Here is a 257,500-nt window from a genome sequence, read left to right on the forward strand (position 1 = left end):
GTAACATATGCGGGACACGTACGGAACACATGCGGAACATATATGGAACACATACGACAAACATGGAACACATACAGAACGCATGCGGAATACATATACGGAACACATACAGAACACATGCGGAACACACACGGAACACATGCGGAACACACACGGAACGCATACGAAACACATATGGAACACATACATATGGAACACACACGGGACACATACGGAACACACGCGGAAAACATATGGAACACATTCGGAATACACACAGAACACATGCTGAACACACGCAGAACACATACGGAACACATACGGAACACATATGGAACACACACGGAACACATGCGTAACACATATGGAACATATACGGAACACGTGCGGAACACATACTGAACACACACGGCACACATGCGTAATACATATGGAACACATATGGAACATATACGGAACACGTGCGGAACACATACTGAACACACACGGAACACATGCGTAACACATATGGAACACATATGGAACACATACGGAACACGTGCAGAATACATACGGAACACATACGGAACACATGCGTAACACATATGGAACACATATGGAACACATACGGAACACGTGCAGAATACATACGGAACACATACGGAACACATGCGGAACACATGTGGAACACATATGGAACATATACAGAACACATGCAGGAACACAAACGGAACACATACAGAACACATGCGGAACACATATGGAACATATACAGAACACATGCAGGAACACAAACGGAACACATACAGAACACACACGGAACGCATATGGAACACATACGGAACACATGCGGAACACAAACGGAACACATACAGAACACATGCGGAACACAAACGGAACACGTACAGAACACATGCGGAACACATATGGAACATATACAGAACACATGCGGAACACATATGGAACATATACAGAACACGTGCAGGAACACAAACGGAACATATACAGAACACGTGCGGAACACATGTGGAACACATACGGAACACATGCGGGACACACCGGACTCACCCTGTGCGCCAGCATGACGTAACAAGGCATGATCAATGTCCTACTTTGAATTGTGAAAAAATGGAATGACAAATGTTTTAATGTAAGTCATTCTTTATTATTTTGCAGCAAAAGAGAATTAATTCAAACTGCAATTGCTATTAAAGTCAATTTTACAAATTTACATTCCAAATAAGACTTGGCATAAATCACTGAATTGAAATGGTTTCTGAATTATAAAACCTATTTCATAATACGACTAGAAAAATTCATTCCAGAATTCTAGTCATTTGATTTGAAGCACAACTAAATAAATTCAGTTTTATTGTAAAATGATTTTGTCAGCAGGGGAGCATGAGTATTAAAATACATTATGTTAAAAAATGTCGTCCATAGGGTTAGTGGTTGTGTCAGGAAGGGCATCCGACGTAAAATTTTGCCAGATCATTATGCGGATTGACAAGTCCGCCATCGGTGTTGTGCCCTCACAGGGTATCGATGGAAACTGTCGATTCCGCTGTGGCGACCACTGGGAAACAGGGAACAAGCCGAAAGGAGGAGAAGAAGAAGAAGAATTATGTTAAAAAAATTGTGCTGCGGAAAATATCGTCTATGCTCCATGTGTGTCTCCAAACTCATCTGAAACCGCAAAGAAATAACTGGTTGACTGCATCAACCACTGCTGACGCGCTGTTCTTTCTTCGTCTGTGGGTTTAATACTAAAGCGAACACGTTGCACACTGTTATAGGTTGTTTTTGGGGGGGGGGTTTAAATTTTATTTCCAGAAAAATCGAAATGAACGCGTTAAGTTGGACCAGGGGAGATGTCTGCAGGGTGGTTGATCATGTCTGTAGGGTGGGGTGGTTGATCATGTCTGCAGGGTGGTTGATCATGTCTGCAGGGTGGTTTATCATGTCTGCAGGGTGGTTGATCATGTCTGCAGGGTGGTTGATCATGTCTGCAGGGTGGTTTATCATGTCTGCAGGGTGGTTGATCATGTCTGCAGAGTGGTTGATCATGTCTGTAGGGTGGGGTGGTTGATCATGTCTGCAGGGTGGTTGATCATGTCTGCAGGGTGGTTGATCATGTCTGCTTGGGTGGTTGATCATGTCTGCTGGGTGGTTGATCATGTCTGCTGGGTGGTGGATCATGTCTGCTTGGGTGGTTGATCATGTCTGCTGGGTGGTTGATCATGTCTGCTTGGGTGGTTGATCATATCTGTACGGTGGTTGATCATGTCTGCAGGGTGGTTGATCATGTCTGCAGGGTGGTTGATCATGTCTGCAGGGTGGTTGATCATGTCTGCAGGGTGGTTGATCATGTCTGCAGGGTGGTTGGTCATGTCTGCAGGGTGGTTGAACATGTCTGCATGGTGGTTGATCAGGTCTGCAGAGTCGTTGATGATGTCTGTGGGGTGGTTGATCATGTCTGCAGGGTGGTTGATCATGTCTGCAGGGTGGTTTATCATGTCTGCAGGGTGCTTGATCATGTCTGTAGGGTGGTTGGTCATGTCTGTGTAACCTGCACGACAGGGGAATGGGCCTATGCTTGCGCAGGGACAGTTTACAGTCTAATGTCTAAGTTCAGTGGAGATTGGTGTAGGTTTTTTTCTAGACCAGATTCTAGTACTCACCCCAAAGACAACACACACACTCGTGGGTATAGTTTACAATAAAAAAAACCAATTTATTTCAACAGTTCAAAGTAAAGTTATTTCAATATCAATACTAAATTAGATGTGTTATATATATATATATATATATTTTTTACTCTATTATACTTTTTAAAAGTTCTTCCTAATATTCTATTTATTGTCTATATCTATCTATATTCTATTTTATACCCTTCTAATGTATTACTTATGCAGCCATATTCTACACTAACAAATTAAAGAAAATAATCCAAAATAAAGTATGAGTGCACTCAAAGAAAATAATAAAGAAAAGAAAAGGGGGAATGATTCAGTCTTCCAATCTGTGCAAGGTGCAATGTCCAGATCCTACCACAATCACAGGGGCAAGTTAATGTAGAGGCGATGATGATGAATCCAAATCCAGGGCGATGATGGGGGCAATCCAAAGGGGGTATCCAAGGGTTCCAAACGGTGTAGCAAGGGGGGTTGTTCGGGGTACAAAAAAAAACAGTCTGCACAAAATTGTACAGATTCCTTATTAATTGCATCTCTATCAAACAATTACAAACAAAATTAAAATACCCAAATCTAGAGTCAATTCTCAGAATCAAATAATTTCCTACATATAACTAATATGCGGCTGAATGACAACTGCCTATTGCTGTAAGAACAGTTAAAAACAATGTCATCGCAGCCAGGCTGCGGCACTATCAACGTGAATTCACGTCTAGCTGGCTGCTATGGGTTCCATGGATGCCATGTAGCCCGAGTTGGCTCGGTGGCTAGTGGCGACTGGAGCTTACAGTTTTTTTAACAACAAGCATATTATTCTATTAAAATGTCAAACATTCCTACATCAAATAAACCCTATGGACCGGGTGTCCTGACTGGTTTTAAAGCTCTGAATCATATGGGAACTGCTAAGGATCATAGATATACGTTTTAGCTGGGTTAGCTTAGCTTAGCAACCAATGGAAAATTGTCAGTCTTTAGATTTCAAGATTTTAAACTCTTATCTCACCAGGATTCCAGCAGCGTACAAAACACAAGAGAAAAGAGTCTTCCTTCTTCCTTCAACGGGAGATCATCTGTCTTTGGATAAAATCAAGATATCCTACGTAAATGGCTATGATTACATGGAACACAGAACGCTGTTTACTTTTTAGCTTTGGCTAGCGGCTCACCAAGGAAGCTTCGTGGGAGGGATCTTTTTTGTTGTAGTTCAAATGTCCTGTAGCTCAAATATCCGTAGTTCAAATATCAATAATTCAAGTATCCATAGTCAAAGTTGTCCGTATTTCTAAATATCCGTATTTCTCTTCTCTATTGTCGACGGTTGTTGGTATGGTTTAAACTCTGTAGCTAGTGTGCCTCCTAGAGGCTACTCGTGGAACTTACATACGTCACAGGGTACATGTAATCATGTGGGTTACATTTGCAGGGTGGTTTATCATGTCTGCAGGGTGGTTTATCATGTCTGCAGGGTGGTTTATCATGTCTGCAGGGTGGTTGATCATGTCTGCGGGGTGGTTGATCATGTCTGCAGGGTGGTTTATCATGTCTGTAGGGTGGTTGATCATGTCTGCGGGGTGGTTGATCATGTCTGCGGGGTGGTTGATCATGTCTGCAGGGTGGTTGGTCATGTCTCTAGGGTGGTTGATTATGTCTGTAGGGTGGTTGATCATGTCTGCTGGGTGGTTGATCATGTCTGCAGGGTCGTTGATCATATCTGCAGGGTGGTTGATCATGTCTGCAGGGTGGTTGATCATATCTGTAGGGTGGTTGATCATATCTGTAGGGTGGTTGATCATGTCTGCAGGGTTGTTGATCATATCTGTAGGGTGGTTGCTCATGTTTATAGGGTGGTTGATCATGTCTGCAGGGTGGTTGATCATGTCTGAAGGGTGGTTGGTCATGTCTGCAGGGTGGTTGATCATGTCTCCATGGTGGTTGATCAGGTCTGCAGAGTCGTTGATGATGTCTGTGGGGTGGTTGATTATGTCTGTAGGGTGGTCGGTCATCTGTGGGGTGGTTGATCATGTCTGTTGAGTGTTTGGTCATCTGTGGGGTGGTTGATCATGTCTGCAGGGTGGTTGGTCATGTCTGCAGGGTGGTTGGTCATGTCTGTAGGGTGGTAGATTATGACGGCATAGTGGTTGATCATGTCGGCAGAGTCGTTGACTATGTCTGTTGGGTGGCTGATTGTGTCTGCTGGGTGGTTGGTCATGTCTGCAGGGGTGGTTGATCATGTCTGCAGGGTGGTTGATCATGTCTGCAGGGTGGTTGATCAGGTCTGCAGGGTGGTTGATCATGTCTGCAGGGTTGTTGATCATATCTGTAGGGTGCTTGATCATGTTTATAGGGTGGTTGATCATGTGTGCAGGGTGGTTGATCATGTTTATAGGGTGGTTGATCATATGTGCAGGGTGGTTGATCATGTCTGCAGGGTGGTTGGTCATGTCTGCAGGGTGGTTGATCATGTCTGCATGGTGGTTGATCAGGTCTGCAGAGTCGTTGATGATGTCTGTGGGGTGGTTGATCATGTCTGCAGGGTGGTTGATCATGTCTGCAGGGTGGTTTATCATGTCTGCAGGGTGGTCATGTCTGTAGGGTGCTTGATCATGTCTGTAGGGTGGTTGGTCATGTCTGTAAGGGTGGTTGGTCATGTTTGCAGGGTGGTTGGTCATGTCTGCAGGGTGGTTTATCAAGTCTGCAGGGTGGTCATGTCTGTAGGGCTGTTGATCATGTCTGCAGGGTGGTTTATCATGTCTGCGGGGTGGTTGATCATGTCTGCGGGGTGGCTGATCATGTCTGCGGGGTGGTTGATCATGTCTGTAGGCTGGTTGATCATGTCTGCAGGGTTGTTGATCATATCTGTAGGGTGGTTGATCATGTCTGCAGGGTGGTTGATCATGTCTCCATGGTGGTTGATCAGGTCTGCAGAGTCGTTGATGATGTCTGTGGGGTGGTTGATTATGTCTGTAGGGTGGTTGGTCATCTGTGGGGTGGTTGATCATGTCTGTAGAGTGTTTGATCATGTCTGTAGGGTGGTTGATCATGTCTGTAGAGTGGTTGATCATGTCTGTAGGGTGGTTGATCATATCTGCAGGGTTGTTGATCATATCTGTAGGGTGGTTGCTCATGTTTATACGGTGGTTGATCATGTGTGCAGGGTGGTTGATCATGTCTGCAGAGTCGTTGATGATGTCTGTGGGGTGGTTGATTATGTCTGTAGGGTGGTTGGTCATCTGTGGGGTGGTTGATCATGTCTGTAGGGTGGTTGATCATGTCTGCAGGGTTGCTGATCATATCTGTAGGGTGGTTGCTCATGTTTATAGGGTGGTTGATCATGTGTGCAGGGTGGTTGATCATGTCTGAAGGGTGGTTGGTCATGTCTGCAGGGTGGTTGATCATGTCTCCATGGTGGTTGATCAGGTCTGCAGAGTCGTTGATGATGTCTGTGGGGTGGTTGATTATGGCTGTAGGGTGGTTGGTCATCTGTGGGGTGGTTGGTCATGTCTGGAGGGTGGTTGATCATGTCTCCATGGTGGTTGATCAGGTCTGCAGAGTCGTTGATGATGTCTGTGGGGTGGTTGATTATGTCTGTAGGGTGGTTGGTCATCTGTGGGGTGGTTGATCATGTCTGTAGGGTGGTTGATCATGTCTGCAGGGTTGCTGATCATATCTGTAGGGTGGTTGCTCATGTTTATAGGGTGGTTGATCATGTGTGCAGGGTGGTTGATCATGTCTGAAGGGTGGTTGGTCATGTCTGCAGGGTGGTTGATCATGTCTCCATGGTGGTTGATCAGGTCTGCAGAGTCGTTGATGATGTCTGTGGGGTGGTTGATTATGGCTGTAGGGTGGTTGGTCATCTGTGGGGTGGTTGATCATGTCTGCAGGGTGGTTGGTCATCTGTGGGGTGGTTGATCATGTCTGCAGGGTGGTTGGTGATGTCTGCAGGGTGGTTGGTCATGTCTGTAGGGTGGTTGATTATGACGGCATGGTGGTTGATCATGTCGGCAGAGTCGTTGATCATGTCTGTTGGGTGGCTGATTGTGTCTGCTGGGTGGTTGGTCATGTCTACAGGGTGGTTGGTCATGTCTGTAGGGTGGTTGATCATGTCTGCAGGGGTGGTTGATCATGTCTGCAGGGTGGTTGATCATGTCTGCAGGGGTGGTTGATCATGTCTGCAGGGGTGGTTGATCATGTCTGCAGGGTGGTTGATCATGTCTGCAGGGTGGTTGATCATGTCTGCAGGGTGGTTGATCATGTCTGAAGGGTGGTTGATCATGTCCGCAGGGTGGTTGATCATGTCCGCAGGGTGGTTGATCCTGTCCGCAGGGTGGTTTATCATGTCTGCAGGGTGGTTGATCATGTCTGTAGGGTGGTTGCTCATGTTTATAGGGTGGTTGATCATGTGTGCAGGGTGGTTGATCATGTCTGAAGGGTGGTTGGTCATGTCTTGAGGGTGGTTGATCATGTCTCCATGGTGGTTGATCAGGTCTGCAGAGTCGTTGATGATGTCTGTGGGGTGGTTGATTATGTCTGTAGGGTGGTTGGTCATCTGTGGGGTGGTTGATCATGTCTGTAGGGTGGTTGATCATGTCTGCAGGGTTGCTGATCATATCTGTAGGGTGGTTGCTCATGTTTATAGGGTGGTTGATCATGTGTGCAGGGTGGTTGATCATGTCTGAAGGGTGGTTGGTCATGTCTGCAGGGTGGTTGATCATGTCTCCATGGTGGTTGATCAGGTCTGCAGAGTCGTTGATGATGTCTGTGGGGTGGTTGATTATGGCTGTAGGGTGGTTGGTCATCTGTGGGGTGGTTGGTCATGTCTGGAGGGTGGTTGATCATGTCTCCATGGTGGTTGATCAGGTCTGCAGAGTCGTTGATGATGTCTGTGGGGTGGTTGATTATGTCTGTAGGGTGGTTGGTCATCTGTGGGGTGGTTGATCATGTCTGTAGGGTGGTTGATCATGTCTGCAGGGTTGCTGATCATATCTGTAGGGTGGTTGCTCATGTTTATAGGGTGGTTGATCATGTGTGCAGGGTGGTTGATCATGTCTGAAGGGTGGTTGGTCATGTCTGCAGGGTGGTTGATCATGTCTCCATGGTGGTTGATCAGGTCTGCAGAGTCGTTGATGATGTCTGTGGGGTGGTTGATTATGGCTGTAGGGTGGTTGGTCATCTGTGGGGTGGTTGATCATGTCTGCAGGGTGGTTGGTCATCTGTGGGGTGGTTGATCATGTCTGCAGGGTGGTTGGTGATGTCTGCAGGGTGGTTGGTCATGTCTGTAGGGTGGTTGATTATGACGGCATGGTGGTTGATCATGTCGGCAGAGTCGTTGATCATGTCTGTTGGGTGGCTGATTGTGTCTGCTGGGTGGTTGGTCATGTCTACAGGGTGGTTGGTCATGTCTGTAGGGTGGTTGATCATGTCTGCAGGGGTGGTTGATCATGTCTGCAGGGTGGTTGATCATGTCTGCAGGGGTGGTTGATCATGTCTGCAGGGGTGGTTGATCATGTCTGCAGGGTGGTTGATCATGTCTGCAGGGTGGTTGATCATGTCTGCAGGGTGGTTGATCATGTCTGAAGGGTGGTTGATCATGTCCGCAGGGTGGTTGATCATGTCCGCAGGGTGGTTGATCCTGTCCGCAGGGTGGTTTATCATGTCTGCAGGGTGGTTGATCATGTCTGTAGGGTGGTTGATCATATCTGCGGGGTTGTTGATCATGTCTACGGGATGGTTGATCATGTCTGCAGGGTGGTTGATCATGTCTGCAGGGGTGGTTGATCATGTCTGCAGGGTGGTTGATCATGTCTGCAGGGTGGTTGAGCATGTCTGCAGGGGTGGTTGATCATGTCTGCAGGGTGGTTGAGCATGTCTGCAGGGGTGGTTGATCATGTCTGTAGGGAGGTTGATCATATCTGTAGAGTGGTTGATCATGTCTGTAGGGTGGTTGATCATGTCTGCAGGGTTGTTGATCATATCTGTAGGGTGGTTGCTCATGTTTATAGGGTGGTTGATCATGTGTGCAAGGTGGTTGATCATGTCTGCGGGGTGGTTGATCATGTCTGCGGGGTGGTTGATCATGTCTGTAGGGTGGTTGATCATATCTGTAGGTTGGTTGATCATGTCTGTAGGGTGGTTGATCATATCTGCAGGGTGGTTGATCATGTCTGCGGGGTGGTTGATCGTGTCTGCAGGGTGGTTTATCATGTCTGCAGGGTGGTTGATCATATCTGTAGGGTGGTTGCTCATGTTTATAGGGTGGTTGATCATGTGTGCAGGGTGGTTGATCATGTCTGCGGGGTGGTTGATCATGTCTGCGGGGTGGTTGATCATGTCTGTAGGGTGGTTGATCATATCTGTAGGTTGGTTGATCATGTCTGTAGGGTGGTTGATCATATCTGCAGGGTGGTTGATCATGTCTGCGGGGTGGTTGATCGTGTCTGCAGGGTGGTTTATCATGTCTGCAGGGTGGTTGATCATATTTGTAGGGTGGTTGATCATGTCTGCAGGGTTCTTGAGCTCATGGCTCCTCTTTGCGTTGCAGGAGGCAGACTGCGGAGGAACGTGAGGCGGAGCGGCAGCAGGCCAACCGCATCCTGATGCAGTTGCAGCAAGAGGCCTTCCAGAAGACCATCAACCAGCCGCTGAGCCCGGACCCGCTCTGCCTGCACAACAGTTCCCTTTTCGCGCTGCAGAACCTGCAGCCTTGGACGGAAAATACGGCGAAAATGAGCAGCGTGTCCGCCTGCGAATAAGACGGTTACCCCGACGTGTTTTCATCTCTTCTCCCTCTGTCAGAGAGAGAGGGGGGCGAAGAAAGATGGGAAGAGAAAAGGATCACATCCAGAGTCGCACACAAACTCTAGTCGAATGCAGAATACTGTATGTGATGCAGTCCACAAAGCTGCGAGCTTTCCATGTGGGATTTCCATTTGAGACACGTGCGTGATTCAGTCCGCTGTTCATAACACACCACCCTACTTATCTTCTTCTAGATGACTGGAGAAAATCAGCTTTGAACATGCGACGTACAGCTCTGTAAACAGGAAGAGTCGGTGTACTTTATGATGATGATGATGATGACTCCGTGTTTCATACATCAACGTATTTTCATATTCTATGTATTCTGCTCATCATGTCATCACACAGCTTGAGATATTAACGGACTTTTTACTCAAGTCAGAAATAACAGAGCACTTCTTCAGCGTCTTGTTATTATACATACAGTCCTCGTTATCACTAAGCCCCTCTGCATTCTATGAGGCTTCACGCGCACTGAGTTTTTCACTGCCGCTTTACAGCCCAGACGCAGTAGAGCACTATTCAGACTACAGACACTACATGACGTTATTACACGTGTACACAGCAGGAAGTAAAGCCACTTCTACTGTTCTGCAGGGCCTCAACGAGAGAAGACATGGAGCGAAAGATGTCAAAAATATGATGACGTTAAATGAAAAAGTAAACCAGGAAAACCTACGCCCTGCACTACACCCTGCACTACACCCTGCACTTGTTTTGTACAGCCTATATACCGCAGATTCCTTCCTCAAAAGAACACATTTCACTCCTCACAGTTTTAAGCATTTATTAATCTCTGAAAACAACGTGCTGCAAAATACTAACTGAACATGTAATAACAGTTAATCATAAGGCTGCAAAAAAAAGAAAAACCAAAAACCAAACAACTGATTAAACAGTCCCAATAACATGTCATTTTACCAAGACTTGGGCCTGTATTGACTTAGTGATTTAATCCCTTGTTTGCACATCCTTTCAGTAAGGCCAGAAACACTTTGCATTGGACTGCGTAAAATACATTTCAATCAGAAAACTGACTTTTGATATGATATGATATGATATGATATGATATATGATATCATATCATATCATATATGACATGATATATGACATGATATGATATGATATGATACGATCTGATATGATATGATATATGATATGATATGATATATGATATAATACGATATGATATGATATGACATATGATATGACATGATATGATATTATATGATACGATCTGATATGATATGATACATGATATGATATGATATGATATATGATATAATACGATATGATATGATATGACATATGATATGATATGATATGATATGATATGATATGATATGATCTGATATGATGATATTGTATGATATGATATGATATATGATATGATACGATCTGATACATGATATGATATATGATATGATATGATATGATATAATACGATATGATATGATATGATATGATATAGGGCTTGTAAAAGAAATCGTGTACATTTTGAAATTTAGATGAAGGCCTGACTGAAATATAAATATAAAGGCCTACTGATGAGGGGAAGGCACCAGTTATTAGAAGGCTGCACTCCATATGCTGCATGTCAAACACAACGCTGCTGATACATATGATAAATATGACATGATAAATATGATCAATATGATACATATGATACATGTATTATAAATATGATCAATGTGATAAGTATGATACATGTATGATAAATATCACAATGTGATAAATATGATACATGTATGATAAATATCATATGATCAATATGATCAATATCATAAATATGAAATGATACATGTATGATAAATATCAAAATATGATCAATATGATCAATATGATACATGTATAATAAATATCATACATGTGATAAATATGATACAGGTAAATGTGAGCACGTGACAAACGCAGCTGTAGCCCTCCGCAGTGGGAGTGTTGTTGCAAACGCATTTCCATGTTTGTGTGTGTTGATGAGGATATACGCGTGTAAATTGCGCGTGCGCATGCTGTGGGACGGTGTGTCTAGTACGAGCCCGTCCAGGACTGGTATGTGCATGGCTGGAAGGGACCGCAGCGAGACCAGTCTGGAAAACTCCTGGAATTCTTTTTGTGTTGCAAGTGGCCGAGCACACACACACACACACACACACACACACACACACACACACACACACACACACACATACACACACACACGCGGCTGGCAGCCGCGTGTGTGTTACATCCAGCAGGTAAGACGTGATGAAGAGTGATGAAGAGCCGCCTGGTAAGAAACAATATTCCATGTGTTCATACACCGCCCCGTCTCTCAGCTGGATGAGACGGATGAGGATATAATAATAATAATAATAATAATAATAATAATAATAATAATAATAATAATAATAATGATAGTGATAATAATAATGATAATAATGATAATGATAATAATAATGATAATAATAATGATAATAGTAATAAGGTTGTTTGGTGTGTATATTGATACTACTATACTAAAAGTGGTATATCATGAGTCATGACTAATGATCAACACCATTAGTAATGAGGGCATCATGATCCATGTTGGGACCTCTCCAGTGAAGAAGCCAGACCAAAGGGTCAAAACAGCACTGACAACCTTCTCGTGTCTCCTGAGTTTTGGGGTTTTTTCCTTCTCCATGTTGCTTATGAGAAATAACCAGGCTCTGTATTTCCATTCTGCACATTACCATTCATACTGTCTGTCCACCTACAGACAGGACACCTCATACTGTCTGTCCACCTACAGACAGGACACCTCATACTGTCTGTCCACCTACAGACAGGACACCTCATACTGTCTGTCCACCCACAGCCAGCACACCTCATACTGTCTGTCCACCTACAGACAGGACACCTCATACTGTCTGTCCACTCACAGCCAGGACACCTCATACTGTCTGTCCACCTACAGACAGGACACCTCATACTGTCTGTCCACTCACAGCCAGGACACCTCATACTGTCTGTCCACCCACAGCCAGCACACCTCATACTGTCTGTCCACCCACAGCCAGGACACCTCATACTGTCTGTCCACCTACAGACAGGACACCTCACTGTCTGTCCACCCACAGCCAGGACACATCATACTGTCTGTCCACCCACAGCCAGGACACCTCGTACTGCCTGTCCACCTACAGACAGGACACCTCACTGTCTGTCCACCCACAGCCAGGACACATCATACTGTCTGTCCACCTACAGACAGGACACCTCATACTGTCTGTCCACTCACAGCCAGGACACCTCATACTGTCTGTCCACCTACAGACAGGACACCTCATACTGTCTGCCCACCCACAGCCAGGACACCTCATACTGTCTGTCCACCTACAGACAGGACACCTCATGCTGTCTGTCCACTCGCAGCCAGGACACCTCATACTGTCTGTCCACCCACAGACAGGACACCTCATACTGTCTGTCCCCCCACAGCCAGGACACATCATATCGTCTGCCCACCCACAGACCGGGCACCTCATTCTATCCGTCTACAGCCAGGACACCGACCTTCACACTGAATTTATGTCACAGTTGTTTACATAGTCTTTAATCACATTTCCCCACATGATGCTGCTTCCTTACTGTCATGTATTGTCGTGTATTGCCATGTGTTGTCGTGTATTGTCCTGTATTGTCCTGTATTGGTACTGTGGGTTAGCGTGACGGAAGTGCTTCTTCAGCTATGCATCCACGGCTGGTGCTAAAAAAAATTAGGAGACGCAATTTAGCTTGGCGCAGCACACCTGACAGCTGCTTTAATGTCCACACAGTCATAGAGTTATTAAGAAGGACAATAGATTTTATCAGGGCTCGTAGACGGTGGATGATTGACAGTCGAGACGAGGCGTCGTGGTGGGTGTGAACATGATTGACAGCCATGAGAATTGTCCAATCACATTAGATCAAAAAATATTAAAACAATACCAATAAAAGTGGGAGTGTCTGGGGTGCACAGAACTGCGCCCCCTGGAAAATCTGAAGAAAGCAATCAGACAGCAGCCTCGGGTCACCTGCTCGCCACAAGTTTGAGGGCTTACATAAGGTATGGCTTGGCCGGCGCCCCTCACCCAGGAAGTATATGTATTCAGACAGAAGTATATGTATTCAGACAGGAAGTATATGTATTCAGGCAGGAAGTATATGTATTCAGACAGGAAGTATATGTATTCAGGCAGGAAGTATATGTATTCAGACAGAAATCAACCAAACACCATTTGAACCAATATTTAATGCTGCTGAAACGCGCTCACAAACTGACAACACTTTTATTTCATCATTATTTGCATTATACAACTACATTATATTTTTAAAAAATTTAAATATGTTTATTGGCATTATTAGTATATTAAACAAGTCACATATTGGGTAATTTTAACACAATAAACCCCTCACCTCGCCCCACCCGACATTCCCAGATTCTCAAGAAGAAATACAAATTAAAGAACTAATGAAATTACATATAACTAAATCGAAGACCAAAAAAAATCAAGAAAAATAAATAATCAGCATGGTTCACCGATACACAAAAAAATCTCTGGGTTTACGGTCTATGTGGGCTGTTCCTGATTTGAGTCAAGAGGCCTCCCAGTCTGGTATACTGGTTCAAGTGTCAAAGTGAGTCAGAAAAGGCATCCAGACTTTCATGAACTCGTCCCTGTTACCCCTTAAGGTAAATTTGATGTTTTCCACTTGAGATAATTCATAATAACCCTGATCCATCTGACATGGGATCTTGAGCTCTTCCAATTTAAGAGTATTAGGCGCCGAGCTAGTAATGTAGTAAAGGCCACTAATTTATACATGTTTGGATGGCCAGTCACAGTCTTCCGGTCTCACACCAAGTATGGCAATTAAAGGATGCGGATCAATAGCTGTATTGAAAATTTCGCTTAAGGATTTAAATATTGCTGACCAAAATGGATGTAGCTCAGGGCATGTCCAGAACATATGCAACAAGGTAGCATGGTGCATGTTTACATTTGTCACAAGCGGGGTGGATGTTGGGGTACATTTTCTAATTTAGCTTCTGTAAGGTGGACAATCTTAAACTGGAGGAGTCCAAATCTCCTGCATGAAGAGGAAGAGTGTACCTGATCCAAAACTGCATCTCACAGATATCAGGGAGAGGAGTACCAAGATCCTGCTCCCAGAAATGTCTAAGGCTAGCCATTAGCTGAGGATGTATAGTGGCTAGTTATTACAGATCCTTGTGATGGCGCCCTTAAGACTAGCCTCTGTGGCTAAAAGTGTATCGATGTTACGTACCACGAATGAAGACCAGAGACCAGTGTAGTGAAACCCAAAGAACTGACGGACACAGCACTAAAAAAAAAACCCGAAGGCAATTTTAATGCGGGTAAATAAACAACACTGCCACAGGGATAATAACAGGGGAATCTCAGGCGGGGGTTGTTGTGACGATGTGCGTGCGCCTGGCTACCAAAGTCCGCATCCGTAGAGCGAGGGGTTGTCCGAGGAAGTCCGGGTCCGAAATCCAGGAAATCAAGTCCGACGGGAGGGGTGCAGGGAGAGAGACGCGGAGGGAGATCGCTGGAGGGGTCCGGGGACGAGGAGCGGGGGAGACGGGGGCAGCCGTGGAAGTCGCGGAGGGAGGGTCTTGAGGGAAACAAAAACAGCTAGAAGAAACACCAAAAAAAAACAGAACACAGGAGGTTAGATGCTGAGGAAAAAACAACAGCGTGGGAATAGACTCGAGAAAAGGGTAAGCAGGTAATCACTGGAACAGACTTGTCAGAGCTTTACCGCAGGGTTCAGTGCGTCGAAGCACGGAGAGACGTTCTGGGAGGCTTCTTGTAGAGGGCTGCCTGGTTGCCGCAGGTGTGCCTGATAGATGATGGCAAACACCTGGTGCAGCGCATCGCTCGTCTCCTCAGAGCGCAGAGATGCTTCCGGTACGTCAAAGCTGGGGGAGTGGCTTGAACGTGCCGGGGAGGCAGCTCGGGGCTGGGTAGCCACAACAGGACACCCCCTCCTACGGGAGACACTGGGCGACCGTCCGATGGCGTTGGGGTGGGCCGGACAGAATTCCTTCAGAAGTGCGGGGTCGGCCAGATAGGACCGGGGCACCCAGCTGCGAGATCCTCGGGCCCGTAACCAATCTAGTCCACCAGGTATTGGTAACCCCGGCCCTGGCGGCGAACGGCGAGCAGTCGGTTGACGTCCCAGAACAAATTGCCACCGTGAAGGACCCTGGTAGGTGGAGGAGCTTGGACAGGGGAGACAGGGGGCTGGAGACTACCAGTTTGAGGTGAGAGACATGGAACACAGGATGGATCTCAAGTGAGGCAGGGAGGAGGAGAGTACCGCGGAGGGGTTGATGATACGGTCAATGTAGTAGGGATCGACGTAGCGGGGGGGGGCGAGCTTCCGCGAGAGTGTCGGGAGGGGGAGGTCCCGGTCCAGTAGCCACACCCTCTGGCCAGGACGATAGGCCGGGGCTGGCACTCTCTGCCGGTTGGCACCGCGCCAAGACCGCTCTGTGGCCCTCAACATAGCGGCCCGGGCAGTCTTCCAGATGTGACGGCACCGGCAGAGATGGGCCCTGGTGGACGGGACTGCCACCTCCAACTCCTGACAGGGAAACAGAGGGGGTTGGTAACCGAGGGAGCACTCAAACGGGGACAAACTGGTAGCAGAACTCTCCATTGTGTTCAGGGAATACTCCACCCAGGGCAGGTGCTTGCTCCAGGAGGCGGGGTTGCTGGTGGTGACGCAATGCAAGACCGCCTCCAGGCCTTGGTTGGCCTGCTCCGCCTGCCCATTGGTCTGGGGGTGATATTCGGGGGAGAGACTGACCATGGCCCCAATGCCCTTACAGAAGGCGTGCCACATCTTAGAAGTGAACTGGGAGTCCGCGGTGGCGTAGCGGTCTAAGCATCGGCTTGGTGTCGATGCAGTTGCCCACTGGGGACTGGGGTTCGCGCCCCGGTCTCGTCAGATCCGACTATGGCCGGACTCGGTGAAGCAGCAATCATTGGCAACGCTGTCTTCGGGAGGGGGGCGGAGTCGGCTTGTGTTCGTCATGTGAATGCGTCTCTGTGTGTGTCGGAAAAACAGTGGTTCGGCTTGGATTCGCCTTGTCACGAAAGTGGGGAGGCGCTTTCCTTCGAGACTGCCGGCCGGAGAGATGCAGTTGGCGAACGCATGCAATACGAGGGTGGGTGTTTGAATTAAAATAGGGATCAATTGGCCACTAAATTGGGAGAAAAATCAGAAATAATTTTTTTTTAAAAATAAAAAAAAAAAGAAGTGAACTGGGGACCACGGTCGGAGACAATGTCCTGAGAGATCCCATGGAGACGGATAACATGAGAGACGAGGAAATCCGCCATCTCAGCCGCAGAGGGGAGCTTGGGAAGGGCGACAAAATGGATAGCCTTAGAGAACTGGTCTAACCGGTCAACAATGGCAGGCGGCCACGAACTCTTTTGTGTCCGCCTCCATAGTGAGCCACCAGAAACATCTGCAGATGAGGGCCAGCGTCCGGTGGATGCCGAGATGACAGGCGAACCGGCTGGAGTTCTCCCACTTCAGCACCTGGGACTGGACAGGGGATGGCACAAATAGGCGATTCCGGGGTCCGTTGCCAGGGTTGGGCTGGGCGCGCTGAGCTCTTCTCATCACCGATTCGATAGCCCAGGTGATGGTACCCACCACCCGGGCTGGGGGAAGGATGGTGTCAGGGGACCTCTCTGCATCAGGGGACCCCTCTGGAAACAAGCGGGAGAGGTCATCTGCCCTGACGTTCTTGGAACCCGAGCGGTAGGTGAGGGTGAAGTCGAATGGGCTGAAAAGAGAGTCCAGCGCACCTGCCGGGGGTTAAGCCTCTTCCCCGTTCACATGTATGTCAGATTCTAGTGGTAAGACCACACAATGAACGGCTGCTTTGCTCCTTCCAACCAGTGTCTCCACTCCTCCAGGGTGGCATGGACCGCCAGCAACTCCCTGTTGCCGATGTCATAATTCCTCTCTGCTGAGCTGACACACCAGGAGAGGAACGCACACGGGTGGACTCTCTGGTCCTCCTCCGACCGCTGGGAGAAGACAGCTCCGATGCCCGTGTCCGACGCGTCCACCTCCACAATGAATTGCTTGGACATGTCAGGGTGAGTGAGCACTGGAGCTGTCGTAAACAGTCCCTTCAAGGCCGAGAAAGCGGCCTACGCCTCCGGGGTCCAAGAGAACGGGCGGAGGGTGGAGGTTAGTGCAGTGAGGGGGGCGGCCACTCGGCTGAACCCCCTGATGAAGCGCCGATAAAAGTTGGCGAACCCAAGGAAGAACAGGAGTTGCATCCTGTCTGTAACAGGGGCAGTCCTATGCTGTTCTATGCTGGTCAGCCTGCTGCACGCCCGTCACTCTCATCATTAGCTCTGCGTTGTGTTCTAGTTGGGTGGGGCCCCAGGTGTTGTGGGGGGCCCTCAGTCTCTCATCATCATCATCATCATCATGATCAAAGAAGGAGGGGGGACACACAGGACTCTATTTGGCCCACCTTGCCATTTATTTTGGTTTCAAACCCTTCGACAAACGTCCAGTCCTCCAGCTGGAGCGGTGTTTCTTACGGACGTGGGGGTCGAAGCTCAACCACTGCCCGGACTTCACTCGTGTGCGTTAGAAGGAGAAACCGTCCACGGGACTCCGATGTAAGAAAGGATAAACAAGTATTTTATCCCACAGCTTGCAGTATCTTCTTACAGGGATACTCAAGGTTACGTTCTCCTCAACCAGCAAAACTGTGCTACGGTAAGAAACACGCGTGGCTCGGCTCGATCGCTGCTTGAGACTCCCCCCACAAAACAAAAATGGCCTCTCCCGCGTTCCCTCTTCCGTGTACCCACAAGACCTCTCTCTTAAAGCGACAGTACATGTATATGACGGTCGTTATAAAACATATATAAAAGTAAATAATGACATAAAATAAAATGTAGTAAACACAAATACAGCACACAGACAGGATTTGGTGATATTTCATACTCAAACAAAATAAAATAAAAACATTAATTTTAACCTGGTTACATTCACCCCACCTGAAATTCACCAACATCCTGACAGCAGGATAAAAAGAGAAAGAGGAAAGGAAAAGCCCGTCACTGACTACTGGCACAAGTGAAAAGAAGGACCTAGTCCTCCAGTCAACTTAGGAGCTACCTCGGTTACGAGGTCCAGAAAATAATGAGGTTGATCAAGTCTCAGAATTCCCTTAGATCAATGTGACGCCTGATACGCCACACCATGCACTTGGCCCAAAACAACCCTGTCCGATAGACACCTAATAACTCACATTAAACTAGTTTGAATGACTCCAACCTCCATCAAAGTTCAAACCCTCACACTCCGTAGAAATGGCATCTGAGCCATAGATTCTATTAACCTGTTCACTGACCTCACCACCCTCCCTGTGCGTGTCCTAACCCGACCATCGCTCTCTACTTGCGTGAGACAGTGCGAGCTGCAACATCTGTATCGAGTGAGGGTGGTGCCCCTGTGTGCAAATCAGTGTGAGATATAACACCTACATCGAGTGAGTGTGATGCCTCTATGTGTGGTGCATGTGTGTTGTGTGGTGCGTGTATGTTGGGTGGAGACTGAGCAGAGGCCCCCACAGGACTGACTACCAGACTAGACGGAATGAACTCTTCCGCTTCTGCCCACTCAGATCTAGGCGAGTCTCCAAGTGATGAGACTGCTAGCCCCACTGCATCCCCTGAGACCGTCAGGCCATCTGCACTGTCCTCCTCATCGGACTCTGCGCAGTCAAGCAACTGACTGGTTGTACTGGACTCCTCACCCTGATCTAACTCAGGAAGGGGCAAGAACTTGACCTCCAACAAACGGTTCCTGTGCACCACCCTGGTGTGCCCCTCTGCATCCTGAATCTTGTAGACGTGGATATTGGGGTTGACACCGACAACCGTGTACACTCCGTTCTCCCATTTGTCAGCCAACTTTCTCTTCCCTCGCTCACTCTGGCTCGCAACCAAAACGCAATCCCCGACAGACAGGACAGTGCCCTTGGCGTGTCTGTTGTACTGTCGCGCCTGATGCTGCTGCTCAGCCGTGGAGTGCTTCTGAGCGATCTCCATTGCACTCCTTAGACAGGAAAGCAGAGACTGAGCATAAGAGTTATAGTCAACAACGTGAGGGTCATGCAAAACCTGCCTGAACATAACATCCACCGGCAGTCTTGGGACACGCCCATACATCAGGAAGAAAGGCGCGTAACCCGTGGTCTCGTGAACAGTGGCATTGTACGCGAGCGTGAGAGAATGGATCTGCTGAGGCCACTGTTGCTTCTGCTGAAGCGGAAGGGAACGGAGCATATTCCCCATCGTGCGATTAAACCGCTCTGTCCCGCCATTACCCATAGGATGGTAGGCCGTCGTGTGGGACTTCGCTACACCCGCCAACCTGAGAAGCTCTGCAATCAGGTTGCTCTCAAAGTTTGTGCCCTGGTCAGAATGTATTCTCCCCGGAAACCCGGAAACACAGAATACATGATCCCAGAGTTTCTTGGCGACCTGCTTCGCTGTCTGATTGGCGCAGGGGAACGCGTGAGCAAGCTTAGTGAAGTGGTCAGTAACCACTAGGACATCGACCGACCGCTGCTTACTGTCCTCAGCGGACCAGAAATCCATACACACAAGCTGCATCGGTGCGGAGGTTTTAATGCTCTCCAGGGGCGCGCAAGCAGCTGGCTCTGGGGTCTTCCCAAACACACATCTCCGACAGCATCTGACATATGCTCTGATATCCCTCTCCATGTCAGGCCAATAAAAACGCTGCCTTGCAAGAGAGGGAGTACGGTCCTGGCCCTGATGACCAGCGTGATCGTGGATGCCAGACAGTGCCTTGTCTTTCAGACTCAGAGGTAAAACATACTGAGATCTCCTCTGCTTGGACACTGGGTCCTTTGTCACCCTGTACAAGACACCATCATTGACTTCCAACTTCTCCCGCTGTTTCAACAGCCTGAGGACCTTCTGGTCAGCACCATGCCTCTCACGTCTCGATGGCCGCTTCCGAACAGCGACAAAGGGCAACACCTTGGAGATGCAGGGGTCCTGCTCCTGACTCAACCTGAGCTCCTCGGTGGATAACATTGGCAGTGTATCCTGACCACCCGACAGATGCTGAACGTGCTGGACCAAACTGAGTGCTGTGAATACTGATGCATCAGGCCAGTCACATTTGGCTTGACAAAAAGCCCTGACCTCAGCTGCATCACAAGCAAACCCAGATCGCGCACTGCTCACTGTTTGGGACTGGCAACTGAGTCTGAAAACATCCTGCAAAGAGTCCCCCTCAACCCCGTCGGCTTCCTGAACAAGGGCCGGGTAGGGCTCCCTAAGTAGCCTCTGACTGACTGGCTTGGAAAAAGGGTCGCGACTCAACGCATCCGCCACCACGTTTTTCTTCCCTGGCAGGTGTTTGAGATCGAAGGTGTAAGACGCCAACTTAGACACCCAGCGGATCTCAAACGCGTCAAGCTTCGGCTTCGTTAGGAGATAAGTCAGCGGATTATTATCTGTCCAAACGGTGAAGCTTTGACCCTTCAGCCAGTGGCTTAACTTTTCACAAACACTCCACTTCAGCGCCATGAACTCCAGTCTATGAGCTGGATACTTCCGCTGTGAGGCACTGAGGGACTTGCTTGAAAAACCAACAGGTCTGGCCTTGAACTCTCCTCGGGGAACTTGAGACAGCACCGCGCCGAGTCCGTCCAAAGACGCATCGACCGACAAAATGAAAGGCACCTCAAAGTCTGGATGGGCAAGCACCACACACTCCAGTAACATCGTCTTCAACAGATCAAATGCTTCCCCACATTCCACCGTCCAGTCTGCGGAGGTAAGCTTACGGAAGCTGCCATGGGGCTTCTTATCCTTAGCTGACCTCCCCCTCCTCTTTTGTTCAGCTGTAAGGGCGAACAGGGGCTTAGCCACGGAGGAGCAGTTCGGGAGGAAATGCTGGTAGTAAAATACCATACCAAGGAAAGATTTGATCCTACGAACAGAAGGCGTGCACCCATCACCTTCCATGAGATCCTGCACTGTCATGTTGGAGTTTACCTCTACTTTGGGGGGATCGACAGACACACCTCCGCCATCAACCACGTGGCCCAAAAAACCGCACCTGCTTCTGCAGCAGATGACACTTCTTCGGAGCCAGTTTCAAGTTGTTCTCCCTCAACCTCTGAAACACAGTGCGGAGCCTCGACAGAGCCTCAACCTCTGACGGCGCAAAGACAAGAAGATCATCAAGATAGCACAAAAGCTTCGTGAAGTTCAGATCCCCAAAGATCCCAATCATCATTCTCATGAAGGCTGCAGGGCTATTACAAAGGCCCTGTGGCATGCGATTGTATTCATGCAACCCAAGGGGAGTCGTGAAAGCAGTGTACTTCTTGTCATCTTCATGCATTTGGGATGTTGAGGAAGCCAGAGGTGAGGTCCATCGTACTAAAGAGGCAGTTACCACCCAGCGCGACAAGACAGTCCGACTGGTGTGGCAAGAGATGAGCGTCTTTCAAGGTCCGAGCATTCAGCCATCTGAAATCAGTGCAGATCCGAAGCCCGCCATCCTTCTTCCACACCATAACCAGCGGTGAAGCGTATGCGCTCGAGGACGTCCGGATAATCCCTTTCTCCTCCATATCAGTGAGAACCTGTCTCAACTTCTGATAGTGGGCTGGGGGAACCCTCCTGTAGGGCAAGCGAAAGGGGCGCTCATCCACCAGATGGATGCGATGTGTGTATCCTGTGACCTCGCCACAGTCCAGAGAGTCCCTGGAGAAGATGTCATGGTACTCGGTGAGCAGCTGAGTGAGCTGGGACTTGCATGCCTCACTAACCTGACAGGAGCTGAGGTCAATGTCACTGAGTCCGAGCTCTGACAAACTCCTAGCCGGCTGGACAGGGGGACAGGCACTATCTGTGGCGTTGGACTCATGCCTCCACGCAACTGATTGCAGTCCCTGGAAAACATTAAAGTCCTCAATCGCCAAGCATGGAAACACATCAGCCAACTTGCAGTTCCTTTTCAGCATGATGGCTTTGTCAGATGGATTGACAACAGTCATGGGTACCCACCTATCACCCCAGAGCGGTGTGACAAGTCGACCTACGAGGACACCGCGTGGCATGGCCTTGGAGTCTGTCGGCTCCACAACAACAGTGCTTCCAGCTGACATAGGCACCTTAGCAGGAAGTCTGCCCTAGACTAAGTGCTCGTGCCTCGGTAAGAGTGTCACGGCCTGGGTGAGCTTAACAGTACCTATCTTCTCAGGAACTGCACCACCCCTCCAGCGCTCTACATTCGTGAACATGGACAGGAACTGTTCAACGTCAGGACTAGACGGATGTTCCTGTCTGGACGCGATGTCCCAGTACTCAGTACCACTCTTGAGTACATGGGCCACATGTTTAATGACGTTTGTGCCGACTATCAGATCATCATGCTGACCGGGCACGACCAGAGTGGGTATGACAAAGGAAACACCATAAAGCTGCATGTTGAGGTCATAAAAACCATCAGGCCTAGTCTCCAGACCACCGCAGCCAATCAAGACAATGTTCTCTTCAGGCTGCTGCTTCTCTGGTAAAACACCCCCAGAGCGGAGCTTCTCTACTGCATTTTCACTGATACTGCATGACATAGAGCCAGTATCCAACATACCATTAAGCTGCACACTCTGGTTGACAAGAACAGGAGCATAGAACAAGTCACTGAAAGCCTGAATCCTCTGTGTCGCCTGAATGACCATACGCGAACCCTGAGGTGCTTTGGCACACTTGTCATCATACCATTTAGCCAAGTCGGAGACATCAGTGAGGGATACATCTACATTACCCACACCATCCCTCTCTAGGTGTGGGTTTAGTAGTTTAACGGACGAGACTGACAACCAGCTCTTCCACCAGGCTGAGAACGGAGCTGGTTGGGCGGCTGAGGGTGAGGACAGTCCCTCTTCCAATGACCAGGAGACAAACAGTTTATACATCGGTTCTCCCGGCTGCAGTGGGAAAATGTGGAGTGATCCGGAGACTTACAAACCCTGCACAACCGCTGCGGTGCGTCTGGCACCCGCCCTGCGGCGCTAGCTGGCGGTTGAGTCCGCGTCGGTGTCCGGACTGCAGCGCTAACTGGAACCTGAGTCTGCATTGTGACCAAACGGTCTAGCAAGCTCACCAAACTCCTCATATAGTCATCACCGCCAAAGACAGGTGCGGGAGACGGTGTAGGAGACCTTGCACAAAATGGTGTAGATGACGCATGAGCCGGGACGGGAGATGGCACCACCGGCACGGTCGTGTTCAAGTCGGGAGCCACGTCGACTACAGGGACATGAACCTGTGAATGGAACCTACGCTCTACCGCGCCTGCTTCACGTTGTCCACCTGCAGCAACACGGGACTTCCTCTCCAGCATGTGCTCATCAAGTCTCTCTTGGATCTCGCTAGCAGACCATTTCCCTGCGGACTTGAACTTAAAAACACTGGCAAGAGACTGATCTGGACAGTGTTTGATAAACATCATGCTTACCTCGTGGCTTGGCTCTTCAATACTACGGCCCTGCCACTTCAAGCATTCGTCAGCCACCTCCACTGTCTTATTAAGCCTAATCCAATACTCCATAGCGTCCTCACCTGGCTTGGGCAGCATACTGTAAAAGTCCGCCAGGGGCATGCTCGAGTATGTGAAGTCACTAAAGTGTTGCTTCAGTACATCAAAAATAATGTGGGGGTTCGCTATGTGGTCGACAGATGTGTTGCGCAGCTTTATCCTCACCACGTCCCCTGCTTTCCCCATAAGCTTAGCTAGAATCTCATGTGACTGCTCACTAACTGGAATGGCTCGCTTCCTCAAATACAAAGTCATAAGGCTCTCCCACTCATGAACTGTAAACTTATCAGAGCTATCGCCCCTGAAAATAGGAGGCTCCCTAGCGTCTGTCTGCATTACTACTCTAACACTAGGCACTGTCTCCGAACACTGTTCAGCAGACCTAGCACTGTCTGTGTGTGTGTTTCTAAGCATTTGTGTTTCCTGCAGCTTAGCAGTGATTGACTCTCCTATCTTCTCTGCTAACTGAGTAATGAGCACGGCTAACTCACCCACTGGCTGCTCGCTGTTACCTAGCACAGCCCCTTCGCTGATACCTGGCCTGGCACGTTCTAAGTAGCGTGTGGAGGTGAACTGAGGAGTGCCAAATGTGGTCGGGTCTCTAGGTCCTGGTGCTCTGGTGTCTGGTTCCCCGCCCTCTAAGAGCTGCCCGAAACTCCTACCTACACCTAGCCGTAAACCCCCACCCACATCTAACTGGTACCCCCTCTCCATAGCACACTGGCGATCCAAAAGATCTTGATCAGCAATGTTACCCCCACCTACGTACGAACCACCCTCTGCCATGTTCCTACCTCTAACACTCAGATAAAATAAAAAATAAAATAAAAAAGTGAAAAGCTCAATTCATTTAAATAATTGAATCTAGAAATCACTAAGAGATTGAAACAATCACATACAATCAACAAATTCACCAATAGATTAATCACATATGCACATATCTAGTAGTTTACATCAATAGATTATTCACATGAGTCCTTCAATCACATCAACATTAACCTTTTTTCCTTTTTTTTCGTGTGTTTTTCTTCCTTCAGTATATACAAATGTCCTGTTCACAAGCCCAGTCCATGGTAACCACAGCTATGACTGTCCAGTGTCCACACAGCTCAACTCCAGTCCACTGTAACATGAGCGTACAGTCTATAGAAATACCTGAGGACGTCTGGGGCTTGATGACGACAGCAGCCTCCCGCGGCGAGCAACTGATGTCGCTCTCAGGATCCAGGAGGGTCACGGCACCAATGTAACGGGGGCAGTCCTATGCTGTTCTATGCTGGTCAGCCTGCTGCACGCCCGTCACTCTCATCATTAGCTCTGCGTTGTGTTCTAGTTGGGTGGGGCCCCAGGTGTTGTGGGGGGCCCTCAGTCTCTCATCATCATCATCATCATCATGATCAAAGAAGGAGGGGGGACACACAGGACTCTATTTGGCTCACCTTGCCATTTATTTTGGTTTCAAACCCTTCGACAAACGTCCAGTCCTCCAGCGGGAGCGGTGTTTCTTACGGACGTGGGGGTCGAAGCTCAACCACTGCCCGGACTTCACTCGTGTGCGTTAGAAGGAGAAACCGTCCACGGGACTCCGATGTAAGAAAGGATAAACAAGTATTTTATCCCACAGCTTGCAGTATCTTCTTACAGGGATACTCAAGGTTACGTTCTCCTCAACCAGCAAAACTGTCCCACGGTAAGAAACACGCGTGGCTCGGCTCGATCGCTGCTTGAGACTCCCCCCACAAAACAAAAATGGCCTCTCCTGCGTTCCCTCTTCCGTGTACCCACAAGACCTCTCTCTTAAAGCGACAGTACATGTACATGACGGTCGTTATAAACATACATAAAAGTAAATAATGACATAAAATAAAATGTAGTAAACACAAATAACAGCACACAGACAGGATTTGGTGATATTTCATACTCAAACAAAATAAAATAAAAACATTAATTTTAACCTGGTTACATGTCGGTAGGCCGCGCCCACTCCTCCACCGCTTGGATCTTCCTGGGGTCGGTGGGGGTGTGCTCCTTCTCCACAATGTGGCCAAGAAATTCCGCGGAGGCGGAGTGGAACACGCATTTCTCGGCCTTCATGAACAGCCTGTTCTCCAGCAGCCGTTGGAGGACCAGGCGGACATGCAGGTGGTGTTCCTCTTCTGTCCTGGTGAACACAAGGATGTCGTCCAGGTATACCACCACAAACGTGTTAAGCATGTCCCGCAACACGTCGTTGACCAGTGCTTGGAAGACAGCCAGGGCATTGGCGAGGCCAAAGGGCATGACAAGGTACTCGAAATGCCCTAGGTGCATGTTGAAGGCCGTCTTCCATTCGTCACCCTCCCGAATACGCACCAAATGGTATGCACTGCGAAGGTCTAATTTAGTGAACACCGTGGCGTGAGTGAGTGCCTCGAAAGTGGAACTCATAAAGGGAAGTGGGTACTTATTTTTAACAGTGATGTCATTTAACTGACGATAATCTATGCAAGGCCTCAGGCTGCCATCCTTCTTCGCCACAAAAAATAAGCCCGCTGCAACCAGGGACGACGAGAGTCTTATGATTCCTGAGGCCAGGGACTCTCTGATATAATCGCGCATAGACTCCTTCTCTGGGATCGAGGGGTTATACAACCAACTGGTGGGAAGGGCGGCCCGGGAAGGAGGTCTATGAAGCAATCATAGGGACGGTGAGTGGGAAGTGAAAGTGCACTGTCTTTGCTAAACACGGGAGCTAAATCGCGATAGACAGAGGATACACCAGTGACATCCGGGGGAGAGACCACGGGGCTGGGGCGACTGGAGGAGAGAGAGCGGAGCAAAGGCAGTTGGCATGACACGCAACGCTCCAACCGAATATTCGCCCAATGGACCATGAGATGTGGGGATCGTGTCTCTCCAACCACGGTCTACCTAACACTAGGGGCGCTGCAGGGGCATGCAAAACCAAAAAACGCACAGTCTCTACGTGATTACTCGAAAGAGTGAGCATGAGAGAAGCTGTGCTGTGCGTAATCCTACCGAGTGAACGACCGTCTAAGGGTTGGGCTGTGAGGGGAGTGTCAAGGGGGACGAGTGGAATGCCAGCTTGCTGGGCCAGCGAGATGTCAATCAAACTCTCGTCCGCCCCCGAATCTAACAGTGCGTTGATAGAAAGTGATTCCTTATCCCAGGTGAGTGTGACAGGAAACAACCGATTGTGCTCTTTTTTGGAATGAGGCAGGGTGGTGAAGCTCACTAGGACACCTCCCGCTAGTGAGCCTGGTCTTTTGGACGAATCAGGCAGGCTCGGATGTAATGGCCCAACTTCTGACAGCAGAGGCCGAGTTGGTCACGCATCCTCTGCCCCCCTCCTCCAGTGGAAGCCGTGACCGACCCAACTGCATAGGCTCCTCTTCCGATCTGGGTGCAGATGATGCTGGGGGTAGCATGGGGTACTGAGAGGGTGGAGAGTGGCTGCGGAATGCTGGAACAGGGGACCCGCTGGTAGTTCAGGCTGGGGTAGGCCTACGGGAGACTCTGGCACGTTGAGCGCGCCCCAAACGCTGCTCCCGCAACCGTTCGTCCATCCGGAGGGCAAGATTGACGAGCTCGTTGAAGGAAGAGGGCCGGTCTCCAATAATGAGATCCTTGATGGAATCGCTGAGCCCCCTCCTGTACGCGCTCTTAAGCGCTGTGTCGTCCTACCCACTGTTAGCCACCAATAGCCTAACCTCCAGGGTGTAGTCTGTCACTGACCTAGCTACGTGCTGGATTGAATGGAGGCGGCCAGCTGCGTCTTCCCCGTCCGTTGGGTGATCGAACACTAAACGAAATTCGCGGCAGAGGCGTCATAGCTGGTGGAAAATGGGTCATGATGGCCAAGTGCTGCCAATGCCGAACTGAGGGCTCTGCCAGTCAACAGGGATATTACCAGGGCTCCCTTAGCCTCCCCCGTCCTATACCTGGCTGGCTGGTGTTTGACCAGGAGTTCACACTGACCGAATTCCCCACCAAAGGCTTTAGGACAGGGGAGGTTAGGCTCAACACGGGGACGTTATACGGTTGACCGGAGGGAGGCTCGGAGGGACTGGGACCTGGAGCTGGGCTGGGGCCAGAGACTGGGGTCAGAGCAGGATGATCGCTGATTTTGGATACTGCCACTGTCAGAGCAGCGATCTGCGCGGAGAGTGAAGCAAGGGTGCTCGCCGAGGTACGCGAGTTAGCCGGAGCCCGCCGATTTCTCCAGTGATCTGGGCGAAGGCAGTGCTAAGCTCAGAATGGAGTTGGGTAAATTGAGTGCTGTGGTGCTTTACCACTACCTCGAGAGTATAGGGTTCTGGGGTTTAGAGGCTAAAGCTGCCTGAGCAACCACCTGCCCCTCGGGTTCGCTTTGGCTCATTCTGGCTTCAACGTTCTGTTACGTATCACGAATGAAGACCAGAGACCAGTGTAGCGAAACCCAAAAGACTGACGGACACAGAGCACTGAAAAAACCCGAAGGCAATTTTAATGCAGATAAATAAACAACACTGCCACAGGGATGATAACAGGGGAATCTCAGGTGGGGGTTGTTGTGACGATGTGCGTGCGCCTGGCTACCAAAGTCCGAATCCGTAGAGCGACGGGTTTTCCGAGGAAGTGCGGGTCCGAAATCCAGGAAATCAAGTCCGACGGGAGGGGTGCAGGGAGAGAGACGCGGAGGGAGATCGCTGGAGGGGTCCGGGGAAAACATGATGGTCACTGGGGACGAGGAGCAAGGGAGACGGGGGGGGGGCATGGAAGTCGCGGAGGGAGGGTCTTGAGGGAAAATAAAACAGCGAGATAAAACACACAAAAAACAGGAACACAGGAGTTAGATACTGAGGAACAAAAAAACCAGTGTGGGAATAGGCATGAGAAAAGGGTAAGCAGGCAATCACTGAAATAGGCTTATCAGAGCTTTTACCGCAGGGTTCAGTACATCGAAGCACAGAGAGGCGTTCTGGGAGGTTTCTTGTAGAGGGCTGCCTGATAGCCGCAGGTGTGCCTGATAGATGATGGCAAACACCTGGTGCAGCGCAGCGCTTGTCTCCTCAGAGCACGAACCGAGGGCTCGCATGTTTCCGGCACGTGCGAGCTGGGGGAATTGCTTGAACGCGCCGGGGAGGCAGCTGGGGGGGGGGGTGTAGCCCCAACAATCAATTGCTGCTGTCAGAGGTATCTCGGAGAAAGAATGGAAACCCTTCTGAACAAAATGCTTAATCTGTAAATAGCGGTAGAAGTGTGTCTGTGTGTGTGTGTGTGGGGGGGGGTAGGTTAAATTTTTCTACCAATTGATTGAATGAAGCAAATATCCCATGAAAATATAAATCCTTTATATATCGAATTCCATTCCCATGCCATGCTCGAAAAGCCATATCTAACTTGGCAGGGGTAAAGAGGTAGTTTGACATAATGTGTGCCATTAAGGAGGCTCTTTGCAGACCAAATGTTTTCCTAACTTGAGTCCATATTCTCATTGTGTCACGCCCCGTCTGGATAGGTAAGTTATCTTTTTGTTTCTCCAAGTGTTCTCTGTCTTGTACTTCCTGTTTTATTTTGATACTCACCTCTTGTCTCGTTTCAGGTCCTTTACTTCCTGCCCTCATGTGTCTCTCTCCTGTGTGATTGCCTGCCCTGCCCTAATGTGTTGCACCTGTGTCTCATTGTCTCCCCTCCTCCAGAGTATATAGTCTTAGTGTTCCCTTCCTTCTGTGCCAGTCATCTTGTTCCTTGTGACAGCATTCCAGCATTTTTCCCTTGTGTGAGTTTCTTTAGCACTATTGTTTCCTGACCTGTTTTTTGCCTTTTCGACCCTGCCTTTCGTCTGCTGATTTGGACACTGTTGCCTTGTTATCTGATAACCTGTACCGACCTCTTTCTGATTAAAAGGACTGATTTTTGTGACCTGAGACTGAGCCTGTATTTTGAGTCCAAGCCTGTGGTTCAGCTTTGACAGTACGAACTGGCCATAACATGGACTCAGCGGACTCAGATACAGTACGCTCTGTGCTCCGGGCACAGGTTCACAAGATCCAGAGTCAAGATGAACAGATCAGTCTTCTTCGCCATGAAGTGAAGGAGCTGACACACCGTCAGCAGTCCCTCTTGGCAGCTTTCGGAACCCAGCTCAACCATCTCTTTCACCAAATGCGGAAGATGCAGAACAGGCCGGGCTCTGGCGAATCGACACCGGCGGCACCTCCGGGTTCTGGGTCCGATGCTGCTTCTCCTGCGCCCGCCACTCCGTCCCTGCCTCTCCACCTTTCCAGGCCAGAGCGTTTCTCCGGAGACACAGGTGACTGCAGAGCTTTTCTAACCCAGTGTGATTTGCATTTTGAGCTTCAGGCCGCTGCCTTCCCCTCTAAGATTGCATACATTATTTCTCACCTAAATGGGAGAGCAGAAGCCTGGGCGACGGCAGAATGGAGTCAGAAATCACCTGTCTGCAATTCACTGTCGCTGTTCTCCAAGACCTTCACCCAGATCTTCCAGCAGACAGCCCCTGGACGGGAGGCAGCCCGAGCCCTGGTGAGACTGCGACAGGGTAAGAGGAGGGCCTCTGATTATGCCATAGAGTTCCGCATTCTAGCAGCAGAGAGTGATTGGAACCAGCCAGCCTTGTTTGATGCATCTGTTGACGGACTTTCTGACACTCTCAAAGACCAATTAGCCCCCCCTGGACCTACCTGCAGAGCTGGATTCCCTTATAGCCCTGGCTATAAAGATTGACAAGTGTCTATATGAGAGAGAGAGGCAGAACCAGACCCTACAGTTCCCCGCCGCTCCAGCGGAGGCAACAGGTCAGCAGCTCTTCTTCTTCTTCTTCTTCCTGGTGACACACTCCTCCTGCTGACTCTATCACAGCGCCTCCCCCAGGCACGGAGGAACCTATGCAGTTTGACCGAACCCACCTGACTCCAAAGGAACGCCAGCGACGAGTTTCAGAGGGTCGCTGCATCTACTGTGGCCAACTGGGCCACTTCACCGCCTTCTGCCCGTTAAAAGACCGGGCTCGCCAGTGAACGTGAGGGCACTCGTGAACTGTACTTTGACTGTTTCCGATCCCTCTCGTTTGCAACCTCTAATGTCTCTCATCTCCCCTGTGTTTTCTCTTAAGCATCCAGTCCTTGATTCCGGCTCAGATGCTAACCTAATGTACTTTGATCTAGCCAGGAAGCTGGGCCTCAAAACCTTCCGCCTCAACCAGCCCCTGGATGCCAGTGCCCTGGACGGCGGGCTATTATGTAAGGTCACCCATCACACTCAGTCACTGCACCTGTCTTTTCCCGACTCTCACACCGAAAGAATCCGCTTTCATGTCTTTCGAGCTCCTCAGCACCCACTTATCCTGGGATACCCCTGGCTCACACTCCACAGCCCCCATATAGACTGGAAAACAGGGCAGGTAATTTCATGGGGAAAGACTTGTTGCAAAGAACTGCTTCTCACCCTCTCAATCTTTCCTGTCAGAACTTCAACCTCCTAACACCTCCCAGAACTCCCCCAGCCTGGATCCAGAGTTTCCCGACCTTTACCGGGTTCCCGTCTGCTACAACGACCTTGAGAAGGCTTTTGGCAAGGCCCGTGCCATGTCCTTTCCTCCGCATCGGGCCTATAACTGCGCTATTGACCTACTCCCCGGAACTTAACCACCCAAGGGTCGCCTGTATTCCCTGTCTGCTCCTGAAACCCAGGCCATGAGAAAGTATGTTGAGGAATCCCTGGCTGCAAGGATTACTCAGCCTTCCTCCTCTCCCGCTGGCGCTGGATTCTTCTTTGTTGACAAGAAGGATAAAACCCTGCGGCCTTGCATTGACTACAGAGGACTCAACGAGATCACTGTACCCCTCCCTTTAATTTCCACTGGTTTGAACTACTCAATGGTGCTAAGGTTTTCACTAAACTGGACTTAAGGAATGCTTATCACCTAGTTAGAATAAGTGAGGGGGATGAATGGAAGACAGCATTTAACACTCCCAGTGGTCATTACGAGTACCTGGTCATGCCGTTTAGATTTACCAATGCCCCAGCTGTCTTTCAGGCCCTGGTGAATGACAATCTCTGGGATATGCTCAATGAGTTTGTTTTTGTTTACCTGGACGACATCTTAATCTTCTCCCCTGATGAGCAAACTCATATTCAGCATGTCTGGCGGGTCCTCCAGCGCCTCCTCCACCACCAACTCTTTGTCAAAGCTGAGAAGTGTGAGTTTCACGTGCCCTCTGTGTCCTTCCTGGGGTTCATCATGTCTGAGGGGGAGGTCAGGATGGACCAAGAAAAAGGTTAGCACTGTTGTTGATTGGCCCACTCCCACTAGCCGTAAGGAGGTTCAACGATTCCTGGGGTTTGCTAACTTTTACAGAAAGTTCATCAGAAATTTTAGTTCTGTTGCTGCCCCCCTTCATGCACTGACCTCTGCTAAACCTAGCTTCCAGTGGAACCCCTGGGTTGCGCTCACCTTCCAGAGACTGAAGACCAGCTTCACTTCAGCTCCTGTCCTCACGTTGCCTGACCCCAACCTGCAGTTCGTGGTGGAGGTGGATGCCTCCGATGTGGGGGTGGGAGCTGTTCTCTCTCAGAGGTGGGCTAAGGACAATAAGCTACACCCTTGTGCCTTTCTTTCCCGCAAGCTGTCGGCCTCTGAGAGAAACTATGATGTTGGCAACTGTGAGCTGCTTGCCATCAAGGTGGCATTGGAGGAGTGGAGGCACTGGTTGGAGGGGGCGAACAGCCTTTTCTTATCTGGACAGATCATAAAAACCTTGTGTATTTGAGGATGGCAAAGAGACTGAACTCTCGGCAGGCAAGGTGGGCTCTCTTTTTCAACCGGTTCCATTTCACCCTGTCCTATCGCCCTGGCTCCAACAATTTAAAGCCTGATTCTCTCTCCCGTTTGTTTCCCTCTGAAAACTCTTGTAAGGATCCTACTCCCATTCTTCCTCCCTCGTGTGCTGTGGGTTCGGTCACTTTGGACATTGAGAGAAGGGTCAACAAGGCGAGTGTGAACTGTCAACCTCCAGCCGGCTGCCCGCCAAACCGGCTGTTTGTGCCTCCTGTCTTGCATTCACAGGTCATCCTCTGAGCCCACTCTTCCCGGTTATCCTGTCACCCTGGAGTACGCAGGACCTTGTTCATCACACGACAGTGGTTCTGGTGGCCGGTCATGGAGAAGGAGGTGACAGAGTACGTGGCCGCCTGTCCTGTGTGTGCTCACAGTAAGGTCTCCTGACGCCCAGCTTCTGGTCAGCTCTGCCAGCTCCCTGTGCCACATCGACCCTTTTCAGACATCTCCGTGGACTTTGTGACTGGTCTCCCCCCATCCGAAGGTAACACCACCATCCTCACTGTGGTAGATAGATTTTCGAAGATGGTCCATTTTGTTCCCTTGCCCAAGTTGCCCTCAGCCAAGGAGACAGCCGAGGTGATGTTGCATTATGTTTTTCATCTCCATGGCTTCCTCAGGGACATTGTGTCTGACTGAGGCCAGCAGTTTATGGCACAGTTCTGGCGGGCTTTCTATTCACTCCTGGGAGCATCCGTCAGCCTCTCATCTGGCCACCATCCCCAAACCAACGGTCAGACGAAGCAGCTGAACAAGGAGCTGGAGACCAGCCTGCGTTGCCTCGCCTCCCAGAGCCCCAACACATGGAGCAGTCAACTCACCTGGGTTGAGTATGCACACAATTCCCTCCCATGTTCCTCATCTGGTCTCTCCCCCTTTTAGTGTAACTATGGATATCAACCTCCTCTCTTCCCTGCCCTGGAGAAAGAGGTCAGTGTGCCCTCTGCGCTGGCTCTGGTTTGCCGCTGTCACCACACCTGGGCCCGGGCCCGACGCACCCTGCTCCGCAATTCCGAGCGTTACAAGAAGGCGACTGACCAACAGCGGATCCCTGCCCCCACTTACAGGAGCGGCCAGATGGTATGGCTATCCACTAAAGACATGCCTCTCAGAGTGGAGTCCCGGAAACTCACACCCAGGTTTGTGGAGCCATTCCCTATTTCCAAAGTCATTAACCCAGTTGCAGTCAAGCTCAAACTCCCCAGAACCATGAGAGTCCACCCATCCTTCCACGTGAGTCAGATCAAACCAGCCATAGAGAGCCCTCTGGTCCGTGCCTCCAGGACCCCTCCTCCCCCTCGATTCGTCGATGGTGGCCCGGTATACACTGTTCGCAAGCTCCTGGCGGTCCGGCGTTGGGGCTGGGGCTTCCAATACCTGGTCGACTGGGAGGGATACGACCCGGAGGAACGTTCCTGGGTCTCGGCCATCAACATCCTGGACCCCTCCCTCATCCGCGACTTCCATTGGGCCCACTCTGGCGACCCTGGGCAGTCTGGGGCCGGCCGTAGAACGGGGGGTACTGTCACGCCCCGTCTGGATAGTTATCTTTTTGTTTCTCCAAGTGTTCTTTGTCTTGTACTTCCTGTTTTATTTTGATACTCACCTCTTGTCTCGTTTCAGGTCCTTTACTTCCTGCCCTCATGTGTCTCCCTCCTGTGTGATTACCTGCCCTGCCCTAATGTGTTGCACCTGTGTCTCATTGTCTCCCCTCCTCCAGAGTATATAGTCTTAGTGTTCCCTTCCTTCTGTGCCAGTTCATCTTGTTCCTTGTGACAGCGTTCCAGCATTTTTTCCCTTGTGTGAGTTTCTTTAGCACTATAATTTCCTGACCTGTTTTTTGCCTTTTCGACCCTGCCTTTTGTCTGCTGATTTGGACACTGTTGCCTTGTTATCTGATAACCTGTGCCGACCTCTTTCTGATTAAAAGGACTGATTTTTGTGAACTGAGACTGAGTCTGCGTTTTGAGTCCCAGCCTGTGGTTCAGCTCTGACAGATTGTATGAGCTGTAACCGGATTTTTGTGTGGTGTGCCAGATACCATTTGTAGTGGGGAAGTAACTAAGGAATGACCTTACCAATCTCATATATCCCACTCTCTCCACTCACGTTGAGCAATTGGTGACAGGAGGGCTCTGGAATTGCCAGTCTGCGGTGCCGAAAGCTGAGTTTATCTCAGGCTACACATCCTTGCTCTCCCTCAACTTTCTTGCTCTAACTGAGACCTGGATCATGCCAGAAAACACTACCACACCCGCAGCTCTGTCTGATGTGTACTCTTTTTCTCACATTCCCAGAGCTGAGAGGCAGGGTGGTGGTACTGGCCTGCTGATCTCTCTGAAATGGAAATACTCTCGTGTCCATTTCACAATTTTCTCCGCCCTGTTTGAATTTCACGCTGTTACTGTCTCTTATGAAGTCAAACTCACCATCGTGGTTGTGTATCGCCCACCAGGCCCCCTTGGTGAGTTTCTGGAGGAGCTTGACACATTTGTCTCGCACTTCCCTGTTGATGACTCTGCACTTATCCTTCTCGGTGACTTCAACATCCACACTAACAAGCTAGATCCTCTTCTCTCTTTCCTCTCCTCCTTTGATCTTCACCTCTCAACCTCTCCTCCTACCCACAAGGCCGGCAACCAGCCGGACCTTATCTTTACTAGACTGTCAGCACTTACTTTACTGTCCTATTTCCAATCTCTCTGTTACTTACCTCCAGCTCTCTGACCACTATTTCATGTCCTACTCTCTCTCCCTCTCTTCACCCCCCTCAGTCCCTTCCCCTACCCACATGGTTTCCACCCGTAGACACCTCCGCTCTCTCTCCACCACTAATCTTTCTTCCTCTGTTACCTCTATCCTCCCTATACCTGAATCTTTCTCTCTCCTACCCCCTGACACTGCTACTGATCTTCTTCTCTCTACCCTCTCCTCTTCTCTGGACAATCTCTGTCCCCTCACCTCCAGGCCTGCACGCCCAACTCCACCTGCCCCTTGGCTGACCGACTCAGTACGTACTGACAGATGGAGCCTGAGAGTGGCAGAGCGCAAATGGAGAAAAGGCAAAATCCCAGAGGACCTTCTCAACTTCCAGTCTCTTCTTTCCACTTTCTTCTCCTCCCTTTCTGCTGCTAAGGCTGCCATCTATCGGTCTAAAATCCAATCCTCTGCCTTAATCCTAAGAAACTATTTGAAACTTTCTCTAGACTTCTTCAACCCCCACCTCCTCCTCCTACTTCCTCCCTTCTCCCTGATGATTCGCTAACTTCTTTGACAAGAAGGTAAATGACATCAGATCCTCCTTTTCTCACCCCCGGTTAGTGCTGCTTGCACTATCCCACCCTCTGCACCCTCCCTCACCTCTCCACGTCCCACCCTATCCCACCTCACTCCCCTCTCCCCCAACGAGGTTCTAAACCTCATCTAAACCTCCCCTCTTCTTCAGTCTATAGCACCTGAACTCCTTCCCTATGTAACCCACCTCACCAACACCTCCCTCCAGGCAGGATGCTTTCCATCTGCCTTCAAGACTGCTAGAGTCACCCCCCTTCTCAAGAAACCATCACTTAACCCCTCTGATGTCACAAACTACATACCAGATTCCCTTCTACCTTTTCTATCCAAAACTTTCGAACGTGCTGTCTTTAACCAACTTTCTTTGTACCTCCACCAGAACAACCTCCTGGACCCCAACCAGTCTGGGTGGGTCACTCGACAGAGAAGGCCCTTCTTGCAGTGACAGAATCACTGCACTCTACGAGAGCAAACTTGCTCTCCTGGACCTGTCAGCTGTGTTCGACACAGTGAACCACCAGTTCCCCCTCTCTACCCTCGAGGGGCTGGATGTCACAGGCTCTGCACTCTCAATGTTTGCAACCTACCTGACGGGTCGCTCCTACCAGGTAACATGGAGGGGATCTGAGTCGGAGCCTCACAGACTGACTACAGTTGTTCCACAGGGTTCGGTTCTGGGTCCTCTCCTTTTCTCCCTGTACACAACTTCCCTGGGTTCTGTTATTCGCTCGCATGACTTCTCTTATCATTGTTATACCAATGACACCCAGCTGATCTTGTCCTTCCCTCCCTCTGACACACAAGTAGAGACACGCATAGCTGCGTGCTTGACTGACATCTCGGAGTGGATGGCGACACACCACCTGAAGCTCAATCTGGACAAGACAGAGCTGATGTTCCTCCCGGGGAAAGGTTGCCCGCACCGAGACCTGGCCATCACCATTGACAACACCGTGGTGACGCCAAATAGGACTGTGAGGCATCTGGGTGTGATCCTGGACGACCAACTGTCGTTTGCTGAAAACGTTGCATCGGTTGCTCACTCCTGCAGATTTCTGGAGGATTCGCCCATTCCTCACCGACGAGATGGCACGGGTGCTCATCCAGGCTCTGTTCATCTCCTGGGTGGACTACGGCAACTTCCTCCTTGCTGGCGCCCCGGCGTCTGCCATCAGACCTCTGGAGCTTGTTCAGAAAGCTGCAGCTCGTCTGGTGTTCAACCGCCCTAAGTTCTCCCACACAACTCCCCTACTCATGTCCCTACACTGGCTCCCAGTAGCTGCTCGCATCCAGTTTAAGACTCTGGTGCTAGCCTACAGGGCAGTGAAAGGAACAGCGCCTTCCTATCTCCAGGCCATGGTCAAGCCCTACACCCCCGCCCGACCACTTCGCTCTGCTGCCTCGGGACGCCTGGTTACCCCGTCGCTCAGAGGCCCTTGCTGCCGATCGACCCGGTCACGGCTCTTTTCTGTCCTGGCCCCACAGTGGTGGAATGAACTCCCCACTAATGTCATGACAGCGGAGTCGCTGCCCATCTTTCGGCGCAGGTTCAAAACTCACCTCTTTAAGAACTACTACCCTATTACTTGTTCTTAGCACTTATTGTATTCGCTCATTAAAAAAAAATCTCTTTCTTGCACTTTTACTTTAGCACTGGTTTTGCTCTTAGATGCTTGTTTAGATGCACCTATGACCTCTGATGACTAGTAGTTCTCCTGATTTCCTACGTTAAATGCACTTATTGTAAATCACTTTGGATAAAAGCGTCAGCTAAGTGACTGTAATGTAATGTAATGTAATGAATAGGAAGATCATGGGATTCTATCTTTGCCCACTCAAGTGTGTGCTCAAGCGAGCTGCTTTGAACATACGTGACAACCTTCTTGATATTACCAGCCCAATAGTAGTAAAGAAGATTGGGTATAGCCATCCCTCCCAGTGCTTTGAGACGTTGTAGGAAGTCCTTACGTATCCGGAGCTATCTGCCATCCCAGATAAAGTTAGAGAACATCCTGTCAAGAAAGCTAAACTGTTTTTTCGGAATGAATGTAGGAATGTTCTGAAAAAGATACAGGAACTTGTGGTCAATATTCATTTTAAGCAAGCTAATGTGCCCAGCCATTTATAATGGTAATGTGCGCCATGCAGTGCTCCATATCTTGTTTGCATTTGTCAATTAAAGGGGAGAAGTTTAGTTTGTGTAAAAGCTGAAAGGAGCAAGGAACCGTAATCCCTAAATATTTGAAATTTGAGGTCACTCTCCTGAAGGGAAACATAGACGCAGGGATACCAAGGGCCGTAGGGTTCAGAGGGAAAACTTCGCTTTTTCAGGTTAAACTTGTATCCGGAGAGATTCCCAAATTGTTCCAGCTGAGATAGGATATAGGGAAGAGACAGTGCAGGGTTGGTGATATATTAGAGAAGGTCATCAGCGTACAATGACACCTTGTGTACCCTACTGCCACGGATTATCCCTTCAAAGGTGCCATAATGTTGTAAGGAAGTCGCAAGTGGCTCGATCACTAAAGCAAAAAGCAATGGGGAGAGTGGACAACCCTGTCTTGTTCCCCTATACAGAGGGAAATCTCTTGATTGTACCTCGTTAGTTCAAACCGATGCTAAGGGGTCGTTATATAATAATTTAACCCAAGAAATATGGTTGGGTCCAAAAAAAAAGGAAAAGGAAACTCCATTCCACTCGATCAAAAGCCTTCTCCATGTCTAAGGCAATTGCAACTTCAGGTGAAAGAGATTTCGATTGGGTGTATATTATATCAGAAAGCCTATGAGTATTATCCAAGGCGAACCTACCCTGAATAAATCCTGATTAATTTGGTGAAATAAGGGCTGGGAGAACCCCTTCAAGGCGCTTGGCCAAACATTTCGTAAGAATTTTAAAAATCTGCATTAAGGAGACTGATTGGACGATAGGATTCACAGAGCACAGAATCTTTATCTTTTTTGGGGATGAGAGATGTTAAGGCATGCCTCAGTGTTTGTGGTAGCTGACCATCTGAGAGGGATTGATTATAATAATAATAATAATAATAATAATAAAAAACTTTATTTGTATAGCACCTTTCATACATAAAATGCAGCTCAAAGCGCTAAAACATTTTCAGGAGTAATGGGGAGATTTCATTTGAGAACTTCTGAAAAAAAATCAACTGGGAACACGTATGGCCCAGGTGTTTTCCCCAACTGCATACACATGATGGCTTCCCGAACCTCTTCCACCGTCAAACTGCTATCAAGGTCGGACTTCTCTGCATCTCTAAGTGAAGGTAAATTCAAACCTTGAAAAAAGGATTCTGACTCATCAGGACCGTTATTATACTCGGATGGAAATAGTTTACCATAATACTCAGCAAATGTATCATTAATTTGTTTATGGTCTGTAACCGTGGAACATGAAGTGGTCTGTATTTGTGTAATTTAACGCAACACGTATGCCTGGCATGTCTGGTGAGCCAAGGGTCTGCCTGCTTTATCCCCAAATTCATAGGTAGTGTATTTAGCCTTTGAAAGAAGATGTTCAGCCTTAGCTGTTAAGCTAAGTCAAATTCTGTCTGAAGACGGATTCTCTTTTGATATAAAGTTCTGGGGTAGGTGAAGTGGCATATTGTGCATCCATTTGGGCTTTGTCATCACTGAGCTCCTTTAAAAGTCAGTGTGGCGAGGGGGGCGGATCTCTCTGCCCCAACGGCTCCGCTGAACAGGAGCTGGGGGTTGGTTAACCGCAAGCAAAGCAGCAGAGTCCTCACAGCTGGACCGGGGAAAGGGAGGGGCTGGGGAAGCATGGGGAGGCTCGCCGGGGGAGGGGGGCAGGGCCGGGGGGCGCCCCCGCCGTGGGGGCAGGGCAAGACCAACAGGGCGGTCTAAGTCCAGGTGAGCAGGCTTGAGGCGGTCCACAGAAACACGCTCCAGCCTGCTGCCAACCTCCACCACAAAGTGCTTATCTCCAGTGTCCCGTACCCGAAATGGACCGTCGTAGGGTGGCTGCAGGGGACCGCGGTGCGCGTTGTGACGGATGAAAACATATTCCGCCGACCGCAGCTCCGTGGGGACATAGGACTGAGAGCCGCCATGCTGAGAAGTGGGGACCGGTGCAAAAGCCCTGGCTTCCTCCTGCAACGCAATCCGTTGGCAGCTGGCGGACCAGGGAGCTGTGGCAGTGGGAAGAAAATCCCCCGGGACCCGAAGTGGCTGTCCGTAGACCAGTTCGGCGAATGAGGACTGGCGGTCCTCCTTGGGGGGGCCGTCCTGAGCCCAAGCATGACCCAAGGCAGTTTGTCGACCCAGCGGTCGTCCTTGAGGGTAGCCCGCAATGCGGCCTTCATCGAGCGATGGAACCTCTCGACCAATCCATTCGCTTGAGGGTGATACGCTGTGGTGCGATGGAACCTCACCCCTAAACCAGCGGCGATCTCCTCCCAGAGCGCTGACGTGAATTGCGGCGCTCTGTCCGAGGAGAGGTCAGATGGGGTGCGACCCAGGTTCCGATGAACGCTCGGGCTGTTGTGGTTACACCGCCCCGAGCTGCCTCCCCGGCACGTTCAAGCCACTCCCCCAGCTCGGACGTGCTGGAAACATCCGAGCGCTCGGCTCGCGCTCTGAGGAGACGAGAGCTGCACTGCACCAGGTGTTTGCCATCATCCATCAGGCACACCTGTGGCAATCAGGCAGCCCTCTACAAGAAGTCTCCCAGAACACCACTCCGTTCTTCGACGTACTGAAACCTGCGGTAAAGCTCTGACAAGCCCTCCAGCGTTCCTTGTCTCTGTTTCCTCCCAAGACTCTCCCTCCGCGACTTCTACGGCTCCCCGCGTCTCCCTCGTCCCCGGCGACCTTCACGTTTTTCCCCGGACCTCTCCTGCGATCTCCCCCCTTGTCCCTTGGACTTCCTCGGACAACACCTCTTGGATCACGGACTGGACTTTCTTGCCAGGTGCACGCACATTATTTCAACACCTCCTGGTCATTTACATACCGCACCACACATAGGCTAAAAACACTCACACATATAGTCCATGGGCCAGACGATATTTCGGTACACTCAAGGTGGCAAAACTTACTTATAATTTTTGAAAGGATCCATGTCTGTAGATGATATTTTGGTATGATAACCATTCCTGAGTGGCAGCTGTATCACAGTTATCAGCTCATGAAGTTAACCACCCGCTAAACTAAATTGCATTTTAGACGCTGGTGCATATCCTGGTTTAGCCTCATGGTCAGGACATTTTTCAATGTTCTATAATATTGTCTTTGGTATCATTTTAAAGGGGACCTTCTTAGCTTTCATTCAAGCCCTGTTGTGGATATTTCTCACAAATATAGAGGTCACTTGAGCTCTTCAACCCGTCAATAACACACATCTTTCTGCAATTTTCGCCTAAACTATATACTTTCTTTTAGCCCTGTGGCATCTAGGAATATCAGGGACACAAAACACAAAAACTGGAATACTCACAGGACTGTAAAGATTCAGGAAATGTATAATATACCCATACTATTTCATTGTGTGAGGTGATTGTGAGCCTTAAATGAGAACTAGACCAAAGCCAGTTAGGTCACAAACTGGTCTCTATACATTTGTTTAAATACACAATCAAAATACATGATAAAAAGGAATACCATAGTGAGGTAATGAACTATTTTAATATTTTAAACAACATTGACATTTACATACGTATACTTAGTCAATGATACATGTAATCCCATATCATTGGTGGGTATATGTAATGGTAATGGGTAGGGTAATGGGTATATGTGAATATGGTTACATTATTGTTATCAAGCTCTGGGTAACCAAGTCCAGAATCAACATCCTGTGCATCAATAGACTACTACCACAGTAATACCATCAGAATCATCACACTGTCATTCATCAAACTGCTCGTTTCTCTCATCATCTGACTCCCCAAGTTCAAAGTCCAGTTCTGGACCATCCTGCTGTTTTTGGTTACTGCAGGTCTGTAACCTGCACATGTCTGTGCATGGAAGTCCATTTGACAGGCACATGCAGCTTGGCATTTTGCATGAATGCACACACTTGCATGTTAGCATTTCCAAGACCACATCTGGTGCAGGTGGGGAGCGCATCCAGTAAATGGCCAGCTTGCCTTCATCGTCTGTCCATCCATACTCGGTAGGGCTTGGCACCACAGGGTTAGCCTGCAGACAGCACTTCCATATTGCTGCCTGATAGTTGGCTCGTTGAACATGCATAAAGAGACAGTCTCTACATGGTGGCAGCTGGCTGGACTCAACCTCTCCCCTTTTGGTGCAGAAGAGCTGGTAACGCAGTTTGTTCACCTCAGCAGTGCTGCTATTAGCAACATACATCCGACAGGTGAACTGCTCAATTTTCTGGAACAGCTCATCACTCACATTCCATGTCTGTCCCAGTTGACTAAAAGTCTCTTGGCAGGAAGTGTGCTTTCTCACTATCTTCAGGGCATTCAGCTTCCCTCGACCAGCGAATGCACTGACAGTGTCGCAGCCTGTGAAGGCATGTAAGCCAATTAGGCTGTCACAGATGCTGTCGCCAAGTGAACTTGCCAGTTTGGTGATGTCGACAAACCGTGTGCGGTTCTGAGTCCCACACTTCTGGTAGATGGGACAGGTGATGTCCTTCTGGAAGCCAAGACAAAGCACCATGACATCAGTGTCCTCAGCTGTGATGATAACTGACTTTGAGCCCGCATTTGCTGCATGCAATGCATGCAGGAGCAGACGGGTGTCAGCTTCTTCATGTGTGGAGTGCAGTTCTGCTGCTTCCTCACACCCATCTTCTGTCAACTTGTAGCAGGTTTACTCACAGGTCACGTACAACACCTTGCCATGCAGCATAGCTCTGTATCGTGGGAGTTTCCACTCTTCCACCAGAAACTTGATGAGACTGGTCTTGTTGGAGGAACTGCACAGAAATTTTCTCCACTGCTGGACGTGGTGTCCCCCTGCAAGATTCTTGTACTGGAGAGTGATGTCTCCACCCCGGTTCAGTCGTTCAGCATCTTTGATCGAAGTCTGGTGATAGACATCAAAAACAACATCAATCCTCCCACTCTGTGCTCCCTCATGGAGGACCTGGGTCAAGGCTGACTCTGCCACCTGTGCAAAGGTTTTGTTGTTGCCATTCATTTTTTGGACCAGGCTCATCCCATCAATGATGGAAGTAGATGGGATTGGGATGTCTTCTGCAGGAGATACATTCTTTTCAAGCTCTCTGGCAAGTGTAGCCTTGTTTGTTTTTCGTAAGGACCCATCAGCATTTGCCAGTGTCCATGGTAGTGGGCCCAATGGGTAGGCAAGGACATCCTTCAGATTCACCTTCCTGCTTTCAGCCACCAGGATCATGTGACTGAAAAGGTTTCTATCTGCCTTCAGAACCACATCCTGTGCTTTCTTTCCATGAGCTTGTTTTGTGCTGACATTGGAGAATGTTTTCAGACTTTGCTTGGTCATCTTGTCGTGGAATTTCACAGGTGGTGGGTCTGCATCTAACCTTGTTTGCTGGAATGCTTGGTAGGCCTCTTCTCCTTTCTCAAGAGCTCTCAAGAGATCTATGGTCACATCAGGTGGAGCCATGTTGCCAGTGGAGAGGCTAACCAAATCAATCTCATCAGGGGACATAGGATTGAGCCAGTTATTCTCCATAAGGTCCATGAGAGACTGGACATCTGCTTCATCTCTCTTGATCCTTGGACTCTGTAGATCTGGATGAGACCATTTGCACCTGCCTTGACCTGTCAGGTCTCTCAGCTGTCTGAGGTACATGCTTCTATACTCAGCTGTGAGATAATATTTGGTCACAGCTCCTGGCTTCAAGCTGAATCCCTTTGTCCCTCCAGCTGTTTGGGTGTCTTTGTTCACCGTTTCTTCTATAGCTTGGTCAACAGGGATTCGGCCAAAGGGATTGGTGGAGCCCAGTTGGACTGAGAAGCCTCCTTCCATGAATTCTGTGTACACATCTGGGTGTGTGATGGGCAGCTCAGACATCTGGGCGTAGTAGTAGGGGAGGTAGCGTGCATAATTCATCCTGTCATAAGCAAAGCACCATGGGATCATTGCTCGAATGCCAGCCAAGTGTAGCATCCAGTCTCCCTCTCTGGATGCTCGGATGAGCCCCAACAAGATTTCAACCATGTCCAAATAGGACATCCAGAAGTTCAAGAGGCTGCCGTTTCCACCTCTGAGGAACTCACGGTAGACTTCAAATAGATCCATGATGCGTGTACAAGAGCTGTTCTCGAGGACCTCCTTCAAAGCATGTTGTGAGACTTCTTTCCCAAGGCTGTCAATGGTCTTCAGTGTCTCATTAAGGTGAACCATGTCATTCCTGTGAGTTTCTTCCAACCAGGACAGGAAACCATTCAAGGTCAGTCGCATGAGAGCCTCATACAGGAGCTTGTGTAGTCACACTGCCCTGTTGTACTTGCGGCCATCCATAACACCAGCAATTGAGCCTTCTGCAAACATGCCAGACTCAATGCAGAGGTTTTTGAGTCCAGCATCTTGGAAACGCTTTCCTATTATTGCCAGCAGTGTGCAGATGGTGTGGAATACCCCAAGCCTAACGATGATATCATGGAACTTGTCATGGTGTTTCCATGTGATCTCGACAGCCTTCGCATACAGGGCTTGGTCAAAGACACAGACAATCTTCCTCAGGCCTAAGCACTGCATGATGCTCAGTGACTGGTTAAGCACCTCGTTGACAGTAGACATTTGTGTCGCTGCAGTATCGGCATCTGACTTTTTGCTTTGTGGTGGCCCTACCCGTTGTCCAGCATTGTAAGTTGGTAACATTGGTGGGGGTCCATCAATGCTTCTCTTCTTTGTTTTGGGAACAGTGGGCATGGGTTGGACAGGAAGTGGGTTGACTGGCTTTGCTTGCACAGCAATCCCATTGACTCTGTGAGATGTTCCCTCACCACTGACAGTTTCTTCAAGACGGTCGATATTGTCCCAGGCTAAAGTTGTGAATATGCCAGGATGGATGTTAGCTGGAAGGGCAATGCCACTCCCTGATGATGAGAGTTTCTGGAGACACTGGGCAGTGTTGATCTCTTCCATCTGTGAATAGGACACACTGTGACCAAGTCGGTTGAGGATGTTTATCAACTCTACATTTCCTGTCAACGATTTGACACTGAATGGCAGAACAATGTGCTTGGAAGGCTTGGTATTTCCACATGTCACTGCATATACTATGTCATGGCCAAATGACTGCAGAAGGCACTGCACTCTCTGGGATGCATGATCAGGATCATTTGAGCCTGTGAGTAGAGAGTACAGGAAGATAATGAGCGACTCTGGAATGGTAGGACATTCTGCTTCTGGTTTGACTTCAGGCGGCCAGGTTTGAGGAACATCTTGACTTTTAATGTCTGCTCTCAATTTGATGGCTGCTTTGGCTATAACATCTTGTGCACTGACACTTTTCAGGGTCTGCAGCTCCCTTTTGAGAGACTGATTTTCTTTGGCAAGTTCCCTCATGGACAAGTTATCGGGATAGAGGAGGAATTTTCCTTTCTCATCAGGGAATATCTGCAAGGCTCCAGCAAACTCACTCTCCAGGTTTCGCCTTATGTGCTTCTTGGTTGATTCCTTGACTTGGGCAATGCCTTGGGAGTTCATTGAAGCTACCAGTCTAGAAGAGAGATCAGTCATTGTCATCACTTGAGGATTGCCAAAAAGCTCCATCCTGATGAAGAGGAACAGCTCATTGTATGCCTTATTCACAGCAGCTTCATACTGGGCTGCAGCATCATCATCTTCATTGCTGGCAACCTCTCCTTTGGAAACCTCTTCTTTGGTGTAAAGTCTATAGCATGACCTGTGGTAGTGCCCTTCAGCTGCTACAAGGTCTCTACTCACAATGGTAAGGATTCTGCTGTCCCTTTTCTTTGTGGCTGCACTCCTGATCTTTGCATCAGCTCGCAGTTCTCGACACTGCACCAGTACTTCTCTCGTATTCTGTCTCTTGGAATATTTGCTGTTTTTCTGACAAAATATGCACTCTGCATCATAAGTCCTCGATGTACTTGGAACATGTCGAGCTACTCTCTTAGATTGTTTCTCTTCAGCAGAGACACAACTTTTCTTTTCTTTTGCAAGGAGGCCATCAAGAATTTGCTTCATAGTGAAGATACTGCGACACTTTCTGTGGTAGTAGATTGCTGGAATCTGTCCCTCAGGAATGTCTTTTGCCAGTTTCAAAACTGGTGCATGATTTCGTATCTGAGCTGCCCTGAGCAGAGTTCTCCATGAGTCGACACTTTGTAGTGAAACCAGCTTATCTGTATCATCAGAACAGTGGATAATGCACTCCACCCGTGGGCGCTTTGGTATTGGGTAAAAACTTGCTTGTTCACCAGTGGCCATATTCAGTCAGTTTTCACCTGCCACATACAAACAAATACATGTAACTTAGGTGTATGAACACTACTAAAACAAAGTTTACTTTGCTTCACCAGCGTCATATTACCATTATTTATCTTACATAGCCACAAATAGATACATTACCTAGGTGCTATGCAACAGCTGTATTTTGTCCACATGAGGCCGCTAAAATCAACACAAGATGAAAGTTCCTCGTAGCCACTTAAACTAATCATATTAACATATACATTAAAAGAACATGCTAACATTATGGGAAATTAGCTTACAATCTTCTCCAGAGTGAGACAAGAAGATAGATACCAGTTTCCTCTATATGTGTTTAGTAGAAAGCTATCTGGCTGCACGTTAGCCTAGCTTAGCACAATGAATGGAAGTACACAGTACTGGTTATCCTTGGTTGTTGGCCAACTAAGAACTGTCCCAGAGTTTAAGCTAGGCTAATCAGTACCAGGGGTGTTGAAATGCTATATTTGTAAAAATCTGGGCAAATACAAAATCGTGAGAGGGCCAGAAACAGGTTTCCTGAAAGAAAAATGAAATAGCTGTTCATTTGGAAAGGTTATCATGTATTATTTTACTTCTGTTAGTGTACCAAATAAAATGGCACCAGTGAAGTTGTGTCACCTTGGGTGATATCGATATCTGGTCTGACCCATGGACTAACTGGCTTTGGTCTAGTTAGTTTCTTAGTAATAATGCCCTTCTAATTTAAGGTTCACAATCACCTCACACAATGAAATAGTATGGGTATATTATACATTTCCTGAATCTTTACAGTCCTGTGAGTATTCCAGTTTTCGTGTTTTGTGTCCCTGATATTCCTAGATGCCACAGGGCTAAAAGAAAATATATAGTTTAGGCGAACATTGCAGAAAGATGTGTGTTATTGACGGGTTGAAGAGCTCAAGTGACCTCTATATTTGTGAGAAATATCCACAACAGGGCTTGAATGAAAGCTAAGAAGGTCCCCTTTAAAATGATACCAAAGACAATATTATAGAACATTGAAAAATGTCCTGACCATGAGGCTAAACCAGGATATGCACCAGCGTCTAAAATGCAATTTAGTTTAGCGGGTGGTTAACTTCATGAGCTGATAACTGTGATACAGCTGCCACTCAGGAATGGTTATCATACCAAAATATCATCTACAGACATGGATCCTTTCAAAAATTATAAGTAAGTTTTGCCACCTTGAGTGTACCGAAATAGGAAATTTTGGGCTCTGGCCCATGGACTAATACTACTACTGCTACTTTCGGCTGCTCCCGTTAGGAGTCGCCACAGTGGATCATCCGTTTCCATTCCTTCCTGTCTTCTGCATCTTCCTGTCACACCAGCCACCTGCATGTCCTCCCTCACCACATCCATAAACCTTCTCTTTGGCCTTCTTCTTTTCCTCTTCCCTGGCAGCTCCATATTCAGCATCCTTCTCCTAATATACCCAGCATCTCTCCTCCACATGTGTCAAAACCCATCTCAATCTTGTCTCTCTTGCTTTCTCTCCAAACCAGACATAGACAATAGAAAATAAAAAGGAGACAAAACAACAAAATATTACTTTTTACAATGCCAGAGTTCGCCCGTATATATATATTGTAGCGAAGTCGGGGGACAACGCAACCACAGGAACTGGCGCGGCCAGGAAGCGAACCCTATCGCCCGCACCGCAGGAGACATCGCTAACCGCTCGACTAAAAGGTTAGATTCGCTAGCCAGCGTGTCTACTAATCCATGCACGTTACAATATATATCAACATTGACGGTTTCGGAAAAAACGCCAGAGAGAGAGAGAGAGAGAGAGAGAGAGAGAGAGAGAGAGAGAGAGAGAGAGAGAGAGAGAGAGAGAGAGAGAGAGAGAGAGAGAGAGAGAGAGAGAGAGAGAGAGAGAGAGAGAGAGAGAGAGAGAGAGAGAGAGAGAGAGAGAGAGAGAGAGAGAGAGAGAGAGAGAGAGAGAGAGAGAGAGAGAGAGAGTGTATAACATGCATGGATAAGTAGACACGTTGGTCGTTGCGTAACGGGTCGGACCCTTTAGTCGACTGGTCAACGTGGTCGCTTGCGGAGTGGGAGACACGTGTTCGCGTCCCGGCTGTGGCGACGGTTCCCGGGCTGCTCCCCGAATTCACTACAATATACATATGTACACACGGTTTCGGAAAAAAAACCGCTATATATATTTCAGCCAACTCGGGGAGCAGTCCGAGATTGCCACAGCCGGAGCGCGAACCCGTGGCTCGCACACCGCAAGCGAACACGTTAACCGGTCGACTAAAGATTCAAACTCTTTAGTCAAGGAGCAACGTGTCTACTTATCCATGCACGTTACACTACCCCCCTCCTTCGGGAAACCGTCCCCGCGCTTAGGCTCGGTTCCTTCACGCCTCTGGGCGCATACGCTTCCGATGGTCTTACCGTCCCACCTCTGACACCAATGCAGCGAATTCAGGAAACAGTCTGGGAGGCCGTCGCCACGGCCGGGGCCGGGGCGCGAACCCGTGGCTCTCATACCGCAAGCGACAACGGTAACCAGTCGACTTAAGGGTCAGACCCGTTAGTAAAGGACCAACGTGTTGACTTATCCATTCACGTTACAATATATACAACTTTATTAAAAGAAACACTAACTCAACGGTAGGGAAAGTGCTCAGCAAATAAGGAACAAAATAATTCAGTGAGTCAAGTAAACTCTTTATGCCTGTTTCATGCCATAAGCAACCGTCAGCTGTCAATAAAGCTACTCGGTGTGGAGATATGACACCAGTGTATGTGTATGACTATGTGTTACTGTGTACTATTATTTTGTTTACGACTTTGTCCACAAGTGGGCGGTGTTGCACTTGCATGCGCGGATTGATTGCGTCACTGAGACGCCGTTCATTTTTCTTCTTCTCCCCAAACTACCGAATAAACGGAGGCTGCATTTTTCCCTCCAGTAGAAGTTCGGTAGTCAGTACGATTCTTTATAACGGTTTAATAATCTACTTCATCTGCGCAGAGATAGACATAAAGTATTAGTCTAGTCTTCTAACAGGTTATGGGCCCAGATAACGTTGGATTATTTAGTAGTTTGATAAAAGAAGTACACGAAGTGTGATAACCTCGGATGGCGGGATGCGCGCAGGTTAGCACGGAGTAGCAAGTTAGCAAGTGTGAAGCTAGTTAGCATCGAGAGAGGCTATCGGGAAGCTAACGGAACGCTAAGCTAACCCTACCTAGGGAGATGGAGTGGAAGAAGAGCAGGTGGCCCACATTCAACGGACAGGCCGATGAGTATGAACTGTGGGAAGAGCGAATGCTCTGTTGCATGCATGGTGTGGGGCTGAAAACCACCATCCTTACCGAGCCCGCGGGACCTTTGACAGCGGAAGAGCAGGCCCTAGACGAGGAGCGGAACGCGGACGCCTACTGCGCATTGGCGCCTTTATTGGACAACACAAGCTTGGGACTGATCTTCAGAGAAACGAAGAACAAAGGTAGAGAGAGTCTACGGGTGTTGCGGGAACATTACATTGGTAAGGGCAGACCCCGGATTGTCACTCTGTATGTAACATTGACTGGTCTAAAGAAAGCTGATAATGAGACGATAACCGAATACATTATCCGAGCTGAACAAATCATTACGGCTCTCAAAGGGGCGGGAGAAGCACCGAGTGAGGGGCTAATGATGGCCATGGTGATGAGGGGGTTACCTGAGAGATATAAGCCATTCACTCTAATGGTGACACATGGCGACAGTGAGTTGACATTGGGACAATTTAAGGCCAAATTGAGAAACTTTGAGGCGGCAGAAGATGTAGCTAATGCTACAGCATCGGACGAGACGTCCGAGAGGGTGATGAAGGCCCACGCAGCGCCTAAGAAAAAGCCAGTGAAACGCTGTGAGGGAGAAGATGATCAAACGGTGTGCTGGCGATGCGGTGACAAAGGCCATCGGAAAACGGACTGTTCACGCAGCGTGTGGTGCAGCTTCTGCCGGGTCAAGGGTCACACGGACAAAGTGTGCAAGAAGAAGGACCGCGCTGATGGAGCCAGATGTGCACGCGAGCAAGGTGGCGGCGGCGGCGGTGGTCACGGAGCAGGTCGAGGTCAGGGACCGGGGAATACTGCGGAAGAAGAGAACTACATCTTCAGAGTGCAGGCTGGAGAGACCAGCTCAGCAGGACCAGGACGACGGCAACAGTTCAAACCAGGATTGATTGTGGACTGTGGGGCTTCTTCCCACATAGTCAATGATAAGAAGAAGTTCAAGAGCTTTGACAGCTCGTTCGAGCCAGAGAAACACTGCATGGAGCTGGCGGACGGTAGGCGCACCTTTGGTGTGGTGCAGGGCAGGGGAGATGCTACGGTATGTCTGCTCGACAATGAGGGGCGACGGTGTAGAGTGACACTGCGGAACGCACTATATATTCCATCGTACCCCCAAGAGCTCTTCTCTGTGAAGTCTGCGACAGCACACGGAGCCAGTGTGTTCTTCGAAGAGGGCAGAGATGCCCTGATGTCACCGGATGGTACCAGGTTTGACATTTTTGTACAGGGGAAAATGTACTATTTGCAAACTGAATGTGTTGTTGAAAAGTGCCATGTGAGCCATGATATGGAAACTTGGCATGAGATAATGGGCCACTGCAACTATGACGATATCATAAAGCTACAGGATATCACTGATGGTATGCTTATAAAGGGTAAAGTGTGTAAACCTGACAAAGATTGTGCAGTATGCATAGAAAGGAAGTTTACCCAAAACAGGAACAGGAAATCTACAGACAAAGCCAAGACACCACTGGAGTTGGTAAACACTGATTTAGCCGGTCCTGTGGCAAACGAGTCCATTAATGGTTTCAGGTACATGCAATCATTTACAGATGTGTGCACAGGGGCAGTGTGTGTTTATTTCTTAAAAACAAAGAGTGACACAGTGCAAGCGACCGAGAAATTTCTGGCAGATGTAGCTCCCTATGGGACAGTGAAATGCATAAGGTCGGATAATGGAACTGAGTTTACAGGCAAGGAGTTTCAAACCCTGCTGAGACGGAACAAAATAAGACATGAGACGTCCTGCCCATACTCTCCCCATCAAAATGGCGTTGCAGAGAGAGAAGGACGCACACTATTCGAGATGGCAAGGTGTATGCTAATAGATAGTGGTCTACCAAAGAGCCTCTGGCATTATGCTGTACAGGAGGCAGCCCACACCAGAAACAGATGCTTCAACAAGCACACAGGCACTACGCCATACACGGCAATGACAGGAAAAAAGTGCAACATGGCTAGAATGCAAAAGTTCGGGACAGAATGCTATGCTTACCAGCAGGACAAGGGAAAGTTAGATTCTAGATGTGAGAGGGGGCGTTTTGTAGGACACGACAAGAACAGCCCGGCCTACCTAGTCTACTACCCTGACCAAGAGAAAGTACAGAAACACAGACTAGTTAAGTTTGTACACAAGGCAACTAGTGAAAATGAGACTCAGACACCAGGTCTACACCCAGAAGACTGGGTAAGAGAGAGAAAGTCTGTTGAGACAGCTGCAACTCAGCCTAGAGTACAGAAAAATGTACAGACTGACGGTACACAGTCAGCACCCGAGGATGATGACGAGGAGTACCCAAGGGTGACGTCACAAGCCTCAGCCAGTGGGAGGTACCCCGAAAGGGAACGCAACCCTCCGGGATACCTGATTGACTATAGTCAGGGCGACAGTGATGACAGCTCACTCACTACTATAGATTATGCATACAGGGCAGTGTGCGGTGTCCCTCTGACCTTTAAAGAGGCCATGGAATCGCCAGAATCAGAAAAGTGGTCCAGGGCAATGGACGAGGAAATGGAGTCTCTAAGAGACAACAAAACATTCACCCTTACGAAATTGCCAGAGGGCAAGAAAACAGTGGGAGGAAGGTGGGTGTATTCGATAAAGACAGATATAGACGGACACGACAAGTACAAGGCTAGATTTGTAGAAAAGGGATATAGCCAGAGAGCTGGGGTGGATTATGGGGAGACATTTTCGCCAACAGCCAACCTAACAAGTGTTCGAGTGCTTCTACAGAAGGCGGCTCAGTATGACTTGATTTTACACCAGATGGATGTAAAGACGGCCTATCTTCATGCCCCCATAGACTATGACATATACATAGAACAACCTGAGGGTTATATTGAGAAGGGAGAAAAACTAGTGTGTAAACTAGAGAAGTCAATCTACAGCCTCAAGCAGTCTGGCCGCAATTGGAACTTACTGTTACACGAGTGTTTGACAGGTGATGGTTTTACACAAAACCAATCAGACCATTGTGTGTACTCCAAGGAGTCAAAGGAAAGGATTTCATTGGTGTATTGCCCTACAGACGAAATGGTTGCGGATGTAATGACGAAGCCCGCATCCAAGGTAAAACTGAAGACATTTGCTAAGGCAATGTTTGGTGTGTGAAATGTGAGTGGTATGGGTTATACCAAGTTTTTTTTTTTGTTTTTTTTTTGTTCCATGAATATGAAAAGGTATACAGTAAGCTCATGATTCATAAGTGGGAGTGTTGAGATATGACACCAGTGTATGTGTATGACTGTGTTACTGTGTACTATTATTTTGTTTACGACTTTGTCCACAAGTGGGCAGTGTTGCGCTTGCATGCGCGGATTGATTACGTCACTGAGACGCCGTTCATTTTTCTTCTTCTCCCCAAACTACCGAATAAACGGAGGCTGCATTTTTCCCTCCAGCAGAAGTTCGGTAGTCAGTACGATTCTTTATAACGGTTTAATAATCTACTTCATCTGCGCAGAGATAGACATAAAGTATTAGTCTAGTCTTCTAACACTCGGAAAAGGCCATATACTGCCTCGTCATGCACATCACGTGCACAACGTCCAATGGGGAAGGGAGAGGCGCAACATTCAAAAATTCAAAAACACGTGACCGCTAAAGGTCGGGGGGCGGGGTATTTGTCTATTGGCATGATTTATTTATAATTACAAAATAGGTGCCTATATCCATGTCTGCAACTGCTGGCCAATTCATTGCTGTTATTCAATGTGGACTTTTCTGGTTTGCAGATGATGAAATATTTTTCAGTTAGACATAGATTGCACATTTTACTACTGGCTGAATATGCTTTGTTTTTTAAGAGTATTTTCCAGGTAGTTGAATAATTAATGTTTCTGTCCGCCAATGACCAAATATAAGGGCTTAAAAATGTTACATTCTTTACGGTTGTTTCTAAAGCTACACGTGTGCATTAAACCTCTTTTTGAATGTTGTGTACGCAATGTGCATGACGAGGCTGTAAATGGCCGAGTAGCTTTATTGACAGCTGATGATTGTTTATGGCATGAAATAGGCTTGTACTGTCTCATAAAGAATTTACTTGACTCAACGTGTAGACACGTTGGTCCTTGACTAACGAGACGGACTCTTTAGTCGACTGGTTAACGTTGTCGCTTGTAGAATGAGAGACACGGGTTCGCGTCCCGGCTGTGGCGGTTCCCAGACTGCCCCCCGAATTCGCTACAATATATAGCGTTTTTTTCCGAAACCGTCAATTGTGTTGTGATTGCTCGACAAACGAGGAGCGGAATATCAACACGGATACAGGAAAAAAGATGTTAATGCATAGCAATACAGGCCTGTTTCGTGCGTCTTGCACTCACCAGCTGCTAATGTTTTATTCACAAAGAATCATACAGTTTAAGTTGCCCAGCGTTATGCCCCTAATTTCGGTTAGACAGCGACCAATCAGATGGGGAAACATTCAAATTATAACAACCAATGGGGTAGGTACTTATGATGCGCACACACACACACACACACACACACACACACACACACACACACACACACACACACACACACATATACTTTTGGGGTTCTTTGTTTTTTGTGTTATCACTCTAAATTGGACTGAGTAATTAAGTTCCACCTCTATTCAGGCAGAAAGAGTTAATGAAAAACAAATACAAAAAAAGCAACTCAAAAACAAATCAAAATACGGCAGTGGGCTTACCAATTCAATTTTCCTTCACAAGGACCTCCAAGTTGAAGCTCAACTCTGGCTTTGTACAAAAATCATAATATCTTGCTAATCACGTTTGGACTTCCTCAAACAGTCTGTACATCCCACGACATTCATCGCGCTATTTGCACCTTAAAACGAAACATCAGTCAAACTACTATATAGGGTACAACTATTAACCGTCCTCCACACTATAATATTAGATTGGGAGATGGCATCATTAAGGCATATTTACCTATGGCTTTCATTAGATGGACTCTTTTTTATACTGAATATATTTACACAGGGTACATGGAATTTACCACCTGGCTACATTCTCCCCTGCAATAAGTCAACATCCTCGATGACTGACTAACCCACCTGAGCGGACCCCATTGCCCCTTGCAATGCTTTTTCAAACAGAGCTGTACCCAGACTGGTCGATACTTGTGCAACCATATCTGTGCTGACTGTAACAGCATTACAAGTTGACTTTGGTAAATGGAAAGGGTTAGCATGGGTCCCTGCAGTATCTCGCTTGCTCCTTCTAACAGCAGGAACAGGAGCATTACTTGTCTCTTTATGAGCATGGCTTGCATCTGATGTATGAACATCACTGACTGCAGTATGCAAGTCCCTATCTGCTGACTCCTCTGTTTGAGAACTATCACTATCCAAATCTGGGCCATCAACATTAGTACACTCTGTCTCTGACACCTGACAGTCACTTAACCCTGTCTCGGCTACCACTGGTGTATCAGGCACTTCACTTTCAACAGGTGCACTAAGTACTTCCTCTACCACCACAAAATCAGGTTCAAAAGACTCAGGTGTCTCCTTCGCTCTAGGCTGACTGTCAGGGTGTAACCTTGTTCTTGTCCTCGGTTTGGGAACAGGGGGAGGACAGGAACGCAACTCTGACCTGTGGACTCTATTGATCGGACCCCCTTCAAGAGGCTCGAGTGTGTGTGGTACCCTGGATGTGAACTACTCTGTAAACTGTAGGACTCCATGTATCCTGACTCTTGTTCCTTCCTAGGGGCCTATGACGTAGATAAACAAGTTGGCCAATGTCTACAGGAGGACAAAACACCTTCTCATTCTGCATTGAGATCCTCTCAGCTGCCTTTTGGTCAGAGTACTCCCTGGCTCGCCTGTGTGCCTGTTTGAGCCTCTCCTGGTGCACAGACAACCAGTCATGTTTATTGTCCGACCCATTCTCATGCCTTAGTAGTGCATCTACCGGCAAATGTGGCGGTACTCCAAAGAGTAGGTAATAGGGTGAATACCCCGTGGTGGAATGTGGAGTCACATTATAGGCATGAACTAACTCGGGCAGGTATTCTGGCCACCGTCTTTTCTTTTCCTGCGGGAGAGTGCGTAGTAGGTCATGAAGCGTCCTACTATATCTCTCACACTGTGCATTTCCTTGAGGCCTATAGGGCGTTGTGCATATTTTTCTTACACCATAGATCTTGCACAGTTCAGCAGTAACGTCACTCTGAACGTTTCTACCTTGGTCTGAGTGCAAGCTTTCTGGCACACCAAACTTCATAAACCATTCCCTGAGCAGGACTTTAGCTGTTGTGTCAGTTTTCTGATCTTTGGGTAAGCTTGTGTCAATTTAGCGAACACATCGGGGACCACTAGGACATTTTCACGGCCATCTGAAGCCAGCTGCAATACAGTAAAATCCACCTCTACCTCCTCAAGTGGTCAAGATGCTAGAAATGCTTCCACAGGAGCATGGATTTTTGGCTGAGGCATCTTTGTAAGTGTGCACCGCTGACACTTCTTGACCCAGTTTTCCACATCTTCGTACATCCCTACCCAAAAACACCTCTGCCTTAGTAGGTTTACTGTACGTTGGATTCCTTGGTGCCCCATACTGTTATGGACACTTTCCAGGACCTGGTCTCTCAAGCAAACAGGTAAGAGTAACTGCCAACACTGGCCATGACGTGGGTCGTCTATGACACAATACAGCAGCTCTTCTCGCTGCTTTATGTAACCCCACTATTTCAGAAGGCATTTGACAGAACTAGACAGCCCTACTCTCTCTGTGTGATTTGGTTTCTTATCCCTGTCCGAAAACCTCCTAAACTCTCTAAGAGTAGGGTAATTTTTCTGGAATTCTGACAACTGCTCTTGGGTATACCCTGGAAGAGTATGTGTGTTCCCCTGTGTCTCATTAACTTCAGCGGAGCCTGACTCTAAAGCACGGATTTGCCGCAACTTAACACACTCCACACTGGCAGAGACAAGTTCAGGCTCTAAGACTGTTCCTCTTCTCATTAGGTTGCACGTTGCCACACAGTCATCATATTCTGAGTCAGAGTTTGGTTCAGGCTCCCCTGCAAACTCTGCCGAGAAAGGGCATCTGCAGCAGCATTACTATGTCCAGGATGATACTTGACCTCAAAATCGAACACTGACAGTTGCGCAACCCACCTCTGCTCTATGGCACCAAGTTTAGCGGTCTTATGGTGACATAGGGGGTTGTTGTCGGTAAATACGACAAACTTCGATCCAAGTAAGTATCCCCTGAACTTTTCAGATATCGTCCATTTTAACGCAAGTAGCTCCAGCTTCATGCTACTGTAGTTGCGGTCATTCTTCTCAGCCTTACGTAGTCTGCGGCTAGCATAGGCTATGACTCTTTTTGTGTCACCTTGCTGCTGGTACAACACAACCCCTAACCCATGCTGGCTTACATCCGTCTCGACTATGAATGGCTGTGTGAAGTCAGCAAGCCCTAAGATGGGAGCGGAGGTGAGTTTTTCTTTCAGCTGCTCAAAAGCGTTTAGACATTCAGTAGTCCACAGGGAACTAAACATTCGACTCATCTTAGCTGACTTCCCCTCACTTAGACAGTGATTTAACAAGTCATGCAGCGGTCCAGCTATCTGAGAAAAGCCCTGTATGAACTTCCTATAGCAGCTGCGAAATCCAAGAAAAGATCTAAGCTCCTTGACAGTGTTTGGGACCTCCCATTCGCTCACAGCTGAAACCTTACTAGGATCTGTACCAACACCCTCTGCAGACGCCTGATGACCTAGAAACTGTACACTCTCCTGCAGAAAGTCACACTTCTGCAACTTCACCTTAAGGCCCGTCTCAGCTAGACACCTCCCACAGTCTCCAGTCTATCTAGATCAGGGGCACCCACTACGTCGATCGCGATCGACCAGTAGATCGCGAAGGCAATGCTGATAGATCTCCATGACATTCCAAAAAAACAGTTTTTTTTCAAGACGTTAGCCTATCATCTGTCCTCCATTTGGCATTTGCTTTTTGATTGATGTAAAGGACGGCCAGTCTGCAAAGATTCTAGAGCGGAACCTAAAACTTTGTTACATTAGGTTACCATAACAACCAGAGCCCTTCTCGAACGTGCATTGAAGTTCACATGCCCACAACGTGAGCTAATGCAGAACTGCATTGAGCTAGCTAGTTCAACTCTCTAAAAAAAAACTCTACTAAAAAGTGAAACAAAACAAAAATGAGTGGGGGAGCCGGACCTAACAAGAAACAAAAAACGTACCATTTCCATGAGGAATGGGAGGAGGACTTTTTTTTCACCATGTCTTATTCCAAATGCGTTTGTCTCATCTGTCAGTCTAGCACTGCTATCCCAAAAAAAGGAAACGTGGAGAGGCACTTTCGAACTGTTCATAAAAACTATGACAATGACTTCCCTCCGAAAAGCGAGCTGAGAAAGAGAAAGGTGAGGGAACTAAAATCGCAGTTAATCGCCCAGCAGTCACTTTTCCCGCAGCTGCATTCAAAGGCAAAGGCAGCCACCGAAGCATCTTTACGGGTGAGTCACTCCATCATTAAGCATAAGAAGGCCTTCCAAGATGGAGAGATGATGAAAGAGGCCTTCCTTGAGGCAGCAGATTCATTGTTTCGGGACTTTAAAAACAAATCAGAAATAATATCTTCAATCAAAGCTCTCCAGTTATCAAGAGATTCTGTCACAAGGCGCTGTGAAGTGATGGACGATGATTTGACACAGCAGCTTTGGAGGGACATCGTGGACTGCGAGTGTTTCTCACTACAATTGGACGAGTCTACGGACATCAGTGATATGGCCCAGTTGTGCATTTTCATTCGGATGGTGTTTCAAGGTATGACCGCAAAAGAGGAGCTGTTAACAATACTAGCCATGAAGGAACACACGCGGGGAGAGGACATTTTTCAGATCTTCAAAAACTTTGTGGATAAAATCCAGCTCCCAGTGTGTAAACTGGTGTCAAACACCACGGACGGTGCGCCTGCTATGGTGGGCCGCTCCAATGGATTTATTGCCAAGTGCAGGGAGGACGATGCTTTCCCGGACTTCCTTAATTACCCTTGCATATTACATCAACAAGCATTATGCGCAAAAATACTAAACATGAAAGAGATCATGGATGTGGCAACCAAACCCGCCTGTTCTATTCGAGCGAGGTCTCTTCAAAGATGGTTGTTTGGTACACATTTGGAAGAGGCCGACTGTAACTACTCTGACCTCTCGCTACACACTGACGTGAGAAGGCTTAGTAGAGGGAGATTCTTGCAGAGATTTCGAGAGCTCTGTCCGGAGATTAAGGAGTTTCTCCTTATCACTAAACATGCGGAACACAAGCAACTTAATGACAATCAGTGGCTGCTAGACTTGGCGTTTTTAACTGATTTAACAAACATGTTGAACGAGCTTAATTTAGAGCTGCAAGGAAAAGACAAAAGCGTGGTAAACATGATCAGCTCAGTTAACGCTTTCAAACGGAAAATGCAACTTCTGTCCTCAAAGTTGCAGCGCCGTGATTTGGGAAACTCCCGAAACCTCGCAGCAGAGCTGGAGAAGCAAGGGAGGGCGTGTGCGCAACTTGACAGTGCACGCTACACAGAGCAGATTGAAAATGTCCGGTCAGACTTTGACAAACGGTTTCAAGACTTTTGCTTTGCTTGAGCCAATCGCTACATTTATGTGCTACCCATTTGGGGAAGATACAGAGGTGGATTCCCTCGCCTCAAAAATGGCAACACTGTTTCACCTGAACTCGTCTGCAGTGGAGGATGAGATGCTGACATTCAGCTTAAGTCCAGGGCGCATGGAGAGTTTTGGAACTTACTTATAGAGGACAAGTACCAAACATGAGGAAATGCGCAACCTCCTTGACGGCATTATTCGGCTCTACTTATTTGTGTGAGTCAGCCTTTTCTCACATGAAGATTATCAAGTCCAAATACCATTCCACCATGACAGATGATCATTTGGAGGCCTGCTTGAGGCTGGCTACCAGCAGCTACTGTCCAAACTATGCAACCCTATCTGACTCCCTCCAGTGCAGGTCATCATCAGAGTAGAGAGGTAGAGTTCGCAAATCTATTTAACACAGCTGTAAAGGTTCATGCAGTGATGCAATTTCAACATAGTGTAGTAGCAAATGCTTGGTATGATTATTGTCTGTGTAAGGTTCAATATAAATGCAAATCCGTTGCAATACTGTATAAGTAACACAACATGTATATAAATACACACACTGCATATAAATGTTCATATATATGTAAAACATGGATTGAGTATTTTTATTATTATTGTTATTATTTTTAATATGAGTAGATCATTTTGACCTGGTCATTTTAAAAGTAGCTCACGAGTCAAAAAATTGTGGGCACCCCTGATCTAGATGATCCTTAAATGTTTGTGAGTAGACCAAGATGTCGTCTAGATAAACTAACATAATCTGAAAGTAAGGTCACTCATCGTAGCCTGCATGAGCCTTTGAAATGTTGCAGGACCGTTGCAAACCCCAAACAGCATCCGTGAATACTCAAATAAACCAAACGGTGTGGTAAAGGCTGTCTTTGGTCTATCTCTCTCATACATGGCCACCTGGTGATAGCCACTTGCTAGATCGATTGTCGAGAAGAACTTGGCCCCCCTCAGCACATCAAAGCTCTTGTCTATTCTAGGCAAGGGAAACACATCGCGTTTTGTCTTAGAGTTTAGTCTCCTGTAATCAACACATAACCTTAGGCTACCATCGGCCTTGCGCACAAGCACCACAGGCGAGACATACGCACTTGCACTCTCTTGAATGACACCCTTTTTCAACAGCTTGGCAATGTGCTCCTTAACCTCCTTATACTGCATTGGGGGAATTCGTCTGTAAGGTTCTGTCACTGGTACATCATCAGTCAAATGTATCTCATGTTGCTCTTTGTCAGTTTGGCCCAAATCCTCATCCTCAGAGGCAAAAACAGTCCTTCTCAAACAGTGCTCTCAATCGCCTGGCCTATGTGGGTGTCAGTAGTGACCTCTTCAGTGTCTGCTGAGATTCTCTGAAACCTAACCTCACAGAGCTCATCTGTGTCCACACCTAGCCTAGCCCTAGGCTGTAACCAGACATCTTCCTGAGATAGATTCATGACTTGGACTGGGAATATATGACTGTCAGATGTCAACAAAGTAGGCACAACTACAAGACTACCTGGTAAAGGAGTGCTCACAGGCTCTAACAGCAGTAAGGGGCATGTCAGCGTTCACACTCCTAAGTCCCCTAGCCATAACTGTAGCCACAGATGAGGCTGGTACATGGACTACATCTCTCCCAGAGACTCGAGCGAAAGTAGCCTGCTCTGTCACCCTGGCTGACTGTATTTGCTGAAAAGCTTCTCTCCAACCTGAAAAAAGTTGGTCACCCAAGGTTGTGTCAAACTCTGCCTGTGCTAGCTGCCTACACCTCTTGACAATGTTCACGCCCACTAGCCAGGACCAGAGGAGGAGTTCAGTTCATCTTTGACTATCAAGAACCCGCACTCTGATATAGTCATCCCCATGGTCTCCACATTTAATTCTACATAGCCTAAGTAGGGTATATCCAACCCGTTGACTGCTGTTATCTTTAACCACTCAGATGTGGAGAGCATGTCATCATCTTCTCCAGACAGATGGTGTCTGAAGAAGCTCTCTGTGGTTGTGCTGACCTTACTACCAGTGTCTAATATATACATGATGCTGGTACATCTTTGATTTTCAGGTCTACAACTGGACATTTGCTAACTGCGTGTTCAAGTATCCTACTTCTGCTAGCGCTGTCTTTGTATGAGCCACTAATCTCCCCTCAAATTGCTTGGCTCCTAGCATCCGAGGGAGTCAGTTTTCCTGGGCAGGAGATGGCTGGATCATCACTTTGTCCTGGCCACGAATTTGAGTACACTTCCTGGCTATGTGTCCCACCCACTTGCACTTGAAACATATGGGCTACCCATCATCTGTATACTTTGGCTGTGTTCTAGTCCTATGGTCAAACTCTTGGGTTGTCTGCTGTGTCTTATGTACTGTGAGTTCCCTAATAGCTTTAGTTAGCTCTGATATTGTACTGTCTTGCTCGGCTAGCTGACTATCTTGCTGTGCTACCACCTTTAGAACATCATTTATAGTAACAGGCTGGTCATTGACAGATACAGCTGAACACTGTGGCTCACAGGTTACCTCAGACTGTACTTGTCTGCTCTTCACTACTTTTGGACTGTACGACCTTTAGTCTTCCATTGACCACAAGATTGCTTCATTTCGAGCATCAAGAAGGGTTGACTGGGCCTGTCCCTGACAAACTTGCGGAGCTCTTACTTAAGATTTGCATCCCTCAGACCTTCATTGAACCGATCTCTAAGGATTACTTTCTCATTAGGTATGACATGTCTTGACTGTTTGGTTACAGAGCCCAGTATCTGGGACAGAGCATGGGAATAATCACGGAGGTCTTCACCTTTTGTCTGTTTACACTGGTGAAAGGTCTGCAAGAGCTGAGTAGCGCTGCGCTTCTCCCCAAATGCCTCATGTAAGAAAGTGAAAAGATCACTGGGTGGACCTGACTGATCTTCCATACACAGCCGTACCTCTTCCAGAGCCTTAAGAGGAAGAGTATGAAGTCACACTGCTCTTCTCTAGACTGTTCCCTAGACCTGAGGACTCTTTCCTCTTCCTCAATGAATTCCTCCACTGACCTCTCATCCTTATTGAAATCCCCAGTAAAAGTTTGGATCTGCCTTTCTCTTGATATACAGATGTAAGAACGTGTTGAGTTATTGCTACTGTTGGCCCTACTAGCCATTGTTTCATCCCTCCATCTGTTAAGCTCCTGAATCTGGTTCAGCTGTTCCTCCATAGTGCCCTTATTTCCACTAACACCTCCCTCTGTGACCTGGTCACCCACATTAGCCCCAACCGCTCCTTCCCTTGATTCAACAGACATTATTACATGTGACTACTAATATATTATACTCTGCCCAATATGTAGCAACAGTCTCTCGACGATGCAGACTCCGCCAGAACTTGCTTGTAGATGATTGAAGACTCGCCAACAGGAACCACAACCACGGTCGGAAAGATGATCTCCCTCACAGGTAAGTTAGCAGTTGTCGTCATTGGCTCCATCTGGAACACCACCAGTCATCTCTCCCAACAATTGCTCCTTCACCAAGCTGGCCACTGGGTCATCTTTCACCGTCTGCCAGTGTAACCCAGCCAGAATAATGGGTTAAAGAAAAATAAACTTATTTAAAAACTATATAAGTTACGAACATTAATTTGTTTTAAGTTCATGTTTTATTTTATTTCATATTATAGTTATGATTTATTACTTCGTTAAAATCGGTTACCTCTATCGGCTCCATTCTTACCTGCCTCACTTGGTCGAGTCAAGGATAGAGAGAGTGTCTGTGTGAATAGAGAAGGGAGGGGCAGTGACACATGAGACGAGAGCGTGGACGCTGCGAGCAGCTCATCAAGCGATAATTGCTTCGCAGCGTGTGTGAGCTTGCACGAGCCACGGGCTGTGAAGCGTGCGTTTTGAGGTTATCGCATCCCACGTGTCTTGGTCAGGTTTTTTTGTTATGATCAGAATCCTGAGAAGTCATTTGAGAGCTGATAGATGGCGAGCCACCAGAGTAGCAGTAAGAAGCGGATCTGAACCTCTGCAGGACATCTCTACTTACCATCCAGTGTGGCAAGTTGTGCCAGTCACCCAGACTGGTATCCTTTGAACAGAACCCCAGAATGCACTCTGACAATTAACTCTGACTAGTCATTGACTCATTGAAGTGTAGAAAATCACTCTTCAGGACTATTTCTTTATTTTAAGGGCCCAGTTTATTATTTTCATTGAATTGTAAATTGTATTTGTATTTTCCAGCACACTAAAGGTGCAGTTCAGATAAATTTGTGTGTGTGTGTGGTTATTACACTCTGCCCTTAGCTCCTCCCGAACCTAACGCATTGCGCATCCCAAGAGTGGGTTACACCAGTCTTCACCACTGCCGTATTTTTATGATTTTTTTTCCCCCTAGCATCTGCCCTTGTCAATTGGTAAAATTCCAACCACAGTCCTGGTACCAAAATTGTGTAACCCGTGGAAATAGGGACCACACAGGACACAATCTCTACTTTTGGGGTTCTTTATTTTTTTTGTTATCACTCTAAATTGGATAATTAAGTTCCGCCTCTATGGTTTAGGGAGAAAGATTTAATGAAAAACAAATACAAAAAAACAACAACAAAAAAACCACAACAACTCAAAAACAAATCGAAATACGGCTGTGGGCTTATCAATTCCATTTCCCTTCACAGGGACCTCCAAGTTGAGCTTCTGGCTTTGCACAAAAATCGTAATATCTTGCTAATCACGTTTGGACTTCCTCAAACAGTCTGCACACTCCACGACAATCATCGCGCTATTTGCACCTTAAAACAAGACATCAGTCAGGATGCAACTACTAACCTCCACAGTATAATATTAGCTCGAGAGATGCGTCATTAAGGCATATTTCCCCGTGGATTTCATTAGATGGACTCGGAATGCATTTCGACTGCATCTCTCAGCCTACTCAACCGCAAAAGGACCAGAATCCCCTGAGCACAAGAAGAAATTTGCCAATCTCGCCCTCTAGTGGCACCTGATTGTAACAGCTAAGCTAAGCTAAGATAAGATAAGGGTAAGAGTTAACCCTTTTTATGATCTTTGTTGTTCCCTTAGATACAATCTTACTTTTTAAAATGGTTTGTACATATGAATTATGTTTTAACATAACTGTAAGTACCTCTTCCCTTGTACATAGTTAAAGAAAAATAAAATCTATTCTCTTTTTTATACTGAACATATTTACCCAGGGTACATGGAATTTACCACCTGGCCACACACACACACACACACACATATATAGATAGAGTTTATTTTTTCCAAAACCGTCAATGGTGTTGATAGAAGAGCTCAAATAACGAGGAGCGGAATATCAATACAGATGCAGGGAAAAAACCAAACTTTTAGCACATAGCAGTACAAGCCTGTGTCGTGCGCGACGCACGACACACACAGGCTTGTCTCCTGAACGCACATCACTTGAATTCTTCTCCTGTTCATCATGTCTGCTATTTCTCTCCCTGTGCTTGCCATTGTCCCAGCATTAAGTGGGGCCATTCTGAAGTCTTTCTTCTTTATTGATATGCAGAAAACGGATCAATTTTTAGCGTCTCTTTTTCAGAGAGCAAAGGATAAGCAACTAGGCGCTGAGCTGGGCTTCAGAAGAGAAGAGAAAAGTATATATTCTGCCAAATGCCATACTGCTGTCAACAGTGTTGCAGCTAGTGGTTCCCCAAGCAGCTAGAGACACCACACTCGCCTTGGGATACTCCCTGGGCTGGCCACCTGGGCGAGTTCAAAACTACAGCTCGCATCAGACATAAGTCCCACTGGTCTGGCCTGCACAGAGACGTCACTCAATTCTGCAGAAGTTGCCCTCAGTGCCAAATGACATCTGCCAGAATTCCACTACAACCCCTACACATAATTGGCACTCCATTGAGCACCTTGAGATGGACAGCATGAAGGCTACAAATGGAAGTAGCACCCAGTGGCAACCCTTCCACTTCACCATTCAGCACATCCCAGGCAAGGACAACCTCACAGCCGACTACCTCTCTCGCTGTTCCAGCAAGAGTCCTGAAGGGGGGAGTGTGTGATGGCCACAGCCACACATGGCAATATTATCCCAATTCGTCTTGGTGCATGCTCAATAACCCAGGTCAGAAAATCACAGAAAGTTGAATCAGTTCATCTGGACACAACGTTTATTGGGAGAAATGTTTCATCATCATCTAAGTAACCTCTTCAGTCTCACCTGACTGCAGGTACCCCCCCCCCCCAATAAACAACAGTGGCATAATGACCCAAAGCAACGATCAGTTTCATATGCAAATTGCCCTGACCATTAACTAGAGGTTTTTTTTCTTTTGCCATTTGTGCCATTTAACCCATAAAAACAAAAATAAATAAAATCTCCATCAGGATTTGTTTGTAGGCGGAAAAACGGTTTACTGTTAGATTGGGTTGTATGTATGAGGTATGTTTCATGCCTTTTTTAACATCACAATAATTGCAAAAAAAGTTACCAGACATTTTAAACTAATTTACTTTGATGAATAGTTAGTGACATGACAATGGTTCCATTGTAGTACATTCATGTCCAACTGATAAGGTTAAATGGTCCCTGCATATGTGTGTGTGTGTGTGTGTGTGTGTGTGTGTGTGTGTGTGTGTGTGTGTGTGCGTGTATACACTGATCAGCCAAAACATTAAAACCACTGACAGGTAAATGAATAACATTGATTATGTTATTACAATGGCATCTGTCAAGGGGTGGGATATATTAGGCAGCAAGTGAACAGTCAGTTCTTGAAGTTGATGTGTTGGAAGCAGGAAAAATGGTCAAGTGTAAGAATCAGAGTGAGTTTGCCAAGGGCCAAATTATGATAACTAGACAACTAGGTCAGAGCATCTCCAAAAGAGCAGGTCTTGTGGGGTGTTCTCAGTATGCAGTGGTCAGTACCTACCAAAAGAGGTCCAAGGAAGGACACTGGTGAACCAGCGAAAGGGTAATGGGCACCCAAGGCTCACTGATGTGCGTAGGGAGCTAAGGCTAGCCTATCTGGTCCGATCCCACAGGAGCGCTACTGTAGCTCAACTTGCTGAAAAAGTTAATGCTGGCTATGATAGGTGTCATAGTACATCACAGCTTGCTGCGTATAAATCCAGACCGGTCATAGGGCCCATGTTGACCACTCTCCAACATCAAAAGTGCCTACAATGGGCACGTGAGTGTCAGAACTGGACCATGGAGCAGTAGAAGAAAGTAGCCTCGTCTGATGAATCATGATTTCTTTTACATCATGTGGATGGCCAGGTGCGTACGCCTCATTTACCTAAGGAAGAGATGGCACCAGGATGCACTATGGGAATAAGGCAAGCCGGCGGAGGCATTGTGATGCTCTGTGAAATGTTCTGCTGGGATACCTTGGGTCCTGGCATTCATGTGGATATCAATTGGACATGTGCCACCTATCTAAACATTGTTGCAGACCAAATACACCCCTTCATGGCAACGATATTCCCTGATGGCAGTGGCCTCTTTCAGCAGGATAATACTCCCTGCCACACTGCACACATTGTTCAGGAATGGTTTGAGGAACATGACAAAGAGTTTAACGTGTTGCCTTGGCCTCCAAATTCCCCAGATCTCAATCCGATCGAGCATCTGTGGGATGTGATGGAAAAACAAGTCTGATCCCTGAAGGTCCCACCTCGCAACTTACAGGACTTATAGGATCTGTTGCTAACATCTTGGTGCCAGATGTCAGAGGACACCTTCAGGGGTCTTGTGGAGTTCATGCCTTGATGGGCCAGAGCTGTTTTTGCGGTATGAGGGGGACCTACTCAATATTAGGCAGGTGGTTTTAATGTTTTGGCTAATTGGGTGTATATTTCTAGAGTACACCGCAAAAGAAAAAAATAAAACAACTGTCCCAATTCTTTCACCATTAACTTATATATTGACACACACATGTAATATACCAGGAACACAGACTAGCTAGAAGTCAATGCAGCGACCTCTTCTCTCCCAGTCTCCATAGCGTGTGGGCTCAGGACCTCTGGGGCCACCTTTCTCCTTGGTCTCAGGATTCACATCATCTGGAAATTCTACAAGAATAATTATTTCATTTTTGAATGTGCAGTGATATGTGCAGCATATGTAAAATCCCTTAGTTCACTAGACTTTTTAATGTAACCCTTTTACCAACCTGTTGTTGGACAACAGAAAAGACATCCTGTACAGATATACAGATATCTGCACAGATGCTACTCATTTGCATTTTCACAGGCTAGTCAAAACATATACTAACTACAATGTAAGCAATAAAGATGTTTGTTTTTTTGCGTTTAAATGTACTAGTAAATCTTTTGCAGACTTGTAATTGTCAGTTTCCGGGCTGACATTTGGATCAATAATAGATTGCAGTTTCTGGAATGAGTGAAAGGTTAATTTCATGCAACTTTCTCACTTTCAAGAACATCCTTGCTCTTCTCCTCGCTCATGTCAAAACGGCCCTGTGGGGTTTTGGCCTTCCGCAGGGGTTCTTTGTCTTTGACTGCTCCACTGACTAAACGAGAACATCCTGTGAAAGACAGAAATCACCCCCAAGTGACAAATTATCATGTTAAACCCGCAAATGATTAAACTGAAACAAAAGGGCAGATGTCTTGGTTCACACATTGTACAAGATCCTCAGAGGACATTCAGAACTGACCCATTAACAGGGATGATGAAGTCATTTTGTCTGTCAGTGATCTGTTCATATGTTACGTAGCTGTCATCAGGTTTCTCTTCTGAACAATTGAGACAATTTTAATCAACAATCAACTCCTACTCAGAACTTGACTGTATTATAACAGACCACAACCTGTCAGGCTTCTGCAGTGAATGTTGCAAGAATTACTTACCCGGTAAAGTCGCCCCCATGGAAAAACATCAAGTTGTGTGTGAGATAAATCAAATGTCAAGTCAAGTCAATTTTATTTGTATAGCCCAATATCACAAATTACAAATGTACATTATGGGGCTTTACAGCAACACACCATCTTGTCCTTAGACCCTGGCATTGGATAACGAATAATGTCAATCGACTTAGGTGTTGAATCCCAACTCTGAGGCCAGGATACATGTAGTACGTTTAGTTATGGATCAGATCATTGGTCTCTTTACATACGTGTAGTCTGTTTAGTTATGGATCAGATCATTGGTCTCTCTAATACATGTAGTCCGTTTAGTTGTGGATGAGATCATTGGTCTCTCTAATACATGTAGTCCATTTAGTTGTGGATGAGATCATTGGTCTCTATACATACATGTAGTCCGTTTAGTTATGGATCAGATCACTGGTCTCTCGACACACATGTACCACATTCAGTTATGGATCAGATCATTGGTCTCAACATACATGTAGTATGTTTAGTTATGGATCAGATCATTGGTCTCTCTACATACATGTAGTACGTTTAGTTATGGGTGAGATCATTGGTCTCAACATACATGTAGTATGTTTAGTTATGGATCAGATCATTGGTCTCTCGACATACATGTAGTATGTTCAGTTATGGATCAGATCATTGGTCTCAACATACATGTGGTATGTTTAGTTATGGATCAGATCATTGGTCTCTCTACATACATGTAGTCTGTTCAGTTATGGATGAGATCATTGGTCTCTCTACATACATGTAGTCTGTTCAGTTATGGATCAATCATTGGTTTCTCTACATAAATGTAGTCCGTTTAGTTATGGATCAGATCATTGGTCTCTCTACATACGTGTAGTCCGTTTAGTTATGGATGAGATCATTGGTCTCTCTATATACATGTAGTCTGTTCAGTTATGGATCAATCATTGGTCTCTATACATACATGTAGTCCATTTAGTTATGGATCAGATCATTGGTCTCTATACATACATGTAGTCCGTTTAGTTGTGGATCAGATCATTGGTCTCTCTACATACATGTAGTCCGTTCAGTTATGGATCAGATCATTGGTCTCTCTACATACGTGTAGTCCATTTAGTTATGGATCAGATCATTGGTCTCTCTACATACATGTAGTCCGTTTAGTTATGGATCAGATCATTGGTCTCTATACATACATGTAGTCCGTTTAGTTATGGATCAGATCATTGGTCTCTATACATACGTGTAGTCCATTTAGTTATGGATCAGATCATTGGTCTCTCTACATACATGTAGTCCGTTCAGTTATGGATCAGATCATTGGTCTCTCTACATACGTGTAGTCCGTTTAGGTATGGATCAGATCATTGGTCTCTCTACATACGTGTAGTCTGTTTAGTTATTGATCAGATCATTGGTCTCTCGACATACATGTAGTCTGTTCAGTTATGGATCAGATCATTGGCCTCTCTACATACATGTAGTCCGTTTAGTTATGGATCAGATCATTGGTCTCTCTACATACGTGTAGTCTGTTTAGGTATGGATCAGATCATTGGTCTCTCGACATACATGTAGTCCGTTTAGTTATGGATCAGATCATTGGTCTCTCTACATACGTGTAGTCCGTTTAGTTATGGATCAGATCATTGGTCTCTCTACATACGTGTAGTCTGTTCAGTTATGGATCAGATCATTGGTCTCTCTACATACATGTAGTCCGTTCAGTTATGGATCAGATCATTGGTCTCTCTACATACATGTAGTCCGTTTAGTTGTGGATCAGATCATTGGTCTCTCTACATACATGTAGTCTGTTCAGTTATGGATCAGATCATTGGTCTCTCTACATACGTGTAGTCCGTTTAGTTATGGATCAGATCATTGGTCTCTCTACATACGTGTAGTCTGTTTAGTTATGGATCAGATCATTGGTCTCTCGACATACATGTAGTCCGTTTAGTTATGGATCAGATCATTGGTCTCTATACATACGTGTAGTCCGTTTAGTTGTGGATCAGATCATTGGTCTCTCTACATACGTGTAAAACCGGAGTCCAGCACCAGGTTCTTCGACACACAAGGCTTCGTTGTAGAAACACACAGACGTGCTAGGTACATGTTAGTTGATTATGTTTCAACGAACAAACCGAGTCAATGTTTATACTTTATGACGCGGGACAGTTTCATAATCTTGTTGTTTGGCGATTTAAAATGACGTCATCAACGGGCGCAAATAACATGACTGTCACCACTAGGAGGCAGCAAAGCGCAGATTTTAGTTAGGTAACAACAGCTCATCGTGGACCAGTGTGAGGTCAGTTGTGTTGCCACTTTTGTCCGTTCTGAAGTTGTAAAAGGCTAATAACGTGTTAATAATATCGTCTTTTCATATGTGATATTTTTACACAATGGCAATATGACAATCTGGGGGAAAACGATCAGGTTGAAAATCCTAAATGTTAATTCATGAAAGCAGTGTGGGATTATGGATCTGATAAAATCCTCCATTCACTTTCAGACCATAGTAAATTCTACACTACTGGTTATGACGTCAGAGCCTGCTGTTGTTGCAGTTCTGTTTGTCTTTAAGAAGTTGTGTAATGTAGCCAGACAGGCTAGTTGTTGCTGTTATCCAGCATATTAGCTTGACTTAACTCCACATATATCACCACATTCTGACGAAACAGTTATGAAAAAGAAAAAGTGTTTTCTGTAACATTTTCAACTCACAAACCAGCTCTTACATGCGAGGAGGGGGGAGAGAGAGAGAGTGAGAGAGAGAGGAGAGAGAGAGAGAGGGAGAGAGAGAGAGGGAAAGAGAGAGACGGACAGAGAGAGGTTTGATTTTTAAAAAGTAACTTTTATTCAAAAAAATACAATCATATTCAAAACACAAGCAAACAAATAGACATTTAAAAATAAACAAATCACATCAATTCTCCAGAAAAAAACAAAAACAACTTGGTTGTCTCTTACTGAGCACAACACCTCCCCATGAGCCCAGACAAAACCGAGCTGCTGGATATCTTTCATTTCTCTGTAATAATTGAAATCAATCATCATTCTGGCTTTCACCATCCTAGTAAACAGCAGGTTTACATCAGTGTCTCCTGAGTTGTCCATCTTCTTCTTTCTGCTTACATATATCGCCATTTCTGCTTATCCCAAGATAAAGTTCATTAGTTGACATGTTTCTTGTACAATTTGTTTATATTTAAATATTTAAACCCGAGAATGAACATGTGCTGGGAGAAAACCTCCCCTACCTTACTGAATAAAACTCTCCAACAACATGAACCGTGGTGCCATTCAGAGAGAGAGAGAGAGAGAGAGAGAGAGAGAGAGAGAGAGAGAGAGAGAGAGAGAGAGAGAGAGAGAGAGAGAGAGAGAGAGAGAGAGAGAGAGAGAGAGAGAGAGAGAGAGAGAGAGAGAGAGAGAGAGAGAGAGAGAGAGAGAGATCTGATTTTCAAAAACAAATTTATTCAGTCCAACAGCTAATATTCAAAACATTTCCATCTTATTTATTATAATCCACCTAAAAAAAACAGAAACAGTTTCAGAAAAAGTCTGACAAAAGCCTGAAGAGAGGCTGACGTGCCCTTTCTGAACACATGTTTTGACATTGGGAGGTTTGAATGGCAATCGAAAATAGGTGTGGTTTTAAGCCTTCAAAGCTATTGGCTACTGTCTTCCTGGGTGGGCGGGGCTCGGCACCGCTCGTTGCTTGTTATTTACAAAAGATGTCGGATAGCGAGAGCGAGGGGGAGATCATCCTCTGCGAGGACTAGTTTCGAGCAGGAGGATTCGGGGATACAAATAACTGTTAGATAGACAGATATTTAGATAAATAGCTAGATAGACAGATAGATAGATACATAGATAGATAGCAATACGTCGTAGCAAGATCGATAATAAAGTCTCAGCAAGATAGCATTGCCCATTCTGAATGAAAATCTGTGTGCATGTGGTTTGTCAAACTCAAACGTCGACGTCCGTTCGTGAAGCCCTGCGGAAACGCAGCATGTTGTGAATGAGAACATTCACAGACACGCATCACGTCATGCATTACCGCCACCAATTAACTTTGAAGTTTGAACTATGCGTTAACTTACGTCATGCATTACTGCCACCAATTAACTTTGAAGTTTGAACTATGCGTTAATTTACGTCATGCATTACCGCCACCAATTAACTTTGAAGTTTGAACTATGCGTTAACTTACGTCATGCATTACCGCCACCAATTAACTTTGAAGTTTGAACTATGCGTTAACTTACGTCATGCATTACCGCCACCAATTAACTTTGAAGTTTGAACTATGCGTTAACTTACGTCATGCATTACCGCTACCAATTAACTTTGAAGTTTGAACTATGCGTTAACTTACGTCATGCATTACCGCCACCAATTAACTTTGAAGTTTGAACTATGCGTTAACTTACGTCATGCATTACCGCCACCAATTAACTTTGAAGTTTGAACTATGCGTTAACTTACGTCATGCATTACCGCCACCAATTAACTTTGAAGTTTGAACTATGCGTTAACTTACGTCATGCATTACCGCCACCAATTAACTTTGAAGTTTGAACTATGCGTTAACTTACGTCATGCATTACCGCCACCAATTAACTTTGAAGTTTGAACTATGCGTTAACTTACGTCATGCATTACCGCCACCAATTAACTTTGAAGTTTGAACTATGCGTTAACTTACGTCATGCATTACCGCCACCAATTAACTTTGAAGTTTGAACTATGCGTTAACTTACGTCATGCATTACCGCCACCAATTAACTTTGAAGTTTGAACTATGCGTTAACTGTCGTTGTCGTCGAGTCTTTAGCGAATTTCAAATGGTATGAGAGAACTGATTCAGTGCAGTCGCAGTTCATTTAAAAAGATAAAATTCGATGTGTTTATCCGCAACGGTGACGTTGTGTATATGGCGTTTCAACTTGTAAATTCCGAACAGTGAGGCTGTAGAAGGTCCACTCCAGGTCTGCATCGCAATATCATAGTCATCGCCTACTGCCTAGAAGGCGTAAACCAGACGTGCCTTACATTAGACAATACCCATATCGTTGCAACAAAGTGTCAAGGCTGCAGTGATAAGGCTTGAAATTATGCAGGTGGGTAAATGGCAAATTGTAGGCCATTATAATGCCATATAAATTATAATGAGCTACTGATACACGAAGCTCCTGACGTCTGCCACGGCCAGAATTTTCTTTTAATTAAATTATTGAATAACTTCAAATGCAACTTCAAATGCATGAATAAATGTACTTATGGACTTGAATGTACTTATACTTTATAGACTTGAAGATTAATGAGAAACTGTAATTTATGATGACGTTTTTCGTGATCAGGTCAAAAGCAAGCGACTGGGGCATGCCCCAACCTTACATTTTTATATCACTCCTTTTTTTTCGTAGATGAGAGTTTTAATCATACATGAAACAAAAGAAGTAGATATAAATAGGATCGTGACTGCCCCATTCGGAGGGGTTTTGGGGTTTTTGGTAAAATATCACTCTTTTGGTAGTAGTGTGTACTGTGTTCTAGTCATTTAAAATCATATTTGTAACTTTAAGTTAGCGAGTATGAGGCTTATATAGAGCTAAATCGAGTCAAGAACGCGCAAAACTTAATTAACTGTGAAATTCTCAAAATACCTTTAGCAGTTATTCGTACAATTTATTAATCAAATATCACAATCACTAAAGCACATTGTAACATGAAACTGGCCATCAAGCTTATTCTATTATTCTAATAGGCTAAAATGGCAGGATTCAAAGTCAATATCACAAATATTACATGTAAATGTATGAATTCGTTTAAGATCATATTTAAAATCGTGTCTGCAAAACCTAATGTTTATTTTTGTTTGATTTATAATGACAGCTCAAGAGTCAGAAGGTCGTTTAGTGTTTGTAGCAGTCAAAACGTATTCTATTTTCTGTGACCGCTCCAACATTAATATACCTCTTAATGAGTGATCTCGTAGTCGTACAGATGTTTCGTCTATCTCCAACACTTGAGTCTGACTTGTAGGTCAGCTGAAATATGTTTTGGATCAATGATATACTTGAAAACCAATTATCATGGAGTAGAACAAACAATCAATATTTTTGTAATAAAATTCATTGAATAAGTATTGGTGAAATTGTTATGGCTCGTCCACCCCGCGCCGTGGCCCGCCCACCTCGCGCCGGCAGCCAATCAGCTCGTCATGGCTGGGCTTAGTCGTCAGGGCTGGGTTTAGTCGTCAGGGCTGGGCTTAAGTTTGCTGGTCTCCCAGCGCCTGTTGTCAGTTCGTGCCGTAACCTCCTCGCAGGAGCGGCTACTCTTCCCTCCCGGTGCATTTCTCTCCGAGTTTACCTCAGCCCTTGGTTTATGGTTTTCTTTGCAAAGTTTCCCTGTGGAAGTATCCTGCCGCGTTCCCAGTTTGGATTACCCGCGAGTTTTTTTCCTTGGACTTCTCGTATTCTTGTCGCTCATTGCCCTCCTGTGTTTGACCGTTGTACGAGCAAGTACGCCAGTTTCGGCTAACCCCATCTCTGTCTGGTGTCGTGCGCTTGGGGTCTTCCTCAAACCTTAACAGAAATGCAGAATCAGACACAATCTATGCAGAATTAAAACCCTAAGAAATATGTATCTTTCTATTTCTAAGTCGAAGGATGGTATTGGTAATAGAAACAGGAAAGTACAGGATTGTTCTATACTATGAAAGCAACAGGAGTCCCAATAGCAGTTAGTATAGACTCAACTGCAGGTCTACTAGTAAACAGGAAAAGGATTTCACTTCGCGAAAGGGGCAGCAGTGCGTAAGCTGCGTTAGAGTATACCAGTCTCTTCAAGTCACTGTAATATAACGCCTGAAAATACTGCACACGCCCCCGATGGGCGAGTGGAATGACGGCCTCCGCTGTCGCATCAGTCCAACAAGCGACGCCGCCAGTGGATGGACTCAGTGTGGTGCTCATCACATAAAGGGTGTTACAAACATCACGCAACACGTCTAGTGGAAAGGGAAAATTGAAAATTGAAATTGAAAAGTACTAACAGCCACTTGGACAAACTATATGAATCATTTGTTCCAAGAAGCTACCACTACTGTTTCAAAGTTCCCCCTGGAGGACAACCTCTAGCCCAAGATGAAGTGCAATTAAAATGTTTTTTAATCTGAACTAGGCACAAGCACGAAGGTGTACAATTGAGTGATTGGGCATGGGGCTAGAGACCGTTCTAAGAAAACACGGAAAGCATAGTTGTAACTTGTACGCTATGCGAATATATGTACATACCTATACCTATTGTTCATAATATATGCATCGCACTAATTAACACTTTATGTACACTTTTACATTAAAAACAACAAATCAAAATGTAGTAATGTAGTGGTTATGGGGATACATAATTCCCCTTATTGAGCTAGTAGGAACGTTTGTTTACAGCTGCTGTTTTCTCGGTTCGTGTTTACAGTGGTACACTTCCGCTGCGCGGGTTTTTGTTGTTGTTGTAATGGTGGAAGGAATAAATGGTGCACGTTGTGTAGCCGAAAGAGAAAGTTGTCACGACTCCTGATTGAGCTCCTCTACACTGGTGACCCCGACGTTTGTCTCTTGGTAGTTATCAGAGACAATCTTTCAAACGAACATGGTTGACGAAATCAACGCGGTTTCTCTCAAATTGCCGGAGTTCTGGGAGTCATCGGCAACGACATGGTTCGCCCAGGCGGAAGCGCAGTTTGCTATCCGCAAAATAACGGATGATGCTACTAAATGCTACTACGTGGTATTGGCGCTCTTGTGTTCGACTGCAACTAGAGTGGTGAGTCTCCTTACAAATCCTCCGGCGGCAGACAAATACAAGGGGCTCAAAGATCACCTCTTGAAGATTTATGAACTTTCCGACGCCGAGAGGGCCCACCGCCTCTTTTCTCTGCAAGGCTTGGGTGACAGCAGGCCATCCGAGCTCATGGACAAGATGCTGAATCTGCTGGGACCGGCGCACACTCCTGATTTCCTCTTTGTCCAACTGTTTCTGCGACAACTGCCTGCTCAGGTGCGGGCCGCTTTGGCCAACACCAGCATTACCGATTGCCGCAAGCTAGCTGAAGAAGCTGACAAGTTCTTCCTGGCCAGCCAACAGCAGCACTGCGCGTCCGCGCTCACCCCTGCCCACCCCCACACGCCACCACCTGGTGACTTAATGGTGGTCGCCGCGGCAACCCCCGGTCGGCGACAGGAGCCCGGCCTGGGCTTTTACCATGCAAAGTTCGGGGCCAAGGCGAAAAAGTGCAACTCCCCGTGCAATTCCAGCTCGTCGGGAAACGCCAAGGCCGGTGCTCACTAGTGGCCATGGGCGTCGGCGTGGAGGACAACAGGCTACTTTTCCTGCAAGACTCCATCTCGGGGCGGCGTTTCCTATGCGACACTGGGGCGCAGAGGAGTGTCGTACCTGCATCGAGTGTGGACGCCCTGTCGGGCGCTCACGGCCCTCCCATGGAAGCTGCTAACGGCAGCTCTATCCGTACGTACGGCACGAGGCACATTGACATGGGTTTTAACGGACAGCGGTTCAGCTGGGATTTTGTCACCGCCGACGTGGCATTTCCCCTCCTCGGTGCAGATTTCCTTTGTGCTCATGGGCTGCTGGTGGATGTCAGGAATCGACGCCTGATTGACGCCGTCACCTTCGCTTCACACGCGTGTGCATTCAGCGATACAGGCTCCGTCAGGCTGTCCAGCATGCTCTCCAACGAGAACGTGTTTCTCCATCTTCTCTCTGAGTTCCCTGACCTCACTCAGCCCACATTCTCGTCATCTACGACCAAACATGGAGTTGAGCACCACATCGTCACCACTGGCCCGTCGGTGCACGCCCGAGCTCGGCGCCTCGACCCGACCAAGCTCTCTGTCGCCAAGGCGGAGTTTGAGAACATGGAGCGCCTCGGCATCATCCGTCGCTCCAGCAGCCCGTGGGCTTCACCCCTCCACATAGTGCCTAAGCCTGGCGGTGGGTGGCGTCCATGTGGTGACTACCGTCGGCTCAATGACGCAACAACACCGGACCGCTACCCGGTCCCTCACATCCAAGATTTCTCCACCCACCTGGCTGGGAAAGTGATCTTTTCCAAGGTGGACCTCGTCCGGGGATACCACCAGGTGTCCGTCCATCCCGCTGATGTCCCCAAAACGGCTGTGACAACTCCGTTCGGACTGTTCGAGTTCCTGCGCATGCCGTTTGGGCTCAAGAACGCCGCGCAGTCCTTCCAACGCCTCATGGACTCAGTGTTGCGGGACCTGCCTTTCCTCTTTGTGTACCTGGATGACATCCTGGTCGCTGGCACCTCCGTGTCCGAGCACTTGTCCCACCTCAGAGCCCTTTTCGAGAGGCTCAGCCTGCACGGGTTTGCTAGTTAACCCGGCCAAATGCCAGTTTGGTCTGAGCACCATCGACTTCCTGGGCCACCGGGTCACCAAGGACGGGGCGGCCCCCTTCCATCTAAGGTGGAGGCCGTCGCAGACTTTCCACGCCCGCACACGGCCCAGTCCCTCCGGGAGTTCATTGGCACGGTGTCCTTCTACCACCGGTTCATCCCCCGGGCTGCCGATCTCCTCCGCCCCCTATATGAGGCTCTGAAGTGCACAGCCCCCAAACACGCCGTGGACTGGTGTTCAGAGAGGGACAAGGCTTTTAAGGATGTGAAGGCCGCCCTGGCTGACACGGCGATGCTGGCACACCCTGTGTCTGGAGCGCCCATCGCCATCACGACGGATGCTTCGGACTACGCTGTCGGCGCGGTTTACGAGCAGTGGGTGAGCGGCGCGTGGCAGCCGCTCGCCTTCTTCAGCCGGCAGTTGAACCTGAGAGAGCGCAAATACAGCACCTTTGATCGTGAGCTGCGTGGCCTTTTCCTCGCTGTTAGGCACTTTCGTTTCCTACTGGAGGGCCATCAGTTCACGGCTTTCGTCGATCACAAACCGCTGGTGTTCGCGATGGCCAAGGTGGCAGAGCCGTGGTCAGCCCGCCAGCAGCGACAGTTGGCCTACATCTCAGAGTTTACCACCGACGTGGGGCATGTCGCTGGGAAGTCCAACCCGGTCGCCGACTGTCTCTCCCGGGCCATCGCTGGTGCCGCCCATTTGGGACTCGACTACAGCCAGATGGCGGCTGACCAGGCCGACGACCCAGGAGTGCAGGCATGCAGGACCGCCGTCACAGGGCTGCAGTTGGAGGATGTGGCTTTCGACGATGCCGGCGCCACGCTCCTGTGCGACGTCTCTACGGGTCAGCCCCGCCCCGTCGTTCCGACTGCTTGGAGGCGGCGGGTCTTCGACGCAGTCCATGGGCTATCTCACCCTGGCAGAAAGCCTTCACAGAGGTTGGTGGCGGCAAAGTTTGTCTGGCATGGATTCAAACAGGATGTGAGGGACGGGGCTGACGCCTGTGTGGAGTGCCAACGCTCCAAAGTGCTCCGGCACGTCAAAGCGCCCCTGATACCTTTTACGGTACCTGAGAGGAGGTTCGACCACGTGAATGTGGACCTGGTAGGCCCCCCCCCCTCCCGTGGTTTCACATACCTGCTCACCATGGTCGACAGGACCACGCGATGGCCAGAGGCCGTCCCGCTTTCGTCCACGACAGCGCCTGAGGTTGCCCGAGCGTTCATCGGAACCTGGGTCGCCCGCTTTGGCACCCCATCTGACCTCTCCTCGGACACAGGGCCGCAATTGACGTCAGCGCTCTGGGAGGAGATCGCCGCGGGTTTAGGGGTGAGGCTCCATCGCACCACAGCGTATCACCCTCAAGCGAATGGATTGGCCGAGAGGTTCCATCGCTCGATGAAGGCCTCATTGCGGGCTACCCTCAAGGACGACCGCTGGGTCGACAAACTGCCTTGGGTCATGCTTGGGCTCAGGACGGCCCCCAAGGAGGACCTCCAGTCCTCATCCGCCTAACTGGTCTACGGACAGCCACTTCGGGTCCCGGGGGATTTCCTTCCCACCGCTACAGCTCCCTGGTCCGCCAGCTGCCAACGGACTGCGCTGCAGGAGGAAGCCAGGGCTTTTGCACCGGTCCCCACTTCTCAGCATGGCGGCTCTCAGTCCTATGTCCCCACGGAGCTGCGGTCGGCGGAATATGTTTTCATCCGTCACGACGCGCACCGCGGTCCCCTGCAGCCACCCTACGACGGCCCATTTCGGGTACGGGACACTGGAGATAAGCGCTTTGTGGTGGAGGTTGGCAGCAGACTGAAGCGGGTTTCTGTGGACCGCCTCAAGCCTGCTCACCTGGACTTAGACCGCCCTGTTGGTCTTGCACTGCCCCCACGGCGGGGGCGCCCCCCGGCCCTGCCCCCCTCCCCCGGCGAGCCGCCCCCTGCTTCCCCAGCCCCTCCCTTTCCCCAGTCCGGCTGTGAGGACTATGCTGCTTTGCCTGCGGTTAACCAACCCCCAGCTCCTGTTCAGCGGAGCCGTTGGGGCAGAGAGATACAACCCCTTCGCCACACTGACTTTTCGTATTAAGGCAAATTCTCGGGGGACGTGTGTAGTGGTTATGGGGATACATGCATAATTCCCCTTATTGAGCTAGTAGGAACGTTAGTTTACAGCTGCTGTTTTCTCGGTTCGTGTTTACAGTGGTACACTTCCGGTTTTTGTTGTTGTAATGGTGGAAGGAATAAATGGTGCACGTTGTGTAGCCGAAAGAGAAAGTTGTCACGACTCCTGCCTGAGCTCCTCTACAGTAAAAAGAAAACTAGCCGACTTGGCAATAATTGTGGAACAAAAACCGAGATGACCCTACAGAATTTTATCTAGATACGTGAATATCCATGTATCCTCAGCGAACTGCAGAAGATCACTAACCATCTTACATCTGTATAGTTTCATTATTGAATCGTTAAGTAATTGATATGGCCTATCACAAACGTACTCTTCAAAATTCCTAAGACAATAAACACCACAGTCAAACCTGTTATATTGTTTAGACGAATCTCCAGCCACAAACGGGTGGGTGTTCTTAGTGACAGTAACTTCCTCTAGTAGCATTTCAATTGTATCTCTTAGAGAGTTTCTGTAATCATTGATTACCCAGCATCCTAGATGTTATGTTGCAGGCTAGTGACGTGCTGAGGTCAGAGGTCGGAACGTACGAACAGGGAGTCTGGCTTGTGGGATAAATAAAAGCTTCGGCGTGAATTTGGAAAAGGTCTTGGTCCATTCATTTAAAACAACAAACAAAACATGGTGATCGCTGCAGCGTATCTCGACTTCACTCGGTGTGTAGTCATCAGAATCAAGATACAGCACCTGGAAGAAGATTACAATTTGTCGTTTGATAGTTCAAAGTCGCGTTTAATAGATTTGTTCATTAAATAGCGAATAGTTTTTATACAATATGAACATAGGTGTCTTACTGCCCCTGATCTCCTCTGTTTAATATGCAGTAAAGTGACAAGTAAACTTTTACGTTCTACCCTCGCGATTGCCCAGTATTACAGGATACCAGTGGCTCTCAGTCTCATTCCCAAACATTATACATATCATGCTGAAGGGGATCTCCTGCTTTGACAACAGCATCTGTCCAGTTGTAAGGAACAGTGTCGGTTAGGAACTCCCTACAAATATCTTTGGTAGATAATTCAATTGCATTGATTTTACATTTACCAAGTAAATTAAGTTAGAACAGATTATTTGAGATGCGAAGAATGTAGGGCAATGTACTATTGATGCTACCATCGAAAGCTTAAAATAAAGTAAACGTAACCAAACTATGAACAGAACATCTCCGTTTTACGAAAGTATCGAAGACAAACTCCGGGACGTATGAAGTATCTCGAGCAGTCCTCCCTCTTCTGTATCTTCAGTTGTGATTGCGGAACTGAAGTATTGCATATGGCCCAAGGTTGTAAGTAGTTGGATCACCAGAGCTGAAAGCAAGATCTTGAAGATACATGCAATACTTCATCAGTATGTCTCCTGACAGCCACTTAGAACGGATTGTTGCACAGTCAAAAGCATCGGGATTCAGTTCTCTTCCCAGCTTATACCGGAAATCTTGATCATCTGGATGAAAAAGAAGTTGGAACTAAAACGTTCGTAAACACTGTAGAGCTTATCGTTTCCCAGCATGTATGCAACACCAGTAGATCGATGTTCTGATCCGTTATTCCCACCTATATGCTTATTTAGGTGTCGTTGATTATAAATGATTAGGCACACCGTTATTACACAATGCCTAACGTGGCTTGCTTTATTCCACCGTATTGCAAGACTGCCCGAACAATATTCCTCGCGCTTCTCCCCACATCAACAGGTGACGTCACATACATACGGGTGCCCTTACATGCCAAACCGGTACATGACATCCCTCCTTTTCTGGAAATAAACTTCAGGTTATTTCAATTCAAAAATATGAACCCATATAATGACAGTATCAAAACTTTCCTAACCAAAACACATACCACATATTATGTATGCTTTCACCTTAATTAGAACCATGTATTAATTCTCCATTAACACATATTCACTTATGAACAGTCTGTAAACATATAAGACCTTTTAACATGTTAATTTCACATTTGCATCATCAAACAACAATCGTCACTGCACTTGACCCAACAGTTTTTTTTTTACATTTCTCCAGTCTATGTCATATCATAGTCTGCCAGCCTCGATGGCAAGCGTCTCTCTCTTGGAGGCCTGTCTGCCCCCGGCCGGGGTGTCATTGCTGGTGGTGCTCCGCTCTGCGTTTGGAGCACCCAGTGTCTCTCTGTTTGATGTGCAGTCCTCGGCATCCTGTGATGCTTCTGCTCCGGCAGGTGTCTCCTGAGTACTGGTGTATCGCTTCACGAATGTTGTGTTCCGTGTGTATCTGGCTCCGGTTGGAGATTCGACGACAACTTGGTTTCCTGATTTGCTCACCACCTTGTGTGGCGTTGTGTTGAATAGTGTTGTCAGTTTATCAGTCTTTTCTTGTCTCACCAGGACCGTGTCACCGACGTTGACATCCGGGTACCTGGCGTGACGCCGTTCGTCTGCACAGATCTTTGATTGTCCTTTCTGTTCTGCGTCTCTGTCTCTTACCTCCAGATCAGCGTGTGCTGCTGTGATGCTTGGCAGCTTCCCCCTCATCTTTCTTTTGAAGAGCAGCTCCGCGGGACTCTTCCCTGTGGTCGCGTGATCGATGCTCCGGTATACTGTCACATACTTTCTAAGTTCTCGCTTCCAATTGAGTCCATCTGAAACAGCGATGCGAATCCTCTTCATCAGCGAGGCGTCTGGACGTTCTACCTCGCCGTTCGCCTGCGCCCATCGTGGCGTTGTTTTCACATGCTTGATTCCGTTGGTGTCACGGTACTCACTGAACTCCTCTGATTTGAACTGAGGACCCTGGTCCGACCTCAGTGTGACGGGAAGTCCATGTCGACTGAAGATTGTCTCTAGACTGTCTATCACTTTTGACGTGGTTGTGGACTTTAACACGTCATACTCATAGTAGCGGCTGTAGTAGTCAACTACAACTAGAATCGAGTCACCTGTCGGCAGGGGTCCGAGTAAGTCAATGGCAATATCTTGCCAGGGCCCCTCTGGTAACTCTGTTGGTCTTAACGGTTCCGGTGCGTCTGGCCGAGCAACAACTTGGCATCCGTGGCATGACCTACAATGTCTCTCGGCTGCTCTGTCCATTGTTGGCCACCAGACTTTGCTCCTGAGGTGCTGTTTAGTTCCGACAATTCCTAAGTGTCCTTCGTGTGCTAGTGAGAGAGCGCGTGCCCGCAGTACTTGTGGCAGCACAATACGCGTTCCACGTAGAACCAACTGTCCTATTACACATAACTCACTAGCCACTGCGGCATATGCTGCGCACTTCTCAAAGTGTCCACTCTCAATAGCTTTACGCACCTCGATCAGCTCCTCGTCGTGGGCTGATGCTTCCTCCACCTCGCGGGTTGTCAATGCTCTGGGTGTGGCACTCACTGCAACGAATCTCACGTACTCGTCGGATCCGTGTGCATGTTTCTGTTTCAGTGCGCTGTTCCCCAGCAGACGTGATAGTGGGTCTGCTATGTTCTTTTTGCCCGAGATATGTACTACTTTAAAATCATAAGGCTGTAACCTTAGGACCCATTGCTCTATACGAGCGCATGGTTTCGAGCGTGAGCTGTAGATAGATTCAAGAGGTTAGTGGTCTGTAACCAAGTCAAATCGTCTACCATATAGTCCATGGGCCAGAGCCCAAAATTTCCTATTTCGGTACACTCAAGGTGGCAAAACTTACTTATAATTTTTGAAAGGATCCATATCTGTAGATGATATTTTGGTATGATAACCATTCCTGAGTGGCAGCTGTATCACAGTTATCAGCTCATGAAGTTAACCACCCCCTAAAGTAAATTGCATTTTAGACGCTGGTGCATATCCTGGTTTAGCCTCATGGTCAGGACATTTTTCAATGTTCTATAATATTGTCTTTGGTATCATTTTAAAGGGGACCTTCTTAGCTTTCATTCAAGCCCTGTTGTGGATATTTCTCACAAATATAGAGGTCACTTGAGCTCTTCAACCCGTCAATAACACACATCTTTCTGCAATTTTCGCCTAAACTATATACTTTCTTTTAGCCCAGTGGCATCTAGGAATATCAGGGACACAAAACACAAAAACTGGAATACTCACAGGACTGTAAAGATTCAGGAAATGTATAATATACCCATACTATTTCATTGTGTGAGGTGATTGTGAACCTTAAATTAGAAGGGCATTATTACTAAGAAACTAACTAGACCAAAGCCAGTTAGTCCATGGGTCAGACCAGATATCGATATCACCCAAGGTGACACAACTTCACTGGTGCCATTTTATTTGGTACACTAACAGAAGTAAAATAATACATGATAACCTTTCCAAATGAGCAGCTATTTCATTTTTCTTTCAGGAAACCTGTTTCTGTGCCTCTCACGATTGTGTATTTGCCCAGATTTTTACAAATATAGCATTTCAACACCCCTGGTACTGATTAGCCTAGCTTAAACTCTGGGACAGTTCTTAGTTGGCCAACAACCAAGGATAACCAGTACTGTGTACTTCCATTCATTGTGCTAAGCTAGGCTAACGTGCAGCCAGATAGCTTTCTACTAAACACATATAGAGGAAACTGGTATCTATCTTCTTGTCTCACTCTGGAGAAGATTGTAAGCTAATTTCCCATAATGTTAGCATGTTCTTTTAATGTATATGTTAATATGATTAGTTAAAGTGGCTACGAGGAACTTTCATCTTGTGTTGATTTTAGCGGCCTCATGTGGACAAACTACAGCTGTTGCATAGCAACTAGGTAATGTATCTATTTGTGGCTATGTAAGATAAATAATGGTAATATGACGCTGGTGAATCAAAATAAACTTTGTTTTAGTAGTGTTCATACACCTAAGTTACATGTATTTGTTTGTATGTGGCAGGTGAAAACTGACTGAATATGGCCACTGGTGAACAAGCAAGTTTTTACCCAATACCAAAGCGCCCACGGGTGGAGTGCATTATCCACTGTTCTGATGATACAGATAAGCTGGTTTCACTACAAAGTGTCGACTCATGGAGAACTCTGCTCAGGGCAGCTCAGATACGAAATCATGCACCAGTTTTGAAACTGGCAAAAGACATTCCTGAGGGACAGATTCCAGCAATCTACTACCACAGAAAGTGTCGCAGTATTTCACTATGAAGCAAATTCTTGATGGCCTCCTTGCAAAAGAAAAGAAAAGTTTTGTCTCTGCTGAAGAGAAACAATCTAAGAGAGCAGCTCGACATGCTCCAAGTACATCGAGGACTTATGATGCAGAGTGCATATTTTGTCAGAAAAACAGCAAATATTCCAAGAGACAGAATACGAGAGAAGTACTGGTGCAGTGTCGAGAACTGCGAGCTGATGCAAAGATCAGGAGTGCAGCCACAAAGAAAAGGGACAGCAGAATCCTTGCCATTGTGAGTAGAGACCTTGTAGCAGCTGAAGGGCACTACCACAGGTCATGCTATAGACTTTACACCAAAGAAGAGGTTTCCAAAGGAGAGGTTGCCAGCAATGAAGATGATGATGCTGCAGCCCAGTATGAAGCTGCTGTGAATAAGGCATACAATGAGCTGTTCCTCTTCATCAGGATGGAGCTTTTTGGCAATCCTCAAGTGATGACAATGACTGATCTCTCTTCTAGACTGGTAGCTTCAATGAACTCCCAAGGCATTGCCCAAGTCAAGGAATCAACCAAGAAGCACATAAGGCGAAACCTGGAGAGTGAGTTTGCTGGAGCCTTGCAGATATTCCCTGATGAGAAAGGAAAATTCCGCCTCTATCCCGATAACTTGTCCATGAGGGAACTTGCCAAAGAAAATCAGTCTCTCAAAAGGGAGCTGCAGACCCTGAAAAGTGTCAGTGCACAAGATGTTATAGCCAAAGCAGCCATCAAATTGAGAGCAGACATTAAAAGTCAAGATGTTCCTCAAACCTGGCCGCCTGAAGTCAAACCAGAAGCAGAATGTCCTACCATTCCAGAGTCGCTCATTATCTTCCTGTACTCTCTACTCACAGGCTCAAATGATCCTGATCATGCATCCCAGAGAGTGCAGTGCCTTCTGCAGTCATTTGGCCATGACATAGTATATGCAGTGACATGTGGAAATACCAAGCCTTCCAAGCACATTGTTCTGCCATTCAGTGTCAAATCGTTGACAGGAAATGTAGAGTTGATAAACATCCTCAACCGACTTGGTCACAGTGTGTCCTATTCACAGATGGAAGAGATCAACACTGCCCTGTGTCTCCAGAAACTCTCATCATCAGGGAGTGGCATTGCCCTTCCAGCTAACATCCATCCTGGCATATTCACAACTTTAGCCTGGGACAATATCGACCGTCTTGAAGAAACTGTCAGTGGTGAGGGAACATCTCACAGAGTCAATGGGATTGCTGTGCAAGCAAAGCCAGTCAACCCACTTCCTGTCCAACCCATGCCCACTGTTCCCAAAACAAAGAAGAGAAGCATTGATGGACCCCCACCAATGTTACCAACTTACAATGCTGGACAACGGGTAGGGCCACCACAAAGCAAAAAGTCAGATGCCGATACTGCAGCCAATACTAAGCTTGCCAGAGAGAAAAACCTTCTTTGGGTCCTAGCACGCATGTCACAACAAGAAGAACAGTCAGTCAGCAGCTGGACAGGCTTCAACATCCTGACTCGAGGAGAGATGACGGTCATCCCCGACAATATATAGGCTATCTGCCTACCATCAATGCTCCAGCGACACAAATGTCTACTGTCAACGAGGTGCTTAACCAGTCACTGAGCATCATGCAGTGCTTAGGCCTGAGGAAGATTGTCTGTGTCTTTGACCAAGCCCTGTATGCGAAGGCTGTCGAGATCACATGGAAACACCATGACAAGTTCCATGATATCATCGTTAGGCTTGGGGTATTCCACACCATCTGCACACTGCTGGCAATAATAGGAAAGCGTTTCCAAGATGCTGGACTCAAAGACCTCTGCATTGAGTTTGGCATGATTGCAGAAGGCTCAATTGCTGGTGTTATGGATGGCCGCAAGTACAACAGGGCAGTGCGACTACACAAGCTCCTGTATGAGGCTCTCATGCGACTGACCTTGAATGGTTTCCTGTCCTGGTTGGAAGAAACTCACAGGAATGACATGGTTCACCTGAATGAGACACTGAAGACCATTGACAGCCTTGGGAAAGAAGTCTCACAACATGCTTTGAAGGAGGTCCTCGAGAACAGCTCTTGTACACGCATCATGGATCTATTTGAGTCTACCATGAGTTCCTTAGAGGTGGAAACGGCAGCCTCTCGAACTTCTGGATGTCCTATTTGGACATGGTTGAAATCTTGTTGGGGCTCATCCGAGCATCCAGAGAGGGAGACTGGATGCTACACTTGGCTAGCATTCGAGCAATGATCCCATGGTGCTTTGCTTATGACAGGATGAATTATGCACGCTACCTCCCCTACTACTACGCCCAGATGTCTGAGCTGCCCATCTCACACCCAGATGTGTACACAGAATTCATGGAAGGAGGCTTCTCAGTCCAACTGGGCTCCACCAATCCCTTTGGCCGAATCCCTGTTGACCAAGCTATAGAAGAAACGGTGAACAAAGACACCCAAACAGCTGGAGGGACAAAGGGATTCAGCTTGAAGCCAGGAGCTGTGACCAAATATTATCTCACAGCTGAGTATAGAAGCATGTACCTCAGACAGCTGAGAGACCTGACAGGTCAAGGCAGGTGCAAATGGTCTCATCCAGATCTACAGAGTCCAAGGATCAAGAGAGATGAAGCAGATGTCCAGTCTCTCATGGACCTTATGGAGAATAACTGGCTCAATCCTATGTCCCCTGATGAGATTGATTTGGTTAGCCTCTCCACTGGCAACATGGCTCCACCTGATGTGACCATAGATCTCTTGAGAGCTCTTGAGAAAGGAGGAGAGGCCTACCAAGCATTCCAGCAAACAAGGTTAGATGCAGACCCACCACCTGTGAAATTCCACGACAAGATGACCAAGCAAAGTCTGAAAACATTCTCCAATGTCAGCACAAAACAAGCTCATGGAAAGAAAGCACAGGATGTGGTTCTGAAGGCAGATAGAAACCTTTTCAGTCACATGATCCTGGTGGCTGAAAGCAGGAAGGTGAATCTGAAGGATGTCCTTGCCTACCCATTGGGCCCACTACCATGGGCACTGGCAAATGCTGATGGGTCCTTACAAAAAACAAACAAGGCTGCACTTGCCAGAGAGCTTGAAAAGAATGTATCTCCTGCAGAAGACATCCCAATCCCATCTACTTCCATCATTGATGGGATGAGCCTGGTCCAAAAAATGAATGGCAACAACAAAACCTTTGCACAGGTGGCAGAGTCAGCCTTGACCCAGGTCCTCCATGAGGGAGCACAGAGTGGGAGGATTGATGTTGCTTTTGATGTCTATCACCAGACTTCGATCAAAGATGCTGAACGGCTGAACCGGGGTGGAGACATCACTCTCCAGTACAAGAATCTTGCAGGGGGACACCACGTCCAGCAGTGGAGAAAATTTCTGTGCAGTTCCTCCAACAAGACCAGTCTCATCAAGTTTCTGGTGGAAGAGTGGAAACTCCCACGATACAGAGCTATGCTGCATGGCAAGGTGTTGTACATGACCTGTGAGGAAACCTGCTACAAGTTGACAGAAGATGGGTGTGAGGAAGCAGCAGAACTGCACTCCACACATGAAGAAGTTGACACCCGTCTGCTCCTGCATGCATTGCATGCAGCAAATGCGGGCTCAAAGTCAGTTATCATCACAGCTGAGGACACTGATGTCATGGTGCTTTGTCTTGGCTTCCAGAAGGACATCACCTGTCCCATCTACCAGAAGTGTGGGACTCAGAACCGCACACGGTTTGTCGACATCACCAAACTGGCAAGTTCACTTGGAGACAGCATCTGTGACAGCCTAATTGGCTTACATGCCTTCACAGGCTGCGACACTGTCAGTGCATTCGCTGGTCGAGGGAAGCTGAATGCCCTGAAGATAGTGAGAAAGCACACTTCCTGCCAAGAGACTTTTAGTCAACTGGGACAGACATGGAATGTGAGTGATGAGCTGTTCCAGAAAATTGAGCAGTTCACCTGTCGGATGTATGTTGCTAATAGCAGCACTGCTGAGGTGAACAAACTGCGTTACCAGCTCTTCTGCACCAAAAGGGGAGAGGTTGAGTCCAGCCAGCTGCCACCATGTAGAGACTGTCTCTTTATGCATGTTCAACGAGCCAACTATCAGGCAGCAATATGGAAGTGCTGTCTGCAGGCTAACCCTGTGGTGCCAAGCCCTACTGAGTATGGATGGACAGACGATGAAGGCAAGCTGGCCATTTACTGGATGCGCTCCCCACCTGCACCAGATGTGGTCTTGGAAATGCTAACATGCAAGTGTGTGCATTCATGCAAAATGCCAAGCTGCATGTGCCTGTCAAATGGACTTCCATGCACAGACATGTGCAGGTTACAGACCTGCAGTAACCAAAAACAGCAGGATGGTCCAGAACTGGACTTTGAACTTGGGGAGTCAGATGATGAGAGAAACGAGCAGTTTGATGAATGACAGTGTGATGATTCTGATGGTATTACTGTGGTAGTAGTCTATTGATGCACAGGATGTTGATTCTGGACTTGGTTACCCAGAGCTTGATAACAATAATGTAACCATATTCACATATACCCATTACCCTACCCATTACCATTACATATACCCACCAATGATATGGGATTACATGTATCATTGACTAAGTATATGTAAATGTCAATGTTGTTTAAAATATTAAAATAGTTCATTACCTCACTATGGTATTCCTTTTTATTGTAGAGCCGAAGTAACGGAGAAGACCGTAGGTTCACACTTTAGCCGTGTAGGCAACTTTCTTTAATCCACGGTAAATCAGCGAGACAAACAAAACCCACAGCTCGACTGAGCGGAGGTGGCAAGAATAACCAGAAAACTGGCTGGACAACCATAACTTAACCCTGCGTTAACCTGCCAGGGCAACCATGACTTAAACCTTAGTTCCTGGGTTGAATTCTGTCCCCAATACGTGTCCACCACATTATCATGTATTTTGATTGTGTATTTAAACAAATGTATAGAGACCAGTTTGTGACCTAACTGGCTTTGGTCTAGTTCTCATTTAAGGCTCACAATCACCTCACACAATGAAATAGTATGGGTATATTATACATTTTCTGAATCTTTACAGTCCTGTGAGTATTCCAGTTTTTGTGTTTTGTGTCCCTGATATTCCTAGATGCCACAGGGCTAAAAGAAAGTATATAGTTTAGGCGAAAATTGCAGAAAGATGTGTGTTATTGACGGGTTGAAGAGCTCAAGTGACCTCTATATTTGTGAGAAATATCCACAACAGGGCTTGAATGAAAGCTAAGAAGGTCCCCTTTAAAATGATACCAAAGACAATATTATAGAACATTGAAAAATGTCCTGACCATGAGGCTAAACCAGGATATGCACCAGTTTAGCGGGTGGTTAACTTCATGAGCTGATAACTGTGATACAGCTGCCACTCAGGAATGGTTATCATACCAAAATATCATCTACAGACATGGATCCTTTCAAAAATTATAAGTAAGTTTTGCCACCTTGAGTGTACCGAAATATCGTCTGGCCCATGGACTATATGTCTTTGTACCGCTGCACGTGTTCAATAAAGAATGCGGGGGGGGGGGGCCTCTCATGTAGGAAGTACTGCCCGCCTTCACGGAGGGCAAAAAAGAAAAAGTCTGAAACTTTCTCGGAAATATATTCTCCCGTGGTGCCTTGCGCCACTGTCAGCCAATGGCTTCGTTGATTTAAGATTCTGGCTTCAGCCATTGGTTGAATAAATTTTAAAGTGTCAAGTTTTTACATTCAGAGACTCTGGTAGACTGAACCCGCTTTGTTGATATATCCCGTTCACAAAACTAAACTTTTTCGTAAGGAAAAAGCGGTCCGATTTCCTAAGGAAGCAAGCCAAAGGAGATTTCATAATTTGGGAAAGTCGCTGTGGAATAATTTGTTGGGATAGCTTTAGTTGTATTTGTATCTTGGTTAGCGTTAGCTGCGATTCTAGCCAGACGTTAACTTAGCGACCGTTTTCAAACGTCCCGGCGTCAGCGTGCTTCTCAGTATTCATCGGAAATCTTTTGGTAAGTTTTACTTATCCAAACGTATTAAATGAAACCCCTTCAAGTAAGTATCAACTAATTCGCTGACTTGTCAAACGAGTATGGGTGTTTTGTTTTTTCTTTCAGTTGCTGCAAAAATGTCATCGCAAACTCTGAACAGTAGCAAACGAGAAGAGAAGGGGAGGAATATCCAGGTGGTGGTCAGATGCAGGTACGAAGACGTAAACCTTCACAGCGCAGGCGTGCAGATTGTTGCTCTGCACGCCTTTTCTCACTTGTTTTACTTTTATTCGGCAGTTCATATCAACAGTTTTCTAATAGGAATTTAGCCCCGTATGCGACAGTTATCCTTTTTACTCTGAGATCTCGGTCACGTAAGCTCACAATGAGGAATTAATAAAAAGCTCCTTTTTACACCTATTTTCAGTCAGTTAAAGAGCGCAGTAGTTCCACAGCCTGTGTTGCAAGGAAGCGCAGCAGACGGAGCATCTCCGAACTCAAAACCAAAACCCACAGCCCACAGCACAACCCACAGCACAACCCACAGCACAGCACAGCACAACCCACAGCACAGCACAGCACAACCCACAGCACAGCACAGCACAGCACAACCCACAGCACAGCACAACGCACAGCACAACCCACAGCACAGCACAACCCACAGCACAGCACAGCACAGCACAGCACAGCCCAGCGTAGCATAGCATAGCACAGCACAGCACAGGCTGTGGAAATATTGGATTCAAGCATTTGTTTCACTCCGACTAAACATGTTACCCCACTGCAGACTCAAAGATTGATTTTCTTTTCTTAATCCCTATTTTCATTTGCAACTGAGCTGTTACGACTGCATGAATGATCATTTAAATTGATAGTTTGCTGGTGTTTGCTATTTTAACCAGAAATGGGGGATTTAAATCCAGTTCAATGTTGCCTAATTAGACTATGGATCTCGGCGTATCCGTTTTTGAGGAAGGGGTTTTACTAGACTCTTTTTTTTGTTGTTGTCATTAATGGTCTTTTCATTTGACTTCAGACCATTGAATACAGTAGAGCGCAAGACCTCCTTTGGTGTTATGGACTGTGACGTTAACAAGAGGGAGGTGATCGTTAGGACAGGTGGGATGAATGACAAGCTGTCCCGGAAAACCTACACATTTGACATGGTAAGAAAAGCACAGCAGCCTTCCTACCTCAGAATTCATAGACTAGTCTTGGATATTGTTTTCCATGGATTGCCATCATTTTCAGGTTCTAAATATTTAACTGAATACATCCCTGCTGTGCCCTGTGATGGCCTGGCGGCTTGTCCAGGGTGTCTCCCCACCTGCTGCCCAATGACTGCTGGGATAGGCTCCAGCATCCCCGTGACCCTGAGAGCAGGATAAGCGGTTTGGATAATGGATGGATATCCCTGCTGTTCTGATTCTTATTGTTGTTCAACACGTGGTGTTATTTCCTGTTGTCTCTGTATGGATTGGTTGGTGGTATTGTTATCCAATCAATAAATTATGGCATTGGGTTTAAATCCGCTTCTGGTGTGGGAAGATGGTGGCGCAAATTCACATTAGCAGGGGCCTCACCCAGTTGCAGTGTGGGAAGGTGGCAGCGTGAATTCACGTTTACAGCGGCCTCACCCAGTACCGTCCATGCAGTAGTGTCTTGTCCACATCTGCGTCAAAGTTGGTCTTCGTTTGATGGCTTGGAGAGCTGACGCTGGATCGGCTGGGAGAGCTTGGTCTGCTGCATCCTGTGGGCCCAGGGACCATGGCCCTGCCTGGAGCTGTGCTCGAAGAGGTAACACTGAGGGTGGTCTGACAGGATGCTGAGGTGGGGCAGGCTAAGCTAACTTCTAGCCCATGCAGACCGGCAGTTCTGATAACACCGAGGGCGGTCTGGCGGCGGCCTCTCCTAGCTTTTAGTGTCGTTGTGTGGGGAGGTGTGTCGAAGGTGTCTGGCTGGGAGAGTGAGCGTTGGATTGGCTAAGGGAGCTTGGTCTGCTGCGTCCTGTGGGCCCAAGGACCACAGTCCTGACTGGCGCTACACCCAAAGAGGAAACACTGAGGGTGGTCTGACAGGAAGCGGGGCAGGCTAAGGTAACTGCTAGCCCATGCAGATCAGCAGTTCAGTCATCCTGGCTGGCGTTTGTTCTCCTGGACAGTGTTTTTTTTTTAAAGTTTGGATATATGTGTTAGTTTGGATATACACTCACTGGCCACTTTATTAGGTACACCTTGCTAGTACCGGGTTGGATCCCCTTTTGCCTTCAGAACTGCCTTAATCCTTCGTGGCATAGATTCAACAAGGTACTGGAAACATTCCTCAGAGAGTTTGGTCCATATTGACATGATAGCATCACGCAGTTGCTGCAGATTTGTCGGCTGCACATCCATGATGCGAATCTCCCGGTCCACCACATCCCAAAGGTGCTCTATTGGATTGAGATCTGGTGACTGTGGAGGCCATTTGAGTACAGTGAACTCATTGTCATGTTCAAGAAACCAGTCTGAGATGATTCGAGCTTTATGACATGGCGCGTTATCCTGCTGGAAGTAGCCATCAGAAGATGGGAACACTGTGGTCATAAAGGGATGGACATGGTCAGCAACAATACTCAGGTAGGCTGTGGCGTTGACACGATGCTCAATTGGTACTAAGGGGCCCAAAGTGTGCCAAGAAAATATCCCCCACACCATTACACCACCACCACCAGCCTGAACCGTTGATACAAGGCAGGATGGATCCATGCTTTCATGTTGTTGACGCCAAGTTCTGACCCTACCATCCAAATGTCGCAGCAGAAATCGAGACTCATCAGACCAGGCAACGTTTTTCCAATCTTCTATTGTCCAATTTTGGTGAGCCTGTGCGAATTGTAGCCTCAGTTTCCTGTTCTTAGCTGACAGGAGTGGCACCCGGTGTGGTCTTCTGCTGCTGTAGCCCATCTGCCTCAAGGTTCGACGTGTTGTGCGTTCAGAGATGCTCTTCTGCATACCTCGGTTGTAATGAGTGGTTATTTGAGTTACTGTTGCCTTTCTATCAGCTCGAACCAGTCTGGCCATTCTCCTCTGACCTCTGGCATCAACAAGGCATTTTCGCCCACAGAACTGCCGCTCACTGGATATTTTCTCTTTTTCGGACCATTCTCTGTAAACCCTAGAGATGGTTGTGCGTGAAAATCCCAGTAGATCAGCAGTTTCTGAAATACTCAGACCAGCCCGTCTGGCACCAACAACCATGCCACGTTCAAAGTCACTTAAATCACCTTTCTTCCCCATTCTGATGCTCGGTTTGAACTGCAGCAGATCGTCTTGACCATGTCTACATGCCTAAATGCATTGAGTTGCTGCCATGTGATTGGCTGATTAGAAATTTGCGTTAACGAGCAGTTGGTCAGGTGTGCCTAATAAAGTGGCAGGTGAGTGTATGTGTTCTTGTAGTTATTGTAGTTTGGATGTGTGTTTTTGTCGTTGTGTTGCACTGCTGGGGGAAACGATGTTTTGTTTCATTTCATGTGTGCAAGTCCATAAAATGAAATGACAAAGTGTTTCTGATTCTGAAAACTGATGGGGGGGAGGGGGGGATACTGTTATTGAAGTGTTGCTGAGAAAACTTTTATCCAACATGCTGGAAACCTTTTTTTAGTCTTTGAATTAAATGATGGCAGGTTTGAATCTAGTCTCTTGTAGAGTTGGCACATAGCACATGCAAGAAATGTTATGACATTTCTCAGTGTCTCGCTGCATGCTCAATAATCAATTTCTCAGTGTTAGAGTTTTGAGTAGATAAAAGTTGTTAAGTTTAATATTTCCAAATGGTCTTGCATACCCTAGCTGGTATCAAATTATATACAGGGAATTCCTTCATTGGATTCATTCTCCCATGTGTCTCGCCAGGTGTTTGGCCAAGCCGCAAAGCAGATTGATGTATACCGGAGTGTTTTGTGCCCTATCCTGGATGAAGTCATCATGGGTTACAACTGCACAGTCTTTGCGTAAGTGGTCTGTTAAGACATTTTCACACTTGGAGTGATTGCTTGACTCCAAACCCAAAGTAATTTGTTGAATTGTTTACTTTTTCATCACAGTTTGCTTTCATACTATGACAATTCTTTTAGTTTTGTTCTACTTTATTTTTTTTTTCCATTATACAAAGACACACCAAGGAAAACAAAACGGAAACAAAACATAAAAAGGTCTGGATTGCACCATCTCCACGAAGTCCACACATTTCTGTGACCTATTCAGTGCACCATTTACTTATCTAGTCGTTGACATGTAAACGTCGTCCATTTCTCTCGACATTGTTCCACTGGAGTTCTTATCCTGTGAGTTAACAGTTCCAGATCATATATTGCTTTCACTATTTTCAGCCATTCTTCCTGTGTTGCTGATTCTGCCTTGTACCATCTTTTTGTAATGGCCCTTTTACAAGCTGCCAACAAGATTTTCAACAAATACCTTCTTCTCTTAACACAGTATCTGCTGTCTTATTACCAAAGTACAGTACCATACATGACTTCGATATATCATAGCCCAGGATTTAATTAATAACCGTACTATAAAAATTCTATGGCTGTGCCAAGGTGCAGCTTCATAACACGATTCTTTATCCATGATTCATTTAGAATGGGTCAAATTAGCCCCCTACATTTTTATATAGACCACAGTGTACACTACTTCACTGTATCTGATTCAAAGCATGACCACTGTGTGTACTTTCACTGGACTCCTCTATGCGTTCTCTGCTTTCGGTCCGTTATCTGCCACCTCTCTATACTGTCACTTTATCATAGCTAAAAATATGGCTTATTGAATCCTGCCATCATTTTTTGCTCCTCTCTTTTCCTTCCCAAAGCTTAAACTGTTGAACGTTTAGAAAAGTTAATTGCGTCACCTTCAGACTGAAAGTGAAATAACGCTTTGGAAACAAGCATTGCCTTAATATTATTATAGGAGGTCTTTGTTTTTTTCCCATGGTCATTCCAACATTCTGGGGTCATTGTAATTTGTTTTTTTTGTTTGTTTTTTTTTTTTTAGGGTCAATTATACAATTGCACAGCTTATCTCAAACGGTGATAATACTGCACCATCAGTGTTGGTTATTGCTGCAGATTGCTTTCCTTTCTCTGATTCATATCACTACAAAATTTGACTATTTGGGATTTTTGGCTACTGGTTAGGGCAAATAAAATGTTTTAGAATGTTTCACTTTGGGCTCTTGGATCTGGTGATGGGTATTTGAAATTTTGTAGATGAAATTGTCAAAAAAATGGAACAAAAATTGATTAATCAGTAATGAAAATAATTGTTAGTTGCAGCCCTTCTTCTTTCGGCTTGTTCCCTGTTTTTCAGGGGTCACCACAGCGGATTTTATTGATTCCATTGGTACCCTGTGAGGGCACAGCACCAATTGTGGCTGTTTTTAACCCAGGCCTCGACTGATCCGGTATGGTCTTGTCAATCCGCATACTGATTTGGCAAAATTTTACATCGGGTGCCCTTCCTGACACAACCATTAACCCTATGGATGGAAGCACAGGTAAAGAGCTGGATGCCATCCCAGTATTCATGGACTTGCGCCCATGCCTGTTGCTGTTAGTTCCAGCCCTACTCATGTTTATTTAGTGTCATTAACAAAATATGGAGCACAGTTAAGAAGACCTGTGTGCATGCTGAACTGCATAGATACGTAGCAGTTGCGTGACTAGGAGAATGTCTTGAGAACACAGGTAGTGATGAGATGAACATTTTCTGCTCTACTTTCATGTGATTTGTACACGGTGCTAAGCTGATCACAGCAGTCCTTTTTGATGCTTGTTTGGGGTAAAAAGATTTGTGCAATATTACTATGAAATATACATACGAGGTTCCTAGATTATTTTTTTTTGGACCCCCCCCCCCCTTTTCTCCCCAATTGTACCTGGCCAATCATCCCGCTCTCTAAGCCATCCCGGTCACTGCTTCACTCCCTCTGCCAATCCGGGGAGGGCTGCAAACTACTACATGCCTCCTCTGATACATGTGGAGTCGCCAGCTGCTTGTTTTTACCTGATGGTGAGGTGTTTTGCCAGGGGGACGTAGTGCGTGGGAGGATCACGCCATTCCCCCCAGTTCCCCCTCCCCCCTGAACAGGCGTCCTGGCCGACCAGAGGAGGCACTAGTGCAGCGACCAGGGCACATACCCATATCCAGCTTCCCACCCGCAGACACAGCCAATCAGTTCTGTGCATAACTATAGTCCACTGACTTCCAGTTTCTACTGCAGCGGTCATATCAGTTTCCTGTTTGTTGGTGCGTGCTATTGACAGTGCCATATTTTTCACGATGCCTGCAAGATTTACCATGGATAAATGTCAGTGACATGCACAGAATTGTCGACAAACTTTAACCTGCACCTACTAGCAAATGGGTGAAAAGTTTCAAGTTGTACATGTCAAGTTACGTCCGGGCGGACGAATGGACAGACAATTGTGGACATAATTACACCGATGTGCTCTCTGTCCTACTGACTTAATATCGTTCAAGTTTTTATAGTTGATGGTGTCAAATTGTGACATGGTATTTGAATTGATTTTTAGGTGGACTAAGGGACAACACTTGTACCTATTGTGGAGGCACTGGTTACTTGTCTAATTTTCTGAATTTTGTAATTAAAGAAGGAGACAAATTCATTGCAGGCCCTGGTAGATTGAAATTCAGAGGCAACTGCCACTGGGGGGTTTGTTAGCCTGTCGACTGTAGAAAACAAGGCATGTACATTATTGTTTTTTGCAATGATGTCAGAGAAGTACGACTGCCTTGCATTTCTCACGTCCAGATTATAAACGAGCAGTCTCTTTTTATAGATTTCATAATGAAAGTAAGATTTGTTTTTCGCCACCTGCGTTCAGCTTTACAACGCTCTTTTGATCCAAATCTATGATGATCCATGGTGTCGTCCTTGTTTTCCTGGGTAGAAAAGATTGCTTTACTTTTCCCAGATTTTCGTGACCCTTCCAAATACTAGCAGTGAGGTGTAGAGGCCGTAAGTTAGGTTTGCACTAAGCATGTGAACTCCCAACTCTGTTTAGATGAACCCCGTCCATTCTGAGAGTTTCGTTGCGCCCAGAGTAGGTTGAAGTTGTCAATGAAGTTCAGTTTTTGAGCAGTGCATCCGGACGAAAGCCAGGTATTTAAATAAATACTTAGAATGCAAAGGAAGAGTCACTATTGGACCAAACAGACAAGTGGAACACGCGTCAGCCATAAGGCTCTTCTCTTTATTTAGTTTAGTTTATCATGATAACTATGGCAGCCCTTACACTGACTTTAGGGAAAGGAACTGAACGTTTCAGTCACTTGCTGGCATTAACCCAGGAACGCTCTTCTCCAGTTCTTAAATTGAAATGCACCTATTTAAGACTACACAGCAAACTTAATACATACATAAAGAAAGCAGTTACCTAAAGTATACAATGTGTAAAAAAATAAGTATTTAAACTTATTATTCAAATTACTAATTAAAACATTAATTATTAACCATTAGGAGACATTTGGCTCCTACAGTCAGGATTGGGCCTGACACAAATATCTGAACTGGGTCTTGTTGTAGAATGTCCACTAGGTGAATGAAGTCTCTTTTTAACAGCTCTGAGCCATGTGTCATTCCAGGACAGATGTCATTTGTTCCAACATGCACAATAAATGTGTCCATGCCCGGATGGTCAAATGACACTTGTGGCAGTGTTTGGACCATGTCACTAACTGTAGCATTTGGTAGACAGACAGTTTTCAAAATTTTACCTTTGACATCTGTTATTATACGGTCAGCTACCAGCAGAGATGTCATTGGTTTGGTGTCTTATCTAGCTTGGTTAACTTTTTCTAATGTCTGGTGCTTGTTCTGCTGTGATGCTGTCTTTTGATGATGTGACATTAGCTTTAGCGGCTATTGATCTGTTGTTTACCTCTGGGTGCCGCCAAGAGACACTCCTTAAGGGCTTAGCTGTATCACAGGCCATGGCTGTATGGGTCTCAACATTAGCTGCTGAGCTAGTGGTGCTAATGCTAGCTGTGTCATTACCATTGTGCTCACTGACAGGCAGGCAGCTCATCCAGAATAATAAACCTGAACTCCAGCCGAACCACTGGTGAGACATTGGTGGAACTGTGCTGTGCTTGTTGTATTTGACTCTGCCGATTATGGCCACGGCGGAGGGCTGAGTCCATACAATTCCCGCCACACAAAGCAAAAGCACCAAGGAGTTGGAGACTCCACTGCGATCAAGTGCGTGTAACAATCAGTGATCCAATAAAATCCAGAAATCAGCACAGACAAATCACAAAATCAATTAAAAGTTGCTAGAAGTTGTTACAAGTTAAAAGGAACATAAAGTTGTGGCTAAAAACTAAACAGAAATGTCAATTCATGACAGACCCTCTAGCAATAAGCCGATGCCGACACAATGCGTGGACAGTTGCGTTGCAGGGTCACGTCAAAGCAGAGAGGACAGGTAGGAAGCCAACCACTGATACACAGTGCCCCAACTCCAATGCTAGCCAGACAATCTATGAGGAGCTGATGGGATATAGTATCAAAGGCTGTGGTGAGGTCAAAGAAGATGAGGATAGAGAGTAGACCGGAGTCAGCTGCACGAAGGAGGTCATCAGTGATCTTAACCAGGGCTGTTTTTGTGCTATGTTTGGGGTGAAAGTCAGATTGGAATTATTCAGAGATTATTATCAAGGTAGCTCTGGAGTTGAGATGCAACTAACTTCTCAAGGGTTTTGGAGATAAATGGTAAATTGGAATATGCTGGTAGTTGTTAATGTCATCAGAATCTAAATGAGGTTTTTTTTTTTTTTTTTCAGAGTTGGCCTGACTATGCCAACCTTCAGTCAAGGGGGAATTGTACCAGTGGACAGAGTGGTTCATGATGGAGGTTATCAGGGAGATGATAGAGGGCAGGCATATTTTCACTGGGGTTGTGGGAATTGGAGCCAGGTGACATGTGGAGGTGCTAGACTTAGTAATAAGATCAGAAATGGGATTTTCTTTTTTTTTTTTAAATTTATTTCTGATTTTTCCCTTTTTTCTCCCAATTTAGTGGCCAATTGATCCCTATTTTAATTCAAACACCCACCCTCGTATTGCATGCGTTCGCCAACTGCATCTCTCCGGCCGGCAGTCTCGAAGGAAAGCGCCTCCCCACTTTCGTGACAAGGCGAATCCAAGCCGAACCACTGTTTTTCCGACACACACAGAGACCCATTCACATGACGAACACAAGCCGACTTCGCCCCCCTCCCGAAGACAGCGTTGCCAATGATTGCTGCTTCATTGAGTCCGGCCATAGTCGGATCTGACGAGACCGGGGCGCGAACCCCAGTCCCCAGTGGGCAAAGAAATGGGATTTTCAGTTGGAAGACTGAAGTTGCCTAACATAAACACGATGCACATGTTTTACGTCCGTTATGTTTCACCATCCAGTTGGTTGAGTGGCAGCTGTAAGGAGTGTACAGCCCAGTCAAGAATTGAGCTTTAAATTTCCGATTATTGAGTTTTCTGCAGCGAGACATAATCTTTTTATGAGAGTCTCAATTAATCTAAAAATCGATTTTTTTTTCTCCCACCACCTCTAGAACCCATACCTGACCCTTACTTACAACAGGCCAAATTATGTTCAAAAATCGTATAACAAAATCACGGCCTTTTTTTGAACATATCGAAAACCCAATCAAATTATGTACACCTGATCCCAAGATCTTGACAGGTTTTCTGGCAATGTACAGCTCAGCAGAAGCCACTTATTGAGCACAGCACAGAAATCTCTCTGGCCGAATGTGACGTCACTCCATGGACGTCTTTCTTCAAACACTGCAGCAATCGTAGCACATCTGAATCTGACTCCGGAGATGTAGTTTTTGAGTGATTTTTCTCCCTTTGAGAATATAGAGAGTGAACCAGAGCACACTCAACATTAATCCCTACCAGGTTGAACCTTATTTGTCATGATGATGAAATTTCTGCAGCAGAGAATTAAAATGTCTACCTGTGATAGGCTTTGGAATAACGACTTATTTGTAAATGTCCGCTGGCTTTTCAACAAAATGTTTAGATTCTTCAACAAGTTTGAAAAATATTTTTGGAAAATGGAAAAATGGGAATGCGCTGCTACCATTTACAGTGTGTAAAGGTTGGTGCTTAATTTTCAAATCAGGACGTCCTGGGACATGAAGGGGGTGTTGGATCCAGCGAGTGGACTGTAAATGTAAAGGTCCACTATGTCATATTGATGGGACACACACATTGGACGCTATTTCCAGACATAGACCTTTCTTTTAACAATATTAAATCATTGCTGTACTGAGGGCTGATTTAAATCAGAATCAGAAAGTCTTTATTAATCCTCAAGGGGAAATTGGATCCTATTACAGACACTTGCACTCTAGTAAAGAAAAACTAACAAGATAAAAAGAAAATAGAAATACATAGAAATAAGAAAACCATAAATAAATAGAAATAGAAGATGAAATAAGAATAAAATATGTAAACATATATGTGCATCATGCTCCAGCATATAACACCCTGTCTATTCTGTATTACTGCGGCATGAAACAAACGGCACAAACACCTGACAGGGTGAAACAAGTGGAAGGGCTAGTCTGATGACTATTGAATCAGAGTGTTTGACACACTGAGGGAGGAGTTGTAAAATTTGATGGCCACAGGCAGGAATAACTTCCTGTGGTGCTCTGTAGTGCATTTCAGAAGAATGAGTCTATCAGTAACCGTACTCCTGTGCCCGACCGGCACGTCATGGAGTGGGTGGGAGACATTATCCATGATGGCACATCATTTCAACAGTGTCCTCCTCTCAGGAACTGCCGCCAGAGAGTCCAGCTCTACCCCCACAATGTCACCGGCCTGGCGGATCAGTTTATTGAGCTTGTTTGCATCCACTACCCTCAACCTACTGCCCCAAAACACAACAACAAACAGGAGAGCACTGGCCACCACAGACCCATTCCACATCCTGAGCATTGTGTGGCAGATGTTGAAGGACCTCAGCGTCCTGAAAAAGTAGAGACAGCTCTGTCCCTTCTTGTAGAGGGCATCAGTGTTCTTAGCCTGGTCCAGATTATTGTCTATGTACACCCTCAGGTACTTGTAGTATTCCACAGTGTCCACACTGACCCCCTGGATGGAGACAGGGGTCACTGATGTCATGTCCCTCCTATGATCAACAACCAGCTCCTTTGTCTTTGTCACGTTGAGCTGCAAATGGTTCCACTCACACCATGTGACAAAGTTTCCCACCACAGCCCTGTACTCAGCCTCCTCGCCCTTGCTGATGCCTCTGACTGTAGCAGTCATCAGAGAACTCCTGAAGATGACAGGACTTTGTGTGAGAAATAAAATAACTGTTATTGCAAACCTCAACTTGAGTTTTTAAAAACTATCGACTCCATACGACTACACAACACAACTGCCCAAATATATGGCATAGACTACCTTATGGAGCAGCCAGGGAAGAGGAAAAGAGGAAGGCCAAAGAGGAGGTTTATGGATGTGGTGAGGGAGGATGTGCAGGTGGCTGGTGTGACAGAGGAAGATGCAGAAGACAGGGAGAAATAGAAACGGATGATCCGCTGTGGCGACCCCTAGCGGGAGCAGCCGGAAATAGTAGTAGACTACCTTGTGCCGGCGTTAAAAAAATTCACAGTCCAACACCAATCATCATTAACCCAAGTGGACTACCAAACTAATTACGAGAAAATTCATATGCATTCAGACATAAAAAAAACAACAAATCAATAGTGTGTGCATTTTACTGCCCAGCACTGACCACCTAGGTCAGGTCATAAAGGTCTCGCCCCTTTATACACTTCCAAACTTTTGTATCGTTAGTCTGACTCTAGGTCACTAAGATCTTCTGACCATGGTCTCTTCTCTATACCCCCACTCCCCCCGCAAATCCAAGGGTGACTCTGCTTTTGCTGTAAGGGCCCTGTGCCCCTTCCTTCTGGGACAGCCCCCCCCCTTAGATCAGCTGAGTCTCTAAACAATTTTTAAAAATTTCTCAAAGTCCATCTCTACCAACTTGCCTTCTCTTTAATGGGGCTGTAATTTTTACTTTTCTGTGTGTAACTGTATATGAATGTTTATTTTATTCTGTATCATATCTTGTGAAGCCCTTTGTAACTTTGTTTTAAAAGGTGCTGTATAAATAAACTCATCTATTTAAAGTGCTTCTGGTAAGGAGGGTTGGCTGCATGGGTTTCACTGCTTTCTGCTTTCAGGTATGGGCAGACGGGAACTGGAAAGACATTCACCATGGAGGGAGCGAGGAGCCTCGACGAGGAATTCACTTGGGAAGAGGTACGTTTGGACCCAACAAAGGGTGTATGCTGTTCTTATGCATGAATTTAACTTTATTTGCTTTGCTGTAGTCACAAATGTCATGGTAGTACTGCAGTGAAATCCTTTCCGTTTAGAAAGAGTATCATCAAAGTGTCAGTCATTTTAGAGATGGTAGTTAGGTTTTCATTATTAATCCCAGTGTTTCTTCTAGTTTTTCTCAGGTGGGTGGTAGGCTCCCCAAAGCTACCCTCCTCATGCTGTCATGAGGAGGCGCTGTGGCGAATGACCTGACGTGAACAAATGTGGTGTGCAGTTTTGTCATAGAATCGCAGGAAGGTGGTTGTTTGCATCAAACAAAACATTTAAGCTGAAATAAAATAATATAGGCCAGTTGGAAGATATAATCCCTTCAGTGCAACCTGGGTCTTTCCCGAGGTCCCTTCCCAGTTGTTCAAGCCTTGGCTCAGCACAGCATCTGGCTGTGCGAGTGGAAATACTTCTGTCATGCCTTTCCGATGATGATACGGTAAACAGGCAGATTCCAGGTTTGGTTGGATCCTTGAGGATATTAATAGCTTTCTTGAGGCAGCATATGTTGTAGATGTCCTCCATGGCTGGCGGTTGTGAACCAATGGCGTGTTGAGCAGTTTTGATGACCTGTAGTAGGGTTTTCTGGCCGGCATTGTAGCATCTCTCATACCGTGTATTAATGCAGTATGTCAGAATGCTCTCTATAGTGAAACAGTAGAATTTCCTCAGTAGCTTTTGGGGCAGGTTAGCTCTCCTCAGCCTTTCACAGGTCGAATAAGTGCTCTTGTGCCCTCCTCACTAATACAGAGGTGTTGGTTGACAAGGAGACATCTCTCCATGATGTGCACGCCCAAGATTTTGAAGCTGGACACCTTCTCCACCACATCTTCCTTTTTGTACACTGTTATGTAGTTATTGCTCCTGAAGTCTACGATAAGTTCTTTGTTTTGTTTTTTTTTGTTTTTTTTGTTTTTTTTTTTTTTGGTTGTGGTTTTTATTTTATTTTTTTTGAGGGGCAAGTTATTCTCAGTGCACCACCCCACCAGCTTCTTCACCTCCTTCCTATAGGTAAACTCATTGTTTTTGGAAATCAGTCTTGTAACTGTGGTGTCATCCACAAACATGATAGTGTTGGAGACGTGAGCAGGGACACTCATAAATGAAGATGACATAGAGGAGGGGGCTCAGTATAAATCCCTGAGGTCTGCTGATTTTTAGGGTTAGGGTGGAGGATGTGTCTACCTAACCTGACAGGACAATTAGACAGGCAGTCCCATTTCACTCTCAAATAGTGTTATTGACATTTCCTCTTCTGCACTTCAAAATATTTATGAATGATATTTGTTCAGGCATATTGCATAAGTGAAGCAGTGATTTGCCTGTGTTTCAATTTGGCGTCCATCTTAACCATAGAAGTCGCATTAACAGAGGTGCTTGCTCACACCAGGCAAGCCCACCAATTCAAAAGTGAAGCACGAGCATTGACTGTATTCTGGTGCTTGCAAATTCCTATAGAAAACAGTCAAAGTAAATGTTCTGTGATGTGTTGAGCGAGCTCTGAACTTTCCATCCCATCTGAGTTGTGACCAGAGTGTTACTGGAGACTGGAGAACCATTTGATCAAAACCCAACCAGTTTTTAGACATTTACTCCATCTCTGTAGACTCTACACCAGGGGTGCCCACTACGTCGATCGCGATCGACCAGTAGATCGTGAAGGCAGTGCTGGTAGATCTCCATGACATTCCAAAAAAACTTTTTTTTTTCCAAGACATTAGCCTATCATCTGTCCTCCATTTGGCATTTGCCTTTTGAGTGACATAAAGGACGGCCAGTCTGCTGTTGCCTAAAACCAAAGATTCTAGAGCGGAACCTAAAACTTTGTTACATTAGGTTACCATAACAACCAGAGCCCTTCTCTAACGTACCTTGAAGTTCACATGCCCACAACGTGAGCTAACGCAGAACTGCATCGAGCTAGCTAGTCCAACTCTAAAAAAAACTACTAAAAAGTGAAACAAAACAAAAATGAGTGGGGGAGCCGGACCTAGCAAGAAACAAAAAACGTACGATTTCCATGTGGAATGGGAGGAGGACTTTTTTTTCACCATGTCTTATTCCAAATGCGTTTGTCTCATCTGTCAGTCTAGCATTGCTATCCCAAAGAAAGGAAATGTGGACAGGCACTTTCGAACTGTTCATAAAAATTATGAAAATGACTTCCCTCCGAAAAGCGAGCTGAGAAAGAGAAAGGTGAGGGAACTAAAATCGCAGTTAATCGCCCAGCAGTCACTTTTCACGCAGCCGAATTCAAAGGCAAAGGCAGCCACCGAAGCATCTTTACGGGTGAGTCACTCCATCATTAAGCATAAGAAGGCCTTCCAAGATGGAGAGATGATGAAAGAGGCAGCAGATTCGTTGTTTCGGGACTTTAAAAACAAATCAGAAATAATGTCTTCAATCAAAGCTCTCCAGTAATCAAGAGATTCCGTTACAAGGCGCTGTGAAGTGATGGGCAGTGATTTGACACAGCAGCTTTAGAGGGACATCGTGGACTGCGAGTGTTTCTCACTACAATTGGACGAGTCTACGGACATAAGTGATAGGGCCCAATTGTGCATTTTCATTCGGGTGGTGTTTCAAGATATGACCGCAAAAGAGGAGCTGTTAACAATACTAGCCATGAAGGAACACACGCGGGGAGAGGACATTTTTCAGATCTTCAAAAACTTTGTGGATAAAATCCAGCTCCCAGTGTGTAAACTGGTGTCAAACACCACGGACGGTGCGCCTGCTATGGTGGGCCGCTCCAATGGATTTATTGCCAAGTGCAGGGAGGACGATGCTTTCCCGGACTTCCTTAATTACCATTGCATAATACACCAACAAGCATTATGCGCAAAAATGCTAAACATGAAAGAGATCATGGATGTGGCAACCAAACCCGCCTGTTCTATTCGAGCGAGGTCTCTTCAAAGATGGTTGTTTGGTACACATTTGGAAGAGGCCGACTGTAACTACTCTGACCTCTCGCTACACACTGACGTGAGATGGCTTAGTAGAGGGAGATTCTTGCCGAGATTTCGAGAGCTCTGTCCGGAGATTAAGGAGTTTCTCCTTATCACTAAACATGCGGAACACAAGCAACTTAATGACCATCAGTGGCTGCTAGACTTGGCGTTTTTAACTGATTTAACCAACATGTTGAACGAGCTTAATTTAGAGCTGCAAGGAAAAGACAAAAGCGTGGTAAACATGATCAGCTCAGTTAACGTTTTCAAATGAAAAATGCAACTTCTGTCCTCAAAGTTGCAGCGCCGTGATTTGGGAAACTTGCGAAACCTCGCAGCAGAGCTGGAGAAGCAAGGGAGGGCGTGTGCACAACTTGACAGTGCACGCTACCCAGAGCAGATTGAAAATGTCCGGTCAGACTTTGACAAACGGTTTCAAGACTTTTGCTTTGCTTGAGCCAATCGCTACATTTATGTGCTACCCATTTGGGGAAGATACAGAGGTGGATTCCCTCGCCTCAAAAATGGCAACACTGTTTCACCTGAACTCGTCTGCAGTGGAGGATGAGATGCTGACAGTACAGGCTGACATTCAGCTTAAGTCCAGGGCGCATGGAGAGTTTTGGAACTTACTTATAGAGGACAAGTACCAAACATGAGGAAATGCACAACCTCCTTGACGGCATTATTCGGCTCTACTTATTTGTGTGAGTCAGCCTTTTCTCACATGAAGATTATCAAGTCCAAATACCGTTCCACCATGACAGATGATCATTTGGAGGCCTGCTTGAGGCTGGCTACCAGCAGCTACTGTCCGAACTATGCAACCTGTCTGACTCCCTCCAGTGCAGGTCATCCTCAGAGTAGAGAGGTAGAGTTCGCAAATCTATTTAACACAGCTGTAAAGGTTCATGCAGTGATGCAATTTCAACATAGTGTAGTAGCACATGCTTGGTATGATTATTGCCTGTGTAAGGTTCAATATAAATGCAAATCCATTGCAATACTGTATATGTAACACAACATGTATATAAATACACACACTGCATATAAATGTTCATATATATGTAAAACATGTATTGAGTATTTTTATTATTATTTTTAATATGAGTAGATCATTTTGACCTGGTCATTTTAAAAGTAGCTCACGAGTCAAAAAACTGTGGGCACCCCTGCTCTACACCATTATTTATCTATCCTCCATTTGTTACATCGCCCCATCCTCAATGATCTATTATAATCTTGGTACTGCTAATATACTGCAAAAAAAAAGAAGCTTTTGAAATCTGCCGTTATTATTTCTGTGCTATGTGCCCCGTCTGTAACCTCAACTATTGAACTGAACACTGAAAAAAAAAAAAAAAAAAAAGTATGTTCTGGGCTTCCTGGTGGCTCACCTGGTAGAACGCGTACCACATAAGGCTGAGTTCTTAGTGCCGCAGCCTGGGTTCGAATCCGGCCTGGGCCCTTTGCTGCATGTCATCCCCTCTCTCTCTCTCCCCTCCCTGCCTTTCCTGTCTCTCTCTACTGTTACTGTAAAAATAAAGCAGAAAATGCCGAAAAAGCTAATTTAAAAAAAAAAGTATGTTCCGCTCTAACATGAAAAGAAAAAAGCATTTTAGTAAAAGGCATTGCCGTAATACCAATGATCATAGAAATTTTATTCCCATAATTTATTTGTGGAGGAGTCAACTGGGCCCATGCATTAATGAAGTTGCTTAGATTAAACTTTGCTATTTGGGGGTGTCCGGGTAGTGCAGTGGTCTGTTCCGTCGCCGGTTCGAATCCCCGTTACCTCTGGCTTGGTCTGGTGTCCCTACAGACACAACTGGCTGTGTCTGCGGGTGGGAAGCTGGATGTGGGTATGTGTCCTGGTCGCTGCACTAGCGCCTCTTCTGTTCGGTTGGGGCGCTTGTTCGGGGGGAGGGAGGAACTGAGGGGAATAACGTGATCCTCCCACGCGGTACGTGTCCCTGGTGAAACTCCCCACTGTCAGGTGAAAAGAAGTGACTGGTGACTCCACATGTATCGGAGGTTGCATGTGGTAGTTTGCAGCCCTCCCCGGATTGGCAGAGGAGGTGGAGCAGCGACCAGGACGGCTCGGAAGAGTGGGGTAATTGGCTGGATATATTTGGGGAGAGAAGGGGGGGATCCAATAAAAAAAAAAATTCTATTTATCATCAAAAATACTTTCCCTTTTATCTCATATAGTCATGTGATTTTTAGTGACTTTTTTATGTCAGTTTCTTTTGGCAGGGAAGTAGGTTAGCTTAGCGGACAGCCAATCCCACGTGGAAAAGTTTGGGGAAACAATGACTCGTTGTTGTCTAGTTAATCGTATTTTATCTTATTATGTAATTTGTTGAATATAATTCTGACCATCTTTTTTTGTACCCAAAAAGCTGTTTATATTGTTTTCAGTTGCTCTGTGTAATTAACATTAGTCTAATTTGTATTATCTCAGTTTTTTCTAATAAACCCTTTGAGACAGTCTTCATACACTCCCAGGTTTTTCCTGGCTTTTTTTCGGCTCATGATGTCATTGGTCTGCCCACTTGTGCTGTGATTCCAGGACCCTCTGGCTGGCATCATCCCCAGGACACTGCACCAGATATTTGAGAAGCTGTCTGAAAATGGGACCGAGTTCTCAGTAAAAGTCTCTTTATTGGAAATTTACAATGAAGAACTTTTTGACCTGCTCAGTCCCAGCGACAACGTGACAGAAAAGCTGCAGCTCTTTGATGACCCTCGCAACAAGGTAACAGTCAGCAAACATCTCTCATCTGATCCCAGTTCCTGTAACGTTGTATCTTGCTTTGTGGGCTATCTATCAATCAATATAAAAAGATTGTGAACGTTGTCCTTTTTTTTCTAGTCACTGTGTTACTGCAGTGATACTATATGAACAATCTGTAAAACCTGCTCTTTTTATTAATTTTATGAGCACAGAAATTATTTATTTATCATCACGTTTCTCTATACTTCCTATGGAAAACACGCAGAATCAGGATAAACAGGCTACATAAATTGCTACAGACAGTGAGGAAGACATCTCAAACACTGCCGCAGGTGGTAAATGATAATAAATAACTATAATAATAATAACAGTAATCAGGAGAACATCAGTGTCAGTGAAGAGAACACGGGATTTGTGGTACAATCTGAGACCCAAACTCTAGGTTGAGGTAGTCCGACCTCATTTGTATATTTTAAATGGAAGACAGGACAAATTATGGAATTTTGTGGTCAGATATGGTGGTAGGTCGTGTAGGCAAAGCTGCAGGACAACACAAAAACTGGTAGAGCATGCGATATCTATAGCCTGATGTCCCATGTTGAGTTAGAAAAAAAGAAAAATAACACAGAGGAATTGCAGTGGTCTTTTGATTCATGTGCTGTGTTTTATATATATAAAACTTTTTTCCCCAAAAAAACCTGCTAATGTGATTCTTTGTTGAATCACATTAGCAGCTGATGAGTGCACGACGCACGAAACAGGCCTGTACTGCTATGTATTCAAACTTCTTTTTTTTTCTTCCCTGTATCTGTACTGATATTCCGCTCCTCATTAGTTGAGCACTTATAACACCATTGACAGTCTTTGAAAAAAAGTGCTGTGTGTGTGTGTGTGTGTGTGTGTGTGCGTGTATATATATAAAAAACAGACATTGTAACACTTAAATATTTTGCTATGAAAAAAAAATACTCACACACCATCCCCACTACATCCCACTCAGCACACCACACCATTCAACCAAAATCCAACATCACCCTCTCTCCGCAATCACAATAACAATGCTCCCCTCCACAAATCCACTAATAAACTCTTCTTCAGTAACGTGTGTGTGTGTGTGTGTGTGTGTGTGTGTGTGTGTGTGTGTGTGTGTGTGTGTCCAATATTTAAAGACAACTATATAGACCCTTTTACTGTTTGTAAACAGTGATGAAGTAGGTGTGGATGCGCGTGCATTTAGGCAACGGAAGTATGGGGGAGTTAGCTAGTTTGTCAAACTATGCAAGGGGGTTAACGACAAAAGATCGCAAAAGTTACCTGAATAAATGAACTTTGGCGAATGGCAACCGACTTCCAGATCCGTGTGGTATTACCGAGTGGGTGGAAGACGTTACTAAGTGGCCTAATATCCAGTGGCCAGATATATATATACATACATACTTGGTGGAGAAACCGAGCGTATACACAAGAGAGAAGTTGCGGGCATACAAGTCACTGGATGCTTACAACTATGTTGTCTGTGGTCACGTACAAAATGTAAAATAGTATGACATAGACTCTTGAGTTTTGTGTCCTGAAATCCCAAGTCTTGCCAAGTCAAAGACAAGGACACAAGACAGCTATGTACGAGGCATGGGTCATCATAAACAAGGCTAAGCACATGGCTAAGTAGACTGCTTAGCCATGAAGTAAGTTCATGGCTAAGTAGAAAAATGCATTACATCATTTGAATTATTTTAGGGCTGCATTTAATTATCTTCTTTTTTCTGCTGATTAGTTTCTGGATTAATCGATTACGGTAGTTGTTTAGTCTCTAAAATGTTTGAAAAAGATGATTAAATGTTGATCAGTGTTTTTCAAAGGCCAAGATCACATCCTGAAATGTCTTGTTTTGTGCATAACACAAAGATTCAGTTTACTGTCACAGAGGGAATAAACCAGAGAAATATTCACATTTATGAGGCTAAAAGCAGAGAATTTGCACAATTTTTCTTATAAATGACTCAGATTAAGGTGTTGTCAAAATGCATATTTAATAACAGCTCTCAATTAATAGTTGCAGTTCTAAATTATTTTGAGAGGAAAACAAAAAACAATGTTACATGTTTTGACAATTCACAGTGCAGTGCTGTTTGTGAAATGGCAACATATGAATGATGGAATTCACTAATTTTTTAGATTTTTTGGGAACCGCACTTTTGCAGAGGTTTGTGAGAGCGCCACACACTATCACAACATCAAGAATGTTAACCTGTGACACTGGAATTACTGTTTGCAAAATCTTAAAAGTTCTTCCATCGTCCAATTACTCGTTCCACATGTATCCTTACACGAAACAGTTGTCTCGATGAGTCCACCTCCTGTGCAGAGAGTTGCTTTTTTCCTTTTGTGAAATGGGGAATACGAAGGGGGGCACCATAAACTGTAAATTCATCTTGGATTAGAAATCCCCTATCTGCCAGAATCTCATCATTATGTTCCAAAAGTTCCAAAAACCCTGATTCCTTTGTTATCTGCTTGTCAGAAACCCGCCCACCCTAACCAGGGGACAGAAATGAAATTGCTCCAGCTGGAGTGATGCCAATCAAATATTTAATGGTGTTGGCATGTTTATAATTTGACCATGTCTGGGCCCTGGCAGTCAGATTACTGGGTCTAGCAATGAAAACCTCTGCGCAATCTATTATGCACCGGCATCTTTTAAAGTTTCACTTGAAGATTTTAGGCATGTTCTTTAGTATAGCTCCCTTACTTAGCCATTTAATGAGTGGCTTGAGGACTATGGCCATAACAGGTATCCAGCTCTGACAAATATTTGATAAGGTGGTTTTAGATACCTTAAATCTATAGGCTAAATCAGTATTAGTTTGGCCCAGCCTTAATTTCATTAGAACAACCAATAGATGATCCTGTAGAGAGAGGTTTTGGCTAATTCTTTCTACACTGTCTGTTATTTTTGCACACAGCCAGTCAAAGATAATGGAGGTAAGTCCTGTGAAAAAATCAGCTGTCCCATGTTGAACTTAATAGTGGCATAGGAAAACGTAGAGTTTTGCAGCTCCTCTTTAAGCTTCTCATCATTTTCAGCCCGTAGTTTTTCACACTCCTGCTGCAGGCTGACATAGTCCTTCTGAAGCTGAGGGTACCTTAGGTTCAGATCATCATATTCTGTCCTTGGGACTGGGATGTCCTCTTCAGCTTTAACAGAAAAGCCAACAGTTAGGATATGCCGGCACAAGCTCACAACAAATTGGTTGATTGCACAACAAAAATATCTCCTTACCAGGACAGTGATCCATGTTGCTGACTTGTCCTGGAGTTTCAGAAGGAGCAGGCTGATTTGGTGGAGTGTAAACCCTTTCATCTCGTCTCCTTTTCCTATGGTACCTTAACATAAGAAAAGCTAAATTAATGAACAGAAATACTGATCAGAGGCCATATTACAGGAAATTCCTAACTTGCAGATCCTATCTTAACTGTTTCGTTACGATTAGATATTAGGTTATGATTAAATAGCATGAAATGAAAGAGGGAAAAAGTAACTCTAAAACAATTAGGAAGTGTTAGGCCCAATTATTCTTACCTTTCCACCTTTGCCTCAGGGTTCTGACTTTGTTTTGTGTACTTAAACACAGAGGGCACAGAATCAGGATTCTGTGAGTCCAGTGACGCCTCACCTGTAAATAGCCAGACACACCACATTAGCCAGATAATACCAGCTAACGCTGTTTATCGGTTACTTTAGATATTAGTCTACATCTAAACCAGGCATTCCAGTCAAACCAAAGAGTAGATAGATAACTTACCTGATATAAAATGGGCACTGCAAACGCCAGCATTTTTGATCGTGTCCTCAGTCCAGTTTTTACCAATATGTTTAATGGCTTGCAACCACAGGCGCCTCCGGTTGATCTGAAATGGCTGTGATCCCGTCAGAGTTTGGTAAAACTTCAGTCCGCTGTTGGTAGAGTAGCGATTCGTACAGCCAAACACACAACAACCGGACATTTTGATGCTGGTTATACTTCTGAATAAACTTTGTAATCTCCTCTTCCTCGTCTGAATCCGTGAATGAATGGCAGACTTGGGGGTAGCATTTCACTTCTGTTGCCTAAATGCGCGCGCATACTTTTGATGACATAGGCTGTAAAAGGGTCTATATAGACACATGTAGGCAAGACAGAAAATAGTGAGAGAACCTGTAGGTTCTAGCATGGCTTCCAGCCTACAGACCCCCCACCAAATCAAGGAAATCAAACAAAAAATACACATATACCATCCCCAATACATCATACGTACCCCACACACTGCACCATTTAACTTACATCTAACATCACCCTCCCTTCTTCCCCAATCACAGTAACGGTGTTCCCCTCCAAAAAACCTCCAATAAACTCTTCTTCTCTAACATAACAATACAACATATTAACATCTCTTTCCATTAAACTTCTAAAGCTATTCCACACCTCAGCTGTCCTGTTTTCATAATGGGCTATATTCTTCTTTAACTTGACAGCAAACCTTGCATGGCTTAAAACATAATGTAATAAATCAACATTATATCCGTTCACTTTGCCAGTCAGCCCAAACAACCATCATTCTCTCAATTCCATTCTGTCAACAACCCACCTCTCCAACATTCAATAAACTCATGCATAAATGTTTCCACTCCCACACTACACACATCACATTCTTTGTTCACATTCACATCACACTTATTGATTAGTACGTTATTGAACATCCTGGTGTGCCTTAATCAGAAATCAAAGATCTCGCTGTACCTGCTTCTTAAGATGCTGTGGCTTGAAAGCTGAAGGTCATGATTTCCCTGATCTGTCCCTCCCTATGGCAGTAAGAACAAGCCATTGTCATCTGTGTGTCACATTTCAGCAAATACTTCCCACCCTTATAAAAGTAGGGTCAAGTCAATTTTATTTGTATAGCCCCATATCACAAATTTCAAATTTGTTTCAGTGGGCTTTACAGCAACATGTCTGTGAATGTTCTCATTCACAGACACGATGTTGTGTTGCTTTACAGCAACACAACATCCTGTCCTTAGACTCTCACATCGGATAAGGAACAACGCCCTAAAAAACCTTTAACAGGGAGAAAAACTAGGAAGAAAGCTCAGGGAGAGCAAGAGAGGAGGATCTCTCTCCCAAGACGGACAACATGACATGATGTTGTGTTTACACAATTTACACTATACAACATTGAAAGAGGATAACACAATTATAATGGAATTATAAAATATATGAAGAATATGATGAGGAGGATGCCAAGCAGGGTCCAGACGCCACCGGAACAGCCCAGGACCTGAGCCACACCACCACCATCACCATGTAGATACCCCCCCCCAAAAAAAAAAACAGTCACACATCTTAGTGAGAGAAGGATATAACATTAAAACAGGATAACAAAATTATATGGATTTATGAGATATATAAAAGGAAAATGTGATGGAGGATGCCAGTCAGTGTCCAGGTGGCGACCACCACCACCATGGAGACCTGGGAGGAGGACAAACTGCACATGCACATGGGGAGACTCACATCACACCATTCACACACAGAAGAAGAGGAAATGAGAATACATCATTTAGAGAGAGAAAAGAAGTGAGAGAAGAGAACAGTTTGCAATAGTCATAATCTATACTCTATAATCTATACGCTATAATCTATATGCTATAGTCTCGTCGACAGAACAGTGCTCGGTAAATTAACGTCATGTAGTACAGGGTCCTTGGACCAAAGCTGAAACAGGCCATTTAATGTACTCCACACTACATCAAACTATACTGGAAACATTGCTTTACTGTTATATAATCTGTAGAGGATTACTTGTCCAACAAAAGTATCACCACATTGTCGTCACGTTTCTGTTTAATTTCTTAAGTCGATGCATCTTTACAGCTGCACCAGTGTTTTTCCTACCCAGTCAAATATTTCAACAGCAGTTTATGTTGTGTACTCGACCATAGTAATGATGTCACTATTGTATGACTCAGTGGTCTGGATGGTTAAAATAGTTATTCATTAATGCACAAAAATCTCTGATGCCAGTGTTGATACAGAAATTGCTTCCTTCTTCAAATGAGGTGTGTATATAGGGTGCAAGAACAAGCAAACGCTAGTTTTCCAAACAGTTGTCACTCTGTAAAACCCTTAATCTGGCAACCTTTTTGAAATGCAGCACTGTGAGCTATGCTTCTCATTCATTTTCAGACTTTTTGAGAATGGGTTTTTGAGCACCCAGCTCAACCCTAGGGGTGGAATGATACTGGATCAAATTCCAAATCATTCGATAACGGTCTTCACGGTTCAAGACGCTCCCCATTTCACGAGATCATGTGTTATTAAAACTAGAATGACCCAGATTTCACTCCTACCCAAAACAACCATGGGCAGTCAAAATGACCACAGGTTCTCAAGCTCTATATTCTGTCAAGATAAATACCCAGTTGAGATATTAATGCATTGCATATGTTAGTATGTCTGTTAGGAAACAACTGACACCAAAATTAGCATTTGTAGCGACGTCGGGGGGCAGCCGCCAGCCAGGAACCGCTGTAGCCAGGATGCGAACCTGGGTCTCCCGCACCACGGGGGCTACATTAATTAGTCGACTAAAGGGTCTGACCCATTAGCCAACGAGCTAAACGAGTCTACACATCCATGATTGTTAAAATACTATTTTTCAAACAATTTAAAATGGCCGCTGTCCAACGCCTGTAAATACTGCAATGCCTCAGTGGTAGTCACGGTGCATCTGTAACGGCGTCTGTAACCAGACATGTTGAAAATATCACCTGAAAAACAAGATTGAAAACACATACTGCTAATCTATCAAATGTAGCAAGGCCTGTAACACATGAAATGTAAAAAAGAACTGAACGTTGTGAAGGAAATGATGCGTCATAAATGGTGACATGGCGCGCAAATTATGCATGGTCATTTTGACCGCTCATGGTCATGTTGGGTAGATATTATCATAACTATTTTGTGCACTTGATCTTGAATTCATTTTAATGCAAATATATGAAATTTTCGGGGGGATTCAGGGAGCGGCAGCTCTGTATCTTTTTTTTCATAAAGTTATTAAACTTTGAAAATCCAAAACGGTCATAATGACCGTCTTGGTCGTGCTAGTAGTTTTTAAAAGTTTTAAAGTAAAGTAATTGTGTTACACAACAAGAAAAGATGGCACAAAATGTTGTTAAAACTTTTGCACTTGCATTACATTTGAATACGTTCCTTGATAATGCCAAAACGTTGGGCATAATTCTTAAGATAAATTAAAAATAGAGAACTGCATGGTGTTTTGTCTTCCACTTACCAAGGTGTCCCCTGAATCGTGAGACGTATCGAACCGTGAGATTTGTGAATCGTCCCAACCCTACTACCTGTACATGGCATGTTTTCTGAAGGTTGTGGTGGTGTTGTCTTTGTTAGCGCGGTGTGCTTGTGAAGGGTCTGGAGGAGGTGACGGTCCATAACAAAGACGAGGTCTACCAGATCCTAGAGAGAGGTGCTGCCAAGAGGAAGACGGCCTCCACACTTTTGAATGCCTACTCAAGGTACAAAAACCCGTGACATTCATTGTTCCGCAAGTGAGTGGGATTTGATATACACCCCCCCCCCCCGTTGTGAAATGCCCACCAGCCAAATGGCTATACACACACACACACACACACACACACACACACACACACACACACACACACACACACACACACACACACACACACACACACAGTTAGGGTCAAAATTATTAGCTCCCAAGGAACTATGGAACATTTCTGTAAAATTCTGTCCAATGTTTGCATCATTCATAAAATGTTACATAGTAAAACATTCATCAATGTTAAAACCCCTATTTGGTACATTTTGGAATGTAAAATCAATCTTCAGGTTTGCTTTATAACAAATGTAGTGAAAAAGTGATCAAAATTATTAGCCTCCATGTGATTTTTTTTTTTTAATGCTTCCAAAACACACCTGACCTATCAATCAGCATTGAACTTTACTTAAGGGACTCCAGTGAACAGGGCTAGTGGCACCTGAACACTTGATTGAGAGGGACTACTCTTAAATTCTTGGTAAGAAGTAATTTCATCATGCCAAAAAGTAAAGAAATCAGTCTTGAACTCAGAAAGAAGATAGTGGATGCTCATCTTAAGGGGAAATTAGCTATGAAACTGCCATTTCCAAGTGTTTCACAGCTGTACGTTGCATCATTGCAAAGCACAAGGAGATAAATTGTGTTAGAAACAAACCTGGGCCTGGTCGAAAGTGCAAGATTTCAAAAACTTTTGAGAGGAAAATAGTCAGAGATGTCAACAACAATCCCCGGATCTTTGCCAAGATGAGTGTTTCTGAACTGGACTTGATGTTTCAAGGAAGACTGTTGTGAGGGCTCTTCATCGTGCTGGGCTTCAAGGTCATCGTCCAAGAAAAACTCCGTTGCTCACACAGCAGCACATCAAAGCCAGACTGAAGTTTGCCTGTGAACATTTGAAACATGGGCATGAGTTTTGGAAGTCTGTGCTTTGGTCTGATGAGACTAAACTTGAGCTGTTTGGGCACATGGATGTTGCTTTTGTTTGGCGAAGGAAGGGAGAGGCCTTCAACCCTAAAAACACAGTTGCCACAGTTAAACATGGTGGTGGGAGCATAATGCTGTGGGGCTGTTTTGCTGCTTCCGGCACAGGGAACCTTGTTCGGGTGCATGGGATCATGAAGAAAGAAGATTATGTTAACATTTTGAAGGATAATGTAAAGAAATCTGCTGCCAGTCTCGCTTTATGTCACTGCTGGGTCTTCCAGCAAGACAATGACTCGAAGCATACATCAAAGTTTGTCCAAAGCTTTTTGAAGGACACGAAAACCAAGGTCCTGGATTGGCCCTCTGTTTGTTTATTTATTTATTATTTTTTCCCGGAGATACCCACCTACTTGACATGGATACACTTATCAAGTAATATTTAATGACCCAGAAAAATGTCTATTTTACTGAATTTGACAGCAAGTTGCTTTAGGCTAATGGTACTGTAAAAAAAAAGTCAGCCTCTTCAATGCTTGAAACAGTATTTTAAGAATGGAGATTTTAAAATAATGTCTGCATTGCAAAAAAAACATTATCAAAAACACAGGTTTGTGTGTGTGTGTACACATGGACATTAAAATGGCAGCTTTTAGTGAAGTAAAAAACAAAACAGGGATCATGTAAGATGGCGACAGGGATCGCCGGTTCGAATCCCCGTGTTACCTCCGGCTTGGTCGGGTGTTTCTACAAACACAATTGGCCGTGTCTGCAGGTGGGAAGCCGGATGTGGGTGTGTGTCCTGGTCGCTGCACTAGCACATTCTCTGGTCGGTCAGGGCGCCTGTACAGGGGGGAGGGGCAACTGGGGGGAATAGCGTGATCCTCCCACGCGCTATGTCCCCCTGGTGAAACACTTCACTGTCAGGTGAAAAGAAGCGGCTGGTGACTCCACATATATCGGAGGAGACATGTGGTAGTCTGCAGCCCCCCCGGATCGGCAGAGGGGGTGGAGCAGCGACCGGGATGGCTCAGAAAACTGAGGTAATTGTACAATTGGGAAGAAAAAAGAAAAACCCAAAGATAAATAAGATAAAAGAAACCCAAGATAAATCATGTCAGAACTTTTTCCTCACCAAGCACACATTAAATAAACAAGTAAATATGTATACACACGTAGTATATTATTGTGGATTTGTGTTTGTCTGTGTATAATTTTGCATTTTTTTCTTCAGTCGCTCCCATTCTGTCTTTTCAATTACCATACACATGAGGGAGATCACTTTGGATGGAGAGGAGCTTGTCAAAATCGGCAAGCTCAATTTGGTAAGTAGTTTATTTTGGTGACAAAGTATGAAATATTTTTGTCCTAATATTTAATACATGATGAGATAGTTTGATGATTTATTAATACATACATCTGTAATATAATACAGTAGCTATACAGTCATGTGTTTGCCGAAAGGTGGATAAATAAATGTAGAGCCAGGAAATGATGCATTATAACTTGGGCCGACATTAGGCTAGATTCACACAGAATCGGGTAATGCGGCGTCAGCATATAACTACATGGCCCATTGTGATCGCTTATTGCCACAAGAGTCCAGCGTAGTGATCGTGGTCACATGGACGTCTGCGGCCTGATTACTGGCTTACGTGATTGGCCACCGCAGTGTGACATGGGGTCGCATTGCTGCAAAAGTTGGATCTGGCTGTACTTTCTTGCTGGATGGCGCTGCATTTTTTTGTTGTGGAACCCCCTGTGGCAAGCACTGGTGCAGCGTAAATGCATTTCCCTCATTCAAAATGCATGGGAAGACATGCGTTTTTCATGTATTTCCTGATTCTGTCTGAATCCAGCCTTAAATATGAAACTTTCTTGGTTGGGTTAGGTTTAGGGTTGGGTTCCATATATGAGTTGCCCACAGAAAGTTGAATCAGTTCATCTGGAAACAACGTTTATTGAGAGAAATGTTTTGTCACTTATCTAAGTGACCTCTTCAGTCTCAACTGGCTGCAGGTATCCCCACCCTTATAAACAAAAAAAATCACACAAAAAAATCATATGCAAATTACCATGGCCATTGACTAGCATTTCAATGGCCATGCATACATGTACAATTCAGATTGGGGAATAGTTGCAATTACAGTATTGTAAGATGGCGACAGATGTACTCTTAGCCCCCCCCCCGCCCATTCACGAATGGTCGTTCCCTCTTCTCATCAGGTTTGAAAGCAACTGTGATGCGGTGTTGGAAAGTCAGTGTCTCAACAGTTTTGATACTCTTGCCACATACGGAATCACAACTAGTTTATGCTTTGGCAGCTGTTTTTCCTCTCTACTCTTCAATTGGCTGGTGCACTGTTTGGGCATCTTCCTGGTTTTGACAGGAAGTACGAAGTTAGGATAACCACAATTAACCAGGATCTGTTTATTGTGGAATTTCTCTGCCTCCCCGGCTGCTGTGTCGATGGAAACATTGTCAGCTTGGTGGTACAGCTTCCTGATGACTCCTAGTTTGTGCTCCAGTGGAAGAAGAGAGTCAAACCTTAAGTACTGATCAGTATGTGTTGGTTTACAGTAAACATCAACAATCAAATGTCCCCCCATCACCACTTTCGATTCCAAGGGCTAATCTGTCATTTTTCATATCCTCCCTGGTGAACTTGATGTGGTTGTCCACAGTGTTAAGCTACTACTACTACTACTACTTTTAGGGGTCGCCACAGTGTATCATCCATTTCCATCTCTTCCTGTCCTCTGCATCTTCCTCTGTCGCACTAGCCACCTACATGTCTTCCGTCACCACATTCATAAACCTCCTCTTTGGCATCCCTCTTTTCCTCTTCACTGGCGTCTCCATATTCAGCACCTTTCTCCCAATTTACCCAGCATCTCCCTGCATATGTCCAAACCATCTCAATCTTGCCTTTCTTGTTTTGTCTCCAAACCATCCAACCTGAGCTGTCCCTCTAATATACTCGTTCCTAATCCTTAGCATCCTCAACTCTGTCACCTGCAGCTCCGCCTCCTGTCTTTTCGTCAGTGCCACTGTCTCCAAACCATATAACATAGCTGGTCTTACAACCATCTTGTAAACCGACCCTTTAACTCTTGCTGGTACCCTTCTGTCACAAATACCCCCTGGCACACTTCGCTACCCATTCCAACCTCTCCTCTGCACTCCCCGTTATTTTTAACAGTTGACCCAGGGCTTCAGATTAACCTTTTCCACTAGTAGAATTGGTGTTCATTACTGAAACTTCTAGGAGCACCACCACAAAATTTAGGAGCACCACTTAAATTGACATGCAACGCAACACTTTGATATTTTTTCCATCTTAACTGTATTGCTGATAAATGCTTTGGTAATAAACAAGACCACTTACAGAAATAACAACATGGTGTTTTATTTTAAATGTCACAAAGTGAGGTAGTGCTTAAGAGCAAAAAACAATAAGTTAAATAAAATGTAAACTTTAAAGTGCTTTTTGTAAACATAGGCACCAAATAATACATTTATAAATGTAAACATAAATTATGTGGTCAGTAACATTACTGTCATTACAGCACAAGAACCACTCCAATAAACTGGGTGGGCACATGCCGTGTCATTGCTGTATGTGGGGTTAACTTGAACTCCGTTCTTTCATAATAAGTCTATGTGACCATTGAATTCTGTGAATGGTAGCTCTTCTTTGGTGCCGTTCTGCAGAACGATTTGCAGATGCCTGCCTTTCAAATGCCATTTGCAGAGATGCTGAATTTCTAGCCGTGCACCTGTCCCTGCCCAGTTTGTGCTTCAGGCTGTTGTGCTTAAAGATGGTGTCGTGTTTGAACATAGTGGTGTCGGTTGAGGGGTCGCCAAACTTGGTTTCCCCCCCCAAAAGTTGGCCCACACTGACCCACACTGAGAACAATACATGCAGTACTTGGTGCCTTTTTCTTTGCTAAATCGCAGCCATGGATATTGCACAAGCCATTCCTGTCGGAAGGAATACATCTTTGCCTTTTTCCCATCACCTGCTGTTCCCTCGTCTGAACTGTCATCAGTTTGGGTCAGTGGAACAGGAAGAGGGTCTGAACGAGGGTCTTTTCTTTAAAAAAAAACAAATCAATAGTTTGTTTCATTGTTGGTTTCACAGTGATGGCAAGTCCTACTGGGTGGTGACTGACATCCCATGCGTGAGTCCCCCCCCCCCCCCCCCCACAGTGCTGCTTTGTTTTGGTCACGTCGCGAGAGTCTCGCGGTAACTCCTCTCTCACACACATTTACACACATATATGCCAAACCCACTCATTCACACACAAGTTCTCCTCTTACTGGTTTTACATGATTAAAAAAACAGTTATATTGCAAGTCGTACCAGTGTGCCTAGGTTTAAAATTTGCTCGCAGTGACGCCAAAACTAAGGGGCAAATTGCGACTAAATGGTCGCACTCTGGATCCCTGTGACCCCAAGTATTCAAACTCATACGCATGTGTCACCTCTGCTATTTGCATCCTCACCATTCCACTGTCCTCCCTCTCGTTCCTGCAAATGTATTCCGTCTTGCTCCTACTCACTTGCATTCCTCTTCTCTCCAGTGCATACCTCCACCTCTCCAGGCACTCTTCAACCTGCACCCTACTCTGGCTACAGATCACAGTATCATCTGCAAATATAGTCCACGGAGACTCCTGCCTGATCTTGTCGTCAGCCTGTCCATCGCCATTGCAAACAAGAAAGGGCTCAGAGTCAATCCTTGATGTAATCCCACCTCCACCTTGAACCCATCCGTCACTCCTAATCACTATCATACTGCCCTCATACATATCCTGCACTATCCTTACATCTCTGCCAAGCCCAACTTCCTCATATAATACCACACCTCCTCTCTCGGTACCCTGTCACATGCTTTCTGTAAATCCACAAAAACGCAATGTAACTCCTTCTGACCTTTTGTATACTACATTAATATTCTCAAAGCAAACATCACATCTGTAAGGGTGTCCAGGTAGCGTAGCGGCCTATTCCGTTACCTACCAACACGATGATTGCCGGTTCGAATCCCCGTGTTGCCTCCGGATTGGTCGGGCGTCCCTACAGATACAATTGGCCGTGTCTGCGGGTGGGAAGCAGGATGTAGGTATGTGTCCTGGTCACTGCAATAGCGCCTGCTCTGGTCAGTCGGGGCGTCTGTTCAGGGGGGAGGAGGAACTGGGGGGGGGGGGGGGCGGATAACGTGATCCTCCCATGTGCTACGTCCCCCAGGCGAAAGTCCACACTTTCAGGTGAAAAGAAGTGGCTGGCAACTCCCCATGTATCAGAGGAGGCATATGGTAGTCTGCAACCCTCCCTGGATCGGCAGAGGGGGATGAGCAGTGACCGGGACGGCTTGGAAGAGTGGGGTAATCAGCCAAGTACAATTGAGGAGAAAAATAGATTAAAAAAACAAACCTGTAGTGCTCTTTCGTGGCATGAACCCATACTGCTGCACGCTAACCGTAAACCTCTTCTCATAACCTAGCTTCCACTAATCTTCCCCATATCTTCATGTTGTGGCTGATCAAATTTAACCCTCTGCAGTTGCTACAGCTCAACAAATCACCCTTATTCTTGAAAATCAGCACAAGGACACTTCTTCTCCACTCCTCAGGCATCCTCTTACTTTCTAAGATTATATTAAACAATCTAGTTAGAAACTCTACTAACAAGTGTCCTAGACATCTCCGTGCCTACATAAGTATGTGTAACCCCTTTTTCACTGGCGGGTAACGCCAAGCACATTTAAACAAGACAAAAGCCTAATGCTACCAGTTACTAAAGTGTTACAATACGAATCAATAGCACCACCGGATCCTGAGTTCTCAGCGGTGGAATGGTGAGCTGGCTGAACCTCCTGTGTACTGGTAGGCTAGTGCCACTAATGACAATATTAGTGATAATTGATACTATAAATAATGAACCAAGATAATAATAAATTTAGTAGCGCGGTGCCTCCACTGTGAAAATACTACACTTACCTAAGGCTAGTGAATGGTGTATCTTCCCAGAATTAAACAAACATGTGGTTAATGCAGATCTTATAACCCTGCTGTCTACTGAATTACTGTACAAGCTTATAACCAGCACTCTATGAGTAACCTAGGCTTTGCATATGCGGAAAATGAGCTGGCAATACACCCGAAATATAATTAATAATAATAGGATTTATTTGATAATAATGAAAGAGAGACAGAGAGAGTACCACATGAGTGTAGTATTGTTGATCAAATAAACATTAATTAAAATTACACAGGGTGTGACAACCTGTCACAATAAACAGAAAGAAAGTATCAAAAGAACACAAAAATACCCAGCGCTTTCTGTTGGGGCTCGTTGGTGCACATTAAAGCAGTTCTCTGAGCAGAGGGCAAGGCAGCCACCGCTACGATGCCCAGGCAACGAGATAAAAGTGTGTGTGTGTGTGTGTCAGTATAAATGAAATTTTCGGGTTACTCACAACCCATCGCTCCCTCGACCGGGAGGCTGTGTGCAGTCCAGAGGATGGAAGGCGTAGTGCTAGCTGTCGGCTCCCCGGTAGCGGCCTCCACCCGCAAGATGGCCACAGGTTGCAATGTTCAGACAACCCTGGCGAAGATAATGGTCCTCCGGTGGGCCAGCGCCGGATAGCAGATGAAGCGAGTCCTCTTTGGACAGGAGACAGGTCCCAGGAATGGAGCAGAGCGGCTCCCCTAGTTAGATCAACGTCCAGCGCAGCCCGATGACTTCTGGGTAGCCTCCACAACTCTAGTCGGCTGACACTAGCACTGGATGCTAAATCCACTTAGCTAGCCAGCGGCGACACTGGCTATGGGGCAGAAACAAAATAATCGGACTAAATCAAACCCCACCAGCAAGCATACGACCACGGGCCAATCGCAACACTCCTGTCTTCAAATGTGGGCCTAGTACACGGCTGTGTATAAAGTCTCTGTGAAACGGGTACTCGGACGGAGCAGTAGAGAAAAATGGACGTCTCTCCTCAGAGTCTTGCCTCGAATGCCAAACTCCTCCCTTCCCGTGAGGAGATCGACCGTTGCGAACCTCACGATTTCGCGGGCATAACAACTCCACACCACATCATTGGCTAATAACAAAATTCAAATACAAATACAGAGAACAAATACATTCCATTGGTTCACATGTTTAGAAACCACACGAACATAGGAAATGTCCAAGACACAAAGCATGCTGGTAAATGAAGTACCACAACGTATGTACAATAGATTTTAGAGGTCCTTACATGTCATCTGGACCCAACCGCCTTTCCACTCCTCATCCTCTTCATAGCTGCCCTCGCTTCCTCCTTGCTAATCCACGGCACTTTCTGATTCACTATCCCCACATCATCCAACCTTCTCTCTCTCATTTTTTTTTCATTCATCAGTCCCTCTAAAGTACTTCCACTTTCTCAACACACTCTCCTCGCTTGTCAACACATTTCCATCTCTATCCTTGATCACTAACCTGCTGCACATCCTTACCAGCTTGGTCCCTCTTAAGCCAATCAGTACAAGTCCTTTTCAACTTCCTTAGTGTCAAAACTCATACAACTCACCATACCCCTTTTCCTTTGTATTTACCACCTCTTTCTTCACTTAACACTGCATCTCCTTGTACTCCTGTCTACTTTCTTAATCTAGCTGACTATCCTACTTCTTTACCAACCTCTTTCTCTGTCTACTTCTTCATTCTACCACCAAGCCTCCTTCACTTCCTTCCTCTGTCCAGATGATAATCCGAGTACCATCCTAGCTGTATCCCTCACTATATCTGCAGTGGTTGCCCAACTATCCGGCAGCTCTTCACTACCACCCAGTGTCTGTCTTAACTCCTGCCTGAACTCCACACAACAGTCTTCCTTCTTCAACTTCCACCATTTGATCCTTGGCTCTGCCTTCACTCTCTTCCTCTTCTTGGTTCCCAAAGTCATCCAACAGACCACCATCTGATGCTGCATAGCTACGTTCTCCCCTGTACCACCTTGCAGTCTCCAATCCCTTTCAGATTGTAACTCCTTCATAAGATATAGCCCACCTATGTGCAATTTCCTCTACTCTCAGTGGTCACCCTGTGTTCCTCCCTCTTGAAATGTATTCACCACAGCCATTTCCATCCTTTTCGCAAAATCCACCACCATCTGTCCTTCCACATTCCTCTCCATGACGCCATACCAGCCCATCACCTCTGTTCCCTTCACCAACATGCCCATTGAATTTCGCTTCAATCACCACTCTCTCCTCCTTGGGTGCACTCTGGACCACTTGATCTCACTCCAGAATTCTTCTTTTTCTCCATGTCATCCAACTTGCTGGGCATATGCGCTGATAACATTCATCAACACACCTTCAATTTCCAGCTTCATACTAGTCATCACTCTTTCCGACACTGCTCACCTTCAACTCACTCTTGACATACTCTTTCTTCACAATTACCCCTATCCCATTTCTCCTCCCATCCGCACCATGGTAGAAGAGTTTAAACCCTCCTCTGATGCTCCTGGCCTTACTCCCCTTCCACCTGGTCTCTTGAACACATAGTATATCTACCTTCCTTCTCTCCATCATATCAGCCAGCTCTCTCCCTTTACCAGTCATAGTGCCAACATTCAAAGTTCCGGCTCTCACCTCCACACTCTTACCTTTCCTCTTCTCTCTCTGACCCTGGACATGTCTTTCCCCTCTCCTTCTCCTTTGCCCAACAGTAGCATAGTTTCCACTGGCACCGTGCTGGCCTACAGTACTGGTGGGTAACCCGGGCCTCGATCGATCTGGTATGGAAATCTTATTTATGAGCCTCATATTTGATTTGGTAAAGGTTTTATGCCAGGTGCCCTTCCTGACACAACCCTCCACATTTATCTGGGCTTGGGACCGGCACTAAGAATGCACTGGATTTGGCATCCTCAGTGGCTGAGTTTGTCCACAGAGTTAATGTGGTTGATGAATCATGGTACATCCTGAGATTTAATTCTAACCCAGGTCTTTTCCACAAATCTGAACCGATGGCTGTGTGTTGTCCCTTGATAGGACATCAGAGCCCTCTTCCGCTCCCTCCGTATACATGTTGTACACTATAGGTGAGACTGGAGAACCCACAGCACATCCATGCTTCTGCCTGTAGTACTTCCCCATGTATATAAAGTATATGGACTGAAGACATAGCTGCAGGAGCAGGCACACCTGGTCAGTGTTTAGGGTGGTCCTTTTGCTAAGGGTGTGGTCATCTTGTAATTCCATACGGACTACCTCTTCTGTTTAATCAACAGGAATGCACCTGAATGGGAAGGTAATATCATAAGACACCATTGTTTCATCCCCCTCCATAATAGCCATAACAGCTGCTTCCAGTGTGGGAAGATGGCGGCGCAAATTCCCGTTTGCAGCGGCCTCACCCATACCTGTTTGGGAAGATGGCAGCACGAATTCACGTTTGCGGCAGCCTCACCCAGTACCATCCATGGAGTGTCTTTGTCCACGTCTGCGTCTGATCTTGTTTTCGTTTGATGGCTGGGTGAGCTGGCGCTGGGCTGGCTGGGAGAGCTTGGTCTGCTGTGTCCTGTGGGCCCAGAGACAATGGCCCTTCCTGGAGCTGTGCCCGAAGAGGTAACACCGAGGGCAGTCTGACAGGACGCGGAAGCGGGGCAGGCTAAGCTAACTGCTAGCCCATGCAGACCGCCAGTTCCGACAGTTATTCTGGCTGGCTTTCGTTCTCCTTGACGCTGTTTTTTTTTTTTTTCATTTAGTTTAGATATATATATGTTAGCTTGAATATATGTGTTCTTTAGTTTTTGTCTTTGTGTTGCACTGCTTTGGGCTGTGGTAAACAATGTGTTGTTTCATTTCATGTGCACAAGTGCATAAAAGAATAGATGCCAGAAACTTACAGATGATATAGGTCACTAAGGTAATCATGTAAACAATAGGCCGTAATGGCACATCCAGTTTATGTATCTTAGGTAAACCATACAGACTATGTGTACATTTCTCCTGGTATAATATATGGTACAAAATTCTGTCAATAGCAATGTCCTTTTCTTTTTTTAAATTTATTTCTGATTTTTTTTCTCCTTTTCTCCCAATTTAGTGGCCAATCGCTCCCTATTCTAGTTCAAACTCCCACCCTCATACCGCATGCGTTTGCCAACTGCATCTCTCCGGCTGGCAGTCTCGAAGGAGACGCCTCGCCACTTCCGTGACAAGGCAAATCCAGGCTGAACCACCGTTTTTTTCCAACACACACAGAGACGCATTCATGTGACAAACACAAGCTGACTCCGCCCCCCTCCCGAAGACAGTGTTGCCAATTATTGCTGCTTCATTGAATCCGGCCATAGTCGGATCTGATGAGACCGAGGCACGAACCTTGGTCCCCAGTGGACAACTGCATCGACACAAAGCCAATGCTTAGACCGCTACACCACCACGGACAGCATTGTCCTTTTCTAACAGCTTCAGACAGTCTCATCACTTTTTTCTTGTAACCACTGCCTGGAGCTCGTTTCAGGGGCTCATAAGTATTCAAGTCGCTAAGTAATGCCATAACTTTCTCATAAAACATTGCAACTGCGTTCGTCCGCTGGAAGGATAATGTTGTTCTTACTGAGAGTTGTGAGTGCATTCCTCTCATCTCTGCTGATGTTGGACGGTGGTGCCTTTGCATTGCTAAAGCAGGCTGAAACTTTCGTCCGCAGTTGCTCCACTTCCAGGTCTGTGATGTTGTTACTGATGCCGATTCTGTGGCTGTTATCAGTTCCGCTAGCAGGATATGACTTGGCGGGACAGCAAAATTCAGCCGCTTAGCAAGGATGTCTTTCTCCGCCTGGGTGTAGAATCAGACTGATTCTTCACCCATTTGTCCACATCACCAGCATGTGTCTGGTGTCTGTCTGTCTGTCTGCAGTTGAGGACGCCTTGCGTTGTCTCTGGCATGCAGCAAGTAGGTCAAACTTCATTTGCTGCCTGGTTTTTGACTTACCGTGTTGTGCTAGGCGAGCCTTCTCCGTGAACTCCATCACATGGTTGAAAGTGGTCTCATCTAGATGCAACTTTGACTTTCAAAGTGTCAATGGTAAAATTAGTTTGTCTCACCTGTTTGTTCAACATCTGGCTCTGTGCCTTCTGAAGGGTATTGCTATCTCAGCAGCCCTTGACCAAAGATTTCATTTGCAGGCTCTTAGGTACACCTGAGGCTTAATCTCAGGTGGTTCCTGTAGTATGCCATTTTACACGCCTTTCGCTTGTACTCATAACAACAACAACTTAGTTTTGTACAGTGCCTTTCAAGGAACCCAAGGACACTACACTAGATAAGAGCAAAAAAAAAGTACAAGTTTAAGGCAATTTTATGTGTTTCATATGCAAATTACCATGACCATTAGCTAGAGTTGCAATGGCCATGTGTACTATTCAGAGTATTGGAGAATAGTTTCAGTCACAGCATTGTAAGGTGACGACAGATGTATATGAAACCGGTCGTCGTTTTCGGTCATTATGCTACTGTACTTTGTGTAAGGGTGGGGATACCTGCAGTCAGTTGAGACAAAAGAATTCAGATGAGTGATGAAAAATTTCTCAATAAAATTTCCACATGAACCGATTCGACGTTCTGTGATTTCCTTACCTGGATTATTGAGCATGCACAAAGACATTTGAGTTGCGTGTTGCATGTTTTTGCAACTAAACCGTTACACTATTGCAATCAAAACTACATGCAACAGCCAATGAGATTAGTCAGAATGATATAAATTCAACGTCTGTTGAAAGGCCAATAGAGCAGAAGGAGTCAAACTTGCGGAGTGACGTGACATCACACGACAAGTATGCTCTGATTGGTTTTTGCATGAACCTTGTTGCGTCAAGTTGAAAGTTTTAACCTGATGCAACTAGGTTTCTTGTAACTTTTCAGTTAATTGGCATGGCTGATGCACAATGAAACTCTGACAAAACACAGTTGTGTTAAAAAGTTTCATCTGTAACGTCAGCCTTAAGAGTGTTTTCAAAGGAAATGTTTTAATCGTTTAATCTTTTTAAGGTTGACCTTGCGGGCAGTGAGAACATTGGCCGTTCGGGGGCAGTAGACAAGCGAGCTCGTGAGGCTGGAAATATCAACCAATCCTTGTTGACACTGGGAAGAGTCATCACTGCTCTGGTGGAGAAGAGGCCCCATGTCCCCTACAGGTGGGCTTTCCTTGATTTTTAAATCAAACATTTATTTCATTAACATTAATTTGGTAAACTATACATATGTACATATTTATGTTTATTGATAGACTTGTGTATATACAGAGCATCCGGAAAGTATTCACACCCCTTCACTTTCCCCACATTTTGTTATGTTACAGCCTTATTCCAAAATGGATTAAATTCCTTTTTTTTCTCATCAATCTACACACAATACCCCATAATGACAAGGTGAAAAAGGTTTTGTAGAAATTTTTGCAAATTTATTAAAAATAAAAAACGGAAATATTGCATGTACATAAGTATTCACACCCTTTGCTATGACACTCAAAATTGAGCTCAGGTTCATCCTGTTTCCACTTATCATCCTTGAGATGTTTCTACATCTTGATTGGAGTCCACCTGTAGTAAATTCAATTGATTGGACATGATTTGGAAAGGCACACACCTGTCTATATAAGGTCCCACTGTTGACAGTGAATGTCAGAGCAGAAACTAAGCCATGAAGTCAAAGGAATTGTCTGTGGACCTCCGAGACAGGATTGTATCGAGGCACAGATCTGGGGAATCGTACAAAAAAATTCTACAGCTTTGAAGGTCCCGAAGCGCACAATGGTCTCCATCATTCGTAAATGGAAGAAGTTTGGATCCACCAGGACTCTTCCTAGAGCTGGCCTACCAGCCAAACTGAGCAATCGGGGGCCTTGGTCAGGGAGGTGACCAAGAACCCGATGGTCACTCTGACAGAGCTCCAGCGTTCCTCTGTGGAGATGGGAGAACCTTCCAGAAGGACAACCATCTCTGCAGCACTCCACCAATCAGGCCTTTATGGTAGAGTGGCCAGACGGAAGCCTCTGCTCAGTAAAAGGCACATGACAGCCCGCTTGGAGTTTGCCAGAAAGCACCTAAAGGACTCTCAGACCATGAGAAACAAGATTCTCTGGTCTGATGAAACCAAGATTGAACTCTTTGGCCTGAATGCCAAACGTCACGTCTGGAGGAAACCAGGCCCCTCTCATCACCTTGCTAATATCATCCCTACAGTGAAGCATGGTGGTGGCAGCATCATGCTGTGAGGATGTTTTTCAGCGGTAGGAACTGGGAGACTAGTCAGGATCCAGGGAAAGATGAATGGAGCAAAGTACAGAGAGATCCTTGATGAAAACCTGCTCCAGAGCGCTCAGGACCTCAGACTGGGGCGAAGGTTTACCTTTCAACACGACAACGACCCTAAGGACACAGCCAAGACAACGAAGGAGTGGCTTTGGGACAAGTCTGTGAATGTCCTTGAGTGGCCCATCCAGAGCCCGACTTAAACCCCATTGAACATCTCTGGAAAGACCTGAAAATAGCTGTGCAGCGACGCTCCCCATCTAACCTTACAGAGCTCGAGAGGATCTGCAGAGAAGAATGGGAAATATCCCAAATACAGGTGTGCCAAGCTTGTAGCTTCATACCCAAGAAGACTTGAGGCTGTAATCGCTGCCAAGGGTGCCTCAACCAAGTGGTGAGTAAAGGGTGTGAATACTTATGTACATGCAATATTTCAGTTTTTTATTTTTAATAAATTTGCAAAAATTTCTACAAAACCTTTTTCGCTTTGTCATTATGGGGTATTGTATGTAGATTGATGAGGAAAATTTTTTTAATCCATTTTGGAATAAGGCTGTAACGTAACAAAACGTGGGGAAAGTGAAGGGGTGTGAATATTTTCCGGATGCACTGTATATGTTCACTTATTCTGAGACCCACTGCATATACCAAGGGCCAGCAGCTCATTGTTTCATTTTATCTTTACCTTTATTTATACTTTTATTCCCATTTTCTTGGTTTGGTTCTGAACTCTTTAACTTTATTTAAATAACATCAAGATCATGAACATTCCTTTCACTTTTCTTTCAGTAACTTCTGTTGTGGAAATAACAAACGCAAGTTCCACTTCAACTTTACCAAAACCTCTTTTTGTGACATTTGTCACTAGGTTGTTCCATCGGTCTGTGTGCTTTTTCAAAAATAGAAAAAAATAAAATTAAAAAAATCACTTTGCTAGAACAATAACAATAAAGTTCAATCTGCACAAAAAAAGAACGGATGCAGATATTTGGGAAAAACGATGAGCAAGTCAGTGTGAGAGCTCAAGTCTCTTATCACTGCATTAGTGCTGCAATGAGCCTGTTTTGCACTGCACATCTTTTCAAAATGGGGTTGCAGGCTTGATACCGCCACTCAAGTCATGCTCCATGTTGAGCTTAGATCTGTATTTTGTCTTAAGTGAGGCAACAGCAAAAAAGCCCATCTCACAGAAACAGGATGTGGTGAAAGTAAGCAGAATGCCCACAGCCGTCTGTCCTATGAGTGGATCCTCCCTCTCCACACCTAGTCTCGCAATACCAGACTATCGGAGATCTCCGCCTACCGATCGTCTGGGGATTTCTAAACGCACGATAATTGCTAGAACGGCCGCTGACAAGCCTACACCTACTGCTACGCCCCTTACATTTTGTCAAGGACACGCTTTACCGGAAACGATGGTGTCTCCCCATCCTCCTGCGTAGTGAAACAAACTGGAGATACAGCGAATCACTTTGTAATGCGGAGAGAGCTTTTTAAAACATTGAAAATGGATGTCCCGAGTAACGTTAGATCACTTGATTCAGTTTTATCGAACGAGTGCTGAGTCCACAAGATTGGTGCAATTAAGGATTTACAGTGGCTTTGTTTAAAACTTTTAACCCAGGACAAGAAAGACGTGTTTGCGCGTTTACCAACTGATTACGGGAAAAGCTTGGTCTATCAAGCCTGGCCAACTGTCTGCAACTTGTTGTCTGCACAGGGACAGAACTCTATGGTGCTGGTCATATGCCCTTTGCTGTCGATAATGGAGCAGGTGCAGTTTTTGAAAGCAAAAGGCATTCCTGCCGCATACGCAGGACAAAGCGAGGACACTGATGACCAGATCACCGCCGGTGATTTCGCCCTTGTGTTTGGCACACCAGAAACTTTTGTTGGCCAAGCAAAGTGGAACACCGTTATTTCAGGAGTGGCTGGTTGGAGTGGCTGTTAACGAAGTACACACTGTAGTGCAATGGTGAGTTTGAAACCATAATTAATGTTAGCTCGCTGACTGCGTATTGTTTGTCTAGTTTTCTTCGGTGACTGTGCCTGAACCATCCTATAGCGCAAGTGTTGCTGGTACGACAGTGTTTGCAAGCACACGACTTCTGCATGTCACCACCCCAATGTGATGGCCCCACCCTTAAGACTTTGGATTGGTTCTGTAATAAACGTTTTTTTTTTTTAAACTAATTGTTTCCACCCAGTTTTAGCAACGAAAGCTGGGAGAATATCCTCAGTCTCTAGTTGAGCGAAGCGTTTAGAGACTGACTTGTGAGTCTGCTCCACACCAAGCCAGAATTCACTCAGTGTCTGAGCTATAAAGCTCAACCTCAGGGTGGAGTCAGAGGTCGTCTCCATGAACTGGTCCTCTTCAACAGAGCTGAAATCAGCAGGTGCTGCTGCATTGAATGGATCTGTCACCCAGTCATACTGAGCACTGTTGTCTGGGAAGTATTTTTGAAAGCATCCTCTCAGGGAAGAGTTGTTCTCCTTAAGACATGAAATCACTGTGGTGGCTCCAGAATCACTGGTTTCAACAAATTCACTCAGATTCTCAAAGAAATCAGTAATTTCCTTGATCCAATTGCCTGCCCCACGTCTCAAGCTTTCGAGTGAATGCACTGATCTCATCTGCCAGATGAGGAAGGTGCTTGTCTCTGCCTTGAAGCTGAAGATTAATTCATTCAGCTTTCCAAATGTATCGCTGAAATAGGCCTGTTTCATCAGAAGTTGTTCATCACTAAACTTGCTTGCAACTCTATGCTCACTCCTCCTCTCTGAGCTCTTAGACTCGCAACAACACTTTATCTCGTGAGAGCCACCTAGCCTTGCTGTGAAACAACACAGCTGAATGTTCAGCTCCCATCCCCTCAAAAAGTGCAGAGAAGCGCTGCACTCTCAGGGGTCTTGTTTTGATGAAATTGACCACTCTAACAACATCGGTCAAAACCTGGTTTAGGTCAGGGCTAATCTGTCTTGATGCTAGCGCTTCTCTGTGTATGACACAGTGCATCCATTGCACATTTGGCGAGACCCTCTTGATTAGTGGCTGCAATCCCTTCATTTTCCCTGCCATGGTCTGTGCACCATCTGTGCAAACGCCCGCACAGTTCTCCCATTTCAGCCCATGTTGTGTCAGGTAACAGTCCAGAAGCCTGAAGATCTCATCAGCTGTCGCTGTATTGGGACGTTCTTGCAAAACAGCAAATCCTCACACAGTGACTCTGACGTGACAAAGCGAACATAAGCAATAAACAAACTGTCTTTATTGCTGTCAGTAGCCTCATCCACTTGTAAGGCCAAACGTTTGTCTTTCAGTTTTTCAATGACTTGTTCTTCAAGGTCATTTGAAATGTCACATATATGTCTTACAACTGAATCGTTAGACAGAGGGACAGGCTTCAATTTTGCGCTGCTTGTCTCATCAAACATAGTTGACACCATATCTAAAGCCACGGGAAGTACGAGCTCCTCTGCTGTTGTGTGTGGTTTCTTGCACTGGGCAGTTGTGTATGTGACTTTCTGTGATGCCATTAGTACTTTGTTGTTCACTGATGCAGCTTTTACAAAGCAGTGTTCCTGCTGACGGTATGCACCAAGTTTTCTCTGGAAGAACTCGAGTGGCTTATTGGCGTGATTGGGGTGTGGTGTCTCTAAGTGTCTTCTTTGTGTGTTTGGTCTCATATATACTGCCAGTTGCCAGAGTTTTCACACATGAAATACACACTGGTCTCTCCTCATCTCCCACCACATTCACTGTGAACCCAAGAGCAAGACAGGCTTCGTCATAAACGATTTCCCAGTTCAAAACAATAGTTCTACAATGCAGTCTTGTCTGGTCTAGTCTTGGTCTTGTTTTCACTCACAACCTCATACATCAGCTACATTTTGAATTATTCATGTATTTTTATAGAATGTAAATAATACATATTCATGTATTTTTATAGAATGAAAGTAATACCTAAAATAGTTGTGAGCCCTGATGTTAATATAACTACAGAATAGAATGCCTACATCTACACACATTTGAATATCCTTGTTTGGAATGCCTTTGGCCAAAATCTTTGGTCAGTTATTTCAAAGATGGGCTTTAGATTTCAAAGTAAGAAATGCACGCAATTTAACAATTGTGGGTTGAAAAGGGTCCATCATGGGGGCAGACAGTTTATCAGTCAGAAATGTAATACTGCTGACACAGGATTGGGCATAAATATAAATTCTAATAAATAACATTACGACCCGTTTCCTCCAATTTCAATCACATCTTTTAAGACAGCCACTCTCATTTATATAGGAAAATTCTTGAAATTTGACTTTTTATTTATTTGATATTGATTGAATTTGATTTCTACCCTCAAACACTATAATTCTTAAGGTCAAAGTCAGTTCTTTATTTCTTATTGTACAGACGAATAAAGAACATTGAAGTGGTTATGTTGTGTTTCATGTATAAACTCTTTAGACTGTAGCAGAGATGCCAACTGTTACAAGTTACCCGCAGCAGGTAGAGAATTTAACCTTGTGCTGCGGTGCTACAGGGAGGGTCCCAAATCATGTTTTTCTGGTGTCAGAATTTGTCATGTTTTTCTGGTGTAAGAATATTCACTTAATTACATGTCTATCCAAACAGAGCGTTTCAATTATGTTTCCAATTACAAATTTGGATAGGTGGAACCAATCAGAATACCTTATTTATCTCTGAGGGGAAATGTAGTTCTATTACAGACACTCATGTTCTAATAACTAAAAACTAACAAGATACAAGATAAGAAAATAGAAACAGAAAAAATTTCAAAATGGTCACAACAAGACGGTTGTTATGACCATTTTGAATTTTCAAAGTTAATAATTTTGTGAAAAAAAGATACAGACCTGCCACTGCCTGAATTCTCCAAAACTTGCATACATTTGCATATAAAATAAGTTTTAGATCAATTGCACACAAAAAGAAGTTATGATAAGGTCGACCTAAAATGACCATGAGCAGTCAACTTGACCGTCTCGTAATTTGCACCTGATCGTGCGCATCATGTCACTATTTATGACATGTATTGGTAGCATCATTTCCTTTGTGAAGTTCGTTGCTCTGTCCTTAAAAACATACTAGCGTTCTCCAGTGCAGAGAAATAGTCTAAACTTGATTTTTGATTATTGCCAACATGTCTGGTTACAGACACACCATGACTACCACCAAGGCGCTGCAGTATTTACAGGTGTTTGACAGCGACCATTTTAAATTTTTTAAAACATAATATTAAAGTTATTCAAATGTTAATTTTGGTGTCAGTTGTTTCCTAACAGACATACTAACATATGCAATGCATTAATATCTCAATTGGGTATTTATCTTGACACAATATAGAGTTGAAAAACTGGCAGTCAGACCGCCCATGGTGGTTTCAGGTAGGAGTGAGAGCCCAGTCGTTGTAGTTTCAGGGCAGTAAACGGTGATTGTGCGGTCTTTTCCCTGCTGCTCTTTGGTGAAACACGCTGATTAAAAAAATTAATAAATCCAAGGCGAGCAGTGATAAATTCATACTAAATAGTGCTCTGGCTTAGTAAAATTAGATGCCACATGTACTGACATGGCTATAGTAGTTATAATACTATAGCCCTGACAGCTGTAATTGTTTGGACATTTTGACAAAAGATGGCTGATATAAAACTATGAGAAATACTAGGCTTTCTTTCAAAGTAGAGTTGTGCAACACTGAGGGCTGTAACCAAAACTCCAGTTACAGCCTTACTTACAGCAGCTCCCACTGCAACTGTAACCACTGTAACCACTGCCAGTGCATCAAAACACTTTTCACCGCTGCTCACAGGTCTGAAATATACCTGTGGTGGCAGAAAGGGCTACCGCCACCTGCTGGCACTGGCACACAAATGGTCTAACACATGTATCAAACAAAAAATACGGGTGACCTTTAACACAATATTTTAATTTATTGAATATTTCTTTTAATTTCACATAATGTATTTCAGAGTTCCAAACCTCCCTTTCATCTAACCACGCGGCAAGAGTAAGACAAAGTTTAAATTAAAAAAGAAGAAGAAGAAGTCGCTGTTAAACTTATATTAAGGTGGTACAGTTTGTCAGATTACTTAATCTTTTTAGGTTTTTCAAAGAAGAGCTCCAACGCCTGTGCATATGGGAACACCTCTGGTGCTGGTCCATTTATGGCAGCCAGGTGCTTTCCTTTCACTCTGTTTCTCAGGGACCTGAGAAACGGAAGAAACGACTTTAAGTTAATTATACGGGAAGTCCCCGCATTACAAACGAGTCCTGTGTTGAGTCTGTTTGTAAGTCGAATTTTTATGTAAGTCGGAACAGTTACGTACAGTTCACATCAAGCATCAAGTAGTCAAATGTTTGTCTTAGTATATAGTATATATTTAACGTACAGCATCATAAATATGATAATGCAGTTATAATAATACATGGAACTACAGTACGGTATTTATAATTGAGAGAGAGAATGTGTGCATAGGTATTAAAAACATTAAAGAAACATTTCTTACATTTCAACCCCCCCACCTGCCACTGTCCCCAGAGCCGGTCACGACCGGTCTCTGAACGCTTTATTATTTCCACTTTCGTTTCAGTGGTGACGTTTTCCTTTTCTCCGATGCATCACCGTCACTTGCATCAGATGTTGAAGCCGTGATTTCAACAGTAAACACATGATGTGTTAAAGTCAAAACAACGCACACAACAATGTTTACATCATCCATCTTAAAATGGCAATGACGGCGTGGCGTTGTTCTCCCTCGGGCCAACGAACTGACTAAAACGTGCAGTGTTTGAGCATCACGCATTGAGTGTAACTCAATTTTTTTTTTTTAATTATGGGCTTTACGGAGGTCGGTTCATAAGTATGGGCGTTCGTAAGTTGGGTGTTCGTAACTCTGGGGACTTCCTGTACAGAAATAAGATGCAAAATATATCTAGTGCTGAAAGAAGATAGCATGAACTTTACATCTGTGAATGTTCTCATTCATCCAGGTCATGGTTATCCAAAGGAGTTGAATCAAGTGCAACTGGACTTGGTATATATCCGTGAAGACGTTTCGCCTCTCATCCAAGAGGTTTCCTCAGTTCGTGCCTTTCTGACTAGACCAAGCTAGTCTGACTGGCTGGTGATGAGACTCAGAATTTATCCTCTTGGAGTCATTGTCAGAGCTATAGATGTCCATGGCTCTTTGTGTCCCGATGTTTACCAATGCCCGTCACTAACAGAGCCATAGATATGAGTGGCTCTTTTGTGTACCGATGTTTGGCCGCGTCCGTCGTTATCATAACTGTTGATATGCGTGGCTCTCCTGTGCTTCGTCTAGTCAGAAAGGCACGAACTGAGGAAGCCTCTTGGATGAGAGGCGAAACGTCTTCACGGATATATACCAAGTCCAGTTGCACTTGATTCAACTCCTTTGGATAACCTGCTGAGTAAATGCATGCTCCCCAGATATGGACCCCAGAGGGGTGCATCAGGCTTGTGAGTCCTGCAGGTTTAACATGAATAATAAAATGAAACCAACCAACCTGTTGCACAAATGGGACAGGAGCAATTTTGCTCACGATATTTAATGCAAAATTAGAAATCAAATTTTAAAGCCCTACTGTCCCTCTGAATTTTGGTTTTGTAAATTGGAAATTGCCCCTGTGAATGATGTAAATCAGAACGTAAATACCTACACACACATTTGGGAGTTATCTGCTTATGTTTGCAGACACGCTGTATAAGTATAAATCTAGCTCCAGCCGATGACTTTTACTCAGATTGGTGAAGTGTCTTACTAAACACACACACACACACACACACACACACACACTCACATCAACAGATGTGGAGATGTGGAGTCAGCAGGCAGTGCAGCAGGAGTATATCAGACGTGCCACTGATGATGCCACTGACTGGACTGACGGATAAACTGACATTCTTACAACTTGTTTTGTTAGTATGTGATGAATGCTCTTTATGTGTTGGCCTTGTATATGTGTTTACTTAAGATTATAATTATTGCTGGCTTCATCTGTATCTGCAGAGAGTCCAAACTGACGCGAATCCTTCAGGACTCACTGGGAGGACGAACCAAGACGTCTATTATTGCCACTGTGTCTCCTTCTTCCAGCAACCTTGAGGTGAAATAAAGGATGGACAATTTCGGGGCCAAAAGAATTTGTTTGTTCCGGTTTATTTTTTCTTTGCAGATTGAGAGAAGCTACATGAGTAGTTTTTTATACTGGAAGTTTTATTTTTCATGATAGTTTCCATTTCAAGGAATTTGACGTGGTGCTCACACAAATGCAAGGGACAGCTCTACACAACTCTACACAAGTCTGTACTGTAGGAAAGGGCGTTGAGACTTAACAAGATTCCCACTTGTCACGGAAAACACCTGGATATTCAGACTAGTTTTTCAGTCATGGAAAACACCTGTAAAATTAAAACCAGTCAATCAAATGGTCCTGGACTTCTTATTGAGGTCATGCAAAATTGTAAATGTAGGTTATAAAATTTTCACCACTGACCAACTAAAATTCACACAGTCTGTTTATCGACTTTTGAGGCTTCCACCAATAATTTAAACTGAATATCATGGCTTTCCATTAGCAAACAGCTATCATTTATATCCAAGGGAAAGTACTGGAAAATGGTTTCAAAAAGAGCGGGAATCCTGATTTAAAAGTTTTGCATATCTGCAATTATAGAGCATAACAAATAACTGCAATGAGAGAATAGAAAATACCTGCAATAAGAGCATTGCAAGTAACTGCAAGAAGAGCATAGCAAGTAACTGCAAGAAGAGCATAGCAAATAACTGCAATAAGAGAATAGCAAATACCTGCAATAAGAGCATAGCAAGTAACTGCAAGAAGACCATAGCAAATAACTGCAAGAAGGGCATTGTAAATAACTGCAATAAGAGAATAGCAAATACCTGCAATAAGAGTATAGCAAATAACCGCAATAAGAGCATAGCAAATAACTGCAATAAGAGCATAGCAAATAACTCTATAGTGGAGGTAAATTGACTTTTTCAATGTCGCTTATTTGTTTTTGTTTTTTTCTCTTTGCCATCTGTAGGAGACTTTAAGCACTTTGGAATACGCCAGCAGAGCCAAGAACATATTAAATAAACCCGAGGTCAACCAGAAGCTCACGAAGAAGACACTGATAAAGGTACCTACCTCTTGATCTGCCCTGCGGAAGAGTGTCAAAAGAAAAAAAACACAAGGCTTGTCACACACCCCTCCCCCCAGCCCGCTTTTCTCCCCAATTTAATCTGGCCAATTGCTCCACTCTCCTGAGCCGTCCCGGATGCTTCTCCGACCCCTTCGCTGATCCGGGGAGGGCTGCAGACTACCACATGTCTCTTCCGATACATGTGGAGTCACCAGCCGCTTCTTTCACCTGACAGTGAGGAGTTTCACCAGGGGGACGTAGCGTGTGGGAGGATCACGCTATTCCCCCAGTTCCCCTCCCCCCTGAGCAGGCGCCCCGACCAACCAGAGGAGGCGCTAGTGCAGCAGCCAGGACACATGACCATATCCGGTTTCCCAGCCGCAGACATGGCCAATTGTGTCTGTAGGGATGCCCGACCAAGCCGGAGGTAAAACGGGGATTTGAACCAGCGATCCCCGTGTTGGTAGGCAACAGAATAGACCACTATGCTACTCGGACGCCCCAGGCTTGTCACTTAAAAAGTTATGGATGTTGTGTTTATGTAAAACTACAACCAAATTTTAATCATACTTTCAAGAAAATGTTTGCTTTTGCACTGTTCATTAGAAAGTAAAGAATTGACAGATAAACTGGAAACCAGGGAGTTTCTAACAGTAATTTCCTGTGCTTTTAGCAATTTGAGACCTTTGACCATAATCCCTTGACAGTCACGTAGTCATCTGACAACAGCAAAGTCCATCCATTATCCAGACTGCGTATCCTGCTGTCAGGGTCGCAGTGATGCTGGAGCCTATCCCAACAGTCATTGGGCGGCAGGCGGGGAGACACCCTGGACAGGCCGCCAGGCCATCACAAGGCTGACACACACACACACACACACACACACACACACACACACACACACACACACACACACACACACACACACACACACACACACATCCACATGAAATTGTTATATTATCAAATCAATCAAACTGTAAAGTCAACTGTTTTAATTATCATAATGTTGACGATTGGTGATGAAATTATGCCCGACCATGTATCCTACTGTTGTCCAGTCAATATAGACATAATTCTATCGTGTCCAGTCAGTATAGACATAATTCTATTGTGTCCACTCTATATAGATATAATTCTATTTTGTCCAGTCAATATAGACATAATTATATCGTGTCCAGTCAATATAGACATAATTCTATCGTGTCCAGTCAATATAGATATAATTCTATTGTGTCCAGTCAATATAGACATAATTCTATTGTGTCCAGTCAATATAGATAAAATTCTATTGTGTCCAGTCAATATAGATAAAATTCTATTGTGTCCAGTCAATATAGATATCATTCTATTGTGTCCAGTCAATATATAGATATCATTCTTAGCCGATTTGAGCTAATGGCTAGTTGGGCTATTGCTGTCTATTCATGTTCAGTTTTCTTTGAATTAGAGTTACATAAAGTCAAATTAATACAATGTAAAAATACAAGAGAGTCTTCCTATATTACCGGAGTGACTGTAGTGTCGGTCATAGGGCCTGGAGTTCGTTTCCATCATTTATTATTCACTTCCAGGTTGGCTGCGGAATTTCCCGTGAAGTGAGGCCGGATGATTTAATTCATTGTAAAGCGCTTTGAGGGCTGTTGCAGCTAGAAAAGCGCTATATATAACTCAACTTGATTGAAATGGAGAAATATATCAAAGACAGCACCTGTATTGTTTTATGGCTACATTGATAAGTAAAATTAAGTCCAAATAAGTCATTAGACTAAATTGGAGATTTGAACTTTGAATTGAATTTTGGCCTCTCAATGTTTGTGGCAGTACGGCAGACCAATCTTTATGCTGCTAATACACAGCAGAAGTTGCTCGGCATTGCTTGGAAAAAGTATTGCCAGCAGAGACATTGGGAAGCATACAAAATACTGTTTGCACCTGCAGGTTTACAAGCTGTAATAGTTGTGTAACAGTGCAGTTTTTACATTATGAAATATTGTACTGTAAGAGTATGAGATGTGTTTATGTGAACACTCAATTCCTAACAGTTGATGTGCTGTCCCAAACTTCAGCCTTGCATAGAAGGTGCCAAGGGAAGAAAAAATCCTCCTTTTGGATCAATAAAAGTGTTTGTTAAAACAAAACAAGGTGTTCTGTTACTGTGTAACCTCTCCTTCCCAAATCTAGTTATTGGATAATTTGACATTTTATGAAACTTGAAGGATCCATGATCTTTTGCATTGTTGTAGCGTGTTGACTCATTTTTTTCCTTCTCTTTTTAACCCTGTGTTTAAGGAATACACTGAAGAGATTGAGCGTCTGAAACGGGACCTGGCAGCCACTCGGGAGAAGAATGGAGTCTACATGTCAGCTGAGAACTACGAGTAGGTCAAGACATCTGGCTTCTGTAACAATATTGAAAACTTGTACACCTGGAAAATTATGTATAAATGTAGCATATGAACAAAGCCTTTGCATACACAATTTGACTCTTGTGCTTAAGTCTTATAACAATTCATTTTGATGCAGGTGCATTACTCAAAATGTGATTCATATGCATAAGGTCCTTATGTGCTCTCTTTTGTCAAAGTACAGTTGTCTTTTAAATGAAGTAAGATTCAGATAAATCCCACATCCACATGTAGTCAAATGGCAGTTTGATGTTCCTTCTATAAGAAGAACATGATTTTGCCTTCCCAACATGAATGATGCTTTGATGCATTTGTTACTGTGTCTAATTACAACAGATATGTGTATAAGGTTTCACCAACCATGTATGCAACCATCTATATGATGACTTCTTGGCGAGTTGAGACTCATTTCATATGATGTTATCTCAAACTATATGTTATGCAGAGGTAGCAGTTGTTAACCTTACAGTGCCAACTGTTGTACGTAGTAGCAATGGAATTCAGCCCTCTGCTATTGGGCTATGAGTAGGGTGTCAAATCCTATCTTTTTCTGATGTCCCAGTCCCTTTTCTTCTTCCTTCATTTACTTGTCAGTCCAATAGGAATATTTAAATTATGTATTCCGAGAAGTCAAGCATGAAGATGTGGGAACGAGTAATAGCAGCTAGGTTAAGAGGAGAGGTGACGATTAGCGAGCAGCAGTATGGTTTCACGCCATGAAAGAGCACCACAGATGTGATGTTTGCTTTGAGAATGTTGATGGAGAAGTATAGAGAAAGTCAGAAGGAGTTACATTGTGTCTTTGTGGATTTAGAGAAAGCATACGACAGGGTGCTGAGAGAGGAGGTGCGGTATTGTATGAGGAAGTCGGGAGTTGCAGAGAAGTATGTAGGAGTGGTGCAGGATATGTATGAGGGAGGTGTGACAGTGGTGAGGTGTGAGGTTGGAATGACAGATGGGTTCAAGGTGGAGGTGGGATTACATCAAGGATCGGCTCTGAGCCCTTTCTTGTTTGCAATGGTGATGGGCAGGTAGACGGACGAGATCAGGCAAGAGTCTCCATGGACTACGATGTTTGTGGATGACATTGTGATCTGTAGCGAGAGTAGGGTGCAGGTTGAGCAGAGCCTGGAGAGGTGGAGGTATGCACTGGAGAGAAGAGGAATGAAAGTCAGTAGGAGCAAGACGGAATACCTATGCGTGAACGAGAGGGAGGACAGTGGAATGGTCAGAATGCAAGTAGTGGAGGTGACGAAGGCATATGAGTTTAAATACTTGGGGTCAACTGTCCAAAGTAATGGGGAGTGCAGGAGAGAGGTGAAGAAGAGAGTGCAGGCAGGGTGGAGTGGGTGGAGAAGAGTGTCAGGAGTGATTTGTGACAGAAGGGTACCAGCAAGAGTTAAAGGGAAGGTTTATAAGATGTTTGTGAGACTAGCTATGTTATATGTTTTGGAGACAGTGACACTGATGAAAAGACAGGAGGCGGAGCTGGAGGTGGCAGAGTTGAAGATGATAAGATTTTCATAGGGAGTGATGAAGAAGGACAGGATTAGGAACGAGTTTATTAGAGGGACAGCTCAGGTTGGACGGTTTGGAGACAAAACAAGAGAGGCAAGATTGAGATGGTTTGGACATGTGTGGAGAGATGCTGAGTATATTGGGAGAAGGATGCTGAATATGGAGCTGTCAAGGAAGAGGAAAAGAGGAAGGCCAAAGAGGAGGTTTATGAATGTGGTGAGAGAGGACATGCAGGTGGCTGGTGTGGCAGGGGACAGGAAGAGATGGAAACGGATGATCCGCTTTGGCGAGCCCTAACGGGAGCAGCCATAAGTAGTAGTAGTAGATTCCGAGAAGTCAAGATAGGCAGGGCTAGCATGAACGCAACTGTTCAGTGCAGCAGACAGTGATTGGGCTGTCTTTTGTCCTCCTGCGCCTAAATGGATGGCGTTAATTGTGAAAACTCAGCAATGGCGGTTTAATTTACAAAGAAATCAAGGCCAAACAGGCAAAAATACAGGGAAGAATATACGAAACAGAGACGTCAGGGTAGCGTAGCGTTCTATTCTGTTGCCTACCAATACGGGGATTGCCGGTTCGAATCCCTATGTTACCTCCGGCTTGGTCGAGCGTCCCTATAGACACAATTGGCCATGTCTGCGGGTGAGAAGCCGGATGTGGGTATGTGTCCTGGTCGCTGCACTAGCGCTTCCTCTGGTCGGTCGGGGCAACTGTTCAGGGGGGAGGGGGAACTGAGGGGAATAGCTTGATCCTCCCACATGCTACGTCCCCCTGGTGAAACTCCTCACTGTCAGGTGAAAAAAAGCAGCTGGTGACTCCACGTGTATCGGAAGAGACATGTAGTAGTCTGCAGCCCTCCCCGGATTGGCAGAGGGGGTGGAGCAGTGACCGGAACAGGTCAGAAGAGTGGGGTAATTGGACAGGTATAATTGAAGAGCAAAAAGGGGGAAATCCAAAAAAAAAAAAGAATATACAAAACAAGGGAAGTAGATCCTCAGCATGTGATGGGTTTTGTGATAGGGTTGACATTGCCAGTGTATCTGGGATAGGAACATTTCTTTCAGTGACATTTTTGATAAATCTCTTTTGCTCTTATGGCGATGAGTCATTAAATGAAAGGAGAAAATCAAGCCTCTTTGTTCAGCTCTATCTGTATTCAAGATCATGCATAGTCTCCTCACTATGGATGGACTGAATAGGGTCCACCTTGATAAATATGTCACCTTTAAGTTCAAAAGTGCTTCATAAAATCAATGTTGGAGTAACTAAGAGAATAATGGGAAAAAAATTACAGCATAGATTAACAACTGATTTTGCAACAGATGTTAACATTGTACTCTCCACGGCATTACAGTTGAAAGTTGTGACACAAGGTCCGGGTGCTTTGGAAGCAGTATCTTTGGAAATACTGAACCTATAAGTAAAACAGCTCTTCACAACAACAATGATGCTGTGACTAATAGTTTCCCTGACATTTTTTTTAACATGCAGACATTACCAACAACAATGCGAATATTGCCAGTTACAACATGCACGCACATGAAGCTGATTTTTGGGAGGAAATACGAGAGGGGATGAGAAAGTGCACAATAATAGTAAAAGTGGAGGTTTTGGCTGTTGTTTTGCATGAGAAAATGTCCATTAGTAAGAGAAATATGCTACAGTTTGTGAGGGAAGTAATTTAATAAACATGAGTCCATGTCATATGATGTCATGCCAAATTGATAAAATACCGACTTTAGTGTAGCTTGCTGAATCTCTGTTTACAATCCAGAAATCATGACAAAAATTGGCTATAGCTCACTATCACTGTCATGTAAGCCCAGTTGAATGTTTCAGTCAGCTGTGACCAGAGATGATGTAATGCTGAGATGTGTCGGCTGTTTCATCGTCAGCTGTGACCAGAGATGATGTAGTGCTGAGATGTGTCAGCTGTTTCATAGTCAGCTGTGACCAGAGATGATGTAGTGCTAAGATGTGTCAGCTGTTTCATAGTCAGCTGTGACCAGAGATGATGTAGTGCTGAGCTGTGTCAGCTGTTTCATAGTCAGCTGTGACCAGAGATGATGTAGTGCTGAGCTGTGTCAGCTGTTTCATAGTCAGTTGTGGCCAGAGATGATGTAGTGCTGAGATGTGTCAGCTGTTTCATAGTCAGCTGTGACCAGAGATGATGTAGTGCTGAGCTGTGTCAGCTGTTTCATAGTCAGCTGTTTCATAGTCAGCTGTGACCAGAGATGATGTAGTGCTGAGATGTGTCAGCTGTTTCATAGTCAGCTGTGACCAGAGATGATGTAGTGCTGAGCTGTGTCAGCTGTTTCATAGTCAGCTGTGACCAGAGATGATGTAGTGCTGAGCTGTGTCAGCTGTTTCATAGTCAGTTGTGGCCAGAGATGATGTAGTGCTGAGATGTGTCAGCTGTTTCATAGTCAGCTGTGACCAGAGATGATGTAGTGCTGAGCTGTGTCAGCTGTTTCATAGTCAGCTGTTTCATAGTCAGCTGTGACCAGAGATGATGTAGTGCTGAGATGTGTCAGCTGTTTCATAGTCAGCTGTGACCAGAGATGATGTAGTGCTGAGCTGTGTCAGCTGTTTCATAGTCAGCTGTGACCAGAGATGATGTAGTGCTGAGCTGTGTCAGCTGTTTCATAGTCAGCTGTGACCAGAGATGATGTAGTGCTGAGATGTGTCAGCTGTTTCATAGTCAGCTGTGACCAGAGATGATGTAGTGCTGAGCTGTGTCAGCTGTTTCATAGTCAGCTGTGACCAGAGATGATGTAGTGCTGAGATGTGTCGGCTGTTTCATAGTCAGTTGTGGCCAGAGATGATGTAGTGCTGAGCTGTGTCAGCTGTTTCATAGTCAGCTGTGACCAGAGATGATGTAGTGCTGAGATGTGTCGGCTGTTTCATAGTCAGTTGTGGCCAGAGATGATGTAGTGCTGAGATGTCGGCTGTTTCATAGTCAGCTGTGACCAGAGATGATGTAGTGCTGAGATTTGTCGGCTGTAGGGATATGAGCCGGTACACCAGACCAGATAACAACCGTGAGCGCCAAACCCAGATGAATGAATGTGAAGCAATGGAACTTTTGCCATATAAACAACTGTGAGAAATGATAATGTTATTATCAGTTTTTTTTTTTTTTAAATGCTGGTTATCGGTGTGTAGATGCATGATTTCCTTGAGTTTCATCCAAATCGAGCTAGTCGCGTCTAAAAAGTCACATGTGATGAACGGGTAAAAAACTGGCAGACAGAGACCCATCCTTTCTCCCTGCCCCATTGTTCAGATTGTCGGGACAAAAAATAGCAAGGTGAAGTACTTCAACCCATAATTTCCAGCTCTAGCCATGATTAGTCCAACTCTTTTCCGATTGATTTTGTAGATGTATATGTAAATTAGACAAAAGTCTCAGGTGAATTCAATTATTTTATCACTTTTAAGTTTTAGCATTCACAATGTAACATGTAAATCTTGTAAAAATTAATAAAAATAGACTTTTCAGTCTATTAATCTGTTATTTTTCAACAAGTAGTGAAAATAGTAGGCTGGAAAATCCAAAACTTAAACTGACACCAAATTTATATTTTACCATTTGCTGAGGGAAGTGAGTAAATTTGATTCATGGATTATTACTGTATGGTGTTTGAATTGTCTTTGACAGGCAGTTCAGTTAACTTGAGAGTATACTCTTTAGCTGAATTTGAGCTTCAGTTCAGCTGAACCCATCCTCCTTTAGACAGCAGTTACGCTAAACTTAACACACAGGATGTGGAGTGAAAAAACCTGGAGTCCCTCATTATTGTCCTATGAGACTTAAAGGCTTTGGTTACACATGGTCATTCACCTGTGAATGTAGGCGAATGACCATTGCCTGCTGAGGCAAAATTCGTTTTTTGTCGCGCTTAATGTGGCGCCCAGGAGGCATCCTAATCAGATGCCTGAACCACCTCAACTGGCTTCTTGCGATGCGAAGGAGCAGTGGCTCTACTCCAAGCTCCCTCTGGATGTCCGAGCTCCTCACCCTATCTATATGGCTGATCCCAGACACCCTACAGAGGAAACTCATTTCAGCCGCTTGTATCTGCGATCTCACCCTTTTGGTCACTACTCAAAGCTCATGACCATAGGTGAGGGTTGGAACCAAGACTGACTGGTAAATTGAGAGCTTTGCCTCCCAGCTCAGCTCCTTCTTCACCACAACGGTCCGGTACAACGTCTGCAGTACTGCTGATGCTGCACCAATCTGCCTGTCAATCTCCCACTCCGTCCTACCCTCACTCATGAACAAAACCCTGAGATACTTGAACTCCTTCACTTGAGGCAATCTCCCACTCCGTCCTACCCTCACTCGTGAACAAGACCCCAAGATACTTGAACTCCTTCACTTGAGGCAACAACTCATCCCCAACCTGGAGGGAGCAATCCACCATTTTCCAATAGCGAACCATGGTCTCAAACTTGGAGGTGCCACTCCGAGAATCACCACCTTAACGTGGTAGAGGGGTTTATGTGTCCTGGTGATGCTGGGAGCTGTGTTGTCGGGGGCAATAGCCCCTAGTAGGGTCTCCCAAGGCAAATTGGCCCCAGGGGATGGGCCAGACTAAGAGTGATTCCCAAGAAATCCAATGAAATTACACCAGCAGAGTTACAGCACCGTGCCCGGAAAAACGGAAACCGGGGCCCCCTCCTTGAGCCAGACCTGAGAAGGGAGCTCGCCGGCGAGCGTCTGGTGGCCAGGCCTTGGCCCATGGCGCCCAGTTAGACCCAGCCCGAAAAAACAACATTGAGCCACCGCCCTGTGGACCCACCACAAGTGGGGATGAGCATTGGGGTAGGGTGTAATGCAGGCCGGGCGGCAGGCAAAAGAGGGGACCGGGGCATGCCGACTTCTGGCATCGCAGACTGGTCCTCTGGATGTGGAACTTCATTCATGAACTCCCAAAATACAGGCAGTTTATTAACTCTCCGATCAGACAGGAGAACACTCTGGATCATTGCAACACCACCGCCCACAACGCATATCATGCCGTTCGTTCCTTGTGCTGCGCTGGGAATTTCCGATCACTACTTGGTTCACCTGATTCCTGCATACAGGCAGAAAGGTAAACTTGCTAAACCTGTTGTGAGGAAAACCAAGAACTGAAGCAGCGGCGAGCATCCACTAAGACTACCATAGTTAAGTGCCGTTATAGTATATGACCAAATTTGTGTTCATTCAATTTCTTTGGCTTAGAAAAATGTGAATGTCTAAAATAACATTATCATAGTGTTGGTCATCAGTGGCATTGTTGTTAAGTGATATGGTTAGCATATATTACACCTCCATGTATGGGGATTAATCCTGATTTTATTGGTCACACTTATGCAAATAGTTCAATACATGCAAGATGGCATCCAGCATATTCCAACTTCACAGGATGTGATCAAGTTTCTATCAACCAAAGGTTGCTGGGCTGGCTAGTGTTTTTAAGGTTGTGTCCTTGACTACATTATTACTTCGTATGTGCATTTTCAAGGTAGTGTTGAGAGGTCATTTTTAGGCATAGCCTTTATGAGTTTGCTGAGATCGGGTGTAAAAGGGATGGTTCGAGGATGTTCGATTGCATTGATAAGCTTTCTCTTATTGTACCTTGGGGCTAACTGGATAACACATCAGATGGGGAAAATGCCCACTTCATGACCAAAAAAAGCATACCCACACATATGTTCCTCTTCAGTGTTATGTGTCAGAATGAGTTAAACATATCATTTGTATGGGTGAATGCACATTAGGTGAACTCAGATGCACTCTTCATGTAACAGGTCTGTGTGTGCCTCTTAGGAACATGATGGGTCAAGTCGTCTCCCGGGAGGAGCAGATGTTGGAGTACACAGAGAGAATCGCTGTCATGGAGGAGGAGCTGAAGAGAGTATGTCCTGCTTTATTGTGGTCACTTTTGAGAAATTAATTTTCATGGTTTTAATTTTCAGTTGAGGAAAACTAAAAAAAAAAAGCTTCTTTTTAAGACCCCATCCAATGGCAGATTCCTCCTTGACCCATTTTCTGCAACAAAAGTACTTTTTTTTTGGACCAATTCCAGAAATTCTTAATGCATGCTCAATAGAGAGTTGAATCAGATCATCTGGACGCATAGTTTATTTGGAGAAATGTTTCATCACTCATTTAAGTGACTGTCTGTCTCAGCTGACTGCAGGTATCCCCGACATTATAAACAGCTCAGTTGTATAATGACCAAAACCGGCGATCTAACACAGGTTTCATTTGCAAGCTGCTATGGCTGGGTAAAAAAATCGATTCATCAATGCATTGCAATATATTTTTTCCCAATTTAATATCGATTCAGAAAATCCTGAAATCGATTATTTCCGTTGTAATGAAGCCCCACTCCATTGTGGGCGTAGTGCGATTTGTGTTGTACGGGTGGGGCCTCTGTACCATGCAAATCACACTTGTTTATTCAACAAAATGGCGTAAGAAACGGGCCGTAGTAACACTTTAAAGTCGGCGCCTACAACTTTAAAATCCGACGTTTGGACACATTTTGGATTCAGATGTAAAACCGGAACAGAGGAAGTCGATAGAAGTCATGTCGTGTGTAAGCTTTGCGAGTCAGTATTAAAATACCGCAACAATACGACGAACCTACGCAACCATTTGAGCCGACACCACGCAGAAGTTTTGCAACCTGCGGCTAAAGCTAAACCTGTGGATTGCAAACAAATGCAGCTAGACAAATCCCGTGTGTGCAAACTACAGTCAAGCTCTGTGCGCGCACAGAAGATAACAGAGTCTGTGGCGATCTTCATCTGTAAGGACCTAGGCCCGTACAGTGTCGTGGAAAACGAGGGCTTTAAGAAGATGGTACACACACTGGAACCACGCTACGCTACGCTACGCTACGCCATACCAACACGAAAACCTATGACAGAAGTCGCTGTTCCAAAGCTGTACACGGAGGTGAAGGAAGCCGTCGTCGAGTCGTTAAAGTCAGCAGAGAGAGTAGCACTTACTTGCGATGGTTGGACCTCCAGAGCGACGGACCCATATGTAACTATCACTTCTCATTTCATTTCTAATGAGTGGGAATTAGAGTCAAATGTTCTGCAGACCAGAGCTCTGCACGCAAGTCACACAGGGAGCAATATAGCGGACTTGTTGACAGAAGCAATACATGAATGGGGGTTAACGGAGAACGACCCGGCAATCGTCACTGACAATGCTGCCAACATGCTACGTGCTGTAAGTCAAATTGAGCTTTTGCATGTTGGCTGCTTTGCCCACACCCTCAATTTAGCCTCGCAGGCTGCTGTTAAAATTCCCGCTGTCGCACGGCTTCTCGGCAGAGTGAGGCGCATCTCCAGTTTCTTTCACCGAAGCACATTAGCCAGTCATGTACTGAAGAAGAAACAAAAGTTGCTGGACCTCCCTCAGCACAAATAATGACCGATGTAGTGACGCGTTGGAACAGCGCGCTGGACATACTGGAAAGATTTCTGGAGCAGCAACCGGCTGTCTCCGCTGCACTACTCGCCCCTGAAGTACGAAAACTTGAAAAAGATCTGTGCACTCTTATGGAGGCAGACATAACAGCAGCAGAGGATGTTGTACAGGCTCTGAAGCCAATGAAGACAGCCACCGAAGTGATGTCTAAAGAAGGTACCCCGACTTTCTCTGTCATCGCACCCCTTCAAGCAAGACTCCTGCAGGAGATGCAACCAGCCCCAAATGACTCTGTGATGGTGAGGGAGATGAAGTCTGCTGTGCACAGTGATCTCCAGAGAAGGTATGTACACTTGTTGTTCTACATCGTAATAGTATTATATAAGGCTTGTTTTATTCACATGCATTTTTTATTTATTTATTTTAACAGTTTTTACTCTACACTACTAACTCTGCTATATGTAGTAAAATAAATGTCAAATAATATATGTAGTTTATATAAGAATTTCATGATCTGGAAAAAAAAGATTTATTCTAACATTAATTAATAAATTTCAAGATATGTGGACCTGAAGGAAAACTTGCCATAGCCTCAGCTTTGGACCCCCGCTTTAAGGCCCTGCCTTTTCTGTCTGATGAGGACCGTGAGGAGACCTTCACTCGTCTAATCACTGAGGCATCCAGAACTGAGGAAAACTATGTAAGTCCAAATACATGTGGAATGAATATATTGACTTTCACTCGTCTAATCACTGAGGCATCCAGAACTGAGGAAAACTATGTAAGTCCAAATACATATGGAATGACTATATTGACTATGTGTGAACATGCATAGAATATTTTGGTTGTGTTGTCTTAGTGAATATAAAACTGTTATACTATAAATTAGGCTTTACTAATTCATCTGCTTTTTCAGCAGAGTGGGCCAGTTAATGCAGGAGACCATGAGGCAGCTGAGGTACTGGAGCAGCAGGTAGAACAAGATGATGACCCTGCCCCCCCATCAAAGAAACCAAGGGACTCTTTTGCTCTAGCTGATCTTCTGGGGAAAACATATACTCCAGTAGCAGTGCCCAGAACCACAAATGACAAGGCATTAGATGAGGTGACAAGGTACAAAGAGGTAAAACCAGTGCCGCTCTCCACCAATCCACTCAACTGGTGGAAGGAGCATGAGGGGGAATACCCCCTTTTGTCTTGGCAAGCTAAACGATACCTCTGTATCCCGGCAACTAGTGTTCCTGCTGAGAGGGTCTTCTCAACAGTTGGCGATATTGTCACAGCCCAGAGAAGTACACTAAAGGCAGAACATGTAGACCAGCTGCTTTTCTAGTACGTAACTACAAATGAAGGGGCTTGGTTCAGATGTTTTATTGTTCAAATGCCCGTTAAGTGATACCAAGGCAAGGTCTGTTTTTATTTTCATCATGAAAATAAGTTAAAAGTTTCACTGGTCTTTTATTATATCCAGCAGTCCAATGTGACTTATCAAAAACTATGGCACTTTCTAAGCCTTATAGTTGCACTATTTTAAAAATAAGCACATTGTGTGCCTTTGTTAACATTTCAACTCAAACTAAGAGGAAAGAGTATTTTTAGTTTACATACACTTTACTTTTTCCATGTAATTACAGCACAGGTATGTATATTGCTTTTGTGCTGCAAGTTCAGCTCAGGTACAATACTGTACTATTAATGTTTTATTTTCTATTCATTAAAGCATAATGAAATGGTAAAATACATTTTTGGGTCAGTTTGTTCTAAACCAATACAAATAATGCACACATTATTATATAACAAATATCAGAAGGTACTCTAATGAATGATTTTGGTATTTTTGTCATCTACAAGTATTATTGAATCGATATCGAAGCATATTGGATCAATATCGAATTGAATCGATAACGAATCGAATCGTGACCTTATGAATCGAAATTGAATTGAATTGTGAGGCTCTTGACAATACCCAGCCCTACAAACTGCCATGACCATTAATTAGTTTACTCTTCACAGAGGATTGGGGAATAGCTGCAATCATAGCCACCTGCATGTCTTCCCTCACCACATCCATAAACCTCCTCTTTGACCTTCTTCTTTTCCTCTTTCGTGGCAGCTCCATATTCAGCATATACAAACCCATTACAATACCACCTGTTAAACAATGCTTTGACAATAACACACAGCTTACAGTGTACATTATGGTGTGATTTGTTACTTGATTGCATTTTGAAATTGTTGCAAAGGTAGAACATAGTCAATTTTTGTCCAAGTCTGAAGTTCATATGAGGGATCTGGAGTATAAGCCAGTATTTGGGGTGAGTATTGTAACTGCCACAATTCAAGTAAGTGTAATACAGAACATGTTGGTGTTTGTTGAGGAGAGCTTGTAAAGTAAAAAATCAGAACGAAAATATACCAGTGAAGGTCACATCTAACAACAAGAGGAGGCCAGGTGACCTTACTGTAGTTACAGTGATGGGTGTAGCAGTCACCTGTAATGAACCTGAGACACTTCATCATGAGCCCTGCATCATTAAAAAAGGAGGAATAAAACTGGGCTTTAATGTGTCAATACTAGGCCTACCGGTAAATTATATGACCGTTTGTGAGCAAGTGCTGTCCTGGATTGTCAGGAAAAACTCAGGAAAAATGTCCTGGAGAAGTCCTTGAAAATTATTTCTCAAAAAGAGTGGGAACCCTGAACGCTGTGATTGCAGACTGACAAAATAACTCAGAGGAGTGATGAACGTTTCTCCCACTAAACTGTGTCTGGATGAACTAGTTCAACTTTCCGGAACCAATTTCAGAAAGTTTAATTTCTGAAAGCTGGTTTGCCTCATGGGTTGAGCCAATGTACGTTTAGGATTTTTACCCTCTGGTTCTGGTCCATACACCTCTTGCCGGTGGCAGTGGCTGTTACAGTGGTTAAAGTCGGGGTTAGCGATCCAGGTTGAAAGTTGACAAGAGTTAGCTATAGTTTGAAAACAAAAGAATCCTCCCCCTAACTTCTGTTTAAGAGACACATGATTCTTCAGAGAGATTGACAGCAAATGGAGACCAGCAGAGATGGCAGCTTGCGAAGTGTTCTCCTGATTGGCTGATAAGGACTGAATGCAGAAAAAAATTCTGGCTCCATTTACAGTGCCCAAGGAATTGTCAGAGACCAAATTTTTTGCTCGCTGCATCTTCTCCTTACTTGATAACTCATGATGTAGAAATAGACTGACTAAATATAATGAAGTGGTTCTCACTTAAAATCGCTGATGGCCACTTTAATTACTATTAAGTTGTCAGTATAAAAGAATTTAAAAAGTAATTAAGGCATTTATTCTTTGGGTTGTAGTGCTTCAATGTGCAGGTTATTGTGCATGTGTCTGTTTTTAACATCACTATTTCACATGAGCACAAATACACCTCATGTTTCTGCTAGGCAGTTTTTCAGAGTAAGCCTTCACTTTTCCTAGTCTGTTTTAACTTCTGATGTTTCAGTGTCAATTAGTGTTAATAACAGGCTTGACTGCTGTATTGCATTATCACATTGTCTATTTTGTCCTTACAACAAGATATTCTCCCTCCCCCTAGGTAACTGAGCTGTTTGCTGAAAATAAAAACCAACTGGAGAAATATGCCAACAACCTGCACCTGGAACAGCAGAGGTCTAAACTTTCTTTTCTTTTCGTTTTTTTCTTTTTCTTTTCTTTTCTTTCCTTTTTTTTTTTTGCCACTAAATACAAAACGCTTAGAAAATAATAACTTTTCCTCCCTGATAATGAGTAAAATTCATTTAATGAATTTCAATAAAAGGGGTTACATCATTACCTTAACCAAAGAAAGTTTAATCAATTCATCTGGACACAACGTTTATTGACATATGTTTCATCACACAACTAAGAGGTCATTTGGGCACCGTTTAGACTGCATGCAAATCTGATTTGTTTCTCAAATCTGATCTCTGGGGCTGACTAGCCAGACCTTTATTTGCAAGTGATCAGATCAGATTTGGCTTTGTTCAGACTGCAGCCACATCATCAACCGATCTGCATTGGTTGCTGAGGTAACAACGTAGGCATGGGTACGTTGCACGTGTGTTGTGTGATGTGCTGGCAACTTCTGTGCAGACAGACAATAACAAAACACCATGGAGATATGTCATCTCACCCTTCAGGCACTGTCAAGTCGTGGTGCAGAACTCTTCTGTTGCACCAGACAATATCAGCAACGGAGGAGGCTGGTCTATACCACAATGTTCCGTCCTGCAGTCACGGCAGGCTTCACTAGGCAGCGTGAGGTGTGGTGCAACCCAAAAAGTGTTGACTGGTAGGAAAATGTAGTCCTCGGGACCTTTGACGATGACAAGTGGCTTGCCAACTTCAGAATGCGCCGGGTAACATTTGATATGATCTGTGACCGCCTACTACCCAGTCTCGTACGACAAGACACGCAGCTCAGGCAAGTAATATGTGTGGAGAAGTGGGTCACAGTTGCCCTGTATTGGCTAGCCACCGGGTCAGGATACCAAACCATTGCACATCTCTTTGGGATGGGAAAAGCGACTGTGTGTGATTGTGCATGAAGTTTGTACCGCTTTGTCTGCACTGCAAAACGAGTACTTCAGGCTTCCAGTGGGCGATCACCTGCAAAGCAACGTTCGTGGCTTTAAAACTATTTCTTGAATATTAATATTAGCACCGACTGTATTACGGTCATAGTCACATAAACATGAACTGTTTAGTTGTAAACCTAGGAACTGAAATAAGGAATTGATTACAACTGATAAGACACTGTAAGGACAAGCGATGACAAGAATCCCAATGTACCTGTACTCGCACTGGTTAGACATATGGCGAAATAAACTTTCTATTCTAGTGTAGGTGGGGTTTTCTTCGTCTGTCCAGGGACTATTGTTCTCCATTTTTTTAGGTCGTCTTCCTTCTCGTTGCATGTGGGTTTGAACTTCCGCGCTCAGAATCTGACGTTAACATGTGTTGTCTCGCGTTGCATGTGAGTGACGTAATGGACAGTTTGAAATCCGATTTGAGTGGCTAGAGCGTCCAGACTGAGACACATCTTTAGAAATCCGATTTGAATCAGATATGAAACCTCCGAATGTGGCTCAAATCCGATTTGCAAAGATCAGATTCCAATGTGTTTTTTGCTGCTCAGACTACATAAAAGAAATGAGATTCCAATCTGGATTTGCCAAAAATCCGATTTGGGTCGCCAGTCTAGATGAGTGATGAAACATGTGTCAGTAAACATTGTGTCCAGATGAACTGATTCAACCTTCTTTGATTTTCTTACCCGGATTATTGAGCATGCATCAAGACATTATTACCTTAACTCAACAAAATATGCATGCATTGCATCTAACAAACATTGGAAACAGAGAGAGGGGATGGTGAGAAAAACAGTACAAATTCAAAAATATACTGTGGCTTCAGAAAGTATTCAGACCCCTTATCTTTTTGCACACTTTTTATTGTAGATTTAATTTTAAATGGATAAAATTACCATTTCTGACTGTCAATCTACACTCAACCCATAATGACAAAGGGAACACGTGTTTTATTAGAAATCTCAAGGATAATTATCTTTGACATGTGTTTAGAACTTGATTGGAGTCCACCTGTTGCAAAATGAATTGATTGGACATAGTTAAGAAAGGCAAGTAGCTGTGTATCTAAGGTCCCACAAGTAACACAGCATGTCAGGCCAAAAACCAAGCCATGAAGTCCAAGAAACTATGTAGCGTTCTGCAATAAAATTGTGGTGAGGCATAGATCACAGCAAAGAAATGAAAGCATTTATAAAGCTCTCAGTGTTTCCAGGAGCAAAGCAGCCTCAATAATTGTGAAATGGAAGAAGCTTGGAACCACCAGGACTGTTCATAGAGTTGGCCGTCTGGCTAAATTGAGTAAAAAGGGCGAGGTGACCAAGAACCCAACAATCACTCCTAACAGCTTTCGAAGTCCCATGCAGAGATGGTAGAACCTGCCGGAAGGACAACAATGTCAGCAGCACTCATCAATCAGGCTTTTATGATATGAATAGATGGAAGCCACTCTTGAGTGAGAGGCATATTATAGCCTGTTTGGAGTTTGCCAAACAGCATTTATAGGATTCTGAGAGCATAAGATTCTCTGGTCTGATTAGATGAAACATGAACTCTATGGGCAGAACTCAAGGCACTGTCTGACAAACATCATGCACTGCTCATGACCTGGCTAATACCATCCCCATATGAAGCATGGTGGTGGCAGCATCATGCTGTTGAGGTACTTCTCAGCAGCATAGACAGGGAGACTGGTCAGAATTGAGGGAAGGGTGGATGTAGCCAAATACAGAGAGGTCCTTGAAGAAAACCTGCTGCAGACTGCCCGCGACCTCAGTCTGGAGCAATGGTTCATCTTTCAACACAACAATGATTACATTACATTACAGTCATTTAGATGATGCTTTTATCCAAAGCGACTTACAATAAGTGCATTTAACGTAGGAAATCAGGAGAACTACTAGTCATCAGAGGTCATAAGTGCATCTTCGCTCTAAACAAGCATGTAAGAGCAAAACCAGTGTTAAAGTATAAGCGCAAGAAAGAGATCTTTTTTTTTTAAATGAGTGAATACAATAAGTGCTAAGAGCAAGTAACAGGGTAGTAGTTCTTGAAGAGGTGAGTTTTCAACCTGCGCCGAAAGATGGGCAGCGACTCCGCTGTCCTGACATCAGTGGGGAGTTCATTCCACCACTGTGGGGCCAGGACAGAAAAGAGCCATGACCGGGTCAATCGGCAGCAGGGGCCTCTGAGCGACAGGGCAACCAGGTGTCCCGAGGCAGCAGAGCAAAGGGGTGTAGGCCTTGACCATGGCCTGGAGATAGGAAGGAGTTGTTCCTTTCACTGCCCTGTAGGCTAGCACCAGAGTCTTAAACTGGATGCGAGCAGCTACTGGGAGCCAGTGTAGGGACATGAGAAGGGGAGTTGTGTGGGAGAACTTAGGGCGGTTGAACACCAGATGAGCTGCAGTTTTCTGAACAAGCTCCAGAGGTCTGATGGCCGACGCCGGGGCGCCAGCAAGGAGGGAGTTGCCGTGGTCCAGCCGGGAGATGACCACAGCCTGGATGAGCACCTGTACCATCTCTTGAGTGAGGAATGGGCGAATCCTCCTAATGTTATAGAGTAGAAATCTCCAGGAGCGAGCAACCGATGCAATGTTTGCATCAAACGACTGTTGGTCGTCCAGGATCACACCCAGATTCCTCGCAGTCCGAGTTGGCGTCACCACGTTGTTGTCAATGGTGATGATGGCCAGGTCTCAGTGCGGGCAACCTTTCCCCGGGAGAAACATCAGCTCTGTCTTGTCCAGATTGAGCTTCAGGTGGTGTGTCACCATCCACTCTGAGATGTCAGTCAAGCATGCAGCAATGCGTGTCTCTACTTGTGTGTCAGAGGGAGGAAAGGACAAGATCAGCTGGGTGTCATCGGCATAACAACGGTAAGAGAAGTCAGGCGAGCGAATAACAGAACCCAGGGATAGGACCCAGAACCGAACCTTGTGGAACGTCTGTAGTCAGTCTGCAAGGCTCCGACACAGATCCCTTCCATGTCACCTGGTAGGAGCGACCCGTCAGGTTAAAGAAAGCACGTTCAAGGGTTTTGGATAAAAAGGGTAGAAGGGAAACCGGTCTGTAGTTTTTGACGTCAGAGGGGTTAATTGATGGTTTCTTGAGAAGGGGGGTGACTAGCAGTCTTGAAGGCAGATGAAAAGCATCCTGCCTGGAGGGAGGTGTTGATGAGGTGAGTAAGAAAGGGAAGGAGTTCAGGTGCTATAGACTGAAGAAGGGGGGGGGGCGGGTCAAGGGAGCATGTGGTGGGGTGACTGGATGTGACATGAGGACCTCGTCGGGGGATAGGGTGGGACCTGGAGAGGTGAGGGAGGGTGCAGAGGGTGGGCTAGTGCAAGGAGCGCTAACTGGGGGGTGAGAAAAGGAGGATCTGATGTTGTTTACCTTCTTGTCAAAGAAGTTAGCGAAGTCATCAGGGAGAAGGGAGGAAGTAGGAGGAGGAGGTGGGGGTTGAAGAAGTGTAGAGAAGGTTTCAAAGAGTTTCTTAGGATTAGAGGCAGAGGATAGGATTTTAGAGTGATAGAAGGCAGCTCTAGCAGCAGAAAGGGAGGAGGAGAAAGTGGAAAGAAGAGATTGGAAGTTGAGAGGGTCCTCTGGAAGTGTGCCTTTTCTCCATTTGCGCTCTGCCACTCTCAGGCTCTGTCTGTCAGTACGTTCCGAGTCGGACAGCCAAGGGGCAGGTGGAGTTGGGCGTGCAGGCCTGGAGATGAGGGGACAGAGATTGTCCAGAGAAGAGGAGAGGGTAGAGAGAAGACGATCAGTAGCAGTGTCGGGGAGTAGGAGAGAGAAAGATTCAGGTGTAGGGAGGATAAAGGTAACAGGAAGAAAGATCAGTGGCGGAGAGAGAGCGGAGGTGTCTATGGGTAGAAACCATGTGGGAACAGGCTGAAGGGGGGAGAGAGAGTAGGACATGAAATAGTGGTCAGAGAGCTGGAGGGGAGTAACAGAGAGATTGGAAATAGGGCAGTGTCTAGTAAAGATAAAGTCCAGCTGGTTGCTGGCCTTTTTGGTAGGAAGAGAGGGTGAGAGGTGAAGGTCAAAGGAGGAGAGGAAAGAGAGAAGAGGATCTAATCTAGCTTGTGAGTGTGGATGTTGAAGGATAAGTGCGGAGTCATCAACAGATAAGTGCGAGACAAGCGTGTCAAGCTCCCCCAGAAGCTCACCAAGGGGGCCTGGTGGGCAGTAAACAACCACAATGGTGAGTTTTGGAACTGCGGTCCAATGATCCAATGCTTACAGCCAAGACAAAACTGCAGTGGCTTCAGGATAAGTCTGACTGTCTCCATCTGTGTAGAGACCTGAAGATGGCCGTTCACAGCCACTTCCGGGACAAATGAAATATAAGCTGTGGTATATTTATAAACAAGCTGTCGTCATAAATGGGCAATTTAATTCTCCTCACTTTAAAAATTGGGTGAATTTAATTTCATTTTACCTATTAGAGTTTTTTGGATCCAGTTTTTTTTTTTTTTTTTAATCCCTGGTCACACAACACGAATTTTAATGCTAATTCAATCCACGTCAGTGGCTTCATCGCAATAAGCGAATATGCTTCCAGCTGTGACATGCATTCGCCCACATTTATTTTACCCAAATGAGATTCATTTTCGGGAATTCTGGAGGTGCCATTTTGAAATACTCTCAACCTCTTTTGTCAATGAGGTAACTCAAGTTTCAACCTTACTGAACTTTTTTTTTGAAGCCAGTTTCAGTAACTATGAGGCTAAACAATGCTGGTCATGTTAGTTGAACGTGATGCATCAAAACCAACATTTCAACACAAGTGTGATGTAATGACATCACTCGTGGATTAGGAAAATAATGTTCTGTTTTCATATCTCACTTGTTTTTGATATGCTTCTATCTTTTAAACTGCCTATCAAGGTGGCGCCGCGGATGGTAGCATTGGTTCTGCGCTCTCTTGTACTTTTTCTGTATTCATTTAGTTACCAGCGCCCATCCACTCACTGGTCACATACAGCAGGGAAGAACTTTTAAGCCTCCAACCGTCCACTGCACAAACTGAATAGACTTTTTTTTTATCAACGTTAACTGAGCGTTTTAACGAAAGTCTTGCTGAGTTTTTACCTCTGTCTCCGGCAGAGACAGCGACAGGGTAAGTGAGGCAGCGAGATCGTTTAACTATGACGGGGGATTTCAAACTGCGCTTCCATCAATCCACTGGGCAAATGTTCACACTCTGACCAACAAGATGGATCCTACTATTAAATGGGAAAAAAAATCGGACTTTTCCAGATCTGCCGACTGTACCTCACTGTTACCTGGCTAAGTGAAGATATGCTGGACAGTATATTCATTTGCCGCTGTTCCAACTCCTCCGACCGGACCACGAAACACAGATATCGGGGGTGGGGGTTATACTTCTACATAAACGAAGGTTGGTGCACGGATGTCAGTGTTGAAGAAATCATGCAGTCCTCACTTGGAGACCTTTTTCATTGACTGTAAACCATTTTATTGACCGTGGGAATTTTTCTCATTTATTCTGGTCAGTGTCTATATCCGGCCCCAGGCCTGTATGAAATAGGCTTTAAAATACCTGGCTGATCAAATAACAAACATGGAGCACAAATATCCAGACTCTCTTCTCAGTATCCTTGGGGATTTTAACAGAGCAAATCTCAGCCACGAACTGCCAAAATACAGACAGCATGTTAAATGTCCCAGCAGAGACAAAAACACTGGATCATCGCTACACAGTATTAAAGGACGTGTATCGCTCTGTCCCTCGTGCAGCCCTTGGCGTCATCTTATCCCAGCCTACATACAGAAACCAAAATCTGCAAAGCCTGTAATTAAAACTGTGAGGAACTGGACCAGTGAGTCAGAACTGGAGCTTCCGGGCGTCCGGGTAGTGTGAAGGTCTATTCCATTGCCTACCAACACAGGGATCTTCGGTTCAAATCTCCATGTTACCTCCGGCTTGGTCGGAGGTAACGTGTATCTACAGACACAATTGCGTCTCTACAGACACAATTGGCCGTGTCTGTGGGAGGGAAGCCGGATGTGGGTATGTGTCTTGGTTGCTGCACTAGTGCCTCCTCTGGTCAGTCGGGGCGCCTGTTCAGGGGGGAGGGGGAACTGGGGGGCATAGCGTTATCCTCCCATGTGCTACATCCCCCTGGTGAAACGCCTCACTGTCAGGTGAAAAGATGCGGCTGGCGGCTCCACATGTATCGGAGGAGACATGTGGTAGTCTGCAGTCCTTCCCTTATCGGAAGAGGGGGTGGAGCGGCAACCGGGACAACTCGTAAGAGTGGGGTAATTTGCGAGGTACAATTGGGGAGAGAATGAGGGGGGATTGGAGATTCCAGTCGTCTCTTGACAAGACTGATGGGAGGGTGCATCTACAGACCTGGACGAACTTACTGACACTGTTTACATCTTACATCAGCTTTTGTATGGACATGTGTGTGCCCTGTCATACAGACAGGGCACACATCTCATACATGTGTGCATGTATGACATGTCAGTGATCAAGTTTGGTCGCACTGAAGCCTTTGACTCCTTTGCCCTGTCCATCCAGTCTCTGGTGGGCATGCTCGGGACACGTGAAGGGCCAAACGGGTACTAGTTGAGATGTGGATCCCATGTCGACTGGCTCCTAAGCAAGATGCCTCCGTCATTCAGGGACGGTTTTATCAAATACTGTCTGAGCCTGCCGCCCAATGACTGCTGGGATAGGCACCAGCATCCCTGCGACCCTGAGAGAGCAGGATAAGCTGTTTGGATAATGGATGGATGGATGTGTGTGCCCACCAAAACTTTCTGTACCTTCAACAACAATGAGCCCTGGTTCACAGCAAAACTCTGGCAGCTTTATCAGGCCAAGAAGCCTGCAAGAGTGAAGATAGAACTGTCATTCCCCAGTCAAAATTTGAATTGGAGGTTCTCCGCAGTTTGGAGGTGCCCATGCCTCACAGGTTTTTTTTTTTTTTGGCACTTCATTGAAAACTGGGTATACAAAACATTTATTTTAATGAATTCTTACTGAAATTTAGTGAAAGTAGATGAATTACCTTTAGGAAACATCAGCTGTATAGCAGGGTTTATCATATATTAAGCCACCAAACCCACCTTTAATGTGTTGTTATACACATTATTGTAACGTGTGTTATATTCATAATAAAGTTTCTAGTCATATTGCTCAAAACTACATAGACAAAGATTTTAAACATACTGGAACTTTTAGGTTGGAGGAAACCCACCAAGACCTACAGCAGACCAAAAAGAGGCTAAAGGAGGAGGAGATCATCTGTTCTGAGCTGAGCTCCACTCAGAAGGCCCTCTACAACACTGCCGAAAAGGTGAGAAAGAGGATACCAACAGTACTTTCTAATTGGTATTCATATTTACCAAATTATGTTGCTCTTGTTCTAGTAAACTTGTAATTAATAAAAATACCAAACTTGATTGAACCGACAACCAAAAAATGCTCAGTATAGCTAGATTTATACAAGTATCAATCTATTTAAGTGTAATTGTCAGTGTGTGATGTATTGATGGTGATGCACACATGGGTGCTTGCTGACATACTTGCATGTACCTTTTGCATTTGTACTATGTGAAAAGTCACATTTATACACCAAGTTTCACAGGAATAGCTGAAAAATACCCGGAAATGCAATCTTCTTAACAAAAGAACAAAATAGAGCACAAGAGTCCAGAGTGTATCCCCAATTTTCTTTTGACCTATCATGTTTTCTCTTAACTTTTGGCCCACTCTGCTGCATTGGTTTTGAATTGATGTTATTCTAGTGCAGCAGGGGCTAACCATGTGCCATGGAGAGCCATGTGTATGCAGGTTTTCATTCCAATCCGACTCCACACCAGGTGATTTCACTGATAGTCTTCCTCTTTGATTGAAGGTTGCTAATCAGTGAAATCACCTGGTGTGGAGTCCGGCTGGAATGAAAACCTGCATACACATGCCTCTCCATGGCACATGGTTAGCCACCCCTGTTCTAATGGATATCTCTGCCTACTTAACCAGTCAATTGTGGTATGTTGCATAGCCCTATCGATGCGATGTTGAGTTTTTGGAGGTGCTCGCTACTGCATTGCCATAGGCCTTGGTTACCCTGAAACCCTTTTTCTGCAAAGTTTTGTTTAGGTTTACTTATGCGGAAGCTTTTCCCAGCCATATGAGGGTTTCATGAACTGAGACAGATTAGAAAGAAGGTGTTTAACTATTATGTTTTCTAATGTATTGATTAAATGTATACCAGCTATGGCTATGAAAAGTAATTGGTCGTGGGGAAATGTATTGATATATTTTCAGAATGTGTGTGTGTGTGTGTGGTGTTAGTGTAGATAGCGGGACCGAAAACTAAAGCACTTATGATCCTAATTCTTTTTGGAGGTGGTAGGTATTGTCTCAGAGTAAGGGAAAAATCCCAGAAAATTAAAATTATGCGTAATTATGCATAAATATGCAAAATGTGCATTTTTCTAAAAATGGCTAAAAACCACTTTTCTCGGCATTTCAGATGATTCTGAGCATCTTTGATTTTTGCACCTATATAAAAAAAAATTTCTGGGACTTAAATTTTTTTGGCATTATGCAAAATATATGCATTTTTGCAAAAATGCACTTATGATCCTAATTTTTTTTTTGGAGGTGGTAGGTATTGTTACAGAGAGGACCAGAAAAATAGCAGAAAATTAAAATATAATTATAATAATTATGCACAATTATGCAAAATATGCATTTTCTAAAAATGGCTAAAAACCACTTTTCTCGGCATTTCAGATTATTCTGAGCATTTGGGGGGAGGGAGTTGGAGTCGGGGGGGGTAAACCACTTTTCTCGGCATTTCAGATGATTCTGAGCATTTGGGGGAAGGGAGTTGGAGTGGGGGGGGTTTAGGGGCAGGGGGAAGGCGGTTAGCTGGCAGGATGAAGAGGAGGGAGATTTAGACGGGTGGATAACCAAACCGCTACATTGTAGCGGGGTTCTTCTAGTGTATTGATATTATCTTAAAGTTGTTTTGGCTATTTAGGCTTTATACAACATGTTAGCCACCCCGTGGACCCACCACGTTCAGTGATGAGCATTGGGATAGGGCCCAATGTAGGCTGGGCAGCAGACAAAGGCGGTTCTGAGGTGTGCCAACTTCCAGCATCGCAGACTGGTCCTTGGGCCGTGGAATGTCACCTCTCTGGTAGGAAAGGAGCCTGAGTTGGTGCGGGAGGTGGAGCGGTACCAACTAGATATAGTTGGGCTCACCTCCACACATAGCATGGGCTCTATTATTAAATTTCTGGAGGGGGGCTGGACTCTTTACTTTTCTGGAGTTGGCCAAGGTGACAGGCACCGGGTGGGTGGGGGACACTGACAAGTCCCCGGTTGAGGACCATCGTGTTGGAAGTTCTCCCCGGGGAATGAGAGGGTCACCTCGATATGAGTGTGAGTCACTGGGGGGAAGGCTCTGGCTGTTGTGTGTGCTTATGCACCGAATAGCAGTTTGGAGTATCCGGCCTTCTTTGAGTCTCTGGGTGGTGTCCTGGATAGGGTTCCACCTGGGGACTCTATACTTCTGCTGGGGGACTTCAACACTCATGTGGGCAATGATAGAGAAACCTGGAGGGGCATGATTGGGAGGAACGGCCTCCCCGATCGAAACCCAAGCGGTGCCTTGTTATTGGACTTCTGTGCGAGTCATGGATTGGCCATAACAAACACCATGTTTGAACATAAAGTAGTTCATAAGTGTACTTGGTACCAGAACACCTTAGGCCGAAGATCGATGATAGACTTTGTGGTTGTATCATCAGATTTGCAGCCGTATGTTTTTGACACTCAGGCGAAGAGAGGAGAAGAGTTGTCAACTGATCACCACCTGGTGGTGATTTGGATCAGATAGTGGGGAAGGCTGCCGGACAGACCTGGCAAACCCAAAAGTGTTATGAGGGTGAACTGGGAACATCTGGTGGAGCCCCCTGTCCGTGAGGTCTTGAACTCCCACCTCCGGAAGAAGTTCTTGTGTATCCCAAGGGAGGCTGGGGACATGGAGTCTGAGTGGGCCATGTTCAAAGCCTCTACTGCAGATGCGGCAAGTAGGAGCTGTGGTCATAGAGTCATTGGTGCCTGTCGAGGTGGCAACCTAAGAACCCGCTGGTGGACACCGGCAGTGAGGAAAGCCGTAAGGCTGAAGAAGGAGACCTTTCAAGCTTGGTTGGCCCAGAGGTCTCGTAAAACAGCAGACAGGTACCGAGAGGCCAGAAGGGCTTCGGCAGTCGAGAAAAAAAAAACTTGGGTGTGGGAGGAGTTCTGCGAGGCTATGGAGGAGGACTTTCGGTTGGCCTCAAGGAAGTTCTGGCAAATCTTCCGGTGACTCAGGAAGGGGAAGCAGGGCTTGACTCGGGCTGTGTTCAGCCAGGGAGGGGAACTGCTAACCTGTACTGGGAATGTTGTCGGGCGGTGGAAAGAACACTTTTGAGGAGCTCCTGATACTAACGGCTAACACGTCCTCAGTAGGGGAGGTAGATTCTTAAGACTCGGGGGAAGCCCCACCCTGGCAGAGCTCTCAGAGGTAGTTAAGAAGGAAATGACAGAAAAAACATTGCTAATCTAACAAAAGTAACAAGGCCTATAAAACCTGAAATGTAAAAAAAAGAACTGAAAATAAATATTGAAACAGTCCCAAACAATGACCAGAACTTAGAAACTACTAGAATGACGGTGACCGCCCACGGTTTTTTTAACTCTATATTCTGTCAAGATAAATACCCAATTGAGATACTAATGCATTACATACAGTGCATCCGGAAAGTACTCACACCCATTCACTTTCCCCACATTTTGTTATGTTACAGCCTTATTCCAAAATGGATTAAATTCCTTTTTTTTTCTCATCAATCTACATACAATACCCCATAATGACAAAGCGAAAAAGGTTTTGTAGAAATTTTTGCAAATTTATTAAAAATAAAAAACTGAAATATTGCATGTACATAAGTATTCACACCCTTTACTCAGTACTTGGTTGAGGCACCCTTGGCAGCAATTACAGCCTCAAGTCTTCTTGGGTATGAGCTGAGGTTCATCCTGTTTCCACTGATCATCCTTGAGATGTTTCTACATCTTGATTGGAGTCCACCTGTAGTAAATTCAATTGATTGGACATTATTTGGAAAGGCACACACCTGTCTATACAAGGTCCCACTGTTGGCAGTGCATGTCAGAGCAGAAACCAAGCCATGAAATCAAAGGAATCGTCTGTGGACCTCCGAGACAGGATTGTATCGAGGCACAGATCTGGGGAAGGGTACAAAAATATTTCTACAGCTTTGATGGTCCGGAAGAGCACATTGGTCTCCATCATTCGTAAATGGAAGAAGTTTGGATCCACCAGGACTCTTCCTAGAGCTGGCAGCCCAGCCAAACTGAGCAATCGGGGGCTGTCATGTGCTCATTAAAAGGCACATGACAGCCCGCTTGGAGTTTGCCAGAAAGCACCTAAAGGACTCTCGGACCATGAGAAACAAGATTCTCTGGTCTGATGAAACCAAGATTGAACTCTTTGGCCTGAATGCCAAACATCACACCAGGCACCTCTCTTCTCCTTGCTAATACCATCCCTACAGTGAAGCATGGTGGTGGCAGCATCATGCTGTGGGGATGTTTTTCAGCGGCAGGAACTGGGAGACTAGTCAGGATCGAGGGAAGATGAATGGAGCAAAGTACAGAGAGATCCTTGATGAAAACCTGCTCCAGAGCGCTCAGGACCTCAGACTGGGGCGAAGGTTTACCTTTCAACACGACAACGACCCTAAGCACACAGCCAAGACAACGAAAAAGTGGCTTCGGGGTAAGTCTGTGAATGTCCTTGAGTGGCCCAGCCAGAACCCAGACTTGAATCCCATTGAACATCTCTGGAAAGACCTGAAAATAGATGCGCAGCGACGCTCCCCATCTAACCTTACAGAGCTCGAGAGGATCTGCAGAGAAGAATGGGAGAAATACCCCAAATATAGGTGTGCCAAGCTTATAGCTTCATACTCAAGAAGTATTGAGGCTGTAATCGCAGCCAAGGGTGCCTCAACCAAGTACTGAGTAAAGGGTGTGAATACTTATGTACATGCAATATTTCAGTTTTTTATTTTTAATAAATTTGCGAAAATTTCTACAAAACCTTTTCCGCTTTGTCATTGTGGGGTATTGTATGTAGATTGATGAGAGAGAAAAAAAGGAATTTAATCCACTTTGGAATAAGGCTGTAACATAACAAAATGTGGGGAAAGTGAAGGGGTGTGAATACTTTCCGGATGCAATGTATGTTAGTATATCTGTTAAAAAATAACTGACACCAAAATTAACATTTTAGCAACTTTAATACTAGTTTTCAAACAGTTAAAAATGGCGGCTGACCAACACCTGTAAATACTGCAATGCATCGGTGATAGTCATGGTGCGTCTGTAACCAGACATGTTGGAAATAATCAAAAATCAAGTTTAGACTATTTCTCTGCACTGGAGAACGCTAGTGTGTTTCTAGGACAGAGCGATAAACGTCACAAAGGAAATGATGCAACCAACACACGTCATAAATAGTGACATGACGCACACGATCACGCGCAAATTATGAGACGGTTATGTTGACCACTCATGGTCGTTTTAGGTAGATCTTGTAACTTCTTTTTTTTGTATGTGTGTAGTCGATCTAAAACTCATTTCAATGCAAATATGTGCAGTTTTAAGAGCATCCAGGGAGCGGCAGGTCTGTATCTTTTTCTTTTTTTTTTTCACAAAGTTATTACATTTTTGAAAATTCAAAATAGTCATAATGACCGTCATGGTCATTCTAATGTTAATAAGATCACGTACGGGATTTTTTTAATTGGAAAACTGAATCATGTAGATGTGTTGTGTAATTTTCCGTGCTGCTCTGGTAGATGTTTTTGCAGATGTGTATTATAATTTTCCAGACTGATCTGGTGTTTACCTCCCCTAGCTGCTCAACACAGTGGATGCCAGCACCAGTGATGTCTCAGGCCTCCATGAAAAGCTTGCAAGGAAGACAAAGGTGACTTTGGTTGTGTCTTTTTCAGGTTTAATTTCAGGGGCGTTGTGTTTTTGTGTTGCCAGTAATATTGGAATCAGTAATCTGCTTCTCTTAATACCACAAATGGAAATTACAGAACAACAAAGATCCTTGCCATCACCATTGCAATTTAATTCTTTGGTCTGCTTAGTCATTAGTTAGGTTAGGTTCGAAAGGAATCGTAAGGCCAACAATGAAGTCCTTGGATCATATCATTCTCTATTTATGTATTACATATAGAGATATTTATTATTCATAGATGCATAATGATACATTGATTCTGGTTGTTAGGTTTTGTGCGTTATTTTAAGGAATATCCCATCAAGAGCCAAATGAAAAATAGGTAAACTGGACTTTGGTTTTATTTACAGGTGGAGAATCACAATATGCAAATCCAGCAGAGCTTTGCCCAGCGGATGGATGAGGCATTCAAGACCATGCAGCACTCCATCCAGCAGCAAGGGGTCATGCATCATAACATGATCAACACCTACTCAATGTCCATAGGTACGCGAAGGCTGCCAAGGAAAAATGTTCCCTAGGGCACTATGTGGGAGGTGGAAATATGATTGCTGGTCTAGAGAGGTGGGAAGGTGAAATTCTTTCGACAGGGAATCTTTAAAAGAGAATATTAAGTTGGACTACATGATGTCATTAGTAAGTCATAAGTAAGTAATAATGCCATTCATATTCATGGGATTATGTTTTGCGTATGACACTTACCATTTTCTGACCAGAATTGTGGCCAAATTGTCCAACAATAATTGCATTGCAAGAATATGTAATTTTTTTCTGTTCCTAAAACCTAACAATCTCCTCTTCCTAATTCCTCCCTTCTTTAGATGGCGTCCTTGTGAGTAATGAAGCAGCATGGAAAGGGGCTCAGACAACAGTCGAATCTCTTGTGGACGGAGTTAGACAGCTGGTTGCTGAGGGCGTGGCTAGTTTCCAGGCCAAAGTCCAGCAACAGGAAGCACTAAGTCAGCAGAACAGAGAAAGCCTTCTGAAGCTGCTGGTGAGAATTGGGCATGAGCTCTGAAATTTACTACGTTCCCTTTTCTGATAAATAAAAGCACTTACCAGCAGCTGAACAACGAAAGATGTATTCCCGTGCCTAACAGCGGTTCGGGTTTGCATGTGGTTCAGAATTTTGCTGTAGGTCTTTTCTGTTAGGTAATATGTTGTTGGTGCTTATACATCAGTTACTACATTACCCCACCAGTTATTTTTATAGGACACACACATCTGTGACATGGTCATTGTTGTGAGCCTGTGGCAACACTGTTTGGAGTTGTAAGTAATCATATTTTAAACTTTCAGACAAGTTTTAGTTGAGTGAACTAACATTGGTAGCAGAGGTTGTTGATTAATAGTAACTACATAGTGCCCCCTAAGTTCGACAAGAAAAAGTCGTATGAAAGCTGGAAAAATGAAGTTGAAATACAGATGCCTGTTACTGACCTGGAAAAGAAGAGAACATTAGCAGTTACTTTATTGCTAAGTGGAAGAGTGAGGGAAACTGCATTTGAAATATCCACTGAGGACCTGAACAAGGATAACTGGATGACTACGTTGACTAAGGAACTTGATAAAGTTTTTATGAGAGAAGGACTATGCATATGAAACATTCTGAGTTTGACTTTCTATTTCGAGAAAACAACATCTCCATGGTGGATTATCTTGTGGACTTTGAACAAATATACAACAAAATCTGTAAATTCAACGTGATTCTTCTGGGCACCATTTTGGCTTATAAGCCACTGGGCACAGCCGGTCTTGATATGAAAGACAAACAACTTGCACTGACTGATCAACACATAGATTACAACACATAGATTTTTGATATGAAGTATTGCATTGATACTTAAGCACAGAAGAGTATTTGGAGAAAAGACTTAACAGAACTGGGGCAGTGATTCACGTGAGTTGGAATGCTGCGTACATGCCCAAAACAAAACAATTAGAGCACCTCTCGCTGGCAGACATTTGATGAATTTGTGCGGAAGATGAACGAAGTGTGGTGTATGTCAAAACACATACCACTGGGTCAAGGACTTCACACTCAAAAATGACCATGTAAAGATAGCAGGTGACAATTAAAGTACTGAAGAAATGGATGAATGTAACTAAACACTATTTTCAAAGGGCTGCATGTCTGATATTGAAATATGCATGGTTTTGAGGCTCCAGTATCAGCTCTGATTGACACTTCGTGCACAACAAGAGTCTGTTGTGAAAAATGGCTGGATAGATATATGAAAGGTCTTTATGAGAGAAAGGTAAAAAAGATGGAAAACCGAGAGTAGCAAGGCTTCCAATTTTGGAAATGGGCAAGTTCATTTCACCAGCAGAGTGAAGATCTCAGCTACGATAGGCAAGACTGATGTGATGTCATCAGACATTCCTTTACCATTGAGGAAAGCTTCACTGAAGGAGCAATGTTGGACATTGCAGGAACAATTTTGGACATTGAGAATGATGATGCAAAAATGTTTAAGCATCAGTAGCTCTAGAGCTAACCTCAGGACATTATTTTGTGAACATGTTAGACAGCGACTGCCGAAAATATGAATGATGAACAAAAGCACAAGGGCTTGGTTAAACCTCACAAGCAGTTTAGACATGCGTCAGTTGATAAACTCAAGAAGCTACTGATTAGCATGGCAATGTCGACGAAACATACACTACTATTCTGGAAGAGGTAGTACGTCAATGTGTGGAATGGCAAACCAAAGCCCAAGCCCGCTGTTAGCCTGCCAACGGCTTCTAAGGCTGGACCCGAGTATTATTTGTTCGTTGGGTAGGTATTCAGTTTCAATTTTGGGGTTCGTAGTTTTTTTTTTTTTTTTATTTTGCTAAATGTTGGCTATCAATAAAGGCAAACTGCAGAATACATTTGCAAGCCCATTCTTGTACGAAATTTATACTTTTTAATTGCAATGTTAAAATGTGGAAATCTAAACTGTCTCAGCTGCGGTGCCTGACATCCCTCTCACTCAGCAGTGACGTCACGCTTCAGGTCACCTTGGCCGTTAAAGGGAAGACAAAATGCTGAAGACCTCAGCTGTGTAGCGACACCTTAAATTGAGCAATGACAAGGCAGTGTCCCAAATATGCAATGTGAAACTGGCCTACCACGGTGGCACAACAAGCATGATAAATGCTGTAAGTAGTAAACTATTCTTATACGGTGTAAAAAACCAAGACTATACTAGCTAGCAAACTTAGCTTAGCTCATGTCTGTTTTCCAGTCGCCGTTATCAAGCTGCTTTTATCCGCCGTTTAAACAATAATGTTACACATGATAAAAACGTGCACTTACTTTGCTTGGAAAATAGTTTCAACTGATCCGAATAGTTAAAATAAAACATAAGAAGTAATGTGGGAACATCTGGGGATAAGGCAATCATTGGCCTAAAAAAGCCTAATATAATTTGTCCGTAGGTGCATCCCCAGGCATTGCAGCCGTCAAAAACCTTAACCACCCCAAAACTACACAGCAGATCATACAGTTCAAAAAACCAGTAACGGAGAAAAGAGAGACATAACAGATGCCATTGTAGTTCATTGCTACAGTGTTTTAGTCGAGTCACTAAACCTCGAGTCCGAGTTGAGTCTCGAGTCCCTAGGGTTCAAGTCCGAGTCGAGTCCGAGTCAAGTCCCCATTACCCGAGTCATCAAGGTTGAGTCTGAGTCGAGTTCCAAGCTGAGACGGAATATTTTCCCACATTTTAACAGTGCAATTAAAAAGTATACATATAGTACATGATTGTGCCTACAAAATGTGTTTCTGCAGTTCACCTTTATTGATAGCCTACATTTAGCAAAAAAAAGAAAATACGAAAACAAATATCCGAATCCCAAAATTGAAAACAGAATACCTACCAACAAATGAATATCCGGATAGCCGAATATTCGAGTCCAGCCCTAGTACAGTTGGGAATCATCTGCATAATTATGGTAATTTATTGTGTTTCTGTATAACAAATGCGAGTGAGAGCATATAGTCCATGGGCCAGAGCCCAAAATTTCCTATTTCGGTACACTCAAGGTGGCAAAACTTACTTATAATTTTTGAAAGGATCCATGTCTGTAGATGATATTTTGGTATGATAACCATTCCTGAGTGGCAGCTGTATCACAGTTATCAGCCCATGAAGTTAACCACCCCCTAAAGTAAATTGCATTTTAGACGCTGGTGCATATCCTGGTTTAGCCTCATGGTCAGGACATTTTTCAATGTTCTATAATATTGTCTTTGGTATCATTTTAAAGGGGACCTTCTTAGCTTTCATTCAAGCCCTGTTGTGGATATTTCTCACAAATATAGAGGTCACTTGAGCTCTTCAACCCGTCAATAACACACATCTTTCTGCAATGTTCGCCTAAACTATATACTTTCTTTTAGCCCTGTGGCATCTAGGAATATCAGGGACACAAAACACAAAAACTGGAATACTCACAGGACTGTAAAGATTCAGGAAATGTATAATATACCCATACTATTTCATTGTGTGAGGTGATTGTGAACCTTAAATTAGAAGGGCATTATTACTAAGAAACTAACTAGACCAAAGCCAGTTAGTCCATGGGTCAGACCAGATATCGATATCACCCAAGGTGACACAACTTCACTGGTGCCATTTTATTTGGTACACTAACAGAAGTAAAATAATACATGATAACCTTTCCAAATGAGCAGCTATTTCATTTTTCTTTCAGGAAACCCGTTTCTGTGCCTCTCACGATTGTGTATTCGCCCAGATTTTTACAAATATAGCATTTCAACACCCCTGGTACTGATTAGCCTAGCTTAAACTCTGGGACAGTTCTTAGTTGGCCAACAACCAAGGATAACCAGTACTGTGTACTTCCATTCATTGTGCTAAGCTAGGCTAACGTGCAGCCAGATAGCTTTCTACTAAACACATATAGAGGAAACTGGTATCTATCTTCTTGTCTCACTCTGGAGAAGATTGTAAGCTAATTTCCCATAATGTTAGCATGTTCTTTTAATGTATATGTTAATATGATTAGTTAAAGTGGCTACGAGGAACTTTCATCTTGTGTTGATTTTAGCGGCCTCATGTGGACAAAATACAGCTGTTGCATAGCAACTAGGTAATGTATCTATTTGTGGCTATGTAAGATAAATAATGGTAATATGACGCTGGTGAAGCAAAGTAAACTTTGTTTTAGTAGTGTTCATACACCTAAGTTACATGTATTTGTTTGTATGTGGCAGGTGAAAACTGACTGAATATGGCCACTGGTGAACAAGCAAGTTTTTACCCAATACCAAAGCGCCCACGGGTGGAGTGCATTATCCACTGTTCTGATGATACAGATAAGCTGGTTTCACTACAAAGTGTCGACTCATGGAGAACTCTGCTCAGGGCAGCTCAGATACGAAATCATGCACCAGTTTTGAAACTGGCAGAAGACATTCCTGAGGGACAGATTCCAGCAATCTACTACCACAGAAAGTGTCGCAGTATCTTCACTATGAAGCAAATTCTTGATGGCCTCCTTGCAAAAGAAAAGAAAAGTTGTGTCTCTGCTGAAGAGAAACAATCTAAGAGAGTAGCTCGACATGCTCCAAGTACATCTAGGACTTATGATGCAGAGTGCATATTTTGTCAGAAAAACAGCAAATATTCCAAGAGACAGAATACGAGAGAAGTACTGGTGCAGTGTCGAGAACTGCGAGCTGATGCAAAGATCAGGAGTGCAGCCACAAAGAAAAGGGACAGCAGAATCCTTGCCATTGTGAGTAGAGACCTTGTAGCAGCTGAAGGGCACTACCACAGGTCATGCTATAGACTTTACACCAAAGAAGAGGTTTCCAAAGGAGAGGTTGCCAGCAATGAAGATGATGATGCTGCAGCCCAGTATGAAGCTGCTGTGAATAAGGCATACAATGAGCTGTTCCTCTTCATCAGGATGGAGCTTTTTGGCAATCCTCAAGTGATGACAATGACTGATCTCTCTTCTAGACTGGTAGCTTCAATGAACTCCCAAGGCATTGCCCAAGTCAAGGAATCAACCAAGAAGCACATAAGGCGAAACCTGGAGAGTGAGTTTGCTGGAGCCTTGCAGATATTCCCTGATGAGAAAGGAAAATTCCTCCTCTATCCCGATAACTTGTCCATGAGGGAACTTGCCAAAGAAAATCAGTCTCTCAAAAGGGAGCTGCAGACCCTGAAAAGTGTCAGTGCACAAGATGTTATAGCCAAAGCAGCCATCAAATTGAGAGCAGACATTAAAAGTCAAGATGTTCCTCAAACCTGGCCGCCTGAAGTCAAACCAGAAGCAGAATGTCCTACCATTCCAGAGTCGCTCATTATCTTCCTGTACTCTCTACTCACAGGCTCAAATGATCCTGATCATGCATCCCAGAGAGTGCAGTGCCTTCTGCAGTCATTTGGCCATGACATAGTATATGCAGTGACATGTGGAAATACCAAGCCTTCCAAGCACATTGTTCTGCCATTCAGTGTCAAATCGTTGACAGGAAATGTAGAGTTGATAAATATCCTCAACCGACTTGGTCACAGTGTGTCCTATTCACAGATGGAAGAGATCAACACTGCCCAGTGTCTCCAGAAACTCTCATCATCAGGGAGTGGCATTGCCCTTCCAGCTAACATCCATCCTGGCATATTCACAACTTTAGCCTGGGACAATATCGACCGTCTTGAAGAAACTGTCAGTGGTGAGGGAACATCTCACAGAGTCAATGGGATTGCTGTGCAAGCAAAGCCAGTCAACCCACTTCCTGTCCAACCCATGCCCACTGTTCCCAAAACAAAGAAGAGAAGCATTGATGGACCCCCACCAATGTTACCAACTTACAATGCTGGACAACGGGTAGGGCCACCACAAAGCAAAAAGTCAGATGCCGATACTGCAGCCAATACTAAGCTTGCCAGAGAGAAAAACCTTCTTTGGGTCCTAGCACGCATGTCACAACAAGAAGAACAGTCAGTCAGCAGCTGGACAGGCTTCAACATCCTGACTCGAGGAGAGATGACGGTCATCCCCGACAATATAGGCTATCTGCCTACCATCAATGCTCCAGCGACACAAATGTCTACTGTCAACGAGGTGCTTAACCAGTCACTGAGCATCATGCAGTGCTTAGGCCTGAGGAAGATTGTCTGTGTCTTTGACCAAGCCCTGTATGCGAAGGCTGTCGAGATCACATGGAAACACCATGACAAGTTCCATGATATCATCGTTAGGCTTGGGGTATTCCACACCATCTGCACACTGCTGGCAATAATAGGAAAGCGTTTCCAAGATGCTGGACTCAAAGACCTCTGCATTGAGTCTGGCATGATTGCAGAAGGCTCAATTGCTGGTGTTATGGATGGCCGCAAGTACAATAGGGCAGTGCGACTACACAAGCTCCTGTATGAGGCTCTCATGCGACTGACCTTGAATGGTTTCCTGTCCTGGTTGGAAGAAACTCACAGGAATGACATGGTTCACCTGAATGAGACACTGAAGACCATTGACAGCCTTGGGAAAGAAGTCTCACAACATGCTTTGGGGGAGGTCCTCGAGAACAGCTCTTGTACACGCATCATGGATCTATTTGAAGTCTACCATGAGTTTTTTAGAGGTGGAAACGGCAGCCTCTCGAACTTCTGGATGTCCTATTTGGACATGGTTGAAATCTTGTTGGGGCTCGTCCGAGCATCCAGAGAGGGAGACTGGATGCTACACTTGGCTAGCATTCGAGCAATGATCCCATGGTGCTTTGCTTATGACAGGATGAATTATGCACGCTACCTCCCCTACTACTACGCCCAGATGTCTGAGCTGCCCATCACACACCCAGATGTGTACACAGAATTCATGGAAGGAGGCTTCTCAGTCCAACTGGGCTCCACCAATCCCTTTGGCCGAATCCCTGTTGACCAAGCTATAGAAGAAACGGTGAACAGAGACACCCAAACAGCTGGAGGGACAAAGGGATTCAGCTTGAAGCCAGGAGCTGTGACCAAATATTATCTCACAGCTGAGTATAGAAGCAGGTGCAAATGGTCTCATCCAGATCTACAGAGTCCAAGGATCAAGAGAGATGAAGCAGATGTCCAGTCTCTCATGGACCTTATGGAGAATAACTGGCTCAATCCTATGTCCCCTGATGAGATTGATTTGGTTAGCCTCTCCACTGGCAACATGGCTCCACCTGATGTGACCATAGATCTCTTGAGAGCTCTTGAGAAAGGAGAAGAGGCCTACCAAGCATTCCAGCAAACAAGGTTAGATGCAGACCCACCACCTGTGAAATTCCATGACAAGATGACCAAGCAAAGTCTGAAAACATTCTCCAATGTCAGCACAAAACAAGCTCATGGAAAGAAAGCACAGGATGTGGTTCTGAAGGCAGATAGAAACCTTTTCAGTCACATGATCCTGGTGGCTGAAAGCAGGAAGGTGAATCTGAAGGATGTCCTTGCCTACCCATTGGGCCCACTACCATGGGCACTGGCAAATGCTGATGGGTCCTTACGAAAAACAAACAAGGCTGCACTTGCCAGAGAGCTTGAAAAGAATGTATCTCCTGCAGAAGACATCCCAATCCCATCTACTTCCATCATTGATGGGATGAGCCTGGTCCAAAAAATGAATGGCAACAACAAAACCTTTGCACAGGTGGCAGAGTCAGCCTTGACCCAGGTCCTCCATGAGGGAGCACAGAGTGGGAGGATTGATGTTGTTTTTGATGTCTATCACCAGACTTCGATCAAAGATGCTGAACGACAGAACCGGGGTGGAGACATCACTCTCCAGTACAAGAATCTTGCAGGGGGACACCACGTCCAGCAGTGGAGAAAATTTCTGTGCAGTTCCTCCAACAAGACCAGTCTCATCAAGTTTCTGGTGGAAGAGTGGAAACTCCCACGATACAGAGCTATGCTGCATGGCAAGGTGTTGTACATGACCTGTGAGGAAACCTGCTACAAGTTGACAGAAGATGGGTGTGAGGAAGCAGCAGAACTGCACTCCACACATGAAGAAGCTGACACCCGTCTGCTCCTGCATGCATTGCATGCAGCAAATGCGGGCTCAAAGTCAGTTATCATCACAGCTGAGGACACTGATGTCATGGTGCTTTGTCTTGGCTTCCAGAAGGACATCACCTGTCCCATCTACCAGAAGTGTGGGACTCAGAACCGCACACGGTTTGTCGACATCACCAAACTGGCAAGTTCACTTGGCGACAGCATCTGTGACAGCCTAATTGGCTTACATGCCTTCACAGGCTGCGACACTGTCAGTGCATTCGCTGGTCGAGGGAAGCTGAATGCCCTGACGATAGTGAGAAAGCACACTTCCTGCCAAGAGACTTTTAGTCAACTGGGACAGACATGGAATGTGAGTGATGAGCTGTTCCAGAAAATTGAGCAGTTCACCTGTCGGATGTATGTTGCTAATAGCAGCACTGCTGAGGTGAACAAACTGCGTTACCAGCTCTTCTGCACCAAAAGGGGAGAGGTTGAGTCCAGCCAGCTGCCACCATGTAGAGACTGTCTCTTTATGCATGTTCAACGAGCCAACTATCAGGCAGCAATATGGAAGTGCTGTCTGCAGGCTAACCCTGTGGTGCCAAGCCCTACTGAGTATGGATGGACAGACGATGAAGGCAAGCTGGCCATTTACTGGATGCGCTCCCCACCTGCACCAGATGTGGTCTTGGAAATGCTAACATGCAAGTGTGTGCATTCATGCAAAATGCCAAGCTGCATGTGCCTGTCAAATGGACTTCCATGCACAGACATGTGCAGGTTACAGACCTGCAGTAACCAAAAACAGCAGGATGGTCCAGAACTGGACTTTGAACTTGGGGAGTCAGATGATGAGAGAAACGAGCAGTTTGATGAATGACAGTGTGATGACTCTGATGGTATTACTGTGGTAGTAGTCTATTGATGCACAGGATGTTGATTCTGGACTTGGTTACCCAGAGCTTGATAACAATAATGTAACCATATTCACATATACCCATTACCCTACCCATTACCATTACATATACCCACTAATGATATGGGATTACATGTATCATTGACTAAGTATATGTAAATGTCAATGTTGTTTAAAATATTAAAATAGTTCATTACCTCACTATGGTATTCCTTTTTATCATGTATTTTGATTGTGTATTTAAACAAATGTATAGAGACCAGTTTGTGACCTAACTGGCTTTGGTCTAGTTCTCATTTAAGGCTCACAATCACCACACACAATGAAATAGTATGGGTATATTATACATTTTCTGAATCTTTACAGTCCTATGAGTATTCCAGTTTTTGTGTTTTGTGTCCCTGATATTCCTAGATGCCACAGGGCTAAAAGAAAGTATATAGTTTAGGCGAACATTGCAGAAAGATGTGTGTTATTGAAGAGCTCAAGTGACCTCTATATTTGTGAGAAATATCCACAACAGGGCTTGAATGAAAGCTAAGAAGGTCCCCTTTAAAATGATACCAAAGACAATATTATAGAACATTGAAAAATGTCCTGACCATGAGGCTAAACCAGGATATGCACCAGCGTCTAAAATGCAATTTAGTTTAGCGGGTGGTTAACTTCATGAGCTGATAACTGTGATACAGCTGCCACTCAGGAATGGTTATCATACCAAAATATCATCTACAGACATGGATCCTTTCAAAAATTATAAGTAAGTTTTGCCACCTTGAGTCTACCGAAATATCGTCTGGCCCATGGACTAATATAGAGATTAAATAGTAATCGTTTTAAGAATTGAACCTTGGGGTACCACACATAATATCCACTTTGTCTGAGGCAAAGTTTCCAACGGACACAAAGAACTTCCTGTCCTGTAGGTAGGTTCTAAACCAGTTCAGAACTGGGCCAGATAGGCCAACCCATTTTTCTAGTCTCTCTACTAAAATGTCACGGTCATATGCAGATCGTTTGACAGCTTTCTGTGCTTTGGTGAGTTCGAAAACCTGATTGATAAGGTTATTTGATATTAAACAGTTATTAAGCTTAGAATAAACTTTTTTCAAGTATCTTGCTGCGGAATTTTAAATTGGAGATGGGCCTATAGTTGGCAATAACTGTCACATCAAGTTTGTTCTTCTTCAGAAGTGGTTTAATGACTGCTGTTTTAAGTGCTGCAGGAAATATACCAGAGCTTCTTACTTATTGAAATAAGTACATCTTAGTGGTGGGCAGCAACCCCATAGCATTATGCTGCTGCCACCATGCTTCACTGTAGGGAGGGTGTTTTTTAGGGCATGAGCAGTGTTAGGTTTGCACCACACATAATGCTTTGAGTTTTGGCCAAAAGCTCTACTTTCGTCTCGTCTTGTCTGACCACAAAACTTTTACCCACATCCTAACTGGGTCTCTCTCAAGCTTGATAGCCAACTCTAAACGTGCATAGTTTTGAGCAACGGCTTCTTTCTTGCCACCCTCCCATACAGGCCAGATTTATGGAGAGCTCGTGATATGGTTGACTCATGCACATTTACTCCAGTTTCAGCCACTCACCTCTGGAGCTCCTTCAAAGTGATTGCAGGATCATGCATGGCTTTCCTCACCAGCCCACGTCTTGCTCAGACACTTAGCTTTGAGGGATGGCCTGTCCTACAAAGCGTCTGGGTGGTGTGATACAGCTTCCGCTTTCTGACAATGGATCCAATAGTGTTCCGTGGGACATCAAAACACTTGGATATTGTTTTGTATCCGTTTCCCGCCTTCTGCATTTTAATCACTTTGTCTCTTACTTCAATATTCTGCTCCTTTGTCTTTATTTTCTGATGGAGTTCATGCCCGGCTAATGAACTTTACACAGAGTGCGTTTTATACCCATAAACCAGACCATTACTTTTAACATCTTACAGGTGCACACTGATTATGTCCAGTTGTGTTTACCTGAGTTTGTTTTAGAAATAATTTGTCATTTGTGTAAACTTGGAGCTTTCAGAGCACATGGGGTTGAATACTTATGCAATCACTATATTTTAGTTTTTAATTTATTAATAAAAAGTCAGTTAAACATAACTTAGTTTGGCTTTGAGAGCATGCTGTTAGAGCTTATGGCTTCACAACAATACTCTTGTTCAGGAACAGATGTGTGAGTCTTTTATAATCCAAAAATTGTGTTAGGGAAAGAGCTTGGTTATGAATTTTAAATTGTTGCCCGGTTTTCAAACTTACTTGTGTTTTGTGTGTTGAAGGAGGACCATGGACATGACATGGAAGATGCTCTGGTGACTCGGACATTAAAAAGCCTGTCTGCTATTGGAGAGCTGAATGGTCTGCTGAGGTCTACAGTCCAGACACAGCGAGCCCTGGCTGACAAGGTATCTCTGTCCTTACATTCAACATGTGATTTTTATTTTCAAACTCAGTCTTTTACAAATAGAAAATGTAACTTCAAATGTAAATTTCAAGTTAAGGACAACATATTGGGCATAATCCTGAATTTTTCTGTGAAATTTGTAATTGTGCTGTTAGTAATGGATATATCAGAAATAACTTTATTCATCCCCGAGGGGAAATAGCGTAATACTCATATTAATACTCATACTCATCACTAAATCTAGTGGTTTAAATCTACATTTAAATTTAGATCTCAAATTTAAATGTAGAAATACTCATATTAATCGCTTCATTCTGCAATTTCTTTGTTCATTCTTCACTCAACTACTTCCTCCGCTAAGTTGGCTGCCTACCTCTCACCATGACCTGCTTTGAGGCAAAACACTGAGTGTTGGCCTTTATCCATGCTGACATCTGTTTAGTACAAAGAAAATGTTTACCATACCTTCTTATGTGTTCATTATTTTATTGAAACACATGAGCAAGGCATAACTGAATGCTCGGCTACATCAATGTTAAATATAAAGAAGCTAATTGTGTCAACACTGACTCATGGATCAGAGAGGGTACTTGGCATGGATCAGGGAGGGTACTGGGCATGGCTCAGACAGGGTACTGGGCATGGATCAGAGAGGGTACTCGGCATGGATCAGAGAGGGTACTTGGCATTGCTCTTTTCTTCTGCTGTCTCAACTTTCTCACTTCATGAATACTGACTGTGTTGATATTGCAGCCCTTTGCAGTGAGTTTCAGAATCAGAATACTCTATTCATCCCTGAGGGGAAATTGGGTGAAATTCATTGAGGAAGTTGCTGTTCTAATGACAAATATATATAGTGCAGCACTACCTGCCAGTCTTCAGTTGACATGATGGCACTAAGTTTATAACCAGCTAAAGCTCAATTCTTACTCTGGTGCCAAGCTGATGTGAAGTCAGGGCAAGTGGGTCATGGGATTTCACTGATAGGTTAAAGTTACACTGGCAGCATTCATAAAATTGTTTGATTAATTTTGTTTAAAAGCTGAGTTTCAGAGACAGTTTTGTGAGCTTTTCATTTTCAGTCATTCACATGAATCAGCCTATATTATAGGCTGATTCATGTGAATTATCAGCTATGATGATGATATCCCCATGGGACATTGTGCGCGTGGTGTGCACGGCGAGACTGTTATATATATGTTATGTTCTTTACTGTTTAGCTCTGTTGACAGCTGGTGTTTGCTAATGGCATGAAACAGGCTCACATGTCCATTAAAGAATTACTTGAATCACTGGACAGCAGCAAAGCAAAAAAAAATTTTTTTACTCAAGCCATCGCCTGAGTAATTTTGTGGAGCAGTTTTGAATGTTGTTTATATGGAGGTAATACTCTCAAACATTTCGGTCAGTGATTCCTGCGGGGTGGTGTTTGACCTACCTAATACACTGATGGTCAGGGTATTAGCCATGCAAATTGTCGTACATGGCCCCATGATGCTTTCTTAAATGCTGGAGCAGGTTGTAAGTGTTACCCCATGTTGTACGGTAGCAAGGCACGTTCTGAACAATACCTGACTCTGCAGCATCTTCTTCCTTAAATCCAAAATAAAACCAACATACTGCTCCTCTTTGACACTAAAGTCACCTCTTCAATGTTTGGTTCTGCCGAGGCCATTTTCACAAGATAGTAACGTTACCGCTGGAATCAAAGCGTAGCGTGGCAAATTCTTTTCTAAATTTACTTCTCTCGCATGTCACATGAGCGTAGGGTAGCGTGTGTGTATGTGAACTCCACATGACCAGGTGTTTCCGACCCTCTGATTGGTTAGATTGTGTAACATTAAAAAATACTCTTTTTTTTCTTTCTTTTTTTTATCACAGCCTTTGCAATTTGGAAACTGCTTTACATTACATTGCAATGTCGGTTTGAATTCGGTTAATCATTCAGTGCTATTTGAAAGTCCGCACAAAGTGTTCAGCCAACCCATTATTAGCAGCATCGTACAGTGATGAGCGGATGTGCTTAACACCATTGGACTCCAGCAATGCAGCAAATTCTTCAAAACAGAACTGAGGGCCATTGTCACTCACGAGAATGTGAGGGATGCCATGATGACTGAAGAGGACCCTCAATACTTAGATGGTCTTGCTTGCTGTTGTGTTGTCCATAATATGCGTCTTGAGCAACTTGGAATGTGCATCCACAGCCACCAGGTAAATGTGCCCCTCAGATGGGCCTGCAAAATCCATGTGAATCTTTTTCCAAGGACTTGAAGGCCACATCAAGGGGCCTAGAGGAGAATGAGCTTGCTCCTTTTGGACCTGTTTGCAGAATTTGGTCTGGAGCTCTATCTCGGAGTCAATACCTGGCCACCAGATGTAACTCCAATCCAAACTCTTCGTCCTCACTATACCTGGGTGTGCTGTGCAAAGCTCCTTCAAGACCCAGGGGTGTAGTTTGGGTGGCACTATCACTCGTGTTCCCCACGTGCTGTACATGTACAGCGAGGTCATGCTGATGAACCAGGAAGGGTGACAGCTCATCACCAGAGACTGATATAGTTGGAAACCGACCAGTAGTAACTATCTCCAAAACATTAGACAGAGTGGGGTCAGACATGGCGTTGCGTCTGATCTCAGTGCTACAGATTGGTAGTGTTCAACTGGGATGTGTAGAACTCATCGACAGTGTCCTCCTTCTCTTCATGAGTACGGGGAAGTGGTAACTGTGAAAGTGGTGTAGTCATGTGCCCAATGCTGCATTTGTGCTGTTGACATAGATGGTGTACTTTTCTATGGCCTGAGAATGGAGGTCAGCGGGCGATGGTCAGTGAACAGTGTAAAATCTTTACTTGTAGATGTACTGGTAAAACCTGTGTACTCCGAAGACTATTGCCAACGCCTCCTTCTCAATCTAGTCGTAATTCTGTTCTGCCTTGCTGAGTGTTCTCGAAGCATAGGCTGTGGGTTTTTCCTCGCCATCAGGAATAATATGAGACAGTACAGCACCTACACCGTACAGTGAGGTGTCGCAGGTGAGACAGATGGGCAGATCAGCATTGTAATGGGTCAGCATCTTCTGGGATATCAGGAGCTCCTTTGCCTTTCGGAAAGCTGATTAAAAGGCTGTATTCCACTGACATTTCTTTCCCTTACACAGCAGTTTATTCAGCGGACTCGGGGTGATGGCTAGGTTGGGAATGAACCTTCCATAATAATATATAATTCTGAGGAATGAACATAGTTGAATGATGTTAGTGGATACAGGAGTACCCATGATAGTGTGCTCCTTCTGTGGTGATTTGTGGAGCCCTATGGCATCTATGATGTGACCCAGATACTCCACTGACTCCTTGAAAAAGAGGCATTTCACCTGTTTGACATGAAGGACATACTCCAGTCTTTCCAAGACCGCATCCAGGGTTCTTTAGTTGGGTTTTCTCATCTGGCCCATTTATGAGGATGTCATCCAAATAACCAACCGTGTGTGAAGGGAAGCCCAAGGAGAACTTGGTCAGTAGCCTTCTTGAACAATGCTGGTGCAGACGCTTTTCCAAAAGGTAAGCGGTTATAGCAGAAAAGTCGTTTCTATATAGAGATATTCAGTAGCTTCCTTGACTCCTCTTCCACTTCCATCTGCAGGTAAGTATTAGACAAGTCTAGCTCACTGAATCATGACCTCCAGCTAGAGAAGCAACCGGGTCCTTAAGGTGGGGAATAGGATCTCCGTCTACACAGAGAGCTTTGTTGATTGTGACCTTGAAATCACCACAGAGTCTCACTGTGGCATCTTTCTTGCTGACTGGAACCATGAGTGTGGCCCAGTCACTGTGCTCCATTGTTGAGCACTCCAAGCTCAGTAAGCTCTGTCAGTTAAGCCTGCACCTAAGGTTGAATGTTTATGTAGGCTTACTTGTCTGTGAATGTTCTCATTTATCCAGGTCATGGTTATCCAAAGGAGTTGAATCAAGTGCAACTGGACTTGGTATATATCCGTGAAGACGTTTTGCCTCTCATCCAAGAGGCTTCCTCAGTTCGTGCCTTTCAGACTAGACCAAGCTAGTCTGACTGGCTGGTGATGAGACTCAGAATGTATCCTCTTTGGAGTCGTTGTCAGAGCTATAAATGTCCATGGCTCTTTGTGTTCCGATGTTTACCAACGCCCGGTGCTAACAGAGCCATAGATATGAGTGGCTCTTTTGTGTACCGATGTTTGGCCGCGCCCGTTGTTATCGGAGCTATTGATATGCGTGGCTCTCCTGTGTTCCGATGTCCAGCCGCGCCCGTCGCCATCGGAGCTATTGATTTGCATTTGTTTAGCAGCGACGGTCGTTGGGAGTGTTAGTTTCGACTTCATACTTCAGTGGTCATGAGAGTCGTTGGAGCCGTTAGTGACCGACCGTCGTTCTTGGAGGCTAGGCTTTTTGAGTCTCCTGGGTAGAGATGAAAGGACAGCATTGTAAGTGGGAGATAGGTGGTGTGGCAGACCTCCTCCTCTATTGAGGGATGGTTTTTCCAGTTTCGCATAGATGGCTTCCTTCACCCCTCTTTCAAACCATCTATCGTCTCTGTCCAAAATTTGTACGTTGCTGTCCTCGAAGGAGTGTGTCTTCTCCTTTAGGTGTAGATAGGCTGCTGAGTCTTGTCCTGAGGAGTTTGGCCTTCTGTGTTGGGCCATCCGTTTGTGTAGTGGTTGTTTGGTTTCTCCTATTTATAGGTCAGTGCAACCCTCATTGCATTGTACAGCATACACCACATTGCTTTTTTGGGTGTGGGGTACACGGTCTTTGGGATGAACCAGTCTTTGTCGGAGCGTGTTGCTGGGTTTGAAGTATACTGGGATGCAGTGTTTGTTAAAAATTCTCCTGAGTTTCCCGGAGACCCCAGAAACATATGGGATGACTGTGCTATTCCTTCTGTTCCTTTTCTCCTCGTCGCTCACCTGGTTGGTCTTTTTGGAACGTGTTGCAGTTTTCACAAAGGTTCAACTGGGGTAGCTGCAGGTTTTTAAAGCTCCCCTCAGGTGTTTGTGTTCTTCTCATTGGGCCTGAGTGCTGCTGGGCACATTGTCAGCTCTGTGTTGCAGAGTTCTGATGATGCTCAGTTTGTGTTCCAGAGGGTGGTGTGAGTCGAAAAGTAGATATTGGTCTGTGTGTGTAGGTTTCCTGTAAACCCCAATGTGGAGGCTCCTGTCTTCCCCAATGGGGATGTCACAGTCCAAGAAGGGCAAACTGTTGTTCTTTACGTCCTCCCTTGTGAACTTGTAGGCTTACTTGCACTTTAATAGCCCCTTATGGTGCAAGAGACTCTCTCGTTTGTTTTAGCACGATATCAATAGGCTGCAAGGGCATGTTTCTCAGAGCTTTGGTACTGTCTCTATGAAATCAAAGAAACGGCTGCCCCAGTATCCAATTCCATCCCCCATTTTTCCCCCATCTACCACAGGCAACACATAGATACGTTAAAATTTCCCTTTTTGAGATGAGTTCAGTCCCAGTTCGTTATCTGTCAGGTTTTGTTTCTTTACTTTCCTTATCACTTGCCTCAACTTGATGCACTCCCCTCTTTTTCTTTCTCCCACTGAACTTGGCTAAGTTACCTTTATACTCCCGTCTTCCCTCTCTGTTGTCTTGCTCTCTCTGGGTTGCTTTTAGTCTTATTCTTACACATGCACCCGATGTGGCCTTTCCTCCCACAGTTATAGCTGTCTTGATCCTGGTACCAGCAGTCATAGGTATGATTCATTTTCCCATATCGTCAGCACTTGTTGCAGAGTTTTAGAGAGAGAACAGCGTTCACCACTAGTGAAACACTAAGTCATTGTACGTCATGCACCACCGTCTCTCTCCGCCGACACAGCAAAATGTTCTGCTTTTTGAAAGGGTAGATTTTGCTCTGTGAAAAGGCGTTTCTGTACTGCTTCACTTGTTTAGTCCACAAACAAATCTGCCCAGTATTCCATCCATCCATTAGCTGAACCGCTTATCCTGTTCTCAGGGTCGCGGGGATGCTTATCCTGTTCTCAGGGTCGCGGGGATGCTGGAGCCTATTCCAGCAGTCATTGGACAGCAGGCAGGGAGACACCCTGGACAGGCCGCCAGGCCATCACAGGGCCAAGACACACACACACACACACACACACACACACACACACACACACACACACACACACACACACACACACACACACACACAGACAAATGTTCATAACTAGGGACAATTTAGTATGGCCAATTCACCTGACTTACATGTCTTTAGACTGTGGGAGGAAACTGGAGCCCCTGGAGGAAACCCACGCAGACACAAGGAGAACATGCAAACTCCACACAGAGGACGACCCGGGATGACCCACCAAGGTTGGACTACCTGGGGCTCGAACCCAGGACCTTGTTGCTGTGAGGCGACCACGCTAACCACTGCGCCACCATGCCGCCCCTGCCCAGTATTGCTTCCTCCAAATACTGTACCAAAGACTCCCCATCCTCTTGGTTGCATTTGTAGAAGAGAAACCTCTCCACTTTCACAAGTGGTTTCGGAGCGAAATCGGCCTGTAAATCATCCACAATACGTTTATAGTCCATATCTCCAGGCTTTGCAGGGATGACCAGACTGCGCAGTCATCAATATGTTTTCAGGCCCATCACACTAAGCAGCACGGGAATTTTCTTCCATCCATCCATGATCCAAACCGTTTATCCTGCTCTCAGGGTCGCGGGGATGCTGGAGCCTATCACAGCAGGCGGGGAGACACCTTGGATAGGCCGCCAGGCAATCACAGGTCCGGGACTTTCTTAGCATCCCTGATCTCATTAGCCAAGACATAATGTTCAAAATGTTTAGTATATGTTGCCCATTGCTCCCCGGAGTACATATGTCCGATGATTAATGCATCTTTCTCGCGCCGCTTGCAAACTCTGCGGTTGGTTACTGCTCCTTTACAGGCTACACCTGCAATCAAACTAGCTAACATAGAGCCTACCTTGTTGACTTCTTCTTAGCATGGTTGTGCTTCCTCATCTAGACTTCAATCTCAATGCGACATTCAACGCTCAGAAATGAGAAGTTCCCAGACTTAACACCTTGTTGCCTGTTTGTTATGTTGCTCCCTTATATGTCTATGTGCAAACAATTTTGAGACAAATGGACACATCAGGCTTACACTTACGGGCTTCATCCTGATTTACTTGGTGTAATTAAATGGTTCAGTGGTACAGACTGACATGCCGAGGCTAAGAGCGCTGGCTAGTGTCCACTAGGGGTTTCACAGAATAGTCAACTATCAAAAGCACTAGTCAACACTGTGCATAGTTGTAGACTAATATTTCATCTGTGGTTTTAGCACTTTGCAGTGTTAAAGCAGTGGCAATGTATCTACAGCAGCTATGCAGCTGGGGGCGCTGTGGGTAGGTGGATAACTTGGGTTGTTGTTGAACATAGATTTGTTTGAACAATCACTTTCTATGTTATGCCATGTTAAATAAAGAGAATTTAAGCTATTTAGTGAAGGATCTACTCCTGCTATCCCTGTATTTCAGTTTAACGAATAACCGTGTTAACTGGTGACTTTACTGATGGCAGCTTTTGAAAACACAAACACAACATGTAGTGTCCTACTAAAAGCCTTTAATTTTTCTTTAATCAATTTTAGATACACACTCATCTATGTTTAATATCTGTGCTCACCATTTATGTCAGTTAAATTATGCTCAGCAAGACTCATTCACCTTTCATAACATTTATTATAATATGGGAAACAAACCGCAGCGGGCAGTGCAGCTAGCTGTATTTTATCGGTTTTCGGTTTTTGAAGAGCTGCAGTCACCACAACCACAGACGCACGGCCACTAGTTTAACTCAAAACACCTGCAAGAAAGCAGTCGCGTTGTTTCCGCAGTCAAACACTCCAACTCAGACAGGCTTGCTGGGGCTTTAGTCCAATCAGATTGCAGCTCATTTGTAAACAGCCTCTCAGAGCCAGTCAAGGATTGTATTTTTCATCTACCCCCAGGTTGGTCCCGCCTACATTACTACTTTACTGGTTGTATTAAAGCCTTTTTTGACGAGAACTGATTGTTGTTATTGTGTGAAGAAAATATGATACATCTCTGGCAATTAGTCGACTATTCGACTTCTTTTTGGGAGTTGTTGACGACTACTAAAATGGAGCAGCCGTGAATACTCTATTGTCCACCGTGCCAGATAACTTGGTCATTGCTCACAATATACATAACACCTGACGTCTGGGGATTTCTTAAACGACAAAAGCTTCTATGACTTGTAGTGTCAAGCCATAAGTTGTAGCTAATAATCACTATTTGGCTTGGGGGGAAAAAAGCACTTTTATGTTTAATTGTGGAGTGTTTATGATGAGAAATAATTGTTTAGATGCATCAATTCATCAATAAAATAATTGTTAGATCAATTGATTACATAGATAATTTTAACTATCTTTTTGTTTTTTTATCCTCTCCCTCATTCAGCTGGAGGACATGGAGCAGAAGTTTTTCAATGGCTTCACCAGGGATCTGGAGGACCTGAGGGAGCAGAGTGTTCAAGGTCTCAACACCCTTCAGTCCAAAATTAAACGGCAAGATGAAGAGATCCAGCGGGCAGAGGAGAGGCATCAGACGGTAAGGGCCTTTTCTGAAAGTCAATAGTCAGAAAATGTTGGGTTCCAGGACTGATCTGAAAATAACCCTTTGGAATGACCATTTAAACTGCAGTCAATCACATCACATTTATCGGCAGCCATACCAACATGTACCCTGGCTCTGCCAAATGACAGAAGCTAAGCAGCTATGAGCTTGGCTACTACAAACCCCAATTCCAATGAAGTTGGGACGTTGTGTAAAACGTGAATAAAAACAGAATACAATGATTTGCAAATCGTTTTCGACCTATATTCAATTGAATACACTACAAAAACAAGATATTTAATGTTCAAAGTGATAAACTTTATTGTTTTTTGCAAATATTCACTCATTTTGAATTTGATGCCTGCAACACGTTCCAAAGAAGCTGGGGCAGGGGCAACAAAAGACTGGGAAAGTTGAGGAATGCTCAAAGAACACCTGTTTGGAACATTCCACAGGTGAACAGGTTAATTGAAAACAGGTGAGTGTCATGATTGGGTATAAAAGGAGCATCCCCGAAAGGCTCAGTCGTTCACAAGCAAGGATGGGGCGAGGTTCACCACTTTGTGAACAGCTGCGTGAGCAAATAGTCCAACAGTTTAAGAACAACGTTTCTCAACGTACAGTTGCAAGGAATTTAGGGATTTCATCATCTCCAGTCCATAATATCATCACAAGATTCAGAGAATCCGCAGAAATCTCTGCACGTAAGCGGCAAGGCCGAAAACCAACACTGAATGCCTGTGACCTTCGATCCCTCAGGCGGCACTGCATTAAAAACCGACATCATTCTGTAAAGGATATTACCACATGGGCTCAGGAACACTTGGGAAAACCATCATCAGTTAACACAGTTCGTCGCTACATCTACAAGTGCAAGTTAAAACTCTACCATGCAAAGCGAAAGCCATATATCAACACCACCCAGAAACGCTGCCGGCTTCTCTGGACCCGAGCTCATCTGAGATGGACTGACGCAAAGTGGAAAAGTGTGCTGTGGTCTGACGAGTCCACATTTCAAATTGTTTTTGGAAATCATGGACGTCGTGTCCTCCGGGCTAAAGAGGAAAAGGACCATCGAGATTGTTATCAGCGCCAAGTTCAAAAGCCAGCATCTGTGATGGTATGGGGGTGTTAGTGCCCATGGCATCATAGGTAACTTGCACATCTTTGAAGCCACCATTAATGCTGAAAGGTACATACAGGTTTTGGAGCAACATATGCTGCCATCCAAGCGACCTCTTTTTCAGAGACGTCCCTGCTTATGTATTTCAGCAAGACAATGCCAAGCCACATTCTGCACGTGTTACAACAGCATGGCTTCGTAGTAAGAGTGAGGGTACTAGACTGGCCTGCCTGCAGTCCAGGCCTGTCTCCCATTGAAAATGTGTGGCGCATTATGAAGCGCCAAATACGACAACAGAGACCTCGGACTGTTGAGCAACTGAAGTCGTACATCAAGCAAGAATGGGAAAGAATTCCACCTACAAAGCTTCAACAATTAGTTCCTCAGTTCCCAAACGCTTGTTGAGTGTTGTTAAAAGGAAAGGTGATGTAACACAGTGGTAAGCATGCCCCTGCTCCAGCTTTTTTGGAACGTTTTGCAGGCATCAAATTCAAAATGAGTGAATATTTGCAAAAAAACAATAAAGTTTATCAGTTTGACATTAAATATCTTGTCTTTGTAGTGTATTCAATTGAATATAGGTCGAAAAGGATTTGCAAATCATTGTATTCTGTTGTTATTAACGTTTTACACAATGTCCCAACGTCATTGGAGTTGGGGTTTGTACTTGGATGGGAGACTTACCAGGAAACTTATTTGCTGCTGGAAGTGGTGTTGGTGGGCCAGTAGGGGGCAGTCTTCCCTCTGGTCCTAATTTTTTTTAAAAACGAACAAATATCAAATTCCAATGCCCCAGTGCAGTGGCGGTGACACTGTGCTGTAGGAGATGCCATCCTTCGGATGAGATGTTAAACCGAGGTCCTGACTCACTTGGATCCCATGACACTTATCGCAGAGTAGGAGGTTCCCCGGTATCCGGGCAAAATTCCGAATCTAGCTGTCTCCATCTGGCCACCTAATCATCCCCCATGTAATTGGCTCAATGATTCCTCCATTTCCACCTCAAGCTGATGTGTGGTGAGTGTTCTGGACTAAAACGGCTGCCGTGCATCACCCAGGTGGTACTACACATTGGTGGTAGTTGAAGTGAGTTACACCCTTCAATGTGAAGCATTTTGCGTGTGTAGAAAAGTGCTGTATAAATGTAATGATTATTATTATTATTACTATCCTCACATTTTCATCTGCACAGCACAGAACAGAATTGTTGTTCTTAGTAGTTGGTGTGTGTTTGCATATATTGAAACATTCCTGTATATTTTCTACATCTGACTTCTCTAACATCAAACAATGAACCCAAATGGGGGCAATTTTATGGCAAACTTGGTGATATACACTTATTATTGTCAACTACAATGTATTGTACCTTTTGTTTGAATTATAGTTTATGTAATGCAGCTTGCGTGCATTAAGAAATGTGGTCCTATGCGGTCTGGAAATGCTCATGTATTCACACTACATTACCAGTTTAGTGTGACTGTAGTCACACGGCGCACTGGCTAGAACTTGACAGGAGAAAGAAGTGCAGGATAATTATTTCCCAAAACTAGATTTTGGTATTGTTTTGTATGGACAACTGGGGATTGTATAGAATGGCTGAAAATGGGAAAGTATGGGACCTTTGTAGAGAGGTAGATAAGCATATTGATTTTTCCCTAGAAAGGTCAGACTGATTACCCTGATGATGAATCAAACAAAAAAAAGTATAACTGCAAGCAGGAATTAAGGTGGCCAAGCACAACTGTAAAAATTATGACGTGTACAGGATTTCATGTCAGTTTAAGGCAGAGTTTTGTTTTTGTTTTTTTTTGGGGGGGGGGGTCAAAATTGCTCACTTCTCCAAAGTTCCCTATCCCAGATTTAAATCACAGTAATATTGGATCAGATCTGGAACGTTTTTTGTTTTGTTTTTTTAATGTCCAAATGTTTTTCATTTTTATGTTTTCATGTTTTTCATTTCATTCTTAACAACACAATCAACTTCATGCAGTTATTCACCTCAATCAGATTACTGATATTGGAATAAGAGCCAGATAGTTATCTTTTTCTTTTCTGTCCATATTTTGTAATTTGCTATACAAAAACACGTGCTCAAAAGTTCTCTCTCCGGATGGAGACAAGAGTTTTTTGATATTGCTGCTGGCATGTTACAAGGTGAGATGCTAGCACCGTTTCTTTTTAGTCTGTGTCTCAGTTATGTACTAAGAACCTCCTTCGACACAATCAAGGAGCTTGGCCTTACACTGAAGCCCAGGAGAAGCTGTCGACATCCTGCTCAAACCTTAACTGATGTTGACTACGCAGATGATCTTGCCCTTCTCGCTGACAACATTGAGCATGCTACTTTGCTGTTGCACAGTCTTGAAAATGCAGCAAAACAAGTAGGCCTCCACATCAACGCTAGGAATACTGAATTCATCAGCTACAACCAAGAAGGAATCATTTCCTCATCAGATGATCGTAACATCAAATCTGTCTTGGAATTCATTTACTTGGGAAGCAAGATCGAATCCAACGAAAGAGATATGCAGCTACAAATTGGAAAGGCTTGGGGTGCCATTGAGAGACTTAACATCATCCGGAAGTCCATGTTACCAAACAAACTGAAGCGGGAATTTTTTCGAGCATCAGTTGAGTCCATTCTCACTTATGGATCATCTTCTTGGACCCTCACTAAACGGCTTGAATCCAAATTTGATAGGGCTTTCACCAGAATGCTGCGTGCTGCACTAAATGTGTCCTGGAAGAAGTGCCCTACAAAGAAGTGTCTCTATGGCAATAACCCTGCCTTCTCAAACACTATCTGAGAACGAAGGGTTCGATTTGCTGGTCATTGCTGAAGGAGCAAGGAAGAACTTGCAAGCGACACTCTGCTTTGGTCACCCAAATGTGGAAAGACATGTGTGGGAAGACCTGCAAGAAATTACATCAATCAACTTGTCGATAACACAGGATGTCCATCTGAGGATCTTCCAGCTGCTATGCAGGATAGAAATGGGTAGCATGAGAGGGTCAGAGCCATCCGAGGATACTCGACCTGATGATGATGATTATGATGATGATGATGATGGTCCAATATATCAAAATCTCAATTGGGATTGAGGATTGGGATTTTGAGGTTTTTTTTGTTTTTTTTTTTTGTTTTTTTCCAATGGATTTGGTTTTCATTTTGAAAAATGGACAATTGCAATACTCCAACACACCACTGTTTGCTGGAAAGAACTGAAGGCAATTAAAGAGGCACTAAACACACACCTGGATAAACACTGTTAACACTGTTTACTGTTGCATTGCTTCTTGTTGGCTTTGTTCTCCTCACTACGTGTATTTATTTGTATTTATTTGCCTTATGTGTTCTGTGGAGATTTTGTGTGTTTACATGTTGCCACTGCTACACAACAATTGCCACTCTGGGGACAAATAAAACATACTTGAATTTCTTCTAGCAAAAAGAGAACAAATATGACATGACAGATGATGAATTCGCGCACTGTTTTCGAACACGTTCTATCTGTATCCTACAGTGTTTTCTAACAAGTTCTATCTGTATCTTAGAATGTTTTCTAACATGTTCTATCTGTGTCCTACAATGTTTTCTAACACGTTCTGTCTGTATCCTACAATGTTTTCTAACACACTTTATCTGTCTGTATCCTACAGTGTTTTCTAACACGCTTTATCTGTATAATGTTTGCTAGCACATTCTGTCTTAATCTTGCAATGTTTTCTAACACGTTCTGTGTCCTACAATGTTTGCTAACATGTTCTATCTGTATCCTACAGTGTTTTCTAACATGTTCTATTTGTATCCTACAATGTTTTCTAACATGTTCTATGTGTCCTACAATGTTTTCTAACACGTTCTATCTGTGTCCTACAATGTTTTCTAACACGTTCTTTCTGTATCCTACAGTTTTCTAACACGTTCTGTTTGTATCCTACAATGTTTGCTAGCACGTTCTGTCTGTATCCTACAGTGTTTTCTAACGCGTTTTATCTGTATCCTACAATGTTTTCTAACGCGCTTTATCTGTATCCTACAATCTTTTCTAACACGTTCTGTCTGTATCCTACAGTGTTTTCTAACACGTTCTATCTGTATCCTACAATGTTTTCTAACGCGCTTTATCTGTATCCTATAATCTTTTCTAACACGTTCTATGTGTCCTACAATGTTGTCTAACACATTCTATCTGTGTGCTTCAATGTTTTTTTTTTCTTCCCAAATTTCCCCCTTTTTCTCGCCAATTTTTATCTGGCCAATTACCCCGCTCTTTTTTGAGCCGTCCCGCTCGCTGCCCCCCCCCCCCCCCTCTGCCGATTCGGGGACACCCCGACCGACCAGAGGAGGCGCTAGTGCAGCGACCAGGACACATACCCACATCCAACTTCCCACCCGCAGACACAGCCAATTCTGTCTGTAGGGACACCCGACCAAGCCGGACATAACATGGGGATTCGACACGGTGATCCCTTGTTGATAGGCAGCGGAATAGAACGCTACGCTACCCGGGCACCCCTACAATGTTTTCTAACACATTCTATCTGTATCCTACAATGTTTTCTGACACTTTCTATCTGTATCTTACAATGTTTTCTAACACGTTCTATCTGGATCCTACAATGTTTTCTAACATGTTCTATCTGTGTCCTACAGTGTTTTCTAACATGTTCTATCTGTATCCTACAATGTTTTCTAACACGTTTTATCTGTATCCTACAGTGTTTTATAACACATTGTATGTGTATCCTACAATGTTTTCTTGTAACACAATTATTTGTATCCTACAATGTTTTCTAACACATTTTATCTGTATCCTACAATGTTTTCTTCTAACACATTTTATTTGTATCCTACAATGTTTTCTAACACGTTTTATTTGTATCCTACAATGTTTTCTAACACGTTTTATCTGTATCCTACAATGTTTTGTCCAAGTGACAATGATCGGAGCCATGTCAATTTCAAAAGAGTTTAAACATGCTTTTTAATAGGTGGTAAACCAAAATCTTAATGTAACAGCCTTCACAAATGGAATTTGGGGTTTATGTCCATCTCCTCTCAATATTTTGTGCTTTGACAGAATGCATATGCAATGAAGCTGAGGCATAAAAAAGTTTGCGCCACCCATTCCCGCCTCTCACATTTGCAAAATGTCCCCTACAATCTTTAGAGTAAATCTTGGCAGTAGATAATTAATGCCACAAGAGGGTTTGCACTGGCTCAGAATGATTGTAGATCTGACCTAAAATTGTCAATTGTTAAATTTAAATATTATGCAAGGCAAATGCAGGTAGTGTAATATTTTGTTTATGTTAAAGTATGTTATATTTGTCATTGTATTTGTTTGAGAATTGTTTCATTTTAGCTTACATATGCCATTTCATGCAAACCACCAACTCCGTTAGTGTTTATGACCAAACGGTGTACACAGCAGGATCTTCATGTGATGGCACTCGTTCCTTTGGGGAGTCTCCTCAATGAGAGACTTTTTTTCCAGGCAGGATGCCTGGAAAAAAATCTAGTTGAAACAGCCTTGAAAAGGCACATAATGGAAGGAGCATTTCAGCATTCTTTTTGAGACAGTTTGGTGGGAGAACATTGGTGAAAGGCAGAAGCAGGACTTTCTGCTCAAAAAAAAGTAGTTGTTTTACCTTCTACAAGTGGACATTTTTACACCTGCTGCACTGCTTTAACATAGCTGAACAGATTTCTACACCTGCTGCACTGCTGTAACATAGCTGAACAGATTTCTACACCTGCTGTACTGCTGTACCATAGCTGAACAGATTTTGAGATATCCAAAAAAAAAAGAAGAGTGCATCTCCTCACTCAGTAATAGAGACACATTCCCTTCTAACTACTGCGTCCACAAACGGACTTTTTGTTTTTTATTTATTCATTCATTGGGCACCGCTAAATCTGTTGCTAACATAACCCTGTCAACAGTGGCAACGTCATTTTAGACGTTTAACCTCTGTAGCGTGTCTCTGTGGGGGTTTCCTTTCAAGCTAAGTGAATGAAGATGTCCTGACTTCTCAGCCATTGACACGTTGTTCCTTCTTCAGAGTATGATGCAGACCATCAACTGCCTACAGAACCAGCTGAACCTCCTGGCTCATGAAACCCAGAAAGACTTCGCCCACCTGCGCTCGGCTTCCAGTGCCCTGTGGGAGCCTGTGGAAACCATACAAAATGACATCAACACGTGAGTTTAAAACACCACCAACACTAACCACATGTCACTCAGATGGGGAACTGGGATGGGCTTGAAAATCTTCTTACCCCATTCTCATTCATGTCTCTTATAACTCTGGTGGCCACAAATATTACAGATAGACCCAAGTGTTTGCAAACAGCTGTCCTACGCTGTCTGCTCACACTTTCATCCCAGGTATCCAGAGCTGTGACCACAAGTCACATCTGATTATCCTAAAGCTATTGAAAACACCTTGCTTTTTCACTAGGGTGCACCTTACTGTCGTTCTACAACTTAAACATCTTTAATCAGTGAATGTGAATAAGATATGATGTATAAAGAAATATTTTGGCCTTTTTTGAAACGATGACGTAAGAAAATAAGTTTTTAATCCCCTCACTAAATGTTAAAGTCCTGTACAGCCATGGAAGTGGCAGCCAGTGTGTACAAATAAATGTTATAAACTGTATTGTAACCCTCCCTTATCTTCGTCTAGTCGTTGTGGTGTGATTGAGTCCAAGACTTTGGCCCAGATGGACCTCTTTTCCTCCACCACCGCCTCCCTCGCCTCCGCTATCCGCCAAGATGCCCAGGACAGTGAGAAGACGCTGGGTGAGATTGAAGGGTACTGCTCCTACCTCTGCAGTTCTGTCACAGGTAAGATTCTGCTGGGGAAGCATTTTAACTATGAAAATAACTATAAGGATCATCAACCATTGAAATGGATGCACAGCATTTGAAAATAGCAAATTTAAACAAATGGTATAAAAGTGGTGAAACAGTGAAGCACAACATAAAACAAATGTGCATAAAAAATGGAGTCCATGAATGATAAATAAATGATTTTATAAAAGTAAGTCTTAATGTTGAATATGAAATGTTTAAACTGGATATATGAGGCCATGGTGGAAAAAAGATTCAGTTCCTAGATCAGCAACATTTCAGTTGGCTCATAAGAGTCCAGTCGAGTAAAGCATGAAGGTTGCTGCTTGGTTTCTGAGGAACTCTGAGAATCCTAAAAGACATTTTATCTAAAGACAAATTTGAAATTGTTCATTAAATGTATTTAATTCATCAAATTGCTCATTTGATTTGAAATTGTTAATCTGCTTTTTTTTCCATCTTCTATTCTCAGATTAAGTGTGGACACAAATATTTGTGTGAAACCTGGTCTACAATTAAATCCATGGCTGATTTAAAAGGAATACGTTTTATCCTTTTAAATCACCAAAACACTATTTTACTTGAAACTGTGTGTTGAATATGTATGTGCTAAACCTTTTCCACAGAGCTGTCAGAATGTAACCAGCAGTGGTGCTCTGATGCCACACATGTTGTGGACACTCAGGCCCAGGAGCAGCTCAGCCTGCTGGGAGAGACCTCAGCTGCTGCACAGGCCCTGCAGCAGGTAAGACCCTGTCCATGGCTCATCCTTTCTCTCCTGCAGTATTGACCCTAATAATGTCCTCTTAGTGGGTGCTGATGTCCACTGGAGTCAATATAGCCTGTACACAACAGGCAAATGAACATTAATTGCTGTTTTATTTAAAAATTTAATAACACATATCAATGATATGAAACAAAATTCAGTTTACAGTGTATATTCTGTGTTAACACTACAACAACCAAGACTGTCATCATGACTGTTTTTGGATGTTCACACTTTAATAACTTTGTGGGGGGGAAAAAAGATACAGACCTGCCGCTCCCTGAATTCTCCTAAAACTGCATATATTTGCATTAAAATTAGTTTTACATCAATCACACAAAAAATAAAGTTATGATAAGAGCTCCCTAAAATGACCATGGACGACCAACATGACCACTCGTAATTTGCGTGTGATTGTGCGCGTCATGTCAGTATTTATGACGTGTGTTGTCACATCATTTCCTTCATGAAGTTCATTGTTATGTCCTAGAAACACACTAGTGTTCTCCAGTGCAGAGAAATAGTCTAAATTTGATTTTTGATTATTGCCAACATGTCTGGTTACAGACGCACCATGGCTACCACCAAGGCAGTGCAGTATTTACAGGCGTTGGACAGCGGCCATTTTAATTTGTTTAAAATAGTTTTAAAGTTGTTAAAATGTTAATTTTGGTGTCAGTCGTTTCACAACAGACATACTAACATATGTAATGCATTAATATCTCAACTGGGTATTTATCAATATAGGGTTTAAAAATTGGCAGTCATTTCGACGACCCATTGTGGTTTTAGGTAGGAATGAAATCCCCGTCATTCTAGTGTTGACCAACAATCAAAAGTTAATTACCGTGATTGAGGAAACGTAAATTTAAGTGTTTGCTAAGACTGTAATATAACTTGTCAATCCATTTTTTTGGCTATGTATAAACATTTGGTTGGTGGGTTTGGATGTGGGTTCAGCACAATGCAACTTGCAAATTGGGCAACTTCTGTCGGAGCATTTTTTAAGCCTGGTTCAAAATCATTATTTGCCACTTATATTTATTCGTTCTGCCCACGTCTGGGTTTGTGTTGAGCAGTTCAGAGGTCGGGTGTTGCTTCATAAACGGCTTGTTCCAGAAACAACACTGCCAGTCAGCATGTTTGCCAGCAGGACTGAAAAGGTGGTGAAGTTATCAGGATCTCCAAAGCCTGAGAGATCACAGTAACAGAATGATGACAGCCATGGCTACTTATACATGATGTGTCTTTTGTCTCCGTTATGCATTTATTTATTTGTGTGTGGTTTTCTTGTGTTTGCAGCTCCCCTTGCTGTGTCTTTAAAATAACTACACCTTCTTTAACCATGATAAATGTTTGGTAACAGTTTGTACAAAACCTGGACTAGACACTTGTGTATGCCAGCCCTGGTCTGGTAGGGAGAAGTACGCCACTGTGTCGGGAGCGTTGGTGCAGCTGTTTTACTTTGGCGTTTAGGCTAAGTAGAGTTCTTGTTATTATTCATCAATATGACATCTTTTATTACCATCAGCTGACCTTCTTGGCAAACCTGCTAAAGCAAATTTATTCAGCTGAAAATGACTTCAGAGTAGTCAGATATGTCAATCACTAGTGATTGGTTAGGGAAAATCAAAGTCCCCCCCCCCCATCCCCTTAAAAAACACACACATAAGGCTAAGTGGTAATGCAATGACCTTTCCTGTTATGTCAGCAGCTATATGACCTCAAGATGGCTCTTGTTCTGTGGACTTAGTCAGAAAACAAGTTTGTTGTACTTAATATCTACTTTAGACTACATTAGTGTGGCGAGAAATTATTTTCAAGACCATTTTAATTCTCTCACTTGGATGCACCTGAGCTAAAATGCTACCTGGCACTGGGCCACTCCTCCATACATGCATCTTTATTGAGCGCAGCAAACATGTTGTCCAGGATTTTGAGATTAGTTAAAGGCACCTTATTGCCAAGTTGTTTTTGTGGCCCAAAGATGCTCTGCACAGGTAGAATTTTCAGGGGTGTAGTACAAGAAAAATGGCAATGAGTAGATCACCTGATAGCACTCAATGTTTTGAGCAGTCATATTTAGTTTGATTATGATGCTATACCTTTGTGTGGAACCTCTATCAGATATGATGGGAGTGCTTAATGGCAGGCTGACGTGTGGTCTCTCTTGTTTAGTTGTGATAATAAACAGCTCCAGTCCACTGGGGTCATCCATATCAAGGTGAAGGTGGGCTAGGTTATCCACAATAGATCGCCTGGTTTGAAAGCAACATGCTGACATCTGAGAATGTAATAACATCTTCTCCTTCCTGCGCAGTAGTGAAGACTTTCTTTAACGCCCTTGTGCTCTGCATGGGCCTCCCTCAGGTCCGTGTTGATTATGTGCAACTCCTGCTTGACCTGAGCAATGCTCCCTCTTTTTCTTCAGCATATGTAATGCAGTCTATCTACTAAAGGGAAGAAAGAAGAAGACATGAAATCTCAGTGATACTGCCAACAGGGTCCATCTCTGTCCTTCCTGCCAAGCCGGTTAGATTAGTATTTTGACCTCGATGCTTGTCGAGGTGCGAGACATGCCTCGTTTCCCAGCATGCCGGACTGGCACTCATTCCCCGGGCCACATGCTCCTACTGCGCATGCCTGCCTGCGTCAGAGAAGCAGTGGCGAGCGGACACTTTTGTGGCGCTTGAGGAGGATGATGACGGAGGCGGTTCGGCTTCTCGTAAGAGCTTCGCCATGGAAGAAGCCCTGGACATCTTTAACCCCCCCCCCCAGCTTGGTGGGTGAGCGCAATGCAGGGCAAGAGTCCCCTGACTCAGCTCCCTCAATTGGCGGTTCCCCTCCTGATTCTCCTCTCTTCCCAGTGGAAGACTTGGAGTCAGACAGCAAGAAAGAGGCACCATCAGTATGGCTGGATCCTGCACCTCCCTGGCCCGCCAGCCACCAGCCTTCCATATAAGGGCTGTCTTCCAGGATCTCACGGACATTAAGAGAGCAGCTACTCGCAAAAGCCTCCCCAGCCAGCGGAGCAACCTGCACCAGCCCCCCGGCGACTTGTTGGGAGAAATCTACCAACCTGAGCAGGAGACCAGGCAAACCGCAGTATGGCAGCGTTTCCCTGCACTTCAGCCCTTTTTCTCCGAAGCATGACTCAGGAAGTCAAAGAATCATGAGAATCGGAAAGTCGGGCAGCTTGCATCAGTCGTCATCTGTAAGCAGGGTAGAGAAACAGAGGGATGTGGTCTAAACAGCCAAAGGGAGGGGGGGCTCTGTAGGCACCACAAACGTTGCTTATATATGTTACCCAGATTGTTCTTCTCGCTTGTGTGGATATCAATATGTTGACAGTACTTTTGTAGCATTGTTCATAAGTGAAAGCAGTTTAAATTGGCCATGTTTACCAGATTTACCGACATGAGGATAGTCAGTGAAACGTTCTAAAAGTTGATATTGATAAATTCTCAGTTAACTACCCAAAACTCTGGAATTTTTAAAAAGGGCTATTACTCTGACCAGGCTGCCATGGTAATGTTTGCATTCCGCTCCCAGTCGACATAGTGGCCATGACATCCTATGGTTGCCGGTTATTTCCATACACTTCCCCTTAATCAGAAGGGCTCACCACAGCTGCACATGTCTGTTGGTTCGGAGCGACGGTCAGTGATGTGTTGGTGGGGAATGGTTGGTGAAGTGGTAGTGGGGGAGTGGTTGGTGAAGGGTTAATGGGGATTGGTTGGTGAAGTGGTAGTGGGGGAGTGGTTGGTGAAGGGTTAGTGGGGAGTGGTTGGTGAAGTGTTAGTGGGGAGTGGTGGTGAAGTGTTAGTGGGGGAGTGTTAGTGGGGAGTGGTTGGTGACCTGTGAGTGGGGAGTGGTTGGTGAAGTGTTAGTGGGGAGTGGTTGGTGAAGTGGCTGGTGAGGTGTTAGTGGGGAGTGGTTGGTGAAGTGGTAGTGGGGAGTGGTTGGTGAAGTGGTAGTGGGGGAGTGGTTGGTGACGTGTTAGTGGGGGAGTGTTAGTGGGGAGTGGTTGGTGACCTGTGAGTGGGGAGTGGTTGGTGAAGTGTTAGTGGGGAGTGGTTGGTGAAGTGGTAGTGGGGAGTGGTTGGTGAAGTGGTAGTGGGGAGTGGTTGGTGACGTGTTAGTGGGGGAGTGTTAGTGGGGAGTGGTTGGTGAAATGTTTGTGGGGAGTGGTTGGTGAGGTGTTAGTGGGGAGTGGTTGGTGAAGTGTTAGTGGGAAGTGGTTGGTGAAGTGTTAATGGGGAGTGGTTGGTGAGGTGTTAGTGGGGAGTGGTTGTTGAGGTGTTAGTGGGGAAGTGGTTGGTGAAGTGTTTGTGGGGAATGGTTGGTGACGTGTTAGTGGGGAGTGCCTGGTGAAGTGTTAGTGGGGAGTTTTTGGTGACGTGTTAGTGGGGAGTGATTGGTGAAGTGTTAGTGGGAAGTGGAAGTTTTAGTGGGGAGTGGTTGGTGAAGTGTTAATGGGGAATGGTTGGTAACGTGTTAGTGGGGAGTGGTTGGGGAAGTGTTAGTGGGGAATGGTTGGTGAGGTGTTAGTGGGGAAGTGTTAGTGGGGAGTGGTTGTTGAAGTGTTAGTGGGGAGTGCCTGGTGAGGTGTTAGTGGGGAGTGGTTGGTGACGTGTTAGTGGGGAGTGGTTGGTGAAGTGTTAGTGGGGAGTGGTTGGTGAAGTGTTAGCTGGGAGTGGTTGGTGAAGTGTTAGTGGGGACTGGTTGGTGACGTGTTAGTGGGGAGTGGTTGGGGAAGTGTTAGAGGGGAGTGGTTGGTGAAGTGTTAGTGGGGAATGGTTGGTGAGGTGTTAGTGGGGAAGTGTTAGTGGGGAGTGGTTGTTGAAGAGTTAGTGGGGAGTGCCTGGTGAAGTGTTAGTGGGGAGTGGTTGGTGACGTGTTAGTGGGGAGTGGTTGGTGAAGTGTTAGTGGGGAGTGGTTGGTGAAGTGTTAGTGGGGAGTGGTTGGTGACGTGTTAGTGGGGAGTGGTTGGTGAAGTGTTAGCTGGGGAGTGGTTGGTGACGTGTTAGTGGGGAGTGGTTGGTGAAGTGGTTGGTGAGGTGTTAGTGGGGAGTGGTTGGTGAAGTGGTAGTGGGGAGTGGTTGGTGAAGTGGTAGTGGGGGAGTGGTTGGTGACGTGTTAGTGGGGAGTGGTTGGTGACCTGTGAGTGGGGAGTGGTTGGTGAAGTGTTAGTGGGGAGTGGTTGGTGAAGTGGTAGTGGGGAGTGGTTGGTGAAGTGGTAGTGGGGAGTGGTTGGTGACGTGTTAGTGGGGGAGTGTTAGTGAGGAGTGGTTGGTGAAATGTTTGTGGGGAGTGGTTGGTGAGGTGTTAGTGGGGAGTGGTTGGTGAAGTGTTAGTGGGAAGTGGTTGGTGAAGTGTTAATGGGGAGTGGTTGGTGAGGTGTTAGTGGGGAGTGGTTGTTGAGGTGTTAGTGGGGAGTGCCTGGTGAAGTGTTAGTGGGGAGTTTTTGGTGACGTGTTAGTGGGGAGTGATTGGTGAAGTGTTAGTGGGAAGTGGAAGTTTTAGTGGGGAGTGGTTGGTGAAGTGTTAATGGGGAATGGTTGGTAACGTGTTAGTGGGGAGTGGTTGGGGAAGTGTTAGTGGGGAGTGGTTGGTGAAGTGTTAATGGGGAATGGTTGGTGAAGTGTTAGTGGGGAGTGGTTGGGGAAGTGTTAGTGGAGAGTGGTTGGGGAAGTGTTAGTGGGGAGTGGTTGGTGAAGTGTTAGTGGGGAATGGTTGGTGAAGTGTTAGTGGGGAGTGGTTGGGGAAGTGTTAGTGGAGAGTGGTTGGGGAAGTGTTAGTGGGGAGTGGTTGGTGAAGTGTTAGTGGGGAATGGTTGGTGAGGTGTTAGTGGGGAAGTGTTAGTGGGGAGTGGTTGTTGAAGTGTTAGTGGGGAGTGCCTGGTGAGGTGTTAGTGGGGAGTGGTTGGTGACGTGTTAGTGGGGAGTGGTTGGTGAAGTGTTAGTGGGGAGTGGAAGTGTTAGTGGGGAGTGGTTGGTGAAGTGTTAGCTGGGAGTGGTTGGTGAAGTGTTAGTGGGGACTGGTTGGTGACGTGTTAGTGGGGAGTGGTTGGTGACGTGTTAGTGGGGAGTGGTTGGTGAAGTGTTAGTGGGGAGTGGTTGGTGAGGTGTTAGTGGCGAAGTGTTAGTGGGGAGTGGTTGTTGAAGAGTTAGTGGGGAGTGCCTGGTGAAGTGTTAGTGGGGAGTGGTTGGTGACGTGTTAGTGGGGAGTGGTTGGTGAAGTGTTAGTGGGGAGTGGTTGGTGAAGTGTTAGTGGGGAGTGGTTGGTGAAGTGTTAGTGGGGAGTGGTTGGTGACGTGTTAGTGGGGAGTGGTTGGTGAAGTGTTAGCTGGGAGTGGTTGGTGAAGTGTTAATGGGGAATGGTTGGTGACGTGTTAGTGGGGAGTGGTTGGGGAAGTGTTAGTGGGGACTGGTTGGTGACGTGTTAGTGGGGAGTGGTTGGTGACGTGTTAGTGGGGAGTGGTTGGTGAAGTGTTAGTGGGGAATGGTTGGTGAGGTGTTAGTGGCGAAGTGTTAGTGGGGAGTGGTTGTTGAAGAGTTAGTGGGGAGTGCCTGGTGAAGTGTTAGTGGGGAGTGGTTGGTGACGTGTTAGTGGGGAGTGGTTGGTGAAGTGTTAGTGGGGAGTGGTTGGTGAAGTGTTAGTGGGGAGTGGTTGGTGAAGTGTTAGTGGGGAGTGGTTGGTGACGTGTTAGTGGGGAGTGGTTGGTGAAGTGTTAGCTGGGAGTGGTTGGTGAAGTGTTAATGGGGAATGGTTGGTGACGTGTTAGTGGGGAGTGGTTGGGGAAGTGTTAGCTGGGAGTGGTTGGTGAAGTGTTAATGGGGAATGGTTGGTGACGTGTTAGTGGGGAGTGGTTGGGGAAGTGTTAGTGGGGAGTGGTTGGTGAAGTGTTAGTGGGGAATGGTTGGTGAGGTGTTAGTGGGGAGCGGTTGGTGACGTGTTAGTGGGGAGTGGTTGGTGACGTGTTAGTGGGGAGTGGTTGGTGACGTGTTAGTGGGGAGTGGTTGGTGACGTGTTAGTGGGGAGTGGTTGGTGAGGTGTTAGTGGGGAGTGGTTGGTGACGTGTTAGTGGGGAGTGGTTGGTGAAGTGTTAGTGGGGAGTGGAAGTGTTAGTGGAGAGTGGTTGGTGACGTGTTAGTGGGGAGTGGTTGGTGAAGTGTTAGTGGGGAGTGGTTGGTGAGGTGTTAGTGGGGAATGGTTGGTGACGTGTTAGTGGGGAGTGGTTGGTGAGGTGTTAGTGGGGAGTGGTTGGTGACGTGTTAGTGGGGAGTGGTTGGTGAAGTGTTAGTGGGGAGTGGAAGTGTTAGTGGGGAGTGGTTGGTGAAGTGTTAGTGGGGAGTGGTTGGTGAGGTGTTAGTGGGGAGTGGTTGGTGACGTGTTAGTGGGGAGTGGTTGGTGAAGTGTTAGTGGGGAGTGGTTGGTGACGTGTTAGTGGGGAATGGTTGGTGACGTGTTAGTGGGGAGTGGTTGGTGAGGTGTTAGTGGGGAGTGGTTGGTGACGTGTTAGTGGGGAGTGGTTGGTGAAGTGTTAGTGGGGAGTGGAAGTGTTAGTGGGGAGTGGTTGGTGAAGTGTTAGCTGGGAGTGGTTGGTGAAGTGTTAGTGGGGAGTGGTTGGTGAAGTGTTAGTGGGGAGTGGTTGGTGACGTGTTAGTGGGGAGTGCCTGGTGAAGTGTTAGTGGGGAGTGGTTGGTGACGTGTTAGTGGGGAGTGGTTGGTGAGGTGTTAGTGGGGAGTGGTTGGTGACGTGTTAGTGGGGAGTGGTTGGTGAAGTGTTAGTGGGGAGTGCCTGGTGAAGTGTTAGTGGGGAGTGGTTGGTGACGTGTTAGTGGGGAGTGGTTGGTGACGTGTTAGTGGGGAGTGGTTGGTGACGTGTTAGTGGGGAGTGGTTGGTGACGTGTTAGTGGGGAGTGGTTGGTGAGGTGTTAGTGGGGAGTGGTTGGTGAAGTGTTAGCTGGGAGTGGTTGGTGAAGTGTTAGTGGGGAGTGGTTGGTGACGTGTTAGTGGGGAGTGGTTGGTGAGGTGTTAGTGGGGAGTGGTTGGTGACGTGTTAGTGGGGAGTGGTTGGTGAAGTGTTAGTGGGGAGTGGTTGGTGAAGTGTTAGTGGGGAGTGGTTGGTGAAGTGTTAGTGGGGAGTGGTTGGTGAAGTGTTAGTGGGGAGTGGTTGGTGAAGTGTTAGTGGGGAGTGGTTGGTGAAGTGTTAGTGGGGACTGGTTGGTGACGTGTTAGTGGGGAGTGGTTGGTGAAGTGTTAGTGGGGAGTGGTTGGTGAAGTGTTAGTGGGGAGTGGTTGGTGAAGTGTTAGTGGGGAGTGGTTGGTGAAGTGTTAGTGGGGAGTGGTTGGTGAAGTGTTAGTGGGGAGTGGTTGGTGAAGTGTTAGTGGGGAGTGGTTGGTGAAGTGTTAGTGGGGAGTGGTTGGTGAAGTGTTAATGGGGAATGGTTGGTGACGTGTTAGTGGGGAGTGGTTGGTGAAGTGTTAGTGGGGAGTGGAAGTGTTAGTGGGGAGTGGTTGCTGAAGTGTTAGCTGGGAGTGGTTGGTGAAGTGTTAGTGGGGACTGGTTGGTGACGTGTTAGTGGGGAGTGCCTGGTGAAGTGTTAGTGGGGAGTGGTTGGTGACGTGTTAGTGGGGAGTGGTTTGGTAAAGGTCAGAAGAGTACAACACGGGAATAAGCACAGCTACATGAATGGAAAATGCTCAAATTCTAAGCCTTTGTGTTTGTAATTCCATACAAACCATGTTTTGGTGTAGTGATTTCATCTTTGCATCAGTGTTACCTCCTTCTGTAATTTGTGTATTCTGTAAATGATGTTAAATGGCATTATCAAAAAAAAAATATTTTGGACAAAACTCTTAATACTTGCAACCAAAGCCTCTCAAAAACCTATTAGAGTTTAGCAGCCAAAGTTGGAGAGGGCCACGGTTTCCAGTGTCAAGTGTCAAACACAAGCTTTGCACCACAAAATGCCCCTTCTGAGCCAGGAAAAACTGGTTAGTGTGAATGTTTTATGTATACTTAGAATAAATGTCTTTTTTGTGTCTTTATTCTCAGGAAGTAGAGAACCACTGTAACCTGCAGCTTGTGGGAGTACAGACAGAACTGACCCAGCATCTGGAGGTGGTGCACCAGACTCTGGTGCCTGTCCAGAAACAGGTTTACCTGGATCGGGTAGCCATAGACAAGCTGCAGGCTGAGCTCCAGAACCATGTGGAGACGGATCACAGGCTGGTCCTAACCTTCCTGGAGCAGGAGCTGAGACAAGATGTACCCACTGGTGAATATATTTGTGTGAATCAGCCAGGTGTCCTACCCATAATTGTCATGCCATGGAGGTTCCTCTGAATAATCTTTAAACAACAGCTAAAGCTGCTCCAATGGCTTCAGTTCATGTACTAATTAAGCCAATAAGCCAGGATTCAAAACTTGAGTCTGATTGACTTACTATATACAACTTTTTTTTTTTTTTTTTTTAAAGAGAGAACCAAGAGAACCACTAAATGCAAGAACTGTATGGTTGATTACGTTTGACTGCTTTACCAGCCACTTGAGCTGATTAACCATCCAACTGTCATTCTTGTGTACTCTACAGGTTGTCAGTGTGGTAAAATGGCACATGCGACTGGTTTAGTCTAGATGTAGTTTAGTCTGTCTGATAGATAAGATTCCTTGCCTGCCACTCCCAGTCTCAAACATCTGGGGGGTTTTTTTCCTCACTTCCTTCCTTCCTGTCTTCCCTCTCTAGGGGCAACGCCTCAGCGCAGAGAGTTTGTTTATCCCAAGCTCCTGGTGAAGTCCCAGCACCGCGAGGAGATCCTGGAGAGCCTGCGACTGCAACAGGAGGAGTTGCAGGACGCACTAAATGAGAAGTTGGAAGAAGAGGAAAAGTCCCAGGATAAAAATGTTTGTACTGTTTATATATGTATATATATAACCGTATATATGATGAGCCAAAACATAATGACTACCTGTCCAATATGCTATTGGTCCTCCGTGTGCTGCCAAAACAGGGCCAACCTGCCGAAGCATGGACTCTATAAAACCCTGAAGGTGTCCTCTGGTATCTGACACCAGAACATTAGCAGCAGATCATCCAAGCCCTGTAAGTTGCTAGGTGGAGCCTCCATGAATCAGACTTGTTGGTCCAAGGGGCGACCGGGTTGCGTGGTGGTCTATTCCGTTGCCTACCAACACAGAAATCGCCAGTTTGAATCCACGTGTTACCTCCGGCTTGGTCGAACGTCCCTACAGACAAAATTGGCCATGTCTGCGGGTGGGAAGCCGGATGTGGGTATGTGTCCTGGTCACTACACTGGTGCCTCCTCTGGTCGGTTGAGGCGCCTGTTTGGGGGTGAGGGGGAACTTGGGGGGAATAGCGTGATCCTCCTACGCGCTACGTCCCCCTGGTGAAACTCCTCACTGTCAGGTGAAAAGAAACAGCTGGTGACTCCACATGTATCGGGGGAGGAGGCATGTGGTAGTTTGCAGCCCTCCATGGATTGGCAGATGGGGTGGAGCAACAACCAGGACAGCTCGGAAGAGTGGGGTAATTGGCCAAGTACAATTGGGGAGAAAAATGGGGTCGGGATAAAAAAAAATAAAAAAAAAGACTTGTCGGTCCAGCAAATCCCATGGATGCCCAATCAGACTGATAGCTTGAGAATTTGGAGGCCAGGGCAACACCTTGAACACTTCATCCTGTTCCTCAAAGCATTCCCGAACAATCTTTGCAGTGTGGGAGGACTCATTATCCTGCTGACAGAGGTCACTGCCGTCAGGGAATACCATTGCCATGAATAGGTGTACCTGGTCTGTAGCAATGTTTAGATAATTGACACGTGTCAAATTGACGTCCACATGAATGGCCAGACCCAAGGTGTCGCAGTGGAACATTGCCCAGATCATCACCCTCCCTCTTCCCACAGTGCATCCTGATGCCATCACTTCCCCAGCTAAACGGTGTACACGGACATGGCCGTTCACGTGACCTGAAAGAAAACGGGACTCATCGCACTAGGTGACCTTCTTCAGCTGCTCCAAGGTCCAGTTCCGACTTTCACAGGACCATTGTAGGCGCTTTAGGGGTGGACAGGAGTCATCATGGGCACTCTGACCAGTCTGCAGTTACACAGCCCCATATGCAGTAGGGTGCGGTATATTGTGTGTTGGGACACATTCTTCCCGTAACTATCATTAACATTTTCTGTGACTTATACCACAGTAGACCTTCTGTCAGTTCAGACTAGACGGAAAAGTCTTCGTTGCCCTCATGTATCGATGAGCCTTGGGCACCCAACACTCTATTGCCAGTTTGTACCTCCTCGGACCACTGTCGGTAGGTGCCGCACCACTGTTGACCAGGAGCACCCCTCAAGCCTTGCCGTTTTAGAGATGCTCTGACCCAGTCGTCTGACCAGAAGACTTGTCCCTTGTCAGTCACTCAGGTCTTCACTCCTGCCCATTTCTCCTGCATCTGACACGTTGACTGCGAGAACTGATTTTGCTTACCATCTAATCTACCCACACTTTGACATGTGAGCTTGTTTGGAGATGATCATCATTATTCGGTTCACCTGTGAGTGGTCAATGTTTTTGCTCATCAGTGAAGTGTGTGTGTGCATGTGTGTGTGTGTGTGTGTAGAATAGTTGGAAACATCTACTTTAATTCATTGTTTTCTTGATATTTCTAAACAATATAAAAGCAGATTTCTGATTAGTATTATTTTCTTCAATGCTTAGGATTCACTTGACTTAAGTCCCTATGATGACAGCGAGGCTGCAGAACCCTGTGACGCCAACAAGAATGTGGCCTGCAGTGACAACAGGCTGCCCTTTTTCAGGGTGAGCTACAGAGATGGTTTGATAGTTAAATGTCTAAGTGAAATGGTTTGGTCGGAAATGAAATATTTAACATTTCAGAGAGAAAAACAAGTGTTTTGTTAGACCTGTCCCATTGCTAACTCATCGATAACACCAGACAAATGGACCAGGGTTCCCATTAAAGACAGAACAAAATTTTAGTCCTCAGTAGATGAAAAATATATTTAAAAATTAGATCATCTCTCAAATTGTGCCACAGCAAACAGACTCAAAACTTGTTCAAAAATTAAATATTGTCTCAAATTAATGAGCAAGAAAAGGTACCACAATCCAACACAAAGGAATCACAGACACAATCCTGTGTATTTTAGAGGAAGTGGCTGGTGATCAGGGGCGGCACGGGGGTTAGCGCGGTCGCCTCACAGCAAGAAGGTCCTGGGTTCAGGCCCCGAGGTACTCCAACCTTGAGGGTCATCCCGGGTTGTCCTTTGTGGAGTTTGCATGTTCTCCCCGTGTCTGCGTGGGTTTCATCCGGGGGCTCCGGTTTCCTCCCACAGTCCAAAGACGTGTAGGTCAGGTGAATTGGCCGTACTAAATTGTCCCTAGGTATGAATATGTGTGTGTGTTGTCCTGTGATGGCCTGGCGGCCTGTCCAGGGTGTCTTCCCACCTGCCGCCCAATGACTGCTGGGATAGGCTCCAGCATCCCCGCGACCCTGAGAGCAGGATAAGCGGTTCGGATAATGGATCGATGGATGGATGGATGGATGGATGGATGGATGGTTGGTGAACAGTGATTTTGTTCCAAAGTGAAAACATGATTTCTGCTTTTGTGGTAAAATACAAGAAAGTATTTAGTTAGCCACTGCTGGATAGATGATTAATTTCTCTGTTGTGGAACTGATGTTACATTGCTATCAGATGCTTTTTATAAAAGTAGACTTTTTTTTCCATGTAAATTCTGATTTCTTTATTTTATTTTATTTTTCAGACAAAAATATCTGGGAAGGAGAATATGAGTCACATCAAGCCTAAAGCCACAGAAAATGAAGCTGTCTCAAGCCCTCAAAAATCCAAACTTCCGCTCAGGTGTCAAAACTAAACATCCAGTCATTTAAAAAAAAATCTTTTTGAGCTTTTTCTTTTTACTGTTTGTGTTTTAATGTTCTTACATCACCTTTTTTTTTTAGTAACGTTTTAATCTTTAGATTGAATAAAACTGATAATGTTGTATTATCTGGTGTCTTGTTTTGCTCATATGTTTTGAAATTTTGGTGGAATGAAGTTGATATAAAATCATAAGTGTAGAAATTTAAACATGGGACAAAAGAATCTCAAGCAACTCCAGAGTGGGTTGTATATTGTCATTCTCAAGGATGTGGGTCATGAAGGTAATGGGATTTAGTGTATTCAACAGTGCAGATACATCATCAGTTAATTACCAGCACACTCCAGGTATCCCTTACTGCATGCTGGAATTTGGGTTGGGCCTTCGTGTGTTCTGGAAAACTAGTCATGGAACTTGATGCCATCCTGTGTTATTGCCGTTTTTACAGATATCTGGACTTTAAGCAGGAAATTCATTCAAACAACCGCCGGGAAATAGTTTAAAAAATTAGGCTTCATTTAAGTAAATAAGAACCCAATTAGTCATATATTGACTGAGTACACTTTCTTTTTTTTTGTCTTCCCATACACGAACTGTAGATGGTAAAAATTTGATTTTAAAAATATCATTTTGACATTTCTTTTCTGTACCAACAATTTTTTATTTTTTTATTTTCATCCATTATCCAAACCGCTTATCCTGCTGTCAGGGTCGCGGGGATGCTGGAGCCTATCCCAGCAGTCATTGTGCGGCAAGCAGGGAGACACCCTGGACAGGCCGCCGGGGCATCACAGGGCATTTCTTTAGCTATTCTTCTCAAATGTAACCTTCAATCTCAGTCTGTGGAAGATCCAGAGTATGAAGAATGAGCAGAATATGTCAAATGTCCACTGTAATCAAAACTCACAACACCTGCACCTAACACTTGGACTAAATCATTGGCTTTTTTCCCTCATCAATATTGAATGTTCATCATTCCAACTTCATTATTTAGTGCTAATAAGGAGTTATCAATTCATGTCAGATTGTAACTGACAACTAATGCTCCACATTATTGGAGACTGCGTCTCAGGTTTTTTTTTTAATTTTTTATATACTTTATTAATCCCCGTGGGGAAATTCTGCTCTGCATTTAAGCCATCTTTGCTGTGTAGCTAGGAGCAGTGGGCAGCTGCCGTGCAGCACCCAGGGACCAACTGCAGTTCGTCTTGCCATGCTATCACATTTTTATTCTATAAATTAAAGTTTTCATGTGCGATATTCATGTTTTCATTCTACATTCTCAGGTTTACATTTAGGCAATATAGGTGATCAGGAATCAGGAACATTTTATTTGTCATTTTCCCCCAGCCCACAGCAGTACAACACAAAGACAAAAACACATCCAAAAACCACAAGAACACACATATCCAAACTAACACATAAGTACAAAAGTATTGGGACACACCTCTTAATCATTGAATTCAGGGATTTCATTCAGACCCATTGCCACAGGTGTATAAAATCAAGCAGCTAGCCATGCAGACTGCATTTACAAACATTTGTGAAAGAATGAGTTGTTCTGAAGAGCTCAGTGAATTCAAGCATGGTACTGTCATAGGATGCCACCTTTCCAATAAGCCAGTTCGTGAAATTTCTTCCCTACTAGATATTCCACGGTCAACTGTAAGTGGTACTGGAAAGTGGAAGCATTTAGGAACAACAGCAACTCAGCCACGAAGTGGCAGACCACATAAAGTCACACAGCGGGGTCAATGAGTGCTGAGGCGCATAGTGCATAAAAGTCACCAGCACTCCGTTGACTCAACTGCAGAGTTCCAAACTTCCTCTGGCATTAACATCAGCTGTGGCATTAACATCAACTGTGCTGGGAGCCTCATGGAATGGGTTTCCGTGGCTGAGCAAGCTGCATGCAAGCCTTACACCACCAAGCACAATGCCAAGCATCAGATGGAGTGGTGTAAAGCACACTGCCACTGGACTCTGGAGCAGTGGAAACGTTCTGCAGAGTAACAAATCACACTACTCTGTCTAGCTGTCTGATGGACGAGTCTGGTCTTGGTGGATGCCAGGAGAACGTTACCTGCCTGACTGCAGTGTGCCAACTGTAAAGGTTGGTGGAGGAGGGATAATGGTATGGGGTTGTTTTTCAGGGGTTGAGCGAGGCGCCTCGCTCAACCCCCGAAAAACAAGAGAAATCTTAATGCTTCCGCATAGCAAGACATTTTGGACGATTCTATGCTTCCAACTTCGTGGGAACAGTTTGAGGAGGGCCCTTTTCTGTTCCAGCATGACTGTGCCCCAGTGGACAAAGCAAGGTCCATTAAGACATGGCTGGGTGAGTTTGGTGTGGAAGAACTTGACTAGCCTGCACAGAGCCCTGACCTCAACCCCATCGAACACCTTTGGGATGAACTAGAACGGCGATTGCGAGCCAGGTCTTCTCGTCCAACATCAGTGCCTGACCTCACAAATGCTCTTCTGGATCAATGAGCAAAAATTCCCACAGACACACACCAAAATCTTGTGGAAAGCCTTCCCAGAAGAGTGGAAGCTGTTATAGCTGCAAAAGGGGGGGGGGGCGACTCCATATTAATGCCTATGGATTTAGAATGGGATGTCATAAAAGCTCCTGTAGGTGTGATGGCCAGGTGTCCCAATACTTATGTCCATATAGTGTATATCAAAACTAAACAAAAAAATCACTTATGTTTGAAGGATCACACCATGACACAGTATCAGCATCAATGCCATGTTTGTTTTACTCTCCATTTCAAAACCCCTTATGGCAAACTCAACCAATCAATTCAAGAACAACCATAAAGGCATCACATGGCGATTACAGCACAATAGAACAGTGCTAACCCAAATGCAGCACTGATGACCCAGTGTGCATACATAATATCCACCCCACCCCAGCAGGGTTTCAAACATGAAAAATTGACAAAAAGTCAACTTTGAAAGTGGCCAGGGCGTGAACATGTGCGAACAGGTCGCAGGGAGGCATGAGGCTGAGGCTGAGCAGGCTGAGGTGAGAAGTCAGAAGGCAGGGGCAGCTGAGGCTCAGGAATGTCTGGGGCCTGAGTAGGTGCTGCCTGAGGCCCCGGGACGTCCTGCTATGCTGAGGGTATGGTTTGGGGTGTGTCCTCAGCTGTGTGTAGCGGAGCTGGCACCTTCCGGAGGCAGCTGGAGTGCTACTGAGTGCCATCGTTAAGGAGATAGGTGGCTGGGCCTAGCTGGAGAGGAGAGGACCAGTATGAGGCCATTTTATTGCCCCGGTGGAGCCTACGATCCCTGACCCAGTCTGAGGCGTTGATGTCTGGCACCCTGGCTCGTTTTGACTGGTCAAATCGTTGCTTCATCAACCCTTGCTGACAGGTGACTGAGGCTCTGACCCTAGATGGAGGTGCCTGGGGTGTAGAGGGGCGTTGATGGGCGAAGGCAGAGAGGCAGCCCAGACCCTCAAACAGTGATGGCCATTTTTGCTGCCATGGCTTGGCGACAGTCAGGATTACTGACCCCCCCCCCCCCCCCCCCCCGTGTCCAAGAGGGAGAACCCTAGCAGAGAACAGGTCCAGGCCCATCAGGTTGGCCCCACAGCGGGCAACATGAAAGACAACACTGGGCACAAGCTTGGTTCCATAGCGGACAGTCACTCGGAGAGAGCCAACCAGATCGATTCTGGAGCCACCATAGCCGCAGAGGGCAGCTGAGGATGCAGACAGCTGTAGTGAACTGAAAAATTGTCTAAGTATCAACATTTAGAAAAGACACGCTGGCGCCTTTGTCCAACAGCAGAAGAATGCACACATCATTGAGATTGACTTTGCAGGATTTTAATGGCACTGGCCCAGGGGTCACATTGTGAATAATGATGGGTGCAGACTGGGAGGCGTGGCTGTCCGACCCAGCTGGGGAGGAGCGACAGAAGTTAGCAAAATGATTTTGCTTACCGCAGCTACAGCATGTCTGGCCACGGACTGGACAGTTCTGGGCCCTTGAGGCATGAGACCGAGAGCCACAGTTACCGCAAGGCTGTTGTGGGCGGGGCCGAGAACGCTGTCGTTGCCCCAGTTGCATGACATCTGAGGAGTCGGGGTCTGCTTTGCTCTGGCTGGGAAGCGAGGAGGAGGCAACTTGACTGGGGGTGGCCACTTGCTGTGCAGTTAGCGTAGCTGCACACTCAGCTGCACTCTCCACTTGCAATACAATGGTAATTGCTCTAGACAGCGACAGATCATCTGGTTCAAGTCAAAGTGTCTCACGCACCTTCGCGCTGTTGGTGTGTTCAATCAGCTGGGCGCAGACCATCTCATCCTGCAGCGTGCCAAACTTGCACGAGCTAGCCAGCCCTCGCACATTAGCTACATACTGCACAGACTCACCGGGTAGTTGGTGTCGCTGACGGAATAAAAATCGCCGAAAGAGGGCAGTTTGTGGAGCAGCGAAATGGGTGTTCAGAAGCACCACAGCTGTGTCATAGTCAGTGATGGTCCCTAGCGCCCCGAGCACACGCTGAACCTCATCTCCCAAGCAGTGCTGTAACAGCCTTCTTCCGGGCCGCGCTCACCTCGCTCAGCCCCCAGGCTATGAGGTAGGCTTCGAAGGACTGTAACCAGTGAGTCCAGGGTATTGGAGGCTCGCCAGGCAATGCCAGAAAGGGGGCAAGTGGTAGAAGAGAAATATCAGCCATCTTTGTCGCCAGTGTTATGTTTGAAGGATCACACCATGACTCAGTATCAGCATCAACGCAACATTCGTTTTACTCTATCCATCCATCCATCCATCCATTGTCTTAACCGCTTATCCTGCTCTCAGGGTCGCGGGGATGCTGGAGCCTATCCCAGCAGTCATTGGGCGGCAGGCGGGGAGACACCCTGGACAGGCCGCCAGGTCATCACAGGGCCCACACACACACACACACACACACACACACACACACACACACACACACACACACACACACACACACACACACACACACACACACACACACATTCATTCCCTAGAGACAATTTAATACCGCCAATTCACCTGATCTACATGTCTTTGGACTGTGGGAGGAAACCGAAGCCCCCGGAGGAAACCCATGCAGACACGGGGAGAACATGCAAACTTCACATAGAGGACGACCCGGGATGACCCACCAAGGTTGGACTACCCCGGGGCTCGAACCCAAGACCTTCTTGCTGTGAGGCGACCGCGCTAAACACTGCGCCACCGTGCCGCCGTTCGTTTTACTCTCCATTTCAAAAACCCTGTAATGTCCGTAGACGCCTTGTCTTACTGACATAAGAATAATTCAAGAACGAGCCGACTTCGTAGGTTCTTAACTGTGTAGCTTTTACTAGCGTTCATCCGACATACAACCTTCATAACATGCGCTTCCAACTTCCTGTATACGTCACACGCACTGCACGTACACCCGTGAGTAGGTCAAGTTAAACACGTGACCTTTCATTCATTACATCTCCCCCTCTAAGATGATTTTCTAACCTGTATATCACCCCCCTTTTCACAAAAAAAATAAAAAATCCCCCACAGTACACAAGTCCATACGCCTCACAAATCCATCCGGATTGCTGGCTTGCTCACCCTGCCAGAGCGAGTAATATATGGTGTGGAAGTTGGCATTTCTGCTGCTCGGGACTCATCTGTGTTTCCATTCTCCCCTGGAGTGACATGGTCAGGATCCCTGCTGACAAAGGTGAGTGTTTTGGGTGTGGCCAACAGGTGGCGCCTGTTCCTTCTGTAATGTTCACCTTGAGCTGTCTCCACTATGTAGGATCTAGGAGTGGAGCTCTGACTGTGAACAACTGCTGGCATTGTCCATGTTTTCTGTCCATCAAGTTTGGTGAGTACTGCGTCACCCGAGTTCAGTGGGCGCAGTGTCCGCACGCCGTTCCTGCGGTTGTAGTAGAAAGCCTGCCTCGATTTGGCTGCGGCGTCAGCGGTTTTGATCAGTTCCTCTTTAGGCCAGGCCGGTTTCAGGTTATGCTGCAATGTGGGTAAGGTGGTTCTGAGTCTCCTACCCATGAGCAATTCCGCTGGACTGGCTCCAGTGGAAGAAGAGGGTGTAGCTCTGTATGTCAACAGGGCGAGGAGAGGGTCTTCCTGCCTTAATATGCTTTTGGCTATCTGAACAGCCCTCTCTGCCTGTCCATTACTCTGGGGGTAGTGTGGGCTTGAAGTCACATGGATGAAATCATAATCCTCACTGAACCTCCTCATCTCTTCTGAAACTAGCTGTGGCCCATTATCGCTAACTACAATTTCAGGGATACCGAAACGTGCAAATGTAGCCTTCAGCCTAGCTACAACCTGACTGCTAGTAGTTGTTGGTAGATTTAGGATCTCCAAAAACCTGGAATAATAGTCAGACACTATCAAGTAGTTTTGCTTTTTGTACTCACACAGGTCTATGCCAACTTTCTGCCATGGTCTGGATGGGAGCTCACTTGACATTAAAGGCTCTTTTCTCTGTGTGTTCTTGTGTTCTCTGCAGAATTGACATTGCTGTATCTTTGTTGTAATGTGCTCTGTCATTTTGGGCCACCACACTGACTGGCTAGCTCTCTCTCTGCACTTAACTATCCCCTGGTGCCCGTCGTGTATTCTGTCTAAGATCACCTCCCTCATCTCTGTGGGAATGACGATACGACTGCCTCTGATGACTAAACCATCTACCTCAGATAACTCCCCTCTCACCTGATAAAAGTCTCTGACTGTCTCCGGCACTTTATCGACATACTCAGGCCAGCCGTGTCTGATGAAGCCCAACACTGTCTGGAGCTGCAGATCCCCATCCGTGCTCTGTTTTATCTCCTGCATCCTTTGAGGTGTGGCAGGCACCTGGCACACGATGGCATCAATGTGCGCTGCAACATCATCATGAGAAGCACCATCTCCGTAGCGCTGCTCTGGGCCTCTGGAGAGTGCATCAGCCACAGCTAAAGTTTTGCCTGGTGCGTATTCAGCCACTGCATTGAAACGCATCAGCCTCATTAACAGTCTCTGGCACCTAATGGGCACATTATCCAAGTCTTTGCTGTTCATGAGAGGCACTAGTGGTTTATGATCGGTGACAAGTCTGAAATTGTCAAGCCCAAACAAGTACTTCTCGAACCTTTCACATGCCCAGACGCTGGCTAAGCACTCTTTCTCGATCTGTGCGTACCTTGTCTCTGCGTCACTCAGCCGTCGGGAGCAGTAGGCCACGGGCTTCCAGTGTTCCCCGTGCTGCTGGAGCAGAACGCCTCCCAGCCCGTAGCTGCTGGCATCTGCTGACACCACCGTAGCCTTAGTGACGTCATAAAAGGTGAGTACCGGGGCGGTGGCGAGTGCTGCTTTAAGGTCTTGGAATGCTGTGTTCTGTGCAGGTCCCCACAGCCACTCTGTCGTTGCTTTAAGCAGTCCATAAAGCGGCTGACCTACAGTGGACAGCTCTGGGACGTATTTTGCCAAATAGTTCACCATCCCGAGGAACCTCTTGAGTTCCGTCACGTTCTGGGGCTGAGGAAAGTTCTCTATTCCGGCCACTTTGTCCGGGTCAGGTCTGATGCCTGCCTCGTTGATGATATGACCAAGGAAGCGGACTTGTTTCTGTTTGAACTTGCATTTCGCTTGGTTCAGTTTGAGACCTGCTGTTTCAATGACCCCCAGCGCCTCTGCTATGCGCCGGTCATGGATTTCCTCAGTCTCTCCATGTATAAGGATGTCATCCATGTACACCTCTGTGCCCTCTAGCCCGGTCAGAGTTTCCGCCATCTTTCTCTGGAAAATCTCTGGAGCACTCGTTATACCAAATGGAAGGCGGCAGAAAGCATACCTCCCAAATGGGGTGATGAAAGTGGTGAGCCCCCTGCTGTCTTCATCCAAGGGGATCTGGTAAAACCCACTTGCTGCATCCAACGTTGTGAAGAACTTTGACCCTGCGAGCCTTGGCATTATTTCCTCCATAGTGGGCAGCACGTATTTCTCACGTTTTACCGCTCGATTCAGCCTCCTGAGGTCAGCGCAGCAGCGAACCTCTTTCTTGTTCGGTTTCAGCACCGGCACCATAGCGGCGCACCATTCTGTGGGCTGAGTCACTTTTTCAATAATGCCCTCATTTTCCATGCGCTGCAGTTCTTTCTTAACCAGTGGTACAAGTGGCAGCGGTATCCGTCTGGCTGTATGCACCGCGTATGGCTGGGCACCCTCCACCAGAGCTATTTTCACTGGGTCTGTTTTCAGCAGTCCACTTGAACCGAAAACTCCACTGACCTCATTCATCCGCTTCACTAGACCCATCTCCACTGCCTCTGGACGACTCAGCAGACAGCTGCCTCTCCCCTTGATCACATACACTGGAAAGGAGTATTGTTTCTCCTTGTAGTTGGTTGTGGCTTGAAACTGTCCCATGCAGCTGATGTTTCCACCTGGGCTTATGAAGCATGTGTCAGGAGGTCCCAGTTTTATGTTTGGCTTCAGCTTTTTAAATGTCCCTTGGTTGATAACAGTAGCGTCAGCCCCCGTGTCAATTTTGAAGGTTATTGGTACATCACTTATTGTTAAACTAACAGTCCAATCTTCCTGACTGCTCTCTTTGCCAACTTCTCCCAGAAAGTACAGCTGTTTAACCTCTTCAGTGACTTCTCTCACCGCTTTAGAGTGACATACACGCTCCCAATGTCCCTTTTTATGACACTTGTTGCACTTACTGTTCGTTGCAGGACACTTCCGCTCATCGGTGTGCTGCGTCTTGCCGCACCTCCCGCATTCATCTACTTTGTTGGTTGCAGGTCTGCTGCCACCATGACGCTGTCCGCCCTTTTTGTTTTGGCGTCCGTCCCGCCGTCGGACAACATTGACGTTAGCCAGCTGGGCCTCTGGTTGGTTAGCTTGGAGGCTGAGCTGCTTTGTTATTGCCTCCGCCTGGCGCACTTGTTCAATGACTTTCACCAGAGTAAGGTCCGCTGTGAGCTGGAACTGACGGGAGAGCACCTTATCTTTTATGCCCACTACCAGACGATCTCTGATATGTTCATCCCTCTTGTCCCCAAACTCACAGTGTTCAGACAGCTCATACAATGTCCGGATGTACATCTCCGCTGTCTCTCCTGGCTGCTGGCTACGTTGATAGAAGCACGCCCTCTCATGTATGATGTTACGGCGGGGAATAAAGTAGCCGTCGAACTTTTTCAGTACGATATCAAAGTCCACTTTATCTCCCTCCGCCGCGAAGTCAAACGAGCTGAATATCTTTTCAGCCTCGCTGCCCATTGCATAAATCAGCGAACTCACTTGAATCTCCCCGTCGTCTTTATCCAGCTTTGTCGCGAGCCTGAAGCGCGAAAACCGTTGTCTCCACTCCGGCCATTCAACGGAGCAGTCAAACTTGAATTCACTCGGCGGATTAAACTTCGGCATGACCGCTCGTGCTCAGATACACAGACTATTCTGACACCATGTAATGTCCGTAGACGCCTTGTCTTACTGACATAAGAATAATTCAAGAACGAGCCGACTTCGTAGGTTCTTAACTGTGTAGCTTTTACTAGCGTTCATCCGACATACAACCTTCATAACATGCGCTTCCAACTTCCTGTATACGTCACACGCACTGCACGTACACCCGTGAGTAGGTCAAGTTAAACACGTGACCTTTCATTCATTACAAACCCCTTACAGCAGACTCAACCAATCAATTCAAGAACAACCATAAAGGCATCACATGCACAATAGAACTCCTGGTTCTGTAGAGAACCTAGGTTCTATGAGCTACGGAGTAGTGCTATATTTACATATTGCCCTCTGACCTCGCCTTTGGGAACGCTAGGCTCTGAAATTCACCGCTCATGCGACAGCATCCCCTAAGCCCCGCCCACAATTGCGCTTGACATGCGTCACCACATCACTCGTCAGCTCGACCCACCAAAGCCTCCTTCAAGGGACCTCAGCAGGCGAGCAGGAAAATATAGCACTACTCCGTAGCTCATAGAACCTGGGTTCTCTACAGAACCAGGAGTTCTATTATCGCTACTCCGTAGTGCTATATTTACATATTGCCCCAACTACGGAGTAGCGGCGGACTAATGCCCCTCGCCTGCCACCCGCGCTGAGGACAATAAGGGCAACAACACCTCACACCCAGTACTCAAATTCCCCCTTTGGCCGGCTAGTATATCGTAGAGGGGAGGCTCGCATAAGGGGGCGGGAAAAAAGAGAAAAGGGAACGTAACCGTTCCAACTTTCCATATACATATACACATAGGCTATAGCTTATATATAATATTCTTTTTTTTTTAAATGAACTATGTACAAACGTCCGCGCTCCCGACGGGAGACACTTGCGTATGGCCGGAGCGCATTACGCATCAGTGCGCCTCGCTGTGCCAAGCACAGCACCGGTCACTGTCATAGCAGACTGGTCAGTTAAGTAATGATTAATGAACGAATGTGGCGAAGACCACATTACCGTTGACATAATAGACTCCATCGCCACACCAGCATAGAGAGCCACCGAAGCGGCTGTGCCCCTCGTGGAGTGCGCTTTAAACCTGGGTACTTCTCTACCAGCCCCCACATAGGCTTGGGAGATCCCGGAGCAAATCCAATGAGAAAGCCTCTGGCTAGACAGCGCCTATCCTTTCCTGCCCGTCGCCCCGTAGCAGACAAGGACCTGTTTAGTCTTTCTGAAAGTACCAGTGCGCTCCAGGTAAACCCGTAGCGCACGAACCGGGCAGAGGAGATGGAGCCTCCTCTCCTCCTCCGAAGAGGGAGAGGGATAAAAGGCCGACAACACCAATGGCACCCGCTGGTAACGCGCGGTGACATGTTTCGGACGAAACGACGGATTCGGGTAGACTATCACCTTTGAACTGTCCGCGGCAAATTCGATGCCCTCCGTGGAGAGCGCGCACAGTTCGCTGACCCTACCCAAAGACACCAGGGCCAGCAGGAGCGCCACCTTGGCCGACAGCCACTTAACGTCAGCCGATTCCAAAGGCTCGAATGGCGCAGAACACAACGCCGACAGAACCAGGGATAAATCCCAAGTGGCCGTGCGGTCGTTCCGAACACCCTGCCTGTTCCTCACCCCCTTGAGGGACACCACCATACGGGGGTGAGAGAAGACAGTGTCGCCACCCAGCCTAGGCATAAAGGCTGAGATCGCTGCCAAGTACCCCTTGATCGTTTCATAGGCTAAATTGTCAGTCGATCTCTTGTATTCCAAGAACCCCGCAACGTGGGCCAAGGATGCAGACAGAGGTTCCACGCCCTCTCCCACGCACCACCTAGCAAAAACTCTCCACTTGGAGTCGTATTGCGCCGATGTGCTCGGAGCGCGCGCGGCTTATATAGTGGCCACCGTGGCCTCATCAAAGCCCTCCTCTCTCAGCCTGGCCCCCTCAGAAGCCAGGCCGCCAGTTGGAACCCCGCTAGAAGGGGCTCCTGTTGGATAATCCCGTCTGCCTGCGTCAGAGCGTCCAGCCACATCGGGAGGAGGGACTGTGGCGCGCGCACCATGGAAACCATGTTCGGAAACCACGGCGCGCCTGGGTTGTTGGGAGCCACCAGGATCACCGACGCGCCCGTGCATCTGATCCGTTCCACCACCGCCGGTATCAGACCCAGAGCGGGAAAAGCATAGAGCAGCTCGCGTGGCCACGGCTCGATGCCCAGCGCATTCACCCCCATAGGCGGGTTGTCGCTCGGGCAGAGCGAATACCATCGTGCGCATTTGGCGTTCCTCTGGGACGCAAACAAGTCCACCGGCGCCACTCCGAACCTCGCCCAGATCATCTCCACAATAAGAGGATTGAGGGACCAGTTGTCCCAGCTGGGCCCGCCGCGCGACATGATGTGGCTGCCAGGCGCATGAACTGCCCGAATAGACTGCGCGTTCTGATGCACCCAACTCCACAGGTCGTAGGCTAACGCACGGCACGCAGCCGACCGCGTCCCGCCCTGCCTGTTGATATACGCCACCGTAGTGGTACTGTCCGACCTGACCAGAATGTGTCGATGTCGTAGGAGAGGAGCGAAATGACGCACCGCCAACAGCACTGCCTCCAGCTCCAGCGCGTTGATGTGCGCATTGTGACTCACGGGCCATACTCCTCTGATTGTGCCGTGGCCACAGATCGCACCCCAACCTCCCAGGGATGCGTCCGTGAATAGAATCACCTCCTCCGATCTGGGTCCGAGGGGAACCCCAACCCTGGATCTGCAGGCCTCTGCCCAGTGATCCAGGTCCAAGCTCACCCCCTCCGGGACCACTAACCTGTGCCGTTGGCGCAGCCGGCGGAACCGGCCCTCTCGAATAAGCCAACACTGGAGTCTCCTCATAAAAAGCAGACCCAGAGGCACCACCTGGTGAGCAGAGGACATGATGCCCAGGAGCCGACGCAGTTGACCTACTGTCACCGACCGGCCCGGGGCAAAACTGGCAAGAAGGTCCTCTAACCCCTGCCACCGCTCCTCCGAGACGGAAGCCAGCATCCTCCCTGAGTCCAACGCTAATCCCAAACAGGTGGTTTTGCGTGACGGCCAGGGAGCGCTCTTCTTCCGGTTTACCGTGAGACCCAGGTCTGACAGGTGCGAGACCAGGTGACTCGTTCGTTCCATAGCCAGCCGGTGATCTGGGGCTATCAGAAGCAGATCGTCCAAGTAGTAGGCTATAACGTAACCCTGGGCGAATAGCGGTGTGAGAGCCGCCTTGACGCACATCGAAAAGACCCGTGGGGCCAAACTGTAGCCGAACGGGAGGACTTTGTACTCGTAACACCTTCCCTGAAACGCGAACCTGAGATATTTCCAGTGGTGACCCACTATCGGGGCATGGAAATATGCGTCCTTGAGGTCCACAGATGTGAACCAGGCTCCGCTCGATATCATGGCTAGGAGCTGGGGGACCGTCAGCATGTGGAATGATTCTTTGCGCACCCAAGTATTGAACCATTTCAGATCTAGAATCGGCCGCATGCCCCCCGACTTCTTGGGCACGAGGAAATATCTCGAATAAACCCCTATTTCCTCTGTGCCTCTCTCCACCACCTGTATCGCGTCTTCGGACAGCATCTCCAATATTTCCTGCCGCAACACCTCTGCTTCGGCAGGTGAGTGGATCAGCGTCTGACGTATGCCCGTGTAAGGGGGAGGACCCTGCTCGAACCGAATCTCGTGCCCATGCCTGACCGTCCGGAGGATCCACTCTGGTACACCCGGCAGCGCCTGCCAGCGTGCGTAATGGGGAGACAGAGGGCGCGTGACGCGTTGTGTCTGGCTGTCGAGAAATAGGCTGTATCGCTGCCATTCCGGTCCAACCTCCGAGCTCTCCACGGAACTGTTGAGAGGCTCCCACGGCGGACCGCGTCCCATATGGGGAGCGAATATGTGCAGGATTTTGCCCAACAGAAGGTGGGAGCGCGAAAAATCAGCATCAGCATGCGCGCGCCCAGCACCCTCTCCGACTGGCCACAGACAGCGAGTCATGCGCTCCGGTAACCCTGCTTTACGCACGGGAAAACCCAGCGCGTAACTCTGGACGCCTGTCTGATGGGATAAACTAATTTCATTCCCATCTGACAACTCATGATTATCCGAGACAGGCATAGATACAGAGTTCAACAACCCATAACCTTGTGTATGGTTTGAAACAGAACTGATCTCAGCGGTATAATTCACATAGCCTACACCCTGTGAAGCTAGTGAACCCGTTGCCATATCTGGAACATATTCGTTTCTTCTGACTTGCTTGCAGAGTCCGGTGGCATGTGACACAACATTACTCACTACGCCATGTGCGTGTGGAATAAAAGTAGCATCGACATCACCAACATTATATGACAGACCACTGTAGAATAATCTACAGAAGAGGAACACGAAGGATAAAATGCAGAACTGAAATCTTTATTCATCAACATGTTCCCCTCATTGCATGGTAAAACCTTGCCACCAGTGGCCATAACATCAATACCTGCAATGTTCGAACAGGGGGTGTGGGGGTCTGTCGCGCACCGTCAGCGGCGGCGCGGATCTCCCGAGTTGGCACCCCTGGTCTGGTGCTCGTACTTCCGCTTCACGTCAGGCTGAGGACCACCCGCGCCGCCTCCGCCAGCGTGGTGGGACTGACTGTGAGCCCCAGGGGCTGGCGCGGGGCCAGCCGACTGGCTCTTGTCGTAGTTCTTGCGGCGCTTCGAGGCTCGACCTCGCCCCCCCAGCGGCTGGGGCTTCGGAGAGCCTTAAGCGCGTGCCGGAGGCTGCGCGGGACCCTTCTCTTTGAAGGTCTTAGCCAGCAGCTCCGCGTTGGCCAGGTCGTGACGGATCTTTTCCAGTGCTGGCTCATCCACACCGAAAAGGCCGTCCGTGTTGATGGGGAGCTTGCGGATCATCTTAACGACCCCGTCCTCCAAGCGACAGTCCGTCGTCCAGAACTCGCGCTTCAGCAGGACTGAGGAGGACAGAGCCGCACCCAGGTTCACCGCGGCATCACGGAGGAACGTGCCGATGATCTGAGAAGCCCTCCAAGCCTCGTCCAGGCGTGAGGCATCGGTGTCGTCATCCCCCTGGCTCTCACTGTCCACCGCCCGCGCCAGATGACCAGCTGCCAGACCAGCTGTGGAGATTGGCCGCTGCGGAGCGGAGAACTGGACGCCATGTCTGGCGAGGGATGTTTGATCTTCATCGCCGCCTCCTTGCTCTCCGGTTCGCGTAGCTTACCAGGGTAGAGCCGGGGAAAAATAAATTTCTCCACAGTGGGGGGCGGCATAGAAGCAGGAGACCAGCCGGCAACCGTCAGGTGGCTCTTGGTGTTCACTTTAACAGTGGAGCGCACCTTCTCTGGTTCCGGCCATGTGGTTTTGATGGACTCCGTGATGGGGGGGGGGGCGGAATGTGCTTATGGTCTTGCGCACCTCCACCGAGGCAGAGAACGCCTGATCCATTCCGGGCGTCACCTAGGCATGGACTGGGGCAACCCTTGTGGTCCCCGTCGAAGCCAAGGACCTCTCGAGGAAAAACGGGAAAAAGTCGTCGAACTTTGCCTCCTCCTCGGACCCTTCCTCAGGGACTTGGTAGGAGCAAGATCCGCCATCTTGAGTAGCAGCCTGCGGAACCGCCGGCGGGCACATGTGGTCCTGGCTCCCAGGGAGCACAGCAGAAACCAACGAGCCCGGCCGGGGAGGGATCTCGAACACACCTGCACCAACCTGAGTGGAAAAGGCGTGTGAAACCCAGCTCGTCCGTCGACTGAGCGGCCATGAAGCGCACACCATGCATGGTGGCGCCTCTAGGCTAGCTGCAGTCTCCCGAACATGAGCCATGCTAGGATGGTCGCTGCAAAAAGGATGGAAATCGCCAGCGTCCTTCTTCCTGTGGCAACAACTGTAAAACTCGGCGAAAAGAACATCGACGTCGACGTTAACACCAGCCATAGAGACGGAGAAAACCGCACTATTGTCAAAATAGAGAAAATAGCTAATCTAGCTAGCAATGAAGAAAAAACCCGCAACAGAGCTCAGCGCGACACGTCTTCCCTTGAAGGAGGCTCTAGTCGAACTGACGAGTGATGTGGTGACGCATGTCAAGTGAAGTTGTGGGCGGGGCTTAGGGGATGCTGTCGCATGAGCGGTGAATTTCAGAGCCTAGCGTCGCCAGAGGCGAGGTCAGAGGGCAATATGTAAATATAGCACTACGGAGTAGCGATAATAGAACAGTGCTAACCCAAATGCAGCACTGATGACCCAGTGTGCAGACATAACAGTACTGAAAGCGAAGTATGTTATCAACAACAGTATCCGTGAGCAGAAGATTCATAGCATTGCATGTTTATGTTGAAATATTATAATGGGAGTTAATGTTTAAGAAGGGGAGGGATGCAGTGTACGTCACCTCCAGGAGGTAAAAAGTTAACAGGCTAAGAGGTCGCGTGTGGTTGCTCACGGAAGTTATGTACATTATGGGGAGTAGGAAGTATATTCATTGCATATTTGACTACGGAATAAAACAGCACGTTAGCAGCTTGAGCGGTGTAATATTTTTAGTGTTGCTTGAAATAAGAAGACTACACTGTCCATCACCATTGCAAACAAGAAAGGGCTCAGAGCTGATCCTTGATGTAATCCCACCTCCACCTTGAACCCATCTGTCATTCCTACCGCACACCTCACCACTGCCACACTTCCCTCATACATATCCTGCACCACTCCTACATACTTCTCTGCAACTCCTGACTTCCTCATACAATACCACACCTCCTCTCTCGGCACTCTGTCGTATGCTTTCTCTAAATCCACAAAGACACAATGCAACTCCTCCTGGCCTTCTCTATACTTCTCCATCAACATTCTCACAGCAAACATCCCATCTGTGGTGCTCTTTCATGGCATGAAACCATACTGCTGCTCGCTGATCATCACATCTCCTCCTCTTAACCTAGCTTCTATTACTCTTTCCCAGATCTTCATGCTGTGGCTGATCAACTTTATACCTCTGTAGTTGCTACAGTTCTGCACACCCCCTTGTTCTTGAAAATGTGCACTAGTATGCTTCTTCTCCACTTCTCAGGCATCCTCTCACTTTCCAAGATTGTTGTTTTGATTGTTAAACATCCATCCATCCATCCATCCATTATCAGAACCGTTTATCCTGCTCTCAGGGTCGCAGGGATGCTGGAGCCTATCCCAGCAGTCATTTGGCAGCGGGCAGAGAGACACCCTGGACAGGCCACCAGGCTATCACACAGGGCCAACATACGCGCACACACACACACACACACACACACACACACACACACACACACACACACACACACACACACACACACACACACACACACACACACCTAGGGACAATTTTAGTACGGTCAATTCACCTGACCTACATGTCTTTGGACTGTGGGAGGAAACCGGAGCACCAGGAGGAAACCCACGCAGACACGGGGAGAACATGTAAACTCCACACAGAGGACGACCCAGGACAACCCCCCAAGGTTGGACTCCCCCGGGGCTCGAACCCAGGACCTTCTTGCTGTGAGGCGACCGCGCTAACCACTGTGCCGCCCCACTCTACTTGGGGTCAACTGTCCAAAGTAACAGGGAGTGCAGAAGAGAGGTGAAAAAGAGAGTGTAGGCACGGTGGAGTGAGTGGATTTTGTTAAACAATCTAGTTAAAAACTCCACTGCCATCCCTCCTAAACACCTCCATGCCTCCACAGGTATGTCATCAGGACCATCTGCCTTTCCACTCTTCATCCTCCTCATAGCTGTCCTCACTTCCTCCTTGCTAACCCACTGCACTTCCTGATTCACTATCCCCACATCATCCAACCTTCTCTCTCTCTCTTTTTCTTCATTCATCAGCCCCTCAAAGTACTCCTTCCTCCTTCTCAACACACTCTCCTCGCTTGTCAACACATTTCCATCTCTATCCTTGATCGCCCTAACTTGCTGCACATCCTTCCCAGCTCGGTCCCTCTGTCTAGCCAATCGGTACGAGTCCTTTTCTCCTTCCTTAGAGTTTAACCTCTCATACAACTCACCATATGCCCTTTCCTTTGCCACCTCTCTCTTCGCTTTACGCTGCATCTCCTTGTACTCCTGTCTACTTTCTTCATCTCTCTGACTATCCCACTTCTTCTTTGCCAACCTCTTCCTCTGTATACTTTGCTGTACTTCCTCATTCCACCACCAAGTCTCCTTGTCTTCCTTCCTCTGTCCTGATGACACACCAAGTACCTTCCTAGCTGTCTCCCTCACTATTTCTGCAGTGGTTGTCCAGCCATCTGGCAACTCTTCACTACCACCCAGTGCCTGTCTTACCTCCTGCCTGAACTCCACACAACAGTCTTCCTTCTTCAACTTCCACCATTTGAACTTTGGCTCTGCCTTCACTCACTTCCTCTTCTTGGTCTCCAAAGTCATCCTACAGACCACCATCCGATGCTGCCTAGCTACGTTCTCCCCTGTCACCACCTTGCAGCCTCCAATCCCTTTCAGATGTCGCCTTCTAAATAAGATATAGTCCACCTGTGTGCACTTTCCTCCACTCTTCTACGTCTCCCTGTGTTCCTCCCTCTTCTTGAAGTTTGTATTCACCACAGCAATTTTCATCCTTTTCGCAAAATCCACCACCATCTGTCCTTCCACATTTCTCTCCTTGACACCATACCTACCCATCACCTCCTCGTCACCTCTCTTCCCTTCCCAAACGCGTGATTTTTTCGTACCCGTTTTCCGGGAACTCTGCCTCTGATTGGCTAGTACTCGTTCCCTCCGTTGATTAGGTTGGTTAGGGTTAGGGTGGGGTTAGGGATAGGGTTAGCCAATCAGAGATAGAGTAGGGGCGGGTCTTCCCGGAATCCAGGTGAACGCTGTCTCAACGAGTACTGGCCAATCAGAGGCAGAGTTCCCGGAAAACGGGTACGAAAAAAATCACGCTCCCCCAACGTGCCCACTGAAGTCCGCTCCAATCACGACACTCTCCACCACTTAATCCAACTCACTCCAGAATTTTTCTTTCTCTTCCATCTCACACCCAACTTGAGGGCCATATGCGCTGATAACGTTCATCAATACACATTCGATTTCCAGCTTCATACTCATCATTCTGTCCGACACTCTCTTCATCTCCAACACACTCTTGACATACTCCTCCTTCAGAATTACCTCTACCCCATTTCTCCACCCATTCACTGCATGGTAGAAGAGTTTGAACCCACCTTCGATGCTCCTGGCCTTACTCCACTTCCACCTGGTCTCTTGCACACACAGTATATCTACCTTTCTTCTTTCCATCATATCAGCCAGCTCTCTCCCTTTACCAGTCATAGTGCCAACATTCAAAGTTCGACTCTCAGCTCCACAACCCCCCCCCTTCCTCCTCTCCCGCTGCCTCTGGACATGCCTTCCCCCTCTCCTTCTCCTTCGGCCACCTGTAGCCCCAAGTGCCATCGTTCCATGCGGTATGTGGGCCAGATGAAAATGTGTGTGACAGGTCCGGGCCACAGCAATTTTGCTGTCTGGGGCAAAACTTCCACCAGCACCCTGCTGGCCAACAATACTGGTGGTGGTCGTTCCGTACCAATCCGTTATGGAAATCTGATTTATGATCCGCATATTTGATTTGGCAAAGATCTTACACCGGATGCCCTCCCTGATGCAACCCTCCCCATTTGGGAGTTGGGACCGGCCCTAAGAATGCACTGGCTTGTGCATCCTCAGTGACTGGGTTTTCAAGTGATGAGACTTTACACACACACACACACACACACACACACACACACACACACACACACACACACACACACACACACACACACACACACACACACACACACACACATACAGTATACAGTGCATCCAGAAAGTATTCACACCCCTTCACTTTCCCCACATTTTGTTATGTTACAGCCTTATTCCAAAATGGATTAAATTCCTATTTTTTCCTCATCAATCTACACACAATACCCCATAACGACAAAGTGAAAAAGGTTTTGTAGAAATGTTTGCAAATGTATCAAAAATAAAAAACTGAAATATTGCATGTACATAAGTATTCACACCCTTTACTGTGACACTCAAAATTGAGCTCAGGTTCATCCTGTTTATACTGATCATCCTTGAGATGTTTCTACATCTTGATTGGAGTCCACCTGTAGTAAAGTCAATTGATTGGACATGATTTGGAAAGGCACACACCTGTCTATATAAGGTCCCACTGTTGACAGTGCATGTAAGAGCAGAAACCAAGCCATGAAGTCACAGGAATTGTCTGTGGACCTCCGAGACAGGATTGTATCGAGGCACAGATCTGGGGAAGGGTACAAAAAATGTCTACAGCTTTGAAGGTCCCGAAGAGCACAGTGGTCTCCATCATTCGTAAATGGAAGAAAATTGGGTCCACCAGGACTCTTCCTAGAGCTGGCCTACCAGCCAAACTGAGCAATCGGGGGAGAAAGGCCTTAGTCAGGGAGGTGACCAAGAACCCGATGGTCACTCTGACAGAGCTCCAGCGTTCCTCTGTGGAGATGGGAGAACCTTCCAGAAGGACAACCATCTCTGCAGCACTCCACCAATCAGGCCTTTATGGTAGAGTGGCCAGACGGCAGCCTCTGCTCAGTAAAAGGCACATGACAGCCCGCTTGGAGTTTGCCAGAAAGCACCTAAAGGACTCTCAGACCATGAGAGAAACAAGATTCTCTGGTCTGATGAAACCAAGATTGAACTCTTTGGCCTGAATGCCAAACGTCACGTCTGGAGGAAACCAGGCACCTCTCATCACCTTGCTAATACCATCCCTAGAGTGAAGCATGGTGGTGGCAGCATCATGCTGTGGGGATGTTCTTCAGCGGCAGGAACTGGGAGACTAGTCAGGATCGAGGGAAAGATGAATGGAACAAAGTACAGAGAGATCCTTGATGAAAACCTGCTCCAGAGCGCTCAGGACCTCAGACTGGGGCGAAGGTTTACCTTTCAACACGACAACGACCCTAAGCACACAGCCAAGACAACGAAGGAGTGGCTTCGGGACAAGTCTGTGGATGTCCTTGAGTGGCCCAGCCAGAGCCCAGACTTGAACCCCATTGAACATCTCTGGAAAGACCTGAAAATAGCTGTGCAGCGATGCTCCCCATCTAACCTTACAGAGCTAGAGAGGATCTGCAGAGAAGAGTGGGAGAAATACTCCAAATATAGGTGTGCCAAGCTTGTAGCTTCATACCCAAGAAGACTTGAGGCTGTAATCGCTGCCAAGGCTGCCTCAACCAAGTACTGAGTAAAGGGTGTGAATACTTATGTACATGCAATATTTCAGTTTTTTATTTTTAATAAATTTGCAAAAATTTCTACAAAACCTTTTTCGCTTTGTCATTATGGGGTATTGTGTGTAGATTGATGAGAGAGAAAAAAGGAATTTAATCCATTTTGGAATAAGGCTGTAACATAACAACATGTGGGGAAAGTGAAGGGGTGTGAATACTTTCCGGGTGCACTATACATACATACATACATACATACATACATACATACATACATACATACATACATACATACATACATATATATATATACATATATATATATATATATATAATGTCGATTTTTTTTCCGAAACCTTCAATGGTGTTATAAGTGCTCAACTAATGAGTAGCGGAATATCAACACAGATACAGGAAAAAAGTTTAATGCATTGTAATGCATTAAAACCTTTTTCCCTGTATCGGTATTGATATATATAAAGCAAGACTGTATGTTTGTATGTTTGCTTAAAACTCCAGAAATACTCATTGTAGAACAAAAAGAAAGGTATTTTTAGAATCAGCACTTTCCAAAGCTTGCACAGTTCGAAACATATTTCAAAAACCAAGTAAAAATTTTGATTTATTTGCGAAATTGAGTTTATTTTGCTCGCTTTGCTTGTTCTTCTTCTGTCCCCTTACAGCAGTTCCTCTCCGCCATCCATTGTCTCACAGTGCCACCGATTGGCGATGGAGTGTAGTGTCCACAAACAAATCACTCCCCCGTTACTCATGGAAAGAGTACTATGTCATTGTGACTGAATTTAGCCTAAGCGGCTTTGAACATTTTCCATCTGAAGAAGCAAACAACAAAAAAAACGTGGCAACTTTAAACAAAAAAATTTTTTTTTTAAATACTGGGGCACAATTTGGTGGGTTTGTAAAATGACAGGTTAGGCTTCTTAGACTGTGAAATTGAAATTGGTGATGGGGACATTTGACTGTTGATGTTTACCATAAACCAACACAGACTTTTAAAACGATTGGAGTAAATATTTCTGCTCCATGTCTCTCACACTGCCAGTTGTATGTAGCTGCCTCCACAACTGCTAGTGCAGAAAAGCTTTCTATCCTAGCGCCAAATGGTAAGACACGCAACATGGTTTACCCTGAGGCGCTCGAGCACTGAGCGATTAATATACACATTGGCAAAGAAGCTTGATGAATGGATTGAAAATTATGACATTTGATAATTTTAGTTAAAAACATTAGTTTATTCGACATTCCTTTATAACATGTATCATATCATAAATTATCCTATATTTATTTCATCATCGATTATATCGTAACGATCAGATCGTGTTGGTTGTTTTGGTGAGAACATTTTCCCCGGGGCAACGCCGGGTACCTCTGCTAGTTTTCATATATTAATATCATATAATTTTCGGAAATGCACTTAAAAAAAAAATCTGGGGGAGGACTCTCATTTGGACCCACCCCACCCCAATGTCTATACTGTGGTGACCCACATCTGTATATCGAGAGACATTCACCTAAGAGGACGGTGCACCTTTAAGGGAAGAGGCGAGGGGTCAGATAATGCACTTCCGCTTCCGGTTCACAGTCAGTTCAGTGTCGTTGTCGAACGTATGACATGCAAAGTTGGAGCTAGTAAACTACCTCGACTACGTCTACTCACGTCTCCTGTCTCGTTGTTTTCTAACTCCACAATACCATGGTTTCGCCCTTGGTCTACGACAACTTTCTGATGAGATTTTTTTTTACAATAACCCAACTCAGTCTTTTCAGAATATGAAGCCCTTGAGAGTCTAATACAGAATGGTGAAATTTCTAGAAAAGAATATGAATTTTCAAAAATTTAATACCCTATCAATCCTACTTTTTATACATTACCAAAAATATATAAAAGCCTTCAACATCCTCCAGGCCAACCCATTGTTGCCAGTTTTGGCTCTCTTACATCTATTTTGTCTACCTTTGTAGATTACTTTATCGGACCATTAGCTGAGAACCTTCCTGCCTTTACCAAGGACACAGGACACAGTAAACTTTATAGAATCTATAGACCCTTTCTTAGATGAAGAGTAACTTTATTTTGTGTCTTTTGATGTGAATGCTATGTATATATCCATACCACATGATGGAGGTATTGAAGCCCTGGAATACTTCCTTTCGAAACACAATTCTATCAAAAGTCCCACAAAGAACCGTCTTTTGGAGTTGGCTAAGTTGATGTGAAAACACAACTACTGGATATTCTAAGATGCCTTTTATATTCAGAAACGTGGAGTACCTATGGCAGTTCCTTTTCACCCTAATTTTCTAACGTGTATAGGGGCTTGTTTGAAAAGAAGTTTATTTACTCTAATCATGGCCTCAAGGCGAATATATTATGGGAGAGGTACTCGGATAATGTGTTTGTAGAGGGTCCAAGACCCAGCTAGAGTCATTTCTTACATACCCCAACTCATGTTTTGAATTTCTGTCGGTTACTATGGATTATGACTACAAACACATCAGTTTTCTATGGATCATTAGAAAGAATAATGACTTGTATACAGATCTGTTCAGAAAACCTATTGCTAGAAATACTTTACTAAGAGCAGACTCTGGTCAACACCATACAGTTCAAAAGTCTTATTTTTAGTCAGTTTTGCAGATTAAAACGAATTTGCCAGAAAACTGATGATTTTGACAGGAACATGAGTGAAATGTAAAACAACTTTTAACAAAGAGGATATAAGAAATCTGTCCTAAATGGTGCTGCTACTAAAAAAAAAAGAAGAAGAAAGAAAGATCTAGGTCTGATCTCTCAAAAAATAAACCTACAGTGAAATCAAAAGACCGTCTAATGTTTACAACAAGGTATTCTCAGGGTTCAGAACAGATAAAGAGAATAATAACAAAACATTTGCATACACTTGAATCTGATTGGCAACTCAGGGGTGTATTCAAAGAGAATGACCTCTGATGGTATATAAATGAGTTAAAACCTAAGAGATCACCTGGTACATTTATATTTACCTCCTCCTCAATCAGTACCAGCCCAAGCTACTGTAGCACCGATCCTTGAGGGCAACCGCTGCTGTGGTTGTTGTAGTCACTGTAAGTATAATTACCATTGTAACAGTTTTAAACATCCTCACACAGGTAAAAAGATCCCGATAAAAGCAGTTATTTCATGTTAAATATGTATCTTTTCAACGAGACTATAATGGATGATTTTTTAGATAGTTTAGATTTCCCTACTATAGATGCCAATAATAAGAGGGATCTAGACAATCCTATACAGCTAGAGGAAATAGTCACTTGTCTTGAATTAATGAAAAATAACAAAGCACCAGGTCCAGACGGATTTCCAGTTGACTTTTACAAGAAGTTTTCCCACCTTATTGCCCCTTTATTATTAGACATGTTAAATGATTCGATAGAAAGAGGATCCCTCCCCCGTACCTTAAACCAAGCTTCAATTTCGCTTATTCTTAAGAAAGACAAGAACCCTGAAGAATGTGGCAGCTGGAGACCAATAAGTTTGTTAAATTCGGATGTAAAGCTTCTAGCCAAGGTCTTGGCATGCCAGTTGGATCCTTGCTTGGCAGACAGTCTCTGAAGATCAAACAGGGTTCGTTAGAGGTCGGCAACTTTTTTCTAACATTAGAAGACTTTTAAATATTGTGCTTTCTCCTGGTGCTTCTCAGTCTGCTGAAATGGTTATATCATTGGATGCAGAGAAGGCCTTTGATCGGGTTGAGTGGACTTACTTGTTTTCTGTTCTGGAGAAATTTGGTTTTGGGTCTAAATTTATTTCTTGGATACGACTTTTATACTCTGCTCCTACTGCTTATGTGACGACTAACTCACAAAGGTCTGACTACTTCCCCCTAACAAGAGGTACCCGCCAACGTTGCCCAATCAGTCCCCTGCTCTTTGCAGTAGCTATATAACCTCTCTCCATTGCTCTCAAATCCTCCCCACTGTTCACTGGTATTTGCAGGGCTGGACAGGAACATCGCGTTTCTCTCTATGCTGATGACCTTTTGCTCTATGTCACAGAACCGGCTAACTGTACAGAGGATATTTTACAAATCTTGACAACCTTTGGGTCGTTTTTGGGCTACAAGTTAAACTTTAGCAAAAGCGAGTGTTTCTCTATTAGGTGGCGAAGCAAATCTCACCAGGTAACCTATCATTCCGACTGGAATGGTAGTTTCCGTTATCTGGGTGTCAACATTGCTCACTCCCTCCCCTCTCTCCATAAACATAACTTCATGAAGTTGGTTTTGGAAATTAAATCTGATTTGAAGCACTGGGATTCACTCCCTCTCTCTCTGATGGGCAGAATCAACTCTATTAAAATGAACATTCTTCCCAGACTCTTGTTTCTTTTCCAGTCCCTTCCAATACTTTTGCCAAAATAATGTATTCGAATGTTAGACAAAACAATTTCACAGTTTCTTTGGGCTGGCAGGAGTCCGAGGGCTCGTAGATCGGTGTTGCAGAGGGGCAAATGGGATGGGAGCCTTGTGTTGCCTAAGCTTTTATTTTATTATTGGACGGCCAATCTTCAAAAAATTCATGCTTGGTGTAACTACCCCAACCTCGATTGGTGCATAATGGAGGATAACTCCTCCCGTCCTTCATCTCTGAGGGCTTTGGTCTGTGCCCCTTTGGCCTCTTGCTGTCCTAAATACATTAGAAATCCAATTGTACTCTCTACTTTGAAAATTTGGAAACAATTTAGGCAACATTTCAAACTTTCTGCCACCACTCCATGCTGCCCCATTTGTAATAACCACTTGTTTCCTCCCTCTAATATAGATACAGCTTTCAATCTGTGGAGAGAGAGAGGCCTGGCCCATCTCTCAGATTTATATTTAAAGGGCTCATTCAACACTTTTAATGGTCTCTGTCTAAAGTACAATTTACCTCAATCTCATTTGTTCTGGTATCTTCAAGCTCGTAATTACGCTCGCACGCATTTCACATCTTTCCCTCAGCTTCCAGTAGGCTATCTTGTCTCCAAGGTACTCTCTCTCTCCAGGGCACGTGGCAGGATCTCAATTTTATATGACCTTATATCATCCTCATATTTGACTTCTCTAGCAGGGGTGAGGGGTAGTTGGGAACAGGAGCTAGAACATGATGTAACAGATGAATGGTGAGACAGGGCACTAGCCAGGGTCAACTCTACATCCTCATGTTCCCGTTTAAGTTTAATTCAGTTTAAGGTCTTACATAGAGTTCATTTTACAAAAGCTAAGCTTTGTAGGCTGTTCCCAGGTGTGAGTGATACCTGCGGTAGATGTGGCTTATCACCGGCGGATCATAGACATGTTTTTCTCCTGTCCAAAATTAGATGAGTTCTGGTCCCTTTTCTCTTAGATGATAGGAGAAGCCCTCAAAATTACACTGGATCCCTGCCCCTTGATAGCCATCTTTGGGATACCCCCCTATGTCCACCAGTCTTACCAAGGAAAATTCTGATGTTGTTGCCTTTGCCTCACTCATTGGCCTTAGACAACTTCTGTTACAGTGGAAAAGCCCAAATCCACCTTCCACTACCTCCTGGTTAAAGGATTTAATGTCATTTCTTCCATTAGAGAAGTTGAAGTATTCTTTAACAGGCTCACCTGCTAAGTTCTACAAAAAATGGCAGCCTATTATCTCATATGTAAGTTCTCTTACCTCTCTGGACCCCAGCTGATTATCAATGAATCCATTCCTTGGGGTGGGCATCCCGAGCATCCTTTTTATTGCACTAACCTCCCTACTTTATTTTATTTCATTTTATCAACTCCCTGTGTGTGTGTGTGTGTGTGTGTGTGTGTGTGTGTGTGTGTGTGTGTGTGTGTGTGTGTGTGTGTGTGTGTGTGTGTGTGTGTCTTATTTACTTACTCAGTTCTGTATGTGCATTTTTTTTCTTCTTCCCTGTTTTCTTTAAGAATTTGGGATGGGTGGGGGGTGGGTTGGAACAAGGTGTTATTGTAGTTCTCTGTTCTAACACACCAAAAAAAAAAAGTGGGGGGGAATGTTGTGAAACACTGATCTGTTCTTTGTGTCCAACATGTATACAACACTGGTTTCTAATAATAAAAAAAAACATTTATCTTTTCAAATATCACTTGCCCTTGTGCTATGCCATATCTTGGAAAAATTAGTAGAGCACTAAAAACTTGTGTTGCTGAACATACATGCACTGTTAGAAGCCAAAACTTGAATTATCCAATAGCAGCACATTTTGATGAATTTAATCATCCTATTTCCTCTCTCACATACACTACCGTTCAAAAGTTTGGGATCACCCAAACAATTTTGTGTTTTCCATGAAAAGTCACACTTATTCACCACCATATGTTGTGAAATGAATAGAAAATAGAGTCAAGACATTGACAAGGTTAGAAATAATGATTTGTATTTGAAATAAGATTTTTTTTACATCAAACTTTGCTTTCGTCAAAGAATCCTCCATTTGCAGCAATTACAGCATTGCAGACCTTTGGCATTCTAGCTGTTAATTTGTTGAGGTAATCTGGAGAAATTGCACCCCACGCTTCCAGAAGCAGCTCCCACAAGTTGGATTGGTTGGATGGGCACTTCTTGCGTACCATACGGTCAAGCTGCTCCCACAACAGCTCAATGGGGTTCAGATCTGGTGACTGCGCTGGCCACTCCATTACCGATAGAATACCAGCTGCCTGCTTCTGCTCTAAATAGTTCTTGCACAATTTGGAGGTGTGTTTAGGGTCATTGTCCTGTTGTAGGATGAAATTGGCTCCAATCAAGCGCTGTCCACTGGGTATGGCATGGCGTTGCAAAATGGAGTGATAGCCTTCCTTATTCAGAATCCCTTTTACCCTGTACAAATCTCCCACCTTACCAGCACCAAAGCAACCCCAGACCATCACATTACCTCCACCATGCTTAACAGATGGCGTCAGGCATTCTTCCAGCATCTTTTCATTTGTTCTGCGTCTCACAAACGTTCTTCTTTGTGATCCAAACACCTTAAACTTGGATTCATCCGTCCACAACACTTTTTTCCAGTCTTCCTCTGTCCAATGTCTGTGTTCTTTTGCCCATCTTAATCTTTTTCTTTTATTGGTCAGTTTCAGATATGGCTTTTTCTTTGCCACTCTGCCCTGAAGCCCAGAATCCCGCAGCCGCCTCTTCACTGTAGATGTTGACACTGGTGTTTTGCGGGTACTATTTAATGAAGATGCCAGTTGGGGACCTGTGAGGCGTCTGTTTCTCAAACTAGAGACTCTAATGTACTTATCTTCTTGCTCAGTTGTGCAACGCGGCCTCCCACTTCTTTTTCTACTCTGGTTAGAGCCTGTTTGTGCTGTCCTCTGAAGGGAGTAGTACACACCGGTGTAGGAAATCTTCAATTTCTTAGCAATTTCTCGCATGGAATAGCCTTCATTTCTAAGAACAAGAATAGACTGTCGAGTTTCAGATGAAAGTTCTCTTTTTCTGGCCATTTTGAGCGTTTAATTGACCCCACAAATGTGATGCTCCAGAAACTCAATCTGCTCAAAGGAAGGTCAGTTTTGTAGCTTCTGTAACGAGCTAAACTGTTTTCAGATGTGTGAACATGATTGCACAAGGGTTTTCTAATCATCAATTAGCCTTCTGAGCCAATGAGCAAACACATTGTACCATTAGAACACTGGAGTGATAGTTGCTTGAAATGGGCCTCTATACACCTATGTAGATATTGCACCAAAAACCAGACATTTGCAGCTAGAATAGTCATTTACCACATTAGCAATGTATAGAGTGTATTTCTTTAAAGTTAAGACTAGTTTAAAGTTATCTTCATTGAAAAGTACAGTGCTTTTCCTTCAAAAATATGGACATTTCAATGTGATCCCAAACTTTTGAACGGTAGTGTATATTACATTACATTACAGTCATTAAGCGATGCTTTTATCCAAAGCGACTTACAATAAGGGCATCATTTAACATAGGAAATCAGGAGAACTACTAGTCATCAGAGGTCAAGTGCATCTTCTCTCTAAACAAGCATCTACGAGCAAAACCAGTGCTAAAGTAAAAGCGCAAGAAAGAGATTTTTTTTAAATGAGTGAATACAATAAGTGCTAAGAACAAGTAACAGGGTAGTCGTTCTTGAAGAGGTGAGTTTTCAACCTGCGCCGAAACATGGGCAGCAACTCCGCTGTCCTGACATCAGTGGGGAGTTCAGTCCACCACTGTGAGGCCGGGACAGAACAGAGCCGTGACCGGGTCGATCGGCAGCAGGGGCCTCTGAGCGACGGGGCAACCAGGCGTCCCGAGGCAGCAGAGCGAATGGGTGTAGGGCTTGAACATGGCCTGGAGGTAGGAAGGAGCTGTGTTACGGCTCGCCCACCCCGCGCCGTGGCCCGCCCACCCCACGCCGGCAGCCAATCAGCTCGTCAGGGCCGGGCTTAGCCGTCAGGGCTGGGCTTAAGTTTGCTGGTCTCCCAGCGCCCGTTGCCAGTTCGTGCCGTAACCTCATCGCAATAGTGGTTACTCTTCCCTTCCGGTGCATTTCTCTCCGAGCTCACCCCAGCCCTTGGTTTATGGTTTCCCTTGCAAAGTTTCCCCGTGGAAGTATCCTGCCGTATTCCCAGTTTGGATTACCCGCGAGTTTTTTCTTGGACTTCCCGTTTTCTTGTCGCTCATTGCCTTCCTATGTTTGACCGTTGTACGAGCAAGGAATAAAGTGCGCCAGTTTTCGGCTAACCCCATCTCTGTCTGGTGTCGTGCGCTTGGGGTCTTCCACAAACACTAATAGTACGAACTGACCATGATGACCCCAGCCGGCACAGAGAGCGTACCGACCAGTCCAGTTCAAGCGGCTCTCATCAGACGGATCCAACTGACCAACTCCCACACCCAGCAGCTAGAGGCGGCCTCTGCTGCGGTGAGCGATCTTCAGACCCAGGTCCAGCCCCTCCAGGCCTGTGTGGGTAACCTAACGAGCCAGCAGGCGGCGTTGGCGAGCCAGCAAGCAGAGATCCTGCGGCAGTTGCAAACCATCACGGCGGCTCTCACCATCCAGCCGCCGGGCCAGCCTGCCCCTGGAGTCATGGGTAACCCGCCCCCTGGGCCCGCTGCCCCAGTTAAACCTGTGGGGCTCAACCCAGTTCCCCGGGAGCCCTGCCTTTCCAGCCCACGACCATTTGATGGCGACTTTGAGACCTGTGCCACGTTCATCATGCAGTGTGAGCTGGTCTTCCTGCACCAACCCAGCATGTTCACGTCTGATGCTGCCCGTGTCGCTTACGTGACCAACCTGCTCACAGGCCGAGCAGCTCAGTGGGCCACTGCTTCCTGGTCCATGAAGGCCAGTTTCTGCCTCACCTACGAGGACTTTGTGGCGGAACTACGGAAGGTTTTCCACCATCCAGTCGGTGGCCAGGACCCTGGTGCTCGGCTGAGCAGTATCCAGCAGGGCAGTGGCAGTGTCACAGACTACTCGGTGGAGTTCAGGCTGGCCGCAGCTGAGAGCAGCTGGAACGACCGGTCACTTTGGGTCACCTTCCGGAGAGGTCTCAGCGAGGCTGTCAAGGACCAGCTAGCCACCCGGGAGGAGCCCCCCTCCCTCGATGACCTGATCAAACTCGCCATCCGCATCGACGGACGCCTCTGGGAGAGGAGGCGCGAGCGAGTCCTGCGTGGATCCCCGTCCATTCCCTAATCGTCCAGCACTCCTGGCAGGACCCCTACTCCTGCTTGCCCCACTTTCCCTGTGGCCATTTCTTCCCCCGCGCCCCAGACCACGACGGGGGAGGAACCTATGCAGCTGGGGCGCACGCGCCTTAGTCCGGCCGAACGGGAGGCCCGGTTCAAGGCGGGTCAATGCCTCTACTGTGGCCAGAAGGGACATCTGATCAGCGATTGCCCCACTCGGCCAAAAGACTAGGCTCACTGGGGCCCCGGGAGATCCTAGTGAGCCGCCTTTCCTGTTCCCGCCGTCCTGCCCCACAGAACCATCTGGTTAGCGTTACCCTGGCCTGGGCTGACCAGCGGCTCACGGTGGGTGCACTCCTCGACTCGGGGGCTGATTAATGTTTCATGGACTCAGAGTTTGCTGCCCAGGCTAACATCCCGCTAGAGATGCTGGAGAAGCCCGTGGAGGCCTTCGCGCTGGATGAGCGCTGCCTGGCCAGCGTCACCCAACGCACCCACCCTGTCTCTCTCACCATAGCAGGGAACCATGTGGAGAGACTTCGGTTCTACATCATCCAGTCCCCGTTAGTCCCTGTGATCCTAGGGCGCCCCTGGTTCGTGCAGCATGAGCCACACATCGCCTGGGCCTCTGGTACCATCATGGAGTGGAGCTCCTCCTGTCATGCCCAATGTCTCCAGGCTGCTCCCGGCCCATCCCCCCGACGTGCCCCTAGTGCCCCGCCTCCCGACATCTCCTCTGTTCCCCCTGAGTACCATGAGCTAGGTGAGGCTTTCAGCAAGACCCGGGCCCAATCCTTTCCTCCTCATCGGCCTTATGACTGTGCTATCGACCTCCACTCTGGGGCACCCCTTCCCAGCAGTCGTCTGTACAGTCTGACCATCCCCGAGAAGGCTGTGATGGACGAGTACATCTCCGAGTCCTTGGCAGCGGGGCTCATTCGGCCCTCGTCCTCCCAGGTGGCACCTGGATTCTTTTTCGTGAAGAAGGACGGGGGCCTCCGACCCTGCATTGACTATCGTCAACTCAATGAGATAACCGTCAAGAACAAGTACCCCCTTCCTCTCATTAGTTCCACCCTTGAGCCCCTCACCCAGGCTACAGTCTTCACTAAGCTGGACCTACGGTGTGCCTATCATCTGGTCCGGATCCGGAAGGGGGACGAGTGGAAGACAACCTTTAAGACGCCCCGGGGTCATTATGAGTACCTGGTCATGCCGTTCGGCCTCACCAACGCCCCGGTGGTATTCCAGGCTCTCATGAATGACATTCTCCGCGACATGCTCGACGAGTTTGTGGTGGTCTACCTCGATGACATCCTCATCTTCTCCAAGACCCTCGAGGAACATGTCTAGCATGTCCGCCGGGTACTCGAACGTCTCCTCCGGAACCGGCTCTTCGTCAAGGCAGAGAAGTGCCGGTTCCATTCCCCTTCCGTTGACGACCTGGGCTTCGTCGTTGAGAGGGGACAGACCCGGGCCGACCCCCACAAGATCCAGGCTGTGGTGAACTGGCCCGATCCCACATCACGGAAAGAATTACAGAGCTTCCTCGGGTTTGCAAACTTCTATCGGAGGTTCATCAGGAACTACAGCCGCGTGGCAGAACCTCTCACCAGGCTGACCTCCCCCTCCCAGCCGTTCATCTGGTCCCCGGCTGCCCACTCTGCGTTCCAGTCCCTCAAGGAGAGGTTCACCAGCGCCCCAGTCCTGCTCCACCCCGACCCCAAGAGGCAGTTCATCGTGGAGGTGGACACTTCAGAAACCGGGTGGGGGCTGTTCTCTCCCAGCGGTCAGCGTCTGACCAGAAGGTCCATCCATGCGCCTTCTTCTCTCGCCGGTTCCTCCCCGCCGAGGAGAACTACGATATCGGGAACCAGGAGCTACTGGCAGTGGTGGCTGCTCTGGAGGAGTGGCACCATCGGCTGGAGGGGGCGGAACAGCCGTTCACCATCTGGACTGATCATAAGAACTTGACGTTCTTCCGAGCAACCAAGCGACTCAATGGTCGGCAGGCACGGTGGGCCAGCTTCCTCAGTCGGTTTGACTTCACGCTGACTTATCGCCCCGGGTCCCGCAACACGAAGGCAGACTCCCTGTCCCGACAACACCCGAGGAGGGAGCCGGCTACAGAGGAGCCGACTCCCATCCTTCCTGAGGCCAGGGTGGTTGGCATGGTTACCTGGGGCATCGAGACCGTGGTCAGGCAGGCGTTGCGCTCCCATCTCGCCCCGAGCCACGTGCCTCCACGCCGCCTGTTCGTCCCGGACTCAGTCCGGTCCTGGGTTCTTCAGTGGGGCCATGCCAGTCAGTTTGCTTGCCACCCGGGTGTCCACCGCACCTTCGCCTTCCTGGCTCGGCGTTTCTGGTGGCCCACCATGAGGAACGATGTCAGGGACTTCGTAAAGGCCTGCTCCGTCTGTGCTCGCAGCAAGGCCTCTCACCAGGCACCCGCGGGTCTGCTGCAGCCCCTCCCAACTCCAAGCCGGCCCTGGTGAGAGGCCTTGTTGCGAGCACAGACGGAGTTGGATTTTGTCTCCGGACTGCCTCCCTCCCAGGGTAACACTGTGATCCTGACAGTGGTGGACCAATTCAGTAAGGGAGTGCACCTGGTGGCCCTCCCCAAACTCCCATCGGCTTCTGAGACGGCGGACGAGCCACGTGTTCTGTCCCCACGTCCTTCCCCTGGCCGTCATCTCGGACCGAGGGCCCCAGTTCATCTCCCAGGTATGGCGGGCCTTTTGTAAGGGGTTGGGTGCCTCTGTTAATCTCTCCTCTGGATATCACCCACAGACTAACGGGCAGGCGGAGAGGATGAACCAGAGCGTGGAGTCTGCCCTCCAGTGCGTGGCTGCCAAGAAGCCCAGCTCCTGGAGCCAGTTCCTCCCCTGGGTCGAGTATGCCATCAACTCCCTGGTCAGCTCTGCCACCGGCCTCCCACCTTTTGAGGTGTCCCTGGGCTACCAGCCGCCTCTCTTTGCTAAGCAGGAGTCGGAAGTGGCAGTTCCCTCCGTGCAGGCCCATCTGAACTGGTGTCGTCGCGTCTGGGAGGTGACCAGAGCTGCTCTGCTCCGGGCAGCTGAGCGCGCCATTCGGGGAGCCAACCGACGCCGGTCCCCAACACCTACGTACCAACCAGGCCAAAGGGTGTGGCTGTCCTTGAAGGACCTCCCGCTTCAGTCCACCGCGAAGAAGCTGAACCCCCGGTTTGTCGGGCCCTTTGAGATCAGGAAGGTTCTCAGCCCCGTGGCGGTGAGTCTGAAGCTTCCGGCTTCCTTGAAGATCCATCCCGTTTTTCATGTGTCTCGGGTTAAGCCGGTCTCCCACAGTCGTCTGATGCCTCCGGCCCCAGCTCCGCCTCCCCCTGAGATCGTGGATGGGCACCCCCAGTGGAAGGTCCGCCGGCTGCTGGACGTCCAGCGCCGAGGACGGGGATTCCAGTATTTGGTGGACTGGGAAGGCTACGGTCCGGAGGAACGTAGCTGGGTCTCCCGCCAGCTCATCCTGGACTCTGGGCTGCTCACTGAGTTCCATCATTCCGATCCCGACAAGCCGGGCAAGTCGCCTGGTGACTCCAGTGGAGGGGGGGGGGTACTGTTACGGATCGCCAACCCCGTGCCGTGGCCCGCCCACCCCCGCGCCGGCAGCCAATCAGCTCGTCAGGGCCGGGCTTAGCCGTCAGGGCTGGGCTTAGTTGGGTGGTCTCCCAGCGCCCGTTGTCAGTTTGTGCCGTAACCTCCTCGCAATAGTGGCTACTCTTCCCTTACGATGCTTTTCTCTCCGAGTTCACCCCTGCCCTTGGTTTATGGTTTCCTTTGCAAAGTTTCCCCGTGGAAGTATCCTGCCGTGTTCCCAGTTTGGATTACCCGCGAGTTTTTTCCCTTGGACTTCCCGTTTTCTTGTCGCTCATTGCCTTCCTGTGTTTGACCGTTGTACGAGCAAGGAATAAAGTAAGCCAGTTTCGACTAACCCCATCTCTGTCTGGTGTCGTGCGCTTGGGGTCTTCCACAAACCCTAACAAGCTGTTCCTTTCACTGCCCTGTTGGCTAGCACCAGAGTCTTAAACTGGATGCTAGCAGCTACTGGGAGCCAGTGTAGGGATATGGGAGGGGAGTTGTGTGGGAGAACTTAGGGCGGTTGAACGACAGACGAGCTGCAGCTTTCTGAACAAGCTCCAGAGGTCTGATGGCCGATGTCGGGGTGCCAGCAAGGAGGGAGTTGCCGTAGTCCAGCCAGAAAATGACCAGAGCCTGGATGAGCACCTGTGTCGTCTCGTCGGTGAGGAATGGGTGAATCCTCCTGATGTTATAGAGGAGAATCTACAGGAGCGAGCAAACAATGCAACGTTTTCAGCAAATGACAGTTGGTCGTCCAGGATCACACCCAGATTCCTCGTAGTCCGAGTTGGCATCACCACGGTGTTGTCAATGGTGATGGCCAGGTCTTGGTGCGGGCAACCTTTCCCCGGAAGGAAAATCAGCTCGGTCTTGTCCAGATTGAGCTTCAGGTGGTGTGTCGCCATCCACTCCAAGATGCCAGTCAAGCATGCAGCAATGCGTGTCTCTACTTGTGGGTCAGAGGGAGGGAAGGGCACGATCAGCTGGGTGTCATCAGTATAACAATGCTAAGAGAAGTCATGCGAGCGAATAACAGAACCCAGGGATGTCGTGTACAGGGAGAACACGAGAGGACCCAGAACCAAACTTTGCGGAAAGCCTGTAGTCAGTCTGCAAGGCTCCAACACAGATCCTCTCCATGTCACCTGATAGGATTGACCCGTCAGGTAGGATGCAAACATTGAGAGTGCAGAGCCTGTGACGCCCAGCCCCTCGAGGGTAGAGAGGAGGATCCGGAGGTTCACTGGGTCGAACGCAGCTGACAGGTCCAGGAGTATCAGGACAGAGGAGAGAGAGTTTGCTCTCGCAGAGTGCAGCGATTATGTCACTGCAAGGAGGGTCGTCTGTCGAGTGACCCACCCTGAACCCAGACTGGTTGGGGTCCAGGAGGTTGTTCTGGTGGAGGTACAAAGAAAGTTGGTTAAAAGACAGCACGTTCGAGAGTTTTGGATAGAAAGGGTAGAAGGGAAACCAGTCTGTAGTTTTTGATGTCAGAGGGGTTAAGTGATGGTTTCTTCAGAAGGGGGGTTGACGCTAGCATCCTTGAAGGCAGATGTACACCCTACACTCTGCTGGGAGTTAGAAACAACTTCATCCTACACTCTGCTGGGAGTTAGAAACATCTTCACCCTACACTCTGCTGGCAATTAGAAACATAATCACCCTACATTCTTCTGGCAGTTAGAAACATTTTCACCTTACACTCTGATGGGAATTAGGAACATCTTCACCCGACACTCTGCTGGAAGTTAGAAACATCTTTGCTCTACACTCTACTGGGAGTTAGAAACATCTTCACCCTACACTCTGCTGGGAGTTAGAAACATATTTTCCCTACACTCTGCTGGGAGTTAGAAACATATTTTCCCTACACTCTGCTGGGAGTTAGAAACATATTTTCCCTACACTCTGCTGGGAATTAGGAACATCTTCACCCTACACTCTGCTGGCAGTTACAGACATCTTGACCCTACAATCTGCTAGGAGTTACAGACATCTTCACCCTACACTCTATTGGGATTTAGAGACATCTTCACCCTACACTCTGCTGGCAGTTAGAGACATCTTCACCCTACAATCTGCTGGGATTTAGAGACATCTTCACCCTACAATCTGCTAGGAATTAGAGACATCTTCACCCTACAATCTGCTGGGATTTAGAAACATCTTCACCCTGTACTCTGCGGGGATTTAGAAACATCTTTGCCCTACATTCTGCTGGGAGTTAGAAACATCTTTGCCCTACACACTGCTGGCAGTTAGAAACATCTTTATTGTGGTTACACGCCCCGAGCTGCCTCCCCGGCACGTTCAAGCCACTCCCCCAGCTCGGACGTGCCGGAAACATCCGAGCGCTCGGCTCGCGCTCTGAGGAGACGAGCGCTGCACTGCACCAGGTGTTTGCCATCATCCATCAGGCACACCTGTGGCAATCAGGCAGCCTTCTACAAGAAGCCCCCCCAGAACGTCTCTCAGTGCTTCGACGTACTGAACCTTGCGGTAAAGTTCTGACAAGCCCTCCAGCGTTCCTTGCAGTCTGTTTATTCCCCAGTGTCTTATCTTCGTGTATCTGTTTCCTACCAAGACTCTCCCTCCGCGATTTCCACGGCTCCCCGCGTCTCCCTCGTATCCAGCGACCTTCACGTTTTCTCCCCGGACCTCTCCTGCGATCTCCCCCCTTGTCCCTCTATCTGGACCCCTCCTTTCGGACTCGACTTCCCGGATCTCGGACCTGGACTTTCTCGGACAACCCCTCTTGGATCACGGACTGGACTTTCTCGCCAGGTGCACGCACATTTTTTCAACACCTCCTGGTCATTTACATACCGCACCACACATAGGCTAAAAACACTCACACATAGTTATACACGCAAACCACGGGACACCACACATAGTTTATTCAAACATCCCACTAACAGAACGCCTTTTTTCACCATATATTTCCCTCCCACAATAAAACCTCCCTTTGTAGATTTTGAAGTCATCTCGTGTCTGTCTGTCTTGGGTTTCGCCACATGGGTCAGGTTCTGGTGCGCGAGCATAACAGAACGTCGAAGCCATTATGGACCCAGGCAAACCCAAGGAGCGGACGGTCCCTGTGACGCCCCAGAGCCCCGTCCCCCTAGAGGCAGTAGTAAGAAGTCACAGTTGCCAACTTGCCTCTCTCCGCTCAGAGCTTACTACTGCCTTCACCCGTGTCACCGGAGAGATCAGCGATCTCCGGCTCCCAGGCCGCGACGAGCGCGTTAGATGCCCTCACCGTGCAGATCGCTGCACTCTCCACAGCGGTCTCCAGGATGAGCGACCACCCTGCCCTGGCCTCGGTCTCTGCCCCCAGCTCGGCCTCCGGTTTCCCTGTTTCTGGTCCCGACGTTCCCCCTCCTCCGAGTCAACCCCCACTGGACCCCCGGTGCGAGCCTAACCTCCCCTGCCCCAAGGCCTTCGGTGGGGAGTTCGAGCTGTGCAGGGGTTTCCTTGGTCAGTGTGAGCTCCTGTTCAAACACCAGCCAGCTAGGTATAGGACAGGAGAGACCAAGGTAGCCCTTGTCATGTCCCTCCTCACCGGCAAAGCCCTCAGCTGGGCCATAGCGGCGGTAGGCCATACCGAGCAGCTCGCCTCGGACTATGGTGCCTTCCGCCGCGAGTTCAATCTGGTGTTCGACCACCCAGCTGACGGACAGGACGCTGCCGGCCGCCTCCATTCCATCCAACAGGGAGCCAGGTCGGTGGCAGATTGTTCCTTGGAGGTAAGGATACTCGCGGCAGACAGTGGGTGGGATGACACTGCGCTCAAGAGCGCGTACAGGAGGGGGCTGAGCGAGCCCATCAAAGATCTCATCGTTCGGGACCGCCCTGCCTCCTTCAACGAGCTCGTCACCCTCGCCCTCCAGATGGACGAGCGGCGCCAGGAACGCGCCCCGCGCGCTGGCCCCTCCCATAGACCAACCCCCGTCCGTCCTACCGGTGCCTTCCCTGGGTCAGCGTCCCGTGGGCTCTCTCCACCCTCACACTCCCCCTCGCAACCCTGGGTGGCTTCTGGATCCAGGCCGGAGGAGGAGCCCATGCAGTTGGGTCGGTCACGGCTCCCGCTGGAGGTTAGGGAGCAGAGGATGCATGGCCACCTCTGCCTCTGCTGCGGGAGGTCGGGCCACTATATCAAGGCCTGCCCGACTCGCCCAAAAAGACCCGGCTCACTAGTGAGGGGTGTCCTAGTGAGCCTGACGACCCTTCCTCAGCCCCAGCCCAAGAAGGAGCACAACCACCTTTTTCCGGTCACTCTCACCTGGGGTAACCGCTCACTGTCTGTTGGTGCACTCCTGGATTCGGGGGCGAACGAGTGTTTGATGGACACCTCGCTGGCCCGGCAGGCCGGCATTCCACTCGTCCCCCTAGACACACCCCTCACAGCCCAAGCCCTAGATGGTCGTTCACTTGGTAAGATCACACACAGCACTGCTTCCCTCACCCTCACTCTTTCGGGTAATCACGTGGAAGCTATCCGTTTCTTGGTTTTGCACGCCCCCACAGCGCCCCTGGTGTTAGGAAGACCGTGGTTGGAACGGCACGATCCCTACATCTCTTGGTCTACTGGGCGGATTTTGGGTTGGAGCGTTGTGTGTCATGCCAACTGCCTTCGCTCCGCCCACTCCCCGTCCAGCGGCCTCAGACCCGTGCCTCCTCCCACGGATCTCGCTGGTGTTCCTTCCATTTATCACGATTTAGCCCCTGTATTTAGTAAAGACAGTGCACTTTCCCGGGGCCGCCCTTCCCACCGGTCGGTTGTATAACCTCTCCGTCCTGGAGAAGGAGGCTATGCGCAATTATATCAGAGTCCCTGGCCTCAGGAATCATAAGGCCCTCGTCTTCCCCGGTGGCGGCGGGCTTCTTTTTTGTGGCAAAGAAGGAGGGCAGCCTGAGGCCTTGCATAGATTATCGAATGCTAAATAATATCACGGTGAAAAATAAATATCCACTCTCCCTTATGAGTTCCACGTTCGAGCCACTCACTCACGCCACGGTGTTCACGAAGCTGGACCTGCGCAGCGCGTACCACCTGGTGCGCATCCGGGAAGGGGATGAATGGAAGACGGCCTTCAACACCCACCTAGGGCATTTCGAGTACCTCGTTATGCCCTTCGGCCTCACCAACGCCCCGGCCGTCTTCCAGGCATTGGTCAACGACGTGCTCCGGGACATGCTGAACACGTTTGCGGTGGTGTACCTGGATGACATCCTCGTGTTCTCCAGGACTGAGGAGGAACACCACCAGCATGTCCGCCTGGTCCTCCAACGGCTGCTGGAGAACAGGCTCTTCGTGAAAGCTGAGAAGTGCGTGTTCCACTCCGCCTCCGTGGAGTTCCTTGGCCACATCGTGGAGAAGGGGCTCGTCCGCACTGACCCCAGGAAGACCCGAGCGGTGGAGGAGTGGGCACGGCCCACCAACAGGACGCAACTCCAGCGCCTCCTGGGGTTTGCAAACTTCTACCGGCGCTTCATCAGGGGGTTCAGCCGTGTGGCCGCCCCCCTCACTGCACTCACCTCCAACCTCCGCCCCTTCTCCTGGACATCGGAGGCAGAAGCCGCCTTCTTGGCCCTGAAGAGGCTGTTCACAACGGCTCCGGTGCTCGCCCACCCGGAGCCGTGCAGGCAGTTCATCGTGGAGGTGGACGCATCGGAGCCGTCCTCTCCCAGCGGTCGGAGGAGGACCAGAAGATCCACCCGTGCGTCTTCTTCTCCCGGCGTTTCAGTCCTGCGGAGAATTATGACATCGGCAACAGGGAGTTGCTGGCCGTCCACGCCGCCCTAGAGGAGTGGAGACACTGGCTGGAGGGAGCAGGGCAGCCGTTCATCGTATGGTCCGATCACAAAAACCTGACCTACGTACGGACGGCTAAGAAGCTCAACCCCCCAGGCAGGCGCGCTGGGCTCTCTTCTTCAGCCGGTTGGACTTCACCCTCACCTACCGCCCGGGCACCAAGAACGTCAGGGCAGACGCCCTCTCCCGTCTGTTTCCCGAGGGGTCCCCTGACGCCCCAGACACCATCCTTCCCCCGGCCCGGGTGGTGGGTGTCGTCACCTGGGCCATCGAATCAGTGGTGAGAAGGGCCCAGCCCGACCCAGGCAATGGACCCCGGAACCGGCTATTTGTGCCTCCCTCTGTCCGGCCCCAGGTGCTGGAGTGGGGCCACTCCAGCCATCTTGCCTGCCACCCCGGTGTCTACCGAACGGCAGCCTTCATCCGCAGGGGTTTCTGGTGGCCCACCATGGAGGCAGACACCAGAGAGTTCGTGGCAGCCTGCGCCCGCAGCAAGGCTCTCCATCGCCCTCCAGCAGGTCTCCTGCGCCCCCTTCCTGTCCCCGGCCGACCTTGGTCCCACATTGCCTTGGACTTTGTAACTGGCCTCCCCGTGTCCCAAGGCAATGACACCATTCTGACCATTGTCGACCGGTTTTCCAAGGCCGTCCACTTTGTTGCCCTCACCAAACTCCCCTCTGCAGCTGAGACGGCGGACCTTCTCGTCTCCCACGTCATCCGACCCCATGTGATTCCCCTGGACATTGTCTCTGACCGTGGTCCCCAGTTCACTTCGAAGGTATTGCAGGCCTTCTGTAAGGGGATTGGGGCCACGGTCAGCCTCTCCTCCGGGTATCACCCCCAGACCAATGGGCAGGCAGAGCGGGCCAATCAAGCCCTGGAGGCGGCTTTGCGTTGCGTTACCACCAGCAACCCCGCCTCCTGGAGCAAGTACCTGCCCTGGGTGGAGTACTCGCTCAACTCCATAGAGTTCGGCTACCGGTTTGTCCCCCTTCGAGTGTTCCCTGGGCTATCAACGCCCTCTGTTCCCCCATCAGGAGTTGGAGGTGGCGGTCCCGTCCACGAGGGCCCATCTCCGCCGATGTCGGCGCGTTTGGAAGACCGCCCGGGCCGCTATGTTGCGAGCTACAGAGCGGGCCCGGCGCAGCGCCAACCGGCGGAGAGTGCCGGCCCCAGCTTATCGACCTGGCCAGAGGGTATGGCTCCTGGCCCGGGACCTGCCCCTCCCTACCCTCAACCGGAAGCTGGCTCCCCGCTACGTCGGTCCCTACACCATCGACCGCATCGTCAACCCTTCGGCGGTGAGTCTCCATCTCCCTACCTCACTCAAGATCCATCCCGTCTTCCATGTCTCGCGCCTCAAACCGGTAGCCACCAGCCCCCTGTCTCCCCCTGTCCAAGCTCCTCCACCCCCCAGGGTCCTCGACGGTGGTGACATGGTCTGGGATGTCGGCCAGCTGCTCGCCGTACGCCGCCGGGGGCGTGGGTACCAATACCTGGTGGACTGGGTTGGCTATGGGCCCGAGGACCGCAGCTGGGTTCCCCGGTCCTACCTGGCCAACCCCGCACTCCTGGAGGAGTTCTATCGGGCCCACCCCAACGCCATCGGACGGTCTCCCGTAGGAGGGGGGGGTCCTGTTGTGGTTACACGCCCCGAGCTGCCTCCCCGGCACGTTCAAGCCACTCCCCCAGCTCGGACGTGCCGGAAACATCCGAGCGCTCGGCTCGCGCTCTGAGGAGACGAGCGCTGCACTGCACCAGGTGTTTGCCATCATCCATCAGGCACACCTGTGGCAATCAGGCAGCCTTCTACAAGAAGCCTCCCAGAACGTCTCTCTGTGCTTCGACGTACTGAACCCTGCGGTAAAGTTCTGACAAGCCCTCCAGCGTTCCTTGCTTTCTGTTTATTCCCCAGTGTCTTATCTTCCTGTCTCTGTTTCCTCCCAAGACTCTCCCTCCGCGATTTCCACGGCTCCCCGCGTCTCCCTCGTCCCCAGCGACCTTCACGTTTCTCCCCGGACCTCTCCTGCGATCTCCCCCCTTGTCCCTCTATCTTGACCCCTCCTTTCGGACTCGACTTCCCGGATCTCGGACCTGGACTTTCTCGGACAACCCCTCTTGGATCAAGGACTGGACTTTCTCGCCAGGTGCACGGACATTTTTTCAACACCTCCTGGTCATTTACATACCGCACCACACATCGGCTAAAAACACTCGCACATAGTTATACACGCAAACCACGGGACACCACACACAGTTTATTCACACATCCCACTAACAGAACGCCTTTTTTTCACCATACATTTCCCTCCCACAATAAAACCTCCCTTTGTAGATTTTGAAGTCATCTCGTGTCTGTCTTGGGTTTCGCCACACGGGTCAGGTTCTGGTGCGCGAGCATAACAATCTTCACCTTATAGTCTGCTGTCCGTTAGAAACATCTTCACCCTACACCCTGCTGGCAGTTAGAAACATCTTCATCCTACAATCTGCTGGGATGTAGAAACATCCTCACCCTACACTCTGCTAGGAGTTAGAAACATCTTCACCCTACACTCTGCTAGGAGTTAGAAACGTCTTCACCCTACATTCTGCTGTGAGTTAGAAACATCTTTGCACTACATGCTTCTGGCAGTTAGAACATCTTCACCTTACACCCTGCTTGCAGTTAGAAACATCTTCGCTCTACACTCTGCTGGCAGTTAGAAACATCTTCACCCTACACTCTGCTGGCAGTTAGAAACATCTTCACCCTACACTCTGCTGGCAGTTAGAAACATCTTCACCCTACACTCTGCTGGCACTTAGAAATATCTTAACCTTACAATCTGCTGGCAGTTAGAAACATCTTCACCCTACACTCTGCTGGGAATTAGGGACATCTTCCCCCTACACTCTGCTGGCAGTTAAAAACACATTCACCATACACTCTGCTGGCAATAGGAAAGTAAGCAGTTAATTACTCTAACAAGGGTGGAAGCAGAGTAAGGTTGTACCAACCTATCCCCCACCCTGCCTCTCCTTCTCTCTGCCACTACGCTTGCTGAAGCCTCTTTCCTTCTGTCTTTGTTCTTCTTACAATGTATTTTCTCCCTTGTTCTTTTCCTCATTTTTCTATTTTCCCTCGGCCTCTCTTTATCATGTTCCCTGATTTCCCTCTCTCTTTCTCCCTCTCTCCCGCTCTGTTTCTCCCTCACTCTTTCTCCGGCGTCCGGCGCCGAGGACGGGGGTTCCAGTGTTTGGTGGACTGGGAAGGCTACGGTCCGCAGGAACGTAGCTGGGTCTCCCGCCAGCTCATCCTGGACCCTGGCCTGCTCACTGAGTTCCGGGCAAGTCGCCTGGTGACTCCCGTGGAGGGGGGGGGGGGGTACTGTTACTGCTCGCCCACCCCGCGCCGTGGCCCGCCCACCCACGCCGGCAGCCAATCAGCTCGTCAGGGCCGCGCTTAGCCGTCAGAGCTGGGCTTAGTTTCGTGGTCTCCCAGCGCCCGTTGTCAGTTCGTGCCGTAACCTCCTCGCAGTAGTGGCTACTCTTCCCTTACGGTGCTTTTCTCTCCAAGCTCACCCCTGCCCTTGGTTTATGGTTTCCCTTGCAAAGTTTCCCCGTGGAAGTATCCTGCCGTGTTCCCAGTTTGGATTACCAGCGAGTTTTTTTCCCTTGGACTTCCCGTTTTCTTGTCGCTCATTGCCTTCCTGTGTTTGACCGTTGTACGAGCAAGGAATAAAGTAAGCCAGTTTCGACTAACCCCATCTCTGTCTGGTGTCGTGCGCTTGGGGTCTTCCACAAACCCTAACAAGCTGTTCCTTTCACTGCCCTGTTGGCTAGCACCAGAGTCTTAAACTGGATGCTAGCAGCTACTGGCAGCCAGTGTAGGGAAATGAGAAGGGGAGTTGTGTGGGAGAACTTAGGGCGGTTGAATGTCAGACGAGCTGCAGCTTTCTGAACAAGCTCCAGAGGTCTGATGGCCGATGTCGGGGTGCCAGCAAGGAGGGAGTTGCCGTAGTCCAGCCAGAAAATGACCAGAGCCTGGATGAGCACCTGTGTCGTCTCATCGGAGAGGAATGGGTGAATCCTCCTTATGTTACAGAGGAGAAATCTGCAGGAGCGAGCAAACAATGCAACGTTTTCAGTAAATGACAGTTGGTCGTCCAGGATCACACCCAAATTCCTCGTAGTCCGAGTTGGCATCACCACGGTGTTGTCAATGGTGATGACCAGGTCTTGGTGCGGGCAACCTTTCACCGGAAGGAACATCAGCTTGGTCTTGTCCAGATTGAGCTTCGGGTGGTGTGTCGCCATCCACTCCAAAGATGCCAGTCAAGCATGCAGCAACGCGTCTCTCTACTTGTGTGTCAGAGGGAGGGAAGGGCACGATCAGCTGGGTGTCATCAGTATAACTGCTAAGAGAAGTCAAGCGAGCGAATAACAGAACCCAGGGATGTCGTGTACAGGGAGAACACGAGAGGACCCAGAACCGAACTTTGCAGAATGCCTGTAGTCAGTCTGCGAGGCTCCAACACAGATCCTCTCCATGTCACCTGATAGGATTGACCCATCAGGTAGGATGCAATCATTGAGAGTGCAGAGCCTGTGACACCCAGCCCCTCGAGGGTAGAGAGGAGGATCCGGAGGTTCACTGGGTCGAACGCAGCTGACAGGTCCAGGAGTATCAGGACAGAGGAGAGAGAGTTTGCTCTCGCAGAGTGCAGTGATTATGTCACTGCAAGGAGGGCCGTCTGTCGAGTGACCCACCCTGAACCCAGACTGGTTGGGGTCCAGGAGGTTGTTCTGGTGGAGGTACAAAGAAAGTTGGTTAAAAGACAGCACGTTCGAGAGTTTTGGATAGAAAGGGTAGAAGGGAAACCAGTCTGTAGTTTTTGACGTCAGAGGAGTTAAGTGATGGTTTCTTCAGAAGGGAGGGGTGACTCTAGCAGTCTTGAAGGCAGATGTACACCCTACACTCTGCTGGGAGTTAGAAACATCTTCATCCTATACTCTGCTGGCAGTTAGAAACATCTTCACCCTACACTCTGCTGGCAGTTTGAAACATCTTCATCCTACACTCTGCTGGCACTTAGAAACATCTTTGCCCTACACTCTGCTGGGAGTTAGAAACATCTTCACCCTACACTCTGCTGGGAATTAGGGACATCTTCACCCTACACTCTGCTGGGAGTTAGAAACATCTTCACCCTACACTCTGCTGGGAGTTAGAAACATCTTCACCCTACACTCTGCTGGGAATTAGGGACATCTTCACCCTACACTCTGCTGGGAGTTAGAAACATCTTCACCCTACACTCTGCTGGGAGTTAGAAACATCTTCACCCTACACTCTGCTGGGAATTAGGGACATCTTGACCCTACACTCTGCTGGGAGTTAGAAACATCTTCACCCTACACTCTGCTGGGAGTTAGAGACATCTTGACCCTACACTCTGCTGACAGTTAGAAACATCTTCATCCGACACACTCCTACAATCTGCTGACAGTTAGAAACATCTTCACCCTACACTCTGCTGGCAGTTAGA

General features: G+C 46.2%; 3 protein-coding genes and 1 long non-coding RNA gene across 4 annotated transcripts in view; 3 read left to right on the plus strand and 1 right to left on the minus strand.

Annotated features, from left to right (window-relative positions):
* tlx1 (T cell leukemia homeobox 1) overlaps window positions 1-9,406 on the plus strand; it is a 49,618-nt gene extending 40,212 nt beyond the window's left edge. The window contains exon 3 of the mRNA XM_056291515.1: window positions 9,196-9,406. Within this exon, the coding sequence (XP_056147490.1) occupies window positions 9,196-9,406 (211 nt within the window). The remainder of the gene's footprint in view (window positions 1-9,195) is intronic.
* A 56,345-nt stretch (window positions 9,407-65,751) lies between these two features.
* On the minus strand, window positions 65,752-70,667 carry sdhaf4 (succinate dehydrogenase complex assembly factor 4). Its single transcript, XM_056292027.1, has 3 exons — window positions 70,519-70,667; window positions 68,038-68,151; window positions 65,752-67,675 (listed from the first exon to the last, which is right to left on the minus strand). Exons 1-3 carry the CDS (start codon window positions 70,595-70,597, stop codon window positions 67,566-67,568), a joined length of 303 nt encoding a protein of 100 aa, XP_056148002.1. The 5' UTR covers window positions 70,598-70,667; the 3' UTR covers window positions 65,752-67,565.
* Window positions 70,668-90,969: 20,302 nt separating this feature from the next.
* kif11 (kinesin family member 11) lies at window positions 90,970-212,228 on the plus strand. The gene is made up of 27 exons (XM_056291835.1): window positions 90,970-91,239; window positions 91,345-91,429; window positions 92,255-92,384; window positions 95,115-95,212; window positions 103,503-103,581; window positions 109,177-109,362; window positions 116,793-116,917; window positions 119,117-119,207; window positions 129,942-130,087; window positions 139,253-139,349; window positions 140,296-140,391; window positions 142,687-142,775; window positions 150,142-150,229; window positions 155,344-155,417; window positions 163,595-163,709; window positions 169,359-169,430; window positions 169,820-169,955; window positions 170,291-170,463; window positions 181,673-181,798; window positions 190,278-190,427; window positions 197,626-197,765; window positions 198,253-198,413; window positions 199,046-199,164; window positions 208,250-208,472; window positions 208,941-209,098; window positions 210,935-211,036; window positions 212,006-212,228. Exons 2-27 carry the CDS (start codon window positions 91,356-91,358, stop codon window positions 212,114-212,116), a joined length of 3,159 nt encoding a protein of 1,052 aa, XP_056147810.1. The 5' UTR covers window positions 90,970-91,239; window positions 91,345-91,355; the 3' UTR covers window positions 212,117-212,228.
* LOC130122807 (uncharacterized) lies at window positions 150,805-153,476 on the plus strand. Its single transcript, XR_008811266.1, has 3 exons — window positions 150,805-152,104; window positions 152,321-152,461; window positions 152,681-153,476. It is a non-coding gene; the product is annotated as an uncharacterized LOC130122807 (long non-coding RNA).
* Window positions 212,229-257,500: the final 45,272 nt, after the last annotated feature.

Source organism: Lampris incognitus, chromosome 13, assembly GCF_029633865.1.
Source record: "Lampris incognitus isolate fLamInc1 chromosome 13, fLamInc1.hap2, whole genome shotgun sequence".
Lineage (NCBI taxonomy): Eukaryota > Metazoa > Chordata > Actinopteri > Lampriformes > Lampridae > Lampris > Lampris incognitus.

What these genes read in the sequence shown, in the direction of transcription:
- sdhaf4 (XM_056292027.1), bottom strand. Translation starts at nt 70,597, where the DNA reads ATGTACCTAGCACGTCTGTGTGTTTCTACAACGAAGCCTTGTGTGTCG. An exon ending in GCTGGACTCCGGTTTTACAC is followed by an intron (nt 68,152 to 70,518) that starts GTATGTAGAGAG and finishes TGTCTTTCACAG; the next exon opens with GATGTTCTCGTTTAGTCAGT. An exon ending in GAGCAAGGATGTTCTTGAAA is followed by an intron (nt 67,676 to 68,037) that starts GTGAGAAAGTTG and finishes TTATTCTTGTAG; the next exon opens with AATTTCCAGATGATGTGAAT.
- kif11 (XM_056291835.1), top strand. Translation starts at nt 91,356, where the DNA reads ATGTCATCGCAAACTCTGAACAGTAGCAAACGAGAAGAGAAGGGGAGG. An exon ending in TCTACAACACTGCCGAAAAG is followed by an intron (nt 163,710 to 169,358) that starts GTGAGAAAGAGG and finishes TACCTCCCCTAG; the next exon opens with CTGCTCAACACAGTGGATGC. An exon ending in AGCGAGCCCTGGCTGACAAG is followed by an intron (nt 181,799 to 190,277) that starts GTATCTCTGTCC and finishes TCCCTCATTCAG; the next exon opens with CTGGAGGACATGGAGCAGAA.